The 243,793-nt window shown below is 41.5% G+C and overlaps 3 protein-coding genes and 2 pseudogenes across 6 annotated transcripts; 3 read left to right on the top strand and 2 right to left on the bottom strand.

The window, feature by feature from the left end:
- Positions 1–50,825: 50,825 nt before the first annotated feature.
- On the top strand, positions 50,826–95,897 carry VPS26C (VPS26 endosomal protein sorting factor C). Its single transcript, XM_050784624.1, has 8 exons — positions 50,826–51,134; positions 79,021–79,164; positions 81,051–81,200; positions 86,338–86,418; positions 87,329–87,403; positions 90,818–90,968; positions 91,377–91,529; positions 93,390–95,897. The coding sequence occupies exons 1-8, from the start codon at positions 51,078–51,080 to the stop codon at positions 93,470–93,472; spliced, it is 894 nt and encodes a 297-aa protein (XP_050640581.1). The 5' UTR covers positions 50,826–51,077; the 3' UTR covers positions 93,473–95,897.
- Positions 95,898–96,227: 330 nt separating this feature from the next.
- LOC126950713 (Down syndrome critical region protein 9-like) lies at positions 96,228–97,650 on the bottom strand (annotated as a pseudogene). The gene has a single exon (XR_007724268.1). The product of XR_007724268.1 is annotated as a Down syndrome critical region protein 9-like (transcript).
- An 18,377-nt stretch (positions 97,651–116,027) lies between these two features.
- TTC3 (tetratricopeptide repeat domain 3) lies at positions 116,028–227,400 on the bottom strand. The gene is made up of 45 exons (XM_050784613.1): positions 221,008–227,400; positions 220,519–220,561; positions 220,051–220,201; positions 219,511–219,598; positions 218,263–218,316; positions 217,149–217,269; positions 214,452–214,537; positions 213,092–213,186; positions 211,872–211,934; positions 200,039–200,093; positions 197,240–197,402; positions 196,227–196,272; positions 194,515–194,638; positions 192,801–192,864; positions 189,887–189,947; positions 185,864–185,948; positions 182,787–182,921; positions 179,635–179,715; positions 177,682–177,794; positions 173,389–173,509; positions 170,430–170,552; positions 169,378–169,479; positions 167,856–167,948; positions 167,142–167,206; positions 166,012–166,148; positions 165,080–165,406; positions 161,777–162,028; positions 158,949–158,995; positions 157,838–157,894; positions 156,647–156,720; positions 154,495–154,659; positions 152,093–153,152; positions 151,088–151,153; positions 147,179–147,328; positions 137,428–137,567; positions 134,538–134,606; positions 133,175–133,271; positions 131,719–131,819; positions 128,958–129,048; positions 128,174–128,275; positions 124,050–124,402; positions 122,412–122,532; positions 122,059–122,202; positions 118,807–118,899; positions 116,028–117,690 (listed from the first exon to the last, which is right to left on the bottom strand). Exons 1-45 carry the CDS (start codon positions 221,149–221,151, stop codon positions 117,616–117,618), a joined length of 5,997 nt encoding a protein of 1,998 aa, XP_050640570.1. The 5' UTR covers positions 221,152–227,400; the 3' UTR covers positions 116,028–117,615.
- LOC126951902 (uncharacterized) lies at positions 216,995–217,108 on the top strand (annotated as a pseudogene).
- Positions 227,401–235,300: 7,900 nt separating the features above from the next.
- On the top strand, positions 235,301–243,156 carry PIGP (phosphatidylinositol glycan anchor biosynthesis class P). Of its 3 annotated transcripts, none has more exons than XM_050784625.1 (5): positions 235,301–235,381; positions 235,945–236,048; positions 239,186–239,258; positions 241,415–241,533; positions 242,812–243,156. In XM_050784625.1, exons 2-5 carry the CDS (start codon positions 235,967–235,969, stop codon positions 242,940–242,942), a joined length of 405 nt encoding a protein of 134 aa, XP_050640582.1. In that variant the 5' UTR covers positions 235,301–235,381; positions 235,945–235,966; the 3' UTR covers positions 242,943–243,156. The 3 variants fall into 3 exon arrangements, with proteins under 3 accessions (XP_050640582.1, XP_050640584.1, XP_050640585.1); XM_050784627.1 differs by having other exon boundaries at positions 235,327–235,482; XM_050784628.1 differs by lacking the exon at positions 235,301–235,381 and adding an exon at positions 235,386–235,417.
- Positions 243,157–243,793: the final 637 nt, after the last annotated feature.

Raw genomic sequence — 243,793 nt, forward strand, 5'->3', positions numbered from 1 at the left:
CTAAAGACGGGGTTTCACCATGTTGGACCAGACTGGTCTCCAACTCCTGTCCTCAGGTAATCTGTCTGCCTCTGTCCCGTGTTCTTTTTTGAATAGTTTTTATCTTTTAGGAATTCTAACGGAAATGACAGGATGTCTGGCATTTACTTCAAAATAATCTGAGTTGGGAAGTAGGTGGGATTACAGATGGAATAAGATTGGCCAAAAAGTTAATAATACATGTAGACTCTGAGGGATGAGGACATGAAGTTCATAATGAAATTCTCTCTAACTTGATGTCTGTTTGAAATTTTCCATAACAATTTTTAAACAACAACCAGGAAAAACAAATATTGTCACAAATGAACAATAAGACAGGAAGAAAAAACCAGATTTCGTGTGTGTTGCATTTCCTACTAGGCAACTCCTCAGGTAGAGTGAGCAGAAATAAACTTGTATTTTAAGGTAAATTAAAAGGAATAGAAAACAGGAAAAGGGAGAAACCCAGTGCTTTTATTTTCCCAAATAACACTAATATCACTGCACATTTGCATAATATTTTACGGTTTCAAAGTACTTTTATCTCATTTGCTCTTGGAAGAAGCCTGGTAAGCATATTTGCTGTCATATATGACATGTGATAAAATGTCTTGATTATGTTGTTTTTGCATTGAATAAAAACTATTTGTTTAAAGCCCTGAAAATATTATTTCCTTATTAGTCTCTTAGTTTATGCTTAAGGATTTATTTCCTGTCCTAGCTTTTGGATGGAAAACTCAGCCTGAATGTCTATTTACAATATTAGAATACTTAAATGTTCCCCTCTCATGGTTTGGCGCAATTTTATTTTCCTTTTTAGCTCCTACTTGAGGGAATGTACAGGGGTGGGGGAAACCCCTTTTTTACTTCCTTTGCGTCTACCCAGCTGTTGTATTTTGCATTTGCTTATTTCCCATCCTTCCAGAGTGTGAGGTCGTCAGAAGTGCTCTGTTCTTTTTAATACTTTATCAGCATGTCATTTATTAGCCACATTATTCTTTATCTCTTTCCTGTGAAAGCTTTTAAAGTAGAAACTGATGAAGCCATGTCTTTTGTTACTTACATATTAGGCCATCAACGTTTACAAGTACATTATAAGATTTAAACATTTTATCCTACCTTAATGATCCGATTTTTCTTTTCCTTTTTTTTTTTTTTTTAATTTTTTTTATTTTTTTGGCAACTCAGATTCCAGGATTCTACCCTGAGCACAGGAAACAACTAGAGTCCATCCCCTACCGCGCCTCTGCCCTACTCCCTGGGTATTAAAAATTCTGAGCTGGTCACAGACCTTTAACAAGGTCAAGCGCACTAAATGCCTTATCTTTATGAGGGCAACACATTCCTAAATTGACATGAAAGGCCTGGCTGTGTTTGGCCAGCACTGGTGTTTATAGAGACACGACTGCCATTCAAGAGTGCAAGGAATGATGCGCCATACCAAGACCGTCCTACAAGGATCCCTAAGCAGTGCATGGATGGTGGAGAAGGGAGTTGCCCCAGGGTGAAGGCTTCCCTGGGCTCTGACAGGGGTTACTGGATGACTCTGCAAATATTAAATATAGTTACATGAATCACACTACAAAATTCCAGTCCTGAAATCTGGTGTCAGGCATAACAATTTGTTCTCTCTCCCTTGCTCGTGAGTAACAAAGAATCAATTGAAGAAATTCTGGTCTGTTTAGAGAGCACTCCTGTTTTGTTCCTCCCTCTGGAACACACGTTCTGCATTTGACCTGACATATGCTTCTCAAGTGTTATTTTGTGTGTATTAATCTTTGAACTGAATTGCCGGTCCTTGCAACTAGAAAGACATTTTTCCAGAACCCTCCTGACTCATGCTAAGGGTACACAACAGCTGATAAACTCCAGTGACCTCAAAGGAGACAGATGGGCCGTGTGGCTTCTAACACCCACGTGACTGTCTGGACCATGGATGACAGCATAGCCCAGGTTAAGCTGGTTGGCAAAGATGCTCAGGCCTTTTCCACATTTACCAAGCTGAAAATAGTGGTTATGTCACCTGTTCTTCCATTCTGTCAGATCACTTTCCGTATTATCACCTTCTTTACCACTATTCCTGCTTCCTTGCGTGTGTCTGTGCATAGTTTCTTTATAATTACAAAATAATATGTGCTCATTGTAATAGTAACAAGAGCTAACATTTATTGATTGCTTGTATAGTGAACTCTGCTAAAAGCTTGAAAGTATGAACTTGTAAATCTTCAACAATTCTGTGGCATAGGTATTTTGATCTCCATGTTGCAGATGAGAAAAGGGTGACCATGGAGGACTCAGAAAGTTTATCACGCATCCCTCCTTTCTGAAAATATTTTCTTCAGGGGGAGGGAGGTGGAAAAAAGTAATTCAAGAAAGATAATTAAATTCAAAACATGAAAAATTGGTAAGAAATACAAATAAACTGATACAATTTATACTGAGATCTTAAGATTAAGACATTTAATCAACTATTTTAAAGAGAAAGAGAAATGTAGAAAGAATTTTATTGCTCAGTTGGAACTGAAATTTTAGATTATTCCTACAAAGCCTGAGATGTTTAAGATCTTATCTTATTCCAGAGGGAAAAATTATGGATACTGATTCATTCTAAATGCTTATGGAGAAAGATGTTTAAAAGGTCTTATTAAATTAAAGGGCATCTCCTCTAAACTGCCAAGGTCATCAAAACAAAGAAACTATCGTCATAGCCAACAAGAACCTGAGGAGACAAGAGGCTGATGTCGTGTGGTACGTTGACACAGATTGTAAAATTTTGACAAAAACCTGGGAAATGTGCATAAACTATGGATTTTAGCTAATAAAATGTGTCACTATTGGTTCATTAATTTTGGCAAATGCAGCATATCCATGGAAGCTATGAATACTAAAGGAAACTGGGTGTGGAGTAAACAGAAACTCTCTACTGCCGACAGCACTTTCATTTTTCTTAGAATCTAAGTCCTAAAAACATTACTCTAAAATAAAAATATTTATTCTAAATATTTCTAAATTAATTCTAATTTAAAATTAATTATTCTAAATATAAAGTTTATTTTAAAAAATAGGAGCAATCCCATAGTGTTGTTATAAGGATTAAATGAGATCATCAATATAAAAAGATCTGTGTAGGGACTGGAACATAGCAGGTGTTCAAGGAACGTGAGCTTTTACCTGACAATAGACAAGTAGGAAAAAAGCCTGGCTCCGTGGTGTGCACCTGTAGGCTCAGCTATTCTGGAGGCTAAGGGAGTAGGATCTCTTGAGGCCAGGAGTTCAAGGCCAACCTGGGCAACATAGCAAGACCCCATCTCTAAAAAAATAAAAAGAAAAAATAAGAAATAATAAGTATAACTTTTCAAACAATCAGAAGGGAGTTTTTTTTAAAAAAAAAGAAAATTCAGCCTATCAAAAAAATAACTAGGAAATAAGAAAGTAAAAGAAATAATAAAGAGAACAATGTAACGCAAAACATAAAATATCAGAAATCAGTAACTATATTAAATGTGAATGGGTTCAACTGACTATTTATTTGTGACAGAGTCTCACTCTGTCACCCAGACTGTAGTGCAGTGGCACAATCATGGCTCACTGCAGACTCGACCTCCCAAGCTCAGGTGACCCTCCCGCCTGTCACCTGAGTAGCTGGGACTACAGGCATGTGCCACCACACCCAGTTAATCTTTGTATTTTTGGTAGAGACATGTTTTCACCATGTTGTCCAGGCTACTCTCGAACTCCTGGTCTTAAGCCATCCACACACCTCAGCCTCCCAAAGTGCTGGGGTCACAGGCGTGAGCCACCACACTCAGCCTCAACTCTGTTAAAGGAAAACTTTCACACCCCTTAAGATGTCTACTATAAAAAATAAAAATAAAACCCAAAACTCCACAAAAATAACAAGGGTTGGCAGAATGTGAAGTAATTAGAATGCTTGTGCACAGCTGATAGGAAAGTAAAATGGTGAAGCCTCTATTGAAAACAGTATGGCAGTCCCTGGAAAAATTAAACAGAATTACTATGAGACCCAGTAACTCAACTTCTGGATATATACCCCAGAGATTTGCAAGCAAGGTCTTGAAGGGATATTTACATACCTATGTCCATTGTAGCATTGTTCACAAGAGCCAAAAGGTAGAAGCAAATAAGTGGATAAACAAAATATAAGCCAGGCGAGGTGACTCATGCCTGTAATCCCAGCACTTTGGGAGGCCAAGGTGGGAGGATCACTTAAGCCCAAGCGTTGGAGACCAGCCTGTGCAACATAGCGAGACCTGGAATTTACAAAAAGTATTTAAAAATTACCCAGGCCTGATGGTGCACCTCTGTAGTCCTCAGGAGACTGAGGTGGGAGGATCACTTAAGCTGGGAGATCAAGGCTGCAATGAGCTGAGATAGTGCCACTGTACTCCAGCCTGAGCGACAGAGTGAGACCCCGTCTCAAAAAAAAAAAAAAAAAAAAAAAAGGCTAGGCGCAGTGGCAGCTCACTCCTGTAATCCCAGCACTTTGGGAGACTGAAGCAGGTGGATCACTTGAGGTCAGGAGTTCAAGACCAGCTTGGCCAACATGGTGAAACCTGTCTCTACTTAAAAATACAAAAATTAGTGGCGGGCCCCTGCAATCCCAGCTACTCAGGAGGCTGAGGCAGGGGAATCTCTTGAACCTGGGAGACGGAGCTTGCAGTGAGCCGAGATTGTGCCACTGCTCTCCAGTCTGGCAACAGAGCAAGACTCTGTCTCAAAAAAAGAAAATAATAATAATAAATAAATAAATAAAATAAAGCCGGGTGTGGTGGCTCACGCCTGTAGTCTCAGTACTTTTGGGAGGGTGAGGCAGGAGGATTGCTTGAGGCCAGGAGTTCAAGACTAGACTGGACAACAGTGAGAACTTGTCTCTACAAAAACTACAAACAAAAAATTAGCTGGCAGTGCCTGGTGGCATATACCAGTAGTCCCAGCTTCTCGAGAGGCTGAGGTGGGAGGATGGCCTGAGCCTGAGAGTTCGAGGCTGCAGTGAGCCATGATCATGCCACTGCACTCCAGTTAGGGCAACAGAGTGAGACTCTGTCTCAAAAAAATAAAATAAAATGTGAAGTAAGTAAATAAGCACTGGGAAATGGTAAATATGTGGGTATGAATTAAATGTAGTTTTCTTGCATATTTAACTTTTCTTTAAGAGATATGATTGTCACTTTTGTATTAACATCCTTCCAAGCAGCTTTTTAAGGTATTTTAATCAAATTCCCCCGACCCCTTGTGACAGGGGAGCAATAGCATTTCTGCTAGAATGCATGGGCTAACAAAAATGATAATAATAACAACATACTGTAGAGTTACTTACATATGTGGCAGTAAAATATCTAACGTTAACTGCAGAGAGGATTGGAAGGGAGAAGATGGGAGTTTAAGATTTTTCGACTTTTTCCAGAAATCAGGCCCCCAGAAGCCTGCTACTTCCATTCACTGGCCAGAACTGTGTGTCATGCCCATCCGTAAATGCAATCGAGGCTGGGAAAGTGAACTATTCAGTTTCACTCTACGATAATCAGAGTAAGGGGAAGAGACTGGGATTGGACGTTGGGTCAGATAGCCTGTACAGTGTCTGTCACATCCCACCAATGCTTGGAGCTGATGACTTCCTGTAGCATGTGTGTTACAGCCCCCAGGCATCAGAACTTTCAGTTATAAGATGAATGCGCAAAGTTCTTAGTTGAATGGCATTTCTTTGAAGCAAACATGAGCAACAGTCGAACCCATTTTTTTCCCACTAAGTTAATTAACTTGTAGTTAACTGTTCGAATAATTACTGGTTTCTTAGGTATATATTTTTCCGTTTGAAAAAGCTTTAACATGACTCTTTAAGATGTAGTAAGATTTTTTTTTCTTTTTTTTAGGTTAGAGCATACTTACATGTTGCTTTTATGTTGCAAAATTGTTATATTCATATCCATGTTGGCGCAGTTGTCAGTTAGCACTGTCTACCATAAGGACGCAGCCTTCCCAAGACCCCTTAGGTTTTTAAAGAACTTTTAGTTAGCCAGCCGGGTGCAGTGGCTCACGCCTGTAATCCCAGCACTTTGGGAGGCCGAGGCGGGCAGATCACAAGGTCAAGAGATCGAAACCATCCTGGCGAACACACTGAAACCCCGTTTCTACTAAAAATGCAAAAAATTAGCCGGGCGTGGTGGCGGGCGCCTGTAATCCCAGCTACTTGGGAGGCTGAGGCAAGAGACTCACTTGAAACCAGGAGGTAGAGATTGCAGCAAGCCAAGATCACGCCACTGCACTCCAGCCTGGGCGACAAGAGCGAAACTCCATCTCAAAAAATAAATAAATAAATAAATAAAATTTTAAAAAGTCTGTATTACACAATGCAAATTTATTCTCATCTGTCTTTCAGTTCATCAGTTCTTCCTTCCTTCACTGTCTGATACTTTGCCAAGCACCTCTTTTTAATTTTAATTATATTTATATTATTTTTAGTTTAGATGTTGTAATTAGTTTTACTGTGTCGTTTTTAATAGGTTCTTATTCTCTGAACGTTTGTTTAGGTTTATCCTTTATTTCTTTCAACATGGTACTCATGGTTGAATAATCTGTTGGATAATTCCAATATTTGCAGGTTTTTTAGGTCTGTTTTTACAGTCTTTTTTTTCTGTTGTATTTAGCTAGTGTTTTCTTGTATTCCTGCTTGCTGATTATTGCTGTTCAAAAATCACTTGAGCAGTTTCTATAATACAGAGCATGACAATGCTTTCATTTAGAAAAGATTTGATCACGAGGTCAAGAGATCGAGACCATCCTGGCTAACACGGTGAAACCCCGTCTCTACTAAAAAATACAAAAAACTAGCCGGGCGAGGTGGTGGGCGCTGGTAGTCCCAGCTACTCGGGAGGCTGAGGCAGGAGAATGGCATAAACCCAGGACGCGGAGCTTGCAGTGAGCTGAGATCCGGCCACTGCATTCCAGCCCAGGTGACAGAGTGAGACTCCGTCTCAAAAAAAAAAAAAAAAAAGAAAAAAAAGATTTGAGCTTGCTTCTTCTAAAATTCATGTCATATCTCAAATGCTTTGCCAGGGGAAGTGGTGATGGTATTGTGCTCAAGTGTTGACAGTGGAGTACTTCAGGGTTTCAGCCAAATGTGGGTATCCTAGGGAGTCCTGATCCTTGACTTCTGTCTCCCACTTGAAGCTAGAGAATCAAAGCTCGAATTTGTACCATCATAAACATCCAGAGTTAAAAAATATCTTCGGTGTACTAATACTCCTCTTACCTCTCTGGTTCACGTTTTTCTCAGGAATTTGGCCAGAAAATTCCCCACTAACTTTTTAGCTCTTCAGTGATTTTCTTATGAAATGATTTATTTTATAAATATATGTCTCTCTATATATATTTTTAGAGACAGGATCTCACTATGTTGCCTAGACCGGTCTTGAACTCCTAGGCTCAAGTGATTCTCCAGCCTTGGCCTCCAAAAATGTTGGGATTGTAGGTGTGAGCCACCACATGTAGCCTCCTTTATAAATGTTGATATGAAAATCTTCCAAAAAAAAATACTAAAAATCCAAATCTACCAGTGTACAAAAAGACTATACAGCATTACCAAGTGAGATTTATCCCAGTAATGCAAGGTTAAATTAATACTTGAAAATTAATTAATTAGGCCGGGCGCGGTGGCTCAAGCCTGTAATCCCAGCACTTTGGGAGGCCGAGACGGGCGGATCACGAGGTCAGGAGATCGAGACCATCCTGGCTAACACAGTGAAACCCCGTCTCTACTAAAAATACAAAAAAAAACTTAGCCGGGCGAGGTGGCAGGCGCCTGTAGTCCCAGCTACTCGGGAGGCTGAGGCAGGAGAATGGCGTGAACCCGGGAGGCGGAGCTTGCAGTGAGCTGAGATCCGGCCACTGCACTCCAGCCTGGGTGACAGAGCGAGACTCTGTCTCAAAAAAAAAAAAAAAAAAAAAAAAAAAAAAGAAAATTAATTAATTAATATACCATATTAATGTAGAAAGAGGAAAAAACACAAGATTATCTCAATGATGCAGCAAAAGCATTTGACAAAATCCAACACACTTTCATAATAAAAAAAAAAAAATCAGCAAACTAAGAATAATGGGGAACTTCCTCAACCTGATAAGGGTATCAACGAAAAACACAGCCAATGTCATACCTAATGGTGAAAAATGGAATACTTTCCCCCAGATAAGGAACAACACAAGAATTGCTCCTCTTGCCATTCTATTCAACATTGTATTGGAGGTTGTAGTCAGACCAATTGGGCAACAAACGGAAATAAAAGGCATCAGAAAGGAAGAAGTATAAATAGTTTTATTTGCAAAAATATCAAATATTTCTTACATATCAAAATTCTAAGAAATTCACCAAAACTAATAAATGAATTCAGCAAAATTACAGGATAGAAGATCAATATACAGAAAAGCAATTGAGTTTCTATATACCAGTAAAGAACAATCTAAATTAAAAATTAAATTTCTGAATTAAAATTAAGAAAAACTTTTATTTACTATAGCATCAAAAGAAATAAAACACTAGAAAAAAAATTTAACCAAAGAAAGATTATACTTGTACACTGAAACCCAGAAAATATCATTGAAAGAAATTAAAGAAGTCATCTATAAATGGAAATACTTCCCAGTTTCATTGATTGGGAAATTGAATATTATTAAGGTAGCAATACTCCCCAAGTTGACCTAAGATTGAATGCAATCTCTATCCAAATTCTAGCTTCCTCTCTCTTTTTGGCTGAAATTGATCAGCTGATCCTAAAATACATATTGAAATGCAAGAGACTCAGAATAACTAAAAAATCTCACAGAAGAACAAAGAATAGTCTTTTCAACAAACAGTGCTGGGACTCTGGATATCCATATGCAGAAGAATGAAGTTATAGTCCTACCTCACACTATATATAAAAATTAACTAAAAATGATTCAAAAACTAAATTTAAGAGCTAAATTATAAAACTTTTAGAAAAAAATATAGAAGTAAACTTTATGACCTTGGATTTGATAATGATTGTTAGATATGCTACCAAAAGAAAAAGCAACAAAAGAAAAAATAAAAATAAATTGAACTTCATCAAAATTAAGATATTTTGTGCTTCCAAATACATTGTCAAGAAAGTCAGAAGATAACCCACAGAATGAGGGGGAAAACATGCAAATTACATATCTGATAGAAGGACTGTATATACAATGTGTAAATAATTCTTACAGCTCAATAGTAAAAAGGTAAATAACCCAATATTTAATGGGCAAATGACTTTGATAACCATTTCTCCAAAGAAAATACACAAAAGGTCAGTAAGCATATGAAAACATATACAACACCATTAGTTATTAGGGAAATGCAAATCAAAACACAATTAGATACCACTTGACATCATTGGATGGTCATCGTTAAAAAGTGAGGTAATTACAAAACAGTTAGCTGGGCATGGCGGTGTGTGCCTGTAGTCCCAGCTACTTGGGAGGCTGAGAAGGGAAGATTGCTTGAACCCGGGAGGTGAAGGTTGCAGTGAGCCAAGATTGGCACCACTGCACTCCAGCCTGGGGCGATAGAGTGAGACCCTGTCCTTCTGCCCCACCACAAAAAAAAAAAAAGAGGTAATAAATGTTGGCTAGGACACGGAGAAATTGAAACATGGGAATATAAAGTAGTGTAGCTGCTTTGAAAAACAGTCTGAGTCTGACAGCTCCTCAAAAAGTTAAACATATATTTTACAATGTGAGTTAGTAATTGTGCTCTGAGGTTGATATCCAAGAGAGTGGAAAACATGTCCATACAAAAACTTGTATACAAGTGTTTATAGCAGTATTATTTATCACAGCCAAAAGATAGAAACCACTCAAATGTCCATCAACCGATGAGTGGATAAACAAAATATGGCTATATCCATGCAATGGAATATTGTTTGGCCACAAAAAAGGAATGAAGTACTGATACATGCCACAACATGGGTGAAACTTGAAAACATTATGCTAAGTGAAAGAAGCCTGTCAGTCAAAAAGGCCACATATGTATGATTCCATTTATATAAAATGCTCAGAACTGGCAAATCCAAGCAGACAGAAAGCTGCTCTGTGTTTGCCAGAGGCTGGGGAGAAAAGGGACTGGGGACTGACTGCTAAGGAATACAAAGTTGCTCTCTGGGGATGATAAAAAGTTTCTGGAATTAAATAGTAGCAAGACTTGCATAACTTTGTGACTATACATGGAATTTATGCTTTAAAGGGGTGAATTTTATGGTATATGAGTTATAATGCAAACACAATTTTTTTTTTCTCTGAAACAGGCTGGAATGCAGTGGTGCCATCATAGCTCGCTGCAGCCTCTACCTCCCAGGCTCAAGTGATCCTCCCGCCTGAGCCTCCTGAGTAGCTGGAACTATAGGTGCGTGCCACCACACTCGGCTTATTTTTAAATTATTTTGTAGAGATGGGGTCTCACTGTGTTGCCCAGGCTGGGCTCAAATGTCTGGACTCAAGTGATCCTCCTGTCTCAACCTCCCAAAATACTGGGATTACAGGCATGAGCCACCAACCCTGGCCCCAACAAAAATGTTTTTAAAGAAAAATATGCCTTCTGGTAATTCTGTTCTTATGGTGATCCTTATTTATAAAAGTCCGGGGCATGGAAAAGCAGGTGGTTTCTCTGAACTATTTACCTAAGTCAGTTTCCACCGAGACAAGCACATTCCAAGTGTCCCTTAAAAAGTTTTTGGGGAGGGAGAGATTACAAAAGGACAAAGGGACATTTTTAGGAGTGATGGATATGTTCATTGTCTTGATTATGGTGATGGCTTCATAGATATATACTTACGTTAAAACTCATTTTTTAAACGTTAAATATTTACATCTTATTGTATATCAATTGTGTCTCAAGAAAGCTATGGGGGGCTGGGGGAGTGGGGGAGAAGGAGAAACTATCCCCTATAGAAGGAACACTCAACCACCAAGTTCACATGAGCCAGCCTTCCTCACTGACTGCTAGAGAACTGGCATGATGGGTGTCTTCAAATTAATATGGACCAGGTGGCTTAAACAACAGTAATTTACTTCTCACGGTTATGGAAGCTGGGAAGGCCAAGGTCAAGATGCTGGCCAATTTGCTTCTCTTCCTGGTTTGCAGAATGCAGTTGTTTTATTGTTTCCTCACATGGAGAAGGAGAGAGAGGGGATGGAAGCTGTCTCCTGTCTCTTACAAAGGCACCAATCCCATTCACGAGGGCTCCCCCATCATGAGCCAAGCACTGCCCAAAGGCCTCACCTCCTAATACCATCACATTGGAGATTAGGCGTTCACACATGAATCTAAGGATGCAAGCTTTCAGTCCACAGCAAGGAGAACTGGATTGCCCCCTTGGCATAGGTGGAGGCTACAGGAGGAGCCACAGCATGGACTCCCACTTACCAAGGCCGATCGAGCTACTGCCACTTCTAAATGTCCAACTGCCAGCAACAGAGACCAATGTCAAGCCCCCGATAAGACAGTGTTCCTCAACCAGCCCAACTAATCCCCTGGTAGCACCTGCCTACACCGAGCCCCTTCCATGCCAAATGATCCTTCCGCACATGCACTGAGTCTATTCTGGATTTATCTTTCCTGCACACACCACTCTCTGGGGGTTCACAGAATGCCTGATCCACAGACAAGGAATCCTATATGACATAGAAGTGACCAGGTACCCACTTCAGAGCCAAGAAGGTACAGAGTGGGCCTGTGACGCTGGGGTCCAATGATAGAACCCACATACCACCCCATGCAGATGCAGCCGGCTTGACAGAAAATTGCAACGGCTTCTCGAAGGCACAGCTGATACGACGACTGGAAGGACAGCCTCTGTGTCACTGTTCAAGGTGTAGACAAGCAGCAAATTTCATACACAGCCAGTAGGAGCAGAAGCCCCATTACAGAACAATTTGTGGCAATAGGTGGTAAAGCTCACTGTCCAGCCCTCTCAGCTCCTGTACATATTCAACAGAAATGTTAGCTTTAGTACAGAATAAGAGGTGCACAAGAATGTTTTTGTAACATTATTGGCAATAATAAAATATGATAAACAACTTAAAAACCCATTAACAGGAGAATGGATCATAGAGCCCAGAACATTTATACAGTGGAATACCCTACAGTGGTTAAAATGTGCAGTAGCTCACGCCTGTAATCCCAGCACTTTGGGAGGCTGAGACGGGTGGATTACCTGAGGTCAGGAGTTTGAGACCAGCCTGGCCAACACGGTGAAACTCCATCTCTACTAAAAATACAAAAATCAGCTGGGTTGGCCGGGCGCGGTGGCTCAAGCCTGTAATCCCAGCACTTTGGGAGGCCGAGATGGGCGGATCACGAGGTCAGGAGATCGAGACCATCCTGGCTAATATGGTGAAACCCCGTCTCTACTAAAAATACAAAAAACTAGCCGGGCGAGGTGGTGGGTGCCTGTAGTCCCAGCTACTCGGGAGGCTGAGGCAGGAGAATGGCGTAAACCCGGGAGGCGGAGCTTGCAGTGAGCTGAGATCCGGCCACTGCACTCCAGCCTGGGTGACAAAGCGAGACTCCGTCTCAAAAAAAAAAAAAAAAAAAAAAAAAAAAAATCAGCTGGGTGTGGGGGCACATGCCTGTAGTCCCAGCTACTCAGGAGGCTGAGGGAGGAGAATTGCTTGAACCTGGGAAGCAGAGGTTGCAGTGAGCTGAGATCGTGCCACTGCACTCCAGCTTAGGCAACAGAGTGAGACTCTGTCTCAAAAAAAAAAAAAAAAAGTATGAACTAGAACAATACATCAGCCGGATGTGGTGGCTCACACCTGTAATCCTAGCACTTTGGGAGGCCCAAGGCAGGAGGATTGTTTGTGCCCAGGAGGTTGAGAACAGCCTGAGCAACATAGTGAGACTCTGTTCCTACAAGAAAAAAGAAAAAAGAAAAAATTAGCCGGGCATAGTGGTTCACGCCTATAGTCCCAGCTATTCAGGAGGCTGAGGTGGGAGGATGGATTGAGCCCAGGAGTTCGAGGCTGCAGTGAGCTATAATTGCACTACTTCACTACAGCATAATCTACAGAGCAAGATCCTGTCTCAAACAAAACAAAACAAAATAAAAAGAACAACATGTCAATATGGATCTATCTTGCCAGGCTGGAGTGCAGTGGCATGATCTTGGCTCACTGCAACCTCCGCCTCCGGGGTTCAAGTGATTCTCCTGCCCCAGCCTCCTGAATAGCTGGGACTACAGGCACACACCACCAAGCCTGGCTAATTTTTTGTATTTTTAGTAGAGACAGGATTTCACCATGTTGGTCAGGATGGTCTCGATCTCTTGACCTCGTGATCCGCCTGCCTCCCAAGTGCTGGGATTACAGGCGTGAGCCACCGTGCCCAGCCCGATATGAATATATCTTAAAAACATCATAATACACAGGAAAAAATAAGCTGCAGAGTAATATAGCATGTTTAAATTTGTGAACATTAAAACCAATGTTATATATCCCCTATGGGTTCATACACTTATAGCAATTATATAAAAATAGACTTGGGGATCATGATCATCAAATTCAGAATAGTTCTTGGCTCTGGGAGATAGGAAGATGCATTTGACATGAGAGGGGTACACAGGTGCCTTCCACTATGATCTCGAAAAAATGATCTAAGTATGGGCTGGGCATGGTGGCTCACACCTGTAATCCCAGCACTTTGGGAGGCACAGGCAGACGGATCACTTGAGGCCAGGAGTTTGAGACCAGCCTAGCCAACATGGTAAAACCCTGTCTCTACTAAAAATGAAAAAAATTAGCTGGGCGTGATGGCGTGCTCCTGTAATCCCAGTTACTCGGAAGGCTGAGGCAGGAGAATCGCTTGAACCCAGGAGGTGGAGGTTGTAGCAAGCCGAGATTGCACCACTGCACTCCAGCCTGGGCGACAAGAGCAAAACTCTGTCTAAGTAAATTAATTAATTAATTAATTAATTAAAAATAAGGCAAGTATGGCACAATTTTAGCATTTTTCAAAGTTAAGCAGGCTACAAGGGTGTTTGTTATGACTAAATATTAAATGTCATTATTTGTTAAGAAAGCAATGTTTTTCAAACTGTAGATCACTTTGCATGGGTGGTTTGTGAGATCAGTTTTGTAGGTCATGATAAAATGTTTAAAAAGCAAAAGAGAACAGAATACAAAGTATCAGAATATTTTTGTAGAACGTTAAATATTTCCTTGTGTAAAACTTTTCTTCAGAATTTATTATATTGCTAAAAAATGTATTTCTTACTAAGAGTTGTGTGCAAAAGTATGTAAAATCTTTTTTTTTTTTTTTTTTTTTTTGAGACAGAGTCTTTCTCAGGCTGGCGAAAGTGGTGCAATCTCGGCTCACTGCCAGCTCCGCCTCCCGGGTTCATGCCATTCTCCCACCTCAGCCTCCCAAGTAGCTGAGACTACAGGCACCCGCCGCCATGCCCGGCTAATTTTTTTGTATTTTTAGTAGAGATGGGTTTCACCGTGTTAGCCAGGATGGTCTTGATCTCCTGATCTCATGATCCACCCCCCTTGGCCCCACAAAGTGCTGGGATTATAGGCATGAGCCACGGCGCCTGGCCTTTTTTTTTTTTTTAAGAGACAGGGTCTTGCCCTGTCACGCAGGCTGGAGTGCAGTGGCACAGTCCTACCTCAAAGGGAATAAAAGTCCTACCTTCAAAGAGAATAAAATACCTAGGAATCCAACTTACAAGGGATGTGAAGGACCTCTTCAAGGAGAACTACAAACCACTGCTCAACGAAATAAAAGAGGACACAAACAAATGGAAGAACATTCCATGCTCATGGATAGGAAGAATCAATATTGTGAAAATGGCCATACTGCCCAAGGTAATTTATAGATTCAATGCCATCCCCATCAAGCTGCCAATGACATTCTTCACAGAATTGGAAAAAACTACTTTAAAGTTCATATGGAACCAAAAAAGAGCCTGCATTGCTGAGACAATCCTAAGCCAAAAGAACAAAGCTGGAGGCATCATGCTACCTGACTTCAAACTATACTACAAGGCTACAGTAACCAAAACAGCATGGGACTGGTACCAAAACAGAGATATAGACCAATGGAACAGAACAGAGCCCTCAGAAATAATACCACACATCTACAACCATCTGATCTTTGACAAACTTGACAAAAACAAGAAATGGGGAAAGGATTCCCTATTTAATAAATGGTGCTGGGAAAACTGGCTAGCCATATGTAGAAAGCTGAAACTGGATCCCTTCCTTACACCTTATACAAAAATTAATTCAAGAAGGACTAAAGACTTAAACATTAGACCTAAAACCATAAAAACCCTAGAAGAAAACCTAGGCAATACCATTTAGGACATAGGCATGGGCAAGGACTTCATTACTAAAACACCAAAAGCAATGGCAACAGAAGCCAGAATTGACAAATGGGATCTAATTAAACTAAAGAGCTTCTGCACAGCAAAAGAAACTACCATCAGAGTGAACAGGCAACCTACAGAATGGGAGAAAATTTTTCAATCTGCTCATGTGACAAAGGGCTAATACCCAGAATCTACAAAGAACTCAAATTTACAAGAAAAAAACAACCCCATCAAAAAGTGAGCGAAGGATATGAACAGACACCTCTCAAAAGAAGACATTTGTGCAGCCAACAGACAAGTGAAAAAAAATGCTCATCATCACTGGCCATCAGAGAAATGCAAATCAAAACCACAGTGAGATACCATCTCACACCAGTTAGAATGGTGATCATTAAAAAGTCAGGAAACAACAGGTGCTGGATAGTATGTGGAGAAATAGGAATGCTTTTACCCTGTTGGTGGGACTGTAAACTAGTTCAAACATTGTAGAAGACAGTGTGGTGATTCCTCAAGGATCTAGAACTAGAAATACCATTTGACCCAGCCATCCCATTACTGTGTATATACCCAAAGGATTATAAATCATGCTGCTATCAAGACACATGCACACGTATGTTTACTGCGGCACTATTCACAATAGCAAAGACTTGGAATCAACCCAAATGTCCATCAATGACAAACTGGATTAAGAAAATGTGGTACATATACATCATGGAATACTATGCAGCCGTAAAAAAGGATGAGTTCATGTCCTTTGTAGGGACATGGATGAAGCTGGAAACCATCATTCTCAGCAAACTATCGCAAGAACAGAAAACCAAACACCGCATGTTCTCACTCATAGGTGGGAATTGAACAATGAGAACACTTGGACACAGGAAGGGGAACATCACACACTGGGGCCTGTCGTGGGGTGGGGGGAGAGGGGAAGGATAGCATTAGGAGATATACTTAATGTAAATGACGAGTTAATGGGTGCAGCACACCAACATGGCACATATTACATATGTAACAAACCTGCACACTGTGCACATGTACCCTAGAACTTAAAGTATAAAAAAAAAAGCAAATTTGCTTCCAGTTGGTATAAGTGCTGTTCCTTTCCAAGTGGAAGCACACAGTGGTATTGAACTTGACCTTTTCCTCTTTGGGGTCCTATAGAATAAAGCTATGAGAAGAAAAAAAAAAAAAAAAACAGGAGACAGGGTCTTGCCCTGTCTCCCAGGCTGGAGTGCAGTGACACAGTCCTACCTCACTGCAGTCTCCAACACCTGGGCTCAAGTGATCCTCCCACGTCAGCCTCCTGAGTAGCTAGGACTACAGGTGCCCACCACCAAACCAGGCTAATTTTTTTTTTTTGAGAGATGGGGTCTCACTTTGCTGCCCAGTCTAATTTTGAACTCCTGGCCTCAAATGATGCTCCTGCCTCAGCCTTTCAAAATGTTGGCATTGGCCAGCCATGGTGGCTCATGCCTATAATCCTAGCACTCTGGGAAGCCAAGGTAGGCAGATCATTTGAGGTGAGGAGTTTGAGACCAGCCTGGCCAAAATGGCAAAAGCCCATCTCTACTAAAAATACAAAAAATTAGCTGGACATGGTGGTGCACACCTGTAATCCCAGCTACTCAGAAGGCTAAGGCGTGAGAATTGCTTGAGCCCGGGAGGTGGAGGTTGCTGTAAGCTGAGATCATGCCACTGCACTCCAACCTGGGCAACAGAACAAGACTCCGTCTCAAAAAAAAAAATAGTGTTCCGATTACAGGCATGAGCCACAGTACCTGGCCTAATGATTGATATTATACTACTTTGTTTCAAAGTCAGGCACATCTACAGAGATCCATAGCAGAAATTGTGGTTTGAAAGGCCTTTGCATTTTTCTTTAAAATATTTTAAATGATGCATTATTTCAAAATCTGAAGTGTACAATTTAACTAAAATTTAGCTTGGGTTTGGAACGTATCGATGAGACGCCTGCTCTAGGTTTTACTTCTTGTTAATATTATTCTCTCGGGAAAAAAATGTCAACTATTAATCGGTCCATGACTTAGCGATAATATTATTTGCTTTATTTTTTGTGTAGTGTAAATATTTTATTCTAACAAAAACTTGTTTTCTTGAGGGAGGATCTTACTCTACTACTCAGGCTGGAATGCAATGGTACCATCATGGCTCACTGCAGCCTCAATCTCCCCAGCTCAAGGGATCCTCCCACATCGGCCTCCCAGGTACCTGAGCGCCACCACACCCAGCTACTTCTGTGTAATTTTTGTAGAGACAGGGTTTCACTATATTTCCCAGGCTGGTCTTGAACTCTTGGGGTCAAGCAATCCTCCTACCTCAGCCTCCCAAAGTGTTGGGATTACAGGTGTGAGCCACTGTGCCTGGCCAACAGAAACATTTTAAAAGACCACCCTTGTAATTTTAAATCTTTAATCTCATTCAGCTCATGAATATGTGGAGATGTGATGACAAGGGGCGCCTGGTTCCTGAGTGGAGAAATACAGTTTTATTTTTGGTCTCAATGTGTCTTGATGAAAAATGTTCTTACAATGAACTCTTGTTTCCATGAAGTAGAGAATTAGTCTTTTATTGTTGGACCCAAAGGGCCCATAACTTAGAGAGTTGGATGTGTTGCTCTGAATACACATATATTATAAAAGCAGAAGGCTACTATAGAAAGATCAGTTAAAAGATGGCCAGGCACGGTGGCTCACACCTGTAATCCCAGCACTTTGGGAGATCGAAGCAAGTGGATCATTTGAGGTCAGGAGTTCGGGACCAGCCTGACCAACATAGTGAAACCCCGTCTCTATACTAAAATGTAAAAATTAGCCACGTGTGGTGGTGGGCGCCTGTAATCGCAGCTACTCAGGAGGCTGAGGCAGGAGAATCACTTGAACCCAGAAGGCAAAAAGGCGAAGGTTGCAGTGAGCTAAGATCACACCACTGCACTCCAGCCTGTGCAACAGAGCGAAGATTCCCTCTAAAAAAATATAACAATAATAAAAAAGAAAGAGCAGTATTGCAAAGCACAAGGGAAGTGTGCGAGCACCTCCACTGCCGACATTGTGGAGTAAATGGAAAGAAGGGGGAAATGAAAAGGGGCGGACATTCAGACATGAACAGAGTGGTCAGGGACTCCTGGTTCAGAGGTGGGCCCCCAAGTGTGTCCACACTGTGAGATTAACCACAGAATTAGACAGTGATGGGGCATCCGAGTAGCAGTGGCCCCCTTGGGTCCTCATACACAAAACAGAACTTGGCCTCCTTAAAAACAGGGTGGGCGTAAGGGTGCAATGGATAATCACAACTTCAAAGGAAAACTTCTATTATTTCTTTTGAAATCCACACCGCTACAAAAGACCACTCTTTAACCATAATGAATTTATAAAAAAGTGAATACAGATGCTCTTGAATATCCAACAAGCATCGGCCACCTCCTACCTCCCACTCGCTCCTCTAAATTAGAAGGTATGCATAGATACATTGAGCTTTTTATAGCTGCTGGAGAACTCCCAAAATGCTTTACTTTTGACACATATGCTTTCAACCTATTAGGAAAATGTTCTAGTTGGAGCCAATGCTTCTTACCCTTAAGTCTACCAAATAACTTTTAATACAATCTACAAAGTACATAGTTAAATGTGCCTTTTATTAATTTAAAAGAATGCCATAGAGCTTAGCATATTTCTTTTTGGATTGCATCATCAGAGATGTATTGAACACGAAGCCCAAGTTGCTATTTTCATCCAAGGGAAAGAGGTACATTTCCCCATATGTTTTTGTTCACACACCAGCACACACAGCACCACACCCAGTCCCACTAAGGGTAGCTGCCTTTGGAGCCACACTTAGATCTCCCACTTAAAAAGCTTCTTCTCACTTTGGAAGGCTGGTGGTTTTGTGTTATTTCGTAGGTATACCCCTAAATCAGCATTTTTTAAAACTTCTCACTATGAACAATTTGAAACATACACAGACGAAGACAGACTGGTACAATGAACTGTGGTCACCCAGATTCAATAATTATCAGCTCAAGGTCAACCTTGTTTCATTTACATCCTCACCCACTTCCTGTCCTTTGGCATTGGTTTTGTTTGTTTGTTTGTTTGTTCTTGTTTGTTTGTTTTCGAGATGGAGTCTCACTGTGTTGCCCAGGCTAGAGGACAATGGCGTGATCTCAGCTCACTGCAACCTCCACCTCCCAGGTTCAAACAATTCTGTTGCCTCAGCCTCCCAAGTAGCTGGGATTACAGGTGTGCACCACCATGCATGGCTAATTTTGTGTTTTTGGTAGACAGCGGTTTCACCATGTTGGTCAGGCTGGTCTTGAATTCCTGAAGTCAAGTGATCTGCCCACCTTGGCCTCCCAAAGTGCTGGGATTACAGACGTGAGCCACCATGCCCGGCCTCCCTGGCATTGTTTTCTGTTTTTGTTTTTGTTTTATTTTGTTTTGTTTTTTGAGATGGAGTCTCGCTCTGTCACCAGGCTGGAGTACAGTGGCGCGATCTCAGCTCACCGCAACCTCCACCTCCCAGGTTCAAGCCATTCTCCTGCCTCAGCCTCCTGAGTAGCTGGGACTACAGGTGCACACCACCATGCCCAGTTAATTTTTGTATTTTTAGTAGAGACAGGGTTTCACCATTTTGGCCAGGATAGTCTCGAACTCCTGACCTCGTGATCCACCCGCCTCAGCCTCCCAAAGTGCGGGGATTACAGGTGTGAGCCCGGCTCTGGCATTGTTTTGAAGCCATTCCTGACATCCTTTCAGGTGTAAACATTTCAACGTTACTCTAGTAGACAATAACTCTTTTTAAGATAAAACATGTTCACAGGTTTATTTTTGCACCTATAAATAATAATTTCATACTGTCACCAAAGATAGTCAGTTCATTCAAACCAAATCAGTTTTTTGGGAAAATTCCCATTTTGCACTATAAGGAAGACAACATGGTTTGACATCCTGTCTACAGAAAGAGGGTATGGGTTAAAACAAGGACAGAGACGGCAAGGGAAACGTGATCGTTCCTGCGTTAGGGAGGCGCTACAATAAAAGGCTTTTTATTCCAATAACGCTGGGGCGTCTCACAGAACTGAGGAGCTCAGGACCTCAGCTGGGCCTCAGGAGGGGACTGACTCCCGAGGGGTGCTGAATGCAGTCACCCAGGACACCCTCTCCATCTCACGACCTGCTTCCCTTTCATCTGAGCTTTCTATGCCGGCCACTCAGCAACGCTCCAGCCCCAGCGTTTTGTCTGCTCTGTATGAGAAACCAGCACATACCAAGATGGGACTATCTTAGAAGTGTAGGTTTCCAGGAAAAGGGGCTCTGATGGCCAGTTTTGGTTAAGTCTACTCCTGGTCAGAGCTTTAGGGGTTGGGGTCCCGTGTTATGGATCTGGCTGCCTAAAGCTTCCCCCAAGGGTCTGGGTGGGTGGGGAGAATCTTCCAGAGAAAGCCAAGGGTCACCACTCACAGGCTGGGCTGATGCAAAGGAGGATGGGAAGTCGAAGACTCCCTGAAGCCCAGGATCCAAGAGCATAGTGGACCACCATATGCAGGTGCTCTCATGCAGGGGCCATCCCTCCCTCCTATGGGACAGCAGAACAGGTGGCCTCACTAGGGCTCTGTCCCGGGCTGGGTTGTCCAATTCAGCCAAGTCTATGCTTCCCTCCCCCTCAACACGGTTTGACTGATGGATTGATTTTAGAGACAGGTCTCACTCTATTGACCAGGCTGAAGTGCTGTGATGTGATCACGGCTCACTGCAGCCTCTAACTCCTGGGCTCAAGCCATCCTCCCACCTCAGCCTCCTGAGTAGCTGAGACTACAGGCGTGTGCCACCATTCCTAGCTAAATTTTTTTTTAACTTTTTTGTAGAGACATTGTCTCCAGCTCCTGCCTCAAGCCATCCTCCCACCTCGGCCTCCCAAAGCTTCAGGATTATAGGCATAAGCCATCAACCTAAAACCCCAGCAGGGTGTTAGAACCAAGAATCTGCTGCAGCTTCCTCTCCAGTGATCAAGTGAGAACCAGTGTAGAAGCCAATAGGCACAGGCTTAATCAGCCTCTGGTTATAGTCTTGTCCCATGGAGGGGAAGGGGGGCAGGCAAGAGAAAACCTTTTAACAAGTGTTTGTCTCCAGTTCACCACGGCTGGGAGGACTCCTGTCCCTGACAGCAAGACTCTAAGGCAGGTAAGGACCAAGGCACAACGTGAGATGTGCAGATGAGATAGAGAGGTGTGGAAAGAAGCAGAACTAAATTCAGCAGAGGTGCCCAAACAGCACAGCCTAACTGGGTGTCTTCACCTTCTTCATTGCTGGAGGTCAGTGTTCCTTACGCCGTGTTTTGAGGACCCTCATCACTTTGAGGGCTGGTTAAAGATTCAGACTCCGGCACCTGGTCCCAGGCATTCAATTCTACGGCCTTGGGGCCCTGCCTGGGAATCTGCCTTCTCGGCAGGTCAGGAGATTTTGAGGCACACCCAAGTTTGAGAACCCCTTGTTGTGGATAGAAATGCTGGTGAGGTGGACTACAGAATGTTCGATTTATTCTTTTGCCTCTGAGCAAGATGGATTTTCCTAAAATAATTTCCCCACATTTCTGCGGTGATGGTGATGTATATAGCCAGCATTCCGCAGTTGTTAGTGAAGGCATTTCAGTCTACACCCGAAATACCTTTCCTCGTTCCAGGAGCTGCCCCAAACAGCTGCGTAGTTCAGCAAAAGCCCACAAAGCTGTCTTTGGCTCCCAGTCATACTGCCATCCCCCGAAATTAGGGAAATGCTTTGTTTTGCTCAATTCCGTGTATTCATGTTCTTGGACTCAACATTGGTACTATGAGTTGACTAATATCATAATCATTATGTTTAGAAATTGTAAATTCTAGCGTTTGAAACACCACCAAGCCGGGTTTGGTGTAACAGTATCTGGGTGTGCACCTCAGAGAACCCCTGCTCAGGACAAAGTGTCCCACACTTGGGAAGTGTGATGGCTACAATGACTATTATAAAGGAGGTCACCTGTTTCTGCAAAGCAGTTTTGCACTGGCCTTGAAAGGATCCTTTCTTTTAATTGTATTTTGTTTGTTTGTTTTATTTTTTGAGATGGAGTTTCGCTCTTGTCACCCAGGCTGTAGTGCAATGGCATGATCTCCACTCACTGCAACCTTCGCCTCCTGGGTTCAAGAGATTCTCCAGCCTTAGCCTCCTGAGCAGCTGGGATTACAGGTGCCTGCCACCACGCCCGGCTAACTTTTGTATTTTTCGTAGAGACGGGATCGCACCATGTTGGCCAGGCTGATCTTGAACTCCTGACCTCAGGTGATCTGCCCGCCTTGGCCTCCCAAAGTGCTGGGATTATAGGCGCGAGCCACTGTACCCGGCCTCTTTTAATTGCTTTCTTTAAAAAACGGCTTTATTGACTGGGCGCAGTGGCTCACACCTGTAATCCCAGCTCTTTGGAAGGCCAAGGGGGGGGCGGATCACCTGAGGTCAGGAGTTCAAGACTAGCCTGACCAACATGGTGAAACCCCGTCTCTACGAAAAGTAGAAAAAAATTAGCCGAGTGTGGTGGTGCATGCCTGAAATCTCAGCTACTCGGGAGGTTGAGGCATGAGAATCGCTTGAACCCTGGAGGCGGAGGTTACAGTGAGCTGAGATCACACCGTTGCACTCCAGCCTGGGTGATGGAGTGAGACTTTGTCTCAAAATAATAATAATAATAGAATACATCAAATAAATACAAACAGTTTTATTGAGGTCTAACTTACATACCGTAAATGTTGTGAGGGTACAGTGTGATAGGTTTTCATGAACAGATGCACTTAGGAACCATCACAGTCCAGTTTCCCAATACTTCCATCCACCTCCAAAAGTTCCCCTTGCTCCTTTGAGGTCACTCCTGCTCCTACCTGCAGCTCCAGGCGACCATTGATCATTCTGTGCCTCGATTTGATCAGCCACAACATTGATCAACCACTCTGTCTCTATAGTTTTGCCTTTTCTAGAAATTTCATACACATGGAGTCATTGACTATGTCTTCTGTGTCCGACTTCTCTCAGTCAGCAAAACGTCTCTGAGATTCATCCATGCCGTTGCGTAGATCAGTAGTTTATTCTCTCAGTAGCAGGGGCGTATTCCACGGGGGATCATTTTCGTGTCTTGATTTGCTCTCTTAACTCTCTGAAATGAAATAAAATGTTTCCACATTGGCATTGCTGGAAGTTTCCTATGACTAGAAATTCTGACCTTAGACAGTTTCTTGCTGTTTCGGTGTTACGAGCTGAGGGGAAAACTGCACAGCATCTCAATTGTATAGACAGGCGGCAAAGAGGAGAGGACAGTTTTCTTACCGTGGCTGGTTTGTATTCTTAGATTTTAATTAATAATACCTATTTTTCAGTGGAAAACCGTTGGCTATCTTTTCTAAAAGATACAGTTTTTTCTGTTTGTTTTGTTGGGGTTTTTTGTTTGTTTGCTTGTTTGTTTTTGAGATGGAGTTTCTCTCTTCTTGCCCAGCCTGGAGTGCAATGGCGTGATCTTGGCTCATTGCAACCTCTGCCTCCTGGGTCCAAGCGATTCTCCTGCCCCATCCTCCCAAGTAGCTGAGATTACAGGCACGCACCACCACACGCGGCTAATTTTTCTATTTTTAGTAGAGACGGGATTTCACCATGTTGGCCAAGCTGGTCTTGAACTCCTTACCTCAGGTTATCCACCAGCCTCGGCCTCCCAAAGTGCTGGGATTGCAGGTATGAGCCACCACACCCAGCCTAAAAGATATAGTTGTTTATGCAACATGCTGGTGTCATTTACCAGGGAACTATTATAATATGCCTATGAGCTTCATCACAACTTTATATGTATTTTACCATCAGATTGATGTAAAACCAAGTGACCTGTTGCAAACATCACAACTATCTGAGGCACTCATTTTTTACAGTTACCTTAATTCTTGGGTTCAGAGTACTGGGCTGTAGCTTTTAAACCTGAGGAAAACATGATATTCTGTGAATGTACTCCATGCATCTATTTCAGAGTGGATGTTCTCTGTTTCAAATATCTTTGTGTGTATGCTGCTTTGGAAATACTTTCTCAGCTTCCGAGGCATTCTCCAAACACTTCCTGACATAGCCAAGATTCCAGGATATTTGCAGAAGAGTGTAAGCTCCTCTCCCCACCATCCATTTCCGGCCGCACAGCTGAGAGGCCCAAAGTGGAAAGAGCAGCTAATGGCCTGGAGAATGTAGTTCAATGGGCCCCAGAGTTCTTTATTTTTAACAGTGTGATTAAACAATATTTCTGACAGCACAGGAAATTAGACACATGTCTATTAAGTGCTTCTTTTGAAAAGGGCATAATTCCAGGATTTAAAGCAATGATTTATGTGTTTCGTTCATTAAAAAGAAATTCCAGCATCAACTGTGTGCTGGGTGTCATAGGAGATAGGAAGTTGAGCAGTTCTTGTTTTCAAGGAATTTACAATCTACGAGAGAAGATATGCCTCTGGCATTATTCCTTAGGTGACTTTTGTATTGCTGACGACGGACTTTGGAAATCTAAGTGTTCTTTCACTGGTTTGTTGTGGCTTGGTAGGTAAAAATGCTTTCTGCATTATTCTGGAGATAGAAATCTTTTGCTTCACCAGACTACGTTTCTTTCCAATCACAAAAGAGTGAGTTAGCTGGATCTGGTGATTTTCTGTGTAAGCACTTCCGCAGCTTCTGAGATCTTTCATCTTAACCTTGATGATATGAAACATCTGTAACCATCATAAAGAGGACATGGGATGTTCACAAAGAACCCTGATCCAGGAGCGAGAACAACCTGGGTGCTGAGTCTGGCTTTGCTGCTAATTAGCGGGTGACCTTCTGTACACTATGACTTCCCTAAGCCTTGAGTGTTTCATCTGGAAAAGGAGGATACATGTGTCAATAAATCTCAGGTTCCTTTTAGCAAGAAAATTCCATGAGGCCTTTTTCACTGAGGACACAAATCTCTGGCAAGAGTCCCTTGCTTCATAATTACTGTTAGGTGACCCTGTTGAGGTTTGATGATATTTCTGTTCTTCAGGTGTTGTACATCTTTTCTTTCCTTTGTTTTAATGGAGAAAAGTAAGAAACAAGTCATTGATATTTATTAAAGTTGTAAACATTGTTTTTGACTGTGCAGTTTAGAGAAAATTAATGTTCATATTTCTTCAACACGCAGACACATTCCTATTTACTATGAATATAAGAAAATCAAGTCATTAAGATAGACAAATTAGAAATGGAACTTTTGGGCCAGGAGCCGTGGCTCGCGCCTGTAATCCCAGCACTTTGGTAGGCCGAGGAGGGCGGATCACGAGGTCAGGAGATCAAGACCTTCCTGGTTAACACAGTGACACCCCTTCTGCACTAAAAATACAAAAAATTAGCCAGATGTGGTGGCGCACACCTGTAGTCCCAGCTACTTGGGAGCCTGAGGCAGGAGAATCGCTGGAACCTGAGAGGTGGAGGTTACAGTGAGCCAAGATTGCACACTGCACTCCAGCCTGGGCAACAGAGCAAGATTCTGTGTAAAAAAAAAAAAAAGAAACGCAACTTTTGGTTTCTAGTGCCATTTCTTCCATCCTCTTTCAAACTCCAATCCCAAGACTACAAACAGGAAAGATGATGACAGAGGTTGGACCATATCCACGTCGCAATATTTTGCTGCTCTTCGATGAAGGAAGGATAGAATCCCTGTCTTCACAATGTACAAAGGGTTTTTTGTCCATCTTTTATATTTTAAAGATTAATTTTTTTAGAGATATTTGTAAAAGCTGCCGTAAGGTCTTTATGAAGAACAAAGGATGGCAAAACACTAAAAACAAAAAATAAAAGGCAGAGATTCAGTGCTTATCCTGCTTTCTATAGGCACGATGCCAAGCCATTGCACATAGGAAATTCTGGCCCACTTTGATAAAGTGTGAACAAAATTCAAATATCAGGTCTTGGAAAGATCTGTAAATGTTTGTTTTGATTTAAAAAATATCTTTTAGTCAGTTTTTTTAAAGGTGCAGCAAAAATTGACTTGAAAGTTTAGATATAACATTAGTAAAGTTTAGACGTTCAGTCCAATCTCCAACTGGTGAGGCACAGAAAATATGATGATTATTTACTTAGAACATGTAGACTGTGAGTTTCTTAAGAAAAAGAAAAAAACAGTCCCTTCTGAATGTGATGAAGGCTTGGGAATAAAGGCCAGTGTTCCAGAGAAGCAACCGCCCAGGACCCCGTCTAGTGTTCCAGTGACAGGCCAAATTTGGCAGCATGAGTGTGAGCTGGATTAAAGATGAGATCGTCAATTTGATGAGCAGAGTTTTGCAAATCTGGATGTAACCAATATAAATGTAAGTTTTGAGCGAAGTGTTGAGATTATATCAAACCCAAAATGACAGCAGCTTAAACATGATAGAAGTAGTTTCTCCAGGCAACCTGGTCCAGGTATCAAGGGTACCTCAATCAACAGGAACCCAGGCTCTTTCCACCTTGTTGCTCCCCCAAGCATCACCTATGGGCCAAGATGGCTCCTCAAGCCCCATATAGGAAGCAAAAAGATAGAAAGCAGAGGAAAACAAGGCCCCTCTATTTAAGGACACTTCCTAGAAGTGGCAAATACAACCTCCACTTACATCTCATTGACTAGAATTTAGTCACGTGGTCACAATGGGATGTAAGCAGATGCACAAAAGGCTGGGATTCTGGCAGAGGTTGGGATTCTTGATTCTGGCTGCTTTGTGCTAGTTAGAAAGGGAGGTTCCATTATTGTAGAACAGTGTGTCTGTTTAATAAAGAATTTGACCTTGCCCAAAGAGAGGTCCAGCCTTTGCCTTCAGCTTCTGGTAGGTAATCTCTCAGCCCTCGGAAAATCCCGCTCGATGGGAGTATCTTTGTTTAGATTGGGTGCTGGCCACACCAGGAAGTCTAACAGTGTGATTTAGGGAGGGGGTTGGGGTCACGTCATATTAGCTCAACATCCAGAGGGGCTGGAGGCTGAGATCAACCACATGGGAAATCAATCATTACTACACAATGGAACCCCAATAAAAACTCTAGGCTTGGGTGGGCTTCCCTGGCGGGCAAACTCCACATGTGTTGTCCATGTTAATGCCAGGAAAGTGGCACTATCCATGGCTTCCCAGGGAGATAACAACAACGCAAGCTCTGCGATGGGTTCTTTCCTGGACTCTGCCCTGTGTTCTTCTTCTCTTTTTTTTTTTTTTTTTTTTTTTTTTTTTGAGGCGGAGTCTTGCTCTGTCACCTAGACTGGAGTGCAGTGGTGCGATCTCAGCTCACTGCAACCTCCAGCTCCCGGGTTCAAACGATTCTCCTGCCTCAGCCACCTGAGTAGCTGGGATTACAGGCGCGCACCACCACACCTGGCTAATTTTTGTATTTTTAGTAGAGACGGGGTTTCACCATGTTGGTCAGGCTGATCTCGAATTCCTGGCCTCGTGATCCACCAGCCTCGGCCTCCTAACATGCTGGGATTACAGGCATGAGCCACCGCGCCCGGCCCCCTCAGCTGATTTTAATCTGTATCCTTTTGCTGTAACAAACAGTAACCATGAGTACACCAGCTTTCAGAGAGTTCTGTGAGTCTTTCTAGTGAATTATAGAAACTGAGAATGGTTTTGGGAATCCCCCGTACTTTTCACTGGTCTTAGGAGTGAGGGTGATCGTGTGTAGACAATGCTCGCTTTAACTTCACAATGCCCCAACCATTTTCTTATAACAGTACACTGGAGCGAAAGGACAAAGCTGATTGTGGCCAGAGGCTCGACGCTGTTCCAGGGCTTACTGGTCTGCCCTGGAAATTGAGGACCTCAGTATCTGAATACACATGTAGCTTATTCATGACATGCCAGGATTCTGCTATAGAAGAGGAGGAGAATGTTGGAAGAGAAAAGCAAACTGCCACAGCCTGCCCTCGTAGCCGCCTGATATCCATACACATCTCTCCTCCCACACATGGTACATATTCATACCCTTACCAAGGGCAACAACTTCAGAGTCCCCCCCCAGGCACTTCCTCCAGCTCAAAGTCCTGCACCCCGGGGTGGTGTTCAGAGCTCTCCGTAAATCTAGAGGGGCTCTTTGTGGGCTGGAAATCCACGAACTGAAAGAAAAGTTACCTTCCCCGACATGCTTGCCTCTGGACTGGCTGTATGTCCAGCAGAGAATTGGAAATGTAAAGCCCTGTGTGAAACATTGAGACCTCAGTAAAACCTTTACTTGGGATCCAGAAGCCATTGGGTTTTTCAGTCCAGCGAGGCCCCAGATTACCAGCTTATCAGTCAAATTTGCTAGCAAATGGCAGGCAGAGAGGGCTCCTTTGCCGAAACGATGTTTTTCATTTGGTTGACAGACTGGCTGGCTTTCCCCAAGTTCACCTTTCTCTTGGATTTTGCAGGAAGTGGCAGGAGGAAGCTGTGCCCCAAATTCTGATCTTCCAACCATTTCGTCCTGACTCTCAGCCTTGGTCAGCATGTAGTATGCCTTCTAAAGTAACCCTGGGAACATGCCTCCAAATGTCCCATTGCCATGTCCTAATGACCATCATTTTTCCTACCTGCAATATATGAGTCCCAGCCATGTCATTGCTAAGTCAGTGCCACAACCTAGGTTCTGCAACGTACATTTTCCCACTTCCAGATACCAGATTTTGTCCTAGTTGGGACTGGAGGCAGCTGCAAGTGTCAGAAATTACAAAATAACAGTCGCTCAAGAGACTCAGGTGCGGTGGCTCACGCCTATAATCCCAGCACTTTGGGAGGCCGAGGTGGACGGATTGCCTGAGGTCAGGAGCTCAAGACCAGCCTGGCCAACATGGTGAAACCCTGTCTCTACTAAAAATATTAGAAATATAAAAATTAGCTGGGCATAGTGGCGGGCACCTGTAACCTAGCTGCTCGGGAGGCTGAGACAGGAGAATCGCTTGAACCTGGGAGGCAGAGGTTACAGAGAGCCAAGATGGCACCACTGCACTCCAGACAGAGAACGAAACTCTGTCTCAAAAAAAAAGTTGAGGTTTCTGCTATCACAGAGGAAGGGGAGGACATACAGGGGGAGACATCTAACAGAATGTCTAGAGTCCCTGCCCTGATCCCTAAAATTATATGTAAATTTTCAGGTGAGGATTCAATGCAAACGTGAAATTCCGGAAAGCAGACAGTCTACCTAACTGCTACTCATCTTATGAAGATCTTTGACGTAATTCAACAAGTATCCTTTGTGTAGCACGCAGACTAATGCTCTTCCCTTAAAAAAGTAGGGAGAGAGAGAAAAAAGGACCTCACATTAAACACCCCTCAGGGAAAAACATGAAATGGAAGTTTACTAATTCCGAAAGTAAATAGAGGGGTTTTGCCTCCTGAAGCTCAGAATATACCAAGTATCTGCTGCTGATCAGTGAATGGATAATTTGGGCGTGATGGCCGGGGTGTATCCCAGAGTGGAGTGAGGCTCCAGGGCGCAGGGAACCAGGAAGTGGGGACTCTTTCCTGCACTGACCATACTTTTCATGAAGGCTCTGTGCGTGTATCTGACGGGAATTGGGATTTGGGTGGGACATAGAACCCTGACCCCTCATCTACAAGTGGAGCCTCTCTCGGTCTCCCAGCACAGATCCATTCAGTGACCGAGTCACACTGGGGCTAGCTGCTACATTGTTCTCTACTGTCTCACATCTTTTCATCCTACTTTGCCACCATGGGCATTGCCCGCTCACCATGGTCTACTGTTGAGATTACTACAAACCTTTGCCAAGTGGAATGTGCGGTGAGGTGCTACCCTCTAACACACGCTGCATGCTGCAGGCAACATGCAGGGTCTTTTGAAATGCAAAGGTGATCATTTCAATGATCACTTTTGTGTTACATCGTGTTCTCTTAAAAAACACATGTTGGGGCCAGGCACGGTGGCTCGTGCCTGTAATCCTAGCACTTCGGGAGGCTGAGGCAGAAGGATAGATTCAGCTCAGGAGTTTGAGACCAGCCCGGGCAATGTGGCAAAACCCCACCTACGAAAATACAAAAATTATCTGGGTGTGGTGGCTCGTGCCTGTGGTCGCAGCTTTTTAGGAGGCTGAGGCAGGAGGATTGCTTGAACCCAGGAGTTCGAGGCTGCAGTGAGCTGTGATCATGCCACTGTACTCCAGTCTGGGTGAATAAATAAATAAATAAATAATAGAAATTAATTTCTCACAGTTCTAGAGGCTGGGAAGTCCCAGATCCTGGCACTGGCAGGTTAGGGCCTGGTCTCTGCTTCTGAGATGGTCTCGAATGCTGCATCCTCTGGAGTGGAGAAGAGTCACTTCCTCACATGGCAGAAGAGCAGAGGCAAGCAGACCCATGCCCCAAAGCCCTTGTTATAGCAGCATCAGGCCCATCAAGCCCCACCCCCCAACACTGTTGCACTGGGGATTAAGTTTCCAACATCTGAATGTTGGAGAGGCCACATTCAAACCATAGCACCTTCAGGGTACCTCCATAGTTCTCTGTATGTAGAGGAATGAACTGCTATCCAGAGGAGGAATTTGGGCATAGGAGGAAAACTTTGGAGAATGGCGACAACTCATTCAGAATTCATTCATCCTGGTTCAGACATTTCTTCGCTCATTATCACTAGATAATTATCACTAGATAATGAGTGAAGAAATCAGACCCAAGGCAGAGGAAAATATCCTATGACAAAATAAGACCATGATGTGTTAAAAAGAGGAGAGAGACCGTGTGCTCTATGAGCCTCTTAGTTACGAGATATGTGTACTCATAGCGGGCTGAGTGTTGGCCTCCCGAAAAGAGATGTCCTCTTAGAACCTGTACTTGTGGCCGGGCGCGATGGCTCAAGCCTGTAATCCCAGCACTTTGGGAGGCCGAGACGGGCGGATCACGAGGTCAGGAGATCGAGACCATCCTGGCTGACACGGTGAAACCCCGTCTCTACTAAAAAATACAAAAAACTAGCCGGGCGAGGTGGCGGCGCCTGTAGTCCCAGCTACTCAGGAGGCTGAGGCAGGAGAATGGCGTGAACCCGGGAGGCAGAGCTTGCAGTGAGCCGAGATCTGGCCACTGCACTCCAGCCTGGGCAGCAGAGCGAGATTCCGTCTCAAAAAAAAAAAAAAAAAAAAAGAACCTGTACTTGTGACCTCATTTGAAAAAACTTCTCTGCAGGTGTAATTAAGGATTTTGAGATGAGATCATCCTAGATTATCTGGGTGGATCTGAAATCCAATGGCAGGTGTTCTCATAAGAGGAAAAAAAAGGGGGCCAGGTGCAGTGGCTCACACCTGTAATCCCAGCACTTTGGGAGGCCGAGGTGGGTGGATCACGAGGTCAGGAGTTCGAGACCAGCCTGGCCAACATAGTAAAACCCCATCTCTATCAAAAATCGAAAAAATTAGCCGGACATGTTGGTGGGCGCCTGTAATCCCAGCTACTCAGGAATCGCTTGAACCCAGGAGGTGGAAGTTGCAGTGATCCGAGATGGCACCATTGCACTCCAACTCAGGCGACAGTGCAAGACTCTGTCTCAAAAAAAAAAAAGAGGAGGAAAAGGGAGAAGACATGCAGAGGAAAAGCAGATGTGAAAATCACCTCAAAAAAAAAAAAAAAATAAAATAAAATAAAGAGGAGGAAAAGGGAGAAGACACACAGAGGAGAAGCAGATTGCTTGAATCCAGGAGGCGGAGGTTTCGGTGAGCCGAGATTGCGCCACTACACTCCAGCCTGGGTGACAGAGTGAGACTCCATCTCAAAAAAAAAAAAAAGAAAAGAAAAGAAAAGAAAAGAAATCAATGGGACAATAACTGACAGGAACTAAGGATACCTCACCTGGAGGACCCGTCCCTAGGGCCCGCGTCTTGACCCACTCAGGATCAGGGAGTGAGCCTGGCTGGATCTGGAGCGAAGATGTGGACCTTCCCTAAGGGCCTGTGGCATCACTTGACGTCTTCTTGCCACATGGGACTCCTGGAGTTCCAGGAAATCCCAATAAACAGAAGCCCAGGATAATGGGCAGTTGGGAGTGGTGGAAGAAAGAGATTTGGTGCAGCCAAAACTGATGAGTCCCTGGCAGCCACCAAGAGCTGGTTGCTGAGGAGTCCACTGTGCTCCAGCATGGTGTCTGCTGCCTGGATGGGCCTGCCTCTTCTTCCTGCATGGCCAGCACACATGCTACATACAGCGGCTCCTGCAGCTGATACGGGAGCCAGAGCAGGGACCTGGCCACTATCATGGTTCAACCACGGTTAGCCCCACTCCCTGAAATCTTCTTAGGCGTTCCTGCAGTGGCAGGAAATCAAGTAAATGTTGATGTATTTTACAAAGGCTTGCCCTATTCTTTGCAGAGTTATTAGCTTTACCCCATCACAGTGGTCCCCAACCTTTTTTGGCACAAGGGACTGGTTTCATGGAACACATTTTTTTTTTTTTTTCCATGGACGGGGCAGGGGAATGGGTTTGGAATGATTCAAGTGTATTGCATTTATTGGGCACTTTATTTCTACTATTATTACATTGTAATAATATATAATGACATAATTATACAACTCACTATAATGTCGAATCAGTGGGAGCCTGATCTTGTTTTCCTGCAACTAGACGGTCCCATCTGGGGTTGATAGAGGCAGAGACAGATCATCAGGCATTAGACTCTTATAAGGAGCGTGCAACCCAGATCCCTCACATGTATGGTTTACAATAGGATTCATACTCTTATGAGACACTGCGGCCGCCGCTGATCTGACAGGAGGCAGACATCAGGCGGTAACGGCAGCGATGGGGAGTGGCTGTAAGTACAGATGAAGCTTTGCTGGCCCACCTGCTGCTCACCTCCTGCTGTATCACGAGTTCCTAACCAGTCACGTCTGTAGGGGAGATAAAAAGGGGGGCAGGAGGGATGGAGACCCCTGCCATTACACACATTTGGGGGACTTGTTTTTGGCAAGTTCAGGCTACAGTTCTTATATTTTCTTTTAGTGGATTTACATTTTAGAATTTGGAATAACTTCAGTCCACAAACGCTTAGGACGTGCTGGCGCATTGCTGACGTGCTTCAAGAGGTTTACAGTCAGCACAGGGCAGGACGCCATCGCAAACGACACTCCGCACTGTGGCAGGCAAGGAGAAAGCAAACACACAAACCAGGGAACTGGACGCGTGTCGCCACACGTTGGCGCTGAATTATTGCTAGGCTGTGAGAATTAAATGAAGGTAATAGATAAAACGTGTGGTTTCAACACGCTTTCCTTCTCTTATTGCCTCTTAAATATTGAAACTGTGATTCATTGATTTGCCTATTGATATAACTTAGATGTCTCCCCTATAAATGGTAAGAAGACTATCCAGAAACTGGTAAATTGACCTGGTATATATAACTCAACTGAAAACAACTCCATCCTGGGTTGAGTTAGGAAAGTCAATTCATCTGTGTTTGGCTTAAGGTTATTTACATTGGTTTCTAGGCTGGGCATGGTGGCTCATGCTTGTTATCCCAGCACTTTGGGAGGCTGAAGTGGGAAAATTCCTGAGCTCAGAAGTTAAAGACTAGCCTGGGCAGACTGGGTGCTGTGGCTCATACCGGTAATCCCAGCACTTTGGGAGGCCGAGGCAGGCAGATCACGAGGTCAGGAGATCAAGACCATCCTGGCTAACATGGTGAAACCCCATCTCTACTAAAAATACAAAAAATTAGTCAGGCGTGGTAGCAGGCACCTGTGGTTCCAGCTACTTGGGAGGCTGAGGCAGGAGAATGGCATGAACCCGGGAGGTGGAGCCTGTGAGGCAAGATTGTGCCACTGTACTCCAGCCTGGGTGACAGAGCAAGACCCCGTCTCAAAAAAAAAAAAAAAAAAAAAATAGCCTGGGCAACATAGCAGACCCTGTTTCTACAAATAATCAAAAAATCAGACAACCATGATTGTGTACTCCTATAGTCCCAGCTACTTGGGAGGCTGAGGCAGGAGGATCACTTGAGCCCAGGAGGCTGAGGCTGCATTGAGCCCTGTTCGTGCCAATGCACTCCAGCATGGGTGACAGAATGAGACCCTGTCTCAAAAAAAAAATAGTAATAACGAAATAAAAGAAAAATAAATTGGTTTCTGGCTCTTGCAGTTGAAATAATGCTAATACTGCTCTTGTCAATTCAATTTCCTTTCACTCTTTTTTAATTTAATAGAAAATATTTTTAACTTGAATAGTAAATACTTTCATTTACTGGCAAATATTTTTGAAATAATGCATATCTGTGAGAAGAGCAAAAACAGAACAAAAGGGCCAGGCGCGGTGGCTCATGTCTGTAATCCCAGCACTTTGGGAGGCTGAGGCAGGTGGATCATCTGAGGTCAGGAGTTCAAGACCAGCCTGGCCAACATGGCAAAACCCCATCTCTACTAAAAATACAAAATTAGTTGGGCGTGGTGGCACACGCCTGTAATCCCAGCTACTTGGGAGGCTGAGGCAGGAGAATCGCTTGAACCCAGGAGGCGGAGGTTGTAGTGAGCCAAGATTGTGCCACTGTATTCCAGCCTGAGTGACAGAGGAGACTCCGTCTCAAACAAAACAAAACAAAACAGGACAAAAGGTAGCTAATAGTCCTAATCATTCCAGTTTAGATGCTATTAATCCTTCCAGGCCATTTCTTTTTCTGCCAGGCCTTGTGTGAGAGAGCTGTATGTATACATAGGCTTATGTTGCATGTGTGTTGTTTGCTTCCTGTTTTTCACATCTGTATTCATATTGTAGATATAATTCTGGTTTTTTGTTTGTTTGTTTGTATGTTTGTTTGTTTTTGAGATGCAGTCTTGCTCTGTCACCCAGGCTGGAGTGCAGTGCAACCTCCGTCTCCCAGATTCAAGTGATTCTCCTACCTCAGCCTCCTGAGTAGCTGGGACTACTGGCACCTGCCACCATGCCTGGCTAATTTTTATATTTTTATTTATTTATTTATTTATTATTTTTGAGATTGAGTTTCACTCTTATTGCCCAGGCTGGAGTGCAATGGAATGATCTCGACTCACTGTGACCTCCACCTCCCAGGTTCAAGTGATTCTGTCGCCTCAGCCTTCCAAGTAGCTGGGATTACAGGCATGCGCCACCACACCCGCCTAATTTTGTATTTTTAGTAGAGATGGGGTTTCACTATGTTGGTCAGGCTGGTCTTGAACTATTCACCTCAGGTGATCCATCCACCTCGGCCTCCCAAAGGGCTGGGATTACAGGTGTGAGCCACCGCGTCCGGCCTAATTTTTGTATTTGTATTAGACACAGGGTTTCACCATTTTGGTCAGGCTGATCTCGAACTCCTGACCTCATGGTCCACCCACCTTGGCCTCCCAAAGTGCTGGGATTACAGGCGTGAGTCACTGCGCCCAGCCTGTATTTTTTCTTTTTTAACATTTATTTTAACACAACCATTTTCTATGTTAGAATATGGTCTCCAGGCTAGGTGGAGTGGCTCAGACCTGCAATCCTAGCACTTTGGGAGGGCGAAGCAGGTGGATCGCTTGAGGTCAGGAGTTGGAGACCAGCCTGGCCAACATGGCAAAAACCAATCTCTACTAAAAAAACACAAAAATTAGCCAGCTGTCGTAGTGTCTCTTGTGTGCCTGTAATCCCAGCTACTTGGGAGGCTGAGGCTTGAGAATCACTTGAACCCAGCAAGTGGAGGCTGCCGTGAGCCGAGATCACACCACTGCACTCCAGCCTGGGTGACACAGCAAGACTCTGTTTCAAAAAAAAAAGAAAAGAATATGGTCTTCATAACTATATTATTTAGCTTTTGAAGTCAACTTGTAAAGGTATAATATATATAAAATAAAGCACACCCACTTTATATATATAGTTTAATGAATTTAACAAATGGAGACAACCGTGTAACCACCTCCACAATTCAAATACAGATTATTTCCATCATGACCCTTTGCAGGCAGCCTCCAGTCACCTCGCAGGTGTCCACTGTTTGTTGTTGTTGTTGTTGTTTGAGATGGAGTCTCACTCTGTCGGAGTGAGACTGGTTGGAGTGCAGTGGTGCAGTCTCGGCTCACTGCAACCTCTGCCCCCCAGGTTCAAGCGATTCTCCTGCCTCAGCCTCCCGAGTAGCTGGAATTACAGGTGTCCGCCACCACGTCCAGCTAATTTTTTGTATTTTTAGTAGAGATGGGGTTTCATCATGTTGACCAGACTGGTCTCGAACTCCTGACCTCAGGTGATCCACCCACCTTGGCCTCCTAAAGTGCTGGGATTACAGGCATGAACCACCGTGCCTGGCCCATTGATTGTTTTTATGTCACTGTTGCTTAGTTTTGGCTGCTTGGAACTTAATATACATGGAATATTAGGTATGTAGTCTTCCACGGCTGGCTTTTTGTACAGCATGTTTTTGGGATTCAGCTATGTTGTGTGTATCAGTAGGTTTTTTGTTTCTTTTGAAGTATAGAAGTGGTTTTGTTCACTGGTATTGTTCAGCAGTGTTCTATTGTGTGGGTATATTACAATTTGTCTGTCCACTCATCATTTGATGAACATTTAGGTTTCTCTAGTTTCTGTTATGAATAATAGAATAGTTTCTTTTATGAGTATTCAGGTCCAAGTTTTTGTGTGGACATATGTTTTTATTTTCTTGGATAAATATTTAGGGGTGAGCATGCTGAGCCTTATGGTAAGTGTATGTTTAACTTTATAAGAAACTGCCAGATTATCTTCCAAAATGGTTGTTTCATTTTGCATTCCACCAACAAAATACGAGAGTCCCAGTTGCTCCGTGTCCTCACCTACCCTGGAATTGTCAAACTTTATCTCAGTATGACTTTAACTTGCATTTCCCTGAAGGCCCCTGATGCCAATCATCTTTAACTGTGCTTATTTCTATTTCTGTTCTATTTATGTTGTTACACTCATATTTCTTCTTTTGCGAAGTGTCTACTGAAATCTTTTAACCGTTTGTTAATTAGATTGTTGTCTTATGATTGACCTGTGTGTCTTATGATTGATATATTCTGAGTGCAAACCCTTGGTTAGATTTGTCCACTGCTCTATTTCCTCCCAGTTCATCACTTGCCTTTTCCTTGTCTTGGGGTGTATTTTGAGGAACAGATGTATCATTTACCTACTTTTTTCTTCCAATTTATGATTTTTATGTCTATGTTTAAGAATTTTTGTTTACCCCAATGTTAGAAAGATTGTCTATATAGTCTTTTGTTTTGTTTTGGTTTTGTTTTTTTGAGATAGAGTCTTACTCTGTTGCCCAGGCAGGAGGGCAGGGGCGTGACCATGATCATAGCTCAAGCCATTCTCCTACCTCAGTCCCCCAAGTAGCTAGGACTACAAGCATGCATCACTACACCTGGCAAATTTTTTTGTTTGTTTGTTTTTGTTTTTGTAGAGATGGGGGGGGGTCTCCCTATGTTCTCCAGGCTGGTCTCAAACTCCTGGCCTCAAGCAAAGTTCCTGCCTCAGTCTGGCAAAATGCTAGGATTATAGGCATGAGTCACTGTGCCCGGCCCCAATGTGTATTCTTTCAGAAACTTTATAGTATTAACTTTTAGGTTGGGTGCAGTGGCTCACGCCTGTAATGCCAGCACTTTGGGAGGCTGAGGTGGGCGGATCACTTGAGGTCAGAAGTTCGAGACCAGCCTGGCCAACATGATGAACCCCTGTCTCTACTAAAAATAAAAAAATTAGTGGTGGCGCACGTCTGTAATCCCAGCTGCTCAGGAGGTTGAGGCATGAGAATTGCTTGAACCCGGGAGGCGGAGGTTGCAGTGAGCTGAGATCGTGCCACTGCACCCCACAGCCTGGACGACAGAGTGAGATTCCATCTCAAAAAAAAGAGGCCAGGCCCAGGCATGCCCGTAATTCCAGCATTTTGGGAGGCCAAGGCGAGTGGATCACGAGGTCAAGAGTTCAACACCAGTCTGGCCAAGATGGTGAAACCCCCGTCTCTACTAAAAATATAAAAATTAGCTGGGCATGGTGGCAGGCACCTGTAGTCCCAGTTACTTGGGAGACTGAGGCAGGAGAATTGCTTGAACCCGGGAGGCAGAGGTTGCAGTAAGCTGAGATCGTGCCACTGCACTCCAAGCCTGGGTGACAGAGTGAGACTCCATCTCAAAAAAAAAAAAAAAAGGAAAAGAAAAAGACAAAAAAGAAACTTTATAGTATTAGCTTTTAGGTCTATGATCCATTTCTAGTTAATGTTTGTATATGGTGTCAAGTAACAGGCAAGGTTCATTTTTTCCCATATGGATATCCAGTTGTTTCAGCACCAGTTGTTGAAAAGGCTTCCTTGTCCCCATGGAATTGCCTTGGCACCTTTGTTGAAAGTCATATATGATTTTTGTTGACCATATGTGTATGGTTTTATTTCTGGACTCCCTAATCTGTTCCATTGATCTGCTTATCTATCTTTAAGCATTGATCCTTGTTGTTTTACACTAGGTCTTAAAGTCAGGCAGTGTAAATCCTCCCGCTGTGCTCTACTTTTTCAAAATGTGTTGGCTGTTATAGGATCTTTGCATTATTATACAAGTGTTTAAATTTTTCAACCAAAAACTGGGATTGTTGAATGGAATTGCATTGAGGGGGAGATGACATCTTGAATCTTGTGCTCCATAAACATAGAATATTTCTCCATTTATTAGACCTTGTATTTTCTTTCAGCATAACCATGTTTTCAGTGACTGCCTAATATCTCGTTGAAGGAGTAATGTATCTGACCATGTCCATTTTGCCAATTAGATTGTTTCCACTTTTTCATCATTAATAATTTGCCATGAATACCATGGTGTTTGTATTAGTCTGTTCTCACGCTGATAATAAAGACATATCCGAGACTGGGTAATTTATAAAGGAAAGAGCTTTAGCAGACTCACAGTTCTGCATGGCTGGGGAGGCCTCACAATGATGGCAGAAGACAAATGAAGAACAAAGTCATGTCTTACATGGCGGCAGGCAAGAGATCTTGTGTAGGGGACCTCCCCTTTATAAAGGCATCAGATCTTGTGAGACTTATTCACTATCACGAGAACAGCACGGGAAAAATCTGCCCTCATGATTCAGTTACCTCCCACCAGGTCCCTCCCATGACACGTGGGGATTATTACAAGTTAAGGTGAGATTTGGGTGGGGACACAGAGCCAAACCATATCAGTGTTCAAAAAATGTTTTTTTCTCTCAAATTTAGGATTATTTGATTGCTGGGAAATTTTATTTTCCAAATTTAGAATTAATCTTTATATAGATTCCCAGCAGTCAAATTACTGGGCCAAAGAATATGAACATTTTAAAGGCTTTGGTATATATTGCCAAATTTCTTTCTACATGTGTTGTACTATTCACATTGCTATCATCAATGAATGAAATGCCTGTTTCACCACATAGCTGCCAATATTTAGTATTTTTTGCTAATTTAATCTGTGAAGTAGAAGATTCCTACTAGAATTTCTTTTATTTCAACTGAAGTGAAACATTTTCCCATATGTCTGCTAACTACTTGATTTCGTCTTTTGCAAACTGTTATTCATGTCCTGTGTCTTAGTTCTTATTATAGATGTGAATGGTATCCCCTCTGGTAGTCAAAATTCTAAGAATGACCCCCAATGGCCTTCTTCTTTCTATAATCCCCTCCCTTTGAGTGAGGGTGGAAGCTGTGGATATGATGAAGTATAACTCCCAAGATTATGTTACCTGGTATGGTTAATCTTAAAATAGGGAGATTTTCTAGATGGGCCTAATCTAACATCATTAGCCTTTTAAAAGCAGAAAATGTTCTCTGCCTGGCAGCAGAAAGGACGGCAGAAAGGGAAGTCAAAGAGATTCAAAGCACAAGAAGGATTTGACGCACCATGGCTGGATTTGATGGTGGAGGGGCCCTGCCTACTGATCAGAGAGGTCTTTTTTTTTTTTTTTTTTTTTGAGACGGAGTCTCGCTGTGTCTCCCAGGCTGGAGTGCAGTGGCGCGATCTCGGCTCACTGCAAGCTCCGCCTCCCGGGTTCCCGCCATTCTCCCGCCTCAGCCTCCGAGTAGCTGGGACTACAGGCGCCCGCCACCACGCCCGGCTAATTTTTTTTGTATTTTTAGTAGAGACGGGGTTTCACCGTGTTAGCCAGGATGGTCTTGATCTCCTGACCTCGTGATCCGCCCGTCTCGGCCTCCCAAAGTGCTGGGATTACAGGCTTGAGCCACCGCGCCCGGCCCAGAGAGGTCTTTAAAAGCTGAGAGTGGTCCCTGCTGACAGTCAGGGAGGGCACATGACTGGAGTCCTACAACCACAAGGAACTGAATTCTGCCAGTCACCTCAATGAGCTTTCAACTGGGTGCTTCCCAGAGCCTCCAGGTAATAGCCCAGCCTGGTAGACACCTTGATTTCAACCCTGTTTGACCCTAAGCAGAGAATCCAGTTGAACCCACAGAGCTGTGAGCTAATCAGTGGGTGTTGTTTCACCTCTCTACATTTACAGTTATTTATTACACGGCTATAGAAAACTAACACGTGCTCTATGGTCAAAATGTGAAATTTTCTTGTCATATTTGTTGTATATATCTCCCAAAATATTCTTTCCTTTTTTTTTTTTTTTTTGGAGACAGAGTTTCGCTCTCGTTACCCAGCCTTGAATGCGATGGCGCGATCTCAACTCACCGCAACCTCCACCTCTCGGGTTCAAGCAATTCTCCTGCCTCAGCCTCCCAAGTAGCTAGGATTACAGGCATGCACCACCACGCCCAGCTACGCTGGAGGAGCTGAGGTTTTCTCTTTCTCTCTCCCACCCGTTCTTTCTCCATATTGTTCAGGGCCTCTCCTCTTTGTGGTCCTTCAACAGTCTCTCCATCAGGGTCACTGGGCTCCTTACATCATACTCAGCCCTCCCAGCATGTGAAAGCAGAAGTTGCCAGGCCAGGCCTTTTTTTTTTTTTTTCTTTCGAAATGGAGTCTTGCTCTGTCATCCAGGTTGGAATGTAGTGGTGTAATCATAGGTCACTGCAGCCTCAAACTCCTGGGCTCAAGCAATCCTCCCACCTCAGCCTCCTGAGTAGTTGGGATTACAGGTGCATGCCACTGTGACCAGCTAGTTAAAAAAAAAAAACAATTTTTTTTTTGGTAGAGATAGGGTCTCGCTGGGTTGCCCACACTGGTCTCAAAATCCTGACCGCAAGCGATCCTCCCACCTTGGCTCATAGTGCTGGGACTACAGGCATGAGCCACTGTGCCAAGGCTGTTGCCAGGCCTTTTTAAGATTTAGGTGCGGAGGCTGGGGGGTGCAGTGGCTCATGCCTATAATCCCAACACTTTGGGAGGCTGAGGCAGGGGGATAACCTGAGGTCAGGAGTTCGAGACCAGCCTGGCCAACATGGAGAAACCCCATCTCTATTAAAAATACAAAATTAGCAGAGCATGGTGGTGCATGCCTATAATCCTAGCTACTCGGGAGGCTGAGGCAGGAGAATCACTTGAACCCAGGAGGTGGAGGTTGCGGTGAGCTGAGATCGCGTCTTTGCACTCCAGCCTGGGCGACAAGAGTAAAACTCCGTTTAAAAAAAAAAAAAACATTTAGGTGCAGAACTCTCACTGCCTTCCACTGGCTAAAATGAGTCCCAGGTGCCATTCTCTGTACAACACAGCGTAGGCTCCTCCTCCTCCCCTTGCCCCCAACCTGTTCATCTCTTTTGAGACTTGTTCTGGCTATCCTTTCTTATTTATTATTCCAAATAAATTTTATAATCAACCTGCCTTGCTCCATACGTAAATTAATATTTTTATTAGTGTTAATTTAAATATATAAACTAAGCAGAAGAGACTTAACATTTTTATGATGTTACACTTTCCTATCCAAGAGTATGGTGTGTTTGCCTTCTGTTCAAATCTACTGTGATGTCTCAGGCAAGACTTCTTTCCTGTAAGTTTTTCACACTTTTCATTAAGTCTATGCCTTAACTTGTTTATTTCCCGAACCCTTTAATCCAACTAGGTCTTTTCTTCTCTCTCTCTCTCTTCCTTTTTTTTTTTTTTTTTGATATATGCTGTGATAGTAAAATCTAAAGGAAATTTTCTTCTAAATATCATTTAGTGTAATATCATTTAGTGTAATATAAATAAATTTAGTCATTTAGTGTAATATCATTTACTGAGTAATCTTCTGTTCTTTATAGATTTGCAATGCCTCTTTTATCATATATTGAAATTTTATATACAATTTGAATATATACAATAAAAAATAAATAGGCCAGGCACGGTGGCTCACGCCTGTAATCCCAGCACTTTGGGAGGACGAGGCGGGTGGATCATGAGGTCAGGAGATGGAGACCATCCTGGCTAAAACGGTGAAACCCCGTCTCTACTAAAAATACAAAAAATTAGCCGGGTGTGGTGGCTGTGCCTGTAGTCCCAGCTACTCAGGAGGCTGAGGCAGGAGAATGGCATGAACCCGGAAGGCGGAGCTTGCAGTGAGCTGAGATCCGACCACTGCACTCCAGCCTGGGCAGCAGAGTGAGACTCCGTCTCAAAAATAAATAAATAAATAAATAAATAAATAAATAAATAATCAATCCTATACATAATATGTTGGGATCTGTTCTGAACGATCTGGCCTATCCAATTGCTCTTATGTCAGGATGATGCTGTTTTAATTCTTACAGTTTTGCTATATTTTATGCCTAGTAAAAACCTTTCTCCTACAATTAGCTCTTTAAAGAGATGTCATTTCAAAATACTTCTTTATTTTTTCAGAAGAACTTTAACATCATTTCATTAAATTTCCTCATGAAAAATTATATTAGGATATTGAGAGTAATAAATTAGCTCTAAAAACTAATTGTATACAACTGGATATTTTAAAATAGATTTTCTATTCAGAAATACTGTAAGTCTCTCTATTGTGCCATATTTCACATTTCTTAATTCAGCCTTATAGTTTTTCTCATATAACTCAAACATAGATCGCATTCAAATTACTCCAAATATTTTATATTTTGATTGCTGTTGAGAATACAATCTCTATCTTCATTTTATTTTCTAACTGGTTGTTGCTGTTAAATCGAAATGCCTATTGATTTTTGTATATGTAGCTGTTACAAAATTTACAGGCATAACACATAGATGACCAAAAATGTACCAGTCTTCATTTCTCTATAAATTAACCCAGTTTAGCTCCCCAGTAACCATTTCTGCTGAGGACAGGGGAGAAGAAAATCAGTCTCATTATTCAGTTGGAAGCCAGCTGATAGCCAGTGTTTTAGAATTCTCTTTTCATATCCTCAGTCTCCTGCTTACCTTTCCCTAAAAGTATTCTACTTGGGATGGAGAGAGGCATATGGTTCAAAAATGCCACGTCCCTTGGGTGTCTGCCAATATCCCAGCTGGAGTATCTCGAAATCCCATCTCTGCACAGGCCACAGCACACTAGAGGCACTGCTAGAAAGAGCCGGGACTCCCCCCTGGCTGACTCAGCCCATACCTCTAAATTTTTGTTATTTTAATCCTTTGATTCTTCTCTCTCTTGAGCTCCGAATTTCCTATCATGTTTTCTATGAACCTGCGCATCTCTAACCCCAACTGGTACATTGACTCCAAGCATGACATACGGTTGGACCCCACCCCAGGAGCTACTTCTGCTCTTCTCATTCTATTCCCCTTCCTCTAGACCAAACATGTTTCAGATCTTTGGCAAAGTGCTCTTCAACACACATTTTTTGCTTCAGGGTATAAACTTGATGGAGAGAGAGTTGAGAGGCACCTGCTGGGAATGACAAGGAATTTTGAAAATACTTCAGCTTAATATTTCAAAAATATTATCCTACTGTGTAAATTTATCTTCTCTTCTGTTATGGAACTCAAGCGTATACAAAGGCAGAGTGAACGAGTGAATAAAAGTTTTCCTCCTCCTCCTCCCGTACCCATTCCCTCTTCCTCCATTTCCTCCCCTCCTTCTCCGCCCCTCCCATCCTACTCTTTCTCCCCTCCCCACTCCTCCTTCTCCACCCCTCTTCATCTTCCTCTTTCTCCCCTCCCCCTTCCCCTCCTTCTCCCTCTTCCTCCTCCTAGAGTTATTTAGAAGCAAATCCCGGATAGCATAGCATTTCACTCTGGCCAAATTTCCAAATTTTTTCCAATAATTTTTCAGAGGATTTTTTTTTTAGCTGTATCCCGTAGGTTTTGGTGTGAAGCATTCATACTTTGTTATTTTTAGTCTGTTATATTTTTATTTGTTTCATGACAAATAAGAAACAGATATTGTATTTTAATTGTATTTTAATAAAAATTTATATAAAATATAAAATTCACATAAATTTTATAAGATAAAATTTATAAATAAAAATTTTTATATAAATTTTTATGTATGTTTATATTGAAAATTCTATTTTACTTTACAATTTTATTTTATTTTAATGAATTATTTTTTTTTTGAGATGGAATCTCACTCTGTCACCCAGGCTGGAGTGTAGTGACGTGATCTCGGCTCACTACAACCTCTGCCTCCCAGGTTCAACTGAACCTCTAGCCTCAGCCTCCTGAGGAGCTGAGATTACAGGCCGGTGCCACTACGCCTGGCTAATTTTTGTATTTTTAGTAGCGATGAGATTTCACCATTTTGGCTAGGCTGGTCTCGAACTCCTGACCTCAGGTGATCCACCCTCCTTGGCCTCCCAAAGTTCTGGGATTACAGGCATGAGCCACCACACCTGGCTAATTTATCTTTAATTTAAATTTTATTTTATTTTAAAATTTTATTTTTATGTTTATTTATACATAAATTTCATATATATTATTTGTTTATAAAAAACAAATATTGTATTTTTGTTTGTTTACAAAGAATGCTTCACATTTTGTTATTTGAGAAAGTGTGTCTTAACTGCCAAGTGGTATAAGTTGTGGTAGTTAAGGTATCTGGGACATCCTTAATCAAACTTGTACATAATCAAAATTGAGATGTTCTTAGTGGCCATATATGCAACTGTCTCAGTCCATTCATGCTGTTATAACAAAATACCACAGAGTGGGTAATTTCTAAACAATGGAAGTTCATTTCTCCCAGTTCCGAGGGCTGGGAAGTTTAAGAACAAGGTACCAGCGTGTTCTGTGTCTGGTTCCACTCTGCTTCCAAGATGGCGCCTTGAATGCTGAGTCCTCCAGAAGGGACAAACGGCAAGTGCTCTCTTGGCAGAAGGGACAGAAGGGCAAAAGGACTAGCTAGCTCCCTTCGATTCCTTTTATAAGGCACTAATCCCATTTATGAGGATGGGTATAATTGATAAGCAATAGTGCTTACACATGCACCACAAACACTTGAAACGTGAATTCCCCATGATTCTGTCTTATTTATAAATTGTACTTCTTATTTTGTTAAAAATCCTTGTCCTAGGTCAGGAATTCAAGACAAGGCTGGCCAATATGATGAAACCCTGTCTCTACTAAAAATACAAAAATTAGCCTGGTGTGGTGGTGGGCGCCTGTAGTCCCAGCTACTTGGGAGGCTGAGGCAGGAGAATCACTTGAACCTGGAAGGTGGAGGTTGAAGAGAGTCGAGATTGTGCAGCTGCACTCCAGCCTGGGTGACAGAGCGAGATTCTGTCTCAAAAAAAAAAAAAAAATTCTTGTCCTTATCTTGTCTCCACTCAGTCTCTGATAGGCTGCGTTGTGTTTAAATCTCCTACTCGCTGTCTCTGTCCATTTATCACTGTGTGTCTCATGTTTTTGTTGTACGTATTTTGTTGCGATGTGTTCTGGGTTGAATTGCATCCCTGCCAAATTAAGGTCCTCACCCTTGGTATTTCAGAATGTGACTGTATTTGGAAGTAGGGTCTTTACAGAGGTAATTAAGTTAAAAGGACCTTAATACAAGATGACTGGTGTATTTAGAAAAAGGGCAAGTTTGGAGTCAGACACTCATACAGAAAGAACATCACTGAACGTGAAGATACATTTTATTTTATTTCATTTTTTGAGACAGGGTCTCGCTCTGTCGCCCAGGCCAGAGTGCAGTGACATGATCTTGGCTCACTGCAACCTCTGCCTCCCAGGCTCAAGTGATCCTCCCACCTCAGCTTCCCAAGTAGCTGGGACTACTGGCATGTGTCACTATGTCCAGCTAATTTTTATATTTTTGTAGAGACGGGGGGTTTTGCCATGTTGCCCAGGCTAGTCTTGGACTCCTGGGCTCAAGGCATCTTCCTGCCTTGACCTCCCAAAGTGCTGGGATTATAGGTGTGAGCCACTGTGCCCGGCCATGAAGACATATTTTTTAAAGATAGAGTGAGGAGACATAAGAGGGCCACCTAAAAGCCAAGGAGAGAGAACTGGAACAGATTCTTTCCTCACCGTCCTCAGAAGAACAACCCTGCTGACATCTTGATTTTGAACTTGCAGGCTCCAGAAGTGTAAAAGAATAAATTTCTGTTGTTTGAAGCTACCAGTTTGTGGTACTTCATTGTGGCAGCCCTAGCAAAAAAGCATTATACTATTCTGCAGTAGTTTTAATACTCTATCTTCACTATCAGTTAATACAATGACCCCCAATTCCTTTCTTTAAGATTGCCTTTAACTATGACATTGCACCTCTGCTGGATTTTCCCATTTGATTGGCAGTCTTTTGTCCAGTCTTTTGATTATGATCATGAGCCCCCCATTGTTATGCACCCAGGCGTTTGTTGTATGCATGTATGTGGCGCATTGATCAGCAATTGCCTGTATGAACTCTGGAGTCAGAATTGGTGGCTGCCACTTAGTTGCTATATGACGTTGGGCAAGTACATTAATCTTTCTGTGCCTGTCTTCCCTTCTGTAAGGTGAGGAAATAGTAATTATTCCTGTATCATAAGATTGTCTTGAGGGTTATTAAGAAACTAGCGTAACTGGATTGTTGAGGTTAGGTTGCCAGAAAGCAGACTACGAGATGGAGATTTAATGTGCAGGAAGTTTACTGGGGAGGTGCTCTCAGGATCAAGAGGTGCACAGGGTTTGGGCGTAGGAAGCTGGATTCAATGCGGAGTGTAGTGGTTTAAAATACGTCCTCAAATTCTTTGACCCTGCCTTCCAAAGGTAGAGCTAAATTCCCCTTCCCAAGTGTAGGTTGGATTTAGTGACTGTCTTCTAATGGAGAGAAGAAAAGTAGATGTGCTTCAGATACTTGGCCACATAGGGCATTGCAGCTCCCTAATTGCACTCTCTCTTGATTGACTGGTCTGGGAGAAGCTAGCTGCCATATTGTGAGGCTTCTCAAGCAACCTGCGGAGTGGAAGTGAGTGCTCCCAACCTCAGTCACGTGAGGGAGCCATCTTGGAAGTGGATATTCCAGCCTACAACAGGTCTTCAGAGGACTGCAAGAACCTGACACCTTGAGCCAGAAACACCCAGGGAAGCTTCTCCTGAGTTCCCAACTCACAGACATGAGACGTTTGTTATTTAAAACTACTACAGATTGGGCTAATTTGCTACACATCAGTATTTAACTAATACTAGGAGTTTTGGATATGGAATGGTCCTTCAGAGTTGTCCTAAACTGGGACAAGGGAGAGGCCTGTATATCCTAAATGGATTAATCGTCAGGTGTGGACTGCCCCCAAGAAGGGGGAATGACCTTAGGCAAGGCAGTTTTCTTCATTAAAGGAAAGCTTTGAAGAGTGACTTAGCTGAGCGCTGTTGAGATAAATACTCCTAGCAGCTCAGGGAACATGTCCTTCAGTCTTGAAGGAAGGGTCTGGGCAGAGAATCTTAGCACCCACTTAAGGATGTTTAGTGGGACCTCTGCTGTTGTCCTAGAATTGGCACTAGGCTCACAATGGAAAACTACAGGCATAGCACTCCATCTCCTAATGAAAGATGCCTATAATTAGGGCCACTTCCCCCAGGGCTTAAGAAAAAGCTGCAGATCTGGCCCCCTCTTCCACCAAATACTTCCCCAGTCCTCTCCTCAATCTATACAGGAAGGCAGGGGAAGGAATGAAAGGAGACAGTATCATGGAGGACAGTGTTTCTGGTGCGAAGTGATGTAGCTGGGAAGGACATAGGACAATCTCTCCTAGGTATCAGGGGGCCTACTGGAAGGGGAGTCTGGTATTCTATTTGCCTGCAGATCTGTTCCTCCAGCACTCTTTCTGATTTATCCCTGTCTGTATTGCAAGAGGGAACAAGAAAATTGAAGAGGGATAGCAGGGGAGAGAGGAGCAGCCATGGGGTGGTCTTCAGTCCAGCCCTTTTTTGTGGCAAAGATGTGTATTTCTCCTGGGTCAAATCCTTCCTGTGCCGAAGACAAATGGTCCTGAGCGATCTTGCCTGAGAGTCTGAGTGTACTGCTGGGTGCTGCCAGGGGCGTGATGGAAAAGATCAAGGTGGGGACAGATCTCCCATGGAACTGTGTGGCAGAGAGAAGGCTCCACCCGACCTCCCCATGTGTACCCCGCCAAAGGAATTTTAAACGAGACAGTTACCCAGAGAAGCAGGAATCAACTAAGAAAATTCAGCAGTGGCCAGTTAAGACATATTTGTCTCATTTTCTCTCCTCTTCCTTCTCTCAACACAGAAGCCAGGACTTGCAGAAAACTACGCTTTGCACCTTCCCACTCACACTAAGGGATTTAGGGTCCCGCTTGAGACATGAAATCGACACTTTAACAAGGTCTGATTTTTGGTAACTCAAATGGACCAGAAAGTTAAGGTATCACCTAAAGTGTGAGGGATGGAAAAGATTTAAAAGGATAGCGATTGGAGGCTGGGCGCGGTGGCTCACCCCTGTAATCCCAGCACTTTAGGAGGCCCAGACAGGCGGATCACGAGGTCAGGAGTTCGAGACCAGCCTGGCCAACATGGTGAAACCCCATCTCTACTAATACACAAATAAGCTGGGAGTGGTGGCGCGTGCCTGTAATCCCAGCTGCTCGGGAGGCTGAGGCAGGAGAATCGCTTGAACCCGGGAGGCGGAGGTTGCAGTGAGCTGAGATAGCGCCACTGCACTCCAGCCTGGGCGACAGAGCGAGACTCTGTCTCAAAAACAAAACAAAACAAACAAGTATACAATGTGGATACATGTGTTTCTTTTTCTGTTTCTCTGCAGTGTCTACTGAGATTGATTTTTTACCATTTGAAAATGATGGGTGAGTCTAGTGGAAAGGGATCCACTTCTTGAATTCTAATAGACTAGACTGTGATTTTCAAGTCCCTAATGAATTGTTCTAAAATCGCTGAGTTTGAGTTGCCAGGAAAACATTCAAGGCAGAGACCAAAGCCCTGACGGCAGAGATGAGCTGCAAACCAAGACCTGAATATTTGAAAATACCATTTATTAACCTTCAAAAGCAGTTGTAGCTGCAGTACCAACACTGCTGGCCTGTAAAACATTTTATATTCTCAAGAGGGAGGCATTCATGATACTAATTCTTGAAATCGTTTTACAGATAATTTCTGATGTCATCCCAAAAGTAATGCACTTTTAAAAACAATTATCGGAATCAAATAAACAAATAGCAAAGAATTTAAACAAAAAGCACTTTTCACCGCATTAAATCACTTGCCAAAATGAAATCTGACCTTCTGCTTACTGGCAAAATCCTCATTTATAACATTTACAAGAGATTTTAACTCAGTAAACGAAGTATGTTAACCGTGCACTGCCCTGCCCTGCAGTAACGCCACCCACCCCCGCAAACTGTATCTGGGGTCAGCTGTTGCTGGGAATAAGAATAGGCAGATTCACTTCAGCTTCCAGTCTTTCATTTGCAATCAACCTCCAAGCGCCAGAGCCTGCCGGCCGTGCCTTTCCACCCTTTAGCGCGGGGCGCACGGATCTGAATATTTAATACCCGGTTCCAGGACACGCGCCTGGGGAACACCCACAATCCCTCGCGGCCCGAGGAGCCCGGCCGGCGGGTGACCCAACGCCGCGGCTCCGAGCGGAGCGAGGTCACCTGGCGCTTCCCGAGACCTTGGCCCTAGGCCCGGCTGGCGCTGGGACGCTGGGCAGCCGAGCCGCCAGCCGATCAGCGCTTTGCAGGACGAGCGCGCAGGGGCTGCACCCCTGAGGGTGACCGGAACCGTTCCCGTGGGAAGGGCAGGGAATGGCGCCTGGCCACGGACAAACAAGGGGGCGCCGGCTCTTCAGAACCCCAGGGAGAAAGCGGTAGAGGGCTACAGTTGAGGAGATTAAGGACATTTGAGGAGGGCAGGCATTCCCAAGTTATAACCTCCAGAAAGACAACTCCATAGCGCTACCCCTCTGCGCCGCACAGCCTGACGGGAGCATCATGCTTCCTGCGCAGGCTGCGTCCGACAGACGGCCTCGGTCCCGCCCCCGGCCGCGGGGCACGCCGGGAGAGCCGAGAGTTCTTCCCTCCCTCCCCTAACCCAGAAAGAAAAGGAGCATTTCCGGCGTAAGACTATCCCGAGTGGGGCTAGTTTGGTCCCGCCTTTCACGCTCGGAGTGGGCGGGGTGAAGGGTGACAGCTCTTCTCCCCGCACTAAGGCCTGCTCCTGTGCCGGAAGGAGGAAGGCGTGGAGCGTTCGCCTCTCGGAGCTAGGAAGTGTGTGCGACGTAGGTGCGAGGTCACGTGAGCTGCTGCCGGCTGAGAGGGAAAGGGGCGGGGCCCAGAACGAAGGGGCGAGGCGCCCCTTGTTTCCCTGGGGTCACGCGCAGCCGGAAGTGGCGGCTGCTGTGGAGAATTGGAGATGGGAACGGCCCTGGACATCAAGATTAAAAGAGCGAATAAAGTTTATCACGCCGGGGTAAGTGGGGGCTTGGGGTGGAGATGGGGTTGGGCGGGTCTGCAGGTTCCGCTGTCTCCATCGCCCTGCACACGTCCCGCGTCCCTAGGCGGGGCAGGGCTGTCCCACCAGGTGCGTCTCCGCCAGGTGGGTGCGTTCCCGCCAGGTGCGTCCCCGCCAGGTGCTTCCCGCGCGAGCCTGGCCTGCCCTGCGAGGGGCCCCGCGAGAGGCGCCGCCGCAGCATCTGCGGGACGTGCAGGGCAGGCGCCCGGCTCCGGGGCTGCAGCTCTTCCCATCTGGCCCCTTGAACACCCGGCGGTGGGCATTGGGCCTTCAGGCTTGAGCTCCCGCAGTGAGCGCTGAGGGCAGAGGAGTTGACGACCAGACTCCCCTTTCCCTCTCTCCTAAGGTGCCCGCAAAGGTCCAATGAACGAAAGCTAAAACTAACCTTGGAAGCAGTAATGGGTATGTCTGGCGGCAGCATATATTAAGTGACAGTCACTTTTAACAACATACTACGAAAGTTACTCCTTTTTCTGGTTTTATTCTTCGACTGAGATAAAGGATTGACTATTAAAATGCAAGCATAAAAAAATAAAATTTTGACTCTGCCATTAACAGGTTTTGTGACATTGGCCAGTCATTTAATCTCCTTGGGCCTCAGTGTCCTTATTTGCAAATGAGGGTGTTGTAAGGTTCCTCTGACTCGGGGAATCTCAACCCTTACTCGACATCAGAATCAGTCACCCTGAGGAATTTTAAAATATGGTTGCTCGGGTTCCACTCTCGGCGATACCGATGATACATGTGCAGCTAGGGTTGAAATCACAGCCCCAACACTCTTCGGAATAAAATTGATAGCAGTGGTTGGGCATATTAATGCAAAGTAATCTCACAAGGGACAGAGTACCAGACAAAGGTCTTGGATGGATGCTGAAACTTTTGGGCAAAAGAACTGGGGAAGCCTGGTATTTACACAAGCTCAAATGGTCATCCCTTTGATGGTTAATTACAAAGGGAAAAAACTGGCCTGGCGTGGTGGCTCACACCTGTAATCCCAGCACTTTGGGAGGCCGAGGCGGGCAGATCACCTGAGATCAGGAGTTCGAAACCAGCCTGGCCAACATGGTGAAACCTTGTCTTTACTAAAAATACAAAAATTAGCCGGGCGTGGTGGCAGACGCCTGTAATCCCAGCTACCCCGGCAACCGAGGCAGAAAAATCGCTGGAACCCGTCAGGCAGAGGCTGCAGTGAGCCGAGATTGCACCACTGCACTCCAGCCTGGGCCACAGAGTAAGACCCCCTTCTCAAAAAATCAAAAGGGAAAAAAGCTACCTTTATAATGGAGAAATCTGGTAGTCACACTCTAGCCAAGCACAACAATGAACACCACTTTACCATCACAACTAATGAGACGACTGACATTCGGTACCCCTTGGCATGATGCACCAAAAAGGTCACAACTCAGCTATGTAGTATTCCCGCCAAAAATGTTTAATCCATGTCAGTTCATAAGGAAACAATCAGGCATATCCAAATTGAGGGACATTCTGTGAAACAAGTAGCGTGGTTTTTTCAGAAATATCAATGTCAAAAAATAAAGGCGAGATAATTTTTCTAGACTAAAAGACTAAAGGGACATGAGAACCAAATAGAATGCTTAATTTCTGATAAAATATAAATCCGAATATGGACTATAATTGTTGTGTATTGGTGTTGAATTTCTCCAGCGTAATATTTTGGTTATATAGGAGAATACTTCACATGCTGAAGTGTTTAGGGTCAAAGTGTCCAGCCATAGACTGTGCACATATGTTTATGCACATGTGTGTATAGGAGAGAAAGTGAATGTGGCAAAATACTAACAATTGCTGAATGAGGTTAAAAGCTACATGAGTCTGTATTCTTTTTAAAAAATAACAGCTTTGTAGAGATAATTTAAAATACAAAATGTACCCTTTGAAAGTATACAATTCAGTAGTTTTTTAGTGTATTTGCAGAGTTGCGCATCCATCACCACGATCTAATCTAGAACATTTTCACCCCAAAAAGAAACCCTGAACCCATTAGCTGTCACTCCTCATTCCCTCTCCCTCCTGACCCCTGGCAGTGACAAATCGACTTTGTCTCTGGAGTTGCCTGTTCTTGACATTTCATATAAATGGAATCGTACAGTTTGTGACCCTTTTGACTGACAGGCTTCTTTTACTTCAAGTAATGTTCGGTGTTCATGCTTGTCATAGCATGTGTCAGTTCCTCATTCCTTTTTATGGTTGAATAATATTCCATTGTATGGATAGATCATATTTTGTTTAACCACTCATCTCTTGATGGACATTGGAGTTATTTCTACCTTTTTGCTATTAATAATGTTATGAACATTGTAGTACAAGTTTTTATGTGAGAGGATATTTTTATTTCTCTTGGGTGTATACCTAGGAGTGGATTTTGCTGAGCTACTTTAACTTTTTGAAGAGCTGCCAAATTATTTTCCAAAGTATCTTGTACCACTTCACAGTCTACCGGCACTGTATGACGGTTCAAATTTTTCCACTACTTTATAGTTTCATAACTTTTCTGGAGCTTGGAAATGTTTCAAAATAACAATGGGAGGGCAATGACAGGAGACTCTATGCATTTAACTTTAGTATTCATTATTTCATTAACAAGTTAGCACATTCTTTTCAGAAATGTTACTCCAGCTGGGATGCTGAGATATCTTCTGTGGTTTTAAATATGATACAAGTAATGAAAAGTATATTAGAAAAGAGGCAAGCAGTGGAATGATAAAGTTGCCCCAGCAGAAGTCATCCACAGCCAGGACCACTTCCTGCGGGTCGCAGAGTTGAAGACTGAGTCAGCTCTGTCCCTCTAGACTACATGTCCTGATGCTAGTATCAGGAACAGAATCTGCAATTGATGGCTGAAGGCAGCTTCTCTCAACCTTCAGTCACTTTTTACACTTACATGCATTTTAAAGGAAACATTATATGGTGAATATAAAAGAAAAACATTGCTATATTTTTTTAAAAGGCAACAGAAAAGAGAAAGTTATTAAACTAATTAATCAATTGACAAAAATCTCTGACATGAGTGCCCATGATTCATGTGCTAGACTCCATGATCTGTGACTCAGGGTAGGTGGAGTAGGCAGCCAGCACTGTCATGGCTGCTTTCCAAGCCCCACGTAGCAGGACCCTTGCGGTCTGGTCCTCCAGGAGGCCTCATTGACCGCAGGCAGTGCATATGTCACTTCTAGTTTGCACTGTGGTTGTGGGAGAAGCGGCCCTTCTCTCCTACCCTCCTCACCCTTAGCTGGCTGCAATGGAGCTGATAGCATACACATTTTCTCTTTTCTCCGTACATCTCAACAGTGACAGTAAAGATTCAGTTACCAAAGATTTGACTTACCTATGGGCCTGCCAGAGCACCATGCCTACAATTCTGGGTTGCTTGAGGTGGCTGCCACCTACTTTAGCCTGATTCTAAGCAGTACTATCCCAGACTTGAGGTCATGAGTGATTGTCTTTCAAGTGAAATGTGTTTGTCAGTGTAAGCACATAAGGCAAGCTTATGTTCCAGCAGAGGTTCTGGCGTAGGGTTTGCCAGCCAGGCAGTACCACTCTCATTTTTCTGATGAGGAAATGGAGGCTTAGACAAGTTGAAGAATTTCATAACCCACTAGACAAGTTGAAGAACTTCACCCGACTAATGACCGAGTCTGGATTCCAACTCAGATCAGTTCCAGTTCAAAGCATGTCCATCAAACACTATTATTCTGCTTCCCTAGGAGTGGCCATTTTTATGCAAAATGGAGGAATTTGTAATATAGAAATGTTATTCATTTCTTAGTAGTGCTGTGAATAACATTGAGATATTTCAATAAAAAGAGACTGATACGACTTCTACTTTGAAGATATGCTGATTCTGTTATTGTGCTTTTCGGTATCTTTGTTGTGGAAGCATTTGAAAATGACTTGATTCTATGGACACCAGAGAAACCTAAGTTATACTTAGATTTAAAATTGACCTTTTTTTTTAAGAAAAAATATTGACAAAATGATTTTTTAAAAATTACAGTTGAAGCATTTAAAAAATATAAACGTAATACATGACATGTTAAAAACGTAATATCCCGGCTGGGTGTGGTGGCTCGTGCCTGTAATTGCAGTACTTTGGGAGGCTCAGGTAGGCAGATCACTTGAGCCCAGGAGTTCGAGACCAGCCTGGCCAACATGGCGAAACCCTATCTCTACTAAAAACAGAAAAAGTAGCTGGGTGTGGTGCACGCCTGTAATCCCAGCTACTTGGGAGGCTGAGGTATGAGAATCACTTGAACCCGGGAGGCGGAGGTTGCAGTAAGCCAAGATCACACCACTGCACTCCAGCCTGGGCAACAGAGCATGACTCTGTCTCAGGAAAAAAAAAAAATAACATGCTGCAGAAGAAGGTAAACTGAAAAGTCAAGTCTCCTACTCTTCCTGACTGCCTGTTCTGCCCTTGGACGTATTCACTGATGATTTGTGTACTGTTCCAGACACACGTGTGCACACACATGCAACTTGTTCTTTTGCTTAATAATGTTCCTTTATCTTGGATACTTTTTCATATTAACATTTTCATTAGTCCCATTCTTTTTTATATTATTTAATCAACTTCATTCAACCAATGTCTGTTGATCTCATGAGGGTTACAGGTTAGTAGAGAAAGGCAAATATATAAAATGAGAGATGATTAAAAAGATGATCAAGTGCTCAAATAAGAGCATCTGTGGTGTATGAAGGAGCATAAAGTAGGGTATAGTCATCTAGGGGGAAAAGTGAGAAGCTAGGGGCCCTTCTGGAGCTTCATTGAACCTAGTTTTGAAAACTAAGCATTAGAATCTAGTTTTGAAAAGTAAGCATTAGAATCTAGTTTGAAAATCAAGTATTAAACTAAGTGCCCACCATGCACTGCTGGTCTCAGTCATGAGGAATAGGCAATGTAAACCTAGTGAACAAGAACTTGCAGACGTTTGGGATGCAATCTGAGTCCTGTAGACTGTTTCTTTCACTTGATTGACCAGGTGTTTATAGTTGTTCATCCTCATCTAATCTGGCAGCAACAGCAGTTTTTTAATGTGACTTAGGTTGACCGTCTTTCCAAAATATTTGTTTTCTTAAGGTTTATTCTGTTTTGTTTTGTTTTTTAACTTTGTAAGTTGGCTGTTTAGTATATTGAATTGTAGCCTCCTTTTTAAAAATGCAGACATTTTGCACTAAGTTCTACTCTAAAGTAGTACTTCGTACCTTAAGTTTTTTTTGTTTTTAATAGGTGAGTGAATTATTGTAAAGCAAAAACCCTTGTAACCCTCCCCACGTCCTGCTGGAGAGGAGAGTGGAAGTAGGATCACTTCACCTAGATTCTAGGAGAAGACACTGCTCCGAAGGACCCTGATGAGGTTTCATGGTTTAGTAACCTCATGCACTGTGGGAATGTCAGAGGACCCCGAGATAATGCTCCACTGCCATGTCTGAAAATTGTGTCCCACAATATTTGATTGGTAGTGTTTTCTATTATTGTACAACTTAAAATATCTTTTAATTTCCATTATTTTTTTGACATGAGTTGTTTAGAAATGTGTGCTTCAGTTTCTGTTATAGCAACAACTCTTGTCACCCATAGCCTTGTAAAAAATCCTAATTTTAATATTTAAATTTTAGAAAATTTCTTACAAGCAGAATTACAAAAAGAGTAACTAACAAAAGTGAGATTATGATGGGATAACAGAATGTCAAGTCTAATTGTCAGGAAAGGACAGAATAACATGGGAATGACAATCAAAATGGACTAAGGTCTTAAATCTAAGATCTGAAACTATGAAGCTACTAAAAGAAACATTGGGGAAACCCTCCAGGACATTGGTCTGGGCAAAGATTTCTTGAGCAATACCTTAAAAGGACAGGCAACCCAAGCAAAAATGGACAGATGGGATCACATCAAGCTAAAAAACTTCTACACAGCAAAGGAAACAAAGTGAACAGAATAACATGGGAATGTTTTCTATAATTTAGTAGTAACTGGCAATAGTTTACAAATACATTGTGTGTATACCGCTGTCATTGCACTAATTACCTTCTGTTGTAGTGACTGTTCTATTAGTCCACTCAATTAAAATATTTGATTTTGTTTATCTTTGTATTCCTGGGCCTGGCAGTACTCGCCACTTAATAGGTGCTCAAAAACTTTATTAAATGATGAGTGGAAGCCTTAAAACATTTTTAAAAATGCATAAGACTGCTAGTTTTATAAATGCATTGATCAGAAAGGGGAAACTATGGTATTGTAAGCATATTATGGGTTTTGCTTCGTAATTATAAATAATATTCTAGGTATCAATTCCAGAAAGATGTTGGTAAGATTTATTCTTATTTTGACATAGCCCCAGAGCTACACATTGCACCCTCCATTACTTGTGTTTGCTTTAGAATAGTCATTCTTAAGATCATGATTCAAATAAATTGGGAGTAGAGATTCCAGAATTCCTATAAATATGGTTTTCTGTCTGATTCGGGAATGGAATATAATAGAAAATTGTCCAAGGTTTGATTTTCCATGGTCTTCATCCTAGTTCCTGTGGCTCATTGCAAATATAGACCCTTTCTCCAAGCTTGCAGCATTGCTGTTGGGGCACCTTCTCCCTAAGCGCATCCTTCCCCTTGGATAGAAAACTTCTTTTTTAAGTATTTGATTAAAATAGAGATAAAATCATGCTGTGTTGCCCAGGTCAGTCTGAAACTCCTGGCCTCAAGGAATCCTCCTGCCTTGGCCTGACAAAGTGTTGGGATTACAGGCATGAGCCACCACGCCTGGCTTAAAAACTTGACTTCTCTTTCCAAAGACCCATGTATGGTATGATAATCAGGAATTGTGTTAAAAATTCCCTAATTCCACACTTCCAGTGAAAGATAAATTTCCCATGGAAATACCTAACACTGTTTTATAATTAGGTAGACTAGGACAGCCTTTTCCAGCTCACAGAGTGCTTTAATCCTTCCATATACTGTTAAGAGGTGGTGTTTTCCCCATTTTTTGGTTCAGATGAGAGCAGATATTTGAAGTTACGTCTTTTTAGTCCTAAATCTAGGATTCTGTGTGCCTTCTCTGGGTCTTAATTCTCATCTGTAGGATGGAGATGATACTACTCAAAGGCTGTATTTTGAAAACTAATGAGATCGTGTTTTAAGACATTTATCCTAGCTTCCAACACCTCGTAGGGGCCGGAGTAATAGGTGGTGGCACTGTCAAGTTTTTTTTTCCACGCTCTGAGGTCTGTTCACCCTTAGAACTGCCCTTTGTGTGCCACAACGCTAGTTACATTAGTACACCCTCCAAATGGCATAATGAGTGCTTGTCAGATGCTTCACCGATTGTCAAATATGTGCCCACTGTCTATGTCTACTTGGAGGAAGGAGAGTCAGTGACCAAGGAGAACATACAGAGCAGACAGCGTTTTTGGCCCTGAGAGCCGAGGGTGATTTTGGTATTGTTGCAACTCCTTTGTTTAGTGCAGTAGATGTGTTCTTGGTCAAAAAGTTGGACTCAAATGCATTGTAAATTACTTTATGTCTTGGAACGCCGTAGGGGAGCTTACTGGTTAGAAAAATCCTGCAGTAAATATTTCTGTAGTGTAAATTTAATGCATTTGTTTTTACAAATTCAGAATGTTTTACATTCTTAAATTCTGGCACATGTACTCATGAAAATGACATTGTTAAATATTATGGTTGTGAAAAACGTAAATAAGATATTTACGCCCCAGCATAGCCAGGTTACAATGAGAAGAAATTTATACACTGTGGACTGAGTATTGTTACCTTAAGAACCTCAGTACTACCTGAATTTGGCATGCCCGTAAATTCTTGTGAAAAGAAAAGGAGAAACCCTATACATAAGAGTTCATTATTATGAAGAAAAATTGCAAAGCTAAAATGCTAGTTTTTTTTTAAGCTTAAGTATTCTACTTTAACCTGCTGGATTCTTAGTAAATGAATGATCAGTTGTAGTGAACGCTTGTTGTAAGGACTCAGGGTATAAAAATTTAAATCTTTGCTAGGAGAGATCTTAAGATAATTTGGAGAGGTATGAACCTTTTAGGAATACAGTCATCCAAACTTTAAGTAGCTCTCTTTTTCCGCTAATAACCTAATCCTCCTGAAAAAGCTTGTCTGCTAAATCATAACCTAAACTCTTATGTAATGCATAAGAAGCATTTTCAGGATTATCCGAGATTGTCTGAAAACTGCGATGCGATAAAAAGTGTTCATGCAGTTCTCCACTTGGTGTTTGTTGCCGCAAATCTTGTACGAGCCTGGGCCTGAGCAGTGGTAAAGCTTGCTTGACCACAGCGGCGTGTTTCGGCACTGGACAGGTCTCAGCCTGTTTTGCACACCCTTCATCCCCTGCAAGCTGCTTGCCAGATCTCCCTCAGCCACGATGATGGGCTTTTCCTCTGCCTCCTCCTAATGCCGAGTCCCCGACGCAGACGCTCATCTCCGTTATGTCATTTAGGAGTCTACTCTGTGTCTCCAGACATGCTTTCTCTTAGGCCCGAAACCTGCAGCCTACACCTTCTGCCTGTTAACAAAGGAAGGAAAAAGGAGAAAACTTTATTTTCCAGGTAACAATATGTAGACTGAGGACACGTAGCTTCTGGGAAAGCGAAAGCACGGAAGCCTGGGGTCCCTACCGCGCGTTCATCAGGTTCTGGAGTGCAGGGAATGCCCGGCGCATGCGCAGAGGTAACACACGTAACATCGCGTGTTCGTTTTGGCGCCGGGTTTTATCACTAAAAGTTGGAATGCGGCTCTGTATGTCGAAAGGTGAATGGCAGGGCATGGAGACGCTTTGCGTGCGCAGTCTCTGTGAGCCAGCTGCAACGGGCCTGGGAACCGCAGCACGGATCAGGAAAGGATGCTTGCGGGGCGCCTCCTGCGCAATCGGTGCTGCTGCTGGACTCCGGGGCGGAGGCGCCCGAGTCAGCCGCACTCACTGAAGTCGCTGGGCAACGTTTTGCTAGAACAGGTTTCTGTCTGACTGCAGGCAGATCTCACGGCAGTTAACCTCGTAGTGTGAACGATATAGGGGTATGTGAGCAACGCTTCCCCCTGCTGTGGCCGCTTAGTCTCTTGGCGAGGGTCTCATCTCCTCCACACACTGGCCAGCTGGAGCCGCGGGTACCATGTGCAGCGCAGCGCAGACTCATGGGCGCTGCAGGCTGGTGGGCGCTGCACGGTGCTTCACCGTCCCCTGCCCCGTGGCCCGGCTCCCCGCTTGGTGCCCCACCCGGAGGCGACAGAGCCCATCTGTTCTGTCTGGACTCGGTTTCCAATCCAGCTAACGCGAACTTTCCGCCGGTCCCAGCCGTCCCCTGTCCTGGGAAGTCGTGACTGCCATTGCCCTTGCTGCCCCTTTGTCCCCATCCTCCCACGCCTCTGGTGCTCTGGTTCCCCAGTCCTTTCCCTCCTCTGCAGTCCTCTCTTCCGCCCTTGCTCTGGGCTGACCATGAGCAAGGCAGGGTTGTGAAAAGCTGGAAGGGGAAGCCAGTTTGCCATTTGCTTTCCGCTTTCATTTCAACCACACTGGAGTTTGTGACGTCGTAAAGTTCCCCATTTCACGCATTTCTTTTTCCATCAGGTTGTTGTTATACAGACAGGCAGTGCTTTTACTGCATGTGGCTGCACCCCCACCCCAACCAGTTACTTTTCTAGGTTTCAGCTTACATTCAGAAAACTGACTGACTTGTTAGCCATCGGCCAGGTGGGCTGACCTGCGTCCCGTCCCCGTCCCCGAGAGCACACAGGCCAGACGCTTCGGAAGCGCGTGGTCCACGCGTCACCTGCGGACAGGGGCTCGCCCACGAGAAGCCCCTATGGCCGAAACTCAGAGGGAAACCTTGCCTGTTTGCTGTCCAGAGCCCAGGGAGAGGTCAGTTGACCTCAGAACCTGATCCCTTTTTATTTTTTCCAGAGCATTTTCTAGATCAGTTATTTACAGACCTCATTTTGGGAAACTGCACTTCCTCTTTTTACATATATTTGCTTTTTTTTTTTTTTTTTTTTTGAGACAGAGCTTCATTCTGTCACCCAGGCTGGAGTGCAGTGGTACAATCTCTGCTCACTGCAGCCTCCATCTCCCAGGCTCAAGCGATTCTCCTGCCTCAGCCTCCCGAGTAGCTGGGATTACAGGTGTGTGCTACCACGCTTGGCTATTTTTTTATTTGTAGAGACGGGATTTCTGCATGTTGCCCAGGCTGGTCTCAAACTTGTGGGCTCAAGCAATATTCTGGTCTCAGCCTCCCAACCACCATGCCCCAACTCCATATTTAATTTTTAAATTATAAAGTGGTAAAACTTAAATTTATTACCACGAATAAAAGAAAAAAGTATGTCCTGGATATTTTTCATACAAACACAAATATGTAAAGATGGAATTTTTGTAAAATACTTCTTATTGTCCTCTAACTTATCTACAAGAACACGTTATGGACATGTTTATATGGCGAGCAGCCATGAAAAAACCGCCTGGGCTTTTTATTGTCTGTAATGGAGAGCTTGTGCTGTCACTTGTTGGCAGAAAAAAAATCCAGGCTCAGAGAAATAGTGCCTTTCCCAAGATGATAGAAAATATATTTTACCTTTCATCTGGTTAGTTAAAATAGTTGTTTCCTCATATAAATAGGTCAATAAAATGAACATTGTTTAGGATAAAGATTTTCCAAAAAAGCAGTGAAACCCTTTTATTAAATGAAGTCTTACATAAAATTCTAATATGTCAATTTTAATAATAAATATTAAAATACTTTATTTTATAAACAGATAAAAGCAGAGCTGTTCTACTTTAAGTGAGAATATCTGTTTTCTCCCTGCCTTCCCTGACTCTTCCTCACATCCCAAAGTGGCTGCTGAGGTGTCTTCACAAGCCTAGGGCCAGTGGTTCTCTTGTAAAGTATTAGTTACAGGATGTCGTGACCAGCGAGAGGCAACAAGGTTGAAGTTTTTTCATGCCAACCTATTTAATTTGGTCCTATGTTAAAACTTATAAGTTCTGTCAGCTTTCAGATATAATGCAGTGCCTAGGGCCGGGCACGGTGGCTCATGCCTGTAATCCCAGCACTTTGGGAGGCTGAGGCAGGCGGATCACCTGAGGTCAGGAGTTCAAGACCATCCTGACCAACATGAAGAAACCCTGTCTCTACTAAAAATACAAAAATTAGCCTAGTGTGGTGGCGGGCACCTGTAATCCGAGCTACTCAGGAGGCTGAGTCAGGAGAATCGCTTGAACCTGGGAGGCAGAGGTTACAGTGAGCTGAGATTGTGCCACTGCACTCCAGTCTCTATCTCAAAAAAAAAAAAAAAAAAAAAATGCAGTGCATAGAATGAGGCTTTAAATATTTTGCCTTTATTTACTGGAGCATTGAAGCCAAAAAGGTACCCACCAGTTTACTGACTATCCTTGGATACTTTCTGCCATTTTCCTCCTTGAGAATTTACTCAGCTGGGGCTCTTAGACTAGCAGTCTCAGCAAAAGCTGGTGAGCTCTGGAGACCTTCACTGTTGTGCTACTTACTTGTCCTGGGAACTTGAGCTGGGAAGGACAACATGAGATTATGGCTCCTCTGCTTCTGATAGGAGCAAGCTGTCCTGACCCTGGATTACTGATGCTCTGACAGAATTGACCTCTGGGTGGCTGTGAGGGTTATACCTGCTGTGTGTGCTCTGATCTGTTGGGCAGGTCTCTGGTGGCAGGTAGCATTGGCTCACATGCTTTGCAGTGATGGCCGAGTTCCCTTCATCCTCACTACCGTTCCCCCATGACAGTCTTATTTACTTTTATGGTTTTACTGTTACATGCCAGGTATCATGTCAGCCCAAAATTAGCTCTTCTTTTGTTTTATCAGAAAGAATTATTTAAGACAATTTCTCTAAAACCCAAATCTTCATCTTTGGGAAAGGAGCAGCAGTCCTGTCGATGGAAAATTAGGAGCCGACGGGCAGAAATCCCATTCATCATTAATCATCAGGAAAAAAAATAAGCTTTTTCTAATCTAAAAAAAATACAGTCATGATAGTTTGACCGTATGTTTCAGATTTTAAAAAACTGTTTTGTAAATTGAAAATATGTGTGTTTACTTGCTAAGAAAATGCAACTAATACAAAAGAATGTCTTCTGCCCCTTCTCCTCTACTGCCCCATGAACAATGCCCAGAATTAACCACATGACGTTCTCCGCATCTCACAGTAGTTTCATAGGGCAGCCTTAGGTGATCTGTCCCCAGAGCCCACCCTGGAGTAACCTGAAGCAGAGACCCTGTTCCGTACTGCTTCATTAACACATGATTTGCCCTACAGTGCTCTTTTTGCTGAGCTCTTTTTTTTTCTTTTCTTTTTTTTTGCCCCCCTAGACGGAGTTTCGCTCTTGTCACCCAGGCAGAATGCAATGTCTCGGCTCACTGCAGCCTCTGCCTCCCGGGTTCAAGTGATTCTCCTGCCTCAGCCTCCCAAGTAGCTGGGATTACAGGTGCCTGCCACCATGCCTGGCTAATTTTTGTATTTTTAGTAGAGATCGGGTTTCACCATGTTGACCAGGCTGGTCTTGAACTCCTGACCTCAGGTGATTTGCCTGCCTCAGCCTCCCAAAGTGCTGGCTTACAGGCGTGAACCACCGCACCCAGCCTGAGCTCTTTCATTATTTACTTATTTATTTTAGAGATGGGGTCTCGCACTGTTAACGCAGGCTGGAGCACAGTGGCACAATCATAGCTTGTTGCAGCCTTAAACTCCTGGTTTCAGGTGATCCTCCCAGCCTAGCCTCCCAACGTGGGTTGGGAGTATGGTGCAAGCCACCCCACCTAGCCGTGCTCTTGCTTTCTGACAAGGGCCCCTTAGGCTGTCAGCCTCATTTGCTGCTAGACTCATCTCTTGTCCTCTACTCTGAGGTTTGCCTGCATCCTGGCTTGGATTGAACACTGCACTATTGTCATTCATACATGGTTTCACTCTGACTGGGATTTCAGTCTGATGGCTCTTTGGGTTGTTCATTATGTAAGTGTGGGCTGACTCTACAGAGCGTTTTCTTTGGCGGACTGCCTGTGTTCCACGGTCATTACTTTGGCCTATAATTATGCCAACTCCAGGCTCCTTTGTAATTGGAGCCCTCCTAAATGTTTGGTTTACAGTCTGGAGTCTTTACATGCACTTAGGCCAATAGTTCCAAACCAGTGTCAACTTTGTAAACCTACACATTTGAATGTTATTTCTTGAATAGTCCTTATCTGAAATGCTTGGGACTAGAGGTGTTTTGGATTTTGGAATTTTTTCAGATTTGGAGTATTTGTAGATACTTAATGGTTGAGCATCCCTAATCCAAAAATCCAGAATCCGAAATGCTCCAGTGAGGGTCTTCTTTGAATGTCAGGTCAGCGCCCAGAAAGCTTTGGACTTTGGAACATTGCAGATTTCAGATTTTCAGACTAGGGATGCTCAATCTATATTGAAATCTGAAATCAGGTAGTCTGTATCAGGTAGTCTGTATCAGGTAGTCTGTATTAACATAATTTGACTAATATGTACTATCTAACTCCTGAACTCACCCAACACACCACGATTAGAATTTAATACTCTGCTGCTCAAGACCCTGCATATACTTACATTTACTAATGTTTACTTTTTGTGAATAGTATTTTTCCCTTTCTTCTAACCTTTTATTCAGTGGTTTCAGTTTCTTTTCCAGGCTCTCAAGAAAGTTTCAGAGCTAGAAGTTTCAGTGAAGTTTCACATCACACTGTTGGACAGCATGCTTTTTGTCAGCCCATTTTACTGGGTATTGACGCCTGTGTGGATCCTATGCCATACTTAGAAGGAACCAGCTATGTTTTACCATGTTGGTTCTGCCCCAGAATGTGATACTAAAGCCCCCAGAGCATGGGCTTCACCTGTTGTATTCCCTGCCATGTCCAAGTGCCTAAAACAGTGTCTGACACAGCAGGCATGCCGAACAATTTGTCAAATGATGGTATTATTTCTCTATGTTGACAGCACATGTACGTAAGCCATGTAAATTGACGTCTTGTTATTTTGTTACAGTTTCACTGCTAGTGAACTGACTTTTGTAGATTTTACTTAAACATTAATCAATTTTAGAATATGACTCAATTGTCCAGAAAGTAATGTAACTATTTCCTTTTATACATGATAATTTCTGTGTTTTTTAAAAACAGGTATAATTGCAAACAGATGACTCTTTTCAGTGTAGAGTTCCTTGAGACTGTAGCCATCCACGCTTCAAGATACAGAACAGATCTGATGCCCCCCAAATTCCCTTGTGCTCCTTTGTAGCCCATTTTCCGTCCCTATAGTTTGCTTCTTCCAGAATGTCACGTAAATGGCATAACTATGATTATGTGTTTTGTAGCCTTTGAATCTGGCTTTATCATTAGCATAATGCATTTCGTTCGGATTCATCCAAGTTGTGTGTTAATAGTTCATTCGTTTTGATGGCCGAGTTATCTGCCCTTGCATGGGTGTATCACAGTTCAATCATCCCATTCACCTGTAGAAGACGTTTGGGTGATTATGAATAACGCTGCCAGAAGCACTTGTGCATGATTTTTGTGTGAACATAGCTTTCATTTCACTTGGGTTTTAAAATCTAGGAATGGGATGGCTGAATGGCATTGTCTTAGTTTTTTTGTTTGTTTGTTTCTTTCTGTACGAGGAACTCTGTATTGGCAGCACAGGTACGTAAGCCATGTACTTAAGTAAATACCATGTAATATTGGCCATTACTTACCATGTGGAGAACTATCTGGGGATTGTTTATCCTGTTTTTCAAACAAGATGGAAAACAGTTATATCAAATAGTGGAGATGGGGATACCTAACAAATTGAAATCTCTTAAATGTTTCTGATTTCCGCTTTCTAATCATAATGGGCCTCTCGGTGCTGCTAAGAAAGGGTAGAGTGTTTCAACAAGCAGTTGTCTCACTCATGTTTTCCCACCCAGCTCAGTAACTTCCTTGGTGTTTTGTTTTCATGTTAGTTAACTGCGAAGTACATTTGGTCCTCATTGGTGAATAAAAAGACATTTCACTATAGGTGTACCGGATCTTTAGATTAAACGAGATGAAAGAATCTCAGGTGGTTTAGGAGGGAAGGCCTTGTTTAGATATATGCACACGACTGTGGGGAACGAAGATGGGCTGTCACGGTTCATCACACTGCCAGGACCATTTATGAAAAGCGTTGCAGAGAGAATGAATGAGGCATTAAGAGGCTTTTACTTCTCTAGCAGTTGTGTTCAAGTCCAAAATAAGAAATAACCCAAAGAAATGTGACTTCTTAACACAAAATCTTCAGATCTTTTCCTGAGAAGAGACTATTATGCTCGTGGGTTATCAAAAGTTAAGAGGCTTAGAACTTTGTACATTGAGGTCTAAAGGCTACCTACTCTGAGATTTTGTTTTATTTAAAAATGGATTCATTATAATAGGTAATCAATTCATAGGGTTCAACATTCATGAATTTCAAGATAGATACCCCCTGCCTCGCCCACCCTATTCATCAAGGGCTTCTGTGGGGCAACCACAGCTATCAATTTCTTGTGATTCCTTCCAGAGATACTGTATGGATCTACAAGTGAATATGTATAAATGTGCTTTTTCTCCCCCTTTTTCACAAATGGTGCAATATACAGCTTTTAAATTAAAAAAAAAAGAAAAAGAATGTATGGGAGTGAGGGGCATAGACTGGACGTGCTAATTCATATGCAATAAGGAGTCAGTTCTTAAGATAAAAGAAGGAAACTAGCCCTGCACCCCCATGTGTACTAATGTAAATGAGCTCCACCACATTGTGGAAAGAAAACTCAACAGTTTTCCTATTGTTGGAATTTAGTTTGTCGACCATCTTTTGTTATTTACAAACAGTGTTGCAATGAATAACTATGTTCATAAGTCATCTCACATCTGCACATGTATCTGCTGGGCCCATGTGTTTGTAAAATGTTTTTGGTCTTGCCAAATAGCCAGCACGAGGTTGCAACATTTTAGGTTGTCCCCAACAATGCAGAGAAGGCTTGTTGCCTCCCCTCTGGCAACACATGTAATGACATTTAAAAATCTTTGTTTTAATTGCTATTTATCATATTTTTGTTGAGATTGAGCATATTTTTCTGTGTTTAGGAACAATCTGCATTCCCTTTTCTGTGAGCTCTTCATTCAGATCATTTGCCCATTATTTTTCATTTTTCTTCTGAGTGATTTATCTTTGTCATTGATTTTTTTTTTTTTTTTTCCCCCTGAGATGGAGTCTTGCTCTGTCGCCCAGGCTGGAGTGCAGTGGCGTGATCTCGGCTCACTGCAACCTCCGCCTCCCAGGTTCAAGTGATTCTTCTGCCTCAGCCTCCCAAGTAGCTGAGATTACAGGCGTGCACCACCACACCTGGCTAATTTTTATATTTTTGGTAGAGATGAGGTTTCACCATCTTGGCCAGGCTGGTCTTGAACTCTTCACCTCCTGATCCACCCACCTCAGCCTCCCAGAGTGCTGGGATTACAAGCGTGAACCACCGTGCCCGGCCTTTCTTTGATTTCTTTTAGGTGTTCTTAAAATATTAGGGAAATCGGCCGGGCGCGGTGGCTCACGCCTGTAATCCCAGCACTTTGGGAGGCCGAGGCGGGCGGATCACAAGGTCAGGAGATCGAGACCACGGTGAAACCCCGTCTCTACTAAAAATACAAAAAATGAGCCGGGCGCAGTGGCGGGCGCCTGTAGTCCCAGCTACTCGGGAGGCTGGGGCAGGAGAATGGCGTGAACCCAGGAGGCGGAGCTTGCAGTGAGCTAGGATCGCGCCACTGCACTCCAGCTTGGGCGACAGAGCAAGACTCCGTCTCAAAAAAAAAAAAAAAAAAAAAAAATTAGGGAAATCAACCCTTGGCTAATTTGTTATATTAAGTTGTAGATATTTTACCTAGTATATCATTTATATAGCAATATTGTTCATAGTCATATTTGTAGTCATATTTATTCAGAGTTTTGAGTCATTCATAGAAAGGCCTTTCCCACTTTGATATGATAAAAATTATTCTCTATGGTTTTGTCCAAAATTTTTATTATTTCAGTTTTTACAGTTAAGTATTTGCTACATTTGTCATACACAAAAAGTTTCAGTATGGTCCAACTTAATTTTTTTTTTTTTTTTTAAAGACAGAGTCTTACTCTGTCACCCAGGCTGGAGTACAGTCGTGCAATCTTGGCTCGCTGCAACCGCCATCTCCTGGGTCCAAACGATTCTTCTGCCTCAGCCTCCCAAGTAGCTGGGACTATAAGCGTGCACCACCATGTCTGGCTAATTTTTGTATTTTTAGTGGAGATGGTGTTTCACCATGTTGGCCAGGTTGGTCTCGAACTCCTGATCTCAGGTGATCTTCCCACCTTGGCTTCCCAAAGTGTTGGGATTACAGGCATGAGCCACTGCGCCTGGCCCAACTTAATTTTTTTGGTCGAATTCTCTGGCCAGTTTTCCGATATCACTTATTGAATATTCCCTCTCTTGCCTATGGATTTTAAATGCTACCTTTATCAAATATTAGCTTCCTATACTATCTGAATCTATTTCTGGACTTTCTGTTCCATTGATCTTTCAGCCTGAACATGTGTCCTGTACCACACTTTGTAAATTATAGTAGCATCGTAATACCTCACAGTGCTAGTTTCTCCAATTTTCTTCTTTTCGGATTTATCATTGCATATAAACTTCAGAATCAGCTTGTCTAGTGTATCCCTCCCACTCCCGCCATCTCCCCTTCAAAAAGAAAAACAATTGTGGTGGTATTTTCTTTAAGATGAGGTTGCCTTTATAAACTTACTTCTGGGAAAGCAGACTTGTTAAGGGTGTTAAATCTTTCCTACTCAAAGTCCGGCATGCTTTGCCGTTTCTTCAGATTTTCTTTTGTGGCTTTCAGGCATGTTTTAAGTTTTGTCATCTGGGATTTTTAGACATTTCCTGTTAAATTGACTTATAATAATTTAACTTTTTGTTCCTTTTGAAAATAAGGCCATTTCTTCCATTGTATCTTCTCACTAGTTTTTGGTTTATATGTGATACTTACTGGTTTCTCTATGTTAATTTTGTACCCAGCTACCATCTTTTCTGAAATTCTCTTCATGTTGATAGTAGTTTTTCAGTAGATTCCCTTGGGTTTCTTCAGGTATACACTCATATCATGTGCAAATAGTGATCATTTTACCTTCTCCCTTTGAATTACTTCTTTCTTTCTCTAGTTTTATTGTATTAACTAGTACTTGCAGAACGTTAATTGAAGGATAACGTTCTTTTATTCCTGACTTAAATGGATGATATCTTGTTTTCTCATTAAGTTTGATGCTGGCTTTTGGGTAAGGTAGATATATTTGGTCATTTTAAGGAAGTATTCTTCTATTATTTTACTAAGAATTTTATGAGGAATGCATAAATTTTATCAAATGCCTTTTCAGCATCTATGGAGATGACTATATATAATTTTTCTCTTCATAGCTAATAATATGAGCTGTACTACTAGTTTTCTCTTTATTAAACTATGCTTATATTACTTGACTAAATTCTACTTGGTTATGTATAGTGTTGCTTTAAGTTGCTACTGGACTGCATTCGCTAATATTTTATTTAGGACCTTTGCACTGGTATTTACAAATGAGAATAGTCTAGTTTTCTCTCTTCTCCTGTCTTTCTCTCTCACTGTCTCTCTGAGTGTGTAGAGTTTTGTCTTATTTTGCTGTCGTTGTTATGTTTGCTTTGTTTTTTTTTTTTTAAGTTCCTTGCTTTCTAATAGTTTTATATTGGAATTTTCTGTTCTTTACACAGGGAAATTCAGAGAATGATCTCCTGTGAAGCTGTCAGGTTTGGGGACTTTATTTAGAACTTTATTTTTTCTATGATGATTGATTTGCTTGGATTTCATGTCTCTCTTGGAGTGATTTTGGATAAATTATATTTTCCCAGAAAAATAATTCACTTAGCTTTTCAAATTTACTTACATATAGTTGAATAAGTTGAATATTATCTTTTAATTACCTCCATTTTTCTAGTAGTTGCCTGTTAATTCTTACTTTGGATATTTGTGGTTTTCTTTTTGATTAGATTATTTAATAATTTGCATTTCTTCCCCCCGCCCCGAAGAAAGACCTATTGGACTTATTAAGGGATCAGTTTGGCCAGTTTTTAAAAGTATATCATGGACATTGAAGAGAACATATGCTCTGTTTTCAGGGTGTAGAGATCTGTGTGTGCCAGTTCGTTATACCCTGTTGATATGTACTGTAGGTCTTCTGTATCCTCATTTCTTTCTGTCTACTCTATCGGTCATGATCTGTAAATTAATATCTCCCACAACGAATTTCTTTTACTCAGTTTCGCCTTAAATCTATTCCCTGTAGTTTTTGCTTTACAAATGTTGACACTTTTTGATCCGATAATAATATAATAATACCACATGTCTTTTTCTTTTTTTAGAGACAGGGTCTCACTATGCTGCCCAGGTTGGTCTTGAACTCCTGGGCTCAAACAATCCTCCTGCGTCGGCCTCCCAAAGTGCTAGAATTGCAAGCATGAGCCACCACACCCGGCCTCACAAGTCTTCATTGCAAGTGCTCCTTTAGAATTGTAAAGTACCCTTTGTCTTGTTTAATCCTTCATTCTCTGAATTCAGCATCGTCTGATATTAAGATGACAATCCATGCCTTCTTTCTTTGCCTTTGCTTATCCTTTCTTTATTATCCTTTCCAAATCCACCCTCCACCCCTGCCATTTTAGGTGCTTCTCTGTCATACAACATAAAATTGGATTTTGCCTTGTAATATAATATTAATGTCTGTTTTTGAATAGGCATTAATTTGGCTCGTTTGTTTTTTTTTTTGTTTGTTTGTTTTTTTTTTTTTTTTTTTTTGAGACGGAGTCTCACTCTGTCCCCCTTGCTGGAGTGCAGTGGCCGGACCTCAGCTCACTGCAAGCTCCGCCTCCCGGGTTCAGGCCATTCTCCTGCCTCAGCCTCCCGAGTAGCTGGGACTACAGGCGCCCACCACCTCGCCCAGCTAGTTTTTTTGTATTTTTTAGTAGAGACGGGGTTTCACTGTGTTAGCCAGGATGGTCTCGATCTCCTGACCTCGTGATCCACCCGTCTCGGCCTCCCAAAGTGCTGGGATTACAGGCTTGAGCCACCGCGCCCGGCCTTTGGCTCGTTTGTTAATGTGGCATATGTTTGGCATTAGTTCTGTCATTCCTGCTTGGTTGGGGGGAATGTGTTTTTAAGTAACTTTTGAAACATCTTTCTCTCTACAGTCTGTCTTGTTTGCTTTATGTTTGTATGATTTTCTATTGTTCTAACTGTTACCCTTGCAACTTCTTATTGTACCTGAATCTTCACATTTTAGACATTATTTATTAATTTCCTACTGTGAACAATGGTAAATTAGCATATTTCCTCTTTCCTTTCCCTTTCTTCCCTCTACTACCTGATCTTAGTCACTTACAGTATTCGTTGTTGTTTACTTCTGTTAAGTTTATTTGTATGACATTATTTGGTTTATTAATTTTAAATCAGCACTGTCCAGTAGAGCTCTCTGTGATGATGTGAATGTACTTCTTATCTGCTCTGTCCCTTATGATGGCCACTGGCCATAGTGTGGCTATTAAACACTTGAAATGGAAGGACCTGAATTTTAACTATTAATGTAAGTTTAAGTTTCAATAGTCACATATGGCTCACGGCTACCATACTGAAAAGTGTAGACCAGGTGCGGTTGACTCACACCTGTAATCCCAGCACTTTGGAAGGCCACGGCAGGATTGCTTGAGCCCAAGAGTTCAAGACTAGCCTGGGCAACATGGCAAAACCCCATCTCTACAAAAAATACAAAACTTAGCTGGGTGTGGTGGTGTGTGCCTGTAGTCCCAGCCACTCAGGAGGCTGAGGCAGGAGGATCAGTGGAGCCTGGGAGGTGGAGGTTGCAGTGAGCTATGATTACACTACTGCACTCCAGCCTGGTCGACAATAAGACCCTGTCTTTAAAAAAAAAAAAAAAAAGTATGGAAGTATGGTTTGAATAATACATTTTTCAATCCCAACTGTCAAAGATGGGGAAGCCATGTACATTATACTACTTCCTAGATTCTAGTTCTCTTAGTCTCCCAACTAGTGTCAGTTACATTCTACATTGTCAGGACTTACATTTTGCATTCTCTTCTTTCATTATAATCATCACATATCTCAGTCGTCTTCTTACAATTAAATGGAGTTAATCCTCACAGTTGCTTCCTTTGACATAGTTTTTCTAGCCATCTCGTGGATAGCTATAGTTTACTATTTAGTACATTCCTCAAGAAGGACTTTTATATAGTATTGCTTGGTATATGTTTTTTTTTAGTTTGGTTGGATTTTTTTATTTTTGCACATTTAAAACTTTCAGTTACATTGGAATGACAGATTAGGTGAGTATAAATTCTAGGGTCACACTTCATTTCCTTGAGCATTGTTGTATCATTCTACTTGCATTTTGAATTCCATTTTGCTATGGAGAAATACGGTTTCTTTTCCTCTTATGAGTGACTTGATCTTTTTTCCTGACTCCTAAAGGATATTTTTTTTGAATAAGAACACTTTTGCTACAGAGTATTTTCATTGAGTGCTCCTAATTCCTTTGCCCTTGAGTGTTTTTTTAATTATCACAGTAAATATTTGTTCTGTTTCGTTATTTCAGTTTTCTTATTTGGAACTTAATTAGGCACAGATGTGTGCTTGTCACCTGTCTCCAATTTTATCTCTGTCTTTGTGGTTCTTTTTGAATTCTTTCTTAAATTTTCATTTAATTTATTTGGATTTTGTCATTTCTGCCCTGCGTATATCCTTAGACCCTTTTAACTTTATTTTCTATGGTGGTTTGCTTTCCTATATTTTTATCTCTCCCTTTTGCCTCACCATTTCCTCCCTGAGCTCTTATAGCTCTGTTTTGTGTTCATCCTTTATAGAAGCAACTGTCTCTTTGGACTTTAAAAATTCATGGTGAAATGCACATTCACCATTTTCATCTGCTTGATGGTATGATAGTATGGATTTTTTTTCTGGTGAATGATCGTTTATTCATTTAGTAAGTGTTCTTTGAATGCATACTGTTGCCAATCACTCTGCCCTGGTGGAGTTTATGTTCAGGGGCAGGAGACAGACAATAAATAAAATAAGGAGGCACTTTTGTCATTATTTTGGAAGGTGTGTCACAGAGTGCAGTCAGGGAGGGGGGATAATGAGTGCTAGGGAGGGAGTAGTACAGTTTTTTTTTTTTTTTTTTTTTTTTTGAGACAGAGTCTTGCTCTGTCGCCCAGGCTGGGGTGCAGTGGCCGGATCTCAGCTCACTGCAAGCTCCGCCTCCCGGGTTTAGACCATTCTCCTGCCTCAGCCTCCCGAGTAGCTGGGACTACAGGCGCCCGCCACCTCGCCCGGCTAGTTTTTTGTATTTTTTAGTAGAGACGGGGTTTCACTGTGTTAGCCAGGATGGTCTCGATCTCCTGACCTCGTGATCCGCCCGTCTCGGCCTCCCAAAGTGCTGGGATTACAGGCTTGAGCCACCGCGCCCGGCCGGGAGTAGTACAGTTTTAAATGTGGGCTCATGGAACCGAGCCCTGCAGGTATCTGAGAAGAACAAGGAGTTGGAGCAAGGAGCATGGGCAGGTGCCTAAGGCTGGAATGTGCAGGCCTCTGAAAGGAGTGGCAAGGGGGTGAGGGCAGGAGTGAGGGAGCAGAGGGCCCCACATGAGGGCGGTCAGGTAAGGAGAGGGTGGGTCCCGCTTTGTAGGCCTCTGTGGCTCTTACTGTGTGCATGAGATGGCGAACTGCTTAAAAATCTAAGTAGAATAGTGAACTGATCCGGCTTTCGTATTCATCTGCCGCTGGTATTTCTCCCCTTCCTCACTTCCCCTCCTTCCTTTCCCTTCCCACTGTCATTTTTTAATCCATTAGATGTCATGTGCTCCTCTGCTGGTTCCTTTTAACTTCTCCTTGCAGGAGATGAATTTATTCCTAGAACAGGCTGGCTGGAGTGTTCTAATAGCAGGAGGATTTACGTGTGAGTTTCTTTCATCTTTACTTTGTGTGAACCCATGCAGTAACCAGCTGCAGGGCGTTTGCACCTTGCAGAGGGGCTCGTTGTCTCCACCACTGCAGAGACCGACTGCTTCCAGCACGGGGTAGGTTGACAGGATGCCTCTCTGGGTGTGGCCTCAGCTGTTCCCAGGTGTACCCTCACTTTCCAGAAGAAGCACATTTGCAGAGCTGGGGGCCTTGTTTCTGTTTTTCATCACATGTCCCCCTGGTCAGTCTTCACTTCTTTTAACAGCTCTTTCACCTATTTCATGGTATTTAGCTGTCTCCTTGCTTTGCCAAAAATGCAGTTGGTGGTTTTGGTTCTTGTTCTTTGGGTGATTTCCAGGAAGCCAAGAGGGATCGCTGACTTGATGCCACCATTTTCAAATCCAGAGTCCCAATTATGGTTTTGGCATTTTATTCCAGAAAACAAATAAGAAAAAGAGTTGTATAGTTTGGTAGTGGCCTTTTACATTTAGAGAATACAAGGTTAGGCTGGGCACGGTGGCTCACACCTGTAATCCCAGCACTTTGGGAGCCTGAGACGGGTGGATCACTTGAGGTCAGGAGTTCAAGACCAGCCTGGCCAACATGGAGAAACCCTACTAACAATACAAAAAATTAGCCGGGCGTGGTGGCGCATGCCCGTAGTCCCAGCCACTCGGGAGGCTGAGGCAGGAGAATTGCTTGAACCCAGGAGGCAGAGGTTACAGTGAGCCCAGATTGTGCCACTGCACTCCAGCCTGGCTGACAGAGTGAATGAGGAAAAAAAGAGAATACAAAGTTAGAAACTGTGGTTACTTTTGCCCCCCTTTGAACAAACTTGCCAGTGGTTTCTGCTGTGAGAGCCAGCAAAGCTGAGAAGAGCAAGGATGGCCAGGAGCCTTTGGAATGCTTGTTCCCAGGCTGGTCTTTGGGCTGAGGTTGAAGATGGGCAGCTTCAGGCCTCTCTCCAGATTTAGCTCCTCCAGGGCAGGGACTTGGCCCCCTCGAAGCAGGCTCTGAGTGGTGTGGTTCTTGGATGCGTCGCTTCTGTCCACCTAAAACAAAGAGGCTGAGGCACAAAGTATGATAAAGAGCTGACATGAGCAAAAGAGAGGACAGCTGCCCAGAAGATACGGACCCAGTGACCTTGGATATGAACTCCGTTCACCTGTGTTACAAGTAGGTTGTTAAGGCAAAGAAAGGGAGACAGGGAGTGGGGTGATAAAAGTTGTTTGTCAGGAATTCTCATTGGCTTACAGACATGACATCGATGGGCGATTGGTTCTCCATAGTTAAGCTCTAGGGTGCGGGCTCTAGTCGCGGATGTGGTGTGATTGAGGTAATTTATAGCTTAGCTGCTGGTGGCAAAAGCAGGTGGTTTCCAGAGATGAGCACAACCCAGAGAAGGGGAGGACGGGACTGCTGTCTCATTTCAGTGTCTCTGGGCTGGATAACGTAAAAGTATTCACATTCCTCAAAGGAAAGCTCTTTTCTTTTCTCACCCTGAAGAGGGGTCTGCTCTTCCTAACGCGGATGGGTCCCAGCGTCTGTGCTGGCTTCTGTGATGAGCACGCACACCACACAGGGCTGCGCCTCTTCCTTCTCCCGCTTGACAACATGGCCTTTCCCAGGCCAGGCGCCTCCTTGATGATGAGACAAAAGCTACGGCTCTTCTCCCAAAACGGTAGCACCCTGCACACGATTTCAGTGTAACTTTCTGGGTTTGTTGCCAGTCTGTGAATGGTCCCTCTTTGTAGTCATGCCCCCGGTTGAAGGCCTCTGCTTGTGATGTTGGACTAGGTATTAGTACTATCTGGAGCCATAAATCTTATGTCTTCCTGGTGAAAGTCTAGACAAAAATCTGAGGGAGAAGTTCTTGGTGAGATCTCGGGTTTTCCTTAATGTCTGTTATTCCGGTGTATCCTATCTTCCTCTGCCAGGATGAATCCGGCATTGTGTAGACAGATCTTGCCTCTCTGTTAAACCGTCTGTTTCTAAATCCCTTGGCTCCTCGGCCTCAGGTGGCTGATTCCCTATCCTTCTTTCATTGGTAGGAGTTGAATAAACCTGGATATTGTAAGAATATCTAAATTATCTACAAATGTTAATTTTGTATTTTCTGTACTATATTGTGTCTCACTGAAAGAATGATGAAAGAATCCCTTGAGTCATAAAATATCTACTCTGCTTGCTTCTGCGGTATGTCACTACTTTTCTTCCTGTGCTGCAGGGATTAAGGAAGGAAAAGGCTTTACTGATGTCATAGTTAGAATATGCCAATCAGTGAGACCCAGAGATCTGTTCCCGTGAGATTGATGGAAAGTGTTATGATTACATAGGAATGGAACCATCCTCAAGTGCTACTGTGTTGTTTAATTGATAAAGCTCACAAATTATTTTGTCTCATTTATTTGTGGGATATATTTGTCAAGTAAATTTTTAAAAATATACTAGTGGATTGAAATTTCTTTTTCTCTTTTTGAGACAGGCTCTCACTCTATTTCTCAGGCTGGAGTACAGTGGCTCAGTCATGGCTCACTGTAGCCTTCACCTCCCAGGCCCGAGAGATCGTCCCGCCCTCAGCCTCCTCAGCACACCACCAGGCCTGCCTCATTTTTAAAATTTTTTTATTTGTAGAGAAGGAGTCCCATTATGCCGCGCAGGCTGGTCTTGAACTCCTGGGCTCAAGTGATCCTCCTGCCTTAGCCTACCAAAGTGCTGGATTACAAGCATGAGCCACCTTACCTGGCCTAAATTTTTAATATTAAATTTCCATTTGAATCTGGGCTATACAAAAAATTAATAGAATTACTGTTAATTAAACTTAGAATTTAAGTTACTTCACAGGAATTTTTGTTTAAGTCTGCTTAGGAATTTTTTAGGAGCAGCAAATTAAACATTAAACATTAACATTGAAACAAACAAGGTCATCTCCATTTTAAGCAGAATTCAAAGAGAACTCATTTTATTCTTAAGATTGCTTAAAATGGAGATGATCGTGTTTGTTTTCATTAGACTTCAAGGCTTTGGGTTGGGGAGTGGAACCAAAAACAAAATACTTAGCACGTTTAAGGGACATAGAATATTTCTTGCTTCCAAAATTCAAGTTAAAGAAAGAACTTGGTAAAAATTTTTCACTGGATATCTAGAAGAAATAAAAGATAAGCAGATTTAGGCCGGGTGCGGTGGTTCACGCCTGTAATCCCAGCACTTTGGGAGGCTGAGGTGGGCGGATCACGAAGTCAGGAGATCGAGACCACAGTGAAACCCTGTCTCTACTAAAAATACAAAAAATTAGCCAGGCGTGGTGGCGGGCACCTGTAGTCCCAGCTACTCGGGAGGCTGAGGCAGGAGAATGGCGTGAACCCGGGAGGCGGAGCTTACAGTGAGCTGAGATCCCGCCACTGCACTCCAGCCTGGGCGACAGAGCAAGACTCTGTCTCAAAAAAAAAAAAAAAAAAAAAAAAAAAAAAAAAAAAAAGATAAGCAGATTTAAACACCAGTAGGACAGATGTTTTTTAATGGTTTGATCTGCAGGCCAATTTTTATTTTTACTGTTGATTTTTGAGATAGGGTCTTGCTCTGTCACCCAGGCTGAAATGCAGTAGCGTAGTCACAGCTCACTGCAGGCTCAACCCCCCAGGCTCAAGCAATTCTCCCACCTCAGCCTCCCCAGTAGCTGGGACCACAGGCGGGTGCCACTACCCTCAGCTAATTTTTTTTATTATTTGTAGAGATGGAGTCTCGCTATGTTACCCAGGCTGGTCTCAAACTCCTGGGCTCAAGCAACCTGTCCACCTTGGCCTCTGAAAGTGCTGGGACTGCAGGCGTGAGCCACCATTCCCAGCCTGAAACATGTTATTCTGTGTGGATTGTGGATTCAGCCTTTCTGTTCTGGTTGATGCTATTTCATCGTCTCAACTTCCTCTTCCACTCAAGCCCCTGTAACAAATTGAGACTGTCCAGTTCTATGGTGACAGGAAGAAACTGCTCTCCAATAGCAAATGTAGTTACTATCCGTAATCTATTACTCAGTAATTACCTTCAGATGAAGGTGATCACAGCACAGATGATCTGCTGTGAAGTCTCTCAATGATGTGTGAACCAAGGGAATCGAGGCGCTGATGCCTCTCGGTGTGAGCAGGAACTACAGGGACAGGGCAGTCCTTCCGGAAGGTGGCATGCTGCTGCCTCGTGGATGGCACCAATAACCTCCAATCTCGCCCAGAGTAGGCATTTCTGGGCAGAAAGGATACCAGGCTAACCATTGTGTTCAGTCACTCATGCATTTGCAGATGTGCTGTCATTTTAGTCAGTGCTACTGAGAAAGAGCCTAACGAACAGGGTTTTATTTTCTTGTGTTTCTTTTGAAGGGACGTCATCTATGCCCATGCGTGATATCACTGGGAACTTACTATTTGCCCTGGCCCTTCTCTTTGCACTCTTGAACTCAGACATCTGTTGAGATTCCCCAACCAGGAATGAAGACATGTCTGAAAGGCAGTGACGGGATGAGATTTCTCATCCCCACACTCTGGTGCTCCCTGTCAGGTGTGTCCAGGCTGCCATGTCATTATCAGTGGGCACCTGGCCCCTACCAGGGCCTGGGCCTTCTCCACCCTGGTATCCAGGTGTCTCAGTGAATGTCTGGATCTTTAAACAAATTGATTGTGAAGGAGACCTATTTTTGCTAATAAGCAAGGTGAATGAAAGAAGCATGCTAATTTGATTGGTGGCTGTCTTTTGTCTCCCAGGAAGTGCTCTCCGGCGTGGTGGTCATATCGAGTAAGGATTCAGTCCAACACCAGGGAGTGTCTTTGACCATGGAAGGAACTGTAAACCTCCAGCTCAGTGCCAAAAGTGTGGGTGTGTTTGAAGCTTTTTATAATTCTGTTAAGGTAAGAAATAATGCTTAGATTGCAAATTTTAGTTCAATGTTGAAATGCTGGGCTGGGTGCAGTGGCTCAGGGCCAGGCGCAGTGGCTCAGGCTTGTAATCCCAGTAATTTGGGAGGCCAAGGCGGGAGGATTGCTTGAGCCCAGGAGTTTGAGAGTAGCCTGGGCAACATAGCAAGACCCCATCTCTCTAAAAACTTTAAAAATTAACTGGGTGTGGTGGTGCGTGCCTGTAGTCCCAGCTACTCAGGAGGCTGAGGCGGGAGGATCCCTTGAGCCCAGGAGTTCAAGGCTGCAGTGAGCTATGATCACAGCACTCTACTCCAGCCTCAGCAACAGAGCAACACACATGTCTCTTAAAAAAGACATGTTTATGGTGGGTTTCACTTGCTGTGTGCCTTTATTGTTATCTGTTGTTATTTTGCAAGGGATGGTGGTAGTTATACTTCTGATATTTACTTTTCAACCTGCGAAAATGGAGATACTTTGTTTCTGAGTATATCCTGTTATTGAAAGTCTGCTTATATTCCCATTTGATAAATAGGATTAGGAGAACTATAAATGTATTAATTTCAGCCATTAAAAAGATGATAGCCGGGCATGGTGGCTCATGCCTGTAATCCCAGCACTTTGGGAGGCTGAGGCAGACAGATCACCTGAGGTCAGGAGTTTGAGACCAGCCTGACTAACATGGTGAAATACCGTTTCTACTAAAAATACAAAAAATTAGCCAGGCGTGGTGGCGTGTGCCTGTAATCCCAGCTACTTGGGAGGCTGATGCAGGAGAATCACTTGAACCCAGGAGGCGGAGGTTGCAGTGAGCTGAGATGGCACCACTGCACTCTAGCTGGGGCAATCAGAGCGAAACTCCATCTCCCAAAAAAAAAAAAGATCACAGTTCTTCTGAGAAGCTGTGCCTGTGGCTTACGTTACATGCCTTCCAAAATCCAAGCTGTTATTTTATTAGCTGTGTCTATGCTACTGTTGATTGGACACTAAGGTAAGATGAAAATAGAGTAAGTAACTGTTCTTTTTGTCATTTAGGGTAGAGTTTTGTGTTCCAGAATGTAAACTCTTTCTCTATTCTTATGGTTTCCTTTTCCTGAAGGACATATTAACTCTTTAAATTTTACGGGGAGAAGACTGAAGACAGAGAAAGGTGCATTCACAGTGTTCAGATTTAGGGGCTTCCTGTTTTCTACGATTTTATTTTAATCCATTAGTACTTAAGAGATTGACTTCCTAAGTCATGGGTCTTCTCAGAGCCACTGATGTTAAACTATAAACGCTTAAAAAGCACGAATACCTGCCTTGAAGGCAGGTTCCAAATATTAGTACCCTCCTGTTCCTCCTTGGAGGCCCAGCTGAGGAGGTCTGTGCAGGCCTCAGGGCTGGAGGAAAGGCCTGCTCTCCCCAAGCGGCTGCAGCAGGAAGGCTCTGAGGAAGCTGGTGGGCTGTCAGGAGCAGAGGCAGCGCTGCCCAGAAGAGCCCGGGGCTGGGTGAGGGGAGCCGTGGGTTCACACATCACCCTGTTAGCCAGGCAGCCTCACTGTGCAGGGTCTGCTTCTTGATCCTGAAGATCGGGGTTGTTCAAACAGTTAGATGAGATACTTGGGGAGGAGAGAGGGATGTATCAGTTCAGTTCCCATGTGTATCAAGCACCTGTGTGTCTCATGTTGTAAATCAATCCTTATTGTGCCAGAGTCTTAAAAAACAGAGCCAAGTCACTGTTCATCTCCAGACCCAGCACAGAGCTGCCCAAGACAGCAGGATGGTAGCCTCCAGCGGGTCAGGGTGCTGTGTCTTTCAGAAGGTTATTAATAGACACTGTAATGGGAAAGGACGTCTCCAAGGGCATGCCGATGGACTGAACTGATTTTTGTTTACAGCCTATCCAGATTATCAACAGCACCATAGAAATGGTGAAGCCAGGGAAGTTTCCCAGCGGCAAAACCGAAATCCCGTTTGAATTTCCTCTGCACGCGAAGGGTAACAAAGTTCTGTATGAGACATATCATGGCGTGTTTGTCAACATTCAGGTGAGAGTTTCCTAGTCCCACGCGACTGACTTCACAAGTTTTCTTCTGAAAAACGGTGTGATCTTTCTTTCACTCAATGTTAGTAGACGGGCCCAAGAATTTAATACTGTGTTTATTGCCGAGACCGCTCATGTGTATTCTACGTTAATTTCTCATTTTTCTCTGATAAATACATTTTATATATGGCCGTTATTTTTGATGGGAGCCTCAAAGCACTCGTGCTCTAACTTCTTTTTCCTCTGTTTCTTTTGGGCTCTTTTCAGGCCACATTGACATTGTAAGGGATGCTTTTATTGTCTGGTAACAGATATGCCCCAACTTCTTTCTGGCACTAGCATTAACTTGTCTGTTCTATACTTATAAGTATCTCTTTGTTTAACACCCAAAGGCTACTACTTTGACATAGGCTGATGTTCTTGATTGAACAAACCTTGTCAATGAGGGGAAGTGGGTTCATGACTTCCTGTCTACCTCTGCTGGTTAAGGGCGTCTTTCACAGTCTGCTATTGTTGTCTGAGGAGCAGTGTGGCGTCCACGCGGGGTGAGAGAGCCTTTCCTTTATTCAGCAGAAAGAAAGATACTTTTGTGATAGCAGCCTAGCAGCACTTCCCTTGCTGGATGAGACAAAACTCTTCAGTCTTATATGCAACAGGGATGAAAGTCAGGAATTTTTTTGATTTATTAAGTTTTGGTCAATAATTTGGCCTTAGTAGATGCATTCTCCTGCTGAAAATAATAGAACCTTTAAAATAAAGGCCGGGCGCGGTGGCTCAAGCCTGTAATCCCAGCACTTTGGGAGGCCAAGACGGGCGGATCACGAGGTCAGGAGATCGAGACCATCCTGGCTAACCCGGTGAAACCCCGTCTCTACTAAAAAATACAAAAAACTAGCCGGGCGAGGTGGCGGGCGCCTGTAGTCCCAGCTACTCGGGAGGCTGAGGCAGGAGAATGGCGTAGACCCGGGAGGCGGAGCTTGCAGTGAGCTGAGATCCGGCCACTGCACTCCAGCCTGGGTAACAGAGCGAAACTCCGTGTCAAAAAATAAAATAAAAAATAAAATAAAAATAAATAAAAGCCCCCCAAAGCCCTGTGAGTGTTTAAAGATTCATCTGTATGTGAGTTTTATGAATTGCCTAAGATATCTGTCCAGAAGAAACACATGTGTAGTGTGAGGTACATCTTTCCGTGAAGGAAAAAAAGTGTTCCTAGTCCTTTCTTGTTAGCACCAAAGGCTTTGGACAACCCCAAGGAAGCAGCAGTGATGACTGAGTAGTACCTGGATTCAGAGGAAGCTGCTGACGTAGCCATACAAACAACAATTGCTGGCGTGTGGGCGGGAGTCTTCTGATCAGCTTTCTAGGTTGGGACTCTTTCCACCATGAAAGAAACTGAATGCAAAATGCCTTTTTGGCAATACTGAAGATATCTTGAACATTTCATTTTGAAAATTATTTTTATTATCTACCCAGAATCAGTATCAACTTGCTTTATCTGCACAATAGTTCTTTAATGTGGTTTATTTAAAAATACAAGAATATATTCATTAGAAACTGGAATAAGATCACGTTTTCAGTGACCATATTTGTTAACTCCTGCGTTTAGCAAGACTTACCAAAAGCAGATGAATTTGTTTAAAGTCAAATTGGAGACCCCATCCTTTTCCACATGTTGCCAAGACAGATGTTCAGATATACATAGAAAACGTGTGCTGGCCAGGCACAGTGGCTCACGCTTGTCATCCCAGCACTTTGGGAGGCCACAGCAGGAGGACTGCTTGAACTCAGAAGTTCAAGACCAGCCTGGGCAACAAAGCAAGATCTCGTCTCTACAAAACAAAACAAAACAAAAAACTTGTGTGCTTGTGTTCCTGCAGAGCTGTGTGTAGATTGGAGGCTACTTAAAATATATAGGAGAGTTAACAGGTGGTCAGTTTCTTAGTAAATTGAATAATTGCCCCTACCCTCATCTTTTCATCATCAGATTTTACCATTTGAGGGTTAACCTCAGAGTACTACAATTTGGAATTCAGTACCTCCCCAACTATCTCACAGATTTCTCACAGATTTCTAACATTTCCATGAATCAGTCATTTTTTGCCATCTTTGTTCACCTGCTTAACCTCTGATTTCCATGAGCTTATCACACTTATCGTCATTCAGCACTTAATAGTATTTTGCCATCTTTGTTCACCTGTATTTTTTTCTAAATCATTTTAAAGTTAGTTTCAGACTCTTGGTACTTCATCTCAAAATACCTTATTGCACATCTCCAAAAACTAAGGACGTTCATCTCTGTAATTACAGTTAACGTTTGTACACCTATCAGAATTTGTAAAAATTCTCAAGTATTGATTAATTCTTGATTCATATCGAAATTTGTCTTTGCTTCTTTTGAGAAAATAAACTTAAGAAAAACTAAGATTATGATTTTTTAAAATCTGTCTTCATCCAGTCATTCATTCATGCCATTATTTGGCAGGTCTTTTTCTTACAGTTTTATAGTAGATCAGGTGCCGCCCAGAGAGGGCAGTGACTTCTGTCACACGGGCCAGCCTCAGCCTGCGGGTCCAGACCAGCACTCCTCGGCCCCCACTGCTTACTGCACTTACTCTAAAGGTTAGCATAGGCACATTTCTTTGGATAGAAACTTTTGTTGCTAAACCCTAATATCATCTTTCTTAAATTATATGCCAAGAAAGTTTTCATTTATAAATTAAATTGTGTTGTAACAATGTAAAATGGTAAAAATCATAAAGCAGAATAAAGGATTTAAAAGATAGACATGCTTGGTGCAGTGGCGTGCACCTGTAAACCCAGCCACTTGGGAGACTGAGGTGGGAAAATCACTTGAGCCCAGAAGTTCAAGTCCAGCCTGGGCAACATAGCAATACCTCATCTCTTAAGAAAAAAAAAAATTTTAATTGAAAAAAAAAATATATATATATATGCACATATATACACACACACACATATATATATGTATATGTATAAAACACAAGTATTATATTCCTGACTTCCAGAGGCTTGGTTTGCTTGTCATTTTTTAGATCAAGGGCTTGACATCTCAGTCATGTTGCGTTCATTTTTGTCTTTGTTATTGGATACTTCATACAATCATCAGTCTTCCGGAGTTGTCCTTTGTGCAACTACTACTTCTTTTTACAATAATTTAAATTGTAGGCAAGTTTTATTAGGCTTGTTCTACTCTTGTAACTGTGCTAGCAAGAGTTTATACTATAACATAAAATGTCTACTGAAATTGTATATTCAGCACTAATTTATAGAGATCCTAGTCAAAGTTAAAAATTCCTTTTATAGGAGTCTACTTTAAAACTGGACAGGGCTGGGCACAGTGGCTCACGCCTGTAATCTCAGCAGTTTGGGAGGCCGAGGTGGGCAGATCACCTAAGGTTAGGAGTTCAAGACCAGCCTGGCCAACATGGTGAAACCCCGTCTCTACTAAAAATACAAAAATTAGGCCAGGCGTGGTGGCTCACACCTGTAATCCCAGCACTTTGGGAGGCCAAGGCATGTGGATCACCTGAGGTCAGGAGTTCAAGACCAGCCTGACCAACATGGTGAAACCCGGTCTTTACTAAAATACAAAAATTAGCCGGGCATGGTGATGGGTGCCTATAATCTCAGCTACTCAGGACGCTGAGGCAGGAGAATTGCTTGAACTCGAGAGGTGGAGGTTGCAGTGAAACAAGATTACGCCACCACACTTCAGCCTGGGCGACAGAGTGAGACTCCATCTTAAAAAGATAATATATATGTTGTATATATATTCTATATAAAGATCCTTGCAGACAAGGGATGATTCTTTTAAACAATGTTTTACTCTCCCAGTAGTATCTTAAATATATGGTAACTTCTTATTTCATGTGGACAGGTTGTTCATACAAATATAGCTTCTTGGAAGATTCAGTTATGCATAGAGTCCCAGTTATGAAAATTATTTTTGGCATAATTCTAAAGTTTTTCCTGGATGATTAAAACCACAACTAACTTTATTAAACGTGGATTATGTGATTTTTTTTTTTTAAACTGGCATTACAACAGTGATCTTGCTATAGAATTACATTTTTAAACAGTTTCTCAGCTCATAGACAGGGATTTGAAGCAACAGTCCCTGTTCAAAGCCTGCTCAATACCAGCTCTGCAGTGGGGCTCCCCTTGGGGGAATAGAGCCCACCTTGCAGTAGGCACCTTGGTAGCAACCAGCTCAGAAAACTAACCTAGGGACAGCAGAGAAATGGAATGCGGCTCTGCCACATTAAAAAAGCAAGTGTGCAAGCACGATGCTACATTTTTTTCCAACCCACTTTTTCTTTGAGGTGTAGGCTACATCTGAGTGTTGGCAGGTGGAGAGGGAACTCAGATGTTTCAATAAATAAGATTAGCCATGAGTTGACCGTGTGGAAGTTGGTTGATGGATGTGTGGGTTATTGCATATTCAGTAAACTAGAAGCTCCCTGAGGACCAGGTGTGACCTTGAGCTTGGCTCTGGTGCCCTGGGCAGTGCTCTGCACTCGGAGTGGGTGCCCAGCAAGGAAGGGTTGTGACATGCTGGGTACTATCCCAAGGTTGCAGTCCTCACTGCATGGATTTTCTAATCCCACTTACAAAGTAGCTGCTGTGTTCCAGGCGTTGCTGTCTGCCAGCCCTGTGCTAAGTGCTTGTCACACATGATCTCACTGGAGTCTCGCTGCGAGTGAGTGTTGAGAGCCCATTCTACAGAAGGGAAGCCGAAGCTCAGACAAGTTGTGTTATCTGTCTGGGCTCGCACAATAAGGCGGACAACGGGATCTGGTCCAGCCTCTGCTCCTCAGCGCGCTGCCCTTTCTGTCCCGCCAGCCTGCTCCTGCTACGGGTGGGACCGTGCACCTGTTGGCCAGTGGGTCCAACTGCAGGACGGCTGTGCAAACAGATCGAAGAATAACCTTAAAGTGGTTCATTTTTAAAATAGAAATGCCTTTATTTTGCACATTAACTATCCTATTATGTATGTTAATTTTCTATAAGACACTGATTGTACAATGTTTCTCTAAAATATGTTGACTTGTCTCTTTGAATATAATTCCGAGATGAAAGCAGATGCCACTAAAATGACCTTTTTCCTCCAACTGTCCCTTTAGTACACACTGCGCTGCGACATGAGGCGGTCTCTGTTGGCCAAGGACTTGACAAAGACCTGTGAATTTATCGTTCACTCCGCTGTAAGCTTCACTCGGGGGCTCTGGTGCTTGATAATAGGAATCTCCCCGGGGGTCTGAGATTTTACCCTATTTACAAGCTAATAATTTAGCCTCTTACTGTCTCATGGGTGCTGGCAGAAGACAAGAGACTCCTGGGTCAGAGGCAGTCAGTGGCATGAGCATCACGTGTGCATCATTGTCCTTGGCCCGGAGTCCCCCAGCTGAGGCCGCGGGCCAGAGGGACTCCACGTCAGCACATCGGGCAGGACCCTTCCTCCCCCGGCTCTCTGGGTGGTACAGTGGCCCTTCGCATCCCAGCCCCTGGATAAAAGATGCCAGGCAGGCTCTCATGAAGCTCGGCTGTATCGATAGATTCTGAAATGATGTAACGTGGAGGTGATCACTGTTAACTGCTGTTTGGGTAACATTTATACTTATTTGATAGGTATGATTCTTCAGGTAGACAGCTCTATAGCTCAGAGGCTAATAGCAACCTGATGCTCAGCCTCCAGCTCTACCACTGAGCTGAGCAGGTCGCTGAGCTCTCTGCCCCGCTTTCCTCGTCTGTGAAGTGGGACCATCTGGGAGGTGTGAAGAGCCCTTTGGAGGGCCACTGTGCTGAGAGGTTTCAAATAAGTACTTGCCAATAACACTGCTCTGTTCCTTAGATCTGATTTTAAAATTCCAAACCTGAAAGGCACATTGGAGATTAAGACATCCCTCCCCTCATTTTACAGATGGGGAAACTGAGTTTCAGCGAGATGGGGAAATTTGACAGAACTATGTTCGGGACCCAGGCATGCTCCTCTTAGTCCCCCGTGCTTCCTGCACCGCCAGGCTGCCGTTGGGTCATTTTGGAAAGGGACAAGCTGTTTGGCCTGCAGAACTCTTGGCCTTCACCTGCTGATTTCGGTTTCACCTCTCATTTTAGCCTCAGAAGGGGAAATTTACTCCCAGTCCCGTGGACTTCACGATTACGCCTGAAACCTTACAGAACGTCAAAGAGGTAAGACGGCCTGCGCAGACGAATGCTGTGGGTATCTTCCCAGCAGCCAGACCCCACAGACTGGCTGTTGCCGGGGTGGTCTTTATTTGGTAATCACGTCACAGCCAGCAGAGATTCCTGATTATTTGTACCCAAATTACTCAGTATTTTCAATTTGATATCCTTTTTAAGCTCAGAAAAGCAGCTTAAAAGAAGAATGCTTTTTGAAGAGTTCCTCAGGGAGGGGTATTTGACTATTCATTTCACCGTTTTCCCTCAGTTGTACTGCATCACAGGCCCCCAGGATCCCCCGCTGCCCGTGACACAGCCATGTCCCTTTATTTCTCATGGTTAGCCAGGGCCTGCGCCGGCCCCCTGGCCTCTTGTCATCCTCCACAGAGGTTTAGTTGGCAGTTTCTTCCCCTGGCACTCCCACCTGACAGAGGCCGGGCAGCACCTGCTTTTGAAAGACTCTGCAGTGGTGGACGCCTCACGGCCGGGGCAGGTACAGTGAGGACACAGACGCCTGGGCAGTGCCGGCCCAGTCCTCCCACCTCCTGCGTCAGGACAGGGCTGTCTGGCTCTCAGTGGCAGCCCCTGGTGGAGCCTCAGCTGGTCACTCGAGCTGCGCGGTGAACTTGGGCCCGTTCAAAACTCTGCCTGGCCCCGGCCTCCCTGATCTTGCGCTCTCATCTCCTTCCGTGCATTTCCCCTAGACAGTGGAGTCCTGTAGTTCTTCCTGGATGGAACTTTTCATCCTTCCTCTAATTCTTTATTCTGTCTGGACCACAGTGACTAGGATCAAGTTAACTATAAGCTGGGAGGCCTGGGCCCTGGGAGGTCATCGGCCTTGTCCCTCAGAGGCTGGACATGTGTCTTGGGGAGCCTTTCAGACAGGTGAGGGAGGAAAGGCCACTCTCTGTTCTGCACATCTCCCTTCTCCGGCTTCTGAGGGCATGCGACCCCAGTGGGCCACTCAGACTCCTGTCTCCCACCCCTCTCTAGCCTGTCTGCGGAAGCGCTGACCTCAGCGGTAATGTGATTCATTTCTGGACACCGTTTCTTCTTCAGGATAGCTGCTGCTGCCATTACGGCTGCAGGGGCCTTTCATCTCCGTTTCCTGTATTGATTCTGTTTCTCAGGGGTTGGTTCTGCTTGTCGAGTGCGTGTGTCTTTTTCTTGCTTTTGTTTTCCTTAAATGTGTATTGATCCTTGGTTGTCAGTTTACATTTATGAAAGGGGATCTAGTGTGTGCGGTGTTACTGAAGAGGCTGTATCCTTAGCCCCAGTGACAACCTGTTCTCCTGGTCCTCAGCACACACTCGTCAGAGGTGCTCTGCCCTGGGTGTGGCACGTGGCGGGGGTGTTTGTGGGCAGCTTGTCTCCTGAGTCCAGAGGCTCGCTGTCTGCATTGTGGCCGTGAATGACACGGGACACTTGTCCTACCTTGCCCCGAGTCTGCTTTTCCAGGTGGGAGATCCCCTTTGTGGGAAGCTGTGGTGCCAGCCTGTGGCAGCTTCCCCGGTCTGGTGAGCTCACCTGTGACACCCGCCTACTGCCCTTCGCAGGCCCCCGCCTGATGGCAGGCTGACCACATGCCCCCTGAGCGCCCCCGCTCTCACCGGGCCCCCTGCCACCTGGAAGACGGGTGCCCTGAACCCCTGGGAGCCACGCTGTCTGTCCACTTTCTGTCCCACCGAAGCGCTTCACTGGTGGTCCCCACAGGGCGTTCCTTGTGGCTTTTCTAGGTATAGGTTTATTTATAAACATAAAGAACTTTTCTTTTGACAGAACCATTTATGTTTATTGTTGGAAAATAAGAAAATAACACATAAAGCAAATAAAAGAAAATTGCTTATTCACAAAATGCCACTGGTGGCTTTTTGTTTTGCTTTTTAAGTAGAAAAGAGATTTATTGGAAGGATATAAGATAGCGTTACAGGAGCTACAGGGAGGCTGGAGCTCAGACTCAAAGTAGTAGAGGTTTATGTTATTTGTATATGTTAATATCATGTCAGTGGGTGGAGAGGGACAATGATTTTTTAGTCAGTATCTTGAGCTGGATGTTGAAAGCCGTCCTTTTTCATCAGTTGCCTAAAAGCATTTTAATGTGAACTGCTACTGCTTTTTGTTTTTCTACACAAATAGCTTCTCTTAGTTATTTTTAAAATTCTGTCTTGGCCAGGCCCAGTAGTTCATGTCTGTAATCCCAGCACTTTGGGAGGCCAAAGCAGGAGCATCACTTACGGTCAGGAGTTCAAGACCAGCGTGGGCAACATAGTGAGAACCTGTCTCTACAGAAGAAAAATGTAAAAATTAGCTGGGTGTGGTGGCATGCGATCATAGTCCCAGCTACTGGGGAGGCTTAGGCAAGAGGATTGCCTGAGCCCAGGAGGTGAGGCTGCAGTGAGCCATGTACTACAGCCTGGGCAACAGAGCAAGACCCTGTCTCTAAAGATGTTTATAATAAAAATAAATAAACAAAAGCTCCATCTTGAATGTAGACATTTTCAGAGGTCTGTACCTTTGGGGACTGCCAGGTCCAGAGCCCGAGGCTTTTCAGGTCCAGAGCTGTACTGCCTGGTCAGGTGGCCACCAGCCACACATCATCATTGACCCTGTAGACATGGCTGGACCAAGTAGATGAGATGGACGTGTAAATACCAGATTTCAAAGACTCAGGATGAAAAGGAGAATGTAAAACATCATTCATATTTTTGATATTGATTATATGTGGAAGTGATAACACTTTTGATATATTGGTTAATTTTACCTTCCTTTTTAATGTGGCTACTAGAAAATTCTAAATTATATATGTGGCTTCCACTTGCAGCTTGCATCATGTTTCTGTTGAACAGTAGTATGCCAGTCTCCCACGTAACTGAGACTACAGGTGTGCACCAGCCTGCCCTGCTAATTTTTAAAACATTTTTTAGAGATGGGGTCTTGCTGTGTTACGCAGGCTGTTCTTGAACTCCTGGCTTCAAGTGATCCTCCTGCCTTTGCCTCCCAAAGCACTGGGGTTACAGGCTTGAGCCACTGGGCTTGACCGGGACTTTCTGTATTTATTTTTTTTAACCATGTGTGTGTCAGGTTGTCTTGAACACCCTGGCGACTCCCTCAGACTTTTTCGTATCTTATTTCTTGGTAAGAAGGAGCTTTCTAGCTCTGAGTCTAGGCAATTAGGATGGTTCTGAGTCATTCTCTGTACAGGGAGTGTCAGTCAGGTGCCATATGTAGAGAGTTGTTGAATAATTCAGCCTGGTAATGTCCAAGGCTTCAGTACTTTGCTCCTTTCTTCCCGTTTTGTGAGACGGTCCTGGTGGACTGTGTAACCACTACCCAGCTTCGCTTCCAGGTTTTATTTGCACCAAAGTATGGAGCAGTTTCCCCCGCTTCCTGCATTCTGAGGTGTTTGTTTTCATTTTGTTTTAGAGAGCTTTGCTTCCCAAATTTCTCCTTCGAGGACATCTCAACTCAACAAACTGTGTCATCACGCAGCCGCTGACGGGAGAGCTGGTGGTAGAGAGCTCGGAAGCCGCCATCAGAAGCGTGGAGCTGCAGCTGGTGCGCGTGGAGACATGTGGTGAGGGCCGCACCACCAGGCCCTGTGCTTGCCTGTTCCCTCGACTGCCACCCTCGAGTTCCGTGGTTAAGAGGATGCTGGGGGGCCGGGCACAGTGGTGCACCCCTGTAATCCCAGCTACTCGGGAGGCTGAGGTGGGAAGATCATTCGAGGCTGCAGTGAACTGAGATCGCACCATTGCACTCCAGCCTGGGCAACAGAGCAGATCATGACCCTGACTCCAAAAACAGAGAGGATGTCGGGGAAGCAAAAGTAAGAGCGTGGCTGTTCATGGTAGTAACTGCGTGTCTGAGGAAAGTGAGGGGACCCTGGAGGATTCTTGGAGCAGACTGGGGGGTGGTGCCAGTGCAGGGATGGACCCACAGCCTCTGCTGGCCCTGACGGCGTGATGTGGCCTCCCTTCCCCAGGGTGTGCAGAAGGCTATGCCCGCGACGCCACGGAGATTCAGAACATTCAGATCGCCGACGGGGACGTGTGCCGGGGCCTCTCTGTCCCCATCTACATGGTCTTCCCCAGGCTGTTCACCTGCCCGACGCTGGAGACCACTAACTTCAAAGTGGGTAAGTGGCACTCGCCTCCAGCCCTCATGGGCTCATGGGAAGGGCCGCTCAGTGCCAGGGCGTGCTGTGGGCACATAGCTGAGAGCCTGCCGCCCTTTAGTCCCTCAGTGCCAGGGCCTGCTGTGGGTCACACAGCTCAGAGCCTGCTGCCCTTCGTCGCTCAACAAAACCTCGTTAAGGAGCTGCTGTGTCGCACAGGGGACACACCCACAGGCAGTCCTGGTGCTTGTGGAACTTCCACTGTCACACGGGGAAACACACAGACCCATACCAGTGTAGACAAGGGCAGGTGACGCTGAGCTCCATGAAGAAAACTCACATGAGTGAGCACCACGTGGTGTGGCTGCTGAGAGGGTGGCTCCGAATGAAGGTCCAGGGCCAGTGAGAACCCCAGAGTGAGCACTCAGCAGCAGGAAGGCCTTGAGCCCTGCAGCCTAGGGTGCCTCTAGTGAGTTTCCATGAACCTCTGTGTTCGTATTTTAACCATGGGATCTGAATCAGGTCACAGACACCTTTTTATATTCTGCCTTTTCCCCTTAACATTACATCATGAACATTTCCATGTTTTTAACTCTTCCTATAAATATTTTAATGGTACATCCATCTTAATAAGAACCATGTTAATTGGGAGATCACCTGACAGTATGAAGAAGTGGAACAGAGAGACCCAGTAGGAAGGGACAGTGATTCAGAAAGGCTCGGGGACCTCTAGGTTGGAGGTCAGGAGTGAGCACTGCGTCCGCATCCAGAGCAGCACCTCTGTGTGTTCCCCTCCAACTCTGTGCAGTGACCTCAAATGCATGGTCAGGCCCGAGACTGGCACTCACTCGGCCTGGGAAGCATGGTGGCTCCGATGCAGCTGTTTTCCTGCTGAAAGGGAAGCCCCCGCCAGCTCCCTTTCACGCCTACTGGGCGTCCCTCTCTGTCCACTCCAGCCACACCCTCCACCCTCCACCCTCCCGGGGGCACACCAAGAAAGCTGGGGAACCCATTGAAGGGGGTGGTGGCAAGAAGGGCCCAGAGGGCTCTAATGTAGTGACAATAAAGTGAGGAGGGATAGGCCGGGCACTGCTGGTGGCCATCTCTTCTCGTGGCTGATGTTTGGGCAGAGGCGGACAGCCCCACACGAGGATGTTGTCCTGCAGACCCCAGCCACAGGTGGGCACTGACTCCAAGGCCCCTTCTGCAGCTGAGCTGCCACAGTGTGGGGCTCGGCACAGGGTGCCCTCTGCCCACATGGTGCCCTTGCCACCCTCATCACACTGGGGAAGGACATGGCACTTATTTGTCTTCACATGCTTCCTCTTCACACACACCCCTATTGTTGTGATCAACAAGGCTCACCCATAGCAGCTGAAGAGTCGGTGGAGAAGGAAGCCTGTTTGCTGAAAGGTGATGGATGAATAGTATCCAATCTGAAGACTGTTTCTCACTTGGGGATTGGGGACATGGGCCCAGACAGCTGCGGGCCGGTTCACCGTCTGCTTTTTCATTAAGAACCGTGGGAAATGTAAAAATAAGGCAAAGGAATACAAATGAATTGAAAGGGTTCTAGAATATCCTTTTTAGGAAAGCAAAGGGACAGGGAAAGTGTAGCTGGTGAAGCCTGATCACTCATGTTCCAAGATGAGAGGACAAAAATTCACTTAGAGGAAGTTGACAGAGGTAGTCAGACATCAGCATAGTCATCTCCACTGGTTTGGCTGAAAGGTTGGGGTGGTGCTGAGGGGACAGCAGTGAAACCCACCCGCAGCGGGTGTTCCTTCGCCGATGGAGCTTCCTGCGCCTGCAGTGGTGGTGGCATGTGGTTCTGCTGCTCGGTGACCGTGAGCATAAACCCACTCTCTTTTCTCATCTCAGAATTTGAGGTTAACATCGTGGTGCTTCTTCACCCTGACCACCTCATCACGGAGAACTTCCCGCTGAAGCTCTGCAGGATATAGCCCGGAGGAGGGAAGCACAGAAAACGGGAGTGGCCGTCTGGAAATCCAGCTGGTTATCCAAATCCTAAGGGGAGCTACAGCCAGCGGCATATACTTGTTTTTGTGATTCTTCTGTATCAGAAATGAAACAGACCCTCAAATTAACTTTCCTTCCTCGTTTCTTGAGGCTTCTGCTTCCAACAGGCACCTCTAATCAGACCTTTTCTTTGAAATTCAAGATTTCTTAATGCTATTTGCAAGACCATTTCACAGAAAACATTGACTGTGGCTCTTGCCTTCTATGTTCCTTTTTAGGTAGAAACAATTGTGACAGCAGTTTGAGCTTTGCTGGAGAGTGGGATCATGGGGACAAAATGAAACCTCTCTCCAACTTGCTAATAGATGTAGCCGGGGACTCCCCATAGCAAAGGGTCTGTTGGCATCCAGGATGGCTGCAGGTACACTCGATGGTCAGGAAGTTTGCAGATACTCGCCAAGGCGGAGCGCAAAGTGCTAGCCACTGGAAATGCATGACTTCTTTCTACCCCTACTCTATTCTGTAGGTTTTTTTTGTTTTTGTTTTTTGAGACGGAGTCTCTTTCACCCAGGCTGGAGTGCAGTGGCGTGATCTGGGCTCACTGCAGCCTCTGCCTCCCAGGTTCAAGCAACTGTCCTGCCTCAGCCTCCTGCGTAGCTGGGATTACAGGTGACTGCCACAATGCCCGGCTAGTTTTTGTATTTTTAGTAGAGACAGGGTTTCACCATCTTGGCCAGGCTGGTCTTGAACTCCTGACCTTGTGATCCGTCCGCCTTGGCCTCCCAAAGTGCTGGAATTACAGGCATGAGCCAATACACCCAGCCTCTGTAGTTCTTTTCTTTTTTTTTGAGACGGAGTCTCGCTGTGTCGCCCAGGCTGGAGTGCAGTGGCCGGATCTCAGCTCACTGCAAGCTCCGCCTCCCGGGTTTACGCCATTCTCCTGCCTCAGCCTCCCGAGTAGCTGGGACTACAGGTGCCCGCCACCTCGCCCGGCTAGTTTTTTGTATTTTTAGTAGAGACGGGGTTTCACCATATTAGCCAGGATGGTCTCGATCTCCTGACCTCGTGATCCGCCCGTCTCGGCCTCCCAAAGTGCTGGGATTACAGGCTTGAGCCACCGCGCCCGGCCTCTGTAGTTCTTTTCACAACATTTTTCGTTGTAACTTTAAAATGTTTGGGCAACTGGAAAAGTGTTCCTTGCTTTCATGGGGGGATTTGGCTGGTGCTGAAGTGTTTCTGAAATCTCAAGAACTGCCATAAAATCTCACGCTGCCATTTCCCTGAACATATACATATATATATATAGAGAGAGAGAGAGAGAGTTTTCCAAACTGTCGCCTAGGCTGAGCGCACTGGCGGGATCACAGCTCACTGCAGCTTCAACCTCCCTGGCTCAAGCCATCCCTCCCCTCAGCCTCCTGAGTAGCTGAGACTACAGGTGAGTGCCACCACACTCAGCTAATTTTTAAATTTTTTTGTAGACGGGTCTCCCTACGTTGCCCAGGCTGGTCTTGAACTCCTAGACTCAAGTGTTCCTCCTGTCTTGGCCTCCCAAAGTGCTGAGGTTACAGGTGTGAGCCACTGTGCCCAACAGTTTCCCAAGTTACATAAGGGGAAAACATGGATGTTTGCTACTGTTGTTACTGGGTAGGTTCTGAACGGCAGAGACCCATGTGCAGGGCGGGCTGGTGAAGGCCCCTCTCCCCAAGGTGGTAGCAGGAAAAGGTCCTTGACTTGATGAACTTGGTCTGCCTCTGAGCCACTGGAGGAAGCTGTGTTTTGAGCTAGGGTTTTTTGGCCTAAAGCCAGCATTTCCTCAGTTTCCCTTTGTGGTTTAAAGGATATGGTCTGCTGCAATACATTTCTTCCTTCAGATCCTGCCACTGTTTTGTTGGCCCACAACTAATAGGACCTCAAAATAAGCCATGCTGCTTTGCATACACACTAGCCTTCCTTTGTACTCTTCATTCTGGATGGGCTTGGGCAAAACAGGCTCAGGCCAAAGGCCTCCCAAGCTGTACTTCCACTATCCTGCAACCGTGTTTGGTCACATGATGCCAAGGGTAAACAAGCTTGATTTAGGCACTGCTTTATCCAAGGGCTTCACCCGTGAAATTAATAAAACTTTCCTGAGTCACTTGAAACTTGGTTCCCATAAAATACATTTCTGGTTTATAAATCTCCTTTTATGCTCACATGACATTATTAATTATCTATCCTTGATGACGTGTTTAAACTGAGTAGCAGAAAACAGAGGCCACACTTTCTGGGAAATTTTAAAGGAAGAAACCATTTTTAATGAGATGAAAATATTTAATGAATTTAAAAAGCTAATGACAATTCTGAGAAAAGGTTTGGGATGTATATTGCTATGTAACTTCTTTAATAAACTGATTTTATGGATATAAATATGATGACTGCTTTCCTTAGAGAATAATTATTACCTGAAGCGCTTCCAGACAATGTGGCTATATTTATCATTTCATTCAACACTAAGTGGCCCAAAGAAAGGCCTCAGGCCAGTCACTCCCTTCCACTTCTTGGTCTGACCTCTCCATGGTCTCTAACTAAGCAAAATTTACGTTTGGCTACCTTGGGCTGCAACTGCCCCATTCTTGCCCGGGCTTGCTGGAGTTGGGGTTGTCCACGGTCAGAGGTTCAGAGTTGTCAAATTCTCCAATTAGAGCAAGAGATGAGGAAAGGAAGGGGAGACGAAGGAAAGAGGCTGTGAACAATGAATCTAAAACAGTATTTTCTTTTGGGAAATGCCCGTTTTGGCAGGAATACATTTTGGCTCAGCTGTGCTGTGAGTTCGGAGGAAAAGTAGGGAGGTGTGGAAAGCCCAGGGCTTCATGCAGAGTAGACATCAGGAACCCACCTGCTCTGGAGTCTTGGTGGGCAAGGGGAAGGAACCTTCCAGTCCATTTCTATCCTCACCATAATTCCTGGGTACAAATCCGAATTACCTTTTCAAAAAACTGGGGGCTGAGGTTACCTCCACATGCTAACGCTGATTCAGGGCGGTAGCAGATGCCAGTGTTCTCAGTTCCTTCCTGCTTCCGCTTCCTGTTCAGGGACAGGGCGGCATTTTTCCAGCCTCTTGGGCTGTAGGCGTGATCCCGTGCCCGAGCACTGTAGCGCGTGACCGGGAGGGCGGGGCGCGCCTGCGCAGCATACCCGGGAGGACGGACCGCGCCTGCGCAGCATACACGGCGCCCTCGCCCTCGCCCTGGCGGGAGGAGGCGGATCCCCAGCGCGGTGAGTTACACGACGGACGTGGATCGTCTATAGGCTGCTGGACTGCCGGGGTCTGGGCTCCCCAGCCCGGGGACCCCACCCTGGAGCTGGTGACGGGGAGGGGAATCCCCGCTCGGGCGCCCGGGACTCGCGCGGAGCCTGCGTGTGCGAGAGTTCACAGGGCAAATGCTGCCCATCCTCGGCGTCCGGGCGTGGCTTCAAAAGCCTGAGGCCGGATGGTGCTGACCCCGCACAACCTGGCGCCCCTGTAGCTGCTGGAGCGGTTGACTCAGAATGGAAGGAAACGGTGGGGTGTGCGTTACTCGGTGGTGATAGAAAAGAGGCGGCAGCTTAGCGCCAAGAATAAATGACCGCGGGAATCCCTGCCCTTAGGCGCACGTCTTGGCATGAGAGCTGTAACGGGGCGGCAGGCTGGGCGCCAGGGGGCCTGGACTGCTGTCCGGTGGCGGTCCCCGAATATCCTGGGCTCTTCCGGGAAGTGCTGCTCCAGTGAGGCCGGAGCCTCCCCCTACGGAGGAAGTGATGTGATGCGCGTTGCTCTGCTCAAAGGAGCGCCATTCCCCTGGTTTCGCCTTGCTGAAGTTTCAGTAGATACCAGCTATTGATTTTGGTCTGAGAGTCGCAGCCATGTGAACATTAGTGTTACTCTGGGTCAGGCCGTCTTCTAAGTGCTGTATGTTACCTTGTTATAGCGACCTTGTGAGGAGGGAAGTGTTAGTAGCATTAGAAGTCTGGGGAAAAAAATCCATCTTGCCAGGCGCTTGTCCATCCCTCCGCGCACCTCTCCACCGTTCCATCCCAGGCGAGCAGTCTGTAACGTGGTGCAGTTTTACCTGCTGTGCAGCCCATTCTTCATCTTGCTTCATTTGGGTTTTACTTTGCTGTGTCATTGACAAGCTTTTCTATGCATTTGCTCCCATGTATGCATCACAGGTTGGCTGTGTCACCTCATGTTGAGACGTCCCAAGGGCTCTGTTACCTTTTTCATGGTTTGAATTGTTACGTCACCCTGGCGTTCTTGAACAAAGAATTGGACAAAACACACAAAGCAAGGAAAGAAGGAAGCAACAAAAGCAGAGACTTATTAAAAATGAAAGTACACCCCACAGGGTGGGAGCAGCCCATGAGGCTCAAGGGCCCGGTTACAGAGTTTTCTGGGATTTAAATACGCTGTAGAGGTTTCCCATTGGTTACTTGGTGCACACCCTATGTAAATGAAGTAGTGGACCATACTCAGTCTGATTGGTTGCAGGAGAGGACCAACCAGAGGCTGAAGTGAAGTTATAAAGCTATACCCTATGCATCTGATTAGTTGCAGAACGCAACCAATCAGAGATTGAAGTTACAAAGTTATACTCCTATGTAAATAAAGTCTTGACCTGTGAACAGCTTCATTGGCTGTGGGAGGGGACCAATCAGAGGTACTGAGAGTTTCTTATCTGCCACGTGGAAAAAGGGGGGTTGCAAAGGGAGTAGCTTCTGGTCCTTTTGTTACTTGGATGTGGAAAGTTGGGGTTTTCCTTTTGATTTAGTTTTAGGAAGTCGGCGTGAATCGGCCTTGGGTTTACTGCCTCAGAATGGTCTCAGTTTTGATCAGCTGAGTCAAACGAAAATTAGGTCCTGAGACTAACGCAGTCATCTGCAGCTGGATCCAGTTTAGGAAGCAGGTTGAGTGATTAAAGGACCAGAAAGTCTGATCTAATTATATTCTAGGACTGATTTCTTCTATGTAGAGTAAAAATACCGGGGTATGTTCCAGACCTGTTCAAAGCACTGAAATGTCCTTTAGTGAGTGACCTCACAGTACCTTCTGAGGGGTGTTTATTATTCCTATCTCACAGCTGAGCGGGCTGAGGCACAGAGAAACTGACCTGCCTAAGCCACGTAGCTCTGTTGATTCTTGGCCTGATATTCCCCCAACTTACTACAACCAACAAGAATTACAGTAGATCGCCATTGCTCTGCCATGGGTAAGACCTCATTGATGGGGACACGATCAGTTCTTCGTGAACCATTACTATTGAAGCCACCATTCATTGTTTCCAGCAGGTTTTCAAAAAGGTATAATAAGGTTTTATGCAAAGAAATCGGTTTTCATTGTGAGATCTACCCAAGCTACCTCATTTTGGGACTCCAAAGAAGAGTAGATATTAAAAACTTACAAAGCAGAACAGTTGCCCGGAAAAAATGCTCTATGAAGGTAAGGTCTTCTTTCGAATATAAACATTTCTGCAACCTAAAGGCTGTCAAAACTAGCCACTTTGGTAGGGAGGAAAAAAAATCATACATGTGAGTCGAAGAGGTGGAGGGAGAATAAGCCTCCAGGGTCAGTATCTTCTCCACTATGGCCACTGAAAGTTATTCATATTTGAGACCATCTTAAGTGGCTACAGTGGTCAGAGAATGTGACATTACTAAGAAACAGAAGGGCACCTAATTTGTAGAATCAAAGCGGATCCAGCTATCCTCACACAAAATGCAGTCAAATTATTAGAGTATATCACTCAAAAGATGTGGAAAGGCAGACTGAGGAATTAAAACTCAGCAAGGATCCCCTGTGCTTTACTGTGAATGTCACTGGTAAGATGGGAATTCCTTGGATAGACCCCCATCCAGGTTGCCAGAATTGACTTTGTGGGGCTTTTCACGTCCAACCCCAGCCAGTCTCCTTATAGTCTTGTGTATAACATACAAAAGACATATGCTGTGGAGGTTTTAAGTACTTAGAAAAGTACGAAGACAGAATTTGTACCTATGTCTGTTATATCTTGTCTGATTCTGGGGAGTGCCAGCTTGATCGGGACCAAGGGTCAGGATAATACCAAAAGATTATGGTTTACTGTCATCTGCATCAACGGTCATTTCCCCAAAAGATGTTTTTGGTTCCCTTTACAAATGTCCAGCTGTGGTAGGAGGCTGAGCATGAAGACTTAAGGAGAAAGCAACTCAAAAGAAAAGCATTACTGAGAGGTAGGGTTTGGTCAGCAAAGGCCCCATAAAGTAGGGTGTGGTCACTTCCTTTCTCAAGGGTCACTGTCTCCCACCTGGGTCAAGGACTAGACCTTCAAGAACTAGACCACAACCTCTGGGTCTTAAGTGAAAGGAAGGGGACCAGCTTTTCTGTCTACAGATGTATAGCCTCTGATGGGGCCACCTGGGGAGGCTGGGCCAAGAGCCCAGATGTACTGCCTCATGGTACACCAAAAAAGGATGCACCCAGGCTTAGCTGCAGAAAGGTGAGAGAAAGGAGCAAAAAACTAAAATCTTAAATATTCATGTTTGTTTTAAAACAATTTTCGACACCAAAATGTATTAAGAGAACACAAGTCAAAGTCAAATTCAAAATCCCCTACATGGCTGGGCACAGTGGCTCACACCTGTAATCTCAGCACTTTGGGAGGCTGAGACAGGTGGATCAATTGAGTCCAAGAGTTTGAGACCAGCCTGGCCAACATGGCAAAAACCCCTCTCTAGTTAAAAAAACACAAAAATTAGCCGGGCATGGTAGCACACACTTGTAATTCCTGGTACTTGGGAGGCTGAGGTATGAGAATTGTTTGAACCCAGGAGGCAGAGTTGCAGTGAGCCGAGATCGCGCCACAGCACTCCAGCGCGGATGACAGAGTGAGACTCTGGCTCAAAACAAAAAAAACAAAATCCCATACATAAAAAAGATAAACTTAAGAAGTAAGTGTACTTTTACCACCGTTTTCCTTTATATCTGGTAGCAAATACATCTTTTTTAATCCGTGGAAACTGCAAAAATCAATTACATGCATAGCAACAAAGAAAATCACAATTGGCCGGGCGTGGTGGCTCACGCCTGTAATCCCAGCACTTTGGGAGGCCAAGGTGGGTGGATCACGAGGTCAGGAGATGGAGACCATCCTGGCTAATATGGTGAAACCCCGTCTCTACTAAAAGTACAAAAAATTAGCCAGGTGTGGTGGCGGGCGCCTGTAGTCCCAGCTACTCAGGAGGCTGAGGCAGGAGAATGGTGTGAACCCGGGAGGCAGAGCTTGCAATGAGCCGAGATCGTGCCACTGCACTCCAGCCTGGGTGACAGAGTGAGACTCTGAGACTCTGTCTCAAAAACAAACAAATCGCAATACAATTTTAAGTAGCAGTTGCCCAAGCCACATAATCTACTATGCTACAGTACAATAAGATTAGAAATTAATACCAAAAGAAAAATGAAACTTAATATAGCCACTTGTAAGTTTTATAACATACTTCAAGGAGCAAACCAGAACTTTAGTGGAAATGAATATGCTTATAACAAAAGCTTTGCACTTTGGCCAGCGTTGCAACCAGAGGACAATTCCTAGTCTTAAATCTGTTTGTGTTGCACCAGAGAAAATGAAAACTAATGAGTTAGACATTCAGATTAGAAGTCTAGAAGAACTAATTCAAGAGGAACGGATAATGATAAAAGCAAGAATTAACTGAAAGCAAAACACTGGAAAATTCATTGTCTGTGAGTTGGTACTTTGAAAAGACTACTTCAGTTGGCAGATCTTTAATAGAGCAAAATAGAAAGAGAGAAAAACAAATCTATAACCCCAGGAACAACTTCAGATAAAAAAACAGAGCCTGAAGAAAATTAGAGAACTATAGCATGGACCTTCCCTGTTAACAAGTTTGCTAACCTCATTAAAATGCGCAGTGACTCTGGAAAAGGTAAACCACCTGGATAAAATGTTAGCCTGTGGAAGAAACTGAAAAAATTGTTGAAGAAATAGCACTAAAAAGGTGCCAGACCCAGATGGTTTTACTGGAGGTTTCTATCAAACCTTTAAGGATCAGATAGTTCCTCTGCTCTTAAACTGTTGCAGGCTACAGAGAAAGATGAGAAGCCTTCCAGTGTATTTTATGAAGCTGGCATATCCCTTATGTCAAAACCTGACCTATCAGTTGGGTTTATGTTTAGCTGTGAGTTGAGATTCACACTAAGGGTGGCTTAAAGAAGACTCACATAAAAGTCCACAAGTAGGCAGTCCAGAGCTGGCATGGCAGCTTGGAGCCGTGGTCCTCAGTGACACAGACTACTTCAGCTCACTGTGCCACCTTTTCTAGGGTGTGGCCCTCTTCTTCATGGTCTAGGATAGTAGCACCTAACTCCAGCCATCTCATCTACATTCTGGGCAGCAGGATGGAGAAAGGGATGAAGCTGGGGGAAAGTGGGGTGCAAAGACCAGGTGCTGGCTCTCTATGAAGGAAGGTTTCCAGATGCTGCCACGTGAAGCTTCAGCCTGTATCTTATAATCAAGAGCTTACCGCCATGGCCACACATAGCTGCAAAGAAACAGTATGTATCCTGTGTAGTCACTTGCCTAAAAAAAAAAAAAAAAAATTAGGTTTTAGAAAAGCAAAAATTGAAAACCAGCAGCATTGCCATATTGATGAAGCAGAGCAAACTACAAACCTGTACCACTTAAAATATGTATGCAATAATCCTAAAGAAAATATTAGCAAGTTGATTTTTCAGTGTATTAAAAGATCATGACCAAAAAGGGAGGTTTATTTCAGGTATGCAAGGACAGCTCACCACTAGGAAATCTGTTACTACAGCTTATCACTTTACTGGGTTGAAAGAGAGGACACGCATGATACTCCTAATGGACACCATGAAGTATATATTCTTTTAAGTTATATTTTGGAAATTTCAGATGTATACAAAAAGAGAACCATATAGATTATGTTGTACTCAAAAGGCACCTATTCTGTTGAGATGTATCTTTGAGATACAATTCATAAATCATAAAATTCACCCATTTAAAGTGTACCGTTTACTGGTTTTTAGTATATTCAGAGTTGTACAACCATCACTACAATCTAAGTTTAAGACTCCTTTTTACCCCCAAAAGAAACACTGAACCCATTAGCAGCCAGTCCTAATCCCCTTCTCCCTTCAGCCCTAAGCAGCCAGTAATTTACTTTCTGTCTCCATAGGTTTGCCAAGTCTGGACATTACCTATGAAAGGAATCACACTATGTGGTCTTTTGTTACTGGCTTCTTTGACATAGCATAGAGTATTTAAGGGCAATCCATATTGTAGCATATATTAGTACTTCATTATCTTTTATTGCCAAATAACACTCCATTGTATAGATACACCATATTGTGTATAATCATTCATCAGTTGACAGACATTTGAAATTCTTCCACCTTTTGACTATTAAGAAAAATGCTGTTATGAACACACAGATATAAGTTTTTGTATCAACATATGGTTTTATTTCTCATATATATTTATATCTAGGAGTATAATTTCAGTGTCATATGGTAGCTCTGTGTTTAACTTTTTTCTTTTTTAAAGAGACAGGGTCTTGCTCTGTTACCCAAGCTAATTTTTAAAATTTTTTCGTAGAGATAGGGTCTCACTGTATTACCCAGGCTGGTCTCAAACTCCTGGCCTCAAGTGATCTTCAAGCTTGGCCTCTATAAGCTCTGGGATTACAGGTATGAGTCACTGTGACCAGCTCCATCTTTTTTAGTAAATCTTACTTCATCAGCCAAAATTTCCACAGCAAGTTTGAATAATAGGAAACATAATCCTGCAATAATAAAGTATTAGAGATAACTTATTAGTTTTTAGAGCAAATGGGTTGAGGAGTTAGAGATTGGAGTTTGAGGAGGCTGAGATGGCTGGAGTTTGAGAATCAGAATACTGGAGAGGAGAAATTGAAATAGAAAAAGAGCTCCTGAAATCTGAAAGCGGTTTATATTAAGGTTCTCTAGAGGGACAGAACTAATAGGCTTAGGAGCAAGGAGAGCCAGTCCAAGTTCCAAAACTGAAGAACTTGGAGTCTAATGTTTTAGGACAGTAAGCATCCAGCATGGGAGAAGGATGTAGGCTGGGAGGCTGAGCCAGTCTCTCTTTTCACATTTTTCTGCCTGCTTGTATTCTAGCCATGCTGGCAGCTGGTTAGATTGTGCCCACCCAGATTAATGATGGAACTGCCTTTCCCAGTCCACTGACTCAAATGTTAATCTCCTTTGGCAACACCCTCACAGATACACCCAGGATCAATACTTTGTATCCTTCAATCCAATCAAGTTGACACTCAGTATTAACCATCCAGGGTCCCCTAGAATCTTCTAAAAACTTAGTTGTACATGTGCATGGCAAAACTCAAAAGGGTAGGGAGAAGTACCAGTTGTCTGAAAGCCGAATCATTCCCAGAGATAACAGTGCCAGGATATATTTGAATTCCAATCAGCCAGAGTGAAAAGACTTCACTGAACACCTGAGGCATTCAGTAAGGATTCCAGACGGGTCACACCTAAGTAGTAGGGCTAAAGTAATCCTCGAATAAAGGCCATTGTAAATCCATCCCAACACATTTTAAAAACAAGCCTTGAAAGGATCAAATTGATCGGCAAGTTTAAATGCCACCCAAAACAAATTCAACACTCTATAAAGGAAGCCACAAAATGCAGACACTCAAGAGCATACCACACAATATCTAGCATCCAATCGAAAGTACTAGACACTTCAAAAAGCAGGTGCATGTGATCCATAAACAAGAGAAAAATTGGTAAAAAAAAATCCAGAAGTGGCAGAGATGGTCCAATTGGCAAACAAGGAATTTTAAAAACAGCTGTTGAAGATGTGCTCAAGTATTTGTGGCACAATGTGGATGTGATGAGAAAACAAATTGAAGATATATTTTTTAAAAACCAGATTCCTAGACATGAAAGTTCTGAAATGAAAAATTGTTTGGATTGATTTAATATAATAACTCATGGGCCCTAAAGGATGAAAAATCAGTGAATTTGAAAAGAAAGCAATTAACATGACCCAGACTGAAGCACAGTGGGGGAAAAGACTAAAAATAAGTGAATGGAGGAACAAACAAATGAAGGTTCAGTGACCCATGGGGCAATAGCAAGTGGTCTAACGTACAGATAACCGAAGTCCTAGAAAAATGTTGGATGGGGGCAGAAAAATTATTGAAGAAGCAATGACTGAAATTTTTCTAAACTTGATGAAAATGAAAACAGTCATCATTTTTCATCAATATCAATACAATGTTGTGGTAGATAGATGTTCAGTAGGATAAAGTAGATTTGAATGTGCTAATATGGAGAGATCATATATATTAATAGTATAAAGTGAGGAAAGCAAGGCCTAAAAATAACACATGTAGAGGGATACAGAGAAACAGATTTTACGTCTTTATTTCTAGTGCTTTTACTTTCTGTGCTATTTGAATTTTTACCTTATTCATGTATTTTTTAAATTTAAAAAATAATTTTTAAAAATGCAATGTATTTTCATGTTGGGGACTGTAAACTGGTATATATATGGACATATGTATACACATATATGCATTTCACATGATATAGATTAAGGGATCCAGAGAAATTTTTTTTTTTCTTGAGACGGAATTTTGCTCTTGTCACCCAGGCTGTAGTGCAATGGTGTGATCTTGGCTCACTGCAACCTCCTTCTCCCAGATTCAAGTGATTCTTCTGCCTTATCCTCCTAAGTAGCTGGGATTACAGGGGCCCGCCACCACGCCCAGCTAATTTTTGTATTTTTAGTAGAAATGGGGTTTCATCATATTGGCCAGGCTGGTCTCGAACTCCTGACCTCAGGTTATCCACCTGCCTTGGCCTCCCAAAGTGCTGAGATTACAGGCATGAGCCACCGTGCTCGGCCGAGACATATCTTTTTTTTTTTTTGAGATGGAGTCTCGCTCTGTCGCCCAGGTTGGAGTGCAGTGGCGCCATCTCCACTCACTGCAAGCTCCGCCTCCCGGGTTCACGCCATTCTCCTGCCTCAGCCTCCCATCTTTTTAAAGGTAAAGTATTGTCACATTGCTCATAGCATGTATGATTATCAGCTTACACAGTTCATCCTAGAGAACCTGTTTGAAACAAAAGAAAAAGTGAAAACTCAGAGTACTTAGGAAACCAAGAGCAAGAAAATGAATGAGACCTGTGAAGAAGAGATTGTTTAACTCAGAGTCCCTGGGGTATGGCCTTCACATGCTTAGGCCTCTCTGTCACCTATATCTGTGACCACTGGTCCCTGCCCACACTGGTCAGGGAAGTCCGTGTCCAGATGAAGCCACTCAGGCTATAGCAGAGGGAGGAATGATGAAGGCCATTGTCTTAGTCCATTTGTGCTGCCACACAGAATATCTGAGGCGGGGTCATTTGTAAAGAATAGAAATGTACTGTCTTACAGTTCTGGAGGCTGGGAAGTCCAAGATCACAGCACTGGCAGGTTGGTTGTCTGGTGAGGGCTGCTCTCTGCTTCCAAGATGGCCTCATAGTTGCAGCCTCACTGGTCCCTAAAACTAATAAGTGGCTTTAGCAAAGTTATAGGATATAAAATAAATATACAAAAACCAACTGCTTTTCTATATCCCAGCAATGAACAATCAGAAATTAAAATTAAAATAAACATCGTTAACAGCATCAAAAATAGAAAATACTTAGGGATGAATTTCACAAAAGATGTGCAAGACTGAAAGATGTGTACACTGGAAACTACAAAATATTCCTGAAAGAAATTAAAGAATGCCTGAATAAATGGAGAGAGATTCCATATTCATAGGGTGGAAGATTGAATTGTAAAGGTGTCAAGTTTCCCTATATTGATCTATAGATGCTTAGATCAAAATCCAAGCAGACTTTTTGGTAAAAACTAATGTTAATTGTAAATTTATATGGAAATAAATGAATAGTCAACAGCAAAACTGGAAAAGAACAAAATTGGAAGACTTACACTACATGATTTCAAGGCTCCAAGTTGAAATAACTGGTTAACTATACGCAAAAAGAAAGTGAACCTCAATCCTCATGATACAGCACGTACAAAAATCAACTAGAAAATGATTATAGACCTAAATGTAACAACTAAAACTAAAAAACTTTGAGGAGAATAATCTTATTGCCTTTGGGTGGTTTGGCAGGTTTCTTTCCTTCTTATTTCTTTCTCTCCTCCTCCTCCCCACCCTCTCCCTTCCTCCTCCTCCTCCTCCCCACCCTCTCCCTTCCTTCTCCTCCTCCCCTCCTTCTCCTCCTCCTCCCCACCCTCTCCCTTCCTCCTCCCCACCCTCTCCCTTCCCTCCTCCTCCTCCTCCTCCCCTCCTCCTCCTCCTCTCCTCCTCGTCCTCCTTCCCTCCTTCTCCTCCTCTCCGCCTCCTCCCCACCCTCTCCCTTCCTCCTCCTCCTCCTCCTCTCTCTCCTCCTCCCCTCCTTCTCCTCCTCCTTCCCTCCTCCTCCTCCTCCTCCTCCTCCTCCTCCTCCTCCTCCTCCCCTCCTCCTCCTCCCCTCCTCCTCCTCCTCCTCCCCTCCTTCTCCTCCTCCTCCCTTCCTCCTCCTTCCCTCCTCCTCCTCCCCCCGTCCTCCTCCTCCCCCTCCTCCTCCTCCTCCTCCCCTCCTCCTCCTCCTCCCCCCTTCCTCCTCCTCCTCCTCCCCTCCTCCTCCTCCTCCCCTCCTCCTCCTCCTCCCCCCTCCTCCTCCTCCCCTCCTCCTCCTCCCCTCCTCCTCCTCCTCCCCCCTCCTCCTCCTCCTCCCCTCCTCCTCCTCCTCCTCCCCTCCTCCTCCTCCCCTCCTTCTCCTCCTCCTTCCCTCCTTCTCCTCCTCCTCCTCTTCTCCTCTCCTCCTCCTCCCTCCTCCTCCTCCTCCTCCTCCCCCCCTCCTCCTCCTCCTCCCCTCCTCCTCCTCCCCTCCTCCTCCTCCTCCTCCTTCCCTCCTCCTTCCTCCTCCTTCTTCTCCTCTCCTCCTCCTCCTCCCCTCCTTCTCCTCCTCCTTCCCTCCTTCTCCTCCTCTCCTCTTCCTCCTCCCCTCCTCCTCCTCCTCCCCCCTTCCTTCTCCTCCTCCTCCTCCTTCCCTCCTTCTCCTCCTCCTCTCCTCTTCCTCCTCCCCTCCTCCTCTTCCTCCCCCCTTCCTTCTCCTCCTCCTCCTCCTCCTTCCCTCCTTATCCTCCTCCTTCCCTCCTTCTCCTCCTCCTCCTCCCTTCCTCCTCCTCCCCTCCTCCTCCTCCCCTCCTTCTCCTCCTCCTCCCCACCCTCTCCCTCCTCCTCCTCCTCCTCCTCCTTCTCTTCTTCTTCTTCCTTCTTTTTTTTCCTCCTCCTCCTCCTCCTCCCCTCCTCCTCCTCCCCTCCTTATCCTCCTCCTCCTCCTCCCCTCCTCCTCCTCCTCCTCCTCCTCCTCCTTCTCTTCTTCTTCTTCCTTCTTTCTTTTTTCCTCCTCCTCCTCCTCCTCCCCTCCTCCTCCTCCTCCCCTCCTCCTCCCCTCCTCCTCCCCTCCTCCTCCCCCCTCCCCTCCTCCTCCCTCCTCCTCCTCCTCCCCTCCTCCTCCTCCCCTCCTTCTCCCCCTCCTTATCCTCCTCCTCCTCCTCCCCTCCTCCTCCCCTCCTCCTATCCTCCTCCTCCTCCTCCCCTCCTCCTCCTCCCCTCCTTCTCCTTCTCCTCCTCCTCCTCCCCTCCTCCTCCTCCTACTTCTCCTCCCCTCCTTCTTCTGAAAAAAAGAGATGGGAGGGTCTTGCTGTGTTGTCTAGGCTGGTCTCAAACTCCTATACTCAAGTAATCCACCCACCTTGGCCTCCCAAAGTACTGTATTACAAGCATAAGCCACCATGCCCAGCCTTGCTGATTTTTTTAAAATAAAAAAGAACAAAGTATAAAAATAAGAAAATACATTGAACTTCATCAAAATTGAAGACTTTTCCTCAAAATTTCAAAAGACTGTTAAAACATACTGTTAAGAAAATGAAAATGCAAGCCACAGACTTGAAGAAAAATTACAAAACACATCCAACGAATGATTTGTACTAGAATATATAAAGTACTAAAAAGAAGCAACTGTCCATAAGACACATTCACTCATGTGCCCTGTCAGTTTACCACTGCCATGGCAACACCTGGACATTACTTCCCCTTCCCTGTGGCAAGAACTCAATGACCCAGAAGTTACCACCCTTTTCCTAGAAATTTCTGCATAATCTGCCCTTTAATTAGCATATAATTAAAAGTGGCTATAAATAGGACTGCAGCACTGCCTCTGAGTTGTTACTCTGGACGCACTGCCTATGGGGTAGCCCTGCTCTGCAGGGAGTAGCACCTCTGCTGCTGCTATGCACGGCCGCTTCAATAAAAGTTGCTGACTAATACCATCAGCTTGCCCCTGAATCCTTTCCAGGGTGAAGCCAAGAACCTTCCCAGGCTAAGCCCCGATTTTGTGTCTCACCTGCCCTGCATCAGCCTCATGAGCTAACATGAAGGGGACACCCACTGCAGCCGTGGTATGAGGGCGAGCAGTAGTAAATGGGGGTTCCAAGGCTTTTGCTGCCTGTATGCCTGAGAAGGTTTTGTTTTGGCATGGGAACCTGAGCTGAACCTTGGGGGACAAGTGGGTTTTGTATTAAGGGGAAGAAGCAGAATGGCTAGAGGAGAGAATTGGCTTAGCAAGTGCAGATCCTGACATTTTCCAATTACCTGACCTTGGGGAAATCACTTAACCTTTCAGGTTTATTTCCTTGTCTGTAAAATGCAGGCAAGAGTAATCTCTGCTTCGTAGGGTACTTGGGGAAATTAAATGCTGCAATGTTTGTGGACAGGTAACATAGTACCTGAAATGGCCATTAGTAAATAGCATGTTGGGAGATGGTGAAGAGCAGGGCTGGAGTGAGGGGCTTAAGGAAGGTCACATGAAGGTGGGAATTCAGATTCAGAGGCCACCACAGCCAGCTTTTGGGGTGTGGCTCTTATTCTGGAGCCTGAGTTGAGTTTTTTTGTGTTTACTGAGCAACTAGTATGTGCAAGGCACATTCATTTAATCCCAGTGCTCCAAGAGACTAACTTTTGAGGTCCCTGCTGCAGGGAGCAAGGCTGTGGCAGGGGGAGATGGGAGCTTGGGAAGGGGTTGCGGGGCTGGCTCAGGCTCCAGTGAAACCAGGTGTGAGGAGGTCAAGTGAGAATGAGGCTGATGGCCTGGGGCGGGTAGCAGTGAGGGCAGGTGCTTGGGCCAGGACTGGGGATCCATGGGTGCTCCCATGGCCCTGCAGGGTAGACCCACTGGCAGGCCTGACTAGGTCAATATGAAGCCACGGGAGAAAGGGGGTGGGGGTGTTGGAGGAAGCAGGGGCTCTGTCAGGCCCTGATGGATAGAGTAACACAGGTGACATCGCAGCGGAAATGCCCCCTACCTGGCCCCAGACCAAGTCCCCAGAGTCTAAGGCCACATGCGGAACTAGCATTTCATGAGGCTGATCAACAAGCTGCACTGCCTGCCGGATGAATCCCTGAGCTGCCAGGCTCGGGCCACTACCCCCCTCCCATCCCCATCCGCCCCCTGGGAATCTCCACCTCTGTACAATCCCCCAATCAAAGAGCAGCTCTGGCCTCCTCGGGCTCTGGAAACACCCTGCCAGGCATTGCTCCTCTGGCTTCTCTGCCTGACTGCCCACGCCCCCTGCCCTTACCTCCTCCCCCGTCCCTCAGGCTGCACTCAGATGACGCTGTCCTGGCTTCTGTCTAAACCTGGGTCAAGTTTAGTCAAACAGACTCCCTCATCCCCTTCCCAGCTCCATTTTCCCCGGGATCACCCGTGACCTCCCATGTATTGTGCGACTGTAGATGACATCCGTCTCCCCTCCTGCGGTGCTGAGGCCTTCCCTTGTCTCTTCTGTCCCCCTAGAACAGTGCAGTGCATGGGAGACCGGATGAATGAATGGATGAGCTAGTGAACAGGTGAATGTATGGAGTTCAGTGGCCCATCCAGATGACCAGGGCTGCATGGCTCACCCCAGAGATAAAGCCAGATGTACTGAAGCCCCCGGGTAGAAGCGAAGGTAGAGAGGAGCCAGCTGAGGACACCAGACCCCTCCCCTAGGAGAGGTCCCCAGTCGGGGAGGGCGGAGGGGGGAGCTGGACAGTCTTCTGAAGGAAGGGGTAAGGCACTGTGCCTCAGCTTTCAAAGGTCTGGCAGTTTCGAGGTGGTGGCAGTTTGGAAACTGGAAGCAAAAGCGATGTGGACTCCAATGAGGCCCCAATCAAAGCCGGAGTCCTGCTGGCGCTGGGGCGGCAGCCGGCGGCAGGAGGCACAGTGTGATCTGTTCAATGGCTTCCTCTTTTCAGAGGCCGCTGGCTCACCCCACGGGAATGAGGTGGCACTTCAGGACATGAAGCTTGGAGCTGGTGGCAGATTTCTTGGAACTGGCGGTGGGGAGATCTAAATTAAGAGCTTTCTATCACACCAAATAAACAGAAACTGAAATAGAAGACTGAAGGAATTAGGCAGAATGCCTTTATACATAACTTCTGAAAAATGGAGGGTGGGGGAAAACCCAGAATGGTATTTATGCACTGGAGTCCCAAGGTATTTGTTGAAAACAATGACAGGTCTGTTTGACACAAAGGCACATGTTACAGAGAGCAAGCTTGTCTCTTTGAAGTGCCTGCCACGGGAGCCCTGTAACACATACCAGCTGCTCGTTGCGGAGGCTCTCCTGGCAAGGCCAAGGGACCGGCCCCAGTCCTTCCTCTGGGAGGTAAGATGAGTGACCTCTGGCGTGGAGGTGTCCTCCCGGTGGCTTCTTGGGCACTCCTGAAACAGACCTGCTTTGCATTCACATGCACCCTCCCAGGCAGGGCCTGGCCAGAAGCAGGAAGGGGCCTTCCTTGGTGTTTCGTAGCACAGGACCTGTTGTGGCAAGGCTGGGAGTGGCTCCCAAGGAACCGCTAAGAGGCCGATGCAATGACAGACTCGGCCTGTCTCTGGGGCAGAGACGCTGCAGAGAGCAGTGTCTCCTTTCCAGGACGGCAGAGAACTGGGCAAGGCCAGGCGGTGGCAGGGGAAGTGAGGACCCTTGCCAAAGAGCAGTGGGAAGGAGCTCCCTCAGCAGAAATCATCCCAGCAGGGTTTGCTCAGTGCCTGAATCACCATTTCAAATGTGAAATGAGAAAGGTATCAAGGACATCTCCAGCACCATCAGACCAGCAGAACTCCAGGCTTTACCAGCTTCTTCAGGGAAGCAAAGCAGCATTTGCCAGTGACTGTGGTGTAAGTCCTCCAAGAGTGGTTGATTTCAAGCTACCAGCGTGACCCCACTAAACACAGAGTTGGGAAGAGTTGCATTATACGGTATTTCCACCATACAGATACTATAGACCTCAATAACCCCAACATAATAAGCTGAGGTAATCAGGAGTACATTGGTTTTTGATGTGAGTGTATTTTTTTGTTGTTGTTTTTTGAGACAGGGTCTCACTCTGTCCCCCAGGCTGGAGTGCAGTGGTGTGATTACAGCTCACTGCAGCCTCTCACACCCCAGACCTTCACCCATGCCCCGGAGAACAGCAAAACAGGTCCCTGCTAAGTACAGGGTCCTACCTGCTAGAACCAGGACACTTCAAGACAACTTAAAATACCGTGTGTTGGTCCGTTCTCATGCTACTATAAAGAACTACCTGAGACCAGGTAATTTATGTAGAAGAGAGGTTTAATTGACTCACAGATCCACAGGCTTAACAGGAAGCATGGCTGGGAGACTCAGAAAATGTACAATCATGGAGAAAGGTGAAGGGGAAGCAAGCATGACTTACATGGGGGCAGGAGAGAGCGCCAAGGGGGAATGCCACACACTTCTGAACTATCAGATCTCATGAGGACTCGCTGTCATGAGATCAGCAAGGGAGAAATCTGTCCCCATGATCCAGTCACCTCCCACCAGGCCCTTCCTCCGATTCGACATGAGATTTGGGTAGGGACACGAACCTAAACCCTATCACCCTGCCAGCAATGTTTTAATCTATATTTCCTTGGTGATGGATTTTGAACAAATGTGGCTATCCAAATGCCTACAAACCATCTGGATACTTGTGAAGTGCCTATTCAAATCTCTTGCCTATTTCTAATATATTGTTATCTTTTTCTTGTTGAATTTGTAGTTGTTTGTACATTCTGGAGGAGTCTTGTTGGAGGTGTGGATTACCAACGTCTTCCACTTCATGGCTTGCCTTTTCACTCTCTCAATGGAAACTTAAGAGTTCTTAGTGCAACAAAATCCAGTTTATCAACTTTTCATTCTTGGAGCTAGTGCTTCCTTAAAATCTTTGCCTATTCCAGGGGCAGGAAGATTGTCTGTTTTCTTGTAGAAGCTGCATTATTTTGCTTTCCATATTGAGGACTGTGATCCATTGGAAATTGACATTTGTATATGCTGTGAGAGGTCAAGCTTCATTTATTTTCATATGGAAATCCCAAATTATTCTTGGTTTTTTGAGACAGGGTCACTCTGTCACCCAGGCTGGAGTGCCGTGGTGCAGTCTCAGCTCACTGCAACTTCCGCCTCTCAGGCTCAAGTGATCCTCCCACTTCAGCCTCCCAAGTAGCTGGGACCACAGACATGTGCCACCATGCCGGGTTAATTTTTGTATTTTTTGCAGACGGGGTTTCACTATGTTGCCCAGGCTTGTCTCGAACTCCTGAGCTCAAGCAATCTGCCCACCTCAGCATCCCAAAGTGCTGGGATTACAGACATGAGCCACCAGGCCCTGGCCCCCAAATTATTATTCTTAAGTAGCTAAAAGTCTTTTTTTGCCTTGATGGTTTACCAATCTGACTTGATTGACCGATGACTCATTAGGATTTTCTAGTTTAAATTGTTTAATTTCTGTATTCTTGCTAAGTAATGTTTATCTTTTTTCACCTTTAAAGGGAGAATAGGAAGAGACAGTATAAAGTGGAGGCGATGGGCTGGGCGCAGTGCCTCATGCCTATAAATCCCTGCACTTTGGGAGGCTGAGGCAGGTGGATCACCTGAGGTCAGGAGTTCAAGACCAGCCTGGCCAACATGATAAAACTCTGTTTCTACTAAAAATATAAAAAGCCAGCTGTGGTGGCATGCACTTGTAATCCCAGCTACTCGGGAGGCTGAGGCAGGAGAATTGCTTGAACCCAGGAGGTGGAGGTTGCAGTGAGTGGAGATCGTGCCACTGCACTCCAGCCTGGGTGACAGAGTGAGACTCTGTCTCAAAAAAAAAAATGTGGAGGCGATGATGGAATAAGTGGGAACAGTTCTCACCCTAAGCCAGGGAGTCTGGACTACACACCTCCACTACAATGAGCCTTGCCCGGCCACACCAATACTCCAGGGCAACCTCCCAGTGAGCCCACCACAGGGCTCTGATCCTGAACCCAAACTGGATAGGAAAGGTTGACTCAAAACTGCTCAGTCAGGTAACCTGGGAAAGCCAAAAGGTGAAATGATCCATTGCTGTAGAATCACGATACTCCTGAAGTCAATTCAGGGAGATCTCAGGAACAAAGCTGTTATTTTCCAAAATCACTTCGAGGTGATTTGATTTCTTCTTGCTCTTTTCACCACTGGATCGTGTTCCAGTGTAGGCCACACTGAGGAAGTGGAGGAAGTGGAGTTCCTCACCTAACGGAGGCTTTCCTACTGTACCATCCTTACTCTTTCCCATGCAATTTCCAGGCCCTTAATCTTAGTGTTAGTTATCAGCTCCGGTTATCACGAGTTTGTGTGCAGGCACTGTGCCAAGCACTTCACCAGGAATTTACTCATCTGTATACCTTCCCAGCTTTTCCTTCTGAGCCCTTCTCATTGCCTCAAGCTACGTTATGTATTTGTTTGTTGGTGTCTACTCAACTGAAAGACATGTTTCATGGGGTCCTTGTCTCCTTCACTATTGTATCAAAACATCTAGCCTGGCGCCCGGCGCATGCGTGGTAGGTACTCAATGCACACTTGCTGAATGAATGAACCAGTTTTCAGTGGTGCCTATGGCAGGCCTTGCCCATTCTTCCCAGCAAAGCACATAAGGTATATGGTGACCAAATGCGGACCTCTCCTCTCAGCCAGTCACACCAGTGTGAAAAAAATAAAAAGGAACTAGACATGATGGATGACCATTTTTACAATTATTTTCAATTAAGTGTGTTGCACAAGTGTTTCAAATACCTAAACATATTTCCCATTTCTTTCATGAGGTCATACTACAGATGGTTTTTGGTCCTCATTCTGACCAAGCATCCTATCACTTTATGGCCTCTGCTTTTCAGCCTCCCGAGTAAGTACCTCAGGCGGACAGAAGGAACTTCCATCTTTGCTATTGTGTCTCCCACTGTTTCCTTTAATCCCCTTCTCCAGTCATCTACAAAAACTACTCTAAAATAGTTTTATTGCTTCAGTCTGCAGTGTGTTGATCACTTTAACCACCTGCTGCCACTGCGTGCGTGCGCGCGCGCGCACACACACACACACACACACACACACACCACCCACCCACCCTTTATCCATGGCAGATACGTTCCAAGACCTCCAGTGGATGCCTGAAACCACAGATAATTCCAAACCCTACATATGCAATGTTTTTTCCTATACATATGTACGTATGATGAAGTTTAATTTATAAATTAGGCATAGTAAGAGATGAACAACTAGAACTAGTAATAAAATAGAACAACTACACTGTAATAAAGATTATGTGAGTGCGGTCTCTCTCCCTTAAAATATCTTATTGTACTGCACTGTACTCGCCTATTTTCAGACCACGGCTGACCGTGGGTAACAAACTCTGGAAATCAAAATCACTAATAAGTGGGGCCACTTCCGTAGTCTTAAAACCGTAGTGACATTTTGCATTGCTGGGGCACCACTTCAATTTTATATCGGGTTATCCATTACTCATAACATAGATTAAGCAGTTCAGCAGGGAAAACTAATCTAAATTCTTAAGGAATAGTCACTGCTTTAAATTAAATGCCATCAGACTAAAAATTTGTACTGATAATACTTTGAATACACTTGAATAAACAGAAGACAGATTGTGAAAATGTGCTGTCTTCAAACTCGAGTGCTCAGCACACCCAGAAGCCCCCCTAAAGAGGAAACCCCATCGACAGCCTCAGCGGCCCATAAATCCACAAATGCCTCAAAAAAAAAAAAAAAAAAAAAAAAAACCAAGGAATACAGTTTATCTTCAACATCTTTGTATGTATTCACATGAAAACTCCCTTAATGTGGCCGTAAGAAGTAAACTCTATCGTCTCTGTGTGAATGCCATTCACACATTGAAGCAGTCGATCTTATGCAGGCACAAAGGAAAGTTCTGGCCCAGGCCCTAAAACGCCCTGAGATCCCTGGTCAGACTCCTCAGACACAGCGTGGTGTGGCTGTTCTTTCCTGATGAAAGCACTCTTAAAATGTTAGCATTACATACATGTCCTGAGTTTTCCAGGAGAATGCATTTTTTAAATTATCTAAGAAAGAATGGACAAGAATGACAGTGAACTTCTCGTTTTAGAATGTTCTTTATTCTGACAGTTGTTGGACAAATATAAGGCATGTTCACAAGTATCTGAAGTTATATACAAAACACACTCATTGGACGATGTTCCTCTTCTCCTTTTGTACTTGCTGCTGCACACTGATCCTTATGCATGTTAACACCCATAGCGCTCAATTCTTACGAATATGCGGACAATGTTTTGGGGGCCACCATGGAGAATGTTTCAAACTAGGGCGTGAGCTTCTACGAACTAAGTCACTAAGACATCAGAACTCATGGTGAATAAAGGCAGAGGAAGGTGACCAAATCAGCTCACAAACTCATGACTCCAAGTATCCAGTGGAACAAAGAACACATTGAAAAACATTTTTTGATCCTTCATGTTGGATAGAAATGGAATGTGTCCAGAATTCATGGTTCTATATTTACCACTGTATAAAACTCACAAAACAGTATCTAATTTTTCATGGTTTCTAATGCAGTTACAGTTTTGTTTTAGGCCACAGTAGAAGACTGCATGCATACTTTACACAAATGTCAAACACAGAGCGACTGTGACACAGACACCTCAGGGCTGTCTAAAGACACAGCTTCTCTTTTTGGGGTGGGGTGGGGAAGGAGAAGGGTGGTGGCCGTTTCCACACACAGCCTGTTGTGTGCTCAGCACGGCTGGATGTGGATCCCAAGCACTTGCTGGCTGACTCATGAAAGAGGACAGAAGCTGCTGAGGAGGGCAGCAGAGTTCAAAGAGCAGGCTCCAACCGGGGGCTGGGGTGATGGACACACAGCCTCCATTCCAGGGGGAAAAAGTCTTAGTCGATACTAATCAAAAAGTGTTAATGATTTTTGAAAATCAGATTACATCTATAAAAGATGAAAAGTAAACACTTAAAACAATCTATCGGAGGAACATAAAATAATAAAAAAATCAAAAGCAGATGGGATTTCACAAAGAGGAGATTTGAATCTTTTGGTCTAAATCAGCCAATATTTTAACATTAACTATAAATTATTAAAATGTAGTTTGCTTATGCCCATTCTTAAAATGCAGAATCTTTGAAGAAAAATATAGGCATATTTTCAGGAATACAGGCTCTTGTAAAAAATTTAAAAAGTATCATCTCTCTTGCGGAGCTACTAGAAAAGGTTTTTCAAAAACAAAAGGGGAACAAACGTGGGGTGCTTGGACATGTTAGGAATTCTTATCACTAGAATACTGCTTCGAGGCGCTCACAGTACTTTCCAAAAGAAGCCACCCACCTCAAAGAGCCCTGCGCAGCCCCAGCGACCCACGAGTGTGGTAGCCGTCATTTTATTAGCCACTGCTTGGCCATCATCAAAGTATTCACTCAGAGTGGGGAAATTACTTAATCTCAACGATATTAATGATTTCCATGTATTTAGCTTTGTGACACACAATGCACAAGGGTCTTCAAATGTTTGTTTTTTACACCAGTGGTGGCAGGAAATTGTCATTCTTCTGATTCAACACCAGTACTGGTGGATGACGCTTTAGTGAAGTGTGACTACCTAGAGGAGCAGGAAGGCGGCTCCTGATTCTCACCGGGCCAGCCTCTTCCAGAAGTGCAGGCTACTCTTGTGACAGGAGATCACGACCCTGGCAGGCCGGGCAAGTGCTCTGCCCTTTAAGCCACTGCTTAAAGCACTGAAAAGGAGAAAACAAAATCAGAAGATGCCTTCAGGACCACGAGGAAGCCTAGCTCCCCTGTGCTGCTGGGCTCCTTGGCAGGCGTAGCTCACTTGCCCTTGGTCTCTTGGGCCTGGAGCTGCCCAATATTCAGGGACACCAATGCCCGCTCCGGCCAGAGTGTGGACGAAGCCCCAGCTGCAAACCATCCCACCTCAGGGTCAGATCCTGAGTGCTGGGCCTCCAACCTGGCCTCAGAGGGTGGCCTTGCCCTAAGCCCCGGTTCCAGTCTCGGCTCTTCCACTTCAGCTGCGCCAAATTCCAGAGCCTGGCATTCTCGGCCCTATGACCCAATCACTCATTCTTAGCCCATCCCTTGGCCTGGCCTTGGCCCTTGGCTCTGGAACAGCCCTCCAGCCCGCATGCCATACTCCTGCTGCTGCTGCCCACACTGCAGAGGCTGTGGACAGCCAGCCGGCCCAGACATAAGACCCTGTACCCAAAGGAGGCACACCACACCAAAGAGACTCAGCAAGTGGTCTCAACTCCTTTCAGTGAGAATGCTGTATTGATCCCATTCCAAGGGATTAGTAAATCCCCATGGCAGAGACCTGATCTGTTCTAACCCAGCAGCAGGGGTGCACACAAATGCTCACGGTACCTAGAACACCATGATAGTTCACACACAGATCCCAGAATGGTACAAGCAGGACTGTCCCCAGGTCAGGCAGAAGGGACACAGCTAGGTTTAGTTTTTCTCCTCTAAAATGTTAAATTGACTTTATATACTACACTGAGTCAAAAAAATGGTTTCACTGTTTCTCCATTTAGTCAGGTGTGTAAGAAATCACCTTTCAAGGAACCAATACTGCTTTGAATCTCAGCAACAACAAATGGCTGAAGCTGCCATTCCCCTCTCCCCACACGGGATGGGAAGGACAGTCTGCGGAGCTGCCCCTCCGGCAGCGCTAGTGTGTGGACAGGGAGGCACTGAACAATGACATGGGAGGTTTGCAAAGAAAACGGTTTGACAGCACAATAAACACTGATGACTAGAAAACAATTCCTTTCTTATTTTGAAAATACTTGATGGTCCCAATGCATGCTGTAAGGATGGCCAAAAAGAGCTCTTACCCCTTTGTGATACTTGTGCCCACATTTGAGCACACACACGTTTTTTGATTTGAACACCTCGTGGCATATTTCACAGGAACTTGCACCCGGTGCCTGTGGAAACAAACACACCTGAATAATAAAGAATAACGACAGCTGTTTTTATGACAAGAGTTCTTCCTTCAAACATCTTCTGCCACAAAGGGTGGCAAATTACTCACAATTACAGCTAAACAGTCTGAGGAAACAACTTATTTTTTAGTAGCATTTCTTAAGAAAAAATATAAAAATACAAAAAGAAAAGTATACTTTTAAAGCTCTAATTGCCTCAGAGAAAAAACTGTTTTATGTGGCTAAAAGATTCCCAGGTGAAGATTACCATACTTAAAGTACAGTACGGGATAATCACATGGCATGGTGTGAATTAATCATTCATCTAATCGTCTAACAGTTGAGGGTGGTAAATTCCAACACATCCACACAATGGGCTATTGTGTAGCCAAAAGGGAAATCATGACGGAAGCCCATAATCCCTGACATAGAAAGCTGGCCCCAAAAGCCTGCTGAATGAAAGCAGCTAGCAAGACAGCATGTTATCATATATAACTCACTTTTTAATAAAGAGGCTGCGTGTATACATACATGCCTAGACAGAGTTAACAGTGGTTGCCTCAGGGTAAGGGAGATTTAATCTTTTTCTTTACAATTTTCTAGTTTCTATGAGCATGGATTACTTGTGCAAATCAAAACAAAACAAACGGATGGCTCATCCGGCAAACATCCATGGGCAGGGACGGTGTGGGGTGCTGGACGCAGAGATGAATGGAGGGCTCCGGCCTCAGCAGCTCACAGTCTGGTGAGCACAGACAGTGCTTTCGATGTGAGAGCAGACCGGAGTGTCGCCTGGGACTCCAAGCACAGTTCTCACAGCACTTACCCTATACTGCATCATTAACTTCTATTCTAACTCACTGCCTCTTAACTCTGAGCACCTTGAAGGCACAAAATGAGTCCCATCTGGGTCCTTAGCAGGTGGTGGAAAACCTAGCCCAAACTCATGCTCTAAAAACCCCGGCTGAGGGAGCGGGCGAATGTGGGCAGCCCTGGCAGTGGGATCAAGTTCAGGGAGTAGTACTGGGCGCACCACCCGAGGACTGAAAAGACCTTGAACTGCTGTCCAGGGTTTTGCTGTCTCTCCCAAGGCATGACTTGGCCCAGGAGGAGATGGGACAGATGCTGCAGGAGGAGGATTCATGCCCCTCCACTGCTGCCCATGACTCGAGGGTCAGGGAAGAAGAGGAAGTGCCAGACCGGGGAAGAGCCAGTGAAGGCCTCTCCAATGCCCAGTGCAAAGCTCGGAGCCAGGTTTAGTTTGAAAAAAACATACATTTAACTTGACAGTTTTCTGTTTCCTAGAAAAGATGGGCACAGTATACTTCTAAGTAAAAGAAAAAAAGGACAACCACAATTTAAAAAAATGGAAAACAACCAAAAAATCCAGCCCCTCAGAGAACAAAGTATGACTAGCATATTCAGTTTTGACTAATTCACATATAAATGTTCAAGAGTTTAGAAAAATATATATCAAAGTGGTAATACTGATTACAGGGTAGGTTTTTAAATGCCTTTTTTATTTGTTATTTTCTATTGTATGTAATACTTTGTAATTTAAAAATTAATACTTTTAGCAAACTATGGTTATCAAATTAGGTCCCAGCTTGAATACATTTTTTCTTTCTCATACACTTTGGTGAAGTTTCAGTAAGTCAGCTTTTGTATCTTCATTACTACAAACATCCATCATGAAGCAAAAAGGGAACTCTTCTCCAGGAGATCACGGTCTACCTTGGGGTGGGTGTGGCCACACAACACATTGACTTGTGTGCATGCACACCCACACGTGTGACTGGGAATTCTGCCTGGGTGAAGAACCACAGTGCACGTGACCCATCAGGGAAATCCCCGGGAGAGGAGGGACTCTAGCCAGGTCTTGCAGGAATGCCCTACATGCTCAGAAGCTCCCTCACTTGGGTGTGGGTGGGGCCGAGACCCTCTGGAGCTGAGTGTATGCGGTGTGGAAAGTTTCCAAAGGGTAGTGGAAAGTGAAAACGTATGGGAGGAATAAAAACCTAAGTTTACAAAAGACTCAATGCCAACTCAAGTTAGCAAACCAGTACTCTCTGTGCAATCTCCTACTGCTGGCTCCCTGCTGAGAAGAGTATGGGGCCTGTAACTCTCCTCCTGTGGATGTTGGTTATACTCTGACACCAGAAATGGACAAAAAGAAAAATTCTGGTGTCTGCTTGACACCAGAATTCCATCTAGAGCCCCCGGCCCCGAGCCACACAGGTGAGAGGCCCTCTTGCAGCCACCCCTGAGGTCCCTACTGCATGGTTCCAACGTCAGCCAGTCCCAGCGGTGAGGATGAGAGAATTACACAGGGCACACACAAGTTGAAAGGCCCACTCTGAGCTACCTCCAGTCTTCAAGCAGTCAAGTGAACGCTAGCAAGCTATGTGAGCGCTCTGTGCCTCAATTTCCTTATTATAAGTTAAAATAATTATATTGCCTTATCAATTCAGATCATAGACATTATAGTATTTTATGAAATGTTCTATGTAAATGTAAACATTCTTACTGTGTAAAAGGAAAATAAACAACTTAAATCACTACACAGAATTGCAGGCAAGTGTAGCCCATTCCAGTGTCCCTTCTCAGGCACTAGAGGAAGAGGCCAAGGACAGCAAGTAGGCTCTCTGGAGCACACAGCTGACCCAGTCATCCTACAGCAGCATTTGATCCAGGCCACAGCCTGGGCAAGCAGCGGGATGTGGGCTCATTGCTAATAAGTGATGGAACCGATCTGTGCAATTCCAAAGCCATGGTTACACATAAGAAAATTATTCAAAAATTATTTCCCCAACTGTTCAAAATACCACACTGGATGTACAAAGTTCATGTATTTGACCATCTGCAGCAAAACAAGAGCAAGAGAGAGAGAACCCAGATCCCCCACAGTGGTCAGAACCCTTGTCACTCATGTGCAGCAGCTTCTCTCCATGCTGGGCACCCAAGGTGTCAGTCAGAGCAGAGACCATGACCTCGGCCATTCACTGACTGCTCTAACTGGACACATTCAAGTACACTCAAATTCAGTTTCTAATGTTAGGATCAAATTAATTAGGTCTAGAAATGAATGGGGCTAAATCATGGATTAAAAATTGTTTGCTGCTTGTTTTTCATTAAAAAACAAAACTATACATTTATACATACAGCCCTCACAGGAACATCTTCTGCCTTCTGCCCCTTGGTTTTGGGTGATGGTGCAACAACCGCCGAGGGGGGGCCCTGGGAGGACCTGGCCACGGGGGCGGCAGAGCTGGGCTCATAAGTCCTCTTGTCCTTTCCTGGGTTTGGCTGCGAAGATAACAGGGGTGTGGGGCGGGGCGGGGGGACAAGAGGGAAGCAAAGTTCAGTTATCCAACAACTTGACCATCTTCTGTCTTTAGTACATTGCTCTCTAGGTTTTGGTTTGAAGCTTTTTTTTTTTTTTTTTTTTTTTTTTTTTAACATTTCTCATATTTTATAAATAAATAAGGATGAAGTGGAACATCTGGATAAAATACCTTTTTCTGTCCGTCTAGAATGTGTTCTGTCACTCTTTGGACAATTTCATCAATACTCAATCCTGAGAGTGAGTTCTTGTTTTTGCTTCGCACTTTTTTAATAAAACCAGCAAGCTCGGTGCTGAAAGGGAGAGTGAATGTTAAGTGACAACAGAAAGTTCCCTACTGCTAAGCAATATTACACGCCAATATTAATCCAACAGCCCGACCCAAAGACACAAAGACAAATGCACACAAAATTAATTTGAAGACCACTAATAACCACCATAACTGTATCTAAAAAGCAGAGCTATTTTTTTTGTTTTGAGACACAGTCTCACTCTGTCACCCAGGCTAGAGTGCAGTGGCACAATCCCTGCTCACCGCAACCTCCGTCTCTTGGGTTCAAGCGAGTTTTGTATTTTTTTTTTTTAAGAAAAGATGGGGTTTCACCATGTTGGCCAGGCTGGTCCCGAAGTCCCGACCTCAGGTGATCCATCTGCCTCGGCCTGGCGTGAGCCACCTCGCCTGCTGGCTAATCATATTTTAACTGCTCCACTGTTTACAAATTTCAGTTCTGAAGCTTCTAATTAACACTGTCTCAGAAACTGAAATAATAGGGCAGATGCCAAAGGTCATTCCTGAGCGCAGAGTCCTTTGTTCCGAGCTGCACTTCAGAGACACTGCCTCTATGTCATCATCTCTCACAGCTGAGACAAGAGGCAACTCTGCCCCCCTCGCACCAACCTGAACAGCAGAAACTAGAGGTGGAGGCAGAAATGCTACTGAAGAGCCTGCCATCATCCCAACCCTATTTACAGCTCTTGTTCACTCAGTTAAGGGCAGCTTTTTCCCACATTCACAAGGACCCCTTGTTAACATGTCCACATGCCCCATTCACTATGGAATTCCGTCCAGTCTTCAACCTCACACTCTAACAAATCAGAGGTCTTATCTAACAGGGTAAAAGTTGCTACTGCCTTCTTTGCTAAATGTAATTTTGTCCCCCCAAATGATGCAAAATTATTGTTTTGCAGTTCATTTATTGATTCTATAACACTAGTTTTAGACAATGCTATTGGTCTCATCAAAATCTTAGCAAATTGTCATGGGTTCTGATGAGTGTTAATTACCCAGTGGTCAATGTTTTCAATTTACATATGCACATTAAAAAATTTATTTGAGGTTGGGTGTGGTGTCTCATGCCTGTAACTCCAGCACTTTGGGAGGCCAAGGCGGGTGAATCACTTGAGGTCAGGAGTTTGAGACCAGCCTGGCCAACATGGTAAAACCCCACCTGTACTAAAAATATAAAAATTAGTCAGGCTTAGTGATGCATGCCTATAATCCCAGCTTCTCAGGAGGCTGAGGCAGGAGAATCACTTGAACCCGTGAGGGAGAGGTTGCAGGGAGCCGAGATCATGCCATAGCACTCCAGCCTAGGCGACAGAGTGAGACTGTGTCTCAAAAAGAAAAAAAAAAAACCACCAATTTATTTGAAAATACTTATCTCTATATTTACAAAAAGAAAGAAATGTAGCACCTGAGCAAAACAATTATGCAACCCTTTTCATGTTAACACCTAATTGATTGTATCTGATCAGGAAACCTCAGTTCGATAAAGTACTGAACACAGCCACAGACATTTTCTGTTCATACCTGTTGTAACACGGGAATACCACTGACAGGTGCTCAATAATACTATTGAACGGCTTTTTTGGAGACTGACTTGAACGCGCAGCACGTCCTGGAAGAACAGGCTGCTTCCGATCAGCCACAGGGCTTCGTTCTGGCAGAGCTGCCCTTTTTGGCCCTGGCAGCTGAGCGGCTTCAGGCTGACCAGGGGGTGGCCCTGGCAACAGCGCAGAAGGAGCCTCCCCTGGGGAATCGCCGTCAGAGAACACACTGGGATCCCTGTGAAGTGCTGCGTGGTTTCCAGTCATGTCGCTTGCAGAAGTCACAAGCCCTTGGTCATCGTGGCCTGAAGACTCAGGGAGTAACTCGGGATGAACCTGTGAGGAACACACCACACCAGGATTACTTAGGGCTTCCCTTGAATTAAGAGGACGAAACGCCCAAGGGCAAAGGTCGATGAATAAATACAATAATGCAGCCCAGAGGCTCCGTGCACAGGAAACCTGATACCATGAATTAAATATTTTCGTTTTAAAAGAATTCTTGATAATAACTTGTTAGTTATTAGAACAAGAGTAGGAGGGTTCAGACTTCTAAATAATTATCTCTGTAAGTCACTGTTTTCTCTGTAAGATGAGACCATTTCGCCTGCCTACTGGCCCTCCTTCAGCCTCTACCTGGTTACACTTCTCCCCTTCCGAGCTAAACCCTGTAGCTGACAGATGCAACATCACGGCCACCACACTCCCCAGAGCTGTCTCCATCCCAGCGGGCTGCCTCCTCTTCCCTGCCCTCTCTTTTGGCAGCTCTCAGGCCTTCGTCCACGCCTGCAGTGCTGACGCTCCTCCCCATGCAGCTGCCTGAGGCCGAATCTTTTTAAAAGTGTGCAGTCTAGAATATTTTCCTGAGATCCAAATCTGCAAATCCACTTGGGTGATTCCAAGACAACTCAAAGTCAATGTGTTGGAAACCAGCCTCAGGCAGCCTCCCTAGTCCTGCTCTTCCCCTAGTACTCCAGGATGGAAGCCCAAGACTCACCCTCGACTTCCACATGGACACATGGGGCCTAGTCTCCTGAGCAGCATGGCGCCTGTAAATGTACCCCTAATCACCTCTCACATCTGTTCTCTTCCCTCCACCCCCACTGCCACGCCCCATCCAGGACAGGATGATGGCAATAAGCTGATAATCGAACAACTGGAAATCACTCAAGCCCCTCCCCAACACTCCCCCACATTAGTGGCAAGCTCATCTTCAAAAAGCACAGTAGCTCCCTGTAATCCTCAGGGATACATTCTGAGACCCCCAGTGAATGCTTGAGGTCGCAAAGAGTACTGAACCCTATGTATACTATGCATGCATTTCTTTTTCCTTCTTCACAATTTCACGGGTAGATTTGTTCTGACCGTAGATCTTAGCAACCTTAGGATACGATCTTTTCTCTTTCCTTATTAGTTTGAGAACTTTCAGCTTTTCACTTAAAGGAAGCACTATATTGCTTCTCTATGGCATATCTGAATGACCAGCATCATTACTCCCATGCTTTGGGGCCATTATGAAGTAAAATAGGGGTGACTTGGACACAGGCACTGGGGTAACGCGAGAAGTTCATCTGGTCACCAAATCAGCTTCTAAGTCGCTCACGGGCAGGGAGTAGCAACAGCATGAAAACACTGGACAAAGGGAGGAGGCACGTCCCTGGTGTCACCATGTGAGAATCCAGATTTCATCATGCTACTCAAAACAGTGCGCAATTTAAAACTTACAAAGTACGTATTTCTGGAATTTTCCATTGAGTATTTTCTAACTGCGGTTGACTGCAGATAACTGAAACCACGGAAAGCAAAGCCATGAAGGAGGGACTCCTGTTCTGCTGCTGTTCCCTCATTTGAGACCTATCCTGTCTGGTCTAATGAAGCTAGAAGTGTCCAAACTGCTGTAACACAGCTTATAGAAGAAGGCTCCCTTGGCTCTGCCCCTGCGTCATACTGGGCTTCTATTACAGCATGAAAGGAGTGTATTCTCTCTCTCTCTAGGCTCCAGGTGCACTGCGTGTTCCATCTGGAACTCTGACCGTCCAAACACACCCCTCCCACTCCTTTGTCTGGTAAGTTCCTATTGCAGATCTCTGTCTCTGAGAGACTTCCAACTGGGAATCTTCCACTGAGGCCACACCTCTAGATTAGGTTAGTGGCCCCTAATTCACGCTGCTCCAGCATTCTGCCATGGGAAACCTCACTCTGCTGCAGGTAATGATGGGTTTAAAGTCTGTCTTTCCCCAAGTCCATGTGCACTTTGAGGGCACAGCCCACAATCTTTATCACCACTAATTACCCAATGAATGAATGAGGGAGAAATGAGATACACAAATAATTTTTAGGCACATTTATTACTAAAGCTCCTGGCACAATAAGAGTTCCCAGAATTTGGGATATGAAAATTCTTTTGAGTATTTATAAAATAACATAAGCTAGGATTACAAACTAATAGTAAAACATCCTATTGAGAGCCAACGTTTTCTCTATATATATCAGTTGTTATACAAACTTAGACAAACGATAAATGATAAGTGCCCTTTAGTGTAATTCTTTTTTTTTTTTTTTTTTTTTTTTTTTTTGAGACGGAGTCTTGCTCTGTCACCCGGGCTGGAGTGCAGTGGCCGGATCTCAGCTCACTACAAGCTCCGCCTCCCGGGTTTACGCCATTCTCCTGCCTCAGCCTCCCGAATAGCTGAGACTACAGGCGCCCGCCAACTCACCCGGCTAGTTTTTTGTATTTTTTAGTAGAGACGGGGTTTCACTGTTTTAGCCAGGATGGTCTCGATCTCCTGACCTCGTGATCCACCCGTCTCGGCCTCCCAAAGTGCTGGGATTACAGGCTTGAGCCACCACGCCTGGCCGCCCTTTAGTGTAATTCTAACTAAAATTGCACATTCAATGGAGAGAAAAAAACTGGATCTCAACAGAATATTTTACTCAGTTCAGGGTGGTCACACTTTTTCCACACTTAATTTTTTTTTTTTTCAGATGAATTCACAGTAAGTTTGGATGTTTACTGTGCAAGGTACTGGCGGGAAAGAGACATTCAAGGCCAGGCTGAGATCTAATGCATGTGAGAGAAGGGCCACAGTGGGAGGCCAAAAGAGGGCAGCCTCTGATGGGGTTTCAGGGGAAGGCAGGATGCAGAGCGGGGATGGTGTTCCAGGCTGGGAACAGCCCAGGCAAAGATCTGGCAATAGTGAGAGGGTGCAAGTCAGTACTGGGAGAGAGTCTCCTCTGTCTTTAGGAACTAGAAGATTTCACTGTCCTGTCACAACATTCTGGAACTTGTATCTTTCAACTCTCACATATAGTCCTCCTTTAATTTTGTTTTTCTTTTTTACCTAAGTTTTCTCACAAGATCTAACTTTAAATTCCTATGGTCTGATCTCCTCTGGGCCTAATTCATTTCAATTTAGTATTTACTAAGCATCTATCTGTGTCTAAATCTAAGAAATGTGGGTTTAGCCATATTGTAAAGTCCACAAAATGCAATTAATGCTTTTCTTTTCTGTGCTGTGCATATTAAAATAAAAAGACAAGATTATTCACTGTTATTCACAAGATTTGGCAAATACCTCAAACAAGTAGTAAAATATGATGTGCCAGACCAACAAAGCCCTGTATGTCTCAGGCATAGCAACTTTTATTCTGTATTTGAGGAGGAAACCTCTTAATTTTTAGATTTTGGTCTTATGTCCCAAATATCTAGGAATAAGATATTCCTGAGGTGGTGATAGGGTCCTGCTTGAATCACAGGCACCTGCTACTCGTGGATTATTCATTCAAAGTCAAGAATACATATATAACACACACACACAGAAAAGACAGAAGACAGGCCAAGGTACAGAAGAGTGATAGAAATGCAGCAATGGTGTATTCACCTCAGTCTATTCCTCATACAGATGCAGAAAGACTGATCTATTTTATGTAAGAATGTTATAAAACTTAAAAGGTTCATCAGTAGCACCAATAATGAAACATTAAGGCAATTATTAACCAATCTCATCCTCACTCCCAGGGAACAACAACAAATAACTACTTTGGCTAGTTAACAAATGAATTATGGTTTTTTGTTTTTTTTTTTTTAAAAAGATGTGCTAGACTTACCGTGTTACAGGCAGGAAATGAAAGCTCGGAAATCTGCACTTTAGAAAGTTCACTGAGACGAGAACCATTTTTAATTGCCTTAATTTGTTCTTCAAACTGAGACTGTGAGTAGAAAGTAAAGTGTGGGAAAACCACAATTGTCAATTAATACTTTGTTTCTTCCTATACGTTATAAATGAAACATAACTGTCTTGTAAGGAAATTCAAAATAAGACCTCATTAATCCAAATGCTCCAAAGCCTTTTCAAACATAACTCCTCTAATCTTTCCAATCAAGGCAGAGGTCAAGATGGTTAATTAAGACAATACAATTACTTTCGGCTGGGCATGGTGGCTCAGGCCTGTAATCCCAGCACTTTGGGAGGCCGAGGCCGGCAGATCACCTGAGGTCAGGAGTTGGAGACCAGCCTGACCAACATGGAGAAACCCTGTCTCTACTAAAAAGCAAAATTAGCCAGGCATGGTGGCGCATGCCTGTAATCCCAGCTACTTCAGGGGCTGAGGCAGGAGAATCACTTGAACCTGGGAAGTGGAGGTTGCAGTGAGCCAATATCACACCATGGCACTCCAGCCTGGGCAACAAGAGTGAAACTCCGTCTCAAAACAAATTATAAAAAATAACAAAACCATTGCTTCCATGAAAAGCTCATAATACTTTCAACAAAAAAATATTATTGACAATAATAGATAAAAAAGAAATAGTTTCAATATGACACTAGCCTCCTGAGAATTATAACTATCATAAAGATTTTGATGGTATTAAACGATGTTTTTTACAACTTACCTTTGCTTTCTCAATTTCTTTTGTAACATTAGAAAGAAACAGTTCCCATGAACATATATCAGACTCCATGTCAGGATATGCTGCAGGATCACTGAAAAAGTATAATATAAAACTGCTTTAGAAATCTAAAAAATTAAAAGCACTTACGGTCAAATAAACATCTAAACATGAGAGAAAGATACATTTAACATGATCACATACACACAAAAAAACCCAACTATTTTTAAAGATTGCTTATCTTGTAAATTTGCCACTAGAGACACTTTAGAAAATTTTAATTATTAATATAACAAAAACTCTAAAATTGAAGGGCAGAGGGAAAGTAAGTCTCCTGAATTTTAAGTTCTTTTCCCAAATTTAAAAGTTTGACCACTCTTCATTTAACATCTTTACGTTTAATATTAAAGCCAGCGTCTGCATTTAAAGATTTTTTAAAAAGGTAGTCTGAAACATTCAAAAGATTCCAATCAAACCCTAATCATTACCTTACTATGAAAATAAAGGATGGGCCTAAGATAAATTTATCATCTTAGCACCTCATGAATCTGGTCTATTGAAAGTGACAGATAAATTGACTACCCCTAATTGAGAAGATCAAAAACACTACCAATCTGTGGGTACGGTAAGACCTCATTATACATCTTGAAGAAAAACCAGAGCATTCTTTTTGAGACGGAGTCATGCACTGTTGCCCAGGCTGGAGTACAGTGGCTCCACCTCCTGCGTTCACGCCATTCTCCTGTCTCAGCCTCCCGAGTAGCTGGGACTACAGGCACAAGCCACCATGCCCAGTTAAATTTTTTGTACTTTTAGTACAGATGGGGTTTCACTGTGTTAGCCAGGATGGTCTTGATCTCCTGACCTCGTGATCCGCCCGCCTCGGCCTCCCAAAGTGCTGGGATTACAGGCATGAGCCACCACACCTGGCCTCTTTTTACCCCTTTTCTATGTTTCTATACTTTGGTGGAGGAGGCAGATTAGCATGGCATCCTGAAGAAAGAATCTTTGTATATTCTATGGTTTATTGGAAGAGTTGATACTATTAGATGAAATGAGTCTGAGATTATCTTTGTTTCCCAGATGAGCTGCAATGCAGCCTATGGCAGGTGCTTAGTACAGGTGGTTGACCACCACTTGGTCTCAACCTCAGCTGTACTAGTCCTGTATTCTAAATCAGCATATTAGTTTACTTTTAATCAGAAAAGTTTTCTAATGAAAAACATTAAATCTTGAAAATGGGGCCAGGCGTGGTGGTTCACACCTGTAATCCCAGCACTTTGGGAGGCCTAGGCAGGCGCATCACCAGGTCAGGAGTCAGAGACCAGCCTGGCCAACATGGTGAAACCCTGTCTCTACTAAAAATACAAAAATCAGCCTGGTGTGCAGTGGGCGCCTATAATCCCAGCTACTCAGGAGGCAGGAAAATCACTTGAACCCAGGAGGTAGAGGTTGCAGTGAGCCAAGATCATGCCACTGCACTCCAGCCTGCGTGACAGAGCAAGACTCCAACAAAAAAGAAAGGAAGAAAGAAAGAAAGAGGAAATAAGAAAATGAAGAAGAAGAACTATACACTAAAACTGTTTGTCCGCAATTCACACAATCTCTGGTTCAATGCTGAGGGTTTGAAATTTGAATCAAAAGGCAAGCACCAGGAAGGATCAAAATCCTGGGATTAGAAATGCAAAACCTGTGTATAGAACATGATAAAAGGACTCAATGAAAAGTAATCCCACATAGAGAAGTGCTAAGTATTAGAAGAAGATCCTCTAGAAATCCCAGGCAAGCCTTATCTTAAAAACAAACAAGGCCAGCCCAGCGCAGTGGCTCATGCCTGTAATCCCAGCATTTTGGGAGGCTGAGGTGGGCGGATCACGAGGTCAGGGGATCGAGACCCATCCTGGCTAACATGGTGAAACCCTGTCTCTACTAAAAATACAAAAAATTAGCCAGGAGTGGTGGCAGGCGCCTGTAGTCCCAGCTACTCGGGAGGCTGAGGCAGGAGAATGGCGTGAACCCGGGAGGCGGAGCTTGCAGTGAGCCAAGATCGCGCCACTGCACTCCAGCCTGGGTGACAGAGCGAGACTCCGTCTCAAACAAACAAACAAACAAAAAGAGGTAGAGATTATGTGGAGAGTTGAAAAAAATTTAACATGTGTGAATATACTTTGTAGTAACATTCTCACATGCTGTCATGTAGACTGTTAAGTAATAGTTATTAGGAAAGCAACTTGGCAAAAAATTTTAAAAGACTTGAAAATGTGATCTTCATTCCAAAATTTTACTGCATGGAGATGACTAATAATGTGCATAAAGATTTAACTATAAGGATGCTCACTGCAGGGTGGCTTATATTAACACAAATTCACAAACAACTTCACTGTCCCAGCACAGCAGTGTTTGATAAATCATGACATGTTTCTATGCTCGAATACTACCCAACCTTTCAAAATTAGGTTGGAGAAATGTAATTACCAATATGAAAATAAATTTCCTATATACTATTTAGTAAAAATAATTGACAAATTTTCATTTTTTCAAACACTTCATGTATTCCAAAATAGAAATGCTATATCGCCATTTAGAATTATGAGTGATTTTTATCATTTTTGTTTGTATGTCTTAACTTTTCTACAATTGAACATGTATCAATTATATAACTATTAAAAATAAAACGGTCCTAATACAAAATAATGTTTCTCTCAAATGGTCCTAGCTTTATCTTCTAAATGACGTGCTAAGAACACCCACGAAACTGCATTACCAGCTAATCAGCTCCAGCTTCTTCAGATAGGCTTCTGCTTGTGACTCCATGATCTGTAGCTTATACACTTCACTCTCCTTCCAGTTTTCAAGTACGGATACCTGCCAGTAGATTAGAGGACATACAAGTATTTTACAAATGACAGCCTGAACTATTTTAAAGGTTAAAACTTAAACATTCCAAGCCACTTTCCCATTTCTCCTTAAATGAAGCATGATGACAGAATAACCAGAACTTGATTATATCATAGGTGAATATGAATTAGACTTGAGATTTGAAAACAGAGTAACAAAATGACATTACAAATGCATACCTGCCACGATTCTTTTTGCAGATATGAATAACTGTACATGGTTTTCTGCTTAAGCTATATATAAGCACAGAGCCAGGTTAACCGCATGTGCACACCAGTGTGCATTACCTATGGTCCTGCAGCAGAATAACCCTTAATAAAGGCTGCATCCTCTGCAATAGAAAAGCCTCAGAGAAGCTGTTCTCAGCAAGGGCATCAAAGGCCTTTGGGGTATGCTTTTAAGATTTTAGGCTCTCTGTGGCTTCCCCACAAGCCAACTGGCCATTTTTGTGAGAATCACTGCAGGAAATGTAGAATGGTCTTGTGGTCCAAATGATCCATCAAATAGCCTTTTAATCCAGGTGTCAGTAAACTTGACGGGGCCCACCAGGCAAACCTGCTTACCAAATGGTGGTGTGAATTAAACAAGCTCAGGAGTACGGATGCAGGTGTAGGACCCACAGAGTATTCATACTTTGGCTCTTTTTCCTTCCCTCTCCTTAGAAGCAGGTGCATAGTCAATTCTTAATTGAAAAGCCTAATGTTTGCAGACTGTATAAACTAAGCCTTTTCTTATTTTACCAGAATAATCACAGACACATATGCCAATAAATATCATTTGTTTCTCAGCTAGAGAAACACAGAGAATCATGTTTCGGGCACTAAATAAAATACAGTCAGATGTCATTATTCTGATTTTCATCTCAGTAGTTTCTCAAACAGTGTACTGACATTGCTATATATTCTTCTAGGGGCGGGAGGAGTGTATTCCTAATACGTGGATTATTTTCAAGTTCCTTTCCAAGTATTGGCAAATATAGTTGGCTACTTCATGGTACATCACTTGATTACATATGATGAAAGTATTCGAAGTGTATAATATAGGAAATGACTGAATTATAATGGTAAATAAGGACAGCAGGTTACAAAATTTGGTGTACACTATGAATGCATTTAAGTAACAACACAAGCATACCGGTAAAACATTACAAGGCTATAGGCAAGGAAAAAGAGTGGTCGTTTTAGGGAGGATATACTATGGGTGACAGGATATCCTTTATGCACCACACTTTTCAGTAATGTCTGTTATGCCTCGTATGTCATTAAAGAAACACAAAAACAAATGACAAATGCCATAGTGGTCACTAAGTGTCATGGACTCACCTCTGCAGCCACAGCTCTCTGATGACTCTCTTCATAATCCTCTTTTCCTTTCTTTATACACTCTTCTATTTTCATTTTCTCATTTGTAAGTGTGTTGCTACAAATATTGAAGGGAAAAAAATACCTTCTTGAACAAAATTTCACAGTGAGATGACAAAGGCTTCAGGCTGGATGAACTTTGAAACTGCACCACCATAGCCTCAGCTACATCTTCTAGAGCAGTTTCTCATCTCATATTTTACTACACAACACACAGACTCAAATGTGCTCTGTGCTTTACAAGTGATCAAAGGCAGATATGAAATGGAAGTGCACGTTAGGTGGGCATGCTAAGAATCAGGTGAGGGCACTGTTCCAGTTCACCATTTTATGAGGGTAGGTGGAGTACAATCTGGTGACATTAATAAACTATACAGGCTGGGCACAGTGGCTTAGGCCTGTAATTCCAGAACTTTGGGAGGCCGAGGCAGGTGGATCGCTTGGGCCCAGGAGTTCAAGACCAGCCTGGGCAGCATGGCAAAACCCTGTATCTACAAAAAATACAATGGTGGTGCGTGCCTGTAGTCCCAGCTACTCGGGAGGCTGAGGTGAGAGAACTGCTTGAGCTGGGAGATGGAGTCTGCAGTGAGCCATGACCATGCTACTGCACTCCAGCCTGGGTGACAGAGCAAGAACCCGTCTCAAAAAATAAATAAATACATTTTAAAAATAAGCTTTATAAAACATTCCCTATCCTTTGAGCCAGAAATTGTTTTGACACATATTACAAGGAGAGAACCCAAAGGGAAAAAGAAATCTGTACAAAATTATTCAAAAAAGGATAGAAATGTGTATATGAAACAATACTCAGTGAGAAAAGCAGAATACAACTGCTTATCATTGAACATACAGTTACCAGTATGTGAAAACATATTATTTCCATTAGCAAGCAAGGGTTAAAAGGAAACTTTGCATAGAGTCATAATAAAAATTTAATGAACCTATAATTATAGAGCAGTAAGAGCAACAAACTACCAGCCTACAGTGGAGACAAATATTCCAAGTAACACAAAAGAAAAGTTTTTAAAACATGTTTTTAGTTTCAAGTTAATCCAAAAAAAGTTATTGACAGCAATAAATTCAGTATTTCTATATTGACAATGAGAAATAAATGCAGAAATCTTGTAAAATAAAAATATTTAAATATTCAAAGAATATTTATAAATTAATTTTTAAAATGCAATAGAAATAGACATAAAGAAAATAGAAACATAATTATTTAAAAGAAATAGACAAGCAACAATATATTTCAAAGTCTACTGTGCTTGTACCCCGGCATTATACGTATTAAAATATATTAAAAATAAATTTAAGCTTAATTTGCCTGATTTCAAGGGACTGATCCAGATGTAATTCATGTTCCTTTTCCTTTCCATCATTTTTCTGGGTATACCTATAAAAGCATAATCACCAAATTTTAATTAATGTTGAAAAAAATTTTTTAACAGGCCTCCCACACAGTAAATTCTACCCCTATCCTTACAAACATTTCTTGATTTTGTAATATATATATTTTTACATCTTGTTTCCTTTTTAGTATCTTCTAAATAGGAAAATAATTTGAGGTTATTTCCCTTTTGGGAAATTTTCCTTCCAGATCACCTTTTTCTTCACTCTAAGTCATATGCTTACAGGTAAATCACCCTATCTCAGTCTAAGATGTGCAGCTCAAGATGGTTTCAACAGGAGACAGAGAACACAGGTATTGTGGCATCATCATCAGTGTAACCAGTGATTCTTATTGAAAATGAGAAGATGTGGATTCTCATTCAAAATGAAAACAGACTTCTACTCTTTAAAACAGAACTTAAAAGTCAAAACAAGCATTCATACACACATGCGGGTGCACACACACAAACACACACACTGATAATCCTTCAAAACAAGTGTGTGAATCCCCGATTCTTGAGCCATGCCCTGCACAAGGTGGGTTCTACCTCTTCTTTCATGCTACCGTGAGATACCTTTGCAGTCATCTCTGTTTACTAAAGCCTCTTGTTTCTAATACAAGCCAGTTTAACTATTATTTTACTTCTTTTGTAAAACACTTCTCCTCCCTCCTCTAAATAGACAAATACTGGGTAACACTCTCCTGGAAGCCCTGCCTTCTTTCATAGCCGCCTGTGGTTTGTGTCACTTTACCAATCATGAGCTCTACATTCTAGTCATTTCTTAATGAATACTAAGTGTGATCAAGAGCACAGAAACATCCAAGAAATCATTTTTCACGTCCTTTGTGCATCTCTGAGAAAGAGATCCAAAAAGTTTAAAGATGTTACTTAAAAATCTAAATAGAAAAATTGAGCTTTAAAGCATTTACATGGAAAATGTAAAAAGCAGGCCAGGTGCAGTGGCTCATGCCTGTAATCCCAGCACTTTGGGTGGCCAAGACAGGTGGATCATCTGAGGTCAGGAGTTCAAGACCAGCCTGGTCAACATGGTGAACCCCGTCTCTACTTAAAAACAAAAAAAAAAGAAAAGAAAAGAAAAATTAGTCAGGCATGGTGGTGGGCACCTGTAATCCCAGCTACTCGGGAGGCTGAGGCAGGAGAATTGCTTGAACACGGGAGGCAGAGGTTGCAGTGAGCTGAGACTGCACCACTGCACTCCAGGCTGGGTGACAAAAGCAAAAGTCTGTCTCAAAAAAAAAAAAGCAAAAAACTTAGAGAGAAGCCTATGGTTTATCTTTAAATTGTGACAGGAAAGGTAAAGAAATCTATTAATAAAATGGAAAAAAGTCAACAATAAAAAGTTTATTCTTCAGCAGAAATTACCTTTTATGCAAGTACAGAAAAAAAAAAATTTCTTATCATTAACAGCCCCTAGTTACCTTGTCTAGTTTGATAGTATGTCTGAATTGAACATAAAAAGTATGTTAAATATAAGTATTTCCACATTTTTTAGTAACAAAATGACCAAGACTGGTCAGGCTCAAATATTAGAGATAAAAACCTTTACAGACGTTATCGTTTCCATAAGTGTGTTCTACTAGTGAAGCTACTTTGATCATCAACATGACATGACACAGGGAGTGACAATTCTGAGGCAGTGCTTTACTCTTCCTCATTGTTTGAGGACTGCCTAAAAACTGCCTAAATGCAATGCCAGCAAGACTTGTAATGAAAGTCATCTGATCATATGGCACGCGGCATGGAAAAATACAAAAGCCTTTGAAAGGTGAGTGTGTAGCGTGGCCCCCCAACGAACCCGGCCTCCCATTATTCATGCCCTTGAATCTTGACCAAGCCTATGACTTGTTTTAAGCAATAAAAGGTAGCAGAGATGATGCTGTGACAGTTCTGGGCCTGAACTTTCAGGAGGCCTAGTGGCTTCCACTTCTGCACCATTTGAAGTCCTCAGCCACCACGTAAGAAGTCTGGTTATCATAATAGAGATCACATGGAAAGACCACATAAATCAAAATCACAGAGCGGCTACACAGAGAGAAAGTGAGACCAAGCCACCCCAGCATCCCAGCTGAGGCCAGCCCCAGTCATCACCCAGCTAAATTCAGCCACACGAGGACTCCTGGCAAGACCAGCAGAAGAATGGCCCAGCTGAACTCAGCCCAGATTGCAGGACCATGAGCAAATACAATGGCTGCTAACCAAGACACTGACTTTTGGGTGTTTTCTTACACAGTGGTAGAAAACAAGCTGAAGAATTTGACCTATCACTGTTTAGAGCAGAGGGAGGTTAGGAACGGATCATAGAGAATCTTAAAACACACTTTTCGTCCACCTGACAATCATTCCTAGGATCTGTGCATGTTATCAAATTTTTCACACTACAAGACAAATTTTAATAATTTATAGATTCAGGATAAAAGTAATTATAAATAAAAAAATCATCACAGAATCTTACTTTTGAAAGGAATTTTAGATTTTAGACCAGCCCCCATGTTTTGCTGATAAGAAAAAAGAGGGCCAGAGAAAGGGATGGTGTTCAAACCAGAAGGAAGTCAGTTCCTTGGGGATTCTCAGTTCCATGCTACTCTCACTTTCATATAATTTATCTGAAAAAATGTTAAGTTTAGAAAAAAACTTAGGTGAGATAATTACTCAATTAATGCTTTTTAAAATGAGACAAACACTGAAAACAGTAGCTATTCATTTTTACTTGATATAGTTTAAAATTAAATATCAAAATGTGAAAATAACCAAAAGTCACAATTTTTTTAAAATAAAAATTACTGCCTTTCAATCATTACTTACATTTCACTGGCATTTGAAACTTTTTTAATTTTCTTCTTCAGTGATTTTAGTCTTTCTTGGATTTCTTTTTTTTCCTGCTGCCATTTTTTAATTTCTCTTTCCAAATCTTGAAGGAACCAATCTAATTCCGTCTTTGAGATCTAAAAACATTTAGAAAGTACTTAAATAAATGGCAAAATATACTTTTTAACAAAAGAGACTGAAAGGCTAGAATTGTGACGGCATCATAGCTTAAACAATGACTCAAGTTCAGTGGAACAGACACTCCCAAGCTGGTGCCCTGTGGCAGGCTATGCCCCCCAGCCAAGCCTGGGACATCAAGTCACACCAGACAGCCACATCCTACCCACTACGTGCACCTGATTACAGTAAGGCACCCTGAAGAACCACTCTGAGGTGCCCAGAAGTATTCACACTTCACTCTCCAGCCTAAATGATTCTATAATCTACAAGGAGTCTGTACACATGTTTTAGTTGGCAAGGCCAATAGTTTTTGTTTGCTTTTATAAATATAAATGTAATCCTCTTGCTGGTCATTAAAGGCATTAGGGTTGAGATACCTGCCAGAATTTCAGGCAGTGTGACAAAGAGAAATGGAAACCTCTTTGGAGTCAATGCTAGTTACCGTTCCCTTGGAGGGTTTGGTACAGCACCACTTGACACCCAACCCTCTTTGTCAACTTCTTATGTAGTTGCTGGTTTTGAAACTTCTGAATCTACACATTCTCTAAAGGTTTGATGTTTGTTTTGAAGTATCATCTATTCAATGGTAGCAAGGGGTTTGGGTGGGGCACATGCTTATAAATACCAGTCATTTATAAGTAAAACATTCCCTATGTTAATATTTCTAATAATTAATTTAAACGTGAATCAAAGCAATACCTAAAGGAAACAAATATTTTCTAGTTTAAAATCTCACTATTATCAATGACGGCTTAATGAAATCTTAACTTCACATTTGCTTTAGGGAAACTTTTAATTTTTTACTTCCTATCAGATTCCCTACAGCCTGAACTTCCTGCTTAGGCTTAGAGCACGCGTAGGTCACTGAGGAATACAGTTCAGCTATAGAAACTCTAGTTCTTCTCTGTCAAAAAGGACACTAAAGTCAACCTACATGGATTCCATAGGAAACCATGGCCTTCAGGCCAAAAGCTCTATCAATTTAAGAGGCCACTACTCCTTCTTCAGCCTTAGACACCAAGGTTTTCAATGTTTTTTAAAGGCAGATTTGCTAACCAGTCAAGGTCCTTTAAGATTTCTGAATCCTACAGCAGGGATAAGGTTGATTTTGGCATAGGACAACTGTTCTTAGGTGGCAAAAACTGAACAACAGCTCAGTAACATTCCCTTTAACATGGGAACCAGTCCTTCCCACATCTTCTTAGCTGCAACCTTGTTGATCCTGAATTTCTTGAGTCATTGCTGTGACTGAGGTGACCACCATGCCTATTCTACTTAAGAATCCTGTGTTCCACCTGGTTCGGTTCTACCAGGACCAGTGTGAATTTGCATGCCTTGCTGCTGGCAGCCAAGCCAATCTTGTTTCTCACCTATCCTCTGCTCCTATTCTGAGCCAATGATCTCACCTGGGATCCATCCTTTTGGCTGGGAGATTATGTGCAACCACAAGGTTATGCTGAGGCATAAGAACCTAGTTGGCAACAAGTACCTAAGGGAGTTCAAGTATCAAGAAGCACAAAGTATTATAAACACACGCGCACATACACACGAATATAGCTCAGGCAGCGAAAATACTACATGAGTTCATCTTCTGTTTGTACTAACCACTGCTGAATGCCATAGCTGCCTCACAATGCTAAACAGGTTAGCTATCACGAGCTTGTTTCTGACTGCATGGAAGACAGAATGATCTCCTGAACCTTTTTCTTTCAAACTTAGCATAAAACAAACAAATAGGCTATATACAACTGTATCTGCTATATTACAGTTTATTGACATAACTATAAACACTTTCTTTTTCTCAATTAGAAAAAAACTTTATCTTTTTTATTAAACCTCAGTTGTACAAGAGAGGCTCTGGAAGTGATGGCGGACAGAAGGGCCTCACGAAGAGGATGCTGCAGAAACGCCCCACAAGACCAGCACAGAGCCTGGCACTTAAAAGAACATTCAAGAAATATTTGTCACATGAAAGAATGGATAATATCCCCAAGTCCATACTAGCAGTAAATAAAGCAGCAAACTTCACAGAATGTGAGCCTGATGTCCTCTGATGTAGGCTGATAGAGAACATGGAAACACAACTCATTAAATGCAGCTTTTTAGGGGCCAAGCACACATTGTTTGATAAACATTTGCAAAGCTCCTAGTTTGTATACTGAGCTAGGTGCTATCAACCAAAGATAACTTTAAAAACCACCCTTCTGGCCGGGCGCGGTGGCTCAAGCCTGTAATCCCAGCACTTTGGGAGGCCGAGACGGGTGGATCACAAGGTCAGGAGATCGAGACCATCCTGGCTAACCCAGTGAAACCCCATCTCTACTAAAAAAATACAAGAAAACTAGCCGGGCGAGGTGGCGGGCACCTGTAGTCCCAGCTACTTGGGAGGCTGAGGCAGGAGAATGGCGTGAACCCGGGAGGCGGAGCTTGCAGTGAGCTGAGATCACGCCACTGCACTCCAGCCTGGGTGACAGAGAGAGACTCCGTCTCAAAAAAAAAAACAAACAAACAAACAAACAAACAAACAAACCACCCTTCTGGGCATGGTAGCATGTGTTTGTAGTCTCAGCTACTCAGGAGTCTGAGGCAGGAGGATCCCTTGAGCCCAGGAGTTCCACCTTGGCAATCTAATGAGACCCCCATTCAAAAAACAAACAAACAAAACAAAACAAAAAACAGTCCTTACTTTCAAGATCACAGTTTGGTAGAGAAAATATGCATAAAAAATAGTTACTATACTATACCATTCGAAAAATTTATTTGAAATGGATCACAAACCTAAATGGGTAAGAAGTGCCCTTGAAGTAGACAGGCGTTTCTTAGCTATGACACCAAAGGCACAAGCAATGAAAGAATATGAGAAATTGGACTTAGTGTACTCAAAGTAAAAACTTTTGTGCTGCAAATGATACCATTAGGAAAGTGAAAAGGCAACCCACAAAATGGAGACGGAAGATACATTTGCAAATATGGAAGATGGAAGTAAATATCTGTAAATCACATATTTGATGAGCAACTTGTATCCAGAATATAGAAAAACTCTTTGTTTTTGTTTTTTTGAGACAGGGTCTTGCTCTGTTGCCCAAACTGCAGTGCAGGGGCAAGATCATGGCTCCCTGCAGCCTGGACTTCCTGGTCTCAAGTGATCCTCCCACCTCAGCCTCCTGAGTAGCTGGAACTACAGGCATGTATCACCATACCTACCTAATTATTTATTTAGTTTTTTAGTTTTTTGTAGCGAGTGAGGGTCTCATCACATCACCCTGACTTGTCTTGAACTCCTGGGCTCAAGCAATTCTCCTGCCTCAGCCTCCCAAAGTGCTGGGATTATAGACGTGAGCCACCATGCCCAGCCCTGTTTTGTTTCTTTTTTTTTTTCCTTTCAAGACAGGGTCTCACTCTGTCGTTGCCCAGGCTGGAGTGCAATGGCATGATCCTGGCTCACTGTAGCCTCAAAACCCCTGGGCTCAAGTGACCCTCTCAGCTCAGCCTCCCAAGTAGCTGGGACCACAGATGCACACCACCATGCCTGGTTAATTTTTAAACTTTTTGTAGAGAAGGGATCTTGCCATGTTGCCCAGGCTGGTCAAACTCCTGGGTTCAAGTGATCTTCCTGCCTTGGTCTCTCAAAGTGCTGGTTTTATATGTGTGAGCCACTGCACCTGGCCCAAAAACTCTTAAAAGTCAACAATAGAAAGACAAACTCAATTCAAAAATGAATAAAGGATCTGAGTAGACATTCCTCCAAAGAAGATATACAAATGGATAATAAGCATATGAAAAGATGCTCAATATCATTAGCCTTTCGGGAAATAAAAATCAAAACCACAATGAGATACCACTCCATACCCATTAGGAGGCCTAAATAAAAAGACAAATGATGATAACTGTCAGTAAGAATGGAGAAACTGGAATCCTCATATACTGCTGGCAGGATGGTTTTGGAACAGGTTCGCAGTTCCTCATATGCTTAAATATGGAATTGCCATATGATCAGCAATTGCACTCCTACACATATATCCAAAAGAAATGAAAACATATGTCCACAGAAAAACCTGTCCATGAATGTTCACAGCAGCATTATTCAGAATAGTGAAAAAGTGGAAAAGAACACAAATGTCAACTAGTGAATGAATAAAATGTGATATAGTCATACAATAGAATATTATTCCACAGTATAAAGGAATGACATACTGATACATATTAACATAGATGGATGTACATAGATGAACCTTGAAAACACTGTGAGTGAAAGAAGACACTTATAAAAGACTACATGTAACATGATCCATTGATACAAAATGCCCAGAATAGACAAATCCAGAGAGTAAATCAGTGGTTGCCAAGGGCTGGGATGCGGGAGAGAATGGGGAGTGACAGCTAGTGGGTATAAGATTTCTTTTTAGGTTGATGAAAATGGTTGAAACTTAGATTGTGCTACATAGAGCCCTGGGCATATACCAAAAACATTAAACTGTCTATTTTAATGGGTAAATGTTACGCTCTGGTTAATTATATCTCAATAAAGATGTTATAAAATGATAATTACTGTATCACATAGTCATTATTACCACCACTGCATTAACAAAGGCCTGTAGGTAAGCGTGAGGTTGCCATCAACAACTGTTTCCTCAAGAAAATGATGCCCAAAGGAGAAGCAGGAGGGAGTCAGGCTCAGGGAGAAGGAAAACCACTCCAGGCAGAAGGGATGGTACTGGGAAAAGGTTTGGAAGTGAAAAATTGAATGACCAACATTATCCATTAAATTAGAGAACGATGCAGAGAGCTGGCAAGGGAGAAGGCGGAAGAGGAAGCAGGCACACAGAAGGCTCTTGGTAATTACTGAGTATTAGTAAATTACTGGTGCTGACCTACTGTAGTGGAGGGATGGCATTCATAGCTCCATCCTTCACACTCTGCAGCCACTCCATTTGCCATGTGACTTGCAGTTCCCTTCACTAATGAGGCAAAGTCTATTTTTCCCAGTCCTGACTCTGGCTGGCTATGTGACTGCTTTTGCTGGTGGGGTCTAAGCAGACCTGAAGTCAGCAGAGGCTTGAAAGGTGCCGTGTGGCCATCCTTGCTTGCCGTTGCACCTTCCTACTGCCTTCAGAATAGGATTTTCAGGGTGGAAGATGCAAAACATGTGGAGCAGAGCTAGTTGTCCCAGTCATTCCAGCTGAGGTCATTCTAGATCAATGTACAGCCAGCTGACCCCAGATATGTAGGCAAGAACAGTAAAGATGCTGCAGAGCTCTTGCTGGCCCAAAGGTGAACTGATCCAGCCAAGCCCAAGCAGGACCAGCTGATCGAGACTCCTATGCTAAGCGATTACAGTCACGTGTCACTGGGGTTTTGTGGCTGGGAGTTACTCAGCATTATTATGACAGTGATTAACTGATATGCCTACACTGCTGTAAAGTGGTGAGAAACACTCCTAACAGTTGAATGGGGCTGTGGAGCTGACCTTCTCTTAAGGGAGAACAAATGCATGGGCTCTGAAGCCTGACATGACCTGTTCTGCCACTTCGCACTGGTGAGGCTCGGGGAAAGCTGCATCAGCTGCTCCCACCTCCATTTCCTCACGAGTAACATGCAGATTTATGTACCACAGTATAACACTACTGTATAAGGACTGTTTTGAGATTAAATACATGTAAAAACAATTGAGTATGGCACATAGTAGGAGCTTCATAAATGTTAGATTTTAAAAAGGCTGAACTTGACAAGGACCCATGACTGAAGAGGAGAATCCCACCTCTGCACCGGTGTGGGCTAGGGAAGTTTTGACAGGCAGGGCCAAGATTCTGTTCTAATACAGACAAAGGTCCAAAAATCTACCCTGTAAATTATTCTGGGCCAAATGATTTGACAGTGTTTTTAAGAGCTGATGTTGACTCAATGTCCATTTTAGCATCTTATTAAAGCACCTTAAGACCATATGTCCTGGGCAGATAGGGAGTGACTGATTAATAAATATGGGGTTTCTTTTTGGGGGTGATAAAAGTTTTCCGGAATTAGATAGTGGTAACAGTTACACAATAATGTGAATATTCAAAAAACCACTATATTGTACACTTTGTAATGGTTAAAACAGCAAATTTTATGTTATGTGAACTTTATTCTCAAACAAAAATGAACCTATGTCCTTCAGCAATACTGCAACCAGTTATAACCTGCCAGTCATAGGTTAAGGTACAATAAAAACAACAAGGGATTCTGGCTTTAAAAAAGCTACTTTTGGCCAGGCACGGTGGCTCATGCCTGTAACCCCAGCACTTTGGGAGGCCGAGGTGGGAGGATCCCAGGAGGTCAGAAGTTCGAGACTAGCCTGGCCAACATGGCGAAACCCCGTCTCTACTAAAAATACAAAAATTAGTCACGCTTGGTGGCGTGCGCCTATAATCCCAGCTACCCAGGAGTCTGAGGCAGGAGAATCGCTGGAACCCGGGAGGCAGAGGTTGCAGTGAGCTGAGATCGTGCCACTGTACTCCAGCCTGGGGGACAGAGCAAGACTCCATCTAAAAACTAAAAAAAATTTTAAAAAGCCACTTTTCCACTGGCAGAGAATAGATAACTGGCCTAACTACCTATAGAGGCCATTCCTAGCTCATGAATAATAATAGAACCCCATCAGCTATATATAATAGCTCGCTCAGATTTTTACTGATGCTTAGAATACGCTAAGCATTCTTTTTTCTTTTTCTTTTTCTTTTTTTTTTTTTGAGATGGAGTCTAGCTGTTGTCGCCCAGACTGGAGTGCAGTGGTACGATCTTGGCTCACTGCAACCTCTGCCTCCCGGGTTCAAGTGATTCTCCCGCCTCAGCCTCCCAAGTAGTTACGATTACAGGCGCCCACCACCATGCCCAGCTAATTTTTGTACTTTTGGTAGAGATGGGGTTTCACCATGTTGGCCAGGCTGGTCTCGAACTCCTGATCTCAGGTGATATGCCCACCTTGGCCTCCCAAAGTGCTGGGATTACAGGTGTAAGCCACTGTGCCCGGCCTGTATATGCTAAGCATTCTTTTTTTTTTTTTTTGAGACAGAGTCTCGCTCTGTCGCCCAGGCTAGAGTACATGGTGTGATCTCAGCTCACTGCAAGCTCCACCTCCCCGGTTCACGCCATTCTCCTGCCTCAGCCTCGTGAGTAGCTGGGACTACAAGGCGCCCACCACCACACCTGGCTAAGTTTTTTTTTTTTTTTTGTATTTTTAGTAGAGACAGGTTTCACCGTGTTAGCCAGGATGGTCTCGACCTCCTGACCTTGTGATCCACCTGCCTCGGCCTCCCAAAGTGCTAGGATTACAGGCGTGAGCCACCGCGCCCGGCCATATGCGAAGCATTCTTAAAGTGGTTTGTAAAAAAACAATTTTCTTAGCAGAGGCACAAGTAGAATTTTGGGTGGGACAGTTCCTCCTTGAGTACTGTACTTACTATCTCTGGCTATCCCCTGTCCCTTTTTCAACCACCCCAGGTGGGACCTCACAAAGCTGTGAAGTAGACAATACATTATTAGTGAGAAGACTGAGAGTCAAAGAGGCTGAAGAAATTGTCTAACATCACAAAGCTATTACGTGGAGGAGCTGCGGTATGGTGTGGGCAGTGGGACTCTAATGCACTCAGATTTCTAGAGCTTCCCTGTTTTTCTGTTCTCTGTAAGGGGCTGGGTGTGCATTTGCTACATTCAAACATGGCATCAAGTAACTAGAGTAAAAGGAAAAGTTGGTTAGCTTATAACCTCAGCAATCTGCAGTCAAAGGCCAAAGGGAAATATCAGGAAAAGCCACTCGTTTCTTTCTATGTTTATAAGAAATTTCTCCATGAGCTATGAGCATAACCACCATTAATAAAGAAATGACTATGGCTAAATCTCATCTACTCTTATGTGGACACCAACCCAAGGAACTCAGATTAGCAACTTATCCTGGTAGGGAATAGGTATACATTTTACGTCGTAAGTCTAATAACTTATCAGGCCTATAATTTGGGGGGTTTATTGCCCTTTTAAGTCACTCTTGAGTAGGGCCACCCAACAGCAGACTCAAAGTCTTAACAAGTTAAAAAAAAGCCTGACAGCTGGAGCCCTCCCCATGGGTGCTTTATTTCCCAGACTCTTCTGGACTGACTATACAAAGAAAGAACCTTGATGAACTGTACACACAGAGCACACAGTCAGACCAGCAATTTATAAATCCGGGAAAGCCTCTGCCAGAAAGAAAGATACCTCACCAGCTGAATGCTACCTTTAAGACTATGTTTCCAATCTGCCTCATCACTCAAACAGGCAGCTACAGGCATTCCCACATGCATTTATTAAAACTGAAGTTTCCTGAGGCAAAATAAGGTTTATAAAACTATTTTGTTTTGTTAAACCCCCAAGTAGCTTATAGAAACTTGTGTTTCATGTGTCACTATGCTATGTAGGATTTTGCTTTTGTTCTTTTTTACTTCTCCCAGCCAGGAAACTGAGTAAAGTCTCAGGATCTATCTAATTCTTCTTGTCCTTAGAATCTCCCCAGTCTCATCTTGAATATAAACAGGTCCTGGGGAATGTTATGACAGTTACCTTTACAAACTGACCCTAGGCTTTCTACTAAAATCTTAGTAAATAGGTTTCCTGATTAAGGTCCCACTAAGCTAGTTTTCTTCTATTTAATATGTTACCCCAGCTATTGATCCAGACTTCTGGAACAAATTCCTCCTTTCTTAAATGAATTAATATTCTTTTGTTACCTTTCTAAACAGATGATGGTAGCTTTTAAAAACAAATGCACCATGATTTCCTCACATCTATGATTCCATTTTTTCACTAATTCAGTCTGGCTTTGCCACTAATTGCTATCCCTCCACTAGCCATGTATCTGATGATCAGTCTTCACTAACAGAATTCAAGGTCAGCAGATCTCAACAAGATAACTCTGGGTGACTTTACAGTTCTAGTATGTCTAAGGCTCCATGTGTTATTCTTATACTTCCTTAGGAGTAAGATGAAGATGATGATAACAGTAGCATCTGATACGTACTGAGTCCTTACGAACAAGGCAGTTTTAAGTACTTTATAAGTATTAATCTAACCATACATAATGTGAGTTATTATTACTCACATTTTCCAGGTAAAGAACTAAAAGCACAGAGAAGTTAAGTAAATTGCCCAAGATTAGAACTAGTATAGAACCATGCCTAGATCTGAACCCACCAGTCTGTCTCCAGGGTTCTCATTCTGAACCTCTATTGCTATGCTGCCTCTCAATATAAACAAGAATTTATCTCAGAGCTCAGTCACCATAAAATAGAGTTTTAGTTAACCAAGGAAACTGAACTATAGCTAAACGAAAACCCAGATTTATAGCCCCTTTCTCATAAGGCAGTTTGCAGAGGTTCTAAAGCACGGCAAGAAACAGCCACTTTAATATGTCGTGAAGAAATCTGAAGCAGGGAATTCTGAGAAAGAATCTTTTGTTTAGTCAACAAGGCAGAAGTTCAGCTGAAGCTGCACAAGCACAGTTACACTCATATTCTCCTAACTATGCTATGTGCAATTAAAGACAGGTTTCACATAGGATTACCTTGTTTTCTTCTAAGTGCCTTTTCAACTTTTCTTCCAGGTCCCTGGTCTCTTCTAAGCCCTTAAGTTTCATCTGCTCATAATTTTCATATGCTTCTTTAAGTTGCTCTTGTAATACCTGGTGCTCCTTTTCAATCCGTGAAATTTCCCCCTAAAAGTGAATTACAAAACAAACTATTAAAAATCATTTAAAATGCCTACTTATGATCTTGTTCTTTACTGTTTCTTAAACAAAGGAGAGTAAAAGGCAGATGAAAATTTACAAGGGAAATGTCACAACAATTCAAGAATTAAAAACCTCTAAACAGTGTTTAGCACAACCAGCTCTTTTATAAATATAATCATTCATATTATTGAAATTCAAATTCTCCAATCTATAATTAGTTCTGAATATTTGTTTTAGAAGGGTTCAATATTAGATCAACAGTTTGATTTAAATGTCACTCTCCACAATTAACACCAACGATTATTTATTAGGTTTAAAAAGTTGCACATATTATACATATTTTAGATATAAACAGAACATTTTAACTTTGGCTTTACTTTTAGGTGTTTCAAATAAATAGTTGCTGGTTATTTCAAAATGACAAAATATTATCAATGAATTATTGTCAGTTATGTTTCTTGCACCAGCTTAACAACAACAAAAAAAACCCCAAACCCAGAAACCATTCTGTTGGCAAACAATAAATGTCATTTAGGTAATTATTTTTTAAAACCTTTCAAACTGCATATAACTTTAAAAGAGCATCTGTTTGATGCTGGCAGCTTCTCCAGCTGGAGGTAACTGTCCTCCATGTGGCAGCCAGGCTTTAGAAATCTATCCCAAGCACAAACCTGGTCCACTGACACTTCCTGTACCTTCCCACAATACCTTAGTATTTTTCGAGTGTAAAAAAGCGGGGAATCAAGTATTTGAAACTCCGTGAATGATCAGTTAGAGAACTGTGAATTACGGTCAGATTGACCATGCATGCCCATTTGCCTTGGAGCATGCCACTTTGTCTGCCCAGACTGAAAGTTTAGTACTATAAATAGAGTCCATGCTTAACTAAATTAATTAAACAGTCAACCTTACTATTACTCAGGAGCAAAACTTTATGGTTTAAGACTTTAGTTACCTCCATTTTAATTTTTAATTCAGCAAAAGGATCACGGTGAATAGTAACTTGCTATCATGAATGAATTTACATGCCGCAAATTACCAACAGAGACAGGCAGGAAGCTAAATGCCACCTCTATGTTATTACATTTAAACTTCACCATACATCTGTGAGAAATACATTATTTTTGCCTTTAATAGATCAGAAAACCAAGTGAGGAAACTTCTCAAAGTCCCAGGAGAAAGTAGCAATGCTGGGATTCAAATGCAAGTCTCACTGGTTGAGAAGCCAACAATCAACTATACTAGCATCGAGGTCCTAAAACTAAGAGCTAATTTAAGAAAGCATTTGTGAACGTTCCCATCACTAATAAAAACACTCATTTGAGAGTCAAAAGCACTGACTCATTAAACAACAGAGCCTACCTTGTTTAAAGCTAAGCACAGCATAAGACTTCAACAACAGTAAACAGGCCAAAACGTTCACTATAGGACTATTTGTAAACATAAAAAGCTGACACAATCTAAATGTTCAACAAGAATTTGGTCAAATAAATTATCACACATTAATAAAATGGAAAACCAAGTATCCATTTAAAATGATGCTATAAATCATATTTACTGATATGGAAACAAGTCTACAATATATTAAAGGTTGCAAATTTCAAATACAATATATATGCTGTGATCCCATCTTTTAAAAACTATTGTTTAATTATATGTAAATGTTCAAACATCCTGGAAGGCTACACATCAAAATGTTAACATGAGTGATGGGAAGGTAGATGATTTTCAATTTTTCTTTCATAATTTTTGGTATTATTCATTTAAAAAATTTAATAACTCTATATATTATTTTTATCATTAGCAACAACTAAACGCTATTTGTACAAATAGCAGCAGGAAACACAAGTTTTGACCTTCCTCCTACTTAACGAGACATTGATCTTGTCAATCATTCCATATCTAACTATAGAACTGCTTTTTAAATGACCCCATAATATTTCATTTTACAGGTATATCATAATTTAACTAGTCCGCTATTGATGGAGGTTTAGATTGTATTCAATTTTCTGCTGATTCAAATACAGACAAAACAAACACACGAATCCCCGTGGCTCACTGGTCTCTCTCTATACATATGAGTGCAGATCGATTCCTAACTGCCTTCCCAGAAATATCAGTTTCACTATCTTTCAAAATGTGAATGATTGCTTTTCTTATTTCAAGTTGGGTGGGCATCTGTTTATATGTTTAAAAATCATCTGTATTTCTTTCATTGTGAATTGTCTATTCACATCCATTCTCATCTTTGTGATAGGCTGTTAATCTTTTCCTTACTGATTTATAGAAACTCTGTATGTTAAGGAAATTAGTTCTTTATCTGTTTCACACTGCACATAATTTTCCTTGTTTGTCATCTGTGTTTTGACATGTGTATGTGTATATATTTGTTCTTATACATATGCTATGCATATAGGATATACACATTACATGCCATGTGAGTGAGTTATCTTGGGAGTAGAACCTCTGGCCCCAGTTACTCCCACAGATGACCAAGCCCTGGTCAACATCTTGGCTAGCCATGTGAGAATCTCCAGAACCATCCACCCTAAACTGCTCCTGAATTCCTGACTTAGAGCGAAATTGCGAGATTTCACAGTTGTGAAATATTTACTGTTTTAAGCCACTAGTTTTGAAGTTGTTTGTTATATATACAGCAATATACATAACTAATTAGACCTGTTCATGTATATACTGGGATTGTGTTAAATTTTAAAAAGCTTTAGGGAGAACCAATCTCATTATCAAATTAGGTGTTCTTATCCAAGTACAGGAAATATCTTTTCATTGAAGGCCTCTATGTGTCTCTCCAAAGCATTTAAAAATTTTCTTTATATACATTTAAGTATTTTATCTCTTTTTTTGGTATTGAAAATATTTTCTTTTAACATACTTTCTAACAGGTAACTGTTTGTATATATTTTTATATACAAGTATAGGTTTATAGAGGTTAGTATAGGTTTTCAGTTGATCATTTTGGATTTTCCTGCTACACAATCTTAGCCTTTGTAAATAATGATAGTCACTTCTCCTCTTTTCTGTCTTCTTTCTTTCTCATATCTGCTTTCTCAGTTAATATACCCAGGATAATAATAAATATTAATGGTGAGGCTTTACTACTAAGCAAGATGATGGCTTTCGGCTTAAAATATTAGCATGTTGAGAAATATTCATCATTTCCCATTTTCTTACTAGTTTTGGTCAAGACAGTGACCTGGATTTTATCCAATATCTTTTCAGTAACTTTGAGTTGATAAGACAACTTTTCTCTTATGATGCATATTAACGAAATAAATTATATTAGTAGGTTTTCTAACTGAATCATTATTATAGTAGAGAAGGTCTTTATAGTATCTTTCTGTATTATCCACGTGAATAAGCTTACTTATAAATTATTACATGCTCATTATAATGACCAGTTAAAACAATAAAGCTGGCCAGCCTGGGTGACAGCAAGACCCTGTCTCAAAAATAATTAAAATAAAATAAATAAAAATTTAAAAATAATAAAACAATAACGCTGTTATAATTTGAAATAAATATGCTGGAAAAAATTTACCTTTTCCTTCCCTTCTCAAATTTCAACAATGAAAACAAAATCATTTTTTTGTTATGTTCTCAAGCTTATTCCATGATAACTTTGTGTGGAAAAAGCTGACTCCAAAATAGTTCTAGTTTATCATTCCATCTGGATAAATTAATGAAAACTAAACCTTTAAACAGTTTAACGTAATTTTGACTCACTTGTTGTTCCTCAAAAGGATTATATGGCTCAGTATTGACTTCTTGGTGTATTATGTTCCAAGATACCTGTGGGCAAAACAAAAAATTAAAATTCACTTTATCTCAATTGCTCTAGTAAAATAAGCCCATCAAGTAATAACACTTTAAAACACACCCACAATTTTTTCAAGGTTTTTTTCCCATTTAGATCATGTTCCATACTTTCTGTAAACATGTATATTAGGAAAATTATTTAGAATTAGTATAACTGAAAATGATTATGATCCACTGCTCTTAACCTATTTTTTTCAAAGCTTCCTAGAAAACATAATGAGGAGTGGGGCAATTCAATAAGGATTTAATGAATTCATACCCTATAAAGGCAATCATAAGAGAATTTTAATTTCATCTCATGCTTGTTAGGAAGGAACTCATACACATCTCTCTTGTTTCTATCTGGCTGTCTCTTTTTTTCTCATTCCTCCCCTGGTTTGACAGGAGAAGCTGGGCATGTGTAGGTCAGGGTCTTCCTTTTTCCTTCTCTTCCTTTCTGAGTAGCTGCCAGCACATTTTCCCTTTCTCCTCCATGCGGTAAGTCTTATGGGGCAGGCACCCCACGCTGGAAGGCCTCCAGGTGGGCCCTCCTGTAACTGGCAGGTAAGGCACTGTGATACAGGCTACACTGCCAGCCAGCACTTGACTTTTCTACAAACAGCCACCTTCTCCTCCAGCCCCTTTATTAATTCTTAGGATGACGTTTTGGCTCCACCTGCTGTCTTATTTCTCAATGTGCGTAGAATTTCGGTAGCAAAGATGGGTATTTTTGAGACCCAAGCTTCTTTCTGAGAAGATTACCTGGCACACTTCACAAAACAGTTCATATTTTTAAAATATTTTCAGGCAAAAGCTTCAGTAATCATTATAAAGTCAATCAACTTTAAGGATTCTTGTAAATATAACGGCAATGAAAAATGAAAAGGAAAATTTAACTTCAGTATTAAGACGACTTTTCTATTTAACTCTTACCTGTATGGCAACCATCTGCACGTGTGGAATGTTTGTTACTGCACTGATGCTTTTCACTTCACATTTGTTGTTAGAATTTCCACAGTGCCCATCATTTCTGTTAGACTCACTCAGGACTGTATGAGCATCCCCTGTGCTGCAGTGTGACTTTACAGATATTCCCAAAGAGTCTTCAAGGATCTGTGTTTCAGAGGCAATCTGGTGACCAACAGCATTCTCAGCATTCAAATGATGACCCTCAAAATAGGCAGCGGCATTTTTATCTGCTCTGTCATTGGCTACAAAAGACGGCACCACTGGTACTGATCTTGGTAGCTGATATTCAGGAGAAAGGCTGGCCACGGGTGTATATATGCTGGTGTACTGGGGCAAACCTGGTAACACGTTTATGTATGCTGCCGGTGTCTGGGTGATATCAAATCTCTGGAAAGGAAGATACGTACAGTATCCTGTGAACAAATGGGATTGAGCCCAGTAAGTTGGTTTCACATCCTCAAGAACCGGTCTGGGGGAATTAGAGGAGAATCGCTTGTAATTTGCATCCTCAGAGCCTGGTGTGGGAGAATTGGAAGAGGCCCCTTTGGGTTTCCCATCCTCAGAAACTTGTCTAGAAGAATTGTCGGCTACTGGTTTGGCCCTCACATCTTCACACGCTGGCTCAGGAGAATTTGCAGACACAGGTTTGGGTTTCACATCTTCAGAAGCTGGTGCTGAAGATGAATCTGACACTGGTGTAGACTTTACATCTGGTTTAAATTCCCTTGCAGCTGGATTCAGAGGTAGTTTAACTCGTAAATACTCTCCTGCTTTTGAAATTTCTTCTACTTTTGTTTTAATGTTTTTCTTCTTCCTTTTTTTCTTGAGCCGTGATGCAACTTTCTTCAATGCAATACAGTTGTCAATCACAACAAAACGAGGACATCCCAAGAGAAAAGGTTTTAAACCTCCTGCTTTTTCTAGTATCTGTCGAGTTTCTTCTGGGAAAAACTCATATTCTTGAGAGAACATCTTGTTACTCATGTCCAAGGGACCATGCTCCTCCAAAAACTGAGAGAAGTAACTTGGAAAAAATTTACATTTACATGAGTTACTATAAGGAAGTACTTGAATACGTCTATAAATAAAAAACTTTTATTCTCCCAAAGGAAAACAGTTTCACTTTTCACTGATCTCAACCTTTCCCCAACAACAAATACAACAAACATAAGGTTAACTGCAATCAATGATACTATATAGAAAATTTTGTATACCTCCTAGAAAATGATCATTTAAAACTTTTCTGGGAGTGAGGGAAAGCAAAATGAAATCAAAAAGTTATCTTATAACTTTCAACTATGTAATTATATAATTTATTCTAAAAACAATAAAAAAATAAAAATTTATTCAGGAAAGATAACAATAATGCTAATAATAAGAATTTTAAATAAAAAGAGAAAATCAAATCCAAAAACAAATCCTATTTGAATTTGTGTACAGCAAATACTGAAAACTACATACTTTAGCTTTACTTTTGGATGCCTGAGGCAAATTCTAGCATATTTTAAGAAATAATAGTTTAATTTTACAGTTGTTTCCACACTGTCATTCAAGAGTTCTCTGGAAATATGATTTGCTCGGCATTTCAACTCTAAAGAAGAACCATGAAGAAGGATCTAAGAGCACAGAACTAAATAGGAATGATGCAATGGAGGAAAACAGAAGAAAGGGCCATATGGTGGATATGCTACTGACAGGACTTCCAGGAGAAGAGTTGGCTTTTAAATTAATACTCTATTACAGACCTCAGCCCTTGATTTATTTTCTTAAAAGGAAGGCCTCATGCACTATTCAATAACACAAAGCTCAAAATGGTAAGCTATTTCTGAGATTTTCCTGAATTTTTTACTTGTTTTATCCACCCCACTCAATTATCGATCTAGTAGCTCAAACTGACAAAATCAATAATCATTAGGACTCTAAATTTAATAATTAAAAATCCTCAGGGCGGGGCGAAGTGGCTCATGCCTGTAATCTCACCATTTTGGAAGGCCGAGGCAGGCAGATCACTTGAGGCCAGGAGTTGGAGACCTGCCTGGCCAACACGGTGAAACCCCTTCTCTACTAAAAATACAAAAATTAGCCAGGCATGGTGGTGCAAGCCTGTAATCTCAGCTACTCAGGAAGCTGAGGCATGAGAATCACCTGAACCTGAGAGGCACAGGTTGTGGTGAGCAGAGATTGCACCACTGCACTCCAGCCCATGTGACATGGCAAGACTCTGTCTCAAAAAAAAAAAAGTCCTAAATTAACTTTGTGTAAAATGTGGCAAAATCTCTAAAAACAGGCACAAATTAAACAACTTCTGATCTTAAATTGGCAGCCTCGGTATAAAATAATGATTGTAAAAATTTCAACCCACTTACTCATACAGAGTTGAACATTTTTGTTTTGGGTTCATTTCCCATAGCTTCTTATTGCGGACAACATATTCGTTACTGTGTTGGTCATAGAGAGCTTCGAATTCTTCTACATCTTGCCGAAGATGGTCAGGCACTGCAAAAGGGCCTGCAGAATCTGAATTTCGATTGCTGGTAAATAACAACAAAAAATACCCAGTTTTGTGAAAGATAAACTTTTGGTTTATTATTTAACTAGAAGAATGTTTAATTGAAATAAACACAATAATGGCAATATATTACTCAGCTCTATGTTGCAAAAATATAGCACCAGGGAACTTAGTGTAGATAAGTTACCCTTCCACAGTTATAGGCAAGAAATATCATATCCGACAATCTAAGTAAGCACTTTCAATTATTTAGTCTTGCTCCAAAGAGCAAAATTCTTAAAACTCCATAATTTAAAAAAATGTTGCATTAACTATAACTTGTTAAATGATTGAAAGACAAATGAAGACTGTATTACAACTGCTATTAAGTAAGTTAAAGTGAGACTGAGACTGGTAAATGTTATTAATAAAAGGTTTTTTTAGGCCGGGTGCGGTGGCTCACGCCTGTAATCCCAGCACTGTGGGAGGCCATGGTGGGCGGATCACTTGAGGTCAGGAGTTCAAGATCAGCCTGACCAACACGGAGAAACCCTGTCCCTAATAAAAATACAAAATTAGCCAGGCATCGTGGCGCATGGCTGTAATCCCAACTACTCAGGAGGCTGAGGCAGGAGAATTGCTTGAACCCGGGAGGTGGAGGTTGCGGTGAGCTGAGATCACGCCATTCACGCCATTGCACTCCAGTCTGGGCAACAAGAGCGAAACTCCATCTAAACAAAAGTTTTTTTTAAATATAAGATGTTAGCACTCTAAAAAGATGTAGTAGTTTGAGTGTGGACTCTAAAACCAGGCTGCATGACTTAAATCCCAGCTCTGCTATTTATAAGCTTTGTGTTCTTGGACAAGTCGTTCTGCACTGTGCCTCAGAGTTTCCTTATCTGTACACTGGACAGAATATTATAGCACTTACCTCCTAGGCGGGATAAGTGGATTGAAAGAGTTTATTAATGTAAACCCCCTAAAACAATGTCTGATACATAAGAATTAATCTCAGTAAAGGCTATGCTATGGTCTAAATGTTTGTGTTCCTGCAAAACTCATATGTTGAAACCTAATCACCAATGTGATGGTGTCAGGATGTGGACTCTTTGGGAGGTAATTAGGCTCTGCCCCCATGAATGGACTTAGTGCCCTTATAAAAGAGGCCCCAGAGAGTTGCCTTGTCCCTTCCACCATGAGAAAACACAGCGAGAAGGCACCATCTATGAAACAGAAAGCAGGCCCTCACCACACACTGAATCTGCCAGTACCTTGATCTTGGACTTCCCAGCCTCCAGAACTGTGAGGAATAAATTTCTGTGTGTAAGCCTCCCAGTTTATGGTATATTGTTATAGCAGCGCAAACTGACTAAGACAGGCTATTATTTTAACTTAAAACAATACCCTACTTAAGGAATCCATGAAAACGACCACGTAAATTTTTAACTGTTCTGATAACTCCTTTAAGAAATGTGAAAAAAAAAACCATGTTGTACATTTTTGGTTCATAAAGGAATATGGGTTACTACTACTCACTAGTTTTATTTCTTAAATATTTGTTTCTTGAAAACTCAGTTTCGACAACCAGATGGCATTGAAAATCACTAATATATAAGGTGAAACCATAACATCATATACAGCTCCCAAAACAGCTTCTTCTCTATTACAGCAAAAATGCTAGTAAGTATTAACAGAACATTCTCTCTATTGACTATTTTAAAGAATAATTTGTAGACATTTTTCTATGATTTTCCCACAGAGCCTTGCACATGGTAGATTCTCAATATGTACTTAGTGAATGAACGTTACCAGTATTGTGACTTTAACACAGTTTGAATGAATTCTTAATGCCTTCTAGCCATGCTATGTAAATGTAATCAAGATAGAATTACATCAGGCTGTCACATGCACAGCTTTAGAAAGGAAAGTTAGGGAAATAAAACACAAGTTTATATACATTAAATTAACACAACTTATTAAGTAAAGACATTTGAGTTAAAATGAAGCAAAAATTTAAAAATTATACTTACGTATGGTCTTCACTTGAAGTGATGACATCATTATTTGGAGTTACTGAAGTTGTCCCAGACCCAACTAACATAGGCTGGTTTAAAAGACAGAAAAATGACAATCATTTTCTACCTTAAAATTCCATTAAAGAAAAAAAAATCATTAAAATTGATGAATGCTTATATAAACACACATAGAAATTGCTAATATATAAGATCTATCCAAATTTTCTTACAAACAGGAACACATAGTAATAAAAGTTTCAACAGCCAAAAATAAGCTCAAATTAACATTTAGGATAGTTTCCAATGCTCCAAAAAAATTTAAATGTTACTCAGTTTAAACTCCCATTTTACCTAAACTAAATACATATAGTCAAAGATAAAAATAAAAGTTGTATTGGAACTCCTTAGCTCTTCTCATCTTTTGAAGATTTGCTACTCTCTCTCACTCCATCCCCCTTTCTGCTCCCCACATACACAAGAGCCATGAAGAACCCACCAAAGACTTAAAAATTGTGCTCTACTCTGGCACAGTAGTTCACGCCTGTAAGGCCAAGGTGGGCAGATCGCTTGAACCCAGGAGTTCTAGACCAGCCTGGGCAATACAGCAAAACCCCATCTCTATAAAAAATTAGCTGGGCATGGTGGCATGCACCTTCATTCCGGCTACTCAGGAGGCTGAGGTGGGAGGATCACTTGAGCCTAGGAGTTTGAGGCTGCAGTGAGCCGTCACTGCACCACTGCTCTCCAGCCTGGGCGAGAGAAGGAGACCCTGTCTCAAAAATAAAAATAAAAATGCCCTACTTATCTCACGGGCTTGGAGGAGAGCCTTTGGTGAGAGGAAGGAAGGGATTCTATCAATCCTGGGACAGTCATAATGATTAGTATTCATCATTTTTAGTTTAAATATGTTATCTATTTTTTGAGACTTATTTTTGGGGACATTATGGCAATTTTTTTTTTTACTCAGAAACATCTAAAAAAATAAAAAGGTCAATAAAGAATATGAGTCTCAAGACTTGCTATTATACAATATGAACCTGGAATTTCTTCAAAATGTAGAAGACTGCCAAAACATCTTTAAGTCCTAGAAAGTCTTTCTCTACAAATGTTTCAAAATATCCAAAGAATTGCTCAATTCTAATTTATATGTCCAACTAACTATTTTGGAGAGTTTAGACAATAATTAATACAGAAAATACTCCGTACCTTTGAATCCTTTGGCTTCTTTTTCTTGCCTTTGTTTTTCACCTTGGTAGAACTAAACTAAAAAATGGGGGGAAAATCAGTGAACACTCAAATAACAGCATTATGAATCTCAACATAAAGAAACCATATTGGTTTTCACAGACTAGCCATAAGTTAAATGTACATAAAATGTTTAACAAAAATAACACTACAGTGTATCAGCCAAAGTGCTATGATTTATCATAGAAAACAAGCAAAATTTAATAATACCTAATGTTATAACTAAAATTAAATTGTTCCAACATTTTTATCTTATTTTCCACAGGATTGGAATGTTGTTTCAAGTAATTAATCAGACTTTTACGTAATTCCAGTTATATGCTATAATAGTATTTTTATTATTAATGTATTTCTTTCACTAAGCCACACTAGACATTCTGCACCTGACCACACACTGGGGCACAAACAGTGAATAACGAAGCCTTCAGCTCCTTATGGGGTATATCGGCTGTGTTTCCCTGCTTAGTCGGGCAATATTTGATGGAGCAGATTAAGATAAAATTTCATATAGATAGATGATTTGCTCCTGAAAATCAGTAAACGGGCATCTTTCTCTTTGAAAACTGCCACAATGCTGTGCTTTTCTCTATTTACTCACTTTCCTAAACTGAAGAATTTCTGAAGAATGAATAAAAGGCAACCGCAAACTACTAAGGAAGACAACTCTGGAACTGTTTTAACTTAAACTCAATTTAGAGCCACTCAAAACAAAGTCCCTTTGTTTTCCTTCTAGAGCAAAAATTAAAACTTTAGTTATTAAAGATAACTTTTCATTTTTATGCCAGGAAATGAAGAACTCTTCCTTTCTTAATTAGAATATTAATGTTTATCAGCTCTGAAACTTCATGGAAATTGTCTAATTTAAGCCTCATAGTTTGCTGATTATTGCTCCAATTCCAAGAAGAAGACTGGCAGTGACTTTCTAATGAAATAGTACATCTTACCCAGACGTCCTTTTAATGTGGTTCTTGAATACTGGCTGTGATGTCAATAAACACTGGCCTGGGTCCCCCTCTCATCCTTGGTTTAACATAGATTAGAACATAAGATTTCAAGTGATCAAGTAACTTACCAGTGCTTCACCACTGTCTTGTTTCCTTAACACAGTACAGCGGCTGTCTGCAGGAATATACAGATGGTTTTGTGAGGAAACTAAATATTTACATTTCCATATAATACACTAAAGCCTTAAAACAACTCCTGATACTACTGGCATAAGCCATGTTCTATTCTTTAATAGGCTTTGACACAAGTGTGGTTTAGAAACCAAGGGCAAAATGGCTGACTAAACAGGAAACCAACTACAAAGAACCATAAAACTTCAATCTGATTCAGCATAATGTGAGTGCCTTCTAGGTGCCATCTATGCTAGTGCTGGGAATAGAGATGCACAAGACAGTCCCTGCCATTGATGAACTCCTGCTCCACTGCCAGAAAGACAAACAGACAAACACCTGTAACCCAGAATGCTAAGTACCACATGAAACACAAGTCAACACAGCTCATGAAGGACTCAGGTCTGCAGTCTGCATGGGAGAGGCCCACAGGAGGGGCAAGGAGGACTCTGAGGAGGAGGGGACATTTAAGTTACTCTGGAAATGAACAAGCAAAGGGGTGGGGCATCGCTGGGGGAACTACATGAACAAAGACAGGAGTCAGGAAAGCACAAGGCAGGTTTGGGCACAGTGAGAAGTGGGGTGTGTGCTCAGAGACAGAGGAGGATGATGAACCCAGACCCCAGATGATGTGAATTTAATTTGTAAGTAAAACTAAACAAATGTCTCCCAAATTGAAGAGTTAAAAGAATCAGAGAGATGTTCTAGAAGAGTCACTACCTGCAATATAAGAGGAAGATGGAAGAGTGGGAGAGTCTAGAGGCATGGAGTCCAGTTTGGAGGCTACTATAGTAGTCTAACTATGGAAAGACAACTAAGGTCCTGGCCTTGGGAAGTGGGGTGACAGCAAAGGATAGATCAAGGACAAAGCTCATCTGGATTGATGACAAACAAGTTATACTCTTAATACTGAAAAGAAAGAATTGACACTAATTACAGAGTTTCCCGTTTAAAAACTAGATATACAATGTTATTGACTGAGATAAATTGAGGAAAAACTGATCTCTGAAGATGTGATAGGTGGGTTCAGTCATACTGCTTCAAGGGGTTCTTTGGCTGTCTGACAGAAATACCCTAGGGAATCATGCATGAAGAGGTCAGGGGAAAAGTCGGGGCTCTCAGTTATCACAGCACTAGTGACACTGTCGAACACTCTAATCTACAAGATCAGTGGATTTTGAAAAGTTTTAAGAAATATAAGCATTCCTTTAAATGAGGAGATAAAACTGAAAATGTTTGGGGTGAAGGTGGAAGGCAGAGCTACTGGACTTGAAAATCCATTGGGATTGCCAATAATTTGGTTAGTGGCTTCTGACCTCATGACTAGAAACAGAGAAACAGTAGCAGCTGGAAGTGCTGTGTTTTTTATGTAGAGAACACAAGTTAAAGGACTAGTAGATGCTAAGAGGGAACTGTGTCCTTTTTAGTTGTCTTGTTTTGCGATCCAAACATGCATCAGATTTTGTAAGCTCAGTCCTGGGACAGCATTTTATTACCACCAGCAGCAAACTGATGGTAATAAATTCAGGCTATCAAGTAGCATGTCACCTTCAGTCATGAAGCAGTATCCTGAAAAGATAAAGCCATCTGTATTTGAGTGTGCTCTTTTCTAAGAACTTTCGTTGTCAAAAGTAAGCTTTCCGCTTCCTTATACTGCATTGGAACTTTATCATCTGTGACACCATCGTACAAGGCTGGACCTTTTAATGTACTCTTTAAAACAAACAGCATGACATTTAAAAGTCTAACTCCTAACAATACATAGAGGAGACTTCTGATTCTGAGGGATTTGGGGATTATCATAACATGTTTATGTAGTATGAAAGGTAAGAAATTATTATTTAGAATCTAGGAATATGAGAATTTTTAAGTAAAACAGGACCACACAAGTCACTGCCTCCAGATCATCTCATTTTAATATGAGGAAATTAAGATCTAAGAGAAGAGAAGGAATTAGCTGCTAGCTAGCTAGTTAGTTCAAGCTGGACTCCATGCCGTTACCCAAATAGGCCCCCCAATTCCAAATAAGCCCTGACACCCAGCTTTCTAACTCCACTTTCACATTCAGAGCCCATCTGAGACTCTACCCCTGCACCACAGCTTTCCTCTCTCCCAGGGAGAAAGTGTTGGGTCCTTCCTTTGATGCCCTTGGCACTTTCTCTGGCCCTCCTGTATTGAGCTTACTACCATGTTACTGTTATTGGTGCATGCTTCTTATTCTCTTTTCTAGAACACAAGGTCCTCAAGGGCAGAGACAAGTGTAAGCATTTCTGAATTCCTTCTCAACACCCATCACTGGGCCCACAAGGTTTTTAATGAACTAAACTAAGGGAGAAGCTGTGCCATAACCTACTTTTCCTGACCCCTAGTTCTAGGCTCTTCCCATTAAAACATGGGGCATCCATTCTAGATTTTGCAAACATCACCTACTTCTGCAGGCCAATGTTTTCTAAAATGCTACAAATCAAACCACTTGCTAATAGATTCTGTCAATGTAACATGCAATCTTTCCCATGATGCTGTGAAAATATCTAAGACGGGAAGAATATTGTGTATTGTTAGCATAACATACCCACATTTGAGTATCTCTTTAACTGATAAAGTAAAAAAGCTTTATGATATAAAAAAATTGCTACTGTTAATCACTAACTTCCCCACATAAACTGGTTGTACCATAATAATTTTCACTATTTTCTTTGTTATGTATTTAAACAAGCTAGGTCCTTCACAGATTTTTTTCCCCTTAAGGTTAAATGTAATATAAATCTAAATTCAGTCCACATACCCATTATATCAAAGAATTCATCTAAAGCACTATGCAATGCTGGGAACTTGTCTCTGTGTTCTTCTAGCAGCCATATTAAACAACGGGCTTCCTTCAATGATGTTGGCTCAGAGAAATAATCAAGTTGCTTTCCTTCTATAGAATCTAGTTTGTGACCATATTTCTCATGCCAGAGGAAAGTCATGATACTAAAATCAAGCTGTTTAAGAGATGCTCCATAACGAGAAAAGAAAGGTCCTGTGGCATCTAAGCCTGTAATAAAAACAAAACCCAAATCAGAAGAGGAGGAAAATTATTTACTGTAAAATCACATTCAGTCTCACATCTCTGAAAGCAGCTGACTATAGTTTGCTTATATTCTCAGCAAAAACATTTAAATAGTTGAGAACAGATTCGTTCAAGCTATTAGGCATTTTAGAAACACCATTTAATATTGTTAGACTAATTATAATAATTCTTGTCTACTAGATTTGAATAATGTGGGCCAAAGCCTTCTACTATCATAGTTACCTTTATTAGACCTAGGAGATGAAAGTATGGCATTAAATTTCTTTAAAAATATAACAATGAGGCCAGGTATGGTGGTTTAGGCCTGTAACCCTAGCACTTTGGGAGGCCAAGGCTGGAAGATCACTTGAGGCCAGGAGTTCAATACCAGCCCTGGCAACATAGCAAGACCCCTATCTCTACAAAAAAAAAAAAAAAAAAAATTAGCCAGGCATGGTGACAAATGCCTATAGTCCCAGCTACTTGGGAGGCTGAGGTGGGGGGATTGTTTGAGCCCAGGACTTTAAGGCCACAGTGAGCTATGATGGCACCACTGCACTCTAGCCTGGGTGATAGGGCAAGATCCTATCTCTAAAAAAAAAAAAACCCAAACAATGTTTTCACGAATTCATAATGACTTTCATTCCAATTAGTACAAACTAGCAAGATTTTATGTTTCTTTATATGGATTCCATAGTAACAAAACATCAACAATATGCAAAATCTTTCCAAATGTGTCTAAAAGAGGAAATGGGTAAACCCATTCCCCAACACCTAAAATAACTGCTCCTTATTCCCCAAAATGTGGGTCCTCACCCTCCTCCACAAAAAATCAAGGTGGTCAGTATGCCTACTTTTATTCTCCACTCTCCAAATTAGAAAACAGGGTGACTGCAATCTCATACACACTCCTATTGAAATGACAGTGAAGCCCCACTCCTGATGAACAGCTACTAAAAAGAAAAAAGGAGCTCTGTCCAGTTTCTCCATCATGCCTCTAATACAAAATGGTCACTTCTTCCAAGGGCGTCAGTCAACAAATGAAGTCAATAAATGAAGCAGAGATTGCTCAGAGTCAAAATTACCCTAGACTGCTCGCTTCCGGATTAAAGAGGTAGCTTGCAGAGATCATATTGCAGGAAAATTAGGATCTTTGAACACCAGAATCAGAGACCATGTAGAATACTCACACAATAAAAGATTTAGGAGAGCCCAGTGAAGAAACAGCACACTCCCATTCCCCATCCACGTCGGAGCTTGTGCTCAGTGAGGGGAATGCAGGCAGGCAGTGTTCACTATTGAAATGTTAAATTTATCTCACTAGTGCTCTATTACTTCTCTCTCTCCCTCCCTCCTTTCCTCTCTTCAATCTTTTGCTGAACATAAAAACTGACCTCTCTTATGTTAAATACGTGCACGATATAAGTCCACCCAACAGACGTTTTATGAGAAGTAAAATTCCAGGAAATGAAAACTGCTTTACTTATTATTTAAGTAAGTGTGCATTTTACCTCAGGACTGCAGTAACCCCCTTACTAATTAACATGCTTGAACTCATTTCACAACTTTAAATAAAAATTGCTACTTTAAACAGTATACATATATCCTTATTAAAATACCTTTAATCTTCAGAATAAACATGGTTTATATCAAAAGACATGTTCACCCTTTCCTGCCAGTAAGCTGGAGGGCTCAAGTGCTGCATTTACCTGAATGAACAATGGCTGGCAGTCTTGACCGTGTAGCATAACCCAGGCAAACCTACTTCTCCAGTCCTGAGTATCTCCTAAAGCATATTAAAGCAAGCAATAACTTTATAATGTGCTTACTTGATATTCACTAGTGACAATCTTGTCACTTAAAAATAACTTTCCGGGATCACAAATCCATGACGATCTATGCTCAAGGCAGGCATGTTCAGCTGTCTAACTATGCCAAGCTTGCTGCCATCTTACACTGTCTCTTCTGGCAGAAACTGACCAATATCTTCTCTGAAACCCTAGAATTCTAATAGCCCCACGTTTCTAAACATTGGGGACGGCTGGCAGAGGCTTGGCAGGCCCACTCTGTGGTCTGCTGCTAAAGGCCCTGCCTTTTTCCTGTGGCTTCCTTTAGCCTTTTATCTAATAGTTGCCAACGGAATAAACTATTGTGCTAGGCCAGTTGCTATCCAGTCACTAAGATAAATAGTGCCCTGGTAGGTGCCCAAAGCATCCCTACCTTGTGTTACACAACAACTGCATCTGCAGCTGCCTTCTTCAGTCCTACATGGCCTTAGGCAAAGCGCCTGCTTTGGGGGAAGGCAGGGGGCTTGCTCACTCTTCCCTTCTCCCAGCCAAGTTACTAAAGTCAGAACACAGTACAGAGTCATATAATCCTGTGATTTACCACAGCTCAGTCCAACCCTAGGATATGTTTCTCCTAATCTCTAGATACAGATTTGCCCTAGGTGACCCTGAGCAATTAAGTCTCATCCACTCTTCCCTCTAAATTTTTCTTCAAAGAATCTGAATTATATATTTGTCTTCTCAACACAGCTCCGGAGCAGGGGCAGCCTCCAGGATGTGTTATTTACCATGGTTGTGCCTAGTATTCACACATCTACACATTTACAAATAGTTTAGTCTAATACAGGTCTGGATTTCTTTACTGACTGGTCTTTCCTTAGATTGCACCTTTTGAAAAAGTATACTGTAACCTACCTATAAAATAACCTAAAAATTGTGGTGTATGTGTGTGTGTGTAATAGTTTTTCTGTTTTTTAAAGGCCTTCATATATTTAGTTCTTTTTTAAAAAAATTCTTTTAGAAACAGGTCTTGCAACATTGCCAGGTTGGTCTCAAATTCCTGAGCTTAAGCAATCATCCTGCCTCAGCCTCCCATGTAGCTGGGACTGGAAAAGTATTCTTAACCATACAAATTTATAGTCCTGCATTTAAAGTTATAAATTATATGACAAGAAAATGAAAATGACTCAGAGACCTACACTTCCCCTTCCTACTAAAGTATATTGCTCTAGAATATAAAGGGACATACCAAAGCTATTAAGTTTTTGGATCCAGGCGGCCAATTTGGGCTCCACTTCTTTAAGCTCACTCAAAACATGCAGAAATATTCTTGTTTTTACTCTGTTCTTTTCTTGAATCAAGTGACGAATAACATAGTCCACTGCTTCATTTAGAAAATTTCTGCTAGAAAAACAGGTTGTATAGTCTTCTGTGCTCAAAACTTTCCAAGAAAGCAATTCTTTGAGAAGCGTGGCTGTATTCCGTATGCCAGATTTGATTTTGTCAGCATACTGCTTTATACACTGTAGAATTCTGTCATCAAGGAACTGACAATGCTGAACATTGTCTACAGTTTCTAAGGATAAATAACGATGGTTAAAGTGATAAATAGGACTAATTCACAATGATATAAACTTAGAAATAATGTAAAATTACATAATATAAAATGATTCAGATTGATTATATTGTTTTACTAAACAACTCAAGAAACTTTAATTAGAAATATAAACATTTAACAATACTTTTGAAAAGACATGAAAGTGCACGTTAAAATAAACATATCAAAAGCAAGCATTTTATACCCTTCATTCTGAACCATTCATGTAGCTTAAAACTTAGTTCCTCTAAAACATGGCCACTTCCTTCAACAATCCTAACCCAGCTTCATCAACTACCTTAACTTTACATACAATAAATATGTTTAGTCATCAAGCAAGGAAAGTTAAAATACAATCTCTGAAAGGTTTTTCAGTGGGAATACAATCTCTGAAAGGTTTTTCACTGCTCTTTACACCAACCCGATTCTGTCTTTGAGTAACAGAAGACAGTGATAGTATTAAATTACTAACTGAAATCTTCATTTCAATTCAATATCAATGAACCTAAGGCCCAAAAGATGCTTATATTTATACTTTTAAATGAGAGTATAATATTCGTATCATGGCTTTGGCTTATGCATACCTTTCTGCTCTTCCTTTTTGGGTGGATTACTTTCTCTTAAGTCCTCCTCCATTCTTTCTTGTGCTAATTTTTTTGCTTCTTTTTTTTGGATCTTTCTCTTCAATTTTTTGTCTTCTTTCAGTCTTAGTTTCTCTAGGCTGATAAACATTTACAATTAGCGATAACTCGATGAACTGTTTTCCTCTATCATAGAAACCATCTTCCAAGCAATACATTAGAAGTTTTCCTTTTTAATTAGAGCCCAGCCTACATCTTCCATTCAATATGAGAAACTGTCAGTATTGTCAAAATAAGGGTACTTGTTTCATGAAAACAAGAACCTCAATGATTAGGTGATGTCTAAGGATGCAGTCTACAGATTGTATAGATGTCACTTCCATGTATGTAAGTTACTTCATAAGATAAACAGAAATAGTACAAATTACTCTGCAAAATAATTCATATAAACTCTCATTTCTAAGAAAGGTCCCATAGTAAAATATAGTTTTCACATCCCAATAATAACCCACAACACTATAATTTGGTTGATCTGGTTACAATGAATTCTCTCCAACAAATAATTCTGTTCATCTTTTCTTTTGCTTTTTCTTGGTCACAAATGATAAAAAATAATCACTTCTTAGAAAGAAAAACAAGAAGCAGGACCAAAAAGAAAAGAAAAAAGAATCTGAATTATTTGATCTAAAAAAAAAAGCTATAGAGAAGTAATAATTTAGACAGTACATTGAGTATTTCAGGGTAAAAAACAGTCATAGGTTCAAAATGTTTATTGAAGAGAGATAAAAAGAAAAATATGCTTTTGGAATTAAAGTTTCAACAACTGACAGCAAACTATATAGTTTTTATATAAACGCCAAATGTATTCATCAAACATGTAATTTCACAGCATCAAATGTTCTAATTTTACTTGTAAATTCAACCACTAGATAAATAATTCTGAATCAAGTTTTTAGTATTCTAGGCTAGTTCTCTTTAAGTTTTAAATTTCCATAAAAATCATTTCTAAAAAACACTTATTTGGATATATGTATACACAGCCAATTTTTTAAAAGGCATAATTTAGAAATCTGCATTTAATTGAATTATATTCTAAGAGACATCATCAAACCACTGATTGTTAAAAATCTTACCTAGAACATTTCTGTTTCAGAATAGGTCTTGGAGGAACCTTTTCTTTTATGACCTTGTGTTCAAACTTTAAATAAAACAAAGACATCCAAAATTTGTCTCATACTCCCATGACATAAAACACAAAACCACAAGTGACAAGTATTTCAGAAGCACACATAATGTTCAGTTTGATAGAGAACAGTGATGATGTTCTGACCCAGACAAAAGCCCAGAAAGCTTTAGCAAAATAATTTACTGAAGAGGAACAAGAGCGTAGACACACTTGAGGAAAAGGATTTTAAAAAATTAAGAGTAAGCAGACGATCTAATGAAGTGTAAATATTATTACAACTACCCACTCCTGCCACTCCCATGTCATGAAGTTAAAGGTAATCCCTCAAGATGCTCTTCCCCCTCCCTAAAAACCTGCACACCCACTAATGCCCAAAAGTTTACCAGGATTAAGAAAATGAAGTTATCAAAAAGAGTAAAAACAGTAAAACTAAGATATAAAAAGCCTCCTTTTCCTATTAAAAAATAAAAGAATATACGAATGCTTTCATTACAATGAAGCATTCTCACATCCAAGTATTTTCTATATTTTCTTAAATGAAGTAATTGCTTCTTTCCTGGAAAATATCCAAATTACACGACATCTACAAATTCAAATCATGTTTCAAAAGGTGTAAACATTTTGGTTATCTATTTAACAAGGTTTCCCCTTTATTACTTACTTCACATTTAACTTGACCACCACTGCTGAAGATGATAATCTTAGAAATGACACCTTCACAGTCAGGGGTAAGACATATTCCTTGTAGAAAATCCTATTTGATTAAAAAAAAAAAAGAAAAATGTTACATCTAGGGGGGATAAATCTATACATGTATACTACTTTTACCACTAGGAACAGTCAAAATACGGACTAAAACCATCTTCAGGGAAGTGGTGAAAATCCTTACTCACTGCCATGTGAATTTTAAGGCTTCCATGTAGGAAAAACATACTTTCAGGTGTGGGTCTGACCATGTGACTTGCTTTCATCAATGCAAAGTGACCAGACATGATGTACACATGTCTAGACAAAAGGTTTAACAAACACTTTATAGACTGGACATTGTTCTTTTTCCTCTGACACAGGAAGATGTTCCAGAAAAGGGTCATTCTTCAACTTAGATTGAGAAACAAGGAATAAAGCCACACAGAATAAAGCTGCTACAGCCCAGTCCCAGCCAACAACTGCAGAACTGTAGGACTAGTCATGTAAGCAAAAAACAAACTTCTCTGAATGTATGCCACAAGATATTTGGGTGTATATTACTTCAGCATATCCTAGTGAAAGCTAACTAATTTAAAGAGCATATTTAAAACCATGGGAATGGTTAAGACCACTAAAAGACGGTATATCGCTAGAGAAATTCAATTTAGGTAAGACAAAGACATAGCAGAAGTGACTCAAAGGTGACAGTTATTTACTCACATCATTCTATTGTTAATTAATTATGTGAAAATGTACAAAATGTGAGAATTTATTTCTACCAAACTTTAATAATTGCTATCGTTAACAGATGCCTAGTACAACTGCCTTATTCTTTCCCAAATAAGAACAATGGTCTGCATAAGCCTAAGAAGTGTAGGAAAAGGTCCATAGTTTCTACAGATCACAAACAAATTCTATGAATACAAATAAGATCGTAATATTGTGTCTTCCCTCAAAGTATGTCTACTTCATGGTAGTTAATGTCATTATCTTGATAATAAGAAAATCCCTGGTGAGAAATGGCAGTTTAAAATTGAAGTTTATCCTTCTTCCCAACATTAAAAAAATTGTTTTGAGTTGATTTCTTAGTACAAATTACCGCATCAAATTTTGGTTTTGAAACCTCTAATTCCACATCAAAACTTTCAAGTGGGGTCTGGCACAGTAGCTCATGCCTATAATCCCAGCACTTTGGGAGGCTGAAGTAGGATCACTTGGGTCAAGGAGTCTGAGGCTGCAGGGAGCTACGACTGCACCACTGCACTCTAGCCTGGGCAACACAGTGAGATCCGTCTCTTTAAAAAAACAAAGCCTCTATGGTTAATGCCTTCATGATTGTATAAATAAAAACAAAACCTGATTTTTCACTTTATTATTAAAGTTATAATTTAAAACTTTCTAATTATGTGCAGAATGTTCAGGAAGGAATTCTTGGGGGAAAAAATTGACATACAATAAGTATACTGAAAAATTCAGACAATCTTGTTATGCTTTACCTTGTCAATTTTATCATTAAAGGTTGTACTTTTTAACTTCTTCCAGCAATTCATGTGAAATTCTATTTTACAGTACTGGCAACAGCTGATGCGTATAAAACCCTGGGGTTACAAAAAAATGTGTAATTAACGTTTTAATGATGTCTCTGCACACACACTCATTACAACACACATAAAGACAGAGAGAGAGAGCTTGACTAACATGTTTACTTAAACAGCATAAAGTCACATTATTCTTTATATCAAATATTTTATAAACATTATTTCATCTGATTTACTAACCAGGGACATTGGAACAGTAGGACAAGGGCAGCTACTATCTTCTTGAATAAACCAGTATAACTTAATTAAGTGCCAGACTTATCTCAAATTTTGGTCTTTAGCAGCTAATTCAGTGATCACAATGACCTTTAGATTCGGGACTCAAATTTTATGAGACATCAGAATTGCAACAAATCAGAGGTAACAATCTCACTTTGTTTCCTATCCTCCTAAGGTAGCTGGAAGAGGAAAAGGAATGAGCCAGCCTGCCTTCTCAGGTCACTACCCCAGCCCACAGTGTTTATACATCAGTGGCTCTGGTTCCCATGTGAGATGATGTAGACCTAAAAAGTACAGGAAGGCTGGGCGTGGTGGTTCATACCTGTAATCCCAGCACTTTGGGAGGCTGAGGGGGGCAGATTACGAAGTCAAGAGATTGAGACCATCCTGATCAATAGGATGAAACTCTGTCTCTACTAAAAATACAAAAATTAGCTGGGTGTGCTGGGACACGCCTGTAATCCCAGCTACTCGGGAGGCTGGGGCAGGAAAATTGCTTGAACCCAGGAGGCGGAGGTTGCAGTGAGCCAAGATTGTGCCACTGCGCTCCAGCCTGGGTGACAGAGTGAGACTCTGTCTCAAAAAAAAAAAAAAAAAAAAAAGTCCAGGGAAAGGGGTGGACAACTGCTAACTAGCCAGAGAACTTGGGTGCTTCCAATTAGAGATTGTTTTGAGCCCATTTTAAGGAATGATTTTGCAAGTTAATGTCCCACTGTACACTCATTATTTACCTTAAAGTCTGGATCAGTTATGTATATCTGGATCTTAGAATATCCATGGCACTTCTGATAGCAACAAATGGCATCTGGCACTGGAGGGAACTTGCATTCTTCAACAAATTTCTCTAACAGCATCTAAAACAAAATAAACAAAAATGATACCATTACAATACTAATCTGTCAATAAAAATGTCTGTGATTTCAATAACCTCTTGCCATCAAAATATTTTCAGCATAAGAATGACTAAATTTTTTTCACCAACAACAAACTACATACAACTTTTAAAGTGTTTCCTTTTAAAAGGAAGGCTGATACAAAGACATAAGAGATTTAAAAAGAGGACTTAACCAAATTTTTTTTCAGAATTTCGAAAGAATCAAAATTTTGTCCTGTTACAATCATCAAATCTCATTTCATAATTTACAACTCTCTGAAATCTCCCATAAGCATTAAGAGGAAGTCAAGCAAGGCAGAATAACCCTTAGGGGAATCCTGAGGACTTTACCAGCTCCTCTTGCCTGACATCACCTCATCCAGGATCCTAACACTCCCATGATCTTCCTCCTTGCAGCTCTGCCACTGTTGTTTGTGGACTCCCTGGCGAATTATTCCATGGCTAATGAAGCCCCCAAGAGACTCATGCCATGCCTCCAGTGCTGGCTTTTTGTTATCAATAGCTCCTGTGCCTCCATCCCAATCTTGTATGAAGAGAGGAAAATCCAAGAATCCCTGTGTTTTATTTTTTATAACAGCTTTGTTGAGATATAATTAACACACTATACAACTCAAATAAAGTGTAGTTCAGTGGTTTTCAGCATATTCACAGGATGTACCGACATCACCACAATCTAAATTTAGAACATTTTCAACAAGAAACTCCATATGCATTAACAGTCCCTCCTCATTTTCCCCTAACCTCCCAGGCCCAGCAATCACTAGTCTGCTTTCTGTCCTATATACAGATTTGCCTATTCTGGAGATTTCATACAAATGGACTCACACAAGCCCTTTGTGTTTGGCTTCTTTTATTTAGCATAATGTTTCCAAGGTTCATACATGCTGTAGCATGTTATCAAGTACTTTTTTTTTTTTTTTGAGACAGGGTCTTACTCTGTTACTCAGGCTGGAGTGCAGTGGCACAATCTCAGCTCACTGAAACCTCTGCCTCCTAGGTTCAACTGATCCTCCCACCTCAGCCTCCTGAGTAGCTGGGACTACAGGTGTGTGCCACCATGTTTGGCTAATTTTTGTATTGACGGGTTTCGCCATGTTGCCCAGGCTGGTCTGGAACTCCTGAGCTCAAGCAAGCTTCCTGCCTTGGCCTCCCAAAGTGGTGGGATTACAGGCGTGAGCCACCACACTTGGCCATTTGTTTTTGAGGCAGACTCTCACTCTGTTGCCCAGGCTGCACTGCAGTGGCACAATCAAGGCTCACTGCATCCTCAACCTCTCAGATTCCAATACTTATTTACCTATTTATCAGTTGATGAATACTTGGGCTATTTCCCATTTTGGGCTATCATGACTAACGCTGCTATGAACATTCACGTACAAGTTTTTGTGAGAACATGTTTTCCTTTCTCTGTACACACCTAGGAGTGAAACTGCTGGATCATATGGTATGCTATAGTTTGAATGTTTGACCCTCCAAACCACATGTTAAAATCTGATCCCTGGTGTTGGAGGTGAGACACAGTGGGAGGTATTTGAGTCATGGCGAGGAATCTCTCATGAATAGATTAATTCCCTCCCTGGGGTGAGTGAGTTCTCACTCCATTAGTTCCCTAAAGAGTTGGTTGTTAAAAAGAGTCTAGCACTTCCCCGTCTCTCACCATATGATCTCTACAGACTGGCTCTCCTACACCTTCTCACATGAGTAGGAGCTGCTGAAGGCCCTCACCAGCAGATGCTGACACCATGCTTCTTATACAGACTGCAAAACCATAAGCCTACTTTTCTTCATAAATCACCCAGTCTCAAGTACTCCTTTATAGCAACACAAATGGACTGAGACATGGTAACTCTATGTTTAACTGTCTGAGGAACTGCCAGACTATTTTCCAAAAGCAGCTGCATCATTATACATTACCACCAGCAGTGTCTGAATGTTCCCATTTTTCTATACCCTTGCCAATATTTATTGTCTACCCACATCCTAGTGAGTGTGAAGTGGTATCTCACTGTGGTTTTGATTTGTATCTCTCTGATAGCTAATAATGCTGAATATCTTTTCATGTGCTAATTGGCCATTTGCATATCTTCTTTGCAGAAATGTCTATTCAGATCCTTTGTCTACTTCTTAAATTAGATTATTTGTCTTTTTATTATTGAGTTGTACAAGTTGACTTCTGTGGTTTTAAAAGCTTCAGCCAAAATCAAGTTCTGAGTATATGTGAGAGTTCACTACAAGTAAAAGCCTATCTCAGTCATTTCACACATAAGTCTTTCTAGAACAAGTAAAGCATCTTTATGCTTCTGGATGTGAGACTAAATTCATATTTTTCTGAATCTTCAAGTACCATCTCAGTAACTGTGGTAACTTTATGAAACAACAATACTATACCTTCCTCTAAGTACAACCAAGTCCAGCATACTACAGGATCACGTACACTCAAAAGTCAGAATGCCTGGACTCAAGTCCCAGGACCACGATTTGCTTGCTGTTTCACCTTGAGTGCATCATTTCACCTCTCTAAACTTAACCTTCCTCATCTGTAAAATGGGAATGATCACAGTGCCCCCTGCACAGGCCTGCTGTAAGGATTAAGCATAACGATAAGTGGAAGGTACAGGACTGGCACATAGAAAACATTCAATAAATGTCAGAGAATCTCAATAGACTGTAGAGGGGAAATGCATGTAAGGGAAGTGGGGATGGAATGCTCCTACTTCTCTGCCTCCTGCTACCTGAGTCAGTCAATGCAGATAAGCATTCACAGTAAGAAACACTTTGCAAAAATAAATGGTTACCTTTATTTTTTGTGGCTGAGACTCTTCAATAATCACATTACTTGTGGGCCAAGTTAACACTCCAGGAAGACGATAAATCAAGGTTCTTGCTTTCTCAAAGTGATTGAGAGCTTCTAGAAATCTAAAGTCAAAATTATGAAAAAGGCATTAAAGATGTAAAATGGTATTTTCATTCCCCTCAGCAAAAGTCACCAAAGATCTCAAGCTTACTGGGATGAATACATTTGCTGAATCACTGAACAGCAATATTCAATGTAACCTAAATTTTCTTTAAAAAAACAAAGTCACTATTGCTGTTTTGCTATAAAAGTAATACACATTAAACACAACTTGTCTTGGACACTGGCTTTATTGTGCTAGGTGTACACTAGTTTGTTGTTGTTGTTGTTTTTGTTGCTGTTTTTGAGATGGAGTCTCACTCTGTCGCCCAGGCTGGAGTGCAGTGGTGCGATCTCAGCTCACTGCAACCTCCACCTCCTGGGTTCAGCGATTCTTTCTGCCTCAGTCTCCCAAGTAGCTGTAACTACAGGCACGCACCACCACACCCAGCTAATTTTTGTATTTTTTTAGTAGAGAAAGGGTTTCACCATATTGGCCAGGCTGGTGCCGAACTCCTGACCTCATGATTCACCCGCCTAGGCCTCCCAAAGTGCTGGTACAGGCATGAGCCACCACGCCTGGCCAATGTACGCTAGTTCTTTTAAAGTTGATACTTACTTTTTAAAGTTTCGAACAATTGAAACACAAAATTGAATAATCTATTCAATCTTTGTTTCATTAACTAAAGTAGATTCTTATACAGAAACAGCAAACTTCCACTTCAACTAATAATTCATAAATAGGGGAATTTTTATTTTATTTGACTCTATTAGGACAACGGTAGTAAAAATTTCTCTGCTAAAAAGTTTTTTTTAAGGCATCATGTATTCTGGACGTTTTCTCTCAACCATAAAACAGTAAATTATTTTAACAAAACAAATATTTAAATTAAATTGCTTTAACTATAAATATGAAATGTTTTAGTTCTGATTTTATTCATGATTTGAAGAAATAATGTCAACAGATTCCCACAGTCCATTCAACGAATACTGAAGTACTTAATTATAAAGTTAACCAAGGCTGGGCGCAGTGGCTCATGCTGGTAATTTCAACACTTTGGGAGGCCAAGGCAGGTGGATCACCTGAGATCAGGAGTTCGAAACCAGCCTGGCCAACATAGTGAAACCCTGTCTCTACTAAAAATACAAAATTAGCTAGGTGTGGTGGTACATGCCTGTAATCGCAGCTACTTGGGAGACTGAGGCAAGAGAATTGCCTCCAGGAGGCAGAGGTTGCAGTGAGCCGAGACTGCACCATTGCACCCCACCCTGGGCAACAAGAGCGAAACTCTGTCTCAACAAAAAAAAAAGTTAACCAAGTCTTTATTCATCTCTTCACACTAGAGAAGACTTTCCTGCCTTCTCTAATCCTGAAATGACTTCCCAATTTAAAAACTTATTTTTGCCTACAGCTACAGTAAGATTCACGTGCAGAAAAGCTAGACCACCATCCACCGTAAGACAGTCATACATCACAGGATTTCAAAGCAGAAACTGCACATTGCAACACCAAAAAACAGCGTATTTGCTATTCAGTCCCACACCGTAATATTCAGAAATTAAAATGTAAATGCTTTTCAATATGGAAAAGACTTTCTAGTTTTGCACAATCTCCATGATTCTAAACATTTAAGTAATTTTTCTAGACCTTGTGAATTTGCATGTGACTGCTACATCAAACGGTTATAACCTAAACAATTTATACTAAACTTTTAAACTAGTTTCATTTGCTAATCCTGTAAAGGTGCTTGCTAAGTCCTCACTTTCCCTGCATCTACTTGATCCTTAATATAGCTTAGCTAAGACAGACAGTAATTTCACGAAGTAAAAAAAAACTTTCTTTCTTTTTTTTTGAGACAGAGTGTCGCTCTGTCACCTAGGCTAGAGTGCAGTGGCACAATCTCGACTCACTGCAACCTCTGCCTCCTGGGTTCAAGCAATTCTCCTGCCTCAGTCTCCCGGTAGCTGGGACTACAGGTGCACACCACCACACCCGGCTAATTTTTGTATTTTTAGTAGAGACGGGGTTTCACCATATTGGTCAGGCTGGTCTCGAATTCCTGACCTCAGGTGATTCACCCACCTCGGCCTCCCAAAGTGCTGGGATTCCAGGTGTGGGCCACTGTGCCTGGCCAAAAAAAAAACTTTAATTTAAAAAAATCTATAAAGGAGGTTCTAGGCACATTCTAAGCCTGGGGTGGGGGGTTCCCCCAAAATCTCACAAAATTTCCCCTAACAAGTTAAATGAAAATTGAAAGATAGTTAGAAATTATAAATAATATTCAATCGGTCAACAATTATTTCTTTATACAGTAATCTAAAATACCTACCTCTATACTGGGTACAAGTGGCAGAACAGATTTTCTTTTTTTAAAGCTCAAGACATAATCCTGTCCCCTCGGGGACATACTGACATTCAGGGAGACAAGACTAAGAGACATGAGGCATTTAGAGAACAGCTTCAATATTAAACTGTGAGTAAGGATTACAACTACAATAGAGTTCAGAGGAGAGACTTTTATTCCTAACTCATTATGTCTTTGAACACATAGATATCTCTTATTTAAAACCATCTTTATACAGATTTTTAAAAAATAGTTAAATCAAAAAATTAAACAATCAGATTTTAAAAACATTGTATCAATTTACTCACTACAGATGATTATACACTATTCAATCTTTAATGTCAAATTACTATATTGCTGACTTACTAGATTTAAAATCAGGAAGTACCAAGAACTGCAATGACTGGCCTTGCTTTAACAATTAATATTGATAGTGTATTTAATAAATGGTGCTGGGAAAATTGGCTAGCCATAAGTAGAAAGCTGAAACTGGATCCTTTCCTTACTCCTTATACGAAAATTAATTCAAGATGAATTAGAGACTTAAATGTTAGACCTAATACCATAAAAACCCTAGAAGAAAACCTAGGCAATACCATTCAGGACATAGGCATGGGCAAGGACTTCATGTCTAAAACACCAAAAGCAACGGCAACGAAAGCCAAAATTGACAAATGGGATCTAATTAAACTAAACAGCTTCTGCACAGCAAAAGAAACTACCATCAGAGTGAACAGGCAACCTACAGAATGGGAGAAAATTTTTGCAATCTACTCATCTGACAAAGGGCTAATATCCAGAACCTATAAAGAACTCAATCAAATTTACAAGAAAAAAACAAACAACCCCATCAAAAAGTGGGCAAAGGATATGAACAGACACTTCTCAAAAGAAGACATTCGTACAGCCAACAGACACATGAAAAAATGCTCATCATCACTCGCCATCAGAGAAATGCAAATCAAAACCACAATGAGATACCATCTCACACCAGTTAGAATGGCAATCATTAAAAAATCAGGAAACAACAGGTCCTGGAAAGGATGTGGAGAAATACGAACACTTTTACACTGTAGGTGGGACTGTAAACTAGTTCAATCATTGTAGAAAACAGTGTGGCAATTCCTCAAGGATCTAGAACTAGAAATACCTTTTGACTCAGCCATCCCATTACTGGGGATGTACCCAAAGGATTATAAGTCATGCTGCTATAAAGACACATGCACACGTATGTTTACTGCGGCACTATTCACAATAGCAAAGACTTGGAATCAACCCAAATGTCCATCAGTGACAGACTGGTTTAAGAAAATGTGGCACATATACACCATGAAATACTATGCAGCCATAAAAAAGGATGAGTTTGTGTCTTTGTAGGGGCATGGATGCAGCTGGAAACCATCATTCTCAGCAAACTATCGCAAGAACAGAAAACCAAATACCACATGTTCTCACTCATAGGTGGGAACTGAACAATGAGATCACTTGGACACAGCAAGGGGAACATCACACACCGGGTCCTATTGTGGGGAGGGGGAAGGGGGAGGGATAGCATTAGGAGACATACCTAATGTAAATGACGAGTTAATTGGTGCAGCACACCAACATGGCACATGTATATATATGTAACAAACCTGCACGTTGTGCACATGTACCCTAGAACTTAAAGTATAATAAAAAATATATATATATTGATAGTGATATCTCATTCAGGTCCTCAAAGTAAATCACAATTATGATAGTGTGCTACAGAGGAAATATCAAAATAATTCCAGAAAATGGATCATTATCATATTGGATTTTAAATGAGTTACCAGCCTACAGCTTAAATTAGTGTCATTTCTACTAACCTGTTTTTTTTCAAGTATACTTTTCCAATTCCACAGTAGGCCAAGCAGTCAAGTCCCTCATTGGGGTAGTGTTCAATAATCCTCTTAAACTGGTTTTCAGCTTCAGATAATTCCTTCAATAGCAGTGAAAACAATGATCACTTACATACAAAGAGAAATACTGAAATAAATTTTACCTAAAGGTTGATTTTTTAAATAATATTAAAATAACAACTGCATATCCCCAAATTCCTGTAGCAAAATTATACCTCTGTGTTTCACTTTCTTAGGAATTACATAAATTTCTGATCATATGGATAGTCAGAGACACAATCAAACCAATCCAGCTGAACACATCAGACAATCAACCTACAAGCATTTACCAGTACACACTAAGGGCCTGGCAGGTGCTGGCTAATACTAAAAAGAGTCAAATCGTGTTTTTGTTTTTGTTTTTTTAAAAAAGGCTAATTATGGTGTAAACACACCATAACATAGATCCTATTAAGTGCTAATCCCTTGGAAGGAATGCCATTCCAATGATGTTATCACAGTCTTTTGTGGCATAAGATGGATGAAAGCTGTCTTAAAAACAGCTCTTTAGGAAAAACTTAACATAACTTAGAGTACATTCTTTTTTTAATATTCTCAACAGTGAAAAACCACTAAGTTGAATGAATTTTGTTTTTGGAAAACATCCAAAAGATACTCAGTTCTAAGAAATACTGGTAACCCTACTGTGAGTGAAAAAAAGAAATGTCACTACAAAATAGAGCTTTGAGGCCAGTTCCAACAGAGGCATTCTAAAAATGTTTGAAGCAAGGGCTGTCCTCTGATGAAATTCTTCCAAACATGTAAGTTCTACTATAACATGTTTTTTTTTCCCAAATCATTCTATTTTACATTAAATCACAAATGTAATAAATGATTTCTTCAATTCTAATAAGGTAAAATATGGTATTTATTATTATTCTGTCAGGAATAAAATTAAAATCATGAAGTTCTGTCTCCAACTGTCTCTTGGAAAATAGAATTAGACAGCATTCATGGGAGACATTAATCTGTGACATTGAGATCAAGGAAAATGAACCTTGGGCACTGTCGACTTCTGGGAGAGAACAGAACGTAAAAGACTACTTAGATCCTCACTAGGTGGCAAGTTAGGGTTAAACCTTCATCTAGACAGGGAAAAACAGAGCCCAAATTATATATTATACTTGAGGTCATTCTAGAGCATTTCAACATTTATAGCAAACTCAAAACCTCAGAAAGCAAAGTTATAATGCCGAACAGTATAGGTAGGTAAACATTCCAGGAGAGCAAGGCAGGAGCATGACTAAGGGAAATCCTGGGAGCTCATGTCTATACACTGACTACATGCAGTTATAGGAAGCCTGCAATCTAGAAATAATACAATACCTAAGTACTTTCTACCTAGAAATAAGAGATATTAACATTATCACTGTTACCTGTGTTTTTCTAGGAAAACAACATAACATGAAACCTCCCTACGTCCATTCCCTCCTGCCATCACTAAAGGCAGCCATTATCTTCAATTCTATATAAACATAATCCATATTTTTTTCACTTTTTTACAAGATGCACAGAATTCTTAAACAGTATATAATACTATTATGTATATTTTCCAAATTATATATAAGTGGGATCACAATGTTTATGTCCTCCAACTTGCTTTTCCCCCAAGATTATGTTTCTGAAATCTATCTATCATGATACATTATGTCCTAATTTTATACAAATAAAAAGTAGATTCCCACTGATTGCCTGGCAAAGCCTTTTTCTAATAGGAACAAACTAAATATTCTTTAAAAACACAAACTAAATTAAACTGAGACATTTCAGACAAAATTATCAGAAGGTACAGAGAAGAAAATGGGTCAAAATGAGAAAACAACTATTATAAGATATGTCACTATCATTTTAATTGTTTATTACCACTGTTACAAATCTTACCTCAGGCTGTCCTATTCCAAGGAGAGAAATGGCAAGTCCATAGACAACCAAGACATAGTTAATCATGGCCAGGTTCAATTGCTGTCAATAAAAATGCCTCAGTTAAAAATCTGAACATAATTCTGCCCAATCTGCATCTAGTCACAACAGAAAAAGAAGTGCAATAGAATCTCGCTAATCAATCTTACTAATCAATGATTGTCATAAAATCTCACTAATCAGTATGATTGGCCAAATCAAATTAGAAAAGAGATTTTTGTCCCAACAAAGCAGTTATCCTGCTATTTAAAACACAGAATCACTGTCTCAGAGTTCCTTAAGGCACGGTTCATAATAGATTAATTTCTAATTAAAGTCATATTATTTTTCATATAAGGGGCACTAGTGGCAGATTAAGACATTTACTTAGCTATTATAGGCTACTTCAGAGATACTGTGGGTTCGGCTCTGGAGCATCACAATAAAGCAAATATCACAATCAAGTGAGTCTCACAAACTTATGGGTTACCCAGTGCATATAAAAGTTATGTTTAAGCGATACTGTAGTTTATTAAGTGTGTACTAGCATTATGTCTATTAAACAATGTATACACCTTAAGATTTTATTGCTACAAATGCTAATGATCATCTGAGGCTTTACTGAGTCATAATCTTTTTTTAAACTTTTTCAAAAATTATACTTTAAGTTCTGGGATACATGTGCAGAACATGCAGGTTTGTTACGTAGGTATACACGTGCCGTGGTGGTTTGCTGCACCCATCAACCCGTCATCTACATATTTTTGTTGGTGGATGGTTTTGCCTTGATATTGATGACTGCTAACTGTTCAAGGTGGTAGTTCCTGAAAATTAAGGTGCTGCAGCAATTTCTTAAAATAAGACGACAATGAAGTCCATCGTACTGATTGACTCTTACTTTCAGAAAAGGTTTCTCTGTAACATGTGATGCTTTTTGACAGCATTTTACCCACACTAGAACTTCTTTCAAAATTGGAGTGGCAAATCCTGCCACTGCTTGATCAACTAAGTTTCTCATTTCAACAATATTCACAGCATCTTCACGAGGAGTAGGTTCCATTTCAAGAAATGACTTTTTTTGTTCATGTGTAAGAAGCAACTCCGTATCCCTCCAAGTTTTATACTGAGGTTGCAGCAATTCAGTCACATCTTCAGGCTCCACTTCTAATTCTCTTGCTTGTTCCACCACATCTGCAGTGACTTCCTCCACTAATGTCCTGAACCCCCCAAAGTCATCCATGAGGGCTGGAATTCACTTCTTCCAAACTCCTGTTGATGTTGATATTTTGATCTCTCACATGCATCATGAACGTTCTTTATGGTATCTAGAGTGGTGATCCTTTCCAGAAGGTTTTCAATTTACTTTGTCCAGATCCAACAGAGGAATCACTATGGCAGCTATAGCCTTATAAAATATGTTTCTTAAATAATAAGACTTGAAAGTCAAAATGACTCCTTGATCCATGTGCTACCAGGCATGAAAACAACATTCATCTCCTTGTACACGTACCAAATCTCTTGGGCAGGTGCATTGTCAATGAGCAGTAGTATTTGGCAAGGAATCTTTTATTCTAGCAGCAGGTCTCAACAGTGGGCTTAAAGTACTTAGTAAACCTTGCTGTCAACAGATGTGCTGTCATTCATGCTTTGTTGTTCCATTTCTAGGGCTCCAGGCAGAGTGAATTAGCATAATTCTCAAGGGCCTGCAGATTTTTGGAAAGTAAATGAGCACTGGCTTCAACTTAGGTCACCAGCTGCATCAACCCCTAATGAGTAATGAACCCATCCTTTTTGAAGCTTTGAAACCAGACATTGACTTCTCTCTAGCTATGAAAGTCCTAGACGGCATCTTCTTCCAACAGAAGGTTGTTTTGTCTCCATTGACAATCTGTTGTTTAGCATAGCCACCTTCATCAATGATCTTCACTAGATCTTCTCAATAACTTGCTGCAGCTTCTCCATCAGCACTTGCTGCTTCACCTTGCACTTTTACGTTATGGAATTGGCTTCTTTCCTTAAATCTCATGAACCAACTTCTGCTAGTTTCAAACTATTCTTCTGCAACTTCCTCACCTCTCTCAGCCTTCACAGAAGAGAAGAGTTATGGTCTTGCTCTGGATTAGGCTCTGGCTTAAGAGAATGTTATGGCTGGTTTGATTTTCCACCCAGACCACTAAGACTCTCCACATCGGCAAGAAAGCTGTTTCACTTTCTTGTCATTCATGTGTTCATTAAAGTAGCACTTTTAATTTCCTTCAAGAACTTTTTCTTTACATTCACAGTTTGGCTATTTGGCACAAGAGGACTAACTTTCTGCCTGTCTTGGCTTTCAACATGCCTTCCTCACGAAGCTTAATCATTCTAGTTTTTCATTTAAAGTGAGAGACGTGCAACTCTTCCTTTCACTTGAATACTTAGAGGCCATTGTAGGGTCATTAATTGGCCTAATTTCAATATCATGTCTCAGGGAACGGGGAGACTTAAAGAAGTGGGTGGAGATAACAGCTGGTTGGCAGAGCACTCAGAACACACACACACAATTTATTAAGTTCCCTTTCTTATATAGGCACAGGTTGTAGTGCCCCAAAATAATTACAATAGTAACATCAAAGATCACTGATCACAGATATAGTGATAATGATAATGAAAAAGTATGACATATTGTGAGAATTACCAAAATGTGACACAGAGACACAAGGTGAGCATATGCTTTCGGAAGACTGGCACCGACAGACCTGCTTGACATAGGATTGTCACAAATCTTCAATTTGTAAAAAATGCATTGTCTGCAAAGTGCAATAAAGCAAAACATAATGAAATGAGGTGTGCCTATACTTTCTTCCTGGGTGAAAAGGTGTGACTAAAGTGAGTTGAAATCCGTGATTTAGAGAAAAAGTCAGTTCTAATGACCCTAAACTACAGTCAAGGAGAGAGTATAAACATGGATCACCTATTGAGCATACTCGTGAAGTCTGAATTGGAGCACTACCTGCTTCCCACAACCTGAAGTAGATTCAGCCAATCTCAGCAAGGTCTTAGGTATATGACTACAAAGAGTTAAGGCCTTGGTTCTCTTCTGCATTCATCTGAGGTGCATTAGCATTGATAAACAAGTTATGATATGGTAAATTTACCTTTATTTTTTGAGGATCTAAACCGTTCAGCAACTCTGTAAAGGCCTGTGCGGCACTGCGGCAACGCTGCTCCAATAAGGCCATATAGCCATCTTGAATTAAGCTTCTCAACATTTTCATTATATTAGCAAAATCCTGGAAAAAAGAAATTCTATTTCAGTAACCCGAATCTACATATTTTTAATTTAAAACTTAAGATGCCAAGTTCATAGTAATATTTTATAACTAATGATAAAATGTTTAAATCAATACCCAAACTACCCTTATTCATCATATTCCTTTCTCAGCAGCACACTTTTAAAGTGAAAAATGAAAATGTACTGCTTTACCATCTTAATTGCAACACCTCTTCTGTTGCCTGTGACAAAGGTGGCTCATTTTACACTACATGGCACTAAGCCTCACTTGCTCTCCAGACTAAACAGAGAGCATTTTTAAGTTTTAACAATATATATGAAAAACACTAGCCATCATTTAAAATAAATTGTTTGGGAGTAGAACAATTAGACACTTAAGAACACACAATCAATATTCTGATCACTACCAGATTTTAACAACTGCCATCCTGCTCTGAAACAAACCTTAATTCTAAGCAAGAAATAAATATTTCAATTGTTAACTGTACTCCTGCCTAACATATATTTGAATATAACTAGATAAAATTACTGGGAGAGATAACAATAGGTTAAATGCAAAAGGAATAACATAAGGAACAAAAAAATAAAACAAAATTGCTATCATGTACCCTTAAACTAAGAAAAACTTTGCAATTTGAATACGCATTATAATTTGAATTCATATTTTAGTGACATGGGAATAACTGTAAGTCACCAAAGTTCCATAAAGATTGGAGAGGCAAGGCTAGACATTAAGCCTAAAATCTCACTCCTTGCTATACACGTGTGCACCATTCAAAAGGGCAGCAAATGCAAGTATGTATGCTGTATTCCTCACCGTTCCTAAAAATGAAGATCCAAAAGGAGACCCCACTGCACAAATCACAGAAGAAAAAGCAGTTTGTTTACCCATTAACAAAAGCCTTCTGCTGGCCATTTTATTTTATTTATTTACTTATTTTTTTTTTTTTTTGAGATGGAGTCTTGCTCTGTCGCCAGGCTGCAATGCAGTGGCACGATCTCGGCTCACTACAACCTCCGCCTCTGGAGTTCAAGCAATTCTCCTGCCTCAGCCTCCGAGTAGCTAGGACTACAGGCACGCGCCACCACACCCAGCTAATTTTTTTTTTTTTTTAGTAGAGACGGGGTTTCGCCATGTTAGCCAGGATGGTTTCGATCTCTTGACCTTGTGATCCGCCAGCCTTGGCCTCCCAAAGTGCTGGGATTACAGGAGTGAGCCCCTGCACCTAGCCTCTGCTGGCTTTTGAATCAATGAATCAAAGTTTGGCAGAGCGCTCCCCAGAATATGCATGGAAAAGAGCAGCTCTCACAAAAACTTAAAAGCTCGAAGACAGTCATACTTGTTTTAAGATATGAACTTGAAGTTGCAAATGATGATGTGCTAGCCCTACAAATACTAGTTATTAGCCTTTCATAAACTTATTCCATTTTAATCTTGTTCTCATTCTTTTTCTTTCTTCTTTAAAGGAGACAGGGCTCCCAAAGTAGTGAGAGGCATAAAAAAACAAAAGAAAATAATAAATAAATAAATAAATAAATAAATAAATAAATAATTCAGGGCCTTACTATGTTGCCTAGGCTGGAGAGCAGTGGCTAATCCTCTCGCCTCAGCCTCCTGAGGATCTGGGACTACAGGCACGTGTCACTATGCCCAGCTTTTTTTTTTTTTTTTTTTTGAGACGGAGTCTCACGCTGTTGCCCAGGCTGGAGTGCAGTGGCGCGATCTCGGCTCACTGCAAGCTCCGCCTCCCGGGTTCCCGCCATTCTCCTGCCTCAGCCTCCTGAGTAGCTGGGACTACAGGCGCCCGCCACCGCGCCCGGCTAATTTTTTGTATTTTTAGTAGAGACGGGGTTTCACAGTGGTCTCGATCTCCTGACCTTGTGATCCGCCCGCCTCGGCCTCCCAAAGTGCTGGGATTACAGGCTTGAGCCACCGCGCCCGGCCGCCCAGCTTTCTTTATCAGTCTAGAAATAAGATCCATACAGCCTCATGCTTTCACTGGAAGTCACTTCCCTCAATACAACATAAATGATCTGTCCTGAAAGCTCCAGCAGAGCAGGCTGAAATCACATCACTGCACACCCAATCTCTCTCAGTCCTCAGCATATGGAGAGAGACTCAAAAACTGTGTTGAATGAACAAACAGAGGCTCAAAGACACCAATCATATTTATTTAAATAGTCTTTTCATCTTCACAGGCTGTCATCTATTTAAGTATTTCATGGTTTTTAGAGTCAGTAAAAATCAATGTAAAAAGATATAATTTAAAATCTCCAACCATAAGAAATTCTCAAAAATGCTTTTAAGCAAATTACTAGGAATCTATTTTAGTTATTTGTAAAATATCTGTTATGTATACTTAAAAAAAGATCCACGTTTTGAAACAAGGATTCTATTCCATGTTAATGTATATTTTCCATCACGAAGTAACATAAAAAGAATTTTATATACAACATTATCTGATTAAGTTAAATCATTTAAAGAATAAAAGTTTGTTCTTTAATGACTTTAAAGTATAATGAAACTGTGTTTAAATATTTTTAAAATAAAGTTAATATTAGTGTTAACTCTTTGAGAAGCAAATAACTCCACAGTGTTAATCATTAGTTAAACTTCTAGCTAATATAATTATCAAGTTAATATTTAAATTAGTGATAGATTGGATCCTTAGCAGTCACATATATTAAATTATATGTCTATAACAGCTGGGTGCAATAGCTCACGCCTGTAATCCCAACACTTTAGGAGAACTGCTTGAGGCCAGGAGTTTGAAACCAACCTGGACAACATAGTGAGACCCCACCTCTACAAACTACAATATAATACAATAATTATATTTTTTAAATCTTAAGAGATGTACATGATTAGAACTTTATTCATGTGAACAATGTTTTGTTCAAAGAGTTTTGCTTTTTCCATTGGAAAAGCTTCTCCATTACCTGGTGTGCAGCTCTGGAAGATTTAGAAAACTGTTTCTCCAAGATATTCTTCAAATCTGCTGGTAAAGTCAATGGTGAACTACAACTAAAAGAAAAAAAAAATTTTTTTTAATCATTTAAAAACAGTTCTACTCATATAAAGAAAAAATAGAGCCAGGCACAGTAGCTCACACCTGTAACCCCAGCACTTTGGGAGGCCGAGGCGGGTGGATCACCTGAGGTTAGGTGTTCGAGACCAGCCTGACCAACATGGTGAAATCCTGTCTCTACTAAAAATACAAAAATTAGCCTGGTGTGGTGGTGCATGCCTGTAATCCCAGCTACTTGGGAGGCTGAGGCAGGAGAACTGCTTGAGCTCAGGAGGTAGAGGTGGAAGTGAGCCGAGATCACGCCACTGCACTACAGCCTGAGCGACAGAGCAAGACTCCATCATCTAAAAAAAAAGAAAGAAAAAAATATAGAATTTCAATATTAGTTCACTCTCATCCCTCCAATGTGACAGACAGAAGAAAAAAATATATTTACTGAAGGCCATGTAAAATATTGAGTAAATGGTAAGCCATACAAGTTGGCCATTCTTTTGGGGGGAATTGGCATTTTGGCAATATTTCTATTAGAAATTTCTATACTCAATGCAATCTCAATAAACATTCCTATAAAATCAGAGGTGGAGGGAAACCAGATGAATTGATTATAAAGAAAATATGGAAAAGCAGCTTTTGAAAAAAGAGAAAAATTAAGGGGTATTTGCCTTGATCTCCAGTCACTAGTAACAACATTATCCTAAAACAATAAATGTGCCCAATAAACAGTGCAAAGATGTTCAATGTGATGGGAAAATCTAATAATAAGATATAAGCATTTCAGAATGTCTGATTCCCTAAGTTGGTGAGAGTAAGAAAATCTGAGGCACTTGATGTGGAGTTTTCTGAAAGCCCTTCTGACATCAGATGTATAGATTTTTTCCAATACCAAATACTGTCATTTTTCCATATCAATTCAACTGTCCAACACAAAATGAGTGTGCAATAATGCAATTCAGTTCTGATACTAACTCCCAGAGTTAGCGCAGAGCTCAGAGGGTAAAGAATCAGTCCCACCAGACTGCCCTCACTTCAGCTGCAAGTGGGGTACACAGGTTACCCACACTCCTGCCCTGCTGACTATAAGAGGGTTCCCATGATTCCCTCTTCAAGCTCACTAGAAAAACACATGGAACTCAAGGAAGTGCTTGCTATTACCAATTTATTATAAAGGATACAACTCACAAACAGCCTAGAGGAAGAGATGCATAGGAAGGTTGGGGAGTGCGAGGAGCTTTGTGCTCCCCTTGGGCATGCCGCTTTCCCAGCACATCAATGCATTCGTCAACCTAGAAGCTCCCCAAGCCCTCTTTTAAGGATTTTACTAAGGTTTCATTATGTAGGTATGTAGGTACAATTAACCACTGGCCACTGGTGCCTAACCTCAATTTCCAGCCCCCCTCCCCTCCTTGGAGGTCAGGTATGAGGCTGAAAGTCTTAGCCCTCTAATCAGGTGCTTGGTCTTTATGGTAACTAGACCTCCTCCTGAACTATCTGAGGCACTACTTTGAGTCACCCCATTAGCATAAACTCAAATACATGGAAAGGGGCTCATGATGAGTAACAAACTATACTCATATCATTCAGGAAATTCCATGGGCTTTGGGAGCTCTGTACCAGGAACTGGGACAAATACCAAACACACGTATTTTTTATTACACCGCACCCTCTTGTAGATTAGCAGGAGTGTGAACAGTGCCCATTTTCTGAGAGAACAATTTGGCAATATCTGTCAAAGTTAAAATTACACGTCCCCTTTGATACAGCAATCCCACTACAGAAACAACTTCTACACATTATTTACAAAGTATTTATTGTAAATATACATCAACAGGTGCACAAAGGTGCATGTGCAAGGATGTTTGAAGTACCATATGATTTATCCCTCTCAAAGGAAAGAAAGAAGAAAAAGAGAGAGATGGAGAGAGGGAAAGAAAGTGAGGGAGTAAAAGAGGAAGGAAGAGCCTAAATGCACAAAAATAGGGGATACGGCTATATTACAAAATACTGTGCAGCAAATGAAGAATGGAAGAGCTCTGTGTTCTGAACATGGGAAGAAACACAAGATATTTTGTAAAAGACAAAAAAGCAAGCTGTAGGTCAGAGTCATTCTAATAACAATGAAAATGATGGTGACAGCAATAATGACAGCTGAAGTACACTGAAGATTTACTATGTTCCAGGGCTCTAAGTGTTTTATGTGGTTATCCCATATGGTAGATATTATTAAATAAGGAGTGTTCAGTTTGAAGAGAAACAGAATATCAGAAAAATAAATTTTTTTTTAATAAAACAGGTTAAAATTACAATCCTGCATTCAAAAAATGACCATGTATTAAGCTCTGGTTTCTTTAGGGGTACAGGGGAAGGCAGGGAAGAAGACTCATGATTTTTCTATCAAATAATAGAAAAACATAATAATATGCTATATCCTTGCTTTGTATTTAATTTTTGTAGCAGCATCCAAAAATGGCCATTTTTGAAAAGAAATGAGATTTCACTGACTTTTTTTAGTGTTTTGATATTCAAATAATTCTCCCTGAAGCATCTATTATGGATTCAGATTAAGAAATGGAGAAGAAATTGAAAACCAGTGTATTGTGGCAGACATGGCTTTGCTATTTCTCCAAAATCACTTTCATTCACTTCAAAAACTTCTGTATTAAAAGATTTACAATTTCACATTGTAATCAATTTATATCTTGTTGGCAATGGGGTATTAACTATAAAGATAGGAGGCAAGGCCAGGCACACGCCTGGAATGCCAGCACTCTGGGAGGCCAAGGCAGAAGGATCACTTGAGGCCAGGAATTCAAGACCAGCCTGGGCAACAGAGCAAGACCCTGTCTCTAGAAAAAATTTATTTTTAATTACCCAGGCATAGTGACATGCACTATAGTAGCAGTAGTAGTCCCAGCTACTTGGGAGCTGAGGCAGAAAAATCACTAGAGCCCAGGAGTTCAAGGCTGCAGTGAGCTAGGGTCACACTACTGCACCACAGCCTAAGTGATAGAGCAAGACCCTATCTCAAAAAAAAAAAAAAAAAAAAGATAGCAGGCAATTAATTACAGTTAATTTTCGTGTTTTTTTTTTTTTTTTTTTTTTTTGAGAGGGAGTCTTGCTTTGTCACCCAGGCTGGAGTGCAGCGGCCAGATCTCAGCTCACTGCAAGCTCCGCCTCCCGGGTTCACGCCATTCTCCTGCCTCAGCCTCCCGAGTAGCTGGGACTACAGGCACCCGCCACCTTGCCCGGCTGGTTTTTTGTATTTTTTAGTAGAGACGGAGTTTCACCGTGTTAGCCAGGATGGTCTCAATCTCCTGACCTCGTGATCCACCCGTCTCGGCCTCCCAAAGTGCTGGGATTACAGGCTTGAGCCACCGCGCCCGGCCTACAGTTAATTTTCATGGGAATGTTTGATAGAATTCATTTTATAAGTAGTCAGAATTCATTAGGAAATATTTTCCTCTAACGATAATTACTCAAAAGGGTATCTGAAATATGCATACCCATGGCTGTATATGCAGAGTAACTTTCCCAATAGTCATGAAACTGTTAACAGTGCATTCCTAGAGGCCCTAGGGAAGGGACTGCAGGAGGGGTCAAATGAGGTGAGCAAGGAAGGAGGTTTCATGTGCATCTTATATCTCTCTCAATGCTTTTTCCTTTTAGCGTACATATTCTGGAATTTAAAAAATTAATATGGACATATTAAATATTACATGACTTTCAGAAGTCAACATATTAATATCCAGGATTAATAATCCTTTAGCCAAAAATTATCATTTCCTAAAGATATGCTTTTGATATTTGAAAGGGATTTTGGTACTCATCATATTACATACATTAAAGTAGCTAACACTCAAAAAACAATTTTTTTTTTCCTTTTACTTGGGGAGAGTACGCTAGGGGGAAAAAAACACACCTTAGAGAAAAAACATACCTGAACTTCTCTGATTCATTGTTTCGAGATTTTTGTTTTCCTTTATGTTTTGGAGGCTGACCTGTGAACATAAAAGTATTTGTTCCTGAAATCTGTACATAAAAATCTACAAGCCTGGGAGTAAAACTATTTTTAAAACATAAACTGGAGTAAGAAAACAGAAGCGGCAATATGGTATGTGAGTATAACTACAAAACGGCAAGCCAAAAAAGAAGCTACTGATGATATTTTTCTATACATAATAAATTATTAAATATAACCAATTATTAAAGATCAATTATAATAGTGATCATTATGATGATTTAGGTCTACCATAGATACGGAGAGATACAGGGGATAACTTCTGTTCTCAGATAGTTTACAATCAGATGGGGTGAAAAGACACATCACTTCAGTAGTTAACAATCATCCTTATGAAGAAAAGAAAGTACTGTGTTGTTATTGACATGTTAATTGCATAGTCAGTAATACCTCTCACAGCTCACAAAAGGGAAAAATCACTTAAGCTGGAGTGGTTGAGAAAAATGTTAGTGAGGATATAGCATTTGTGTTTGGTTTTGAGGAAGAAGTACGATTTGGATAGAATGGCCTGAACCCAAGAGCAGAGTTCATTTCAGAAGCACTAAGTAAACCTGTGTGATTTCAAGACCTCAAAAAGGGTGGAAGGCTGGAAAAGGGCTGCTAAGGCAGGCTGAGGTGAGTGTTTACAGACCCTTAGCTTCAGATGCAGCTCTGTGAGCCCAGCTTTATTCTGCTGGCAGGAATAGGAAACTATTGCATATTTTTGGGCAGGGAGAGCCCTGCTCAGAGCTGTGTAGAAGAACTGGTACGGCAGGAGGAGCAGGGTGCATCTGATGAAGGTTTAAGGGGAGGGCACAGAGACAAGTCAGAGCCAATGTAATAAGGACGGAATGAGCCTGGGCTTTGGTGGCCTCAGAAAACAAAAGCAGCTTTTGGAAAGGCAGAAGAATTCTAGTTTGATTTCCATTCTGTGACCTTGGACAAAACTACTTAACCTTAACCCTGGAACCTCAATTTCTTCCCCTGTATGTAAATGCTGAAGGGTAGACAGAATTTATTTAATTAAATGATAATAATGGCCTGAGAAATATCAAGACATTAAAAGCTATCTTCCAAAAAAAAAGTTTTATCCTCAAAGATGTTTCATATTGCATCAGGTAGGACAACTGCCTGAGTTTCCCCTCCCTGTCATGACGCTAATGTGCTAACCAAATGGAAATGCTCGTTATTAAGTAGCTATATCTATGGAACTAACTGAGCCTGAGCAAACATGAAGCTGCAGGTCGCAAAAAATAGAAATGGCGGCTAGAAGCAAAACGATGGAAAGAAAAACCAACCACCCAACAAACAAGAGAAGGGAAAAGAGAGGATCGTTAACTAAAAAATCAACAATCTCACCTTAAGAATCCTGGGACGAACACTTTCAGGCTTGAGGTCAGTCACTGTTGTGAGTGACCACAACCTTAAGCCATCAAGAAAACCTGTATTTTCCTAAATCTCGTGTTAAAAGGCAGGGAAGCATGTAATACACTTTAGAAAGATTTTCTTCAAACTCTGGTGGTATTAAGATTCACAAATGAATGAAGCACAAAAATATTCACTTCTCCAGAACCTTCATCTCCAAATGATGCCAAGTAATGAGGTTCTGCGGTATCTGTGTTTACTAGATACATAAATAAATACATGCACTGAGCACACACAACTTAAAACAAATGAGACTTAGCCTACAGCACTGTTATGGTCTGGACATCTGTGTCCCTCACAAGATTCACATGTTGAAATCCAAATCCTCAAGGCCATGGTAATAGGAGGTGGAACCTTTGGGAGGAATTAGGTCATGAGGCTGTCCCCTCATGCATGGGATTAGTGCCCTTATAAGAAGACACCCCAGGCTGGGCGTGGGGGCACACGCCTGCAATCCCAGCACTTTGGGAGGCTAAGGCGAGAGGACTGCTTGAAGCCAAGATTTCGACACCAGCCTGGCCAGCGCGGCAAAACTCTGTCTCTACTAAAAATACAAAAATTACCCTGGCGTGGTGGTGCATGCCTGTAATCCCAGCTACTCGGGAGGCTGAGGCAGGAGAATTGCTTGAACCCATGAGGCGGAGGTTGCAGTTAGCCCAGATCATGCCACTGCACTCCAGCCTGGGCAACAGAGCAAGACTCTGTCTCAAAAAAAAGAAAACGAAAAGACACCCCAGAGGGCTGTCTTGCTCCCTTCTACTACATGAGGACACGGCAAAAAGATGGCCATCTATGAACCAGGAAGAGGACCTTCAGCAGACATCAAATCTGTTGACATCATGATGATGAATTTCCCAGCTTCTGGAAATGTGAGAAATAAATGTTTGTTGCTTGTAAGCTATCCAGTTTATGGTATTTTTGTTATAGCAGCATCCGTTCTCAACATGGGTGATATCACCCCCAATAGGGTGAAAATTAGTTATTGGGAGACAATATCAATTCTTTTCACACATAAAGCACAGATGCACATATGGTACATAAACAGCTATTAAAATTTTATGGGGGAGAACAATTAGATTTAAAAAGGTCTAAACAGGCTCCTAGCAGGTGGGAGGAAGGGAGGCAATAATAAACTTTCAATAAGGAGAAACAACAGCCTAAAAAAAATTAAGAAGCAGGTCAAAAAGAGCTATGTACTTCATCTTTTCCTTTCCTTTCATTTGAATTTCCAAAATTACATTTACTAAATAATATTAAAAGACTGAGCATTGATTTCAAATAAATATTCAACAATTTCTTAACATAGAAGCATTATAAAGTAAAGGAGAACAAGAGTGGATATAAGCAAGGCTTGTGCAAATTGTAGGGCATCCAAGTTTAGGAGACATTATATTAACTTGGCAACAATTGATATAAAAACAATACTCACTTGATGGTGGTGAAAATTCAGGATAACAGTCACAATCATCTACCTTCAACACCTCATCCACCACCTGCCAATGAAAATTAGTGAGACTCTAAAAACAAAAACTAAAACCCAGCCATGAAGAATTCAATAGCCATATAAAAGAATTTAGAATAGAATAGGATAGAATTAACCCAAGCATCTAAAATATGCAGCTGGTTATTAAGCCTAAATATATAAACAAACAAAAAAAAAGGTAACTAATGATAAGGATCATGATACGCAAGGACGAATTCTTGAATGACAATTCTATTTCTGTTGCCTAGCACAATGCCTGACGTGACAATTGTTCAGTAATACCTGAATTAACACTATCACATCTGTACATAAAAATCTGCAAGCCTGAGAGTAAAACTATTTTTAAAATATAAATTGGAGGAAGAAAACAGAAGCAGCAGCTGGGCATGGTGGCTCACGCCTGTAATCCCAGCACTTTGGGAGGCCAAGGCAGGCGGATGATGGGGTCAGGAGATCGAGACCATCCTGGCTAACACGATGAAACCCTGTCTCTACTAAAACTACAAAATAATTAACCGGGTGTGGTGGCGGGAACCTGCAGTCCCAGCTACTTGGCAGGCTGAGGCAGGAGAATGGCATGAACCCAGGAGGTGAAGCTTGCAGTGAGCGTAGATCGTGCCACTGCACTCAAGCCTGGGCAACAGAGCAAGACTCCATTTCAAAAAAAAAAAAAAAAAGAGAAGCGGCAATATGGTACTCATGAGTATAACTACAAAACGGCAAGCCAAAAAAGAAGCTACTGATGATATTTTTCTATACATAATAAATTATTAAATATAATCAATTATTAAAGATCAATTATAATAGTGATCATTATGATGATTTAGGTCTACCATAGATACGGAGAGATACAGGGGATAACTTCTGTTCTCAGATAGTTTACAATCAGATGGGGTGAAAAGACACATCACTTCAGTAGTTAACAATCATCCTTAAGAAGAAAAGAAAGTACTGTGTTGTTATTGACATGTTAATTGCATAGTCAGTAATACCTCTCACAGCTCACAAAGGGGAAAAATCACTTAAGCTGGAGTGGTTGAGAAAAATGTTAGTGAGGATATAGCATTTGTGTTTGGTTTTGAGGAAGAAGTACGATTTGGATAGAATGGCCTGAACCCAAGAGTAGAGTTCATTTAGAAGCACCAAGTAAACCTGTGTGATTTCAAGACCTCAAAAAGGGTGGAAGGCTGGAAAAGGGCTGCTAAGGCAGGTTGGGGTGAGTGTTTACAGACCCTTAGCTTCAGATCCAGCTGGAAATGCTCAATACAATTCCAGATCCAGCTGGAAATGCTCAGTATAAACTCCTCTCCCTAACTGAACACAGTCTCTTAGAAATTTTCAATGTTAACAAGAGGACTTTTCCAACAACCGAAGGAAGACGATACAAAGAGAATAAGTGACAAAATGGTTATTTTAAAAAATATTTTGAAAACACATAAATGTGATTTCAAAATAAATTCTGTGACTTTCAAATATTATATTTATGTAGTTGTATGATACACTCAGATTATTTATTATAAAAAGAATCATTCTTTTGGTAACAATAGGCAAAAAGGATTCAAATCGCCAAAAATTTGGTTTCTATTACCACCAAAATATTACTGTAAAAATATGAGACTATCTATACTTGAAAAAAACTGTAGTTTTCAATGGAGCTTACCTTTAGATTCTGATTACCACCGTTGGCCATTTCGTGATTAATTTTTCTGAAATCTCTTTCCTTCTCCACAAAGTTAAGTGAAGTTGCAAATACAGGTGCTGATAAATTCCTAGGTGTGTAGGCCCTAAGTGGGGGAAAAAAGAAATGAATTATTATACATTTTTAAAAAGTTATCCTTTGAATGAACAGGTTGCAGCAATCACAGCCTTTTTTCCTTGAAAGCAAGGTATTATTGTTTTAAAAAGATTTTCTACCTGTGAGATGGAGCTTTATACATAAACATTATTTTAAATTTGGTATTAAACTCAAAAGAAAGAAAGAACAGTTCAAGGGCCGGGTGCAGTGGCTCACGCCTGTAATTCCAGCACTCTGGGAGTCCAGGGCAGGTGGATCAGCTAAGGTCAGGAGTTCGAGATCAGCCTGGCCAACATCGTGAGACCCCATCTCTACTAAAAATACAAAAATCGGCCAGCTGTGGTGGCAAGTGCCTGTAATCCCAGCAACTGGGGGGGCTGAAGCAGGAGAACTGCTTGAACCCAGTAGACGGAGGTTGCAGTGACCTAAGATTGTGCCACTGCACTCCAGCCTAGGTGACAGAGAGAGACTCTGTCTCGGGGGAAAAAAAAAAAAAACACTTCAAAAAAAAGCATTCTGGGTTCTAACATTTAAATACTAGCCAGGTGCGGTGGCTCAGACTGGGCACAGTGGCTCACTCTTGCAATCTCAGCACTTTGGAGGCCAAGGCGAGCAGATCACTTGAGGTCAGGAGTTCGAGACCAGCCTGGCCAACATGGTGAAACCCCATCTCTACCAAAAATACAGAAATTAGTCAGGCATGGTGGCAGTTGCCTGTGGTCCCAGTTACTCGAGAGGCTGAGGCAGGAGAATCACTTGAACCCAGAGGCAGAGGCTGCAGTGAGCCAAGATCACATCACTGCACTCCAGCCTGGGTGACAGAGTGAGACTCCGTCTCAAAAAAATTTAAAAAACAAACAAAAAAACCTATGTCCTTGTGTTAAATTTAAATATCCTAATTTAAGTTAAATTAGGATACTAAAATTAAATTTAAAGATTCCACAGCCAATTTCTTTATGTCTACATGTTCAGCATGCTACAGAATGAGGAGCTTCAATATCCCAGACATCTGAACAAGCATGCAGAAAAACATTTAATCTGTTTTAATTGCCAAATAAGCAAAGGTACAACCCTGGTTGCTATTGTTTTCTTGTGAGCATACTCAAGTCTGTCTGTTGCCTATTTCTAATAGGAAGTATCTTAGCCTTTGAAAGACATCAGGAAGCTGGAAGTATTAGGTTGGTCCAAGAGTACTTGTGGTTTTTGCCATAGAAGTTTCCATGACAGAGGTGAAGGGCAGAGGGCACAGGATATGTCCCAGCTCTCTGCTGCCAGGAGCTTCATGGCCAAACTGGTCCCATTCAAGCATAGTAACATTCAATTAACATTTCACCCCTCTTTTCCCACAGGATTAGGCTACTGAGCTTGTATCTATATGGTTCAGTAAAACAGCAAAATAAATCTGACAACTTACAGGTCACCTGATAACACAGGCACTTAAAAAACTACCTGTCTTCCTTCCATCTCCAACTTTACTGTGGTTGCTATTAGCTCCTAAAGCGTCAAACATAAGTGATTCTTAAATTCATGGAGCAAAGCCACTCCTAGCAGCAGCTACTGACCTGCTATTAACTTACCTGTTTTCGTAAAAGGCTTTAATTGGATCCTTATTTGCTGTTCGACCTATAAAAGTCAATCACACACACATACACATAGTAATCAATGGATTGGCAATATAGACTTTAAAAGATTTTCAAATTTACTTTAAGCTGATAATAAGGAACATCAAATTTAGAAAACTGAAAAGTAAACCTAAGCAATTTTACATTTCTAGATGTCGTTTAGGATGGTGTCAACAAAATGTTACATAAACTTTGTCTGACATTCCATCACATGTGATCACTGACAAGTTGACAGCAACATGTAAATCTGAATCAGAGGCGGTACCTGTCTTCAAGGAACTCACAATCTTATTATATAATCATGTTATGATGGATAACAACATCTGCCAGTCAAACAGAGCTGTTCAGCTCAGCATTGTACGACCCGAAAAAGAAAAAGCAGGAAAGACTCATACACTCAAAGTGTAGATTAAGGGATTTCAGGCATTGGAGAAAGCAAAAAGACTTAGTAGAGAAAACAAGAGCAGAATGAAAATCTACAACTCCTAGCCTGCACAGCCAATTTCTGCTATATATATAAAAAACATTACATATATATATGTTCAGCACACTACAGAATTAGCACAAACAGTGCAGAAGCATCAAGCAGCTCTACTGAAGGGTCTTTTCTTTAGGAAATAACTTTAGTAATGAAGGAAGTATTTTTAAATAATTTTGTTTCAAAAAGTTTTTATTTTATTCAAAATTTCTGAAAGGGATTTTTTTTTCTACAGAAGAACAAATAATAACAATTTAGTTGCTGTCTGTTTCAAATAAAAAGTACAAATCATTTATAATTACCTAATGGATAACATGTAACTCTACACAGATAGAAATGAAAAACTCAAGCGCCATGACCAAGATAACATGATAAAATAAGGATAAATCATCTGAGGATTGATTTGTGGTCCTCTGTTAATACAAGAAACCCAACTTCCAAAGTCTGAAAGAGAATTAGACTGTAAGCAAAAGAATCTTAGGTGAAATACCTTGTAGGTCTTCTATTTGTTTTTGTAACTTTACATGCTGCTGAATTAGATCCTTGATTCCCTCAGGGTCATTTTTACAGAGTTTTTGAGCTTTTATGTTTGCTTGCAGGGCCCAGTCATATTCCCCCAGCATAGAAAGAGCATCACAATAACGATAATGACCCTGTTCCAAAAAGATAAATTTAATTTTTTCTCAAAAATATGCTTAAGTTAAAGAAAACAGGCAAGGAACACTATTTTGCTTGAAAACTGATTCATTACTTAAAATATTAGATTAGGTCCCTACCAATGAAAAATAAATTTAAAATGTTAGTACCTCAGGAAATAAAATTACCTAATGAGCTAAGTGAAAAGTTATAAATAGACAAATAATTACAATAACTAAGGATCAATATTTTTGCTTAAGAAATTTCTGTACCCCCAGGAAAGAGTTCAACTTTTGTTATATTTTGCTAACAGAGAATATAATAATTTTGTGCCAGATAAAGTAAAAAATGTCATTCATTATAAATAACTTCATGTTTTTAAAATATGTGAAGGCAGTAACAGTCTCCAAGTCATCGTCTTTCCTACATCTAGAAATGGAGAAGTTTTTAGAGCTGGATGGAACCATCGGCCTGTGCTGTGGTTTTCCGATACCTCTGAACCTCCTGGGGTCAAATGATTCTCCTGCCTCAGCCTCCTGAGTAGCTAGAACTACAGGCATGCATCACCACATCCAGCTAATTTTTTTGTATTTTTTTGTAGAGACGGGGTTTCACATGTTGGCCAGGCTGGTCTCAAACTCCTGACCTCAAGTGATCTGCCCACCTCGGCCTCCTAAAGTGCTAGGATTACAGGTGTGAGTCATCACGCCTGGCATCTAAAGCTTCACTTAAAAAAAAAAATGGAGATTTTTACAGTTTAGGAAAATACAGAGACTAATACACAGATACCCAGAATTAACTGTTAACATTTTGTTATATTTGCTTCTGATTTTTTAATGAAAGAAATAAAACTATTTCTGATGATACAGATACGGCTGAAATCTCCTTTGCACCCTCTCCAATCTCTTTTCCCTCTCTTACTGCCCGGAAGCAAACACTATCATGAACTTGATAGGTATTTTTCCAGCCTATGTTTTACTTTTTCATTTAACACTTTTAAAAATCCATAAATGTTGATAAGCCAGTTAATTCAACTGCAATCTACTATGTGATTCATTCAATCACTAAGTCAACAATTATTTACTAATGAGTGCCTGCTAAGTGTCAGGCAGCTAGTTAGACAGTCTGGATTCAAGAGTGAAGTGAACCAAACACCAAAAAAATCTTTCCTTGTGGAGCTCATATTATACTGGAAGATATACAGAATAGCCAATATAACTCTAACAGTAGATATCATGTATTCAATAATGGTAAGTCCAAAGAGGAAAAAAGTAAAGCAGGGAAAGAAGATAAGAAATGCATAGGAAGTGAGGTGTTTGGCATTTTAGTAATGTGGCCAGGGAATGTTTCACTGAGAAGAGTACTTTCAATACCAACTGAAAGGAAAAAAGGGGGCTGGCCAATGCTCTGGGGAAAAGCATTCCAGGCAGAGGGAAGGGCAAGTACCAAGTGGAAGTGGGCCTGGCATGTCTAAGGAACAGTGAGGATGCCAAGGGCCAACATAAAGTGAACCAGGGACAGAACAGGAGGAGTGAGGTTGGAGAAATAACAAGTGTTCACGACGGGGACAGATCACACAGGTCAGAGTAACAACTTTGATCAAGTGAAAATACCACATTTATTTGCTGCTTTATCAACAGACATGTAGGTATTTGCAGTAGTATGCCATTAAAACAATGTTGCAATGACCAACCTTGTATATCTTACCATGTGCATATTTGCTAGAAATTTTCTAGGGTACACACACTCAGAACCAAGTAACTGTGGAGTCTGTCTATCATAATGCTCCCTCAGTTGTTGTAAGCAATCACGCTCCCACCAGTTTACTGGGGCTTCCTGTTACTACACATACCCACCAACACTCAGGACAATCAGCCTCTTTAATTTCTGCCAATCTGAAGGACTCAAACAATACGACACTGTAAAATTTACTCACATAGTGGGTTCTGTGTGGAGGCCCTCTATTCTGTACTATTGGTTTCATTTTTCTGTGTACCAAATCCCTACAATTTTAATTACTAGGAAATAGAAATAGTTTCTTATTTCTATTGGCCATTCAGGATTACTCTTCCGTGAAATGCTTACTTGTTTTACTGGCCCATTTTCTACTGGGTTTCTTATTTACTTTAGGAATTATGTGCATATTCCGGCTATAAATCCTACCAGTTATATATGTGGCAAATTATCTCCTCTCAAACTACTATTTCATCTATGGTGTCTTTTGACATACACAAGTTTTTAAGTTTGATATAGCCAAATATATCAAGATGGTTTTTTTCACTGCTGATTTGTGCACTGTGTGTTAAGAAACCTTTTCCTGCCTCCTATAAAGACAGCCTCCTACAGTTCCTTCCCAGTTTTAAGTGGCTTTTCACACTCAGGCACACCCACCCAGAATATGCATAGACGACCTCTCAATCACTAAGGCACCCCGAAGGCTCAAGATGCCCACAGGCCGCCTGTCCTCACACACAGCCCGTCACTGCTGTGGCTGGGTCCCCACGCTGATCATGGATCTCATGACTGCCCTTTCACATTCTGGAGCTCTATGTCATTTCATATAGCATTTTTATAACAAACACACCCGGTAAACAGATTTTTCACAATGTTGTATGGCATTATTTGCTCAAAGTAAAATACAGAAGAAACCGACCTTTGGCCAAGTGTTCTTCAGAATAGTGGCTCTCTTTCCATCACCGAGTGCATTTCTAAAAAGAAAAACAATTAAGTATTTAAAATTTTTCACTCTTTTTTAGTAAAAGTATTATATCTTGCATATGTATACTTTGTGAATTTTCCATGTATATTATCTAGTCAAAAGATAATTTTAATTTTTAAAAATCCATATAATATACGTCCATTATAGGAAATTTGGAAAATACAGAAAAATAAAACAAAGGGAAAAAGTCACCCAGAGTCACAATCACAACTACCCAGGAATAACTACTTTTAATATTTCTGATGTATTTCTTGCACACATCAACATCGTATCTATGCATAGCATTCTTTTTTTTTTTTTTCTTTTTTTTTTGAGATGGAGTCTCGCTCTGTTGCCCAGGCTGGAGTGCAGCAGCGTGATCTCGGCTCACTGCAACCTCTGCCTCCCGGGTTCAAGTGATTCTCCTGTCTCAGCCTCCAGAGTAGCTGGGATTACAGGTGCATGCCACCACACCCGGCTAATTTTTTGAATTTTGAGTAGGGACAGCGTTTCACCGTGTTAGCCACGATGGTCTTGATCTCCTGACCTTGTGATCCACCTGCCTCGGCCTCCACCTGCCTCGGCCTCCAAAAGTGTTGGGATTACAGCGTGAGCCACCATGCCGAGCCTATAACGTTCTTATTTGTACGTTTTTCTGTACTATTTCTGCATGTCAGTAAGACTTTCCAGATGTATCACTACCAGGTCTTTCACACAACATCAGTTAAGCTACACTGAACAGAGCACGGAAGCTAGACCATAAGACCCGGGTTAAGTCTAATTTAATCACTAATTTTCTTGGGGCTATTAGGGAGTTATTAACATCTCTGGGCCCATTTTTCTCATCTGTAAAATGTGAATAATTCTAACTGTTCTGAGGTAGATATTAAATTAGATACTACATTATTAAATGTACTTTCATAACCTATCAAATGCTAACAGATCCATACCACAGTCTATCAGTTTCCTGGCTTCCTTATCTTCAATGACTTCCACCTCTAGCCCAACTCAGCCACCCATCACTGCACCCCTGGAACTTAGCATCACTCAAAACTGTTCAAACTTCAAACTGTTCAATCACTAATTCAGGTATCCAACTCCCACTATAATCTAGGTTGTCCCATTTAACTTTTTCAACTGTTCCTATCTCCTCAGGGTACCCAACTCACTGACTTATTCACCTACTTTTTTCAACATAGATTAAGATTTGCTGGTTCACCATTTCACATTCATATTTATACTAATTCATCACTATTAAAGAGATTTCAAGGAAGAACTAGATAACTTATACTAGCAGATATCAATACCTACTAAAAGGTTACATTAAAAAAAAAAAAACCCAACTAGATGAGGATAACCTGACCAACAAAATAGACTAAAGAAACTAGAAATGGATTCTTACACATAATCACCTGATTCATGACAAAGGTAATACTGCAGTACATGGAGAAAATATACTCTTTTAATAAATGGTACTGGGTCAATTGGACATCCATATGAATCTTTTCTTCTTTTTTCTTTTTTTTTTTGAAACAAGGTCTCGCTCTGTCACCCAGGCTGGAGTGCAGTGCCAGTCCCTCTCACCACAGCCTTGACATCACAGGCTCAAGCACTCCTCCCACCTCAGCCTCCTGAATAGCTGGTACTATAGGCATGTGCCATCATGCCTAGCTAATTTCTGGCTAATTTCTGAATTTTTTGGAGAGACAGGGTCCCATTATGTTGCCCAGGATGGTCTCAAACTCCTGGGCTCAAGCAATGGTATTTGTCAAGTGGGTGGTATTTGTCAAAGTTCCTGCCTTGTCCTCCCAAAGTGCTGGGATTATAAGCGTGAGCCACTGCTTCTGGCCCATATGAATCTTGAACACAATCTCACACTAAATACAAACACCAGGTCCAGATGGACTGCAGATCTGTACATTAAAGTTGAACAATCAAACCTTTAGACAAAACACAATCTGGTGACCTTTGAATGGGTAAAGACGATAAACAGAACACAAAAAGAGCTTATCATAGAGAAAAACCGATAAACTGTACTACATTAAAATTAGTAACTTGTTTGTGAAAAAACATCAACAGTGAAAAGGCAAGCCACTGAGTGTGAGAAGATATTTGCAATACATATATCTGACCAATGACTCGTATTCAGAATACAAAAGAAAAACTCCTAAAAATGAATAAGGCATTCTACTCAAGAGAAAAAAATAGCAAAAGACTTAAACAGGCACTTCACAAAAGAAAATATCCAAATGGTCAATAACCTTATGAAGATCTGAAATATCCTTAATCAATTTATGAAAATGGAAATTATAATCACAGTGGTATGCCACCATCACCCACCAGAATGTCTAAAATAAAAGATGAAAAATAGTAAGTGTTGGTGAGGGCACAGAACTGAAACTCATATGCTGCTCTAAGAGTACAAAATGATACAATCACACAGGAAAGCTAAATGCATATAAGCATACCCTCTGTTCCAGCAATTCCACTCCTTGATTATACACTCAACGGAAATGAATACGTATGTTCACAACAATACTATCTGCAAAAGCCAAATACAAGAAGCTACCCAAATGCCCATCAACAATAGAATGGATAAAATGTGGTATATTCATGCAATCAATGAACACTTTACAACTACATGCAACAATATGGATCTCAAAAACGATGCTGAAAATCAAACATAAAAGAACACATAGTATATTATTCCATTATATTGCACTAAAACAGACAAAATTAACCAACGGAAGCCAGGCTAGTAGTTATCCTGGGGGAGGAGGTGGGTCATGACTAGGAGGAGGAACAAGAGGAACTTCTGGGGTACCGGGGTTGTGATCTGCGCGCTGGTTACAGTTGTTTGACTTCCGAAAATTCCATCTACACTTAACACTTGTATACTTTTCAGCATGTGTTTTAAGATTTTTTTAAAAGGACATAAGACAAAGTTGTCCTTCTTCTGCTGAAGACGTCTGAATTACAGCAGCCATCCTTCATTCTGAGGGGACAGCCTGAGGACCAAGTCACACACTGAGGCTGGAAAAATCTCAGTCTCTGATGACATTGTTGAGCCACTGAATATACAACCTAGCACACCACCTTCTTCTGGAACTCTTGAATAAGGTAAGTTTTCTTTACCATTTAAAGAGACTCACACTGGGTCTCTCTCCCCAAATACCTTTAAAAGCTGCCTATGCTAGCTGTCTCCATTTCCTCGCATTTCTCAACCCCATCTAATTGGCATCTGTTCCAAGCACTGACAGCTTTCCCTATGGTTACTGAATGACATCCATGTTGCCAAATCTAAGTTCCACTGTAACTGGCTTCTCAGTAGCCAACAGACACTGCTGACCATTCTTTTACTTACTTCTGACACCACACTTAGTCTTCATTCCATCTCTCTGGTCACCTTTTAATACTCTCCTGGGCAGGCTCATCCTTCTCCAACTGGTCATGTGTGTTCAAGGCTCAATCCTGATTCCTCTCCTAGTCTCAGCCTAGGTTGTCTCTAGGCCAGTGGGTCTCAACCTTGACTGCACACCATCTGGGGAGCTCCTAGAAGCCCAATGCCCAAGCTTTACTCTAGATTAATTGAATCAGAATCTCTGGGGTGGGTGGTATTTGTCAAAGTTCAGTGATTCCAAAGTGCAGTCCAGGTTGAGAAACACTTCTGTAAGCAATCTCACCCACAACTTCAAATCATGGAGGCTAACTATCCCAAACATGTCTCCCGTCCAAACTCTCCCTTGAGTTCCAGACCCATATAACTCACTACCTATACAACATTGCACTTTGGATGCCTCAAAGGCACTGGGTTTGTTTTTTGTTTTTTGTTTTTTTTTTGAGACGGAGTTTTGCTCTTGTTGCTCAGGCTGGAGTGCAATGGCGCAATTTTGGCTCACTGCATCCTCCGCCTCTCAGGTTCAAGCAGTTCTCCTGCCTCAGCCTCCTGAGTAACTGAGATTAGAGGCAGCCCCCTCACCACGCCCAGCTAATTTTTGTAGTTGTAGTAGAGACGGGGTTTCGCCATGTTGGCCAGGCTGGTCTCGAACTCCTGAACTCTGGTGATCCTCCCACCTTGGCCTCCCAAAGTGCTGGGATTACAGCTGTGAGTCACCACGCCTGGCCTTCAAAGGTACTTCGATTCAGTGTCTGAGAGTGAAGTGCAGTTCTACTTCCTACAAATTTATTCCTCTTCCAGCAATCCCAACGTGAGTAGGCCCATAATCCATAATGCTGCTTAAGACAGAAACGTCACAATAGTTCCAACCGCCTTCACTCTCACGTTCCAACACCAACCACAAGCAACTTCTGTCAACTTCACCTCTAAACTCTTGAATCCTTCCACTTTTCCATTTCCACTGTCAATATTCCGCTGGAAGCCATCATCTCTGGCCTGGGCTACTGTAATAGCCTCCAACTACATCCACTACATCCCCTTCAGATCCATTTTCACTGTGCTCAATTTTTTTTTAAGTACTAATGCTCTCTCCTCAGTTTAAAAATCCTTTACTTTCTTATTGCTCTTAAAGGCCAAAAGCCTTAACATAGCCTACAAGGCCCTCCTTGGCTTAGCCTATGGCCATACTGCCCTCTCCTCTGTATTCAGTCCATCTAGCAACTGTCAGTACCACAAATGCAACAAATTCCTCCCAATACAGGCCTTCACAATGCCAGCCCACTGTCTGAAACACAGAGGCTGTTTTTGCTCATTTCTGACATTATCCATCAACAGAACCCCAATATTTGTTGAATCAATGCTGAATGTTACTTATTATAATATATAGCACTACAAACAGCATTGTTATAATAGCATATATTATAAATATCACAATATTAGTATATGAATGCAATTAATGCTAATAACATTTCACATTTACTGGCATATGACCACATCCTACAATTAAGGCAAAGTGGGCATAGTCAATTACATGATGCTATTGCTTATCCAGACTACACTGCAGCCCAGGGTCTAAATAATCAGGTTTGACTTTTGGTAGCAGCAATTCCCTGCACAAGAGATGTATGAAAATGGGACAAGACTCAAGATGCAAACAGTTATTTACTCTTGAAGACTGTGTGACACGGTAAGAGTATTAAACAGAGTAAGAAACAGAGTTCTAGTACAGGTGCTCCAACTTATTGCTCTTACATGGGGAAGTGTTTTTATTTTTCCAGCCCCTCCTCATTACTGCATATAAAATATGCTACATTCTGCCCTAAAAGGTGATGTTTGTAAAGAACACTTATTCCCTTCCCTCTCCCCTAGTTTCCATGTAGATTTGCTAATTACTCCTGAACTCTTTCCTCTCTCCACCCTTGGCTAACATCCCCAGATGATGAATAATAATTTATCTAATGGCGAGGGAGGGACACTAATCATATGTGGCTTTGCCTCTTCTTTTTCTCACTCTTTGAAATCCTTTTTATTTTTTTTAGACATGGTATCGCTGTATCGCCCAGGCTGGAGAGCAGTGGCACTATCTCAGCTCACTGAAACCTCTGCCTCCTGGGTTCAGGTGATTCTCCTGCCTCAGCCTCCCAAGTAGCTGGGATTATAGGCATGCACCACCATGCCAAGCTAATTTTTGTATTTTTAGTAGAGACGGGGTTTCACCATGTTGGCCAGGATGGTCTCAAACTCCTGACCTCAAGTGATCCATCCGCCTTAGCCTCTCAAAGTGCTGGGATTACAGGCATGAGCCACTGTACCTGGCCTTACTCTTTGGAATCTAAAACACCAGATTCCCTTTCCTTTCAGGCTTAAAGTTCCCAAGAGCCCTGTTCTGTCTGACTGTGGGTGAATTATTGGTTGGTGCAAAAGCAATTAGTAATTGCCATTACTTCTAAAAACCACATTTACTTTTGCACAACCTAGTAGTAACCAGCCCCTTGACTATCAGACTTAAGGCCTGTTCTCCAATTGCATCTGTAATAAAGGTAGTATCTGATCACTAGTTGCCTGCCTTTTCCATCCATCTTTTAACCGATTCTGGACTTGGAAGGCAAAGGAGATGCTATTTATTGACTCTCTCAAACCATACCATAAAAAGTATGCAAGAATTTTGCAAGCCATATAAGGGATATTGCTTTTTTCCTCAATTATAATTATTTTCAGGACCTGACCAGATCAATAAAGAAATAACAACTATTCCCCAAGTTTCCAGATCTTCCAACTAAGGAACAAAAGCAAGATTCAGGTATAAAGGTCAGTCACTGACAAATATGCAGTGAATAATAACCATGGACTGAATAAACATACATTTTAAATAAAAAGTTAGTGTCTATAATTAAAATGATATGTTCTTTCATTCAACTGAGTAAAATAAATTTATCAGAAATGTGTCCTACAGATATATTTGAACCTGAGTGTAAAACATAAGTAAAAAGATAATCATTGCATAGGTATATATAGTCTTTAAAAGGAAAATAATCTACATACTAATAAATCTGTAATTTAACACTGTAAATAAAATAATCTATATACTAATATAAACTAAGCATACATATAAACTATATACTAATATAATATGAACTAATGGATTACATGGGCAATCCATTCAGGAAAACACTGTGCAGACATGAAGAACAAAGTAGGTCTCTATATACAGATCCACAACAAGCTCCAAGACTTAAATATAAAAAAAAAAACCATGACGTACAACAGCGTATGTAGTACATTCCTACCCATTTAAAGAAAAAGACATATATATTACATTAAACCAAATAAAACTGCCTATATTCTGACTTACAAAAATGGCCACTTCATTTGGTTCAACATAAGCGCTTGTATAGGCATAAAATATTATGGGAATACACAAAGATATGAAGAGATGAATCAGAGGATGGGTCAGAGTGGGCGAGTGTACCTTTTCCTACTCTGTTGCTTGCCATGTGCATTTGTTATTGTTTTTTTTTAAAGGGGGTACACCCCAAATAAGACTAAAAAAGTAAATATTTTCTTCAAAAGCAAATTCAGTAGCTTCTAAGCAAAAATAAAGAAAACACACCAGAGGGCAGAGTGAGGAATAATTCACCAAACCAACACACACACACACACAAAAATTTGTGAAATTCTCACAGAAACATACAGTGCTTTATATCTCTAGTCTTAGAGAAATTTAGGGGGGAAAAAAGCAACAAGAGAGGAGTCAGTTAATGTCTATCTGTCTGCTACCAATCACAGTTGGCATCTGATGGAAGGCAGTACCATGTGATGGGTACTTAAGTGAATACCAACAGTTGAAGTAAACACCAACTTTAAAAATACATGATTTTCCAAAGCAACGCAAAAACCATTCAAGCTAAGCATTCCCTTTCTCCAATTAACATTTTCCCTTACACAGTTCATCACGTCCCACCAAAGAATCTGAATTTTCCATGAGTCCCACAAGAATGAATTGAATAGTAAGTGGGCAAAGCCTAATTATGTATATGACATAAGCTGTTGGAACTGCAGAAGGTACAGATATGCCTAATTCCTTTCTCTAGATTCTTGTCTAAACTGAAAAGTTCTGATTACTTCAATTACAGTGATCGCTCTCAAATGCCCTATAGTTACCAACTCGTATTTGAAAAGTACACTTTGAGAAGGAGCAGAATAAAACGGACATCTCATCTTCTAAGCCAGGTGTCCTGGGATAAACACAATCCTCAGTGTGAAGATTTGAAGGGGAGAGGCTGCGGCAGGAGTGGCGGCGCAGGAGGCAGCACAGTTCCCCAACCCCTGCCTCACACCAACCCCATCTCCTGTGTTTTCCAAGCGCAACATTCGCAGGACCGGAAAGGTTTTGAAAGGCTCTTGGCCTAACTTATATTCACCCAAAAGTGGTTGGATTTACAAACTGCATGACTATTTCGGCATTAAAATCATCACTGCCACTGCCACCATGTTTGAATGAAGCATCTGTTTCCCCATATATACCTCACCTCAGGCTTCCCCACACATACTTCACACTTCTGCAACTGGCCTTACAATACTTATATTTCTCTTTTCAAGATCACTGTTCACTATTTTATCCTTGATGTTTAGTGATCACTGTTCTTGTTTTCTGTTCCTTTTCTCATGTGCATTTTTAATCACATTTTGTTTCACTTTTTATCAAATATTTCAAGTATACATAAAAATACAGAGAACATCATTAACAAAACGAACACCCATGTACCAATGGTATACCACCTTAGCAAGAAATCAACATTTTGCCATATTTACTTCAGCTCTTTTTGTAGTAGTTTGTTACAGTTGACATCCACTGTGTACCATCCCTCACAACTCCAATCCCTTTTCCCTCCTTCTCTCCCCAGCCACTCCCCGGGTGTTTAACACGCCCATGCATTTTTAAACATTGTTAATACACAGTCTGTATATATGCATATTGTTTTGCATGTTTTTAAACATTAATAAATGGCATCACAGTGTACAAATCATTCTGCAACTTGCTTTTTCACTCAACATTGTGTTCATTTTAACTGCCATATAGAATTCCATTGTATGAATATACCATATTTATCCATTCCCCTATTGATGGCCACTTAGGTCGTTTCCATTTCTTTACTCTTACAAACAATGCTATCATGAAGGCGTATACATATCTTCTTGGGTACACATTTGAGAGTTCAGAGGATATGAGCCTAGAAGTGGATTGCGGAGTATGCACATCTTCACCTTGTCAAATTGCTCTCCAAAGTGATTGTACCAATTTACACTTTCTCCAGCTGAATATGAGAGTCTCCTTTGTTCCACATCCTCTCAAACACTTGGTATTATGAGATTTTTAAACTTTTGTCCATCTGATGGGTATAAACAAGAAACTCGTAGTTTTTAATCTACATGTCCTGGAAGGATAATCATTTCCTCATAAACGTGTATTGACTATTTAGACCATTTTTTTTTAAATTTTTCCAACTTTCACATTCCCTTTTATTCTATCACCACTTTCCCATAGTGATTAATAGTAGAGACTACATCCAGGCTGCCTGGGTTCAAATTCTGGCTCCATCACATCCACTCCTCCGACACTTTGCTTGGCCTCCCTATACCTCAGTTTCATCATCTGTAAAGAGGCAGTAGCACCTACCTCACACAGTTGTGAGGGTTTTACGAGTTAATACACATTAAGTGCTCAGAACAGTGATAACCATGTTGTAAGATACAGTATTATTATTTTTACCCTTTGAAAGATTAATCTTACCAAAGTTCTCTTTTTTAAATTGAATCTCTTTTTCATTTGAAGTTTCAACTTATATTTTCTAATCTTTTAGGATTAAGTATTTCAGAAGTTTTAGCATTCAAGACTTTAACCCTTTTATTCCTTTCTTTTCTAGTATTAAATTGTCCCATTTCTGTCCTCTTTGGACATCTCAATTCTTGCTTCAATTACAGCAGATAAGCAGTCTGGCCTTGCAGAACAGCTGAGGAGTGCATCCTCACCAAACTGGGGAAGGGTGGGTGCTTTACCCCCAGCTGTCCCTGCAGCTGCTCAGCCAGATTCCCACAGCAGATCCAGCATCCCTCTGCTTGAGAGCTTCAAAACAGCTCAACCTCAGTAACTCAGATAAAAGTCTTTCTCAGGCATGGGTCCTCCTGTGTCAATGGCAAATCTGAATTACTGGCAACGTGTTCTTTCCTTAAGTCACACCATCTAGTCACCTGATATATATATATTATACTATGGACTTACATATATATACTATGAGTTTTATATACTATGGACTCTGAAAACATCCCTACATTATTGAGCAAATCACATAGACAATATGTGAGGAGGTAGGAAACGCCAGCAAAACCAGTGTGGTAAAACACTTCATGCATAAAACAGGCATCCAATACATATTGGTGATTGCCTAGTAAGAAACAAAGGGTTCTCAATGCTGCTGACCTGGCTCTAGTGAAATGTAGATGGTATTAAACCACAAGCTAGACCATCAGTAGGGAGGTACAAGGATAGATCCACAAGCTGCTCTTGGCCTTTACCTCACCAAGCTACCTAGCTTCTGTACTTCTACTTTGATTCACCTCCTGTTGCAGCAAGGTATCAGAAGGATCTTCCTTGTGTGTCTAGCATTCAACACTCATGAAAGAGAGCAGAAACACCCTGGTTTGCCTCTCAGCTCTCAGAGGTGGAAAGTGGATAGATAACCTTCTGCCAAGCAATATTTCAGATAGGCACCTCAGTTTTCACAAGAGGCTAGCCAAGTTACCAACCTATTCATCTGATCTTGAAAGCATACAAATTCACCTTTAAACAGCACAAAATAAATGCAATTCTGGACCTAGCCAGAAGCAATAACCTAAAGACACTTGCAGCTCATTTCTTGTCAGAACCCGTTGAGGACAGTGGTATTGATGGAAGACTCTGTCAAGCCCATCCATTCCTCTAGTCTAGATAGCCTCGGTTTATCCACGGCTTAAGCCATCTAAAAGCTGCATAACGTTAATACAGCGGTATTCTCCAAGGTGGTTGGATTACTGGTGATTTTTATTTTCTTCTTTTTAAAACTCTTGTATTTTCCAAATTTTCTACCATGAGAATGTGTTCTGTTTACAATAAAAGAAAAACACAATAAATGTTATTTTTAAAGCTACATGCTTAGAATATACTACCTTCCCCACTCCCACCCTCCCATACAAGTGCTTTCACTGAAAAACAACTGACAGCAGATTCTCAGCTTTCATGAGAAAACTTCACAAAAATACGTATTTGTGAAACTCAGAACTGTGCTTTCAGGGAGTTTTTTGCTATGCATAAGAATACTGCTGAGATTATTCTCTACTCCATCACTCAATTAATATTACAGCCCACCTTCCTTCAAAACTAAACACTAGGAAAACTGTTTCACCTGACAAATTGGTGTCCTGTTTCTTCATGGACAATGAGAATTAAGTAACTTGTCAAGTTTTCCCATTTCATTTTGGACAGCTGAAGGTCAGAGGCAAATATGAATTCTAACTAATACCTATGCAGGACCTTATGCCTGTGAAGCTCGGTTCTGAGAATCCCAGATTCCAACTTCGTTTTCTGGTTTGTTTTCTTTTGAATATTCTTCTACTGTGTGGATGTATTCTTGACTCCACCCTACACCCTTCTTACAGTAAAGCAGGACAAAATTAAATATAATAGTCTACCTGCTCAATATTAATGCTTATAATTTATGTTCTAAAAATTTTATACTGGGGAACAATAAAATCATGGTGCAGTATCTTTCTCAGTCTTTCTTAGCTAATAAATAAAAACTCAGCTTAAATTCAATATAAGGAACTAGGAATGAATTATGATTCCACTCTTACACTATTAAATTTATTTGCTTTCTTTCACTTATGAAGGACATTTACTTAATTTTTTATACCAGGATAAACAGAGAAAAAATGAAAATGCTTCTTTTATACTGTATGGATTAACTAACAGAGCATAAAGAGGTAATATAGATGTCATAAACACAGACTTTGACATCATCAGATAAAATCTGTGTTCAAATCTTGGTATCACTAGTGGTACATGTTGGTCATGTAAAATGTGAACTATAACATTACCTACCTATTACGGGTGCTGTGAGAACTAAATAACATATGCAAAGCACTTAAAATAATGCTTAACATATGTCTGCACTCAATCAGAATAGCTGCTGCTGTCACTGTTATATATAAAGCCTAAGTGTATTCTTTTAACCACTTAAGTATTTCTGCCAAAGAACTAGTCAAGGATTTTCTTGTATACCTGCAAAACAGAAAAGTTTCCCAAAAATGGGTATTTAGCATAATAATTCAGTGGTTGAGATATTTTAACCAACTTACCTAAACTGTCCAGTACGAAGAAAACAAAGAGCTCGGTTACCATAAAGAAGGTGGTTTTCAGGTCTTAAAAAGACACAATGTTTAGTCAGTAAAGCACATTACACACGAAACAAATAAAAATCACGACGAAAACATAAAGCACAAGAAAACTTTTTTTAAACTTTACATCTGTGTGGCAGAGCAAAAAGAATATAGGACCTGGAGTCTTAACTGGCTAAGTCCCAGTTCCTTCACTTCCTACATAAGTAACTTTCTTTGAACAAACCTAAACTTCCCTATATTCAAAATGAAGATAACTCTAGTTACTCTAACTCATAGGGTTGTTGTGAGGATCAAATGAGACATATTAAAGAGCTAGCAAACTACAGAGTAACTCTAGAGGATAGGATTACTTACATAGTAAGTCAGGACTACGACTACGTCGTTTTGACAAACAACTGAGAAGGGAAGCCCACAGTAATTGCAAATTAAAATAGCTTCATTTGAACTTCTGTTTTTTAGTTTTATCTGACTATGTGTGGTAAAACGTATCTCCCTTTCCTCCACTTCTTCCTCAAAAGAATAGGGCAGCAGCCTTTCAGAGCTGATACACTAACTGGATTCCCTCATTCCCTGTGGAGATGCGCAAGGGAGGAAAAAGAGCAGTGGCTACACAGCACCCTTCAAAGGCTGCTACAATATTAGGTGGCCCAACTGAGATAACAGGGGCACAGTTATGAGGCACATCTGGAGGAAAGCTACAAAATTCTAGCAGCTGAGCAAAGAGAAGACAAGGTAGAGAGCATATATGTATTCTCTCAATTATCCTGTAAAAGTTCCCCCTTAGAAAGCAAAAAACCCTGAATGGGTGGCATCTTCAGTATTAAGAACTAATCCTTTAATCCTTTTTGACCAGTTAATAATTTTGGAGGACTTGGTTGACAGCAAAATGAGAACAAGACAAAAGAGATAACTCTGTACTGGAAAGTTTTAAAGAAAATGGAAGAGGGCAGAACCAAATTCACAATTTTGCCTGACTTACTTGAGTTATGCTACTACGTTAGCTTCATATACCCACGCCATCTTCAATGCTTCGAATGCCCAAGGATGAGAAAAATCTATTCTGCATAACAAGTTGGAAGATACTTTCCAATTCTCCATCTTGTTTTTATTTCTTCTGACTACCATTCTAACTTGATCTGACACAGAAACAGGATTTCTTTGGTTCTATTTGCTCTTACCTATATTCAATGGCTCTGGTGTAATAGATAATAGCTATATCAAATCTTTCTTTGGAAAACTCTTCATTTCCTTTCATTTTCATTAGTTCTCCTTGCTGAGAAACCAAGGTGAAAGAAGACCCATCAATTAGCTCCAAAGATAATCAAGAACCCAATACCTAGGAAAAATGTATCCAGGTTTCTATCTTGGGTATCAGAAATAACTAGGGGATTATTTATGTAGAAAATGAGACTACAATACCCAATATTTTGTTACATATATATATGACACACACTACACACACACACACACACATATACTTTTAGAGACAGGGTCTCACTCTGTCACCCAGGCTGGAGGGCAGTGGAGCAATCACAGCTCACAACAGCCTCGATCTCCCAGGCCCAAGGGATCCTCCCATCTCAGTCTCCCAAGTAGCTAGGACTACAAGTGCACCCCACCATGCCAAGCTAATTTTTAAAAATTTTTTGTAGACACCAGGTCTTGCTATGTTGCCCAAGCTGGTCTTGAACTTCTGACCTCAAGCAATCCTTCCACCTCGACCTCCCAAAGTGCTGGGACTACAGGCGTGAGCCATCACGCGCAGCCTCGGTATATATATTTAAATAAACCTATCTTGAATGACTCAACACTAACTTGGTTAGAGAATATTAAAAGTAAACAAAACCATCACATTATGAATAATTACTAAAATTTTTGCACTGTATTTGGTAGACCCACTTTTAAATATAGCTTATCAATAAGGCAAATAAGGTAATAAGGCTAAAAAACAGATGCAAAGTAGAATTTTAACTTTAGGTTAGCAAGTATGATATCATCCAAGAAACCTTAGTGCCGAGAAACATATAAATCAATAACATAGAGGCAATGTTGATTAGACTAATTGCAAAGCATGAGTTGGTAGGTTAATGAGAATATATATGAAGGGTGCTAGAGAAAAAACTAAAACTTTTCACTTCAAACACTCATTTTTTTTAAATAAACTAAATCACATCATATCAACGGCATTAGGGAATTCAATAGAACATTAAATATTTTCCCAAATTCCTTTTTTAAAATTGAGTTAAAGTCCTATTTTCTATGAGTGAACAGTGCACATGAATTACATCTCAGCTGTTACCAAAGAAAATCATACTTCTTCAACTCATTAAAGACTAAAGTTTTTAAAAATCAAATTTTCACTTTCAATTAATGGTTTTTAAATCATTAGAAAACTCTGATCAAGATATTAGTTATTTCCCTCAAATATGTCATCCAATTTTATGAACTGTATATTATCAGCAGTTTTATTAACTTCCTCTGAGTGTTAAAAGTTCTAATGGGCAAATCTTAAAATATATTTATAATATTCATTCTCACCTCTATACAATCCATACAACTTTGAGTTTTAAGTTCTTCAAGCAAATTGCAGTCTTCCATTACAATTTTAGTTATGTGGTACTTGTCTAAATTTTATTTTTAGGAGAGAGCAAGAGAGAATATTTGTTAAAAAAAATTGGTATTGATAATATTCTAATTCTTAAGTTAGGTGAGTCCACAAAGGTCCTGTATTATTATTCTTTCTAAATAGCACGTTTCTTGTAACCTTGTATGTATATTAAATAACATAGTAAAAAATAAACTGATAAAATGTTGCAGAAAACATCAGTTATTGCTTGCTATGAATCTAATCTCACTTTTTACTTCTAGCAATAAAAAACCTTTATTTATTATTTTATTAGTTGCAATTGTATTTATAATAAATGCACTGTCATAAAATATTCCAAATAGGCCACATAATTACTTACTTCAATAAACACTGTCAAGCATGTATGGTGTACCATGCACAATATTCAATAAAAATGTATGAAAACAAAAACCTGGAAAACTACTTTCTACAATATATTTAATATAAAGATGGAATAGCTCTTATTCAAAATGCTTGGGATCAGAAGTGTTTTGGATTTTGGATAATTTTGGATTTTGGAATATTTGCATTATACTGAGTGAGTATCCCAAATCCAAAAATTCAAAATGCTCCAATGAGCATTTCCTTCGAGTGTCATAGCGAAGCTCAAAAAGTTTCAAATTTTGGAGCATTTCAGATTTTGGATTTTTGATGCTCAACCTATTTTAAATAAATACTTTCAAATGTTTTTATTCAGTATTTTGACTCTCATGAGTAAAATGTTACAATGAGAAGTTGAAACACTATTATTACAACAATTTAATAAACTAAGATGCAGTAAGTAAAGTTTATCAGGCCTCATTTTCTACATTGTAAGCTATTATATAAAAAGGATGTTTTAAAGTAGCAAAAAAAAAAAAAAAAAATGTACTGCAACAAAACTATAGTTAAGCCTCTAGCCAAACATATTCATTTCTAAAGTGAAAAGAGCACCTAAAATTTAAGATTCAATAAAGGACCCAGGAAAGTCACCAAATAAATAAATTATAAGGAACAGAGTAAGATTTCATGGAGGAAAACCTGGGCTTTGAGATCAGAGAGATCTGACTTACCTAGTCCTACCTACTGCTTACTAGACTGCAGAAACAACACTTAACCTCTCAAAGTCAGTGTGCTCACTGCTAAAATAAAGATAGTAACAGCCACCTTGCAGAGCTATTATAAAGAAAATAGAATGTAAAAAATCAGCTATCAGCCTAAAGAGGTGTACCCAATAAAAGATACTGCTTCTCCATTTCCACCACAATATCTAGTTTATAATTAAGGGCCTCCAGAACAATGAAGAGAACAACCTCTATCAGTGTAATACACCCCAGTGTCTAATAAACCTATGAGAAAGATGTGTCTTCATTTAATTCCTTTCTAGCACTTAAGTCAATAGTGCAAAATTTGCCTTTATCTCAGCAGAGATGGTAAATTATTGGTCATCATCTACTGAAAACCCAAATCTTTCCGGTTTCAAGATTCCTATAACTACACTATAAAAACACTGCTAATATTCAAATGCTTTAAAGAAAAATATTTCACACAGTAAAAGAAGTATGTAAGGCAGTTACCTTATACATAAAAGAATAACAGACTCATGAAGAAAATAAAAATCATAAGCTTAGCTTCGGTTACTTTTTCTTACAAAGGAGACTACCCAGTTGTGGTCTCTCTCTATTTTTTTTTTTTTTTTTTTGAGACGGAGTCTCTGTCGCCCAGGCTGGAGTGCAGTGGCGCCATCTCGGCTCACTGCAAGCTCCGCCTCCCAGGTTCACGCCATTCTCCTGCCTCAGCCTCCTGAGTAGCTGGGACTACAGGTACTTGCCACCATCCCCGGCTAATTCTTTTGTATTTTTAGTAGAGACGGGATTTCACCGTGTTAGCCAAGATGGTCTCGGACTCCTGACCTCGTCATCTGCCCGCCTCAGTCTCCCAAAGTGCTGGGATTACAGGCGTGAGCCACCGTGCCCGGCCTAGTTGTGGGCTCTGAGTATTACATATAATAGCTTACGATATCCATTCAGCAACAATTTTTAAAGTACGATGTCACAAAAATCATTAAGACAAAAAATATAGAATAAAATTAACTACCGGTTTGAAATTCTCTTTTTCAGGCATACATAACAAAAGAAAAACCTTTTTTTTTTTTTTTTGAGACGGAGTCTCGCTCCGTCGCCCAGGCTGGAGTGCAGTGGCGTGATCTCGGCTCACTGCAAGCTCCGCCTCCCGGGTTCACGCCATTCTCCCGCCTCAGCCTCCCAAGTAGCTGGGACTACAGGTGCCCGCCACCACGCCCGGCTAGTTTTTTTTTTGTATTTTTAGTAGAGACGGGGTTTCACCATGTTAGCCAGGATAGTCTCGATCTCCTGACCTCGTGATCCACCCGCCTCAGCCTCCCAAAGTGCTGGGATTACAGGCTTGAGCCACCGCGCCCGGCCCGAAAAACATTTTTTAAAAATTCTAAGAAGACATCGCTTCTCGGCCTTCTGGCTAAGATCAAGTGTAGTATCTATTCTTATCAGTTTAAACTTCTAAGATAAATTAGAAATCACATAACTACACATCTCTTTCCCAAATACCTTTAAAAACTGAGTCAAGTAACAATTTAAAGCATTTATACTTACATTCAGTAAAGAAAATACTTAACATAGGCCAACAATTGTCAATTGATCCTAATTTAGTTAGAATTGTTACATCGCCTGCATATTTTATCCAATTCAGAGCTTCTTCCATTGCCAAGATTTTCTGTTTCAAGAGAGAAATGAAGAATGGGGATTTGGTTATTAATTCTAAATTTGCATGTGGCATTATAAAGTCATCTTATGCAAGTATTTCAGATCCTTAATACAAAACTGGTGCAACCACTTATTTTTTGCTACTCCGGCACGTAACCTAGAGTAGACAAACTCTGACATGTAAATTAACAGATACCATGGACTCACATATGCTACCTCTTCGGGAGACCTCAGACCACCCTCAGAGCTCAAGATGCTTCTGCAATTATTACAGACCTGGAATTTGAGGTCTACAACCTGGCCAGACTGCTTGGGGTAGCAGGCGAGTGCAATATAACAAGGTGGATGAGGGTTCTCAGATCTCATCTACACAAAGACCTCCATCCTTACCCCAAGGTTAAATTTATAGATTAAAGTTCTCCAGAGGAACTCCATATTTTACGTGGTCTGTGACAAACAGAAGAATAAGGAGATAAAGAACAAGGGGAAGATGTGTCTGGGCAAATGGGCACTCAGTACAGTGATCTCCGTGAAGGATCAAGAATTCACAGAAACGTTATTTGTACTTCTAGCATCTAAAGTAACTTCAAAATTTAAAGTTAACAATGGGCTTAAGGTAAACATAGATGTTTATGGCATCAGTATAATTAAAAATTGGTTTAACATTGAATCTGGAGATTACCTAGTAATTACATATCAAAAAATATTCATACCAGAGGCCTAATAATTTCATTTGGGGAAACATAAGCCAGGTAAATAATCTAAAAGAGAAAAAGAATCAACTTGTAAAATAGGCTCAAAATTATACTATGTACATGCGTTAAAAAAAAAGATCCAAACCCCCAAAATGAGGAGTCTGCTTAAGGAAAATATAGAAGTCAATACTACCAAACCCCACATATAGAACATTGAGCGTATGGACTCAATACAAGGGGAAATGAGCAGTGAGGTAACTGCCACTCATCCACAGTGGCTGTGCCAGGTTCTGTGTTTAACCACTTACATTTTCTATTTTACAACCAATTCTCAATAAGCCTCCAATGAGGAACGAATCATTCTGAAAAATAAAAAAAGGACATATTTTTTCCTTATTCAGTCAATTCTACTTGAATTTTCTAATGGAAAAATGGCCTACATTTTAGTAACACTACTATACGTACACAATAGTACACTTCCAACAAGCATTTACATGACCAAGTTACCCCTTAAGACCCTAAGACAAGAAATTCCAAAATAGTCTCCCATAGGGTTCTAGTAGTAAAATAACTTAGTGTAATCTTTAGACATGCGAGTTTTTTTTTTTTTTTTTCAGACAGGGTCTCACTGTATCACCCAGTCTGGAGTGCAGTGGCACAATCTTAGCTCACCACAACCTCCTGCTCCCAGGCTCAAGCGATTCTCCTGCCTCAGTCTCCCAAGTAGCTGGGATTACAGGCACGTGCCACTACCACCCAGCTTATTTCTGTATTTTTAGTAGAGGCGAGGTTTCAACATGTTGGCCAGGCTGGTCTCAAACTCCTGACCTCAAATGATCCACCTGCCTCAGCCTCCCAAAGTGCTGGGATTACAGACAAGAGCCACTGTGACCAGCCGACATGAATTTTCAAAGTTCATTGCACTAGGCCAGGCGTGGTGGCTCACACTAGGCCAGGCGTGGTGGCTAACATTTGTATGTTACTGCAAATAACTACTGCAGAAAATAAACATCAGAATGCCCTTTCTAAATTTAATAGTACCAAGAACAACACTTGACTCCATAACCAACTGAAATTTAAAAAGCTATCCAACAGCTTTCAAAAAAAATTTTAAAACCACAAAAATTCTCAACTTATCTCAACGGTGTAAGGAAGGACACCTCCTCAAATCTGCCCTGATAAAGTCTACCTACCCAAAGACAAAATATTTGTTGATGGTGATGTGATTTTATATCAACAGATAGAGCACATCACTTTCAGAACCGGTGGCAAAGGTTTCTATGAACCCATGCACCGCTTTCTGTGACAAGTTCCAACTTCTATCCTTTAATGACAAGATGCAGTCCTGGGCCCCAGCGTAGAACCCTGACAGCAACCATCTCACTGATCTCTCAAATACTGAGCACGCACTGATGGATAGCAGATTCATCTCAGGTTAACCAAAACGAAAACCATTACCTGTTAATTGCTATAAATTAGTCATATGAGTCTAACACCATATAAATGTTTATTATTTAAACCAAGGGCTCAGGGGGAACCTACATTCTACCACTTACAGCAACTTTCTTTGCCAAATCCACAATATCTTCCATCAACTCAAGATGTTGTAATTTCTTCAAACTTATCTCAGAAGCACGTGAATTGCTTAAAGACAAATTTATTTTTTAAAAGATTAGATTATCATATATACAAATTCATTTAACTTCATGCTTAACTATGTATCTCAAACCATTAAAAAAATAAGTTCTCTTTTTCTTCACTCTAGGTAACAATAACTAAGCTATTTATTCAATGAACAAAATACTGTATCTTTTTCCTCTCTTCTGTACTATAACACTGATATTTATAAACAAACATGTTAATTCTTCCTGACTCAGCTTCTAGTCTACCATCTAGTACTATTCAGAATTTCACTGATTATGTTACAATTATTCATTCATATCCAAATCTCAAGCTTTGTTTTTTCCACCCTATTAGACAAAAGTTGAGCAGCATACAAGAATAAGACATAAGTCTTCCAGTGAACTTGCATTCCTTTGTATTGGGTAACATGCTTACCACTGCCCATACAAAATGAGTAACATATAGTAACTTACTTGGCGTCCACACAGGGATGCAATCGTGATATTACAGAACTGTTTTGATGTTGAAACAGAAGTGGCCAGAAGATGTTTATTTTAATGGCATCACAATAATCTTGCAGGACAGAAATTGGTTTACTACACCATATACTGCAGATGTCAAATTCTTAATTTAAAAAAAAGTTTAAAATTAATGTTTGTGCCTCATTTTTTAATGAATCAACACTGTTAATAGTAAAAAGGCAAAAATGGATATGGAGAGGGAAGAAATGAATGAAGTATTTTAGCCTGTTAAATGTTAAGAATATTTAAGTGCTGGCTAAAACTCTATTTTAACAAAGAAAAGTTCTGACTTCTAGTGAAAAACTAGTAAGAATACATGTTTAAAAGGCATAGAAATCTGTTGTATTGTTATGACAGGATGGGTGGACCTCCCTTTATAGTATTTCCATATATTAACATTAAAAATACCAATGTACTCACCTAAATTCCTCTCACTTTGGATATAATCTTTATATTGCATACCCTAAAAAGAAGAAAATTATTTTTATTTGTGTCTAATAAAATGGAAAAGTACAGTTCTTGATTTTTGATCTAAGGATTACCAGAACTAACCAAAGAACTTTCAGTGGACATTTATTTATATTATAGCTTCAAACACATCTTCAGCCAATGAGGCTTAATTTGAGACCCTTGTTACAGTATTTCCTGAGTTTGCTTCTATGGCTCTCCCCAAGAGCTTTTCTAATTCCCTGTCAGAAAACCACCTTTTGCCACCACTTGTCTTCTGGCATTCCACAATCTTATTTTTGAGCCAGTGCTTACTTTCCCTTCTCAAATCAACTTTTCAACAGCATGTGTACCTCCCTGTCAAAATGCACATACCACAAAAACATCTTTACTCAGAGAGCCCTAAACCAGAAAACCTTCAGTACACAATGTCAAAAATGAAAAATTAGCAAACCTACTTACCACCCCATCACAGTAAAGCTGAGTCACACGAACATAATCATTGCTCATAAATTCAGCAGCAAAGACACAATCGTCCACGTCAGGGCAATCTTCTAACAAGGCATAATCTGTCACAGTGAAATCTCCCTCAGCAAAATTGTCCATGATGCACAAGTCTAAGGAGACAACACAAACTCAAGTCACTAATTAAATCATTTGAGATGACAGAAGAAAGTTTTCCTGGCTTCTATGGTATATTAGAAAAATACTTGGAACCTATGTCCCAAGGAAATAACTTCTACCAGAACACTGAGCTCCGAAAGATTCTCGTCCCCATTCTGCTGACTTTTCCCCTGACTCTCTCCAGATAATTTAATCTATTTCTTCCTTTCCTTAGGTTCACATATTCACCATCTCTACTCTAAGTTAATCTGTTTACATGTCTCCTTTAAATGGAGGATCACTAAGGGCATCTTATTTATCTCTGTATGTGCCTAGCACATGGTAAGCTCTCAAATAAGTGTTTGCTGAATGAAGAAAAGACATCTTCCCCTTGCTGCACTTGTACCCTACCTGCTTTTACTGCATTCTGTGAAATGCGCCATTTCATCATACACAAACTGTTATATTCTCAACCTCAACTAAATCCTGACTCCGCTGAGAACTTTCCTATCAACTGCTCATATTTTCCTACTCATCTCGCAGTGTGTTTCTATCTTGGGCAAAGGAGTAGGGCTAGAGTGGTACAGGGGAAGTCTGCCAATCTCCTAACTCCTCAAGGCAGCATCCAGACCTTCCATCCTCCTATCGACTGCTGCTTCTAACGCTCTCACAACTACTGCAATACACAATCAGCACTGCTAAACTGCAAAAAGGAAAAAACCCTCACATTATCAAAAGCCATGTTTTAAAAATACTTATTTCAATGGGGGACCAAGGGGGTTAGTGCTAAAGTTTCAGACTAAGGGTTTTTTTTTTTTTTCCTGAAGAAACTTTAATAATAAGGATTTTTATAGTTATCAGAGAATAGCTACATAGGCTAAACATCACTGAAAAATGCACCATTTTATTACTTCTAGCTCTTGCTCATATAATGGCTTTCTTTTCCTATCATCGCCAGCACATCATTAACACTATTCCTTGTACCTCTCACTTCACCATTATTATCCTACTATTGTTAGGATAAACCAAGTTTCTTCTTTCCAAAGCAAGACCACCACCAGTCCTTGAAATACAAATCTATTTATTTAATCAATCCATCTCATGATGTCCAAATTGCTGTATGAAAACTTCACAATCTCACAAGTGAAGAATAATAACAATCTTCCTAGCAAATTATTTGTACTATGTGTCACACACTGTACCAAATGTTTTACATGCATAATTTCACTAATCCTCAAGCAGTTCTTCTTAGCAGGCACAATTATCATCATCTCCACAGTAAAGATGGGAAAACGCTCACTTAAGTAATTTGCTCATGTCACCAAGCTAGGAAGGATTCAAATCCAGTCTTTAGTTGCCATAGCTTCTGTTCTCAAACACTCTCTTTTACTACATCTACTTTTCCTGTCATGGTCACCCATTTATCTCTTGGTTACTGTAATGTTTCAAGATCACTGGCAACTAGTTCACAGTGTTTTTCTCTTTCCTCCAAATTCTGACATCATCCCAGCCACATCGAGGTCCATGCACACAATATTCTAGCCTTGTAGTTTAACAACCTCCTCAACTAACATGAACTTCACTGCCTACCTCACTAGGCTCTCCCACCCGAGAGTGACACCTCAGATCACTACCTGGGTCAAAACCAGTTGTAAAACTTTTTATTAACTCCTCTCTGATCATAGCCAATAGTCATTATGGCTCATGTCTTCCTGATTTCCTACCACAGCCATTCTTCAACTTCATCAAGAACTCTTCATTTTTCACCCATCTGAATCCTCCTTCTCATTCACTTTCGGTCTCCTACGAATTGGTTTCCACTTCGACCTTTCAAGGGAAACTGCTTTCATGAAGATCACTAATGACCTTCCACAAAAGACTGCTTATCTATAATGTCTAGAACCTGACCTATTTTGCATGAATATTTCTAGAGTTTAAAAAAATTTAACTCTAAAAGTGAACCATGACCAGAAAACATAAGATACTGGATGGAGCACCCAAACTATAGCACATGATGTGAGGTATATGCTAAACTCACTTGTCTTACAAATTTTTTTGGCATAAAATACAGAAAGAGCCAAGAACTGTCACAGCCCACACATCATGGTGTCAATTACAATACAATTAATGCGCTCATACCTGGCAGACTGATACTGGTCATTCAAGTCTGGCAAATCTCACTGGTAACACACACAGCACCAATTGTACCGTAATTATGACACTGGGGTAAATTTTATTTTCTATTTTTTGTTTGTTTGTTTGTTTGAGACGGAGTCTCACTCTGTCACCCAGGCTGGAATGCACTGGCACGATCTCGGCTCACTGCAACCTCCACTTCCCGGGTTCAAGCGATTTTCCTGCCTCAGCCTCCCAAGTAGCTGGGATTATAGGCGCCCACCACCACGCCCGGCTAATTTTTGTATTTTTAGCAGAGACAGGATTTCACCATATTGGCCAGGCTGGTCTTGAACTCCTGACCTTGTGATCCACCAGCCTCGGCCTCCCAAAGTGCTGGGATTACAGGCGTAAGCCACCACACCCGGCCTTGTATTTTAACTAGAGAGGCAATGTGACAAAGTGGTTAAGAACATGGACTCTGTAGCCAAGACTCTCGGCTTGAATCCTGGCTCTCTTGTTTCCTTGGGTGTGTGATCTTGGGCAAGTTACTTAACCTCTCTGTGCTGCTTCTGTGTTTCCTCGCATATCAAATGGGGATAACGATATTACCTACCTGATCAATCAGTTAATACATGTTAAGTGCTTTGAAGAGTACCAGGTATATGGGAAATGCTATAAGCTATTATTAACATTAATGTTAGATGAGTATTTTTAAAATCCACTGTTTGGATGCTTCCAGCTAAATAGTCTACCTTAATTGCTAAATCCAAAGAGCACTTTTCAGCTTACAACTTACTTGACACTGTGGACCACTTCCTCCTCAGAACTCTTCATTTGGACTCCAAAGACCATCTTCTCCTGGTTTTCCTCCTATTCGTCTGGCTGCTCTTCCTCAGTTTCCTTCATGGGCTCTTCTTCTCCATTCCCCGCCACCCAATGTCAACTCTCTTTTCTTCTCACTCTTACTCTCTCCTTGGGTGAATTTATCCACCACACCCATGACTTAACACAGCACTTTCTGAACTCGCATCGTTTGCATAGCTTCACCATGATTTTTGCCATTTCCATGTATCACATATACTTTTAGTTAGTATTTCCCTTTTATTGAGCTCACTTGGCCTAAGTGATGATGTCCATGATTATCAAAGGTTAGATGTGCAAGTAATGTTTCTCATACACATTAAATTCCTATCTATTAAAATTTTTTCAAGTGCTTATCTATGTACCCAGTTTAAATTATCTCATATGCACTACAGTAAGCAATGGCTTCCAAACTTCCAAATGCTGAAGACTCCCAAATCCTTCCAGGCGAGGTTGTATCTTTTGACTTCTAGACCCTACTAGAACTACAACAGGATCTTAACCAAGATGTCCCACAAGCCCCTCTGAATCAGTAAGTTCAAAAACAAACATCTTTTCCTCAAAAACAAACATATGAAACCAAGTTCTTTCCTCTTTCTGTATGTTGTTTATCAGTTAATTGTTCCACATGCCATTTTACTACCCAAACCTAAACCCTGGGAGTCAACCTAGTCTCCTCATTCTCCTTCAACATTTCTGTCCAACTGACCACAAACTCTTGTCATTTCTGCTTCCCTAAGAAATCTAAAATTAGCACACAAATACTTCTTCATGCCCAGTGCCACTGCCTTCACTGTTTCTCCTCTGAACTAATTTAACAAGCAGTCTCCTAACTGGTCAGGCTTGCCTTCAATCTTGGCACCCTCTAAAACTCTGATCATGTCGCTGTACTGCTTAAAACCATGCAACAGCTTCCCTTCAGCTTGAAAATAAAGTCTAACTTCCCTAATATAAGCATAGAAGGCCTTTTGTGATCTTGCTCCTGCTTTTATCCCCAGTCACTCCACAACACACAACCTAGAAGCCAGTCATACCCCAGTCCTTCCCAAACAAAACTTATTCTGTAACCACCTAATGCTATCAGTTCTTAATACCCAATTCCAGGAAGCATTTCCTGATCTTGCCACTACGATCAAGTTGATTTTTGCACCTCTTCTCTATACACAGGAGCACCCTACCCATGTCTCTGACAGCCGTTTTCACACTGTTTGACCATCACAGGTTTATCTCTGTAGGGTCACTATGGATCTAGAGGATATACTGTGCAATCCACTTGTCATCTGTACTGCTATTTACTTAATAGTTTTCTTTAGGATAACTCAAATCTTAACTTAGATGCAAACTAGTTTTAATAGAAATGTTGATATCACCAAGAAAGCTTGTTTGGTACCATAAAATTTTTTCTAATACAAACAAAAATATACTACTAAAATTAAATATTAAAATAAAGAGCTTCTGACCCCATCAGTTATGGTGAACTAGGCACTCTGGGGGAATGTACTATTGGGAGGAAAAAGGTAGATCCTAGATTTAAAAAAAAAAAAAAAAACACTTTTTGGATGATTTTGCTGAGACCATAGAAATAGGGGAACATCTGGAGCCACCCTCTCCATGCAAAAGCAACAAACCTTGAGCTAGAAATTAAACTTGGCTACAGTTTAGTGCTACCAGTGGTGGTACCAAGAGCAGTAGTAGGATCAGGACACTGAGCTCTGGGCTAGAAGCAAAACGTAGGAACTTAAAAGTGATGCCACCTAAACTTCCTAGCTCCCAGACAAAGCCGATAGAAATGCTTTCAGAAAGAAAGCATCCCCAAATTAGACTCTCAAGATTCCCACAAAGATCAAACAGAAGTTCGTAATCAATGATCACCAAACACATGAGGTGACAGCTACATTGAGGGAGAGACAACAGAAGAAAAAAAAAAGGCAATTAAGTTTAGACATCCCCCTCCCCAAGGATATCAGACATTGGGAATGTCTGATATAGTCTACAGAATAGCTACAGAGTCATAAAAATCAGCATATAACATGAGAATGTGAAGAATGACTGAGCATATCAAAAAAGAACCAAGCAGAACTTTTAGAAATTAAAAACGTAATTGTTAAAAGAAAAAAAAAAGATGGGATGGGTTAGAACCCATCCCAAAAAGATCCTAACAGAGGATATTAGGCACAGTTGAAGAGAAAATTGGTGAACTAAAATATATGCCTTATGAAATTACCCAGCACTGTAAATTCTGGTAAAGAGAAACAAAGAGATAAAAAATATGAAAGACAAAGAATAAATGATCTGGAAACAGTTTAGTGTATATATATATATCCAGTTAAAGTTCCAGCAGGAGAGAAGAGATTAATGAGACATAATATTTAAAGAATACAGGGCTCAGAAACTTCTAGATCTCATGAAACACAAAATGCAGAATCATGAAACACATGCATCCAAAATAGGATAAATATAATCTCTATCTAGTCTTAGAAGTGAAATGATGTAACACGAAAGACAGAAAATCCAACGTAACTAAAAGAAAAAGGATATTTTCTTCAAAAATGCATAAATAGGCTGGGCGCAGTGGCTCACGCCTGTAATCCCAGCACTTCAGGAGGCTGAGGCGGGCAGATTTTGAGGTCAACAGATTGAGACCATCCTGGCCAACATGGTGAAACTCCATCTCTACTAAAAATACAAAAATTGGCCAGGCGTAGTGGCAGGCGCCAGTAGTCCCACTTACTCGGGAGTCTGAGGCAGGACAATCACTTGAACCCGGGAGGCGGAGGTTGCAGTGAGCCGAGATCGCGCCACTGCACTCCAGCCTGGCAACAGAGAAAGACTCCATCTCAAAACAAAAAGAAAAAGAAAAAGCATAAATAAAACTGGCAGCACACTTTGTATAAGCAATGGTAGACTAGTATTCCTATCCTACTGACTGAAAAGAAACACCAACCTACAACTGTACATCCATCAAAATGATCTGTCAAGAACAAAGGTAAAATAAAAATACTTTTAGATTTTTTTTAATATCTAAAACTGAGTCAACCACCAACCAAGACACTTGGAACTTACCAATTAAAAGACAGAGGTTGTCGGCCGGGCGCGGTGGCTCAAGCCTGTAATCCCAGCACTTTGGGAGGCCGAGATGGGCGGATCACGAGGTCAGGAGATCGAGACCATCCTGGCTAGCACGATGAAACCCCATCTCTACTAAAAAATACAAAAAAATTAGCCAGGCGAGGTGGCGGGCACCTGTAGTCCCAGCTACTCGGGAGGCTGAGGCAGGAGAATGGTGTAAACCTGGGAGGCGGAGCTTGCAGTGAGCTGAGATCCGGCCACTGCACTCCAGCCTGGGTGACAGAGCGAGACTCCGTCTCAAAAAAAAAAAAAAAAAAAAAAAAAGACAGAGGTTGTCAGGTGAGATTAAAAGAAAAATCCAGTAATATGTCCCTTATAAGAGATATTTAAACTGTAAGGACACTTAAAAAAATCAAAGTAAAATGAAGGAAAAGAACATTCCAGGTAAATTAGCACCAAAAGAAAGATGGGATCAGACAAAAAGCCTCTAAGACAAAGAAGCAAACTTAGAGAAGATCACAATAAGTGAAGGTTCGAGCCACTAGGAAAACAATGTTAAGCTTGCACGTAGCTAATAAAAGTCTCAAAATACAGAAGAACAAAAATTGTTAGAACTACAGGAAATCTGTTAGAAACTAGTAATGGCAGGATATTGCAACACATTTCTCTAAGTTAAGATACGATAAACCAAAATTAATAAGGATAAAGACTACCAGAACTACACAAGTAACAAGTTTTACCTAACAGACACTTAACAATTACAGAATATATATTCTTCACAAGAATACACAGAACAGTTCTAATAATTCACTATGTACAAGGCCATAAAGCAAGGGCAAAAAAAAAAAAAAAAAAAAAAGATGTTAAAAAGATAAAACATTCTCTGGCAACACAATTAAGAAATCAATAATTAAAGGAAAACAACTTAATACAGACACATTTGAAAATTTTACAACATCTAAGAAACTCATAAGTCAAAGAAAAAATCAAAATAGAAATTTAAAAAATACTTAGATTTGAAAGTTAATGAAAATACTATAAATTAAATTATGTTAGATAAAGCGAAAATGAACTTTGAAGAAGTTTATAGCCTTGCATGCTTATACTAGGAAATAAGAATGCTGAAAATTAATGCTAAGTGTGTAATTTAAGTGAGAAAAATAGTTAACAAACTGAAAGTAAAATGAAATAATAAAAGAGAAAAAAGATCAATGAAATAAAAAACAAATAATAGAACAAATTAGGCCAAAAGTTAATCCTTTGCCAAGATTTAAAAAACGGACAAACTTTTAGTAAGACTGATCAAGAAAGAGAAGTCAGACATAAATAACATTCAAAATGAGAAAAGGGGAACACATACACAAATAAAACAGATATTAAAAACAGAATTAATGCCATACCATGAGCAGTGGCTCACGCCTATAATCCTAGCACTTTGGGAGGCTGAGGTGGGCGGACCACTTGAGGTCAGGAGTTTGTGAGCAGTCTAGCCAACATAGTGAAACTCCGTCTCCACTAAAAATAGAAAAAAATCAGCCAGGCATTGTGGCGCACTCCTGTAATCCCAGCTACTTGGGAGGCTGAGGCAGGAGAATCTCTTGAACCCGGGAGGCGGAGGTTGCAATGAGATGGCACCATTGTACTACTCCAGCCTGGGCAACAGACAGAGACTCCATGTCAAAAAAAAAAAAAACTATAAACTTCATGTGAAGAACTTAAAAATTATGATAAAAGGACAAATTTCTAAAACTTACCAAAACTGACTAAAAGAAATAGAATACCTGAACAGTCCTATGACTATTCAACTAATTACTACTAAAATTCTATGAAGAAAACATTAGATCCAAATGACCTTATAGTTAAGTTCCACCAAGCTTTTAAGAAACAAATCACTCCAATCCAAACTCTCCCAGGGAACAGAAAAAGAGCAACTACTCTCTAACTCATGGTATAAAGTTAGTGTAACTTTAATACCAAAGTCAGATAAGACAGCCAATAAAGAAAAATGAGAGGTGATTCTAGTCACAAACAGACACAAAAATCTAAATAAAATACGAGCAAATTCAAACTAGTAGTTCATAAAAATACAATCTATAAAGACCAATTTGGGTTTATGTCAAGAAAGAATATAAAAGAAAATGAAGTTTTAAATCTACAAAATGGAATTCATTACATTTAACAGATTAAAGGAGAAAAGACACAAGATATTCTCAACAAGTGCAGAAAAGCAAGTGACAACTGCAAAGACATCCCTAACTTAATCAAAGGTATCTACAAAAATTCATAGCAAATGTAATTCTCAGCGGAGAAATATTCTCCTTAAAATTGAGAACAAGACCTCTATGCCCACTCTAATCGCTTCTAACGAACAACCCTAATCACTTCCATTGGACGTAAGTATAAAGTATGCCAGCACATTTAAGACCAAAAAAATGAATAAATTAAAAGCAAAAATAACTAGAATTAAAGAACTAAAACTGTCACTATTTGCAAGTGATATAATTATCCACACAGAAAACCCAAAGGAATTTCAGAAAAAAAATTAGTAGTAAGTTTATCAAGTGGATGACTAAAGGGTCAATATTTTAAAAAATTCATTAAATTTCTATTTAACAATAAATAAGTTAAAATATTTACTAACAATAAATAAGTTAAAATAGAATCTTTAAGAGTACCACCATTTATAATAGCAACAAAAACAATAACATCAGAATCAACATATAAAAAGTAGATCTCTATGGAGAAAATCATAAAACTACACTAAAACCTTACATAAATAGAGATACATACCATATTCTTAGATAAAAAGGATCAAAATCTTAAAGATTTTGATTCTCCCCCAAACTGATTCAATTAATTCCAATTAATACCCAAAGGGTTATTCATGTCATGTAACAAGTTAATTATTAAGAACAAATGACCAAAAACAGGTGAGATTAAAGTCCTTCCCAGATACCAAGATTTCAAGTAAAACTATAGTATTAATGATTAAGACAGTGTGGTATGAACACAGAGACAGACAAGGTGACAAGTGACACAGAAAGGCAAGCCAAAAACAGACCCATGCAGGTAGTAACTAAACATGTAAAAGGATGGCACAGCAGATCACTGGTGAACAGAGGGCCAATTCAATACATGGTACGGGGATAATTAGAACCACACAGGAAAAATGAATGTGGATCACTATCTCACAACATACACAAAAATCAATTCCGGATGAATTACGAACTTAATTGCGAAAGATATCATTTTAAAACCTCTAAAAAGAAATAGAGGAATGTCTTTATAAGCCCAAGGCAAGAAAGGTTCCAATTAGATTATGATAAGATTAAGAACTTCTATTCACCAAAATATACCATAAAGAGTAGAAAGACAGGCCACAAACCAGAAGATATTTACAATGCACATAATCAATGTTACCAGTTTATCCTTTTTAAAAGACAACTCATCAGAACAAAGGGTAAAATATATGACTAGATATTTCATAAAAAGGAAACAAAGACAGTTCATAAACATACAAAAGATGTTCAATCTCATTAATAACAAAAAATGCAAATTAAAACCACAATGCATCATTTCATACCCATTCCATTGGCAAATACTAAGTCTGACAATAACAAGTGTTGGAGAGGTTGTAGATCAACTGTAACTCTTACACACTGTTGATCAAAGTATATAAACAGACAAAACTGCTGGCCAAAGTACAAACTGATACCACCCCTTCAGAAAGCAATCTGACATTATTTTGTAAAGCTGATCATTCATACCTCTTGATCTAGCAATCCCATTTCTAACAAACAGCTTACTATAGTGGTATGGCAGTATTTCTTTCTCTTTTCTTTTGCTTTTGCTGCTGAACAAATTAACATGGTGGTATTCCAACATCCCCCTCCCTTTTTTTTTTTTTTTGCTCACCAACCACTAAAAGTGCTTTTTAAAATTACATACCCTTTACCCATTAAGGTGACATTTTTAAAATATCACTATTAGATTAAATAATTGCAAAGGGTGAATTTGACTTTCTAGAATATCACAGTAACATTTTAAAGTAAAACTGATATCTCATTCTTTTAAATGTACAATTATTACCAGCATATGGTTGGCCAAAAAATATACCCTGATAATATAAAAAATGAAACTTTATTGGAAATGTATCTCTTAAGGAAATGGATGGGGAAGTGCCAGGATTAAAAGAGGCTTTCCCTAACACTATAGTGATATTTTAAAGTATCCCTTTGTAGGCCGGGCACAGTGGCTTAAGCCTGTAATCCCAGCACTTTGGGAGGCCAAGTCGGGTAGATCACCTGAGGTCAGGAGTTCAACACGTGCCTAGCCAACATGGTGAAATCCCGTCTCTACTAAAAATACAAAATTAGCTGGGTGTGGTGGTGTGCGCCTGTAATCCCAGCTACTTGGGAGGCTGAGGCAAGAGAATCACTTGAACTTGGGTGGCAGAGGTTGCAGTGAACTGAGATCGTGCCATTAAACTCCAGCCTGGGCAAAAAGAGCAAAACTCCACTCAAAAAAAAAAAAAAAAATTATCCCTTTGTTCTCCCCAAGGGAATTTTCCCACTTAGGGCAGTGCCACAGTAAGATTCCACAAGAACCTGTGGTTTGCCTTTCTTATGTAAAGTGCAACGTCAGAAACATAAGGTGAGAAAGTAGCACTAGCAGGAAGCCGCAGGCATTACCAATTTTAGGAAAGTGTACCTATGGAATGTAATGATCTAGAAACTGATTCATTAACATTATTTGTACCCACACACTCCTTAGCAAATCTTCATTACTACTCTGGGGCTCATATACCCCAGTGTGAAAATTAGAGAAATTCTTACAACTGTGAACCAAAAAGTATGTACAAGAATCTTCATAACAGCAAAACCGAGAAACAACCAAAATGCCCATCAACAGAAGAATGCACACACTGTGTTATATTCACACATGGAATATTACACAGCAGTGAAAATTAATGACTTACATCTATACCCAATATTAGTAACTCAGAAACATAACATCAAGTGAAATAAGCAAGTCCCAGAAAACTATACCCAATATGATTTTTTCCACTCAAAAACAACAGAAACCATACAATACATTTTTGAGGGATGTATACATATCTGATAAAATCATTTTTAAAAACAAGGCATGATATACACAATTCAGGATAGTAGTCACCTCTGGAAGTAAGCACATTCAATATTGGTCATTTTGATAATTAGATTGAGTGGTGAATTCATAGATGTTCATTTTATTGTTTTGCTATACAGCTTGCATATGTTTTACATATATTTTGAATTTATCAAATACTACAATAAAATGGAGAGGAAAAGAAAATTTTTTTTAAACATTCATCATATGAAAAAAATACTTATAATTAAATCACCTCATCTGCCACTAAAGAGGTACATATTTAACATATCATGAAAATTCTATCTATACATCAACCATAGGAACTGACATGCATTAGGTATACAATAAATGTTCATTGGAATTACTCTTATGAGAACCAAAGGAGATAAAGACTAAGCCAATTAGCTGCAAGAGATAAATCCATAGGCTGACACAGGGCTACAAAAGAAGCCAAGGTGGCTACGAGCAAATTTAGCAGCAACCAAAAGTCGTAAGGAAGCTGGTCAGTAAAGAGACGGCAAAAATGTAAAGTCTAATAACATATAAAGTGTTAGCAGGATTGTGAGGAAATGGTGTTCTCACTCAACACCAGTGACAGTGAAAATTGGTACAACCACTTCGAGAGCTTCTGTGATATTTGGTTAAGTTGAAGATGCACATAGCCTACAATCCAGCAAATCTACTACTTAGTTGTATTTCCTACAGAAAACTTCCAAATGTGTGCACAAGCAGACAAGTACAAAGATATTTATTGCAGGACTGTTTTTAAGAGTCAAAAACCGAAACAAGTTCAAAGTCTATCAACAGCGGAATGTATAAATAAATATGGTATATTCATACAATGCAATTCTATACCAGCAATTAAAATGAATGAACCAAAGACATCACAGTTATTCAATTTGTTCATATATCAACCTCAAAATATGATGCTGAGCAAAAAAAAAAAAAAGCAAGTTGCAAAAAGGCATGTATATTTTAATACCATTAAAGTTTAAAAACAATAGAATATATTGTGTGTGGATTCACCATGATCAAAGTATAAAATATGCAAAGTAAAGATATACACAAACCTCAACGCAGTGGCTATCTCTAGAAAAGGAGGGGAAGGAACTGAGAGCAATTTTATTTCTTTAAAAAAAAATCTGAAGTAAATTTGGCAAAATATTAAATAATCACGTCTGTAAAATCTGAATCACGGATTGGTTAGCTCCCCCCTCTGTATTTGATATTTGAAATATTTCAAAAATTAAAAAAAAAAAGGAAAATTAGACAATAAGAAAACTGGGCAGAACAAAGGCACCAAAACGCAGCCCTTGCGGCAGAGCATGAAACCTTGAGCAAACGGAGCAGTAGATGGTTCCCTAATGGGTTTGAAGTTTCTTACCCTAGGTATCCTTATAATATATCCCATTTTCCTTAGCATAAATCGCAAATTTCTTGCAACAAAAAAATGTCGTAACTAGAGTCGTAGTTATAAGGAAAACGCTCCCTCCGCAGGAGTAAAATCTGTAAGATTTCTACCTCGCTTCCCTCGCCAGGATGTCGGGCAAAATGGAAAGAGATTTAGGTGAATGCCATAAAATACTCTATAAACCATTAAATATCATCAAGAACGGCTAAGGACAGCATCGCCCAGCAGGCGTGTGCATATATTTTGAAAGGTCTCTGCAACTGATGGGGTTCTGACGTCCAGGGCGCCTCTGTTTGAAAAGGCACGGCGAACTGGTACCAGCCCAAATTCACCTGTCTCGGCTCCATTTTTTATCTTTGATCCCTCTATTCTGTGCCCTGAACAGGCTGGCTGAAGAAGCCACACTGGCAGCGTCAACACTGCGGAGCAACTGGCAGCGTCAACACTGCGGAGCAACTCGCCAGACTCGATCCCGTCCACCCCCCTTCCCTTTAGCGTCTGTGGGGGGAAGATGCTCAGAAAGAGGCGCGGGGGCGAGGGGAGCGGCGAGGTTACCCCCCTCCTGGGTCCGTTCCGTAGGGACAGGCCCTGGACTGGACTGCCAGTTCACACGAAAACAGGTGACAACAGAGTCGTGAACACACGCACACACAGCAAGGGATGTGCACGAACGTTCACGAACACGCACCAACGAAACCCGCACACAAGAGATACCCACTCGACAAAACTAAACCCGCACACATGAGATCACGCACTCGACAGAACCCATGAGCAGACATTCTGGGGACACTCGGAGACACGCGAGGACGCACACTCGCGCGAGCAAGGCTCTAGGCGGGGGTCGCGATTACAGGAGGCGCGGCCACGCGCGCTGGGGAACGCGCAGCCCACAGACATGGGCAGTGACACAAAGGGGGCGCCACCCGCGAGGCCGAGAGCGCCCCCGCAGCCGCCAGGGAGCGCGGACACCGACACAAAGGGGGCCACGAGGCGACACGCGAGCGCGGGCCCCTCCACCCAGCAGGGGGTGTCAGCCACGCACCGGCCGAGGCACGGGCAGCGGGGGAATGCGCACAAAGCGACTACTCCCACCCTCGCTCCGGCATCCCAGGGCCTCGCTCGCAAAAGGGCACCAGACCAAGGGGACAAACCCACTGGGGCAGGCAATAGCGGCCACACCCCCTCATTGCGCGGGGCCCCAACCCATGCAGACACACAGCGGGCACCGCAGCGAGGAACGCGGGGTGACGCGCACACACCCACACTCACCACACACCCACGGAGGGGGTGTGGAATGCCCCACTCCCCCGGCATCTCGGCTGCAGCGGGACAAGGTGACACATCCGGGAGCCCGGCCGCGCGCCGGGTGTGCACTCACCCGGGCCCGCCGCCCGCGAGCCTCGGCGCAGGCAGCAGCCTCCGCCGCCGCTGCCGCCGCAGCCGGCACCTCCGGCCCTCCACGTCAGCCGACGGCGGGAGGGAGTGGGCGGCTGCGCTGAAGGGAGGTGCATCACGTGGGCGGGCAGCGCGCCTGCGCAGTCGCACCCCACCGCCCCCTCCTTCGCCGTGGCGATTCGCGGGATCACGCCGGCCTCGTGCCGCCCGGCTCCCACCCAGGGAGGGTCCTCGTGCGCCTGCGCCAAGGTGGGGGGTGTCGTTGCGCCTAGGCCTTTCCCTCAGGTTTTCCTCTTTTCTCCCCCATTGCGGCGCCTGGTCGGCCCTTGCGCAGAGAACTCAGCGCTGAGGTGGCCGAGGTGTCGAAAGGGGCCCGGGTGGGCGTACGAAGGACCCGAGGTCGAGGGCCCCCCCATACCCTGCCTCGAATGAGAAATATAAATCTCCACGAGTGGGCAGGGCCCGGGGCCTGGGCGCCGCGACCCAGCAGGCCCGCGTGCTGGTGGGCGCCGCGCGAGCCTTGTTCCCTGCCCTCCCCTCCCACAGGGAGACTACGCTGGCAGAGCTGGAGCGCGCCTCTGTCCCCCCGAGCCCCTCTCGCTGCCCTATCCCCCGCCACCCCTTCTGTTGCGGGGTGCGCGCCAGCCTGGGTGCCTGTGTGCGCGCGAGGCGGGGGCGCGGGTTGCGGACGGGGGCGCGGGAGGCGGTTCTGCGCGGCGGGGGCCGTGCCCGCGGCGGAGCGATGGGGCGAGAATGGACCAATGGTGCCGGGGAGCACCTCGCTGATGGCTGATTGTGTTCCTTTTCCACAGGTTGTCTAAAGCCCCAGGAAAAATGGTGGAAAATTCACCGTCGCCATTGCCAGAAAGAGCGATTTATGGCTTTGTTCTTTTCTTAAGCTCCCAGTTTGGCTTCAGTAAGTACTTTCCTGATGGATGGCCAGGGGCTTTTTCTGGCGTTCAGTGACAAGGGAAGAATCCATTGGTTAGACTGTGTACACATGAACTGTTGATTCTTTCTCCCTATGTCTCTTTTTAAGAGAATCTGAAGGGAACTCGTGTTTGTTGAGTGTTCTGTGTGCCAGCACTAGCCTAGGAGGTTTTAGTCTCTACAAATATTTATACAGCGCCAGACGCGATGGCAAAGTGAATAAAGCCTGGTCCCTGCCCTTAAGGAGGTCGTGGTCTTGTGGAGGAGACAGATGAGTAAATCTACAGTTAGTGCTCAGTGTCAGGGGAGCACGGTGGAGAGACATGGAAACCAGACTGGAAAATCAAGGCTTTTACAGAGGCCTTTCCCCCTGGCACTGATGCTGGTTAGAAAAGAGTAGGAGAGAGGGACGACGTGGAAAGGCCGTGAATGAGGGCGTGAGAGGGTTTGGACCCGAGGAGCTTGGTATGGCACCAGTGTGCCCTGCGGGGATCTGGGGAACAAAAGAAGTAGCCCAGAGAAGTCAGGTTGAAAGGTGTGTCCTTTTCGTCCTGGATCTCCCTTAATCCCCATAACGTTCCGTTTTACAGATACGGAGACTGACGCTCACTGAGACACTAGTATGCTCAGTCACACAGCAAGCCCCAAGTCTCTCCCCAAAAGGATTTGGGAATTTTGAGGCACACAAGAGGGAGAAAATTGAGTGCCCCTGATCCAGCGTTTTGCAACTCTTTGGAAACTAGGAAAGTGGAGGAGTGGTAGTACTTCTGAACCCTAACTAAAATATATCAGCCTGCACCATCAGTACAGCTTGCAGATGAATGTAATGGCCAGGCTGTTACAACTGAAATGAAGTGAAGAAGTTACAACTGAGTTCAAATTCTGACTCCTCCACAGATTACCCATGTGAGCTGGGACGCTCAGCAAATTTTTTGAACCTCAGGTTCCTTATCTGTAAAAGGTTAGTTATAATGATGGTTATTAAATGCTTATGACACATGAAACAGTTCTATGGGGTAGGTTCTGTTATTATTGTCCTTTAAAGATGAGCATCCTGTGGTTTCAGTAACTTACGCAAGATTGCAAAGCTACTAAATGATAGGCCTCTAAATTTGAACCCAAATACACCGACTGACTTCACTCTGCTGCCTCTTCTGACTGTTGTGAGGATTAACCGGGGTAATTTATGTAAAGCATGTAAAATAATGCCTAGGAACGGTTAAGGACTTAATAAGTGTTAGCTACTGATGTTATTGTTAGCAACTTTCGTAAATCCTTGTTCAAAGAATGTATCAAGGATTAGAAGCTATATGAATAAATAAAAGCAATCACTTTAAGACTTAAATTCTGGCCAGCGCAGTGGCTCACGCCTGTAATCCCAGCACTTTGGGTGGCTGAGGCAGGCATATCACCTGAGGTCGGGAGTTTGAGACCAGCCTGACCAACATGGAAAAACCCCGTCTCTACTAAAAATACAAAATTAGCAGGGCATGGTGGCGCATGCCTGTAATCCCAGCTACTCTGGGAGGCTGAGGCAGGAGAATCGCTTGAACCTGGGAGGGGGAGGTTGCGGTGATCGCACCATTGCACTCCAGCCTGGGCAACAAGAGCGAAACTCTGTCTCAAAAAAAAAAAAAATTAAATTCCATGATACACACAACCAAAAAGTAATTCAAGTATTTATTGGTGCTTACCATCTGCCAGGCACTGTTACAGGCTAGGAAGGACCAAAACAGCCAAAAATGCCCTGCTTTCATAGAGTTTTTATTCTAACGCTGGGGGGAGATAGTCAATGGACAAATTAAATAAGAAAAACGTATACAGTATCAGGTGATAAAGTACCATGGGGAGAAATTAAGCAAGGGGAAGGAGAATACGGAGTGGAAGGAGGGCCTTTTAATGTGCTTCTGTGTCATTTATTTATTTATTTTATTTATTTATTTTTTTTTTTTTTGAGACGGAGTCTCGCTCTGCCACCTAGGCTGGAGGTGCAGTGGCGCAATCTCGGCTCACTGCAAGCTCCGCCTCTCGGGTTCATGCCATTCTCCTGCCTCAGCCTCCCGAGTAACTGGGACTACAGGCGCCCGCCACCACGCCCGGCTTTTTGTGTTTTTTAGTAGAGACGGGGTTTCACCATGTTAGCCAGGATGGTCTCGATCTCCTGACCTCGTGATCTGCCCGCCTCGGCCTTCCAAAGTGCTGGGCTTACAGGCGTGAGCCACCGTCATCTTTTATTACTCATTCATGAGCACTTATCACAATGTAGTGGAAATATCAATTTTCTCTATTCACCACTAGATATTAAGTTTAGGGAGGGCAGAAGCCATCTCTTTTGGACTCAATATTGTGTCTCACACTCCTGACATACAGAATTCTGTAATACATATTTGTTAAGAAAAGAATGCATCATCACTGATGTAGTAGGTAGTTAAAATTTGTCTCTGCCGCTTACCTTGGGTAGGTGATGAATCCTTTCTAAGCTTCCATTTCCTCATCAGTTAAAATTGCGTACTTGCCTCAGAGGATTGTCTTGGAAGATTATCTTAAATAATGGGTACAGAATGCTTGGAACTGTGCTTAACCCAGTGAGTGGTCAGAACTTAGCCATTGTTGTTGTTATGGTGGGATAACAGTAAAGAGTGCCGCAGAGATTTGGGATTAAGGAAAATAACATTGTACTCTGGGAGATAAGGCAGAATCTCAACATGTGGTGGATGAGAACTAGGATAGGTAAATTTCCCTTTGAGCAACTAAATGTCTATAATTACTTCAACCTTGTGGGGATGAAGTATTGAACACTTACTGCACATAAAGCAAATTGCTAGGTAATAAGGATTACAACAATTGCTAGGTCGTGATTTGTGTCCTTGAATTGCTTAAAATATAGTGTGAAAGTTAAGATATTTAAAAAAATGACTAATACAGTAATTATAAGTATTATAAGAATTGTACAAAGAAGGAGCTAGAAGAACTGAGAGGAGGAAAAAAATCATTTGTGAATCAGGGACACTTCAAAAGAGCTTTCTGTTTTATCTGAATCTTAATAGATTAATAGATTAGATATACGTCTTACTGACTCGTCCCTCTTTTTTTTTCTTTTTTTTTTTCTTTTCTTTTCTACAGTACTTTACCTCGTGTGGGCCTTTATTCCTGAATCTTGGCTAAACTCTTTAGGTTTAACCTATTGGCCTCAAAAGTAAGTTTAATGTATTTCTTAAACAAGGATATAATTAATGCTATTTTGAGGAATCATATCCTTTCTTAAACCTATCCAAATCTTAAATATTTATTCTCCTAAAATTCATCAATAGCCATATCGAAATTGAAAGCTTTTTAAAGATCGCTATTGATACCTCTCTAATTAAAGATGGTAGCATGAACATGCATGTTTATCTCCATCCATTTCCTCCAAAAATCTTGTTAAAATGACCCTACAGGAAAAAAAAAAAAAAAAAAAAAAAACAAGATATAAACCACAGAAACAATAGGATAGCAGAAAAGAGTTATCAACCACATTTTGGAAAGTGGATTGTGATAGGTGAGAAGTAACTGCCTTTGTTTCTGTGATTTTCACATTGCTGAAGTAGTGAAGCCAGCAAGAATATTTGTGCCCTAGAACTCCAGAATAGCTCAGACATTGGGGTACCAGGTAGCTCTTTAATTCTGAGTTAGACTGAAAACATGTTTAAAGGCTTCAGCCTTGAAGTCTGCCTCTCTCATCCCTCAAAGCTGGGAGACCTGCCTTGCCCTCCCCTGCAGAAAACAGGAGTTTTACTCTCTGGCAAGGTTGAGTAAGAGTCTCTAGCATGGGGGCTTCTTAGTCTGAGTGTGGGAATGAGGCATCTTACTGAAAACAGGGAAGTAAGTGAAATCTGCATGGCTTAATGAGAAGGTTTACATCCTCCTCCATCTTCCCTCTTGGGACTTCCAGGCTTATAGACCCTACTCCTTACAGAAAAAGATAGTTATTTCCTGAGGAAGCTGACCAGCCCAAGAGAAAGGATCTATAATTTCTGACATTTAGAGGACCCCAGTAAAGTGGCCAAGTCTCTTAGAGTGAGGCTCACCAGTTGACCATCCCTGCCCACATACAGATAGTGCTCCAACTCACTTGTTAGCACTTCATTTTTAAATATGAATGGACTACTCTAAGTTACCAGACATTAAAATAAAGCCTCTAGCATGAATTGAAAAAGCAGAAAAGTAAAGGGAATTTGAAGGCAATAGAGATAATGCAGGAAACAGAAAAAAAATTTTAAATAACATAAAATTCTCAAAGAGGTAAGAAAGAATTATAACTATGAAACAAGAAGAAAATGCTATGGAAAAGGAATGTTCAGGAAATTATTGTATTTGGAAATTGTAAACATGATAATTAAAATTTTAATTGAAAGATTGGAAAATAAAGGTAATCTCTAGAAATTAGAACAAAAAAAATTGAACACAGAAGAAAGTATAATGGTTAAAAATCTAACTATTAGAAGTTCCAGAAAGAGAAAATAATAGAGAACAAATCATTAAACAAAACAAAACAAAACCTGGCCAACATCTTAAGACCCCATTTCTACAAAAAAAATTAAAAATTAGCCAGGCGTGGTGGTGTGTGCCTATAGTCCCAGCTACTTGCAGGGCTGAAGTGAGCTCAGGAGGTTGAGGCTAGTGAGCCGTGATTGTGCCATTGCACTCCAGCCTGGGTGACAGAGGGAAATGCTTTCTCAAAAAAAATAAATAAATAGCACTCCATGTACATAATGATACTGAGAGGCATAATAGAGTCCTGTCAGAGAATTTGAGGCTCTGGTATTGGTGGACACATGGAAAACCAAGTGAACGGACAAAAAGATGTAATTATTCTAGAAAAAAAACCCAAAATGTTGTGCAAGAAAATATATAATAATAATGCACTGAGATCTTCATTACAAACTTGTTTATATAGTTACAATTACTTCTAAAACCTGCTGCTATAATGAGAAATTGTGATGTAAGTATAGAAGAGAAGAGGATAGGAGGAGGTTAATTCCTCATCTCCATATTAGCAAGTCTAGAGAAAATGTCTGTAATGGAAAAAATGAAGAAATAGTACTATGCGCATGTTTTGTAACAATGAGGAGGTAGGTACCAGAAGACAGCTCAAGTGCTCAAAGCATTTCTTTTTGGAGAGTGAGACTCCAAGGTTGAGATGGTGGGATAGAGGACTGCACTTTTTCATTATAAGTGAAACTATTTGTCTCTATGTACACGTATAACTTTATAAAATTTAAATTTAAAAAACGTGTTGGCTTTGTGACTGACTCTTGAGAATTACAGCTTTTTTAAAGTGTCTATTATGTACTTTAATATTCTCTTTGGCAGATACTGGGCAGTTGCATTACCTGTCTACCTCCTTATTACTATAGTAATTGCCTACGTGCTCTTGTTTGGGATTAACATGATGAGTACCTCTCCACTTGACTCCATTCATACAATCACAGGTAACTTTATATAAAAGGAAAGTGCTGGGGCAATGAAAGAGTAGAGTATTAGCACTTTTACCCAGAAAAGCAACAAAGAACAGGCTGCATAACACGGTCGTGGTGCATTCCTGTAACCCCAGCTACTTGGGAGGCTGAGGCAGGAGAATCTCTTGAACCCAGGAGGCAGAGGTTGCAGTGAGCCAAGATCGCGCCACTGTACTCCAGCTTGGACGACAAGAATGAAACGCCATCCTAAAAGAGAACACACGTATACACACATTGGGACAGTAAAAAGAAGCTACTAACAGAAATAAATACAAACTTATACAAAAGGAAATATTTGCATGAAGGAATTAAGTTCTGATGAATATGCACTAGCTATATTCATGGAGGAAATAAATTATAATGAATTATAACACTGGTTAGCAGGTGTATGTTCCTATAAAATGACAAGTATATACTATATGTGTCTATAATATGTTCCCATTAACTTTGCCTGAGAGAAACTTCTTTTATCCTGAACAGACACTGTTGATCAAGAGATAGCAAATAGTACATGCAGACCTTGTTCAGAAAAAGGACTTTGGGGGTGTGTATCCTCCTCAGGATCGTTGTGTACTCCTTATTCCAATTAGGTGGATAAAAGAGCCACAACACATTCTTCTGGTTTTATTTTTTTTTTAAGTTCTTTCAAGTCTAAAGATGAAAATAAATCAGACTCCTGAGCTTGGTTAAATTCTAGAAAGTAAGGTATTTTTTAAGTTCCCTGGTATGATTTTTCAACTTTTCAAAACCTTTATTAGCCTCTACAATTTATTTCGAAAATCAATTCTATTATTTTTAAATGTCTTTCTAATACACTGCATTCCATGCATTCTTAATTGGAATTGGCAGCAAATAGATAATTTGTGCAAAGAGGGGAAATTGTTAAGTTTGCATGAATATTTGTACCAAATGATTTAATAGTTTTGTGGTGTTGATTTAAATACATTTTCAAGGCCTGGATATAATTCTGTTCCCATGAGAAATGTGCAAATGAGACTTTAATCATCATTGTACAGTTGATTAAAATACTAATTTCTTTCCAAGTTAGAGATGAAAAAAATACCAATTATGTTTTTATTTTAATAGGGACGTTTCTTCTAAAGACAGGATTTATCATTTAATTATGTTAAACATGATGTTTGTCACTATCCAAACATCGGCCTAGTAAACTATGTGGTGGGTCTCCATCAGACACAGAGACTGTAGAAGAAATTGCTTGGGTAAACAGAACTTTTTGGTCTTTTCTTACAGATAACTATGCTAAAAATCAACAGCAGAAGAAATACCAAGAGGAGGCCATTCCAGCATTAAGAGATATTTCTATTAGTGAAGTAAACCACATGTTCTTTCTTGCAGCCAAAGAACTTTACACCAAAAACTGAACTGTATGTAACCATACTAACACCAAGCACGTATTTATTTATACATTTTTGCCATTATAATTTTGGCCATAAATTAATTTGACCATCTCTGTTATTAATAGAGAAGTAAAAAATGTCAGTTGACCTTCTCTTAGATTATATTCAATGAATATTGTAAATGTTCTGAAGTATTAATTGTTAATGAACAGGATAAATCCAATATTGCATTACCATATAGCAGACTTTAAAAAAAAATCAGTGTCAGTATAATCAAGAAGTTCCTCCAGAGAGGCATTTATATTGTAATTTGCAAAGGGCAATGGTGTCCTTCCTCCTGTTTATCCTGAGGGGCCCAGAATTCAAATCCTTAGTTTTGGGGGAGGGTACATTTAGTACTTGTGCCATCAGATTTATGTCTAAGACACAAATATTTGTTGAGTACTCATTGTGTACCAGGTATTTTTCTAGGCACTGGTGATGAAGTAATGGTAAGATTCTTTCTCAAAGAGCTTACATTTTTAGAGGCATGGTGAGGTGACTAAGCAAATAAATAAGAAAATGTGATTTGATGAGTGCTATGCAGAGAATTAAGATAATGTATTCTAGAATGCAAAGGGATGACTAGTTCACACTGGGTGGTCAAGGAAGGCCTCTCAGAGAGAGGCTGTTGGGATCTAAGTATAAAGCAGGTGAGGCAAAGACCATAAGGTGGGAAGGAGCTTGGTGTGTCCTAAGAACAGAGAGAAGACTGGCATTGGCCTTAGAGCATACCAAACGAGAGAATGTGGTCCCAGGTTAGCCTGGAGAGACCGGGCTCAGATTGTGAAAGGCTTTGTAGGTCAGTGTAGGAAGTGTGGACTTAAATATAAGTG

This window comes from Macaca thibetana, chromosome 3, assembly GCF_024542745.1.
Source record: "Macaca thibetana thibetana isolate TM-01 chromosome 3, ASM2454274v1, whole genome shotgun sequence".
Taxonomy (NCBI): Eukaryota; Metazoa; Chordata; class Mammalia; order Primates; family Cercopithecidae; genus Macaca; species Macaca thibetana.

Coding starts and splice junctions, on each gene's coding strand:
- PIGP (XM_050784625.1), top strand. CDS start 235,967: ATGGTGGAAAATTCACCGTCGCCATTGCCAGAAAGAGCGATTTATGGC. Junction 236,049..239,185: donor AAGCTCCCAGTTTGGCTTCA/GTAAGTACTTTC, acceptor TCTTTTCTACAG/TACTTTACCTCGTGTGGGCC. Junction 239,259..241,414: donor TTAACCTATTGGCCTCAAAA/GTAAGTTTAATG, acceptor TCTCTTTGGCAG/ATACTGGGCAGTTGCATTAC.
- VPS26C (XM_050784624.1), top strand. CDS start 51,078: ATGGGAACGGCCCTGGACATCAAGATTAAAAGAGCGAATAAAGTTTAT. Junction 79,165..81,050: donor CTTTTTATAATTCTGTTAAG/GTAAGAAATAAT, acceptor TTTTGTTTACAG/CCTATCCAGATTATCAACAG. Junction 87,404..90,817: donor CCTTACAGAACGTCAAAGAG/GTAAGACGGCCT, acceptor ATTTTGTTTTAG/AGAGCTTTGCTTCCCAAATT.
- TTC3 (XM_050784613.1), bottom strand. CDS start 221,151: ATGGACAATTTTGCTGAGGGAGATTTCACTGTGACAGATTATGCCTTG. Junction 162,029..165,079: donor CCAAAAACTTAATAGCTTTG/GTATGTCCCTTT, acceptor TTTTTATTACAG/GCTTAGATGCCACAGGACCT. Junction 137,568..147,178: donor GGCACTTAGAAGAAAACAAG/GTAATCCTATGT, acceptor AAATGTTTTTAG/ATCTCAAAGACGGAATTAGA.